Source organism: Stegostoma tigrinum, chromosome 36 (genome assembly GCF_030684315.1).
Source record: "Stegostoma tigrinum isolate sSteTig4 chromosome 36, sSteTig4.hap1, whole genome shotgun sequence".
Taxonomy (NCBI): Eukaryota; Metazoa; Chordata; class Chondrichthyes; order Orectolobiformes; family Stegostomatidae; genus Stegostoma; species Stegostoma tigrinum.
Genome location: NC_081389.1, coordinates 4,993,031 through 5,259,003, shown reverse-complemented (window position 1 = coordinate 5,259,003; position 265,973 = coordinate 4,993,031). Strand labels below are relative to the sequence as shown.

At 43.0% G+C, this 265,973-nt stretch overlaps 2 protein-coding genes across 9 annotated transcripts in view; one reads left to right on the top strand and one right to left on the bottom strand.

Moving 5' to 3' along the window:
• Positions 1–23,080: 23,080 nt before the first annotated feature.
• On the bottom strand, positions 23,081–222,785 carry LOC125446744 (AP-3 complex subunit beta-2). Of its 7 annotated transcripts, none has more exons than XM_059640069.1 (28): positions 222,595–222,785; positions 161,472–161,547; positions 152,862–152,936; positions 146,389–146,484; positions 139,537–139,697; positions 138,068–138,134; positions 133,921–134,103; positions 127,462–127,638; positions 124,680–124,777; positions 121,736–121,790; positions 120,506–120,577; positions 120,320–120,382; positions 112,506–112,638; positions 111,273–111,394; positions 106,824–107,000; positions 104,808–104,994; positions 98,910–99,028; positions 82,132–82,243; positions 79,784–79,943; positions 76,820–76,979; positions 74,359–74,434; positions 72,870–72,979; positions 59,459–59,690; positions 58,181–58,265; positions 55,724–55,821; positions 39,009–39,032; positions 37,350–37,488; positions 23,081–29,010 (listed from the first exon to the last, which is right to left on the bottom strand). In XM_059640069.1, the coding sequence occupies exons 1-28, from the start codon at positions 222,699–222,701 to the stop codon at positions 28,860–28,862; spliced, it is 3,315 nt and encodes a 1,104-aa protein (XP_059496052.1). In that variant the 5' UTR covers positions 222,702–222,785; the 3' UTR covers positions 23,081–28,859. The 7 variants fall into 7 exon arrangements, with proteins under 7 accessions (XP_059496052.1, XP_059496053.1, XP_059496054.1 ...); XM_059640070.1 differs by having other exon boundaries at positions 111,285–111,394; positions 222,595–222,784; XM_059640071.1 differs by lacking the exon at positions 222,595–222,785 and adding an exon at positions 222,324–222,428.
• Positions 222,786–263,675: 40,890 nt separating this feature from the next.
• Positions 263,676–265,973, top strand: part of LOC125446789 (sorting nexin-27-like) — a 115,895-nt gene continuing 113,597 nt past the window's right edge. For both annotated transcript variants that reach the window (XM_048520605.2, XM_048520604.2), the window contains exon 1: positions 263,676–263,955. In XM_048520605.2, the coding sequence (XP_048376562.1) occupies positions 263,684–263,955 (272 nt within the window). In that variant the 5' untranslated portion in view covers positions 263,676–263,683. The remainder of the gene's footprint in view (positions 263,956–265,973) is intronic.

The window sequence follows — 265,973 nt, the reverse complement described above, 5'->3', positions numbered from 1 at the left end:
AGGGATGAGGGTGTGGGAAGGGATGGGGGGGATGAGGGGGCGGGAGGGATGAGGGGGTGGGGAGGGAGGGATGAGGGGATGGGGGGGAGAGGGAGGGATGAGGGGGTGGGGGGAGGGGAGGGATGAGGGAGTGTGTGGATGGGGGGGCGATGAGGTGGTGTTGGAGGGGGGAGGGGGGGATGAGGGGGTGCGGAGGGATGAGGGGGTGGGGAGGGAGGGATGAGGTGGTGGGGGGGAGGGATGGATGAGGGGGTGGGGGGGAGAGTGAGGGGTGGGGGGAGGGGAGGGATGAGGGAGTGTGTGGATGGGGGGGCGATGAGGTGGTGTTGGAGGGGAGAGGGGGGGATGAGGAGGTGGGGAGGGAGGGATGAGGGAGTGGGGGTGAGGGAGGGATGAGTGGGTGGGGAGGGAGGGATGAGGGGGTGGGGGGGGAGGGATGAGGGGGTGGGGGGGAGGGAGGGAGGGATGAGCGGGGGGAGGGAGGGAGGGAGGGATGAGGGGGTCGGGGGAGAAGGAGGGAGGGATGAGGGGGTGGGGGGAGGAGGGGAGGGATGAGGGGGTGGGGGGAGGGAGGAGGGCAGGGATGTGGGAGGGAGGAGGGCAGGGATGAAGGAGTTGCGGGGAGGGAGGAGGGCAGGGATGAGGGGGTGTGGGGGAGGAGGGGAGGGATGAGGGGGTGTGGAGGAGGAGGGGAGGGATGGGGGTGGGGGGAGGGGAGGGATGAGGGGGTGGGGGGAGGGAGGAGGGCAGGGATGAGGGATGGGGAGGGAGGAGGGCAGGGATGAGGGAGTTGGGGGGAGGGAGGAGGGCAGGGATGAGGGGGTGTGGAGAAGGGGAGGGATGAGGGGGTGGGGGGAGGGATGAGGGGGTGTGGGGAAGGGATGAGGGGGTGTGGGGAAGGGGAGGGATGAGGGGGTGTGGAGAAGGGGAGGGATGAGGGGGAGGGGAGGGATGAGGGGTGGGGGAGGGATGAGGGGGTGTGGAGAAGGGGAGGGAAGGGATGAGGGGGTGTGGAGACGGGGAGGGGGTGGGGGAAGGGGAGGGAAGAGGGGGTGTAGGGGAGGGATGAGGGAGGGGAGGGGAGGGATGAGTAGGGGGAGTGGTGGGATGAGGGGGTGGGGGCAGTGGAGAGAAGGGATGAGGTGTGGAGGAGGGATGAGGGAGGGGAGGGATGTGTAGGGGGAGTGGTGGGATGAGGGGGTGGGGGTAGTGGAGGGTTGGGATGAGGGGATGGGGCAGTGGAGGGAAGGGATGGGGGGAGGGAAGGGATGAGGGGTTGTGGGGGAGGAGAGGGAAAAGGGGGTGGGGTGGAGGGGAGGGATGAGGGGTGGAGAGGAGGGATGAGGGGGTGGAGGGGAGGGATGGGGGGTGGAGAGGAGGAATGAGGGGGTGGAGGGGAGGCGAGGGATGAGGGGGTAGAGAGGAGGGATGAGGGAGGGATGGGGAGAGGAGGGATGAGGTGGTGGGGAGGAATGAGGGGAGGGAGGAGGTGGAGGGGAGGGATGAGGGGGGTGGGGGGAGGAGGAGGGGAGGGATGGGGGGAGGACGGAATGGGGAGGTGGGAAGTGGTGGGGAGGGATGTGGAAGGGAGGATGGGAGGGATTGTTGGATGTAGAAAGGCTAGGGGAATGAGGGGAAGGGTAGTGGCGGGGGTTGAGTGGGTGGGGGAGGCATAGAGCGGGGTGATGGTGATGGCGGATCAGTGAGGGCAGCGGGAGATAAAAAGGGTGTGGATGGATGGAGGAGGGAGGGAGAGATGTGGAGCTGCGGGTGAGGGAGGGGGTGAAGTGATAAGAGGGGAGGAAAGGGGTGGGTGAGGGGGGATGGAAGGAGGGAATGGGGGCAGGAAAGTTGGAGAGGAGGAAGTAGGGAGAAGATGGAAAGGAGGGATGAAGATTGGGGAGGTGAATGTGGATGGGCGGGAGGGAGAGAGACTGTGTTGAAGGGGAGAAGGAGGAAAAGGATGGGAAAGGGTGGCAAGAGAAAAAGGGAGAGAAGGAGAGAAGTTGAGGGGTCAAGGAGGGAGAGAGGAAAGGATGAAGAAGAGTGTGGTTGGAAGGGTGAGCAGTGTGGAGAGAGCAGGGGGATGGTCAGGGAGGGAGAGAGGCTTATTGGAAGCAATGGATAACTGCTCAACGATAACATTAGCAAATAAAAACCAAAAGAATTGTGGCAACAAAAACATAAATTGTTGGAAATGCTTTGCAGGTCTGGCAGCATCTGTGAAGAGAAATTAGAATTAATGCTTCAGGTCTGGTGACCCTCAGAACTGAAGCAGGTGGGAACCTCACTGTGATCATGGGAACTGCAGATGCTGGAGAATCCAAGATAATAAAATGTGAGGCTGGATGAACACAGCAGGCCAAGCAGCATCTCAGGAGTGCTCCTGAGATGCTACTGGGCCTGCTGTGTTCATCCAGCCTCACATTTTATTATCTGGGAACCTCACTGTATTGAGGAGATGTCAGGATGTCTGTGAAAACTCCTACTAGCTGGTGCGCACAGGATCTGAGTGCATGGCCGGGGACTCCATCACGGGCAAGTCGCTTTTCTCGGGGTTCCTGTCAAAAAGGCCAATCTGATGGTGACTGTGGGTACAGGTCCACCCAAGGCAGTTGGGGTTGGTGTTATCATTTCACCGACCTTCTGTTCAAAACAAGCATAGAATATGTGGTGAGTGGGGTTCCACAGGGCTCTGTCCTTGGGCCTCTACTGTTTGTAATTTTTATTAATGACTTGGACGAGGGAATTGAAGGATGGGTCAGCAAGTTTGCAGATGACACAAAGGTCGGAGGTGTCGTTGACAGTGTAGAGGGCTGTTGTAGGCTGCAGCGGGACATTGACAGGATGCAGAGATGGGCTGAGAGGTGGCAGATGGAGTTCAACCTGGATAAATGCGAGGTGATGCATTTTGGAAGGTCGAATTTGAAAGCTGAGTACAGGATTAAGGATAGGATTCTTGGCAGCGTGGAGGAACAGAGGGATCTTGGTGTGCAGATACATAGATCCCTTAAAATGGCCACCCAAGTGGACAGGGTTGTTAAGAAAGCATATGGTGTTTTGGCTTTCATTAACAGGGGGATTGAGTTTAAGAGTCGTGAGATCTTGTTGCAGCTCTATAAAACTTTGGTTAGACCGCACTTGGAATACTGCGTCCAGTTCTGGGCGCCCTATTATAGGAAAGATGTGGATGCTTTGGAGAGGGTTCAGAGGAGGTTTACCAGGATGCTGCCTGGACTGGAGGGCTTATCTTATGAAGAGAGGTTGACTGAGCTCGGTCTCTTTTCATTGGAGAAAAGGAGGAGGAGAGGGGACCTAATTGAGGTATACAAGATAATGAGAGGCATAGATAGAGTCGATAGCCAGAGACTATTTCCCAGGGCAGAAATGGCTAGCACGAGGGGTCATAGTTTTAAGCTGGTTGGTGGAAAGTATAGAGGGGATGTCAGAGGCAGGTTCTTTACGCAGAGAGTTGTGAGAGCATGGAATGCGTTGCCAGCAGCAGTTGTGGAAGCAAGGTCATTGGGGTCATTTAAGAGACTGCTGGACATGCATATGGTCACAGAAATTTGAGGGTGCATCCATGAGGATCAATGGTCGGCACAACATTGTGGGCTGAAGGGCCTGTTCTGTGCTGTACTGTTCTATGTTCTATGTTCTATGTTCTAATACATTGAGGCATGCATCAGGGAAGCATGCATTGTTGTCAGTGATTCTACTCGACTTTGCAATGCAGTCTGTTATATCATGTAAGACTTGCCGTGTCTTAGTGTGTTCAGTCTGCGACTGTAGTTTAGTCTGGCGTTGTCTCTTGGTATCCGTGATGGCTTTGCAAATATTCCTGTGATTTCCTAGATTTCCTGTGTAGGTCAGGGTCACTCAACTTGAATGCCTCAGACCTGGACTAGAGTAGGGAGTGGATCTCCTGATTCATCCATGGTTTCCTTGGCATGCAGCCGTCTCAACATTTACTGATGAAGTCATTGACGGTAGTGGCACACTCATTTAGGTTGGCCGCTAACTTCTTGAATAAGGACCAGTCACTTGACTCCAAGCAGTCATGTAGGAGCTTGTCCTTTACCTCAAACCAACACTAAACAACTTTCTGGTTAGTTCTGATGAAGGGTCTAGGCCTGAAACGTCAGCTTCTGTGCTCCTAAGATGCTGCTTGGCCTGCTGTGTTCATCCAGCTTCACACTTTGTTATCTCGGATTCTCCAGCATCTGCATTTCCCATTATCTCTGATCACAATTTTAACCTCACTGCGAAGCCTCTTCCAGGGAACGCTAAACCTGAAGAAGTTACCCTCCTCCCTCCGGACCAACCTCAGGTGATCTCTCTCCCACTGCAACTCTCCTGTGGTCTCTTCGGCCTTGAAACTACTCGACCATGTCCTGAAGCAAACCAGGTACCGCAGCCACATCACCTTCCTCAGCACCTGCCTAGGGAACAAGATCATCCCTAATGGACTATAGTCCACATTCAAGCCTTCCCAAATTGGCCCCAACCGTGACCACCTCTACATCCAGAACATTGAGACCCTTCAACAACGTTTCTCCCTGCGAGTCCTGAAGCAGACACTCACAGCCATGCGCCGGCATCTCCAGGCACTGCAATCCAACCTGCCCCTCTGATGAAGGGTCTAGGCCTGAAACGTCAGCTTTTGTGCTCCTAAGATGCTGCTTGGCCTGCTGTGTTCATCCAGCCTCACACTTTGTTATCTTGGATTCTCCAGCATCTGCAGTTCCCATTATCTCTAAACGACTTTCTGTACTGGATCCTCATGCTTCAGTCACTGCTTGTAAGCCTGGAGAAGATCTGATTTACCAAGCAGACAGGGAATGGAGTGGTTGGCATCTTTTACGGTGGTCCAGGGTGTTGGCCTCCGGTGGGATAGGAGTTATGTTGGTGGAATCTTGGTAGCGCACCCTTGATGTTGGCCTGGTTGAAAATACCGGGGTATCCTGTCTCAAGGCTATTTGTAGTGGTGTGTATAATTCATCAAGTGCACTCTTCATTTCCACATGGGCGGGATGTTAGGAGCATATTGGCAACGTTGGTTGAGAGGATCGAATCATTTGGATAGATGCAAGAAAGATGGAGGAACTAGGTGAATGAGTCCTCACAAGAAGCTGTGTTTGAGGAAGCTTAGTTTATTTTTAATTCATTCATGCAACGTAGGTGTTGTTGCTTGGCCAGCATTTATTGACCATCCCTGTTTATCCTTGAAAAGGTGGTGGTGAGCTGCTTTCTTGAACCATTGCATTCTTCATGCTATGAGTTGACTCATAATGCTGTTAAGGAGGGAATTCCAGGATTTTGACCCAGTGACAGTGAATGAATGGCGATATATTTCCAAATCAGGATTGTGAGGCTTGGAGTGAACTTGCTGGCGGTGGTGTTCCCATATATTTTATTTAAATTCATTTATAAGATGAGAATATCACTGAATGGAAGTGCATTTATTTCCCATCCCTGGAGGGAATGCCCAGAGACCAGTTGGGAGTCAGCCACATTGCTGCGGGTCTGGAGTCACACGTAGACCAGACCAGGTAAAGATAGCAGTTTCCTTCCCTAAAGGACATTAGTGAACCAGATGGGTTTTTCCCAACAATCGAAAATGGATTCATAGTCATCTCTAGACTTTTAATTCCAGAGTTTTTTTGAATTCAGATTCCACTATCTGCCATAGTGGGATTCAAACTCAGGTGCCCAGAACATTACCTGGAACTCTGGAATAATAGTACAGCAATAATACCACCATCCATCACCTCCCCAAAGTATCTGCTGCTTTGTCCTAGATGGCCTGGTCACAAGTTTGGAAAGTGCTTTCTAAGGATCTTTGGTGAATTTCTGCAGTGCATCTTGTACACAGTATACACCGCTGCTATGGTGGAGGGAGAGGATGTTTGTGGATGTGGTGCCAAGCAAGTGGGGGCTGCTTTGTTTTGGAAGAGTGTTGTTGGAGTTGCACCCATCCAAGCAAATAAACAGTATTCTGTCACACCCAGGACTTGTGCTTTCCAGATTGTGGACAGTCTTTGAGGTGTCGGGAAGTGAGTTGTTCTTTGTAGTATTTCTAAACTCTGACCTGCTCTTGTAGCCACTGTGTCTCTCTTACATGTCCCGTTGAATTTCTGGTCAATGGTAACCCCAAGGCTATTGATAATGGGGGATTGAGTGATGGTAGCACCATTTAAGGTCAAGGGGTGATGATCAGATTATCTCTTATTGGTGATGGTCATTGTCTGCCATTTGTGTGGCATGAATGTGACTTACTACTTGTCAGCACAAACCAGGATATTGACCAGATCTTGTTGAAGTACTTGGAGGAGTCAGTGGTTTTATAATGAATATTGATTGATAGCCTATACCATAGAAATGGTAGCAAAGGAGGCAAGGAAGAGAAGATCCATCCGTGATGGACTATGCAAAAGCAAGAGGAGTCTAGAAATTGGAAGTAAAATCAAGGAAACCTTTCAATTCAGGGCAAGGGGAGAAATTGGCCTCAATGTAGCCCCTTAAGCCTGTTGCATTATTCAGTAAGATCATGATTGACCTGATTATTCCTCATTTGCACCTAACCGTGATAATCTTTCACCCCTTAGCTTATTTTTACTCTGCCTTAAAAATATTCAAGGACTCTGCTTCCACTGCCTTTTAAGAAAGAGAGTTCCAAAGTTTCAAAACCCTCCAAAAGAAAATCATTTCATTTCATGATAATAAAATGTGAGGCTGGATGAACACAGCAGGCCAAGCAGCATCTCAGGAGCACAAAAGCTGACGTTTCGGGCCTAGACCCTTCATCAGAGAGGGGGATGGGGAGAGGGAACTGGAATAAATAGGGAGAGAGGGGGAGGCGGACCGAAGATGGAGAGTAAAGAAGATAGGTGGAGAGAGTATAGGTGGGGAAGTAGGGAGGGGATAGGTCAGTCCAGAGAAGATGGACAGGTCAAGGAGGTGGGATGAGGTTAGTAGATAGCTGGGGGTGCGGCTTGGGGTGGGAGGAAGGGATGGGTGAGAGGAAGAACCGGTTAGGGAGGCAGAGACAGTTTGGACTGGTTTTGGGATGCAGTGGGTGGGGGGGGGGAAGAGCTGGGCTGGTTGTGTGGTGCAGTGGGGGGAGGGGACATTTCATTTCATTTCATTTCATCTCTGTTTTGAACGGGCAATGCCTTATTTTTAAATAGTGACCCTTAATTCTATATCCCATAAGAGGAAACATCTTAGCTACACCCCACTATGTCAAAACCCTCAGGATTTTTGCACATTTCAATCAAATTACCCATTACTCTCTAAAGCTCAATATTTTTGTCCAAACTTACCACACAAGAGAATCCAATTAGTCTGGTAAATCCTCTCCAAACTGCTTCCAATGCATTTACATTCCCATTAAGTTTGGAGATTAATACTATATACAGTACTCCAGATGTGATCTCACCAATCTCCTATACAACTGAAGTATAACCTCCATATTTCTATTTGGTTGTCCTTGAAATAAACATTCTATTGCCTTTCGTAATTGCTTACTGTTCCAGCAGACTGCCTTAAAAATATTCAAGGATTCTTCTTCCACTGTCTTCTAAGGAAGAGAGTTCCAAAGATTCAAAACCAAAGAGGCCACCCAGATTCCCCTGCCTTGCAGAGCTCTGTATTTAGATAAAATGCTCTCACTATTTTGGTAATAAGCTTTGTTTTTACATTTTCCTGCCAGAATGGACAATTTCACTTTACATCACACCATACTCTATTTGCTAGATTTTTGTGGACTATATTTTTTGTAGCTTCTTTGTGTCATCTTCACAATTTACTTTTCCACCTATTCCTGTGTCATTAGCAAATTTAGCACTATACATTTGGTCCCTTCATCCAAGTAATTTATATAAATTTTATAATGTGAGTTCCCCAGCACTGACTCCTGTGGCACACAACTCATTAATTTTGCCAACCACAGTATGACGTATTTTTGCCTTGTTTCTATTTACTGTTAACTAGCTAATCTTCTACACATGCCAATATGTTACCCTCATACCATGAGCTCTTATTGTCTGCAATAACCTTTGCTTTGGCACCTTATCAAATACCCTCTGGAAAATCCAGGTACAGCATATCCACCAGTTCCATTTTATCCACGGCAAATGTTACTTCTTCAAAAACCTTCAATGAATTGGTTAAACATGATTTAGCCTTTCACAAAACCATGTTGACTTTGCCTAAATAAATACCATGAACTTCTCTAAGTGACCTGTTACATCATCTTTATTAATAGCTTCTAACATCTTTCCTATGATAGATATGCACCTAACTGCCCTAAAGTTTTCTGCTTTTCAAATAAAGGAGTTACATTCACTATTTTCCAATCCAATGGAATCTTCCATTATTGTAGGAAATTCTGGAAAATTAAAAACAATCTATCAACAGTTTCACTGGCCACTTCTTTTAACACCCTAGGATGAAGTCCATGAAGACCCAAAGGATTAATAGCCTGCAGTTGCAACTATTTGCTCAATACCACTTCCCTGGTGATTGTAATTTTCTTGAATCCTCCCTCCTTTCCATTTCCTGATTCTAAGCTATTTTTGAGATGTTCCTTGTATCATTTATAGTGAAGACCAAAGACTAAGTAATGGACTACTTCTCAAAGTTTCAATTACATTTAGCCAAACACTCCTGATATTTGGTCACCTGAGGGATTGGGAAGAGGGAATTGACCAAATCATTGGAGCTCCCCAGTCCTGAGCACAAATTTAGGCTGTCACTCCAGGCAGTACTGTGGAAGTACTGCAATGTTAGAGGTGCCCTCATTCAAGTGGGAGATTAAACCCTGACTTAGTTCAGAGGAAACAGGAGATTATGGAGGTCCTCCAGGAAAGCCACTGCATTGAGGTCAAGCATTGTAACTTTCAGCTGATAAGGCAGTGTTCCAAGCCAAGCATCTTGAAGAAACTTAATGCTTTTCCTCCCTGGAGGCAAGGAGGTTGTTAATATCAACCAATCAGATGACTCAGAAAGCAGGAGCGTCTGTCCAATTGTGGAAGTTGGAAGGCAGGCTGAAGTCTATGAAAGCCAATCAGGTTCAGTTGAAAGATGGGCAGAGGTGGTCACAGCCAATGAGATAGGTGTCAGGGTAGACTGGAAGTTGTCAGAATTGATCGACCCAGTATCACTTTCACCTAATGTATCTCACTCATAAACATGCCAACCAAGCTGTTGGCTCTGAGACTACCAGAGAATTACACAACAAATATGATGCTAACTGTTTTACTAAACATTTTAATTTAAGTAGAGGAATCTTTTGGAAAGGGCTCCAGATTTTCAGTTTTTCTTGAGGTAAACAGTATTGCTTCTGTTTTTGTTTTGGTATTTCCTGCTTGTAGAAAATGTACTGGGATGCGGAAACTGAAATGTTAGTGAGCTTTATTTAATTTTAGAAATGCTGCCAAGAGTTACCTATGGAGTAATAGTGAAAGGGAGGGTGGCAATGGTAGCTCACTGGTTAGCAATGCTGTTTCGCAGTGCCAGGGACCTGGGTTTGATACTACCCTTGGGTGACTATCTTTGCAGAGTTTGCACATTCTCCTGTGTCTGTGTGTATTTCCTCTGGGTGATCCAGTTTCCTCCCATAGTCGAAAGATGTGCAGGTTGGGTGGACTGACCATGCTAAATTGTCGATAATGGCCAGGGGTGTGCAGGATAGGTGAGTCAGCCACGGGAAATGCAGGGTTTCAGGTATAGTGTAAGGGTTGGGTCTGTGTGTGTTGCGTTTTGAATGTTTGGTGTGTACTCAATGGGCCAAAAGGGCTGCTTCCATACTGTAGGGATTCTATAACTTGCATTTCCAGGTACTTCTCATGTCCACCACTAGCTTCCCCAAAAACTTTATAGCTAATGGAATATTTTTTGAAGAGTGGCACTGATCTGTGTGTCATTCCACTAGTTATAGATTGGCATCTTCAAAATGCACCCCCTTAGCACATCCTCTGTCTTCAATAGACAAAGATATGCAGATGATGGAAATCAGAAACAGAAATTGGTGGTGAAACACAGCAAATCTGTTGTGGAAGTTGACGGTAGTGGCATATTCATTTAGGTTAGCTGCTGACTTCTCGAATATGGACCAGCCGCTTGACTCCAAGCAGTTATGTAGGAGCTTGTCTGTTACCTCAAATCAGCACTATACAACTTTCTCTACTGGATCCTCATGCTTCAGTCACTGCTTGTAAGCCTGGAGAAGGCCTGATTTACCAAAATGCAGACAGGGAATGGAGAGGTAGGCCTCTTTGACAGTTGTGTAGCAATGGTCCATGGTGTTTGGGCGTCTGGTGGGATAGAAGTTATGTTGGTGGTATCTTGATAGCTTGGTAATGACCACTGTTGAAATGTAGGATGCATCAGCCAATTTGCACGCATCAAGCTCTAACAGATAGCAGGAAGATAATGAACAGTTAATCTGTTTTTGCAATGTTGATGGAACAATAAATATTGATCCTGCTGTTCTTTGAAAGAGTGCCACAGGATTGTTTATATCCACTGGAGCAGGCCCATGGTTTAACATATCACTCAAAGGTTCCATCTCCAACAGCGCAGATCACCTTCAGCGGTGCACTGAAGTGTCAGCCATGAATTTTTTTAGAACATTACAGCACAGTACAGGCCCTTCGGCCCTCGATGTTGTGCTGACCTGTCATACCGATCTCAAGCCCATCTAACCTACACTATTCCATGTACGTCCATATGCTTATCCAATGACAACTTAAATGTACCTAAAGATGGCAAATCTACTACCGTTGCAGGCAAAGCGTTCCATTCCCTTACTACTGTCTGAGTAAAGAAACTACCTCTGACATCTGTCCTATATCTTTCACCCCTCAATTTAAAGCTATGCCCCCTCGTGCTCGCCGTCACCATCCTAGGAAAAAGGCTCTCCCTATCCACTCTATCTAACCCTCTGATTATTTTATATGTTTCAATTAAGTCACCTCTCAACCTTCTTCTCTCTAATGAAAACAGCCTCAAGTCCCGCAGCCTTTCCTCATAAGACCTTCCCTCCATACCAGGCAACATCCTAGTAAATCTCCTCTGCACCCTTTCCAAAGCTTCCACATCCTCCTTATAATGCGGTGACCAGAACTGTACGCAATACTCCAAGTGCGGCCGCACCAGAGTTTTGTACAGCTTCACCATAACCTCTTGGTTCCGGAACTCGATCCCTCTATTAATAAAAGCTAAAACACTGTATGCCTGTCAACCTGGGTGGCAACTTTCAAGGATCTGTGTACATGGACACCGAGATCTCTCTGCTCATCTACACTACCAAGAATCTTACCATTAGCCCTGTACTTTGCCTTCCGGTTACTCCTACCAAAGTGCATCACCTCACACTTGTCTGCATTAAACTCCATTTGCCACCTCTCAGCCCAGCTCTGCAGCTTATCTATGTCTGTCTGCAACCTACAGCATCCTTCGTCACTATCCACAACTCTACCGACCTTAGTGTCGTCTGCAAATTTACTAACCCATCCTTCTACGTCCTCATCCAGGTCATTTATAAAAATGACAAACAGCAGTGGACCCAACACCGACCCTTGCGGTACACCAATAGTAACTAGAATTTTTGAGCTTCAGTCCTAGAATGACACCATCTGACTCCAAAGCAAGAGTGTAACCACAGTCATATTAAATTGTAAAGTACCAAACGATGTGTCTATCTAGTGTAACAAAACAAATCAATGGGAGTAATTTTCCCAGCCACTGTACAATGTCGGCAATTGCGAGAATGTTGGGGATATACATAAAAATGAAGAACATTAAAATCTCAATTTTGAGAAAAATAAGTCTGATTTTCCCCATAAATTTTTAATGGCTAGATGAGAATCCCTCTGGAAAGTGATGAGGACTGACTCATACATATTAGTATCTCACAATGATCAAATCTCACCTAATTTGTATTCAGGTTGGTATTTTCCTAGCGACTTGTGAGAAATGAAATACCATCAAATCCTGACTTGAAAGTTAGAGTGTATACCTAGCAGAAAGCAATAGAAGACAGAAACTGGATCCAAAACTTTAACTCTGTTTTCTTCCTACAGATGCTGCTAGATGTGTTGTTTTTCTCCCCCAGTTACTGGGTCAGTCTCAGATCTCCATCATCCACAATTTTTTGTCTTATAGAAAACAAAGGGTGGTGAAAAGGGGGAGCACTTTGAAGATGCCAATTTGTAGGTAGTGGACTGTCACAGGGATCAGTGGTGGGCCCACAAATATTTACAATACATATTAATGACTTGGATAGTGGAAGTGAATGTATATCACCAGGCTTGTGGATGGTACTAAAACGAAGAGGTGAGGATGACGCAAGGAATCAGCAGAGGGAATATAGACAGGTTAAGCATGTGAGCAAAAGCATGCAGTTGGAATATAATGTGGAGTTATGCACTTTGGCAGGAAAAACAGATGAGGTGAATGTTATTTTAATGGAGAAAAAACTGCAGAAAGTTACAGAAGAGAGGAATTTTGGAATCCTAGTCCATGAACCACACAAAAAAAACAAGCAACCAAGTTTGGTGGGTAATAGGGAAGACAAGTGGAATGTTGACTTTCACTTCAGAGGAACAGAGTACATCAAAGTAGGGAGATTTTGCTGAACTATACAAAGCATTCGTCAGAATACATTTGGAGTACTGTGAATGGCTTTGGGGCCCCTATCTAAGGAAAGATATACTGGAATTGGAGGCATTCCTAGGTTGATACCAGGTATGGAAGGATAGTCGTATGAGAAGAGGTTGAGTTGATTGGGCCTGTACTCATTTGAATTTAGAAGAATGACAGGTGACCTTATTGAAACATTCAAGATACTTCAGGGACTTGACACGGTAGATTGAGTCATAGAGATGTACAGCACGGAAACAGATCTTTTGGTCCGACTTGTCCATGCTGACCTGATATCCTAGATAAATCTGGTCCCAGTTGCCAGCATTTGGCCCATATCCCTCTAAACCTTCATGTACCCATCCAGATGCCTTTTAAATGTTGTAATTGTACCAGCCTCCACCACTTCCTGAGGCAGCTCATTCTATACACCCTCTGCATGAAAAAGTTGTCCTTTAGATCCCTTTTAAATCTTTCCCCTCTCACCTTAAACCCATGCCCTCTTGTTTTTGACCCCCCCATCCCAGGGAAAAGATCTTGTCTATTTACCCTAAGCACATCCCTCATGATTTTATAAACCTCTATGCGGTCACCCCTCTGCCTTTGCTGCTCCCGGAAAAATATCCCCAGCCTATCCAGGCCTCTCCCTGTAACCAAACCCTACAACCCTGGCAACATCCTGGTAAAAAGATAGTAAGACTTGCCTATTCTGGCATCTGACAAAATACAGTGAGGAACTGGAGGATCACAGGAGGCCAGGCAGAATCAGAGAAGCAGGAAAGCTGGTGTTTTGGGTCGGGACTCTTCTTCTGTGAGGTCCACCTCCACCCTCCTTGACCCCCTCAACTCCTCCTCCTTCTCTCCCTTGCTCTCTTGCCACCCTTTCCCATCCTTTTCCTCCTTCTCCCCTTCCACCCTCTCTTTCCCTCCCGCCCATCCACATTCACCTCCCCAATCTTCATCCCTCCATTCCATCTTCTCCCTCCTCCCCTACTCCCTCCTCTCCAACTTTCCCGCCCCCATTCCCTCCTTCCATCCCACCTCACCCACCCCTTCCCTTCCCTTTTCCTATCCCTTCTCTCCCCTCCCTCACCCCCAGCTCCACATTTCTCCCTCCCTCCTCCATCCATTCACACCCCTTCCATCTCCCGCTGCCCTCACTGATCTGCCATCCCCATCACCCCTCTCTATCCCTCCCCCACCCACTCAACCTCCGCCACTACCCTCATCCATCACCTCCCTTCCCCTCATTCCCCTACCCTTTCTGCATTCAACAACACCTCCCATCCTCTCTTCACCAACACTCTCCCCTCCCACTCTTTCCCCATCACTTTCCTAGTTCCCAAAAAGTTCTAGAGTACACCTGATCAGGTCCTGGGAATTTGTCTATCTTTACGCATTTTAAGCCATCCAGCACCTCCTCCTCTGTAATATTGACATTTTCTAAGATATCGCTATTTATGCCCTCCTTCTTCACAGTAAACACTGATGCAAAATACTCATTTAGCAACTCCCCCACCCGCTGCGGTTCCACATGTAGGTGGCTCTGGTGATCTTTAAGGGGTCCTATTCTCTCCCTAGTTACCCTTTCATCCCCAGTGTATTGTAAAATCCCTTTGGATTCTCCTTAAATCTATTTGCCAAAGCCATCACATGTCCCCTTTTTGCACTCCTGATTTCCCTTTTAAGTATATTCCCTCCGGCTTCTCTACTCTTCCAAGAATTCACTCAATCCCTGCTGTCTATACAGGACATATGCTTCGTTTTTTTGCTTGACCAAAACCTCAATTTCTCTAGTCATCCAGCATTCCCTATAGCTACCCTACAGCTGGCCCTTCACCCTAACAGGAACATACTGTCCCTAGTCTCTGGTTATGTCATTTTTGAAGGCTTCCCATTTTCCAGTCTTCTCTTTACCTGCAAACATCCACCCCTGCACCCCCCCCACCCCACCTAACCTTTGAAAGCTCTTGCCTAATACCATCAGCATTGGCCTTCCTCCAATTAGGAACTTTAACATTTAGATCCAATCAACCTTTTCCATCACTATTTTAAAACTAATGGAATTGTGTGTGTTGGCCCCAAAGTGCTCTCCACTGACACCTCGGCCACCCGCCTTCCCTATTTTCCAAAGGTAGGTCAGGTCTTGCGCCTTCTCCAGGAGGTACATCCACATACTGCATCAGAAAATTTACTTGTACACATTTAACAAATTCCTTTCCATCCAAGCCCTTAACACCATGGCAGCCCAAGTCTATGTTTGGAAAGTTAAAATCCCCTACTGTAACCATCCTATTATTCTCTCAGATAACTGAAATGTCCTGACAAATTTGTTTCTCAATTCCCTGCTGACCATTGGACTGTCAATAGTACAATCCCCTTTTTATTTCTCAGTTCCACCCAAATAACCTCCCTAAATGTATTCCTAGGCATATCCTCCTTAAGTACAGCCGCAATGTTATCCCTAATCAAAAATGCCACACCCCCTCCTCTCTTGCCCCCACCCTCCTCCCCTTTCTATGCTTCCTATAGCATCTGTGCCCTGCCAGTCCTGTCCATTCCTGAGCCACATCTCTGTAATTGCTATGATATCCTGTCCCACGTCCCCAACCATGCCCTGAGTTCACCTGCCTTATCTGGCCTCTTTATTTGAAATAAATAGATTAATTTATCAGCCCTACCTCATTCCCTGCTTTGTTCCTGCCTGCTCTGACTGTTTGATTTGCTCCTTTCCCCAGTTGTACCAGTCTCAGGTTGATCTCTTTCCTCACTATCTTTCGGGGACCACCACCCACCGCCCCCCCCCCGCGCCCCCCCCCACCCACAACACCCAACCCTTACTAGTTTAAATCCTCCTGAGTAGCTTAAGTAAGTATCTCTGCCAGTATATTAGTCCCCTTCTAATTCATCTCCTTCTGCCCTCGCTGATCTGCCATCCCCATCACCCCTCCCTATCCCTCCCCCACTTCTACAACTGAAGGGTTCCAGTGATCCAAAAATGTGAATCCTTCTCCCACCCCGTCAGCTTCTCGGCCAGGCATTCACCTGCTCTATCTTCCTATTCCTACCCTCACTACAGCTCATCGCATTGGGAGTTATCCATATATTACTACCCTCAAAGACCACCTTTTTAAATTCTTGCCTAACTTCCTATATTCTCTCCTCAGTATCCCATTCTTCTCTTTTCCTCTGTTTATAGTTCCAATATGTGCAACGACCTCCTGCTGGTCCCTCTCCCCTTCGAGAATATTCTGCACCCTCTCCAAGATATCTTTGATCCTGGCTCCAGGGAGGCAAAATTCTGATTTCTCACTATTGGCGGCAGAAACGTCTGTCTATGCCTCTGACTAGTAAATCCCTTATCACAGTTGATTGCTTGGAACCTGATGTACCTCGTGTCACATTAGAGCCAGTCCCGGTACCAGAAACTTGGCTGTCAGAGCTACATTCCCCTGAGAGTCCATCACCCCCTACACCCCTTTTCTAAAACAGCTTGTTTGAGATGGGGATAGCCATAGGACACTCCTGCACTAATTGTCTCCCTACCCTATCTATCCTGGCAGTAATCCACCTACCTAACTATATCTGTGGCTTTTCTCCCTTCCTACAGCTAGTTCCATCACACCCCCTAGCTCCTGTAAATTCCTCATTGCCTCTAACTGGCAGTTCAACCAATCCATACGATTCATTAGGATGCTCAACCAAACATACTTCCTTGCAGACATAATCTTCAGTAACATCTAAACTCTCCCTAATCTTCCACATCCGACAGAAAGAGCATATCACTCTACAAAAGGCCATCTTTGCACCTTAACAATTTACAGAAAGAAAAGCCCAGTCTTACTGCTATAAAAAGTACTGCTCCAGGCTAGCTCAGTACCTATGCTTTATATTTTTAAAGTTTAATCAAGAGACAGATCTCAATAAAACAAATAATTAGAAATAACCCGCTGTTCCAATTTTACAAACTAAATGGTAAGGTCATACTTTAAAATAAGCCACTTAGCTGCTCCCCTGCTGTGAACTCTGCCACACAGGTTTCTCCAAGGTCAGCCATGAATTTCACTGTTTGTTAATTTTTATTAGATGAATTCCAATGTCTAGAAGTCAAACAGCAGAGGCAGTAGCTGTGCAGACTCAGTGCTGGGTCAGACAGCAGTATAGATTTCATTCTCTGTTTGAATCATTTCCCATGTGGTCCCTGTCACTGCCTTTGACTGTCTTCCTCCTTTTTTAAAGTGCCATTGTTTTGATTTTTTTCCCCAAAGTTCCCAAACAATGCAACAGCTTATAAAACAGTAATTACAGCACCAAGAATTCAAGGAAATCAGCCCCAACACTGAAAATACCTCACAAAGGGAGGATGTCCAGAAAGGTTGTGGGAGAGTCTAGGCCCCAAGGGCACACCTCAGAATAAGGGATCGCACATTAAATGCAGGGATGAGGAGGAATTCCTTTTCTCAAATTGTAGTGCATCTGTTGAATTTTTTACCACAGAAGGCTCTCAAGGCCAGGTCATTAAAAATATCAAGGCTGAGACAGATAGATTTTTAATCAGGAAGGAAATGAAGGATTATGGGAAAGAGGCAGAAAAGTGTTGAGGATTATTAGATCAGCCTTGCTCTCACTGAATGGCAGAGCAGACTTCTTGGGCTGAATGGCCTACTTCTGCTTGCAAATTGCAAGTGTCTTCTCTGGGAATCCAGGTTGGCCAGCATCCCCTAACACTTCAGGGAGAACTGTATGGGCAACAGCCACGCACGACCCCAACCCACCCATAGTGGTTGGCACTAGCAAAGCTCTTGCCTCTCCATATTATTATAGCCCATCTTAGAATCACTTATAATACAGTTAACCAGTTCAGTATTGCACTTTGGAGTTAACTAACATCTTACAGTGCAATGCTGCTGCCAGTCCACTTTGTGTACAGGGACAAACACCTGTTTAATGCATCTGAACATAAGACCATGAGACACGGAAGCAGAGTTAGGCCACAGAGCCCGTTAAGTATGCTCAACCATGTGATCATGGATTATATGTTTCTCAAACGCATACTCCTGCTCTTTTCCCTAATCCTTGATCTCTTTTTCTAATGAGTTTCCCAGATTGGCCATCATCTGGTGAAGAAATCACTCCTTGTTTCTGTTCCAAAACATTGTCCCTTAATTCCGAGGTGTTGTCCTTGGGTCCTAAAGTCTCCCACTAAGGGAAGCATCTTCTACATACCCAATTCTATCCAGGCCCGTCAGTATTTTGTAGGTTTCAATCAGATTCCCCTCATTCTTGTAAACTCCTTTGAGTACAGACCCAGAGTCCTCAACCACTCCTCATCCAACAAGCCTTTCATTCCCAAGATCATTCTTGTGAACCTCCTCTGTACGCCCTTCACGGGGCATCTTTGAATTCTTAGCTTACTTTCTTAGTGTTCACTCACTTTGAACTCACTTGGGTGCTCACAGCATCTCTACTTTACTTTTATGTCCAGACACAAAGCCAGGCAGCTTGTCATGTTTGATAGCACTGAGCAGACAAGGAGGTGGACATGTTGGTGTCCAACACCATGTTGGTGTCCAACACCATGTTATATCAGCGTTAAACCTATAGCATGTGGCAGCAAATATATACTGCACATGTATCAACCAAATGGTTGCATCTGGAAGTTAATGTAAACAGTCCTTAGACCAAAAAAGAAGATTATGGCCACTTGGGGGCTGGTATGTCCTCTGTCAGGAAAAGTGGTGAGGTGTCCTGAATGAGGGAGTCAGAAATTCAGAGGGGAAGAAGAGTATGTAGTTTGTGGAATTGGGAGTGTGAGGGTAGATGCCGCACTTAATAGCAAGTGCTGTAGATCATAGCCTCATTTGTGAGGTGAGTGGATTGGCAGAGTTGAGTGACGGTGTGGCAGCAGAGAGAAATTGGTGACACTTACCCTTGAGGAGCACAGAGGGTCTTGCAGCATCACCCCATGGTCTCCCCACACTAGGGACACTGCACTGACCCGGGGCTACTTCAGACCAGTTGCTGGTATTTGAAATTGTATGCAGCTGTGGTTTAAATACAGTGCCTATGGCATGACCACAGAATGGGCCTAGAAAACACTTCCTCCACGACTGAGTGCAAGTTTGTGCAAGAGAGGTGGTGTAGAGGTGCAGTGCATACTTAATGAGGTGAGAAGCATAAAATTCTGATCGAAAAGACCGAAGGGCTCACAGAAGGAAATATTCTGTGCTACTCCCCAAAATTGACACCAAGCCAAATTTTGGGGACATTCCATCCAACGTATCTTCTGGCTATCTTATACAAGGGACTCTGGTCATTTCTAAATGACCCCTGCTGCTCTCTGTGTCATTGTGTAGTGGCTACACAGAATGGGAGACTATATTTAGGTCTGTTTCTGAGTTGCCAGCTATTACAAAGTGGTCAGTTGGTTTTTGCTTGTTCAATAGCTTGGCCTGCGCACAAGTATGTCACTTTGCCAGACTGCAGGGCAGGATTTAAAGGTGCCATCTGAGTTTTCCTGTGTCACAATGGAAATTGTAGTTCCAAATTTTTGAAAATTGAGTTCAGGTTTTCAAAGTGCTCTGCTGGTAATTGCCCAAGATGTTGCTTAATTAGTCCAGCAACATTATCACAGCGCTGCAATTTGCAATATGCAATATTGAGATACAATCCTCAGGAGATTATCAAAAATCTATCCCCACCAAGGCAGGCTGTAGAAGGATTCCTAACATCATTTATTTCTACAAAGATACAGTTCCAGGACTGGAGAGACATTAACAGTTATTGAAACATAAGAAATAGGAACTGGAGTAGGCCTTTGAGTCATTTGATAAGATCATGGCTGATCTACCTCAAGTTCACTTTAAGGGTATAGGCCCGAAACGTCAGCTTTTGTGCCCCTAAGATGCTGCTTGGCCTGCTGTGTTCATCCAGCTCCACACTTTGTTATCTCGGATTCTCCAGCATCTGCAGTTCCCATTATCTCTGATCACTCCCACACTGTCCATATATTCATGAACTCCCTTATTACCTATAAATGTAGTGATCATTTAGTGACCATCCACAGCTCTCTGTGATTCTAAATTCCAAACATCTACAACCTCTGATTGAAGGAATTTCATCTCACCTTAGCCCTAAATGTTGATGCCTTGATCACTGAGTGTTTACAATAATGGGTCAGCCAAACAATGGTGTATCTCATTTTTGAATCTGATTTTCAAATGCTCTCGTGAAGCAACTTGGGATGTTTTACAATATTAAAGGCACTATATTAATGCAAGTTGTTGCATTTGAGGCTTGACTCAAACCATTCAGGGCATGAACTGAATAAGAAAACCTCATTGAGCCATATAAGAGATGATATAGCCTTGACACGGACCTTGGAACCAATCAAATTAAATCAATCCCACATGATGAGGTGAGAAAGTTCATGCACTAATTTAGCTGATATGAGGGAATACTTATTGATTCACATTTCAATATCATACAGTTGGGCAGCACTGCATATCATAAAGGAATATGTACATCATAGCTGAAGAGATAGTTTGCCATAGGGCATTTTCTGGAATTGTACTGACAGTATTTTGGAGTTTCTGATATGGCTATTACCTCCATGTAACAATCCAAAATATGGCCGACAGCAAAGGATGTTGATTTTCTAAATGTGTAATAGGCACCTTTAGCTGAGTAATGAATATGGTCTCTACATGTTAATCATGCTTCTACTGCTCCCAGTCTGGCCAAAGTTGCTAGCCATGCTAATGTCTTGTCAATTACATTGTTAACGAGAGCAGGTGGTGGGTATTAATTTTTTGTAGAAAGAGAGGGCTCTAATGATGTAGTTATAGTGTCCCTATCTCTGCTTCAGAGGTGTGGAATAACATCTATAAATAGGTTAATTAGGAAAATATATACACATAAAAAGGAGGGGTTCCTGAGGCACAGTGTCAGTGACCCTCCATCTGAACTGGGAGACACAAGTTCAAGTCGCTTATCTCCAGCGGTGTACAATGACATTTCTGAATGGTTGATTAGAAAATATCCATATGTGGAAGGAGAACAGTGTGGCCATTGGGAATCACCTTGTTATCTTGGATTCTCCAGCATCTGCAGTTCCCATTATCACTGGCCATTGGGAATGTTGAATGAGAGCTGTAAGACTGAACAAGTCAGAGCTAGCAAGAATTGCAGATGTTGGAGTTAGAGATAACACTGTAGATCTGGAGGAACATAGCAAGCCAGGCTGCATCAGAGGAGCAGGAAAGTTGACGTTTCAGGTCGGGACTCTTCTTCAGGAAAAAATTGTATAAGTGTTGCCGACCAAGTTGCAGTTCTTGGAGAATGTGCATGTGGGTATTCATTATTGTTACAATCATCATATTCTACTGTACAGTCTTGTGGTAAGGGTTTCTGCAACAGATGTTATATATTCATTATTTTATTAAACAATGTTTCCAGTAGGACATCTTTATTGTCTTTTATCCTCTACTGTATACTGTATGTATCAAATTTTTGGATGGTTGGAAATAACTCAATAATCTTTCATTGTAAAATCTCTTGCCATTTTGTAAGGTTCTCCGAGAACAAATCCAGTCCCCCACAGGTGGTGAGACTTTGCTGGAAATGAATGGCTCGTGGTTCTCAAACGTCAGGAGCTGCTCGATGGTGTTATGGAAGCACAATGAGGGATTAGGATTTGGAACGTGTGCCTGTGGAGGTACATTCAATCAAGATTTTCAAAAGAGTTGGATAAGTATTTCAAGAAAAATATTCTGTTTGGCTTTGAGGAAAAGGCAGGTGAGTGGCTCTTGGTGAATTGATCTTGCAGTGTGCCAGGACAGACACAGTGGGCTGAATAGTCTCCTGTGCTCAAACTATTTTATGATAATCTGCACTGTATTTTTAAGACTGTTTAAAAGAGAAAAAAAACTGGTACTAATAGATTCCAGTAATCTTGGGAATTATTTTATAACACAAACAAGAAGCTTTTACACACCACTTTTACCACACTAAACATCATCAGGAGATTTACGGGGAACGAGATATCCACAGTGAGAGAATTTTATTATTCATTAGGAGTACTTGATGCTGATTAAGTGTTCCATTCTCTGCTTAAGGAACTGCATTATACTTCATGAATATCCATTTTCACACTCTTTGAAGATTCAACAAGTAGTCATGGACTCCAGGCCAGGAAGACCCCAGCATCAGTCACTATTCTCAATCTGGGGTATTCCAAATAGTTTCAGTATCCATTGCTGATGGAAAGGGAAGATTAGCCAGAATGTGTGTGCGTGTGTTTATGTGTGGATATGCTTGTGTAGGTGTTTGTATACATATGCATGAATTTGTGTGAACATACCTGTTTCTGTGCATGTACATGTGTTTGTGTGTGTGTATGTTAATGAATGTGCATCTGTGTGAATTATCAGCATTAAAACTACACAGCGGTAGCATGTAAACCCATCCCTGGAAGCTTCCAAAATACTTGGGAAAATTCAATCATTGGGCACACCAATCAGAGAAAAGATGCTGCAAGGGAAGTGGGAGGGAGATTGCAGGAGAGGTGGGATGGAAAAGTTCAAGGTATGGGAGAAAATCTGCAAGCAGTAAGCTGTAAGGGGTAGGGAGAGAGGGAGAGGCTGGAAAGGAAAGAGGGTAGCGTTGGAGACTGCAAAACAGAGAAAACAGTTGTAATCCTGCCAACAAAGGAACATGCAGCTGACTTAGAACTAGGAAACGTTAGCATTGTTGAAGTAAATGAATTCATTGCAAATGGGTATGGAATATCTAGCGTAAGGCTACATTTGTTTTATGGGGAAACATGTAGTAGATGCGATTGTATTGCACATTGTGTATTCTTTAAAAATATTCAATGAGCCAGCTTCTCCTATTCTCTCGAGGAAGATAATTCCAAAGATCCACAACCTGGGGAAAAAAAATCATTTCCATCTCAAATGGAGACTTCTTATTTTTAAACCATGACTCTTTTCAGATGGTTACATTCAGGCCTCCATCTTCTGTATTTATACTGAAGAGACAAAGCAAATCCAAATTAAGGCTAAATTCTGGTGCCACATCAACCATAGCCCCATTCTCCAGGAGCAAACCTCCAGATATTTTTTACTGGTCAATCAGCTTCTTCCAACAGGTTGGTCTGAGATCTGGAATTTGATGATAAATCCTGGGCATGGAACCTTCTCTTGATGTGAGGAAGTAGCTGTAGTTGAATAGCATGTTTACAATTGCAGCATGTCCTTAAGTACTTTACAGTTGACTATGTACTTTTGAGGTGCCATCCACAGTTGTAATGAACCACAGTTTGAAATAACATACTATTGAACCAGTGCAGTGATTTGATTCAGCTTGGTTTATCGGCCTTTGGGTAAATATTATTCAAAGTACAGACCACTTACACAATGAATAAATAAAGTTTTGAGTTTCTCAGCAGCTTTTTAATTGAAGTTTTTGTGCAATAAATTAACCTGCCCAAGCAGTTGGGTTGATAGCCATGTAACAACCAAACACTGCCACTGGAAGGATACCATTGCAAAGCAACAAGGAACTAATTACGAATTAAACACAGTGAACTGCATAAAGAACAGGGTGCCTCTGTCTCTCTCACACTCTTTGTTGAGGAAGACGGGGAAATCAGGATTTCATACCCATCAGTATTTTGGCGTTATCTCATTGCTGTGTGTAATTCTAGTGAATTTTAACCACTTTTTCAGGAAATGCTAGAGGTATGATGGAGTGAAATCTTTGGGAGGAATGGGGTACAGGCACAATTCCTTATCCTACATGATGAATGATAAACAGAGAGCAAAGCTCCTGTGAGGCCAGCAGTGTTAGAAACAGGAGTATGTGGCTGCAAGCAAACTGGTTCTGACCAAATTCATTGAGCAACATGAAGGAAGGGGAAGTGTGAAATCTCCAGGCAGATCATACATGGAACCCATGATATTAAGGAAAGGAATGGCTATGGATATTTCTCACATTTAAATTTGTGGGGCGGGATGTGCACAGATTTTTCACCCACACTGTTACCTCATACATAACATTCTGAAAACAGATCTCTGTATGGTCTCTTTCTCCCTCAGCATGTGGATAGGTGAAAGATGAAGATCACATAAACACAACACACACATACTTTCCCTTACAGATGTTCTCGGTCAAAACCTGAATATTAGAGCCAGGCTGTTACACAGTTAAATCAGGGAAATACCTTTTACCCACGCTTAGTTCTATTCCCTCATTAGAGTGAGAGAGAGAAAAATGACTGCTGGTGAGTTAACCTGCAGGTCACCACACCTCAGCCAAGGTGTGACGTTGAGAAACAGATTGAACCTGTGCTTGTTGACAATACTCTACATTGCAAACCAACCAACTGAACTGACCAACTCCACAGAAAAAGACACAGACACAAGTCAGAAACTCCCTTCCTCTGGGAACACTGTAGGTTTTGTGAACTGGAAATTTTAAAGACTGAGACAGCATTGGATTTTTGTTAAGCAAAGCCCTCAGGAATTTCTAAAAGCAAAGTTGGTGATATAGATCTGATCCAATGGTGCAGTGGGCATGGGAAGCTGAATTACCTTCTATTCCAAACATTGCTTCCTCGACACAGAACTCTGGATGATGAAAAGTGAATGATGAAGTAATTAAAAGAAGTCTTGTATATCTTCTTCATATGTATTTTTGAGAAAACAAGAAGGGAAATAGAGGAAAAGGGCACAAATCGCATTGCCCATCAACTGAATTGAATCAAGTCAGACAGTGAAAACCACATGGGCTGAATGGACTGTTTCTGTGCAGTGTCATTCCATGATTCCGTGATAAGGCACAATGAGTCCGTTCTGAGAACATTGAAGGATATGAGAAGCAAATCACAAATTTGTTTCTTTTGCAAATGGAATTTGAAACATATCTCAAGTGGCCAGCACTCCATTTTAACTTGCCGTTGTTTTTATAATGATCAGCTTTGTGCAGTTAAAATTGTAGTTTCCAAAAAGCCTTATTAGTCAAGTGCTTAAAGATTTTACCCAGAGAGGTGTTATGGTTGCACATTTTCTGTTTCAGCATAAATTAAATGTAATTTAAAAAGTGTAAGAAAATAGAATAAACATTTTCAGTCTTGTACCAAGGATGGATGAGAATAGTTCCATAGAATCCCTACAGTGTGGAAACAGGCCCCTCGGCCCAACTAGTCCACAAAGACCCTCAGAGCATCCCACCCAGACACATCCCCCTTTAACCCGCCTAACCCACACATCCCTGAACATTATGGGTGATTTCGCATGGCCAATCCACCCAGCCTGCACAGCTCTGGAATGTTGAAGGAAATAGTATGGGATCCTTTTTCAAATAGTGGTATAGGATGTTCTGTACACAACTATCTCTAAATTATTATTACATTCATCCACATTTTCAATGGGAATGGTCTATGCAGAGGTATCCAAAATGTTGATGTCTGGTGTGTAGTATGTGAGAGTCTGTGTTTTTGTCACTTTTTGTGTGACTGTGTTTCTCATTTTCAGTCCACACAATTGGCTAACAACAATGTGAAAGGGAGAGCCAAATGTGTTAAGGCAAAGCCTCAATCAGCAAGTGTTCTGGTGAATGTCCTTGTGGTAATATTTTGAAATTGTGTCACTTGTGGTTCCAAATTAAAGCTTCAACGGCAGTTGGAGAAAGTTTAGCCTCCACGGACACACAGTGTGTAGATCCATCAGCATATACTCTGGCACTCATGAACGAAACTCCCAAACGTAGGAGAATAGGTCCACAGGTTTGATGATACCTCAACACTGTTGAAGGTTAATGGTGGAAACTATTACCAAAAAAACCTGAAATGAAGCTCATGGGTTTCTAATTATATCATATTTCCACCAAGTCCTACAGATAAGTCAGTGCAATAAGTAGCACTCCGTATTCCTTTGGATCAACTGGGAGGGACAAGAGGGGTCCCCTGATACGGAGGCAATCCAGAGTGTCCATAAATTTTGCCCAAATTTATGTCCTAGTGAGAACACCCCAATTTCATTTCCAAGTATTAACACAACCTGGGAGGCAGCAGTTACGAAGTTTAACATAGAGTTCATGTCCATGTGGATTTCTTAAGTTGCACTTACAAACGCTGCAGCACAATCAGAGGTGGAAGATTCCAATTACAGTGTGATATTTACAAACAAAGGCAGATGAATTGACAGTACAGATTAAAAGATAAAAAGATGTCACTCTAAAATGATGACTGAACTGAATGACTTGATCCAATGAATGTCTTTCAGTAGGCCCACTTCAGCTAAAGATTTTGGCACCTTGGCAAAACATCAGAAATGATTAAATATTTTACTAAAAATATTGATTGGAATTTTTTGGCTAATTTAAGCTCTCATTGGAAACCTATTTAAAATTATTTAAAATTTAAAACCCATTTTGAAACTGTACAGGTATTTCTCCTATATCACAATAGTTGCGTTCTTGTGTGACCTTGCACTCTAGAAAATTGCTTTGTAAAACCACATTAAGGGGAAATTGCTATCGAAAAATCACTATACTGTACAATAGAAAATTCACGTTATCCAAACCGTGCCTACTATTCAATCACATTACAGCTAATTTGCGTTAACGAAACACACGTTATAGCAGAAACACCTGTATGATCCTTGGCTCCTTCATGCCAAACAATTCATTGGCCAATAGGAGCCACATGACTGTTTTTATTGTCAGTAAAAGTGATTACTATAATCCTTTTTCCTTTATTTCTAATTATTTCATGGAATGAGAATTCCTGGCAAGGTCAGTATTTGCTGCAATACATGATTGTCTTAAATATAGTGGCTTAATTGTCTCCAAATCAGTAATCTAATAGTTCAGGTTTATTTTCTTTACTCCGTCTGGGATGTGGACATCACTGGCTCTAAATTTCCTTGAACTGAGTGTTTTTAGGCCATTTCAGAGGGCAGTTAAGAGTCAATCACACTACTGTGGGTCAGTTCATGCAAGGAATGCAGATTTTCTTCCCTAAAGGACATAGCAAATCAGTTGGGTTTTTATGATAATTGACGTTAATTTCATAGTCACTGACACTAGCTTTCAATTTCAGACTTTAAAATTGAATTTACATTTCACCAGCTGCTGTAGTGGGATTTCAGCCCATGACACCAGAGCATTAGCCTGGGTCTCTGGGTTACTGATCTAAAATGTCACTTTACCAACATCTCCTTTTTGACCTCTCTCAGCTCCAAGCACAAATCCTGTCCACGGCCATTTGAAACAATTGCCTTCAGTCTCCATGCAAACAGTTCCTCGACATCTGGTTCCAACACCCCTCTACTCACACTTGGAGTATCATTTATCATCCTGCCTCAATGCTGGGCTCTCTCCCTTAGATCTAAATTTGAGGGGTGAGTGCTTCCCTTCTCAAAGCAGTTCAGATGGCTGCTGACGATCAGCTACCCAAATAGGCACCAAGGATACAAGCAAAATACTACAGATATTGAAATCTCAGACCAACACAAGGAATGCAATCAAACTCAGCAAGTCTGGTCCATCTGTGAAGGGAGAAACAGACTTAATGTTTCGGCTCCAGTATGTCTCTTGTAGTTTGACAAAGGACGTATTTCAGAGACAAAGCACGTATCTAAATAAAAAGCAAAAGAACTGCAGATGTAGTAAATCAGGAACGCAAACAGAAGTTGCTGGAAAAGCTCAGCAGATCTGGCAGCATCTGTGAAGAAAAAAATCAGTGTTAATGTTTTGTTCTGAGGAAGGGTCACCAGACCTAAAATGTCAACTTTGATCTTTTCTTCAGAGATGCTGCCAGATTTGCTGAGCTTTTCCAGCAACTTCTGTTTGTGTATCCACAATACAACACCATTTCGTGTCTCAGTACAAGCCCAGTACTTGCTTCACTGGCTGCTGCCAGGGGAGAATAGTAAGGAATTCTCAAAGGGAATGGAGAAATATTTGTCTCCATGAACATGTCTTCCATAATTGTGGCAACGTTTTTCAAAGTTATGACCACGAAAAGCATTTAAAAAATCTTTGCCTGCAAACTGGAAAATATTGATTCTTACAATGTCATGGTGTATTTTATGGTTGTCAGGCAAACTCCTAGCTCATGAGATTGAGGTGCTATATTTTGTTTGCTGATGGTTTAGATACAGTTTAATATATATCAGGCAACAATTTTCTATTGGAGATCAACCCAGTAGATTGAATCTCATTGTTAAGGTGAAACCAGTGCAGGAGATCAGGTAAGCATCAGGTAACGACAGAGTCATTAAAAGGCTGATCAAAAGAGGAAAGTGTTAATGGAGAAGAGAGAGACAGAGTGGTTTAGAGATAGAATTCCAAAAGAGGTAAACATAAGTGATGAAAATCCATTGAGTAAAACATTGACATTTGAAACAGAAATGGGGAAAATGTTCGATTCAGGGGCCCTGATAACCAATAAGAATTGAAACAGCATCAGATTTTTCAGTGGAGTGTGGCAGGGCAAAGGGCTGGTTGCTCAACTTTTAGAAGTCAACTTATTGTCATCCTTCAGCAAGTTAATCAGGATCTCATCACACACAACACTTAAGAAAGAATACTATTTCACTGAAAGCAGTTAGAGAAAGAACCATTCAATTGATTCCTGCAATGAAGGAGTTGTCTTGTGACGAAATACTGGACAGATTGGGCCTGTAGTCATTGAAGTTTAGCAAAATGAAAGGTGATCCTATTGAAACCTAGGTTTCTGAAGGACCTTGACAGGGTGGATTTCAAATGGACTTTTCCCCATATGGTGGAGATTGGAACTAGAGGACACAAGTTGAAAATTAGGAATTTTCATCTCCATGGAGCAGTGGGAGGCTAGGTCTTTGAGTTTGTCTGGAACTGCATTTCATGTTTGATTGACAAGGGAATCAGTGATTATTGGGTGGGAGGAGACAGGAAAGTGACGTTGAGGCCACAATCACATCAACCATGATTATAGAGAATAATGGAACAGGCTCAAAGAACCAAATACTCCCCTCCTGCTCCTTATTGTTTTGGATATTGGAGAAGGTTCTGTCCTAACTAAGTTTCAGTTCGGCTGTATCTCCTACAGCCAGTGTCTTCTTGAGTGGGTGCGCTGTCAGGGGTTGTTGAGGATGCAAGAGCTGAGCAAGAGGCAACTCCCAAACCCCAAGCCCACCATGTCAGACTGAGATATATGAGCTTCATCACTGGGTCATTGCCTGCATTATGTCTTTCACCATCATCGTGCCAATCACCATCTTCTCACAGTTAATCGTTAGCTGAGCAGCTCCATCTTCTTTGGCTACCAGTGTAACGAGAACCAAAGCACCACCACTGATTGTTCGAGCAGCGAACCTATGAGGAAAGAAGAGACAAGGCAAAACAGCTTACTTAAAGGACGTTTCATAGCACATCAAAGATCCCCAACAAATTAGCAAGACTGATCATGTTCAATTAGAAAGAACTGCATTTATGTTTAAACACAAGATTACTAAGCGTGATTAAAGTTTCAGGTTTTAAATAACCTCTGCTTCTGCTCTCGGCCAGGGAGCTCTGGGTAGTTGAGATAACAAAGTGTGGAGCTGGATGAGCACAGCAGGCCGAGCAGCATCTTAGGAGCACAAAAGCTGACGTTTCGGGCCTAGGCCCTTCATCTGAAAAGGGGGAGGGGGAGAGGGTTCTGAAATAAATAGGGAGAGAGGGGGAAGCAGATCGGAGATGGATAGAGGAGAAGGTAGGTGGAGAGGAGACAGACAGGTCAAAGAGGCGGGGATGGAGCCAGTAAAGGTGAGTGTAGGTGGGGAGGTAGGGAGGGGATAGGTCAGTCCGGGGAGGACGGATAGGTCAAGGGGGTGGGATGAGGTTAGTAGGTAGGAGATGGGGGTGTGGCTTGAAGTGGGAGGAAGGGATAGGTCAGAGGGAGGAAGAACAGGTTAGGGAGGCGGGTCGAGCTGGGCTGTTTTTGGGATGCACTGGGGGGAGGGGAGATTTTGAAGCTTGTGAAATCCATGTTGATACCATTGGGCTGCAGGGTTCCCAAGCAGAATATGAGTTAATGTTCCTGCAACCTTCAGGTGGCATTGTTGTGGCACTGCAGGAGGCCCAGGGTGGACATGTCATCTAAGGAATGGGAGGGGGAGTTGAAATGGTTCACCACTGGGAGGTGCAGTTCTTTATTGCGAACTGAACATATGTGTTCTGCAAAGCGGTCCCCAAGCCTCTGCTTGGTTTCCCCGAAGTAGAGGAGGCCACAATGGGTACAGTGGATGCAGTATACCACATTGGCAGATGTGCAGGTGAACATCTGTTTGATGTGGAAAGTCTTCTTGGGGCCTGGGATGGGGGTGAGTGAGGAGGTGTGGGGGCAAGTGTAACAGTTCCTGCGGTTGCAGGGCAAAGTGCTGGATGTTGTGGGGTTGGAGGAGAGTGTGGAGCAAACAAGGGACAAGTCATGGAGAGAGTGGTCTCTCCGGAAAGTAGGCAAGGGTAGGGATGGAAAATTGTCTTTGGTGGTGGGGTCCAATTGCAGATGGCGGAAGTGTCAGAGGATGATGCGTTGGGCGGAAGTGTCGGAGGATGATGCGTTGGGCGGAAGTGTCGGAGGATGATGTGTTGGGCGGAAGTGTCGGAGGATGATGCGTTGGGCAGAAGTGTCGGAGGATGATGCGTTGGGCGGAAGTGTCAGACACCCCTCACCTTCCTGGACCTCTCTGTCTCCATCTCAAGAAACTACTTAGAAACTGATATTTATTTCAATCCTATCAGAGCTATCTAGAATACACCTCCTCCCACCCACCTTCCTGCAAAAATTTCATCCCCTATTCCCAATTCCTTCGCCTCCGCTGCATCTGCTCCCAGGATGAGGCATTCCACTCCTGTACATCTCAGATGTCCTTGTTTTTCAAGGACCGCAACTTCCACCCGCAGTGATCAAGAACGCCCTCGACCGTGTCTCCCGCATTTCCTGCAACTCATCCCTCATACCCATCCCTGCAATAACCGCCAAAAGAGAATCCCCCTTGTCCTCACATACCACCCCACCAACTTCCGGATCCAACGTATCATCCTCCGACACTTCCGCCATCTGCAATCTGACTCCATTTTTCCATCCCCACCCTTGTCTGCTTTCTGGAGGGATCACTCCACACTCCTCCAACCCCACCACACCCGGCACTTTCCCTGCAATTGCAGGAAGTGCTACACTTGCCGCCACACCTCCTCACTCACCTCCATCCCAGGCCCCAAGAAGACTTTCCACGTCAAGCAGAGGTTCACCTGCACATCTGCCAATGTGGTATACTGCATCTGCTGTACCCGTTGTGGCCTCCTCTACATTGGGGAAACCAAGCGGAGGCTTGGGGACCGCTTTGCAGAACACCTGTGTTCGGTTTGCAATGAACAACTACACCTCCCAGTTGCGAACCATTTCAACTTCCCCTCCCATTCCTTAGACGACATGTCCATCCTGGGCCTCCTGCAGCGCCACAATGATACCACTCGAAGGTTGCAGGAACAGCAACTCATATTCTGCTTGGGAACCCTGCAGCCCAATGGTATCAACATGGATTTCACAAGCTTCAAAATCTCCCCTCCCCCTACTGCATCCCAAAACCAGCCCAGCTCATCCCCACCTCCCTAACCTGTTCTTCCTCCCTCTCACCTATCCCCTCCTTCCACCTCAAGCCCCACCTCCATCTCCTACCTACTAAACTCATCCTGCCCCCTTGACCTGTCTGTCCTCCCCAGACTGACCTATCCCCTCCCTACCTCCCCACCTACACTCACCTTTACTGGTTCCATCCCCGCCTCTTTAACTCATCTGTCTCCTCTCCACCTGTCCTCTATCCATCTTTGATCTGCCTCCCCCTCTCTCCCTATTTATTTCAGAACCCTCTCCCCTTCCCCCTATTCTGATGAAGGGTCTAGGCCTGATATGTCAACTTTTGTGCTCCTAAGATGCTGCTTGGCCTGCTGTGCTCATCCAGCTCCACACTGTGTTATCTCAGATTCTCCAGCATCTGTAGTTCCCATTATTTCTAACACTGGGAACTTTGTTGTTTAGAACACAGGAGGCTGTTCAGCCCACTGTGGCTGTGCTGAACCTTTGTAATGCTAACCCTGCACCCTTCTTTACCATAATTATTTAAACAGTGTCTCTTAAGATTAATACCTCAACCACTCTCTCTAGCAAAATTATATCTTGCAGTTCAACACAAACTCTAACCAGAAAACTTAATTAATGCTTTTCACTTGAGTTTGGCAGGGAGCTAAGTTCTTAGACAGACCAGAGCTTACTTCATGAATCCTTCAAGGACAGACAATAATTTATGCCTGCCATTTCAGTGAACCCTATTTGCACTGTGGGAATAGTTAACAGTCCTAAATTATTGGTCTCACATTTCTGTGACAGTCTGAGTTTTGGTCCAATTGTCTTTGCACATGGGATTTCCAAACAGGCTGTGACTGGTGGTACCACTGGTAGTTCTCTTTTAACATTGCCCTACATTATTATCACTTCAAAGATGTTTTTAATCTTTTGGGCCTACTTCTTCGAGTTATGTTGGTATTTCTGGTTTCTGGTTGGTATTTCTAGTCATGCATGGAATCTTCTGCCATTGGGACCTGACTACAAACCCTGATCCTAATTTAGCAGGGAGTGAGTATGAAAAAACCATAAGACACAGACAAGAGGGTCAACAGGAAAAGCTCAGCACAACTTCTGGATTTTCAATCGTTTGCATTGGCTTCAGGTAGACAACAGTAAATTCATTAACAGGTAAATTAAGACTCAGATGTTAAAATGATTTTTGCGAAAGAATCTATGGTGATATCTCACCAGTATCACCAGCTATTTTTAACACAATGTCATGGAGATAAAATTACAACAATCTCTTCTTTTTGCTTCATTTTTTCTTTTGTTTTCTGATTTATCATTTGTGATGTCTTTTTTGTGTCTTCGGCCCAACCATCATCAGCTGCTTCATCAATGACCTTCCTTCCATCATAAGGTCAGAAGTGGGGATCTTCGCTGATGATTGCACAATATTTAGCACCATTTCTGACTCCTCAGATAATGAAGCAGTCCGTGTTCACATGCAACAAGATCTGGACAATATCCAGGCTTGGGCTGGCAAGTGACAAGTGACATTCACGCCACACAAATGCCAGGCTATGACAATGAGAGACAATCTGACCTCTGCCCCTTGACATTCAATGGTGTTACCATCACTGAACCCTCCACTATCAACATCCTGAGAGGGGGGGGGGGGTTATCATTGACCAGAAACTCAAATGGACTCACCACATAAACACAGTGGCTACAAGAGCAGGTCAGAAGCTAGGAATACTGCAGCAAGTAACGCACCTCCTGAGTCCTCAAAGCTGGTCCACCATCTACAAGTCAGGAGTGTGATGGAATACTCCCCACTTGCCTGCACAAGTGCAGCCCCAACAACACTCAAGAAGATTGACACCATCCTAGACAGAGCAGCCCACTTGATTGGCACTACATTCACAAGCATCCACTCCCTCCACCACTGACGCTCAGTAGCAGCAGTGTGTACTATTTATAAGATGCACTGCAGAAATTCATCAAAGATCCTCAGATAGCACCTTCCAAACCCACGACCACTTCCATCTAGAACGGTAAGTTCACCGTACATGGGAACACCACCACTTTCGAGGTCCCCTCCAAGCCACTCACCATCCTGACTTGGAAATATATCGCCACTCCCTCACTGTCACTGGAATTACCTTCCCTAATGGCATTGTGGATCAATCTACAGCTGGTGGAGTGCAGTAGTTAGAGAAGGCAGCTCATCACCACCTTCTCAAGGGCAACTAGGGATGGGTAAGAAATACTGGCTGGCCAGCAACATCTCACAAATGAATAGAAAAAAAAATCCACAAAGTCACACTGCAGGCTAAGCCCCCACAGACTGATCAAGAGAACTAGGCAGGCAGTGCAGGAATCTCCTGCGGATATTCAACTGCAAAACAGACATACACTTCAGACACAATTGAAAGGGCTGACATCTCAAGGGGAAGCAACAACAGCTAAATAGTGCACCACAACTGGCTCTGCTGCACAAGGGAGAAGTAAGAGGTTTGGGAATACAATAGACATAGTGGATTCAATATTAAGAGAATAAGCAGATGATTCTGTAGAAGAAAAGGAAACTTAAGGATGGTATATTGCCTCCCTGGTATTAGGGTCAAATATGTTTTAGACATATAGAGAATTCTGGAGGGGAGGATGCACAGTCAGTCATCAATGGCACACATTGGTATAAAGAACATAGATTTTAAAAAAAGAATCAGGACCAAAAAGCAGAATATAGGCAGTCAGGAACTAAGTCGGAAAGTAGGACTTCAAAGGTAGAGATACCAGTGGCCAGTGCTAGTCTGAGTAGAAATAGCAGGATATATCATATGAATACATGGCTGCAGAGATGATGCAAGAGGGAGAGTTTCAGATTTCTTGGGCATTGGGACCAGTTCAGGTGAGGTTGGATCAGTACGAACTGGCCAAGTTACACTCCAATGGGGAGGGTATTCGGAACGTATGCAAGGAGTTAGAGGAAGGGAAATGAAGTCTTTGAAAAGACAGAAAGGAGAATAAGAAAAGCGATAGGCAGAGAAATCAAGGGCAAGGATCAAAAAGGGCTACAGTGAAAAGCAATGGAAATGTGACAAGTAATGTTGAAAAGACATGCCCTAAGGCTATAGGTCTTAATTCACTGAGCATTCACCATAAAATGGATGAATTAATTGTGCAAATAAATGAAAACTGGTATGATATAGTCAGGATCATGGAGACATGCTAAAGGGTGACCAGAGAAGGGAACTGAATATCCAAGGTTATTCAGTATTTTGGGGAGACAGACAGAAAGGATAAGCTAATGGGGTAGCATTGCTGGTTAAAGAAGAAACTAATGAAGAAGAATATTAACTCCAATGACACGAAGTCTGTATAAGTAGAGTTGGGAAATTAGAGACGCATGCAATAAAGGAAAATTTGCAATCATGGGTGACTTTAACCTACATTTAAATTGGATAAATATCATAGGGGATTTGTTCCAGGAATGTGCACTTCACGGTTTTCTGGACTAATATGTTGGGGAACCAATGATAGATCAGACCATCCTAGACTGGGTATTATGTAGAGAAAGGAATATTGGCAATCTAACTGTGCAAGACCCCTTAGGGATGAGTGATCATAATTTGTTTGAATTTTTCATTAAGATGGACAGTGAATTGATTGAATCTGAGATAGAAGTCCTGCATCTAAATAAAGGAAACTACAATGGTATGAAGTGCAGGTTGGCCAAGACAGACTGAAGAACCAGAGTCTAGAGGTGTGAGGCTAGAAAAGCACAGCAGGCCAGACAGCAACCAAGGAGCAGGTAACTCAACATTTTGGGCTGAAACCCTTCGTAGACTGGAGGATGTTACTTGAAGGGATGACTGTGGAAAGGCAACAGCAAACATTCAAACGTGCATAGGTTAATTTCCACAGACTCAAACAGTGGGAACAATTTCAAATTCAAAGGGAAACAAAGGATTGGTTAAGGAAGGGAAAACAGAATAAGAGAGTAGTTTGCGGGGAACATAAAACACTGACTGTAGAAGTTATCAATGGGTAGAGAAAATGATTGGTGAAGACAATTGTAACAAAAACAGGAAAGTAGATTATTATCTGAATGACTATAAACTGAGAAACAGGAATGTACACTGAGACCTAGGTGTCCTCATACACCAATCACTGAAGATAAACATATGTGTGCAGTGGGAGGCGAATGTTATGTTGGTCTTTATAGTGAGACCATTTGAGTACAGGAGCAGGCATGCGTTGATGCAATTATACAAGGCAGTGGTGAAACAACACCTGGAATTTTGTGTGCAGTGTTGGTCTCCTTATCTGGGGAAAGATGTTACTGCTAAAGAGAGAGTGCAGTGAAGGTTTACAGACCGATTCCTAGGTTAGCTGGACTGAGGTATGAGAGCTTGAATTAGTTAGGATTATATTCACTGAAGTTTAGAAGAATGAGAGGGAACTTTAGAAGCCTATGAAATTCTAATAGGACTTGAAAGAGTAGATACAGGAAGGATGTTCCCAATGGCAGGGTGGGGTGGTCACCCAGGGATCACAGTGTAGGGATACAGTGTAATCCTTTTAGGACTCAGATGAGGAGAGCTTCCTTCACAAGGGAGTGGTAAACCTGTGGAATTTGCTAACACAAAAAGCAGTCGAGGCCAAATTGTCGATTTCAGGAAGAATTCAATATAGTACTTAGGTTTAATTGGTTAACTCAGGATTAAATGGATCAAAGGATATGGGAGAAAAGCAGGAAAAGGCTACTGAATTGGATGATCAGCTGTGATCATAACGAATGTTGGAGCAGACTTGAAGAGCTGAATGTCCTCCTGCTCCTATTTTCTATGGTTTTATGTTTTATATGAGTGAATATTCGAGCTGCTTTGGGATAGAACTGCATCCTTCATTAACAACTTGAGTCCTTCTGTATATTCAAACTTTGGATAAAGTTTTCAAATAAATGTGAATTTTATAATGTTTCTGTTATATTCAGTGATTTATTTTGTTCTGCAAGTTATTACTGCTAGGAATGCATAGTGCTGCACGATATTAGAACTTGGTTTTTCTGGGCAAGAATATGTCCAAAGGAATCTAACTCTGACATAAACACTAATTCCTATGGGAATCCATGACACCCTAAAGCTGAGCTTCTCAGAAATGGAACCACAATGTTATTGAGGATTACCTGAACTTACGTCAACCATAACTATGCCAGTACTATGTGAGACAGCAAGACTGTATTGTTGGCAGCACGAAACATTTATGTTGCCAAAGGAGAGACAGGTTACTTAAGCTTTTCTTCTTGCACATATTAGGACAAATGCAAGAATGCCAAATTTCAAATGGTCACAAAAAACTTACGTTCCACAAGAAAAAGGTGCTGTTGTATTGTTACAACATAATCTACAGAAAGAGTACTGTGCACTGTCATCTCACACACACATGCAGCTTGTTAATTTTCAACTATGTGCAACAATGTACATTCGACACACATCCCCGGCTTTCTGGCAACGATACGCCCCACACAGCTGCTGACTAACAGAAATCCAGATGTTGGTTGAAACCACGCATACTGCAACTCGCTCATGACTCCAAGGAGACCTGTTCAATGTACACACTTTCCATCTTCCATCTTAGCAATCCACAAGAAGCAAATTTCTTGATCAAGATCCACCAGATGACAGCCTTTGCAGCAAGTACTGGATAACAGAGGACATCATTAACAAGTTCCTTGCAGTAAGCTCTAACTGTTGAAAGGCCATCAGTACAAACCCCTCTTGCACTTGTGGAAAGAAACAAACAATGCTGCATGTTACCAAGGAGAGCCCTTCTACAGACTGAGCGATGAACTAAACACCTTAAACTCAGCAAATTGTTTTGGGAATTTGCATTCTCTGAATAAATAACATTGCTTCTCTGCTGTTTTTCCAAGGCAATGTCATGCCCAGTCAGAAACAATGTAGCAACCAAATGGCATGCTGATCTTCTTCGTAGAAATTGTTGCAATAATCTTAGGTTTGACATTAACTATCTCTCAGTCCACTTAAACTACTTTTCTTGGAGAAAGGTTTCATCAATCCAGGCCCCTACCATTTACCTGTACTCATTATCCAGCCCACATGGCACTCGCCCAAGGTTGGCTGTAGACAACACCTTCTGGACAATGGCTTGGTCACTCCGGCATTTCTCTGGGAGGGTCAGTTTCTCCTTGATTTCATTCATTCCCATCAATTTTCCTAAGTCACAGAGAGAGATAGATTAAACTACATTTAGAATGCCTCTATACCCCACCCATTCCTGAACAAAATACCAATGTTTTCCCTGTGAGGAAACAAAATCAATGAAATTCACGTTGCTCTAGATGAAGCTGAAATTCCTTGCCATACATTGAAAGACTGAGGGGACATTTGCTTTGACATGTGCAACCTGTTGCGTCATGTATAATTCCTTGGTTGACGGCATAACCAGGATTGGGAATCAACACGATTTTGTTATTCTCAAGAAAAGCTTGGGAGCATCAGTGTATTCTTTAGCTATGGAGGAATTGTGAAGATCCAATGGGGTAATGCAGTTGCAGCATGAAGCATGGGCATCTTGATTAGATCTAAAGTTTAAACAGCACCAGGTTTTCAACAAAGTCTCAACACAGGAAAACGCTTGCTTTCAATTTTGGGCAGAAGAGTAATCCTATTTGACATGTTTGATTAGTTTTTCTGCTGTGTGGGTTGTTGGATAGCACTACTACTGGGGAAATGGGCCAGAGGAATGGTTTGGAATCCCTGAATGTGGGATGCCACCCATATAAGGGACATCAGAGTAGCCTCCAGGAATTGGGCCTCTGTCTTTGCAGCTTCTCGATTTTCCTTTCATTGCCAGACACCTCTCCCTGTGCCTTACCTGGCAGTAAGCACACAGATCTTAGACCGTGTTCCATTACTCAGTGCTGGGCCTTTCATCTGGCTATGCCACTACTCCTTCCCCTCTGATCACAGCTTGTTGAACAATGGAGACAGAATTAATGGCTGGCTACCAGAACAGCCTGTGAATTCTCATAACTGCAGTCACATGTTTCTGTACCAGTAGTTGTTGGGTCAGGTTCTGCTGACCAATGTAATTAGCCAATTGATTGGCACGGTATTTTTCTTGGTTTGAGAGAATCTGACTTTCAGATGGTAAAAAAGAAATGGGTATGGTGAATCATATGATTTTAAAAGGGGATTAGAGGGATCACAAGGAAGCCAGTCATTCCCAAGTCTGTTTTGCCATTCAATTGAATGATGCCTAAACAGAAGTGAAATAGCAAATGTGAGAAAGGCAACCTGCTCTCCTTAGGAACCTCTTTCCTAGCTCATGGGATGTTTAATATAGATTTCTCTTTGCTCTCCAAAGTTGTGTTCATGTTGCTGCACTGCCTTTACACCTGGGAAATGTGGACAGCCAAACAGCCATGCATCATTTTCCTCATGGTAACACATGCGTAAGCAATGCAATGTTCCCATAATGCAGCAACAAAGTTACTGCTGAATCCCAGAGAAGAGGCTAAACCAGAAGAAGGAGGGAAAGGACGTTTGCCAAGCACCAATGGACTTAGACAAAAGAAGACTCTCAAAAGTGTAAACATGGATTGGGTGATGCTCTACCACGCTATAGCACGAACAGTACAGACAAACACAGCAGCGGCGGTACAAGAAACAATGTGTAGCAGGATTTACATCCACATGATGACACGCTGAGCCCTTTTTGTGCATCTACTCACCAGCACTGGGATTTAACAGTTGTTCTATGAGAGCAAGTGGGAAAACAAAGTGCAATGAGATAAAAAAATTGATCTATGACTGTGATGACAAGATCAGTTGTATTTCAAACTAAATCCTAATCTCATACAAAAGCAAAATACTGTTGCTGCTGGAAATTTGAAATGAACTCAGCATGCTGGAGAAACTCAGCAGGTCTGTCACTATCTGTGGAGACAGAAACAGAGTAAACATGTTGTGTCCAACAAGATTCTCCTTCAAAACACAATTCATACCAAATACAAATTCTGTTTTTTTCTCGACAGATGTGGAGAGACCTGCTGGTGTCATCCATCAGTTTCTGTTTTTGTTTTGAATCCCATCTGGTTCGGTTGGCTCCAAAAAGTGCCCTGGTTTCAATTTAGATTTCATGCTTTTGTCATCTCCAGATTTGACCATTCCAACACAATCCATGCTAATCTAAATTCTATCCTCCAAAAACTAAGATCATGCAGAAGTCTACTGCTCAAGTCCTAACTTGACTGAGCTGTGTTTTCCTATCCCCCTTATACATACATCAAATCCGGGTCAATGCATGTCTTGAATCTTAAATATCACCATTGTTTTGAAAAACCCTCTATGATGTCACCCTTATCTATTTCTGTAATCCAACTCCACAAGTCTTCAGGATATCTGCACTTCTCTAATTTTGGCTTCTTGTGCATTCTCAATTTTAATTGATCTACCAATTTGCCATGTCTTCAATTGCCTGGAATTGTCTCCCCATACCTCACTACCTCTTTAATGTAAGTTGTTTCTTAAAGCCTACTTCTCTTACCAAGCTTTTCATCAATTGACCTATGGTCTATGTAAATAGGTCTATGTCATTTTTTATTTATAATGTTTCTGTGCTAAGCTCACAATGTTAATCATGTAAAAGATGCTACATAAATTAAAGTTATTATTGCTAAGGACATGACATCACCTCTCTTGACAAAAGGTCTTAGTCAAGCTCCATTTTCCAATTGATTGACTCCCAAGGCCATTGTGCCACCTTCCTCCTCCACGCCACCCCGTGTTTCAAGCCTCCATTCTGAAACTTGAAGGGCTTTGTTCTAATCCATTTTCCCATGTCCCCTGCTATTCAACAATATTCAGCTCGAGCTTAGAAGAAAGCATTCTCAGTACTCAACCAGAAGATTGTAAGTTTAAGATCCATACCACAGCCTCATAAGCATTGGTGCTGATTGGTGCTGAGAAAGTGCTGCCCTGACTGAGGTGCTATCGTTTTGGATGAGATATCAAACCAAAACCCTGTCTGCCCTTGCGTTGACATAAAAAGATCACATATCAATAGTTGAAAGAAGAAACATAGGGAGGTTTACTCAGTGACCTAATATTTACTGTTCAAACATCATGACAATAAACTGACAGTTTCCTCATTTCTGGTTGGGGGAACTTATGGAGCACATTATGGCCACTGTGCTTCTTATGTTGCAACAGTGACTACACTTCAAGGCTAGTTCACTGGTTGGAAAATGCTCTTGCATGTCCCATGGTTGAGAAAATCTTTTCCTTACTTTACTCTTCAGCAACAATCCTATGATTGTCTCTAGAGAAAGGTTTCCAAAAAGTGGGGTGAGTACCTCAAGTGGGGTTACGAACTCCAAAGTAGCAATGGCTGATCACAACCTGCTCTAACAGGCCTGCTCCTCCTTTCCCACTGTTCACTGAGGGATTGTGACAGTTTTCAAGGCTCACCATGGGAATACTGCTGCAGTTACTGCCATGTTAAAATAGTATGAGTCTGTGTCAGAGCAAAAGCTTGCACCTCAGATTGAGAAGCTTATTTCATTGTTATTGAATACTTTCTGAACAGCTTGTAACAGTAGAGGAATCTAGTCACTGGACAGTATGAAATGAATCCTGTAAATTTAGTGTCAACCCTGAGAAGCTTTGATCATCTGAAGAGATGTGGCGTAATGGCAATATCACTGGACCTAGTAATCCAGAGGCACAAGCTGTTCCTCTGGCTTCAAACTGCACCATAGCAGCTGGTGGAATTTAAATTCAATTAATAAAATCTGGAATTGAAAAGCAGTTTTACTAATAAAGGAAATTTGTGATTCTTATCCAGTCTGACCTGTCTGTGACTTTAGACCCACAACAATGATATCGACTCTTAACTGCCCTCTGAAATGGTCAAGAAAGCCACTTATTTCAATTGAAATTAGGGATGGTCATCAAATACTGGTCTTATCAGCAACCAACCACATCTCACGAAGGAAAAGGTAAAAGGAACCCCTGTTCAGAATATTTTCAAAGTATTCTTTGAAGGAATTAGGTTTCTCCATGCCCTCTCATTAATTCCCCGTATTTCTGCTGATTTTTCAGTGCTATTTCAGCAATCAGTGCTGACAGCATCTTCATGACAAATAACCTCACAGCACAGCACGGCTGAATGTTAAGTCCACACCTGAGATGGCGAGAAGTGAATTGCCGTGAGATAACACAGTGTGGAGCTGGAGGAGCACAGCAGGCCAGGTAGCATCAGAGGAGCAGGAAAGTTGATGTTTCAGGTCGGGACCCTTCCTCAGAAATTACGGAAGGGAGCTCCAAAAAAAAGAGAGAGAGAGAGAAGAGGTGGGGCTGGGGAAGGTAGGTGGGATGGTGATAGGTGAGTGCAGGTAGGAAGTGGTGGGGATTGGTCAGTGAGGTGGGAGGAGCAGATAGATGGGAGAGAGAATGGACAGGTTGTGTCAGGTCAAGGAGGCGGGGATGGTCATGGGATGAAACTGGGGGTGGGGAGATTTTGAAACCAGGAAAGCCCACTTTGAGACCACTGGATTGAAGGCTGCCAAGGCGAAATATGAGGTGCTGCTCCTTCAGTTTCTGGGTGGTATCATTGTGACAATGGAGGAGGCCAAGGATGGACATGTCACCCAGGGAGTGGGAGAGGAAGTTGAAATATTTCGTGACTGGAAGGTGTTGTCATTTGTCACGAACAGAGCGCAGGTGCTCTACAAAGCGGTCTCCGAGCCTCCACGTGGTCTCACCAAGATAGAGGAGGCCACATCGGGTGCAGTGGATGCAACTGATCACATTGACAGATGTGCAGGTGAACCTCTATCTGATCTGAAAGGTTTGTTTGGTGCCTTGGATGGAGGTGAAAGGGGAGGTGAAAGGGTAGGTGTAAGGGCAGGTATAGCAGTTCCTGTGGTTGTTGGGGAAGGTACCAGGGCTGGTGGGGGTAGTAGGGAATGTGGAAGTCATGAAGAGTTTCCTTAGGAACTGCTCTCATCTATCACCATCCCACCAGCCTGCCCCAGCCCCAGCCCACCTCTATTTATTTTGGAGCTCACTTTCCCTTCCCCAGTCTCCCTGCTCCTCTGACGCTGCCTGGCCTGCTGTGCTCCTCCAACTCCACACTGTGTTATCTCTGACTCCAGCATCAGTAGTTCTTACTCTCTGAGTGAATTGCCTTGAGTTGTGATTGACTGCCTTATGGTGCTGACTTCAGCTAATTCCTCCAAAATTATACCTTCAATATTCATCAGTATTTTTGTATTCCAGCTGAAATCCCAGTCAATGGGCAAAAAGACCAATTTAGGCTATTAGGTCATTCAACCAATCATATCTGCTCCACCATTTGATCTTGGCTGATATGTTTCTCAAGCCCATTCTCCTGCCTTCTCCCCATAACCCTTGATCCCCTTATTAATGAAGAACCCCATCAACGTCTGTTTTAAAAACACTCAATGACTTGATCTCCACAGCATTCTGCAGCAATGAGTTCCACAGATTAGCCACCTTCTGGCTGAAGAAATTCCCTCTCATCTTAGTTCTAAAGGGTCGTCCCTTCACTCAAACTATGCCCTTGGGTCCTAGACTTTCTACTAATGGAAATATCTTTTCCACATTCACTATCCAGGTATCTTATTATTTTGTAAGTTTCAATGAGATCCCCTCTCATCATCCTTCTAAACTCCATTGAGTACAGACCCTGAGTCCTCTACTGGTGCTCTTATGACAAATACTTAATTCTGGGATCATCCTTGTGAACTTTCTTTTGACCTCTCCCAAGGCCAATACATGTTTCCTTAAATACAGGACCCAAAATTGTTCTCAATATTCCAAATATAGTCTGAACAGAGCCTTAAACAATCTCAGCAGGACAGCCTACTCTTGCATTCTAGCCCTCTTGAAATGAATCCTAACATTGCATTTGCCTTCTGTAATAACTGGAAAGGAAAATCATTTACAGTCGAACACCAAGATAGAGCCATTACTCGTGGATGCAAAGGCTAATCCCAGGCTGTGACAAATCCCCTTTTATCCTCTTGAATTTGAGCCTTCAGGAAAAGGAGCCTGCTTTATTCTTTGCCCCAAATCACTGTGGTATGTGTTTCCATCTCGTAACCACCATCAGTAAGTCATCCATGCCTCCAATTGAATAATTATGTGCAAAGTCTATTAGGGGTAATGAAAACCATTAAAGGGGAGAAAGAGGTCAGGAGTGGAAAGGAGCTGAATCAAAATGGAGTTGGAAAGGGTGGATCTGCTTTTTTTTATACATATCCAAAAATGCTCTTATACAGAGATAGTAAGAACTGCAGATGCTGGAGAATCTGAGGTAACAAGATGTAGAGCTGGATGAACACAGCAGGCCAAGCAGCATCAGAGCAGCAGGAAGGCTGACGTTTCTTACTCTGAAGAAGGGTCTAGGCCCGAAATGTCAGCCTTCCTGCTCCTCTGATGCTGCTTGGCCTGCTGTGTTCAATGCTCTTACACACACCGAATGTCTTGTTTTGCCATCACCAAATCACAGTAACAGGGGTCTGATTTTTTAAAAATATATCCAGGAGTGCTATCACAAACAACTGAACCACCAAATCACCATTACTATTTTTTAAACTACGAATCACCACCTGTAAATCACCCATGTGAATATTTACATGCAAAATCCAGCACAGGCAGTGGGTCTGCTTTATTGATACTTTTATACTTTCTAAGCAAACTTTTCAGAGATGTTGTTACACACTTTGGAGCAGATAGGACTTGAACCCAGGTAGATAGGGCACTACCACTGTGCCACAAGGCCCACTGATATTTTCCTAATCAGCCTGTTGAGGGATGTTAATATGCACCTCTGGAGGAGGCAGGACTTGAACCTGAGTTTCCTTGCTCACATTACGACTGTGCCACAAGACACCAACTGGGTCTGCTTTATAGAGATTTGTAATGAACCTTTTGGGTCTTCATTTGAAAGGGTCTGTGAACAGGAAGCATAGATTTTGGGTAGATTGACATGGGATTTAAATCTCACCCCGGCAGTTGGTAGATTTAAATTTAATGAGTAAGACTAGAATTGAAAGCTAGTCTCAGTTATGGTGACCATCAATTGATTGTCATAGAATTCACAGCTGGTTCTCTAATGCTAAATAAAATATTTCTGTGTTTTCTTATGGCACAAAACTAAGTGGGATTGTGAGTTGTGATAAGGATACAAAGAGGTTTCAGGGAAATGTAAAAAAGTTGGCTGTATGAACAACACATGGCAGATGCAGCATAACATGGGTAAATGTGAAGTTATACACTTTGGTGAAGGTCAGCAAGGAAACGTCAGCCTTCCTGTTCCTTTGATGCTGCTTGGCCTGCTATGTTCATCCAGCTCTACACCTTGTTATCACAGTATTATTTAAATTGTGATATGTTGGGTTTTCTTTTATGCCAGTCAATTAAATTAAATAGGCAGGAGCAGCAATTAGGAAGGGAATTGGTAGGTTATCCATCAGTATTAGAGGATTTGAGTTCAGAAGTCAGATATCTCTCTGCAGTTTTAAAGTGTCTTGGTAAGACTGCACCTCAGTGCTGTGTAGTTTTGGTCTCCCTATTTAAAAGAGGATACACTTTGCCATAGACGACTGCAGCGAAGGTTCACTGTGATGATACTGGGGATGTCAAGACGGTCGTAAGTGGACAGATTGGTTCGATTGAGCCTGTGTTCACTAGAATTTAGAAGGTTAAGAGGGGATCTGACTGAAACATACAAAATTGTAACAGGACTGGATAGATGAAATGCAAGGAGAATGTTTTCTCAGGTTGGGGAGTCTCGACCAGGCATCTCTCAGGAAATGAGGTAGGCTATTTAGGACTGAGATGAGGAAACAATTCTTCACTGGTCAACCTGTGGAATTCACTATTAAAGAATGTTGTGAAGCTGGATCGCCAGGCATATTCAAGTAAGAGATTGATGAAGTTTTAGATAACAAGGACAGTAAGAGAAAGTGGGTACATGGCATTGAGCCAGAGAATTGGCTACAATCATAATGAAAGGCAAAGCTCAAACAACCAAATGACCTACTCCTGTTCCTACTTTCTGTTTCTATGGCTTTATGGAAGAAAACCTGCCAGTGTTACATGGCTTGGCCTACATTTGACTCCAAAGTCCTGGCAGCGTAACTGAAACTTTATTGCCCTTGATAAAAGTCTCACAAGGTAATCAGTTGTATCAACAAAGTCTAAAAAAAATTGAAAACGCATTCCCTAAGGAGACTGTGGGTGTACCTACACTATGCTGTGGGTCAAGGTGGCATCTCACAACCAGCTTTTCAAGGGGCAACATGGGCTGGGCAACAAATGCTTGCTGACTCAACCATAATGCATTGATGTGCTAAAATAACGTGCCTTTTCACTGCCATGCCATCTCCACAGAATGCTACTGCTAATCAATATTAGATTCGCATGACTGCTACCACCTAGATGACCAAGGGCAGCAAACATCACAACTTTTGAGGATCTCCTCCAAGTCACATCCCATTTTGACTTGGGAATAGCTATGTCATTCCTTCACTATCACTGGGTCAAAATTCTGAACATTTCACTTATTTAGGAAGTGGCTCAGCACCAACTTCTCAGGATACCAAGGGACTGCATTAAATATTGGCTTTGCCAGTGATGTCTAGTTTCCACAAATGCATTTTAAAAATGTACACCACACCTTCCTTGATGTGGGCATCGCCATACTTTTACTTTTGCAGATACAAATACTCACACAACATATGGAAATTCAGGTCCGGCCGGACCACTTAACCATATCTGAAACTTCCCATCTCTGAGCAAAAACTCATTCTGTTATGATCAATGCCATTGGAACTAACCACCTAAAAAGAGTAACTTTGCCAAATTTCTAGAAAAATGGTATAAAATCAATATTTTGACTTAATTAAGCTCCTTTAAAGATGTTAGATAAATGTAAACCATTGTTTCAGTTAAAAGGGAAGGGCAAAGTCTGTCAACTCTGGAGAATCTTAGCAAAAATCCCAGATGTCAGAGTCCCACGGACAGATCGATTCCCTCAATTTATAAGACTTGAAGGAGAAACATGCCCATCAGAGACAGGACAGTTAACAACAAGGAACACTGGTTTCTCTCCATGGATGCTCCCTCACACACTGTGACCTCCAGCAATTTTTGTTTTCAGAACAGTTAACAACAACTTAGATATATATTGCATCTTTAATTTAGTGAAACATCCCAAGACATTTCAGGAGCTCTTTAAAACAAAGTATGACACTAAGCCACAGTGGTGATATTGTCAGGTGGCCAAAACGTTGGTCAAAATGGCAGATTTTAAGGAGTTTATGAAAGCATTAAAGTGAGGTCAAGAGGTACAGAGGTTGAGGGAAGGAATTCCAGAATGTGTGGCTCAGGCAGCCAAAGGTATGGTCACTAATGGTGAAGCAACTGCAATTGGGCGTCCACAAGTAGTAAGAATAAGAGGGCTGTAGATATCTCAGAGGGTGTTGGGGCTAGAGGTGAATTGAGAGATCAGGAGGAGCAAGATCATGGAAATATTTGAGAAAATAAGAACATGCATTAGCAGCAGGATCATCTGGCTGTGACCTCTACTTTCCTGTCCACCCCTGTACTCCTTGACTCCCTTGTCAAAAAAATAACTTTTCTCATTCAACCTTTAAAATATTCAATGGCTCAGCCACCACTGCTCTCCGGATAAGAGAATTTCACAGACAGTGACTCTCACAGAAACTGGGATGAAAATTTTTAGGTCACCACATTGCTTGACTGGTAAGCAATGTAGGTTAGTGAGCATATGGGTGACAAGTAATCAGAATTTGTTTGAAGTTAAGACTAACAAGTTCAGGAATATTGCCTTTGCTTGATTCTCATTGGATCATCTGGATCCAGCAACAATGAAACCATCAGCAGGATCAGACTGATAATCTATAATGCTTCCTCAGACCTGGAAAAATACCCATTGAAAGTAAATACCTCTTGTGAACAAAATTATTTCGAATTTTAAGCACAGACAGACGACATTCTACCTATGCTGTTGGTTTTGGCATTCCAAAATTTCCAATCCTCATCTCTCTGCCCAGCAGGGAGATGTGGTGTACAGTAGCAGTGTGTGAAATTTAAAAGAAACCTGGAATTTATGATTAATTATGACAATTAAACTATCATAAACTGTTGCAAACAAACCCATCTGCATCACGTTTGCTCTTTATTTGCTATCCTTACCCGGCTTGGCCTGCGTGTGACTTCACACTCACCACAACGTGTTTAGCTCTTAATTAGTCTCTGAAGTGCATTGGCAATCCACTCAGATCAAAGGCACATAGGGATGGGCAACAATTGCTGCACTAGCCAAACATCCCCACATCCCATCAAAGAATTTTTAAAACATTGCAAAATGCTTCTTTCCTAATTCTCTCCATAAGGGAGGTACATGCTTTTATGCGTTTGCTGAGAAATCCCAAAGAGGGAATGCTGCGCCCAAACAACACTAATTTCTCACTCCACAATACTGAAGACCTCAGAACTGCATTGAAGAAAGGTAATTGAGCCCAGAGAAAACCTGATTATTTCCAAAAATATCCCCCCCTTGGAACAGAAAGATAAAATAGTATCTTTAGCCCTACTCTTCCTGGGGGCTTGTTGGTCTAGCAGACCAATGGTTGAGGTGTTAATTATTTGGGTATGTTAATTATTTTGGTAAGATACACCAATGAAGGGTATTGTTTACTTAAGAATCTGGAGTACTTATAAAGAGACTCACAAAAGCACATTTTAATTGGATGTTTCTTTTGGGAGTTTATCTTAAGTTACACCGCTCCTTCATGGGGCTATTTGGTTTAATTTGAGTTAATTTCTTTCATGGCTTTATCTAAAATTGCACAAAGTAAAACCAATGGCACAAACTAAATTTTTAATTTGAGCCTTGTAAAATTCCTTTGATGACACTTTTTCCCATTTGTATTTTCTAATCAACCTGTTTGGAGAGAGTACGACACACCTGTGGAATTAAGTGGGACTTGAACATAGGTCTCCTAGCTCAGAGCTAGGAACATTACCAATGTGTCACATAAGCCCCCTTCCTTTAGGATGGTGATTTGTCATATGGTGTCCATTTAAGGTTCAATTAAGTTGATTTGGTTTAATTTTAAGAAATGAAGAGAAAATGCTGGGACACACGAGTATGAAGAGAAGAGACATCAAGATTGGGGAGTGTTGCTGAACAAAGAGACCTTGGAGTGCAGGTTCATAGTTCCTTAAAAGTGGAGTCACAGGTAGATAGGATAATGAAGGCAGTGTTTGGAATGCTTACCTTTATTGATCAGTGCATTGAGTACACGAGTTGAGACGTCATGTTATGGCTGTATGTGTCACTATTGAGATAACAAAGTGTGAGGCTGGATGAACACAGCAGGCCAGGCAGCATCTTAGGAGCACAAAAGCTGACGTTTCAGGCCTAGAGCCTTCATCAGACCATTTTTGGAATACTGCATTCATTTCTGGTCTCCCTGCTGTAGGAAGGATGTTGTGAAACTTGAAAAGGTTTAGAAAAGATTTACAAGGATGTTGCCAGGGTTGAGAGTTTGAGCTATACAGAGAGGCTGAGTAGGCTGGGGCTATTTTTCCTGGAGCACTGGAGCCTCAGGGTTGACCTTGCAGGGGTTTATAAAATCATGAAGAACATGGATAGGGTGCAGGTCTTTTCCCCACGGTGGGGGAGTCCAAAACTAGGGGGCATAGATTTAAAGTGAGAGAGGAAAGATATAAAAGGGATGTAAGGGGCAACGTTTTCACGCAGGGGGTGGGGCGTACATGGGATGAGCTGCCAGAGTAAGTGGTGGAGGCTGGTACAATTACAACATTTAAAAGGCATCTGGATGAGTACATGAATAGAAAGGGTTTAGAAGGATATGGGCCAAATGCTGGCAAATAGGACTACATTTATACACTACATCTGGTTGGCATGGATAAGTTGGACCAAAGGACCTGTTTCTGTGCTGTACATCTCTATGACTCTATAACCTTTGGTTTCATCAATATAAAAGTTACTCTAAAGAAGTCCACTCTGTAAGTGCCTGGTGTGAAAAATAATTTCCATCCACTCCAAATCAATGCCAAAAAATCTCAGATTCCCGAGGTGCTGTGCAAACTTTGTTGTTGTATGCTTTGTTGGGAGTCAGAAGGCATCTTGTTTAATGAGCAGAAACTGGATTTTGGTTGCACTTTCTGGCTTAATTTGAACAGTAGTGTGGGAGCTGCCCTGAGGGAATTCTGCTTTTGTGTCTTTTGTTAAAAGTCCTCCAGAAAAACCTTCAAGGAGGTGGCCATCAATAATATTCAGTCAAGACATCCTAGGAGTTGCAGCTTTCTCCTGGGACTTTTGTAGCCTACAATAAGACACTTTGCGTGCATCTGTGTGTTGGAGGTATATCAAGGCCATTGGAGGCTCTAGGACTCTGACTAAGCCACAACTAGAATTGTTCACCCAATTCTGCTTGCCACACTTCAAGAAGGTCGAGAGAGTGCGGAGAAGATTTACCAGAATGGTTCCAAGGATGAGGGATTTTAGTGACAAGGATAGAATGGAAAATATGGAGATTCTCTCCAAATAGTTGGAGAGATCTGATAGAGGTATACAAGGTTATGACAAGTTGGATAAACAAGACAAAAATGATCTGTTTCCGTTATGTATAAGCACTAGGTGGACATGGAGTTAAGATTTTGGGCAAGATATGCATGGAGTTTTGAGGAGAAAGATTTTTATTAGACAGCAGTAATGATCTGGAACTTCCTGTCTATGAAGTTGGTGAAAGTGAAAACAATGAATGATTTAAAAGTTTATGGGATGGCCATATGAGGCCAATGAAGGCACAATGCTATAAGGGATTCAGTTCAAGAATGGGGCAGGCTGGATTGCTCTACAGAGGGTCAGCATAAACTCAAAGGACTGAGTGTCCTCCTTCTATTCAAAGTGAAGTTTTGGACAGAAGGACTCCTGATTGGTAAGTAATTGTCTGGTGATTCTTTATTCTCTTACCTTCAATTTCCATTAATTTTCACACCCATAAGGTTTTGGAGAGGTAGGATTTAGGCTAGTGATAGAGTAATAGAATAGTGGGATTTAGAGAAGTGCATGGACTGTGGTTTACAAAATAGTGTACTTAGTAGTTTTTAGTGAGTATCAAACACCAAAGACCATCCAGTTAGCTATAAATTAATTCAACAGAAATTTATTTTTAATTAAATAGGTCATGGTACACATTGTTATCTACAACGTAGGTAGGAAGGGTGATGAGGTCCTGCAAAGGGAGTTCAGGAAGTTAAGTAGTAAACTGTAAAGATCTCTAGTGTTGTAATCTTGGGATTGCTCTGTCCCACATGCCAGTGAGGCTAAGAATAGAAAGTTAGTAGAGTTAAATACATATCAAAAGGGTTGATGCAGGAGGGAGGGCTTCAGTATGTTCATCATTGAGGTGTCTTCCAGGACAGATGGAACCTGTAGAAGAAGGACAGGTTGCATCTAATCTGGAGAAGCACCCATATCCTGGCAGGGAGGTTTGCTAGAGTCACTTAGGTGAGTTTAAATTAGTGTGACAGGGATGGGTGGGAACCAGAGCAGCAGGTCAGCAAGTGAAATGGCTGATGAGTTAAGAGGCCAAGGCCAATAAGGCTAGAGGAAGAACAGATAGTGAGAGGACACTAACATGCCAGGACTGGCAGTCTGAAATATATCTGTTTTAACATGAGGAGTATGACAGGTAAGGCAGATGAACTTAGAGCTTGGATTAGTACATCTATCTATGATATTGTAAATATTACAGAGACTTATTGAGAGAGGGACAAGACTGGCAGCTTAATGTTTCGGGATTTAGGAAGTGGATGATGTCCTTAACAGATGTTTTGCATTGGTATTCACAAAGGAGGAGACTTGGTGGATGGTGAGTCCAGAGAGTGGTATGCTGATGTTCTGGGGCACGTCAATATATAAAAAGGAGATGTTCGGTGTTTTGAAAACCATTAAGGTAGACAGGTCCCCCGGACATGATGGCAACTATACCATACAGAGGGAGGCAAGGAAGAAAATTGCTAGCGCCTTGTACGAAATTATTGTATCCTGTACAGTCACAGGAGAGGTTGCAGAAGACTGGAAAATAGTCAATCTTGTCCCTTTGTTTAAGAAGGGCAACAGGGTTAAATCATGAAATTACAGGCAGGTGAGCCTTACATCAGTGGTAGGGAAATTGTTGAAAAACATTCTTGGAGATAGGATTCACTTACATTTGGAAAAATATGGACTTACTGGTAATAGGCAGCATGGCTTTGTGCGGGGAAGGTCGTGTCTCACAAACTTAATTGAGTTCTTTTAAGAAAGTGACAAACATGTGTAATAGATACTGTCTACATGAACTTCAGTAAGGCCTTTAACAAGGTTCCTCACGGCAGGCTGATACAGAAGGTGAGGTCACATGGGATCCACATTGAGCTGGCAAGATGGTTACAGAACTGGCTTGGTCATAGAAAACAGAGAGGAGTGGTGGAAGGGTGTTTATCTGACTGGAGATCTGTGACTAGTGGTGTTCCATCGGGATCAGTGCTTGGACCCCTGTTGGTGTTAATACATACAAATAATTTGGAAGTGAATGTAGGTAGTCTGATTAGTAAGTTTGCAGATGACACAAAGACTGGGGAGTTGCGGATAGTGGGAAGGAGACTTGGTTGGAGGAATGGCAGATGGAACTTAATCCAGACAAATGCAAGATAATGCGTTTTGGAAGACCTTTTGCAGCAGAAAACTAGACAGTAACCGGCAAAACCTTTAGAACCTTTAGAGGGATCTAGGTATACAGCTCCATAGTTCCCTGAAAGCAGCAGCACAAATGGAGAATTTTACACAGAGGCTGGCAAGTGCCAGAGCAGATGCAATTGCAATCACAGAATCCCTATAGTGTGGAAACAGGCATTTCGGCCCAACAAGTCCACACCGACCACTGGAGCATCCCACCCAGACCCATCCCGTACAACCCACTTAAGCTACTCATCCCTGAACACCGTGGGTAATTTAGCATGGCCAATCTGCCTAACATACACATCTTTAGACAGTGGGAGTAAAATAGAGCACCTGGAGGAAACACATGCAGACATGGGGACAACTCCACACAGACAGTCACCTAAGGGTGGAATTGAATCTGGGTCTCTGGCACTGTGAGGTAGCAGTGCTTTCCACTGAGCCACTGTGCTGCCTCAATATTGAGACATCTTGACAAATACATGAATAAGCAGGGAATAGAGGGATATGGGCTACGTCGAGGCTAAATTTTTTTAGTTTAGAAAGGCATCATGTGTTGATACAGGCACGATGGGCTGAAGGGTCCATTCACGTGTTGACCCGTTCTTTGTTCTTTGCATCATAATGACTCTACAGGCTGGGGTTTTCCCTTCTCAAGAAGTGGTGGGAAAGGTGGTGATAACGCCAGATAATCAGGTAAGTTAGCACAGGGAGAGATACCCATTCACCCTTGTTCCCCAACTCTTCACACCTTGGAAATTCTGGACAGGAAGGCTTGTAGTTAAACTTTCTGGCCTGCCACGAATTAGGGCCATAAGTGGTCAAATAACTGGCCACTGACCTGATTCCCAATCAACTGGGTAAATAGAAAGGCCAACCTGTCAGCTTGAACAGGGGGCCCTCAAATTGCTCCAAGATGAGAACGACTGGAACCCTGGGGAATGACTGTTGAAGACCACCACAATCTCAACCTGTGACTCCAGCTACTCCAAAATTATACCTTCCTTCTCACTGTTTGTGGTCTTGAGAGTCGCTGTTGACTTTGAAGCGGCACAGCTCTGTGGCTACTTGCTTCTCATTGTCTAGAACTTTTGGATGGAGTGGGAAATGCTGTTCTAGGAAGTGATCCACTAAGAAGTTTGTCAGATCACCTCTTAAGTACCTGGTTGATGCTCGGTCCAATCTGTCTCCCTCTGTTGTGCTGAGGGCGTTTCACTGGTAATGATGCCCCTGACCCAATGGTTTAAGTCAAAAAGGGAACATACGGGCATATGAGTCTCCGTAGGGTCAATTTTACCATTAGTTGAATGTGTAAAATGGGTGATGTTGAATTACTTGCTTATTATACACCATACTTGTGAATACTGCATACTTACATTCACAGTATTGCTGGTGAGTCCAGCAATATTGACCAGTTTTATTTGGCCTTAAGAATATGGGTCTGAGGTGCCTTTGAACCACTGTAATCCATGTGGTGGAGGGACACCTACTGTGCTGTTAGGAAAAGAGTCCCAGGATTTTTGACCTCGCAACAGCAAATGAAGCCTCAGTGAATTGCTACAGTTCATTTTGTAGATGGTCTCCACTGCTGCCTGTGTGTGTCAGTGGTTAAGGGAGTAAATGTTGAAATTGGTTGATGAAATTCCAATCAAGTGGCCTTATTTGTTCTGATGGTGTTCAGCTTCCTGACTGTTACAGCTGTACGCATCCAGGCAAATGGAGAATATTTAATCAATATGCCCAATATACACAAGGTGAGATAAATCAGGGGCAAAGGTGAGTGAGGTACAAAGAGGTGACCTAGTGACATCAAGAATATGGGTCAATCGAGAGGCAGTTTTGAAGCTTGGAACCAGAAGTGATGGCTTCAATCGAACAATATTCAACACCCAGAAATCTTTGTTCATTCCGTAGTGGATGTTGGAAAAGCTGTCTGATAATTTATGAATAAGGGAATTGAGAAATGTAGATCAGAGCTGGCTGTCATTAATGCACACATGAAAACTAAACGCTGGACTTTTGGATGACATTGCCCAAAGGGCAGCAAGTAGATAAGATTCTGAGAGATGAAATTAGTGCAATAAAGCAACCATCTAAAACCTGTGCCTTCAATTCTGTATCTGCTTTCATATTTTTCTAATTGATTCTCAGGATGTGTGTGGGCAAGATTAGCATCTGTTTCACTCTGGCTGTCCTTGAAACAAAGTACCAGCTTACTTGCAATACCACTCACACAAACTCCAGTTTTTTTAAATTCCCAGATTTAATTTTCAGTTCAGCAAATTTGCATTTGCCAATTGTAGTGGTGAGATTTGAACTTAGTGTGGAGAACTTTCTGCTTAGGAGTTGTGGGGCTTGGAGGTGGGACAGGCACTAACTTAGATGGAATGATGTTGTTCCCAAACCCCACCGCTCCTAGAATCAAATCTGAGTGAGAAGATCCATACTCATACCTCCCGCCCCATTGCCAGCTTGAGGCCCACAATAGCTGAAGAAGGGTGTCATCCTGAGATTCTTGGAATGATCCAGTTGCAGCTGGACCTGTTTCTGTGTGGTGTTGCTGACAGCTACTACAGCTAGTCACATTGAGTGGGTGGGGAGAAACGTTGGAGAGAAGAGGGGTGTTGGTCTCTTGATCAAAGGTAATTAGTGATCATTGAGCAGGGATGATTGCTAGTTGACTTTGCTTCCAAAGTCCCTCCCTCCTTTCCCTAATGACCCTCAAACCAAGAAGCACCTCTACCCACTGGTTAAAAAGATAATTTATTATCTTGGGTTGCTCCATTATCCTGGCACTCCAGGGACGCACTTCCAGTAAAAACAATCACCTAAATAAAAACTAAAGAACTGCAGATGCTGTAAATCAGAAGCAAAACAGAAATTGCTGGAAAAACTCAGCAAGTCTGGCAGCATCTATGGAGAGAAATCAGAGTTAATATTTTGGCTTAAGTGACTCTTCCTCGGAACTCAAAACACATCACCTCCTCAGTGGTTCTCATTGGATGGGACACCCACCCTCAACAACATCCCCACTGCCCCAAAACCTGATAGCCTTGCCAATGCCTGATTGAGATGTGGTTCAGTGGGCCTTGCTCTGGAGAAGGCAGCGTGCTTATTTCACCAAAACTCCATCTGGCAGACAAGACCCCCCAAGCGCCTTGACAAGATTCTGCCCAAAGTCTCTGGATTCTTGGTTCAGTCACATGAATTTGAAAACAAGCGTGTTTGCTTGCTTAAGTATTGGGAACATTAACTGTGAGTGATTTTGCCAAGGGTGCAAACTGATGTTCTGCCCAATCCTGTGAAATTCACACCTGGGGTTTTAAGATAATCTCAATGGATAGATCCCAGGTTTAGACAGGACAAACAATTCCACATTTCACATGATTTCAACAACTTAAATTTAACAAGTTGCACTCGGTTCACAGCTTAAATATATTAGGAGTCGTGACTAATGTTTTATATAGAACATAGAACATTACAGCACAGTACAGGATCTAGGGAGTATGTGTCTTTATCCTAAAAAGATAATGATGTCCAGGAGCAACTAGAATTGTAGTTTATTCACAGAAACTGCTCAATAATCCTCTGAGATTATTACGTGTTAAAATGGATATACGGCAGTATTTTACTCACCTTGCTCCTTCTTGAAAGTGTTCTCAGTCATGAAAACCGGCATCATCAATTCCCCCACAGGCGGCTGAATGGACATATAAAACTGCCTGGTCTGGGAGCTGAAAAGGCACCAGAAATAAAAACACTACTCCATCATGTTGGGGCAACATACTCCTGATCCCAGTTTTCATTCTGGGGTCCCTATCCCCAATACCTCAATGTTCGGGCCTGACCATTCCCCCACCATCACCTCAAAACACCTCTATAATCCTGAATCCCTCTGACCAACATGCTTGGCCAACTCAGTCTCTGTGACCCATTGTTTCTGTCTGGGCTCCATGTTAGCCTTAGCATCAACTTCAGGATGGTCAACAACATTACAGCTTAATGTCAAAAACGCAGACCATAAATTGATTATCACACCAAAGATAGCTGTTGTGTGTTCCACAGAATGAGATAGCTTATGCTCATCTGTAGGTAGCCATTATTGAACTAACTTTATCAATAGTGAGTACTATAACAAAATGGTTGGCTGTATTGATAAAGCTACATAAAAAGTTTCTCCTCAGGTCACTAACAGTTCTTTTGTTAATCACCTTAAATCAGTGCCCTGTGGCCCTCAATCCTTCCACCAGTGAGAACGATTTCTATCTGCTGTGTCCATACACATCATGATTTTGAACATCTTGATCAAATCCTCCTTCAATCTTCTTTTCTAGCCACGTAACTGAAGTTCTTCATTCCTGGGCCATGACTTGTGAATTTTGCTTGCATCTCTCTAAAGCTTTCACATCCTTTCCAAAGTGCGGTATCCCAAACTAGACACAGTACTGCAGCTGAAACTGAACCAGTCATGGCTTCCTTTTTTTGTATTCCATGTCGCTACTTATAATACATTCAATCATGAGATGGCAGAGATGGGTTGCCTCCTTTGAATGGTTGACTATTTATCAATTTATCATTATAACTGTAGCAAGACTATATAGGAAAGGGTTGGGGACTCAATATGTCATTGCTGACAGTCACAGCTCCTGCACAAACACAAAAATTAAAAGCATAAGTAGATCATTTGGCATCATGAGCCTGCTCAGCCATTATAATTACGGCTGCTCCAGACATAGTCTCAACTCCACAGTCAAGCGTATAACCTGTAACTCTTGACTCGCTTTCAGTCAAAAATCTGTCTGACTCAATATTGAATATATTCAATGATCTAGCCTCCACTGCATTCTAGAAAAGAGAATCCCAAAGATCAACAACCATCAGGGAGAAAAAAGTAGTCTCAAAACTTGAATGGAAGACTCTAAATTTTTAAACGATGTCCCCTAGTTCTAAGTTCCCTCAAAAGGAGAAACATATTCTCAATAACTACCCTGTCATGTCCATTCAGAATCTTATATGATTCAATAAGAGCACCATTCAATCTTCTACACTCCAATTTGTACACCTTATACAGGGCAGTGGCGAGACCACATCTGGAATATTTTGTACAGTAAAACTTGTGTAATATTTGCAGACCCCTGCTACATACCTCTGCCCAGGAGCAGGCTGAGCTAACTCACCCACCTTCAGTTTGACTTATCTGTATCTTAAAGTGAACTTTAGTCCTTTGAGATGGCCCAGATCACTTTGCTATTCAAATTCTGGGGCATATTCTAATAAACTGTCACTAAACAGACCCCTGGACAAAAGGCAACTTCATGTGTTCCAAGGGAGTAAAAGGCAGTGAGTGAATAAATGAAACACAGAATTGTTACAGTGCAGGAGGTAGTTATTCTGCCTCAGAATGGTCAATTCACCTAGTGCCATTCTTTTGCCTTCTCCCTGTAGCCCTGCACAATTTCCTATTCAGATAACAATCTAGCCCCCTTTGAATGCTTAGATTGAATCTGCCTCCACCACACTTTGAAGCAGTGCACTCCAGACACTCTCCACTTGCTGTGTGAAAATGTTTCTTCTCATTTCACTTTTGCTTCTTTTGTTCTTGGTCATTTCATGAGTGGGAACACTTTCTCCCTATCTGCAGTATCCAAACCGTCATGATTTTGAATACTTCATTCAAATGTAAGTTTGTTTTTTGAACATGGCAAGAAGACTTTGATTCCAATGTGCTTGAAATCAGCCAATAACTTTGTATTGCATAATTCAGTCCTTTGTATTTTTACTGTTCTATGTATTGGACAGCTGCCCGTGTGAGTGCTGTTAATAGTTATGACCATTCTGCATACTGGGAACTATGTAATAATGTTGTTTACAAAGTTACGTAATGGGGTGAGTTAAGGAATTATTGGGTGAACTCTCTAACTCAAATTCTTTAGACTGTTCCCATTCTTTTATTGAGTGATTTTTTTTTCATTCCTAGTTTCAAAATTGGAGTTCTTCTTGCTATTCCCACATAGAAAGATGTAAACTAAAATCTTCTGAGGGGCCAGATGTACAGTTCCAAGGACAGTGACCATGTCAATGAAAGTCACTCACCATAGCTGGAAGTTGGCTGCTTGTGTGGAATCACAAAAATCGATGCCCAAAATATCTGCGATGACCTCACCTGGCTGGAGAATTGCTTGTGATGTTGAAACAAGAAAGAGTGGATAAGAAACAAAAGAAGAAAAAAATCAAATTGTAATTTAGTCGGGTCTCATGTGGTGTTGTGAAGTGATGTTGAACCAAAGTAAGAGTGCATACATGCTGGTCCAATTGCCTCTTTCTGTGTTGTAACCATTCTGTGATTTGGTGAAGTGCAGACACTGTGATAATATAGAGAACACAGTGGGTAATTGTTACACTGCCACCTCCCATAAACAACCATGTGAAAATGACCAGATAACTTGTTTATGTGATGTTAAATTGAGGAATTAATATCTGTAAGGACACTGGGGAAAACTCCCTGCTTTTCTTAAACTAACGCCATTATGCCTACCTGAGAGAGCTCTGGTTAGCGTTCTTTTGAAGAGTGAATGTGCTGTAGCAATGCTCAGTGTGAACTGAATAGACAGTCTCCATGTAGGATTAGTGGGAAAGTCACTCAGAAGTAACTGAAGATATCAAAGGAACTGACTCCACTCTCCATTAAATAAAAACAGAAAGAACTGCGGATACTGTAAATCAGGAATAAAAACAAAGTCTCTGGAAAAGCTCAGCAGGTCTGGGCAGCATCTATTGAGGAAAAAGAGTGAACATTTCGGGTCCTGTGATCCTTCCTCAGAATTGCTGTCGATGCTGCCAGACCTGCTGAGTTTTGTGAGCAACTTTATTTTTATTCCATTCTCCATTAGTCCACCACAGAAATAATTTCTGCGAGTATCGGAATCAAAGATAGGGACTAAATAGTTTTATTTTCATGTGGTAGTCCCTCAGAATGAGGATGACATTTGCTCATGGTAAGTATCTTTAACGTGGGGAAGCTATTCTGCAGAAGCTACCATGTGGTTCTGGCTGACCAGTAAATTCTTCTGATTTGTCACTTGCCATAGGTGTATCAGAAGAATGATTGATAGTCAACCTGTTTGGCCACATAATGACACAATGTTTGAGGTCACCATGTCTTGAGATGGGATAAGAACCTGGGAATCTTCATCCAGAGGTAGGGACCTTATACACACACTACAACCCTAAACAAGGATAGATTTAGGGTTAGGTCAAGGACAGAGCAAGATCAAAAAGGACAAAATATGAAACATTGACATCTTTCTTTATGCAGATGCCCGCTGATCTGCTCAAAGTTTCCAGAAATTTCCTGCTCCCCCAGACACTTACCAATCTCCTTGAATCCCTGCAATCTCATTCCTGGCTGCAACTTGGGCTCGGCAATATGGAGATTTCGGAATTCCATTTCTGAATTGTTGGTAAACTGCATCTGGACAGAGACCATGGTGTGGTCTGGGCTGAATGGCCGCCTGTTGAAGTAATACTCCACTGACAGCCCCTCTCCTGTGATGCGATGAAGCAACTCATAAGTTTTCACTCCTCCCAGCAAGGGACTTGACACCTAAAACAAAGACCAGAACCTTGAATTGCAAGAGGTGTACCAGGGGTGTTTGGCTTTATCTTTAACCATGAGTTTCAGGATTTCATTGAGTTGAGGATTTGATTACCATCCGGAATCTGCGTCGCTGGGATAAGGAGAGGAGACCATTCAGTAGCCTGAGGACAGTACTGCCAATTAGATCCTGGCGGACTTGTATCTCAGATTCATTTCCCAGCCTTCGCTCCAGATTCCCCAATATCCAACAAAAATCTATCAACCTTAGCTCCAGAAGTACCAACTTCCTCTCAGCATCCACAGCCTTTTTGAGACAGAGTGAGTTTTAGATTTCTGTCGATTGCTGTGCAGAGATAATTTTTCCTGATTTCCTTACTGGCTTCAATCTTATTAATTTGTCTGGATGCATTTGATGTGGAAGGACGGGGGTGGGCAAAGTCAGAAATCACACAACACTGGGTTATAGGCCACTCCACTTGACAAAGGAGGAGTACTCTGAAAGCTTGTGATTTCAAATAAACTGTTGGACTATAACCTGGTGTTGTGTGTTTTCTGACGTGAATTCATTTGAAACTGGCTGCTCTCTGATGACCCTCTCAAATCCTTGTGTTGTTTGTCATGGGAGGGAAGGAGAATTATCATTCAAAATTTTCCTTAATATGCCAAAACAATACAAAGCAAGCAGGAAAATTTTTAAAAAGTTTCATTTATATAGTGCCTGTCACAACCACTGGCATTTTATAAATTCCTGCTTTGGAAATAAAACCAGTCTGTCTCCAAGTTAATACACAGTCAGATTCTAAACAAGGGCTCATACCTAAAATGCATTGTCTGACTTGAGATGTCACCTGTACTATACCAATGAAAGCCTTTAGTTATCTCAGAGTAGTGACTTGAACAAAATTCTAGGATTTGCACATTAATCCTTTCTAACTGATTAAAGATTTAGCAGCCATCTTAGGTTTGTTCAATACATTCACATCAGTTCTATGACCCACTGATTTTATGTTTATAAATTCTACGTCTAATGCCACGTCTATCACCAACATCTGAAGAAGGAGCGAGACTCCAAAAGCTTGTGTCCTCAAATAAACCTGTTGGACTATACCTGTTGGTGTTGTGTGATTTTTGACCTTGTCCACTCCAGTCGAACACCAGCATCTCCACATCATGACAACCACTGGACATTTAAAAGCGCTTACCAACAACAAAGTGCTTTTGAAAGATCTTTTGAAGTATAGTCACTTGCATACAGTAAGCTCCCAGAAATTTAATAATGATGAGATAATCTGTTTTTGTGATTGGAAGAAGGCTAGAACATGGAGTACTCAGATAAGTCATGAGCGTAGTGAATGATGGAATGACACATGAGACCAAGTGGCTCAGTACCGTTCCTAACTTGTGAAAGGGAGGGTATCTTTTAATTTATCTTGAATTCAGAAATCAGTCAGAGATATTTGAAATTTCACCAGTGTTTAATCATACATAGAGTTATATAACACAGAAATAGGCCCTCTGGCCCAACTTATCCATGTTGACCAGGCTTCCTAAAATGAACTAGACTCATTTACCTGCGTTTGGCCCATATCCCTCTACACTTTTCCTATCCATGTAAATGTCCAAATGTCTTTTAAATGTTATAATTGTACCAGCCTCTAACACTTCCTCTGGTAGTTTGTTCTATATATCATAGGTCATAGAATCCCTACAGTGTGGAAACAGACCTTTCGCCCCAACGAATCCACACTGAACCTCAAAGCATCCCACCCAGACCTGCCCCGCTATAACCCACTTAATCTACACATCCTGAACACTCTGGGACAATTTGGCATGGCTAATCCACCCAGCATGCACATCTTTGGACTGTGGGAGGAAACTGGAGCACTCAGAGGAAACCGACACAGACACGGGGAGAATGTGCAAACTCCGCACAGTCGCCCAGAATTGAACCCAGGTCCCTGGCACTGTGAGGCAGCAGTGCTAACCACTGAACCACCATGCCGCCCATTCTGTATACAACACCCTCTGTATGAAAAGTTTGCCCCTCAGGTCTCTTTTAAATCCTTCCCCTCTCACCTTAAACCTATGCCCTCCAGTTTTGGACTCCCCTATCTTGGGGAAAAGACCTTGACAATTCACCTTATCATTGTCCCTCATGATTTTACAAACCTAAGGTCATCACGCAGCCTCCTATGCTTAAAATCACAGCCTATTCAATCTCTCCTTATATCTCAAACCTTCTAGACTTGGTAATATCATCGTAAATGTTTTTTGCACCTCTTCCAGTTTAATAGCATTGTTTCTGTAACAGGGTGAGCTGAATTATGCAGCACTCCAAATGTGGCCTTCCCAGTAACTTGTATAGCTGTAACATTACGTCCTAACTCCTGTACTCAATGTTCTAATCGATGAAGGCAAGCATGCCAAATGGCTTCTTCATCACCCTAACTGTGACGCCACTTTCAAGGAACTACATGTACAAGGAAAATACACACTTCCTGTGGGAAAAACAGATCTCCTTGAATCATTAGAGATAATGGGAACTGCAGATGCTGGAGATTCCAAGATAATGAAATGTGAGGCTGGATGAACACAGCAGGCCAAGCAGCATCTCAGGAGCACAAAAGCTGACGTTTCGGGCCTAGACCCTTCATCAGAGAGGGGGATGGGGGGAGGGAACCGGAATAAATAGGGAGAGAGGGGGAGGTGGACCGAAGATGGAGAGTAAAGAAGATAGGTGGAGAGGGTGTAGGTGGGGAGGTAGGGAGGGGATAGGTCAGTCCAGGGAAGACGGACAGGTCAAGGAGGTGGGATGAGGTTAGTAGGTAGCTGGGGGTGCGGCTTGGGGTGGGAGGAAGGGATGGGTGAGAGGAAGAACCGGTTAGGGAGGCAGAGACAGGTTGGACTGGTTTTGGGATGCAGTGGGTGGGGGGGAAGAGCTGGGCTGGTTGTGTGGTGCAGTGGGGGGAGGGGATGAACTGGGCTGGTTTAGGGATGCAGTGGGGGAAGGGGAGATTTTGAAACTGGTGAAGTCCACATTGATACCATATGGCTGCAGGGTTCCCAGGCGGAATATGAGTTGCTGTTCCTGCAACCTTCGGGTGGCATCATTGTGGCAGTGCAGGAGGCCCATGATGGACATGTCATCAAGAGAATGGGAGGGGGAGTGGAAATGGTTTGCGACTGGGAGGTGCAGTTGTTTGTTGCAAACTGAGCGGAGGTGTTCTGCAAAGCGGTCCCCAAGCCTCCGCTTGGTTTCCCCAATGTAGAGAAAGCCGCACCGGGTACAGTGGATGCAGTATACCACATTGGCAGATGTGCAGGTGAACCTCTGCTTAATGTGGAATGTCATCTTGGGGCCTGGGATGGGGGTGAGGGAGGAGGTGTGGGGACAAGTGTAGCATTTCCTGCGGTTGCAGGGGAAGGTGCCGGGTGTGGTGGGGTTGGAGGGCAGTGTGGAGCGAACAAGGGAGTCACGGAGAGAGTGGTCTCTCCGGAAAGCAGACAGGGGTGGGGATGGAAAAATGTCTTGGGTGGTGGGGTCGGATTGTAAATGGCGGAAGTGTCGGAGGATAATGCGTTGTATCCGGAGGTTGGTAGGGTGGTGTGTGAGAACGAGGGGGATCCTCTTGGGGCGTTTGTGGCGGGGGCAGGGTGTGAGGGATGTGTCGCGGGAAATGCGGGAGACGCGGTCAAGGGCGTTCTCAATCACTGTGGGGGGGAAGTTGCGGTCCTTAAAGAATTTGGACATCTGGGATGTGCGGGAGTGGAATGTCTTATCGTGGGAGCAGATGCGGCGGAGGCGGAGGAATTGGGAATAGGGGATGGAATTTTTGCAGGAGGGTGGGTGGGAGGAGGTGTATTCTAGGTAGCTGTGGGAGTCGGTGGGCTTGAAATGGACATCAGTTACAAGCTGGTTGCCTGAGATGGAGACTGAGAGGTCCAGGAAGGTGAGGGATGTGCTGGAGATGGCCCAGGTGAACTGAAGGTTGGGGTGGAAGGTGTTGGTGAAGTGGATGAACTGTTCGAGCTCCTCTGGGGAGCAAGAGGCGGCGCCGATACAGTCATCAATGTACCGGAGGAAGAGGTGGGGTTTGGGGCCTGTGTAGGTGCGGAAGATGGACTGTTCCACGTAACCTACAAAGAGGCAGGCATAGCTGGGGCCCATGCGGGTGCCCATGGCCACCCCCTTAGTCTGTAGGAAGTGGGAGGAGTCAAAAGAGAAGTTGTTGAGTGTGAGGACGAGTTCCGCTAGGCGGATGAGAGTGTCGGTGGAGGGGGCCTAGTCGGGCCTGCGGGACAGGAAGAAGCGGAGGGCCTTGAGGCCATCTCCATGCGGAATGCAGGTGTACAGGGACTGGACGTCCATGGTGAATATGAGGTGTTGGGGGCCAGGGAATTGGAAGTCCTGGAGGAGGTGGAGGGCGTGGGTGGTGTCACGGACATAGGTGGGGAGTTCCTGGACCAAAGGGGAGAAAATGGAGTCCAGATAGGTGGAGATGAGTTCGGTGGGGCAGGAGCAGGCTGAGACGATGGGTCGACCAGGGCAGGCAGGTTTGTGGATTTTGGGAAGGAGATAGAAACGGGCCGTGCGGGGTTGGGGAACAATGAGGTTGGAGGCTGTGGGTGGGAGGTCCCCTGAGGTGATGAGGTCATGAATGGTGTTGGAGATGATGGTTTGGCGCTCGGGTGTGGGGTCATGATCGAGGAGGCGGTAGGAGGTGGTGTCGGAGAGTTGGCGTCTGGCCTCGGCGATGTAGAGGTCAGTACGCCATACTACCACTGCGCCACCCTTGTCTGCGGGTTTGATGGTGAGGTTGGGGTTGGAGCGGAGGGAGCGGAGGGCTGCCCGTTCTGCGGGGGAGAGGTTGGAGTGGGTGAGAGGGGTGGAGAGGTTGAGGCGGTTAATGTCTCGACGGCAGTTGGAGATGAAGAGGTCGAGGGAGGGTAGGAGGCCTGGGGGTGGTGTCCAGGAGGAGGACTTGTGTTGGAAGCGGGTGAAGGGGTCAGTGGAAGGAGGGTTGGGTTCCCGGTTGAAGAAGTAGGCATGCAGGCGAAGACGGCGGAAAAACTGCTCTATGTCCGACCGTGACTGGTATTCGTTGATGTGTGGTTGTAGGGGGACAAAGGTGAGCCCCTTGCTCAGGACTGACCGTTCGTCCTCAGTCAGTGGGAGGTCTGGGGGGATGGTGAAGATTCGGCAGGGCTCAGTGTGGCTGTCTCCTCTGGGGTTGCAGGCTGTGGAGGTTGTGGGCGGAGCGATGATGTCGTCGGCCGTGGGCGGGGTTCCGTCGACCGTGGGCGGGGTTCCGTCGGCGTCGACCGTGGGCGGGGTTCCGTCGGCGTCGACCGTGGGCGGGGTTCCGTCGGCGTCGACCGTGGGCGGGGTTCCGTCGGCGTCGACCGGAACCCCGCCCACGGTCGACGGAACCCCGCCCACGGCCGACGGAACCCCGCCCACGGCCGACGACATCATCGCTCCGCCCACAACCTCCACAGCCTGCAACCCCAGAGGAGACAGCCACACTGAGCCCTGCCGAATCTTCACCATCCCCCCAGACCTCCCACTGACTGAGGACGAACGGTCAGTCCTGAGCAAGGGGCTCACCTTTGTCCCCCTACAACCACACATCAACGAATACCAGTCACGGTCGGACATAGAGCAGTTTTTCTGCCGTCTTCGCCTGCATGCCTACTTCTTCAACCGGGAACCCAACCCTCCTTCCACTGACCCCTTCACCCGCTTCCAACACAAGTCCTCCTCCTGGACACCACCCCCAGGCCTCCTACCCTCCCTCGACCTCTTCATCTCCAACTGCCGTCGAGACATTAACCGCCTCAACCTCTCCACCCCTCTCACCCACTCCAACCTCTCCCCCGCAGAACGGGCAGCCCTCCGCTCCAACCCCAACCTCACCATCAAACCCGCAGACAAGGGTGGCGCAGTGGTAGTATGGCGTACTGACCTCTACATCGCCGAGGCCAGACGCCAACTCTCCGACACCACCTCCTACCGCCTCCTCGATCATGACCCCACACCCGAGCGCCAAACCATCATCTCCAACACCATTCATGACCTCATCACCTCAGGGGACCTCCCACCCACAGCCTCCAACCTCATTGTTCCCCAACCCCGCACGGCCCGTTTCTATCTCCTTCCCAAAATCCACAAACCTGCCTGCCCTGGTCGACCCATCGTCTCAGCCTGCTCCTGCCCCACCGAACTCATCTCCACCTATCTGGACTCCATTTTCTCCCCTTTGGTCCAGGAACTCCCCACCTATGTCCGTGACACCACCCACGCCCTCCACCTCCTCCAGGACTTCCAATTCCCTGGCCCCCAACACCTCATATTCACCATGGACGTCCAGTCCCTGTACACCTGCATTCCGCATGGAGATGGCCTCAAGGCCCTCCGCTTCTTCCTGTCCCGCAGGCCCGACCAGGCCCCCTCCACCGACACTCTCATCCGCCTAGCGGAACTCGTCCTCACACTCAACAACTTCTCTTTTGACTCCTCCCACTTCCTACAGACTAAGGGGGTGGCCATGGGCACCCGCATGGGCCCCAGCTATGCCTGCCTCTTTGTAGGTTACGTGGAACAGTCCATCTTCCGCACCTACACAGGCCCCAAACACCACCTCTTCCTCCGGTACATTGATGACTGTATCGGCGCCGCCTCTTGCTCCCCAGAGGAGCTCAAACAGTTCATCCACTTCACCAACACCTTCCACCCCAACCTTCAGTTCACCTGGGCCATCTCCAGCACATCCCTCACCTTCCTGGACCTCTCAGTCTCCATCTCAGGCAACCAGCTTGTAACTGATGTCCATTTCAAGCCCACCGACTCCCACAGCTACCTAGAATACACCTCCTCCCACCCACCCTCCTGCAAAAATTCCATCCCCTATTCCCAATTCCTCCGCCTCCGCCGCATCTGCTCCCACGATAAGACATTCCACTCCCGCACATCCCAGATGTCCAAGTTCTTTAAGGACCGCAACTTCCCCCCCACGGTGATTGAGAACGCCCTTGACCGCGTCTCCCGCATTTCCCGCGACACATCCCTCACACCCCGCCCCCGCCACAACTGCCCCAAGAGGATCCCCCTCGTTCTCACACACCACCCTACCAACCTCCGGATACAACGCATTATCCTCCGACACTTCCGCCATTTACAATCCGACCCCACCACCCAAGACATTTTTCCATCCCCACCCCTGTCTGCTTTCCGGAGAGACCACTCTCTCCGTGACTCCCTTGTTCGCTCCACACTGCCCTCCAACCCCACCACACCCGGCACCTTCCCCTGCAACCGCAGGAAATGCTACACTTGTCCCCACACCTCCTCCCTCACCCCCATCCCAGGCCCCAAGATGACATTCCACATTAAGCAGAGGTTCACCTGCACATCTGCCAATGTGGTATACTGCATCCACTGTACCCGGTGCGGCTTTCTCTACATTGGGGAAACCAAGTGGAGGCTTGGGGACCGCTTTGCAGAACACCTCCGCTCAGTTCGCAACAAACAACTGCACCTCCCAGTCGCAAACCATTTCCACTCCCCCTCCCATTCTCTTGATGACATGTCCATCATGGGCCTCCTGCACTGCCACAATGATGCCACCCGAAGGTTGCAGGAACAGCAACTCATATTCCGCCTGGGAACCCTGCAGCCATATGGTATCAATGTGGACTTCACCAGTTTCAAAATCTCCCCTTCCCCCACTGCATCCCTAAACCAGCCCAGTTCATCCCCTCCCCCCACTGCACCACACAACCAGCCCAGCTCTTCCCCCCCACCCACTGCATCCCAAAACCAGTCCAACCTGTCTCTGCCTCCCTAACTGGTTCTTCCTCTCACCCATCCCTTCCTCCCACCCCAAGCCGCACCCCCAGCTACCTACTAACCTCATCCCACCTCCTTGACCTGTCCGTCTTCCCTGGACTGACCTATCCCCTCCCTACCTCCCCACCTACACCCTCTCCACCTATCTTCTTTACTCTCCATCTTCGGTCCGCCTCCCCCTCTCTCCCTATTTATTCCGGTTCCCTCCCCCCATCCTCCTCTCTGATGAAGGGTCTAGGCCCGAAACGTCAGCTTTTGTGCTCCTGAGATGCTGCTTGGCCTGCTGTGTTCATCCAGCCTCACATTTCATTATCCTTGAATCATTACTTTGAATTTATAGCATTTTTACATGTGTGTTACAGTGATTCCTCCGTAAGCGCAAGGGTTCTGTTCCAGAGCAACCCTACAAATGGTGAAATTTACGAGTGTGGAGCTCATTAAAAAAGGGTTAAAAATTGGAGATACGAGATTTTTGCCTGTGGATGTTGAATTTTGTTCTTGCTTCTTTCTTGGTGCAAAAAGGTGAATTCTCGCTTTGTGATTTCGCAAATACTGCACCTTATTTGAATGTGCCAAGTGCCTATAGTACATGTGATTAGGTTCATCCAATCATGGTCACATCCCATCTATAACATTTGAATAGTAAATTAATACCCGGGCATGTGCACAGGGATGGGTTGGGGCGAAGGTACACAAATGGCCAACTGCAATGTCTTTAATCTTGTTTCAATGGAACATCTAATCTTTACTTACTGGAACATACTATCGTTTATTGCCCCAGTACAACGTCTTCAAGTCTTAGGGGGATAGAGTGGTACATCTAGCCTTCTTCTCATGGGAAAGAAGCCATTTGCTCTAGATCTAGCATCATTCACATGGGAATATTACGGTTTCATTGTCCTACATGATACTTCGTAAGTCTGGGGCATGACCATTCACATTAGGCTTTTCTCCTTTGTTTGTGCCATTTCTGTTCTGATAACATGTCTAAACTCATGCAACTTTAATATGCTGGATTAATTCAAATATTTTTCCTAAACTACTTTACTTACTCCAAATACTATCCTCCCTAAGATTTATTAAATGTTTATTTTCACTGACTGTTTTCCCTTTCTCTTGAATGGTTATACATTGTGATGTTAATTGAGTAATAAATACTTTACAGGATACGAGGGAGAAATCCCTGTCATTCTTTCAAAATGGCACCATGGGAACCAGAGACTCAGATTAATGCACTGGATACACATGTTCAAATCCCACCCTAGTAGAATTTAAATTCAATCAAGAATATGGAATATAAATTTCGTCTCAGTAAGAATGGTGAAAAAAGACTACAATCAATTGTTGTAAAATTCCATCTGGGACATTTTAATGTTCTTTAAAGACCAAAAAATAATAAACAAGGAGAAAATAAACTTTGAGAGTAAACCAGTAAATAATATAAAAAGAGGTGAGTATCTTGAAATATATATATAAACGAAGAGAGAGGCAAAAGCAAATATAGACCCATTAGAGAATGAATCCAGCTAAATAATCATGGGGAACTAGGAAATGGCAGAGGAAATAAACAGTCTTCATGGTAGAAGACATTAATAGCATTCCAAAAATACTAAACAATCAAGGGGCCATAGCAATGAAGAGAGCACCAAAATACAATAACTATCACTAAAGGTAAAAGTAATAGGAATCAAATGAGTCTCAAGGCCATGAGACATTGGACCTGTGAGGTTAAAGCCTGACATTTTAAAGGAAGTAGGTACAGAAACAGTAATCTTCCAAGAATCCTTAGATTCTGGAAAAGTCCTAAAGTACTGGGAAACTGGCAATGTAACACCTATATTCAGAAAGGGAAGCAACAAAAACTGGTAACCAAAGGCTGAAAACATCTGCTTTGAGAAAAAGCTGGGGTATATTGTAAAGGATGCAATAGCAGGGCAATTAGCAGTGCATAACATAACTAAGCAGATTTAGCTGACTTCATGAAGGGGAAATCATGTGTGACAAAGTTACAATAAATGTTTTAGGAGATAACAGCAGGGCATACAAAGAAGAATCGGTAGATACAACATATTTTGATTTCCAAAAAGCATTCAATAAGGTGCCACACATAATAGAGCGCATGGTGTTGGAGGCAGTACATTAGCATGAATGGAGGATTTGCTAACAAGTATAAGACAGAGAGTTGGAATAAGGGGGTGCATTTTCAGAATGGCAATCTGTAACTAGTGGAATGCCACATGGATCATTGTTGGGCTACAATTACTTACTATATGTATTAATGATTTAGTTGAGGGAATTGAACATACTTTAGCCAAGTCTATGGATGTCACAAAATAGATGCGAGGACAAGTGCTGAGATTGACATTGTGAGTTTATATACGGATATGGGCAGATTAAGTGAATAGACGAAATCTTGGAAGATGAAATATGATGTGGGAAAATATGAGATTATACACTGCGATAAGAAGAATAGAGGGAATGAATATTATTTAAATGGAGAAAGACTGTATAAAGCTGCAGCATTTTGAGGTCCTTATGCTTGAATCATAAAAGGCTAACAGACAACTTAAGCAGGCAATAAAGAAGGCCCGAGGCGAGGTGATGGCCTAATGGTATTATTTCTGGACTGTTAATCAAGAGATCCAGATAATATATTGGGCACCTGGGTTTGAATCCTACCCATAGCAGATAGCGGAATTTGAATTCAATAAAAATTTGGAATTAAGAATCTAGGTTATCCGGAAAAACCCAGGTGGTTCACTAATATACTTCAGGAAAGGGAATTGCCATCCTTACCTGATCTGGCCTACATGTGACTCCAGATACACTGCCCTTTTCGGAATGTCCATAAATACTGGCCGAACCCTCATCCCACAAATGAATGAAACCAAGCTGAGATGTTGGCCTCTCTCCCAAAATGAAATATAAAAACACAGAGGTTTTGCTAAAACTATACAATGCTCTAGGAAGACCTCTCCTACAATATTGTGAACAGTTTTGGTTACTTTATCTCAGGAAAGGCAGACCAGCATTGGAAATATTCCAGAGGGGAGCTGTAGAAGTTGTGTTGCTAAGTGCATTCAACGTTGACATGGACAGACTTTTAAACAAGTAGGGAACCAAGGGTTTGGAAAGCAGAGTTGATGATTATCAGATTCATCATGATGTCAGTGAATGGTAGCACAGACATGATAGCTCAAATAGCCTACACTTGGTCTTACATTTTATGGTCTTCAAGGAAGGAAATCATCGAATCCCTACAGTGGAAACAGGCCCTTCGTCCCAACAAGTCCGCACTGACCCTGGGAGCATCCCACGTGGACCCATCCTCCTATAACCCACCTAGGCTACACATCCCTAAACACTATGGGCAATTTAGCATGGCCAAACCACCTAACCTGCACATCTGTGGACTGTGGGAGGAAACCACCACGGCCAAAGGAAACCCATGCAGAACATGCAACTTCACACAGACAGTCACCCGAGGGTGGAATCGAACCTGGATCCCTGGCATTGTGAAGTAGCAGTGCTAACCACTGAGCCACCATACCACCTGTGATCTTTACCTGGTCTGGTAAACATGTGACTTCAGACCCACAACAGTGGGCTAACTCATATCTTCCTGCTTGCAATGGCCGAGCAGGCCACTTAGTTCAAGAGCAATTAGGAATGGAAAACTAGTGCCTCGCCAGTGGTACTCACATCCATGAAAGAATATGGAAACAAAATCTTAGTGCCATGGTTTTATTGTAAATCTCTGTTATCTGGGCAGATGCCCTCAACATTTGTTGTTCCCTCCAACGGAAACAATAGAGGCAGTGGTAATCAGCAAAAGAAGAGCTCCCCATTCAATTTCCAAAAACTCACCCTGTCTACATTCAGCTGGAAACAGGCAGGTTAGCTTAGGAACCATAAATGTATTAAAACTAAGTTATGTAAAGAATTCACTGGGTCCTGAGGAAATTTGAAATTACATTCTCAGCATATTAATATCACTTAGAGTCATCGAGTAATACAGCATGGAAACAGGACTTTCAGCCCAAACTGGTTCATGGTGACCATGATGCCTGCTCAGCTAGCTCCAATTGCCTGAATTTGGTCCACATCCTCTCAACCCATCTTATCCATGTACCTATCCAAATGGTTTTTAAATGTTGCTTTCGTACCAGCCTCAACCACTTTCTCTGGTAGCCCATTTGTATACGTACCATACTGCATGAAGAAGTTGCCCCTCAGGTCCTTCTTAAATCTTCCCCCTCTCACCTTAAACCTATGCCCTCTAATTTTCAATTCCCCATCCCTGGGAAAAAGACTATATGCGTTCATCCTATCTATGCCCCTCATGTCTTTATACTCCTCAATAATGTCACCCCTTAAGCTCACGCTTATTCCAAGGAATAAAGTACTATCCTGGCCAACCTCTCCCTATAATTCAGGCAACATCCTCATAAATCTTTTTTGCATACTTTTGAGTTCAACTATGTCTTTCCTATAACAGGGTGACCAAAACTGCACACAATCCTCCAAGTGTGGCCTCACCAATGACTCCTCTCTGGTAATATGTATGCAGTCCAAAATATCCTCACTTGTTACCCTTATTTCCTTAGCATCCATGAGTCTCTCCTCAGTAAATACTGAGGAGAAATATTCATTAAAAATCCCCCCTATCTCCTGTGGCACCATACATAGACAGCCATGCTGATCTTTAAGGGGACCTATTCTCTCCCTAGACACCCTTCGACTCTTAATATAGCCTACCTTATCTGCCAGATCCATCTCATACCCTCTTTCTGCTCTTCTGATTTCCCTCTTAAGTGTGCTCCTATACTTTGTATACTCATCTAGGGATTCACTTGAACGCAATAGATTAAATCCAATGTATACCTTCTTCTTTTTCCTGACCAGAGCCTCAATATCCCACATCAGCCAGGGATCCCCAAACCTGCCAGCTTTTCCCTTCACCCTAACGGGTACATACTATTCCTTGGACTCTCGATATCACACTTTTAAAAGCCTCCTCCTTGCCTTTTTCTTTAAACACGCTCACTCAATCTACCATAATAACAAAGTGTGAAGCTGGATGAACACAGCAGGCCAAGCAGCATCTCAGGAGCACAAAAGTTGACCTTTCGGGCCTAGACCCTTCTCTGATGAAGGGTCTAGACCCAAAAGGTCAGCTTTTGCGCTCCTGAGATGCTGCTTGGCCTGCTGTGTTCATCCAGCTTCATACTTTGTTATCTTGGATTCTCCAGCATCTGCAGTTCCCATTATCACTCAATCTACCGTTGCTAGATCCTGCCTAATGGCCCTTGAATATCAATCATGGCAATACTCACCTCAGATAGTAGGGTTGTGTCAGTTAATGATAATCCCTGTAGATCCAGATTGAGACTCTTGGGCAATGTGTTGGGGGAGGGGCTGCTCTGGAAGTTTGTGGGTGAGCTGACTGAAAGAGAAAAGAAAGGTGGAAGAGGGTGAAAGAGAAGTTCCAACTCCAAAGAACTTTATGTTGTAGAAACAACCCTCATCGAATATCAGTCTGCTCTGTGCTGACAAATTAAGATGACTTCAAAATGTTCAAATGATTTAATCACAGATTTATTACAGCATGGAAGGAGGCCATAGAACCCATCACTTTTGCACCAGCTCTGCAAATGAACATTTCACTTTGTGCCATTCTCCTGCTTTCTCCCAATAACCCTGCATAATAATCCTTTCAAATAACAGTCTAATAATCTTTTGAAGATCTCAAATGAACCTACCTAGATGACACATAGACAATGTGCTCCAGACAAATAGCTCACTGAGTGAAAAAACTTGTTAACATATCACAATTTTCTTGTTTGGCCAATTAAAGGCTGAAGGGCCTGTTCTGTGCTGTACTGTTCTATGTTCTATGTTCTATACTCTCATTCTTGATCCTTTCATGGTTGGGAATATTTTCACCCTCCCTACTCTGTCCAGACTCCCATGATTTTGAATATTCCAATCTAATCTCCTTTCAGCCCTCTCTTCTCCAAGGAAAGCAATCCTAACGTCTTCAAGCTACCTTCAGAATAGAAATTCCTCATCCCTTAGACAATTTTTGTAAATCCTTTTTCGATGCCATCATGTCCTTCCTAAAAGCTGTGCCAAGATTGAATGCAATACTTGAACTGGGGTCTGGCAGTGACCCGAACATCACTGTCTCAAAACAATCAGGGGCAAACAAGAAGTGCACCTTTGACAGATCTGACAAAAATCTGAGAAACATTTAAAAATGATCCCAAATTCCTTCTTCGAGTCTAATGGAAGTAGAAAGTCAATCTATATGTTGATTTGGAGTGAAACAAAAATGAGTTCTGTGGTACCAATTAGGAGTATTCGAAATTCGTCGTCTCATAACTGGTAAGTGCTAATCTCCTCGAAAACATTCCTTTTCCCAAGCAATCAGCATTCATCCCATTAAATGGATGGTTAAACAACCTCTATCATGGCATCTGTGATCATGACACCCTGACCTGAAACAGGCAAAAGCCTATGACATTCATGAAGGGGTACTTCTGGAAAATGGCAGCCATGGCAATGGTGTAACGGCATATAAATGTAATATTTCAGTCACAATACCTAGCAGAAAGGGTTAAGAATTAAATAGTTTAGTGCTAGCTTTGTGTGAACGTATCTAATAGAAAGCAGTGCTATTTAAATACGGTGATCTTGGAAAAAATGGAAACCCAAAATGCAGTTAGAATTTTAAAATAATCAAAGCAACAGGCCCAGTTTGGAGTAGCTGTAGTGTCTACTTTTAACTATTCTCAAAACTACTGAAATAAAAAAAAGACTCACAGTCATCTAGGTCAAGGAGTGAGATCTCCTTCTGTTTGGCCTCAAGTGGCCTCAGAGGTGGTCTTGCTGCGGAAAGCTGAGAAAAGAAAAGAATAGAACAAGTCATCTGCAAAAAAGCTAATGAAAGGTTTGACTTATTTGTGTTTCATTTTTCTGTTTGCCAATTTCAGTCACTCTCACATTCCTGAATCATGAATCAATCAGTAGCTTCTCCGAAAAGCCCCACATTTGGAATTGATATTTCTCTGTGGTATAGAATTTGGATTGTGCATGCTGACCACAATCTTTGCCCTAATTTCCCAAGGTGGACACTGTAGACAGGCACTTTATAAACCATTTATGAGGCAACCCAGGTGTCCAACTCCAATAGGGCATTTAGAAAGAAATGTGTTAAGGTGGCTGGAAAGTAGGTAGGGGGAGACAGTGTGTAATGTCATTAGGCTAACAATCAAAGCCTAGCACTCTGGGAACTCAGTTCAAATCCAACCTGGGCAGATGGTTAATTTGAAATCAACTAATAAATTTGGTATACAAAACTTACCTTGATAATGGTCATATCAGTTTTCATCACAAATTGGAAATATCCACTAAATTAAAGGAATTTCGCCATCCTAGCATGGTCTGGCATGTATGTGAGTCCAGACCAAAAGCAATGTGGCTGACTCTTACTTGCCCTCTGAAATGACCTAGCAAGCCACTCAGTTTGGGGCAATCGCGGTTGGATGGGCAAGAATTCTGGCCTTGACAAAAACACCCATATCCCATGAAAGACTTTAAAACAAAATCCAAGTTTAAGTCTTGATATATGAGAATCAGAGGCAGGAACCCAAAATAAGTGGCACCTCAGCCCAATGATTGAAGCTGCAGTCACTGCTCCACAATTGCTCTATCAAAATCCAGGAATATTGCTTTCATCCTCTATCTAATAGTACTCATATTGAAACTTACTGTACACTTTGTTGTTGAAGGATTTACATGAATGCAAGTTGTTGTTGCTGTTGATTCCACTGGATTGAAAGTGATTCCAATTCTCAAGTGAACTAAGAACTAGTCAAAGAGAGCCAAATTCAAATGCAGCCCTCAACTAAACCAATATGTAAATTTAGAGTGGAAAGATAGGAGGCACCTCAAGTGCAGCTTAAACAGCAACAGGGACTAGTTGGGCTGAATGGTTTGCTTCTATCCCTTATATTCAATGTAAAGGCAGGCTTCAGAAACAATGACAAAATCTAAAGGGAGAAACTTCCCAAATTGCAGAAAAGTGAAATTCTATGTTAGAGTGAGCATAAGAACAAGGGTAGGTCAATCAACAATCCCTTGGGCACTTTTGACATACCCTTGACATCTTTAATATCTAGGTTGCAGGAGTAGTAGATGGCAGGAAAAAAAAGATCAGTTGAGGGACATGTGTCAAGTGAGGAAAATTTTTAAAACAACTTCTCCGGAAGCAGGCAATCTTGCCCATTCCTATCTGTGTTTAAGATAATAAGGGGGTAAATATCTGCTGTATAACTGGGCTGAGTGTAAGTAGTTTTTCCGGGGATTGTCCTAGTTTCTTGTCCAACCTAATGCTGGAACAGCCAAAAGGTCATCTAAAAACTCATCCATGTGGGTAGCAGGTCCCTTTCATGGAGGGATATCAATGAACTAGGTCAATGCCCAGAACAACCTGGAGACTTCCGTGGTCATTTCCTGATGCCAGCATTCAGTTAACAGATTTGTTTCCTTTCTATTCTTTCACGGGATGTGAGTAACATTGGTAAGGGCAGCCATACTGTACCTGAACTGAGCAATTTGCTGGGCCATTCCGGACAAGAGTTGCTGGTGGCTCATATGTAGGCCAGACCACATAAAAATGGCAAATTTCTTCCCTAAAAGGACATGAATGAATCAAGTGGCTTTTTACCACAATCAAAGGTGGTTTCATGGTTCCCATCACAGACTAGTTTTTAATTCTAAATTCATTAATTGAATTTAAATTCCATCAGTTAGCTTAGTGGGATTTGGACAATGTCCACACAGTCTATGCATCTCAATTTGTCCAGTCACAGTACAATTTGTCCAGTGACATTATCATTTCACCACTGCCTCTCCTGTAATTTACTGAATTTGATGATAATAATTCTGGAATTAAAAACACAATGTTAGAGAAATGCAGCAGGTCTGGCAGCAGCTATGGAGAAAGAAACAATATTAACATTTCTAGTTGTGAGTTTTTCAACATCATTTTTCAGGTCTGATGAAACATTATTAACCTGAAACCTGCTGAACATTTCCAGCAATTTCTGTTCTCATTTCAGATTTTTAGCATCAGCAGTATATTATTTTTATTATTACATATAATAATTTGTCATAGTGTAGTTTCAACACTGCAGCTCTGGGATTAGTCCAGTACATGAACCAGCAACATCTCACATCTTCTGAATGCATCGCGACAAAAATAGACTCGTAACTGACTCACCTTCTTCCTGCTCTTTTTATTGATATCCAATTCAGACTCCCCCTCTGACTCTAATTCTGATGAGCTGTTCTCTGATGAACTTTCCTCAGACGAGGAAGAAGATGAGGAACTTGATTCTTCCTCCTCTTCGCGTTTCTTCATGGTCTTCTCTTCACCTTCACTGAAAAATGCATTGAGGGAAACAAGAGGTTAAATATCTTCCAGTAAGCGAGCATCCCACACAAATTGGCTATATATCCACAAACATCAACTCCCGCTATCACCAACAATAGCAGCAGCTTGTACCACTAAGGTGCAGCAACTTATCAATGCTTCTTAGCACCTTCCCAAAACACAACCACTCCTATCTAGAAGGTTGAGGGCAGCAAATACATTGTAACACCACCACTTCGAGTTCCCCTCCAAGCCACTCACCATCGCGACTTGGAGCTATATCACCATTTCTTCAGTGTCACTTGGTCAAAATCTTGGAAATCCTTCCCTAATGGGTCTACCTACAGCACATGGATTACAGTGGTTCAAGAAGGCAGCTCACCACCACCTTTTCAATAGCAATTAGAGATGGGTGACAAATGCTGGACCAAACAGTGACACTCACATCCAGCAAGTGAATAAAAGAAAATGTAATCACCATACTACACAGTTCATCACAGGAGGTCAGCCTTCAATTACAACTTGCATTCATACAAAAGCAGAATATTGTGGACAGTGAAAATTTGAAATATAAACCAAAGATGATGTAAACACTCAGCAGGTTTGGGAATATCTGTGGAGAGCGAAACAGAATTAATGCTTCAAGTTGAGGACTTTCACCGGAAAGAGGCTAAATTGTTAGATCTCCACAACTTTCTCTCCACAGATGCTGCCAGATTTGCTGAGTATTTCCAGCCAGAAGTGCCAAGGGCATGATCCATCTCAGCCTTCTCCAGGAGCTCCTGCATCACAGATGCCAGTCTTCAGTCAATTTGATTCATGCCATGTGATATTAAGAAATGGTTGGGAGGCCCTGGTTACCGTAAAGGCTTTGGGCCATGACAACAGTCCAGCAATAGTACTGAAGATTTGTGCTCTAGCATTTCCCACTCCCCTAACAAAGTTGTTCCAACACTCTGATATCTATCAGATAATGTGGAAAATTGCCCACAAAAATTGTACACAAACGTCAGCACAAATCCAAACCAGCCAATACCACCCCAAGGGACTACTCTCAATCATCAGTAAAGTGACAGAATGTGTCATCAACAGTTCTATTCAGCAGCACCTGCTTAGCAATAACCCATTCAGTATGCCCAGTTTGGGTTCCCCGACTTCATTATAACTTTGAATCAAACATAGAGAAAACAGCAGATTTGCAGAGGTGAGGTGAGAGTGAAAGCCCTTGACATTAAGGCAGCATTTGATCGAATGTGGCATTGAGAAACCCTAGCAAAACTGGGATCAATGGGAATCGGGGCAAACTTTCTACTGGTTGGGCTTATACCTGGCAGATGGGACAATGGTTGTGGTTGTTAGAGTCGGTCATCTCAGCTCCAGGGCATCTCTGCAGAAATTCCTGAGGATATTGTTCTAGGCCCAACAAGCTTCAGCTACTTCATCAATTACCTTCCCTCCATCTTAAGACAGAAGTAGGGATGTTCACCGATGATCACACAATGATTAGCACCACTTGCAATGACTCAGATACTGAAGCAGTCCACGTGCAAATGCAATAAGATCTGGACAATATCCAGGCTTGGGCTAACAAGTGGGACTTAACATTCCTGTCATACAACGTCCAGTCAATGACTATCTCCAGTAAAAGACAATCTAACCACCATCTCTTGAAATTTCATGGTGTTACCATTACTGAATCCCCCACTATCAATATGCTGGGTTTACCATTGATCAGAAACTCAACTGGACTCCAGTAAGAATATGTTGGCTTCAAGAATAGGTCAAAGGCTAGGAATTTTGCAGGGAGTAACTCATCTCCTGACTCTCCAAAACCTGTCTACCATCTACAGGACAAAAGTCATGAGTGTGATGGAACACTCCCCACTTCCCTGGATCGGTACAGCCACATCAACATTCAAGAAGCTTGACTTCATCCAGGACCAAGGTGTCCATTTAACTTGCACCAAATCCATAAGCACCTACTCCTTTTACTACTACTGAGCATCAGTGGTGGTGTGTACTACCTACAACATGACTGCAGAAATTCACCAAAGATCCTTAGAGAGCACCTTTCAACCAACCATCACAGTTATCTGGAAGTACACAGGCAGAAATACATGGGAATGCCTGCACTTTCAAGTTGCCTTCCAAGCCACTCACCATCCTGACATATATCACCATGCCTTCACTGCCACTGGGTCAAAATCCTAGAAATCCCAGCCTTACTGTATCATGCGTCTACCCACTGCAGACAGCCTGCAGCAGTTCAAGGCGGCAACTCACACCATCTTCTCAAGGGCAACTAGGGACAGGCAACAAATGTTGGCCAGCTGTCAATGCATAGACAACACACACTGAATAAAGAAAAAAATCTGTGAAGTGTGCTCTTGGTTGTGCTAAAAGAAGGGGTATATTCTGTTTTGTTCTTTAAAGTGTAAGTTGTGTTTAGAAATTATATTTAGTAAATGGTGCTTTTGTTTCTGTTTTGTTCAGTAAAAGTTTTTAAACTTAAGTAAAAGCATCAGGGTAAGAGTATTGTGACATCCTTTCAGCTATTCATGGAAGTTTAAATTTATTTTTAAAAGTTGCTGGTCTCTATGGTGATTATAACAAATGAGCCCCTCACACCTATCACATATACCAGATCTTCTCGTTACCTAATTACCTTATTCCTTCACTGACTCTTCTCTAAGATACATTGTAATTTCCTTGCAATTGGAAACTTTCTTCAATCAGTTTAACAAAATCAGGCACAGCCTCGCAGAAGAAAGTATTGAAAGTGCCCACTCATTTATGGCCAACTTCACCAACCTGTCCTCGCTGTCATCTTGTTTCTTGCTCTTCTCCTTTCTTGCTTTCTTCTTGTTCTCCTTGTCTGACTTGATCTCCTCATCACTCTCTTCATCGCTCCCAGAGCCACTCTCACTCTCAATTTCACTCATGCTTTCGGACTCACTGGCAGTTGGGGACTCTGCGAACATTAACAGCCATATATTGAGTTAGACCAAGGGGTTTTGGCCCACAGCAATCAGATCACCCCTCAATCACATAAGAACATAGTAAACAGGAGTCTGAATTAGCCAGGCAAGTAATTTATTAGAGACCAAGCATCTGTCTATTCCGGCTGTAAATATATTCGACAATTGGAATATACACAACCCTGTGAAGCAAAGAATTCCAAAATTCACGACTCTCTTAGTGAAGGTATTTTCTCCTCTTCTCAGTTCTAAATGATCAACTCACTTATCCATGTGCCCATATTCTAGATTCCACAGCCAGGCAGAAATAGCCTTTCAGTTTCTATCTTGTCGAGCCCCTTCAGAATTCTGAATGTTTCAATGAGATTGACTCTCACTCTTCTATAGTCCGGAGAACACAGGCCCAATTTATAGAGTTTCTCATTACAGGATGAATTATCCCAAAAGACTGTGCAATTGTTGCAAGATATCTTTATTTTGTATTTCAATCCATTTATAAATTGCCACCTTAATTTTTTGCTGTACCTGCATGTAGCCTGTTAGTATTCCTTGTATGAGCCCATACTTGTCTGTCTGAACATCAATACTTACAAGTTTCACACTTGTTAAAATATATTCTGCTTTTCATATTATACTCAAACTGCCATCTTGTTGCTCACTCAATTAATCTGAATATATCCTTTTATAGACTCTTCACATTTTATCTCACCTAGATTTGCATCTTCAGCAAACTTTAATATATTATTCCAGAAGCCTTCCTGCTCCTCTGATGCTGCTTGGCCTGCTGTGTTCATCCAGCTCTACACCTTGTTACCTTTAATAAATTATTGTCTATCTCTTTGTATAAATCATTAATATAGATTTCAAATAGCAGAAACCCCAACATTGCGGTACTTAACTATTCTTAGCCTGTCAACTGGGAATTGTTCTATTTATATCTACTTTCAGATTCTTGTATGGAGACCAGTCCTACATCTATGCTAATATATCACCAATATTTCCATGAGCCCTGATCGTGTAGGCTGACCTTTCTGCATGGCACCTCATTGACTGCCTTTTGGAAGTTAAATGCACAATACCTCCTGGTTCCTCTGCTAGTGACATTCTCAAAACGCACTATTACATTTGTGAAAAGTCATTTCCTTTCCATAAAAAGAATTAATTTGTTCTTACATTACTGTGCTTTTCAAAATGAATTATTAAAACATCTTTAGAAATAGTTCATTTTCTGGATCACTCTGGCAGGCTAACTAGTCTGGTACATTCTCTCTCTCTCTCTCTCTCTCTCTCTCTCTCTCCCTCTCTCTGTCTTCTCACTCTCTCTGTCTTCTCTCTCTCTCTGTCTTCTCTCTCTCTCTCTGTCTTCTCTCTCTCTCTGTCTTTCTTCCCCCCACTTTCTTAAAGCATTATTACATTTGCCAACTTTCAAGAACCACTCCAAGACATCGACTCGCTCTAAAGTTTCAGAACTTGTAGGATGAAGCCAACATGTCCTACAGATTTTTCAGGTTTGAGTCACACAGGATCAGAATTGTTACAGTACAGAAGGTGGCCATTCAGCCTGTCATGTTTGCACCAGTTATTCAAATGAGCATCATCACTTGGTGCCAATTTTCTGCTTTTACACCATACCCTTGCATCCCACTTACAAATCATCATCAAATGCCCTCTTGAAGTCCTTTAAGTTACTCCAGCACTTTTTCTCTGCTGATATTAATTACTCGAATTTCTTCAAACTTATCAACCCCAGGTTTACCCTTTAATTTTGATATGTAATTTATGTCTTCTATTGTAAAGACTATTTTCAACTTAACAATAACAACTTATGTTCATATTGTGTACTTACTATAATAAACTGTCCCAAGGCACTTCATCACGAAACAAAATATGACACTGATGCATTTAAGGAAATATTGGATTAAATCATAAGAGGTAGATTTTTAAGGAGGGTCTCAAAGGAAGGAAGCAAGGTGAAGGGCTCCAGGGAGGTAATTCTAAAACTTAGGACCTCATGGCTCTATACTTTTGTCAAGCAAATAATTAATTAATCTAATATCAAGCACTGATCTAAAAGCAGTTTAAAAGATGTGCTAGCAAAATAAATTGCAAACATTTCCAGGTCAGGCAATTGTATGTCATTACAACTTCTATCAACTGCAATCTCCAGCATTCATTACTCACGACTGTCTGCCGATTCAGTAGGTTCAGACTCCCCCTCAGAATCAGAATAGAAAGGTTTTTCCACCTTCTCCTTTCTCTTCTCTCGGTTACTGGGTTTAGTCCATTCTGAAACCTGGAAGTAAGGAATTAAATAAAGATTCATCCATTCAGCACAAAGTGGAGTGGGGAATCAAACCATAAGGCAGGCAGCAGTTTTGGTTCAGGATGAGATAGAGAGATTTGGAGGCTTGTCTTGTAAATTTTAACTCTGAGGGTCCACTGTTAAATCCATTATTGGTTTGTAGATGGGCACAGACAGTGAACGGTGCACAAGACGGCAGTGAATACAACATTGCATTTCTACCAAATGCTGTTAAGCATGTCCACTTGGTGTATTGTCAATTCTCAAGATGTCTGTGCAAAAGGCCTTAGCAACATGCATGCAAGAGGACACACAAATCATACACAAATCACACAAGGCCCATGCTCCCCACCCCAGGACACATGTGTTATAATTAGGTCCAACGCATAAAAATTAACCAGTCTTTCCATGTGTAACAAATTCAGTGTAATAATGTCCATCTTGATTGACAAGAACACAAGATTTGGAAAGAGAAGGAGGCCATTTGGTCTCTTGAGCCTGCTCCTCCATTCAATAAGATCATGACTGATTAAATTGTGGTCTCAATTCCACTTTCTGGCTTGGCTCCATAAATTCTCACTCTCTTGTCAATCAAAATTCTAGCCTAATTTAGCCTTGAATATATTTAATGAACACTATTCTCAGGTGAAATGAACACAAAAGAAATCTTTCCCATCTCCATTCTAAATGGGAGACTCCTTGGCTGAATCTTATTTTGTTTTGGCTAAGACTGAATCGTATTTAGATTTTTGGAGGTTTTTTCACATTGAAGCCAAGTGAGTTTTCTCACTGTATCTTGCCAAACTCACTACATTAATTACCTACTACACTCCTATGGCATCCCTTAGATCTGATTTCTACCTCATTTTACCATATGCTGTTCTCAGAGTAGCCTGCCACTCAACGTATACCTGCCAAAGACTGGCAACCCTTGTGTCCAAACCTAGACTTTAAAAGACCTAGCATTCTAAAGTTGCACTGCATGTCGAAGGACAGAGTCAGAACATGGGAGAGAAGAAAAGATGGCACCACTATTCTTCAATAGGGACTTATTTGTCCTGACAGACAGGGGGGTAGAAAGGAGAGGAGTTCTCTTCCAGAAGATCAGCAAGGATGTCACGCCAAGATGCTGTCAGCTTGGTCTGTGGTCACAACTAGGGTACTGCCACTTCCAGGCTACAGAAGAACAGCCAGCAGTACTGCAAAAAAGTAAATGGCTCTCCCACTCCACTGGGGCTAATACCACACTCCTCTTAGCTACCTCACTGTTAGGTGTAGAGAGTGTAGGAGCATAGGTTGGTGAGCACCGCTATATGATAGCATTTCAGCTGGTTAAAGAAGAAATGTCCCGGGCTGCTGGCGCTTAGAGGTCTGACAGGTACCAAGCTCAAAGAAGGAGATGCACCTGTGGTGTTGGCAAACAAAGACTTCATCAAAATGCACAGGGCACAGCAGCTGCAGCAGACAGGCACCTGGAATGCAGTGGGCATTTCAAATGCACATCCAAGTGTTTTTTAAAGGTTGTAAGACAACAACTATCGTCCCAAGCAGTGCAAATCAGATCCCCACCACCCTCTGGGGGAATTATGTTTCCTCAAATCTGCTCTAAACCTCCTGCCTTCCAACTTACAATTATGACCCCTCGTTTAATTACCCTTCAACTAAGGCAAACAGCTGCTTTCTATTCACAGATAGTAGGATGCTATTCACTCTTTCCATGCCCCTCATTATCATATGCATCTTTATCAGGTCCCCACTCAACCTTCTCTGTTCCAAAGAAAACTACCTGAGTTTATCCAGCCTCTCTTCATAGCTAAAATGCTCTACCCTTGTCAACACCCTGGTGAATCTCTTCTGCACCTCCTCCAGTATAATCACATCCTTCGAGCAGAGCAGAGATCAGAACTCTCTCCAGTTGTGGCCTTGCCAAACTTCTGTATAGCTCCAACATAACCTCCCTGTTCTTCTGAACTACACTCAAGTGATTAAGGCAAGTCAGGAGCACAAAAGCTGACGTTTCGGGCCTAGACCCTTCATCAGAGAGGGGGATGGGGGGAGGGAACTGGAATAAATAGGGAGAGAGGGGGAGGCGGACCGAAGATGGAGAGTAAAGAAGATAGGTGGAGAGGGTGTAGGTGGGGAGGTAGGGAGGGGATAGGTCAGTCCAGGGAAGACGGACAGGTCAAAGAGGTGGGATGAGGTTAGTAGGTAGCTGGGGGTGCGGCTTGGGGTGGGAGGAAGGGATGGGTGAGAGGAAGAACCGGTTAGGGAGGCAGAGACAGGTTGGACTGGTTTTGGGATGCAGTGGGTGGGGGGGAAGAGCTGGGCTGGTTGTGTGGTGCAGTGGGGGGAGGGGATGAACTGGGCTGGTTTAGGGATGCAGTAGGGGAAGGGGAGATTTTGAAACTGGTGAAGTCCACATTGATACCATATGGCTGCAGGGTTCCCAGGCGGAATATGAGTTGCTGTTCCTGCAACCTTCGGGTGGCATCATTGTGGCAGTGCAGGAGGCCCATGATGGACATGTCATCAAGAGAATGGGAGGGGGAGTGGAAATGGTTTGCGACTGGGAGGTGCAGTTGTTTGTTGCGAACTGAGCGGAGGTGTTCTGCAAAGCGGTCCCCAAGCCTCCGCTTGGTTTCCCCAATGTAGAGGAAGCCGCACCGGGTACAGTGGATGCAGTATACCACATTGGCAGATGTGCAGGTGAACCTCTGCTTAATGTGGAATGTCATCTTGGGGCCTGGGATGGGGGTGAGGGAGGAGGTGTGGGGACAAGTGTAGCATTTCCTGCGGTTACAGGGGAAGGTGCCGGGTGTGGTGGGGTTGGAGGGCAGTGTGGAGCGAACAAGGGAGTCACGGAGAGAGTGGTCTCTCCGGAAAGCAGACAGGGGAGGGGATGGAAAAATGTCTTGGGTGGTGGGGTCGGATTGTAAATGGCGGAAGTGTCGGAGGATAATGCGTTGTATCCGGAGGTTGGTAGGGTGGTGTGTGAGAACGAGGGGGATCCTCTTGGGGCGGTTGTGGCGGGGGCGGGGTGTGAGGGATGTGTCGCGGGAAATGCGGGAGACGTGGTCAAGGGCGTTCTCGATCACGAGAAGGGCGGAGGCTTGGGGACCGCTTTGCAGAACACCTCCGCTCAGTTCGCAACAAACAACTGCACCTCCCAGTCGCAAACCATTTCCACTCCCCCTCCCATTCTCTTGATGACATGTCCATCATGGGCCTCCTGCACTGCCACAATGATGCCACCCGAAGGTTGCAGGAACAGCAACTCATATTCCGCCTGGGAACCCTGCAGCCATATGGTATCAATGTGGACTTCACCAGTTTCAAAATCTCCCCTTCCCCTACTGCATCCCTAAACCAGCCCAGTTCATCCCCTCCCCCCACTGCACCACACAACCAGCCCAGCTCTTCCCCCCCACCCACTGCATCCCAAAACCAGTCCAACCTGTCTCTGCCTCCCTAACCGGTTCTTCCTCTCACCCATCCCTTCCTCCCACCCCAAGCCGCACCCCCAGCTACCTACTAACCTCATCCCACCTCTTTGACCTGTCCGTCTTCCCTGGACTGACCTATCCCCTCCCTACCTCCCCACCTACACCCTCTCCACCTATCTTCTTTACTCTCCATCTTCGGTCCGCCTCCCCCTCTCTCCCTATTTATTCCAGTTCCCTCCCCCCATCCCCCTCTCTGATGAAGGGTCTAGGCCCGAAACGTCAGCTTTTGTGCTCCTGAGATGCTGCTTGGCCTGCTGTGTTCATCCAGCCTCACATTTTATTATCTTGGAATTTCCAGCATCTGCAGTTCCCATTATCTCTGATTAAGGCAAGTGTCTTGAATATCTTCTTAACTATCCTTTTAGTCTGCCCTGCCACCTTCAGCAAATTGTGAACAAACACCCCAAGATCCCTCTGTTCCTCTGAGCTTCATAATCCTCTTGCCATTCATTGAGTATTCCCTTATCTTGTTACTTTGTTCAAAGTGCACCACCGCATACTTATCAGGGTTAAATTTCATCTGCAATTGATCTATCCATCTGACCAATCGTTTATATCCTTTTGTAACCAAAGACCTCACTATCAGCCACTTGACCAATCCGCATGTCATCCAAAAACTTAGTTAACATCTTATTATGCCAGAATCCCAGGCTGATGGGTACCTCCATGGACAGCAGTGACAACTACTCCCCTAAGACTTTGAGAAATGGCTGCTTGCTTAACATAGTGTGTTTGCTGCTTAAGCTGATGCAACATGGAGCAGATGTGAAATTTACATGACACATTGCGAGTTATGCTCCCCCTTGACTGAAAACAGCTGACCAGCAAGGTAAATCATCAGAAACAGGCAAAAACAGAAGTTGCAAGGGAAACTCAGCAGGACTGGCAGGAATTGTAGAGAGAAAACTGCTTATTGTGCCACTGCACTAATTGGCACTGCATGGCAAGACAAGGCATTCCAGCAGCTGCTAAATGAGCAAGTACTAGGAGAGCAAACGAACAGCCTTGACATGTAAACTGGACTAATCCATGAGTTGGTGCTTCTGTCTGTACTCAAAGTGCTCTTGCTGCAGCCTCCCAATACTCATTGTCAGTATGTACTGCAGTGCAAATTTGTGCTTCCAGAATGCTCTGTTAGTGATCCGAGAGGTTGTGTGTGTGTGTGTGTGTGTGTGTGTGAGAGACAAAAAGTGAGCTGCTTTTTGGCCATTTGCTACATACAGATTGTTTGCAGCAAACAGAAAGCTGAATCCATCAAGTATGTGTTCTGATTTCCATGTTGAATCTCTAAGGTTTTAGAGTAGATTTGTAGCTCAGGTTGTGGATGTTGTGGTTGGTTGGTTCACCAAGCTAGTTCATTGCTGTTCTGCAGACCTTTCATTACCGTGATGGGTAACATCAACAGTGCAGCCTCTGATGAAGTGCCGTTGTATTTTCCTGCCTAGTTTCTAAACTCTGTAGCCTGTTGAGCTGGGTTACCTCACTTGCGGTTTTCCTTCGCAATGGAGTGTATATGGGGTCGAATTCTATGTGTCTGTTGATGGCTTTCTTTGTGGAGTACCAGACTTCTAGGTACTCCCGTGCCTGTCTCTACTTTGTTTTTCCCAGGGTTTTGGTGTTGTCCCAATCGAATTGGTGGTTCTCCTTATCCACGAGGATAGAGATGAGGGAGCGTTGGTCGTGTCTTTCTGTAGCCAATTGGTGTTCGTGTACCCTTGTTGTTAATTTCCTTCCTGTTTGTCGAATGTAGGGTTTGTCACAATCTCTGCAGGGAATCTTGCAGATGAATTGGTCCTGTCCATAGTGGGTAGTGGGTCTTTGGTTCGGTTGAGCAGTTGTCATAGGGTTGATGTGTGCTACTCTGATGCCCAATGGTTGTAGGAGTGTTGTGGTTTGTTCTGATGTGTTCCTGATGTAAGGTAGTGTGATGAGTGTGTTGGGGCGTGTAGTATCTTTCTGGGTATTGTTCGTGTAATAGGCATCTTCTGACCCAATCTTTTGGATATCCATTGTCCTTGAATACCTGGAAGTGATATTCTTCTTCTTCTCAGCGTAGTTCTGTGTTGCTGCAGAGTGTTGTTGCCTGTTTAAGTAATATTCTCATGCAGCTTTGTTTGTATGTGTTATGATGGTTACTGTTGAAGTTCAGTACTTGTTCAATGAGTGTGACTTTTCTGTGTACTTTTGTTTAGAATTCCCCATTTGTCTTGCACTCTACCATGACATCCAGGTATGGGAGCTGTTTGTTCTTCTCCTCCTCTCTGGTGAACTTGATTCCAGTGAGGGTATTGTTTATGAGTTTGTGTGTCTCCTCTCGTTTGGTCCGTTTAATAATGACAAAGGTGTTGTCCACGTAGTGTATCTATAGTTTTTGTTGGATTAGTGGAATGGCCATACTTTCCAGTCTTTGCATCACCGCCTTGGCTATTAGTCCAGAGATAGGTGATTCCATGGGTGTCCCGTTGATCTGTTCATATGTTTGGCCGGTGAAAGTGAAGTGGGGAGTGAGGCATAGGTCCAGTAGCTTCAGTATGTTGTCTGTGGAGACGGTTTCACTGGGATTTTGTTCTTATTCTAGTAGTGCTGTCATTGTTTCCCTTGCTAATGGTATGTCCATTGATGTGAGTAGGGCAGTGACGTCAAAGTCTGGCAAACACCACATCGACAAACAGGAAAGAAAATAACAACAAGGGTACAGGAACACTATGTTCTATTCAGAGAATGGTTGGGGAATTGAATGCATTGCCATCAACAAACACATAGAACTTGACCCCATACACTCTCCATTTGTGAAGGAAAACCGGAAATGAGGTAATCCAGCTCACAGGCTCCAGAGTTTAAAATCCAGGCGGGAAAATACAACAGCGTTTCATCGGAGGCTGCACTGACGATGTTACCCAGCAGGGTAGCAGATCAACAACGAAGTAGCTCAACGAGCCAACCAATCACAACATGTTGAATCTGCCTGAAGTCGATTTTGTTTAATGAGTTTGTTAATATGGGAGTCTGAATATTAATAAAATAAATTGTGCTATCGATAAGAGCATTTGACAAGCAATATTCACAGGCAATTGGTAACTGTCCTTGTTTACCTTGTCTCAACCTGTCATGATATTGTTCAGCTGTATCAAATCTCCCCTAAATTTCCTTTGAGTGGTTCATATGTGGAATGAACTGCCAGGGAAAGCGGTAGATGCAGGTACATCAGTGCTAATTTCCAACCATTCACAGTTTATTTACCAATTATTAATCAATGAAACCAAAGATTTTAAAAATTCTAATATCGTTCATCTAGAGAACAGAAAAGTTAGTGAAGTGGCTTAGTGGTTAGCACTGCTGCCTCATAGTACCAGGGAACAGTTCAGGCAACAGTCTGTGTGGAGTTTGGCTATGCTCCCTATGTCTGCTCTGATTTCCTCCCACACTCCAAAGATGTGCAGGTTAGGTGTCTCAGGATATGTAAATTAGGTGGATTAGCCACGGAAAATAGAGGATTACAGGGATAGGACAGGGTGAGTCTGGGTGGGATGCTCTTTGGAGAGTTGGTGTACTTGTTGGGCCAAATGGCCGCTTTCCACACTGTACAGACTCTATGATAACTTCTTCATTAAGACTTCCGTTAACCAACATGGAAAAAAGTGGTTGGGTCATATTTGTCACTATATTTGACAAAGTGTAGGAACTGCACGCAGCTCACCCAGTAACGTGTATACAGTGTTGGAACTGCATGCAGCTCACCCAGTAACGTGTATACAGTGTAGGAACCAAGAGAAGCAGGTGGTGGATATTAATTATATTTGAGCACAGAAGAATAGGTTATGGCCGCCTTGTGATGCAATGGTAGTGTCCCTACCTCTAAGCCAGGAAACTGGATTCAAGTCTGACTTGCTCCAGAGATCTGTAACAGGTTGACTGGGAACTATCCATATTGAAGTAAGGAGTGGCTGTGAGTGTGACATTGAGCGTGAGATGAGAATCCCAAGACTGACGAAATCTATAAACTCCCTCCACAAAGAAAAGCTGCCTGTCTTGGTCTCTATCTCACTGCTTGGCATGGAATCTACAGCTGAATGTAGTCCCAAAGCATTTACATGAATAAACATAAGATATTCGCTGTACCAGGAAACCAAATGGGCATCATGTCAGTGAGGCAGAGCAGTGGATTTCAAGAAGTGAATTTCTGGCCACTGGAGGGTTCTTGAGGCAGTCCAGAGGCTGGCCCAATCATACCATAGACAACCTGCATGATGTAATAAGCCAGAACTCTCATCCTGAACACTCACAATTCATTTGAGATACAAGATACAACCAACACAGTTCTCATGAACACAGCATAAACTATCATAAGCACAAACTACGTAGCTTTTTTGAACAAGATTTAAGTTTACACTGAAAATGGTCAGAGACTGAAACGCTATCAGGGGGTGCTGGAAAAAAATATGTTGGGGCATTTAAGGGACTTTTACACAAGCACGTGAATATGAAAAGAGTGAAGAACTATGGTTTAAGGGCAGGCAGAAGGGATTAATTTAATTTGGCATCATGATTGGCACAACATTGTGGGCCGAAGGGGCTGTTCCTGTGCTGTACAGTTCTATGTTCCAATCAATGCTCTTTGTCAAATGGCCACTCTCAGTTTCAAAGCCTCTTCTTACCCAACCTTAACAGATGATATCAAAGCAGAAAGAAATAACAGATAACAGACCATTTTCCCTCAATTACCCAAGGACTAACCAAGCTGGTCAGAGAAGAATTCTAATTAGAGACAAAAAAACTGCAAATGCTGGAATCCAAGGTAGATAAACAGGAGGCTGGGAGAACACAGCAAGCTAGGCAGCATCTGGGGGAAGGGAGAAGTCAATGTTTCAGGTACTCCTCTGAAAGATAATACACAAAATGTTGACTTCTCCTTTCCCCCAGATGTTGCCTGGCTTGCTGTGTTCTTCCAGCCTCCTGTTTATCTATGTTGGATTCCAGCATCTGCAGTTTTTTTAACTTTAGAATTCTTCTCTGACCAGCTTGGTTAGTTCTTGTAGTAATTGTGATAGAGCAGAAGAAGCTGAAGTTGGGAGCAAATGTGCATTCACATCTAACATGGTTTCTCATAAGAAGAGTTGGCAATAACAACAATTAGTCAATGCTGATGCCAGTGTAACATATGAAACAAGCCAGAAACGACCATAATGCTTTATTTTGGTGTGGTCAGCAGGATTTATGTAGCTAAATTGCACAGGATTTAGCAATTTAGGAGATGGGCCAAAGCACTTTGCTTTAGAGCAGAAGTACTGCCTAATATGATGACTAACACTGTAGTTAACATGGTCCAATGGACTCAATATTTAGGTGATCTCAATCGATATGTCCATTTAATGCAACAGATATTGCCAAGTGATAAGCCTGAGGTTAAAAAATGATTATAACTAGATTTTGCTGACTGGTAGTTTGATGTGGCAATGGATGGGTTGTGTGTTGTCATCCCTCTGAACAAGAATGAGGCTTGCTCACAGCAAGAACCTGCCAGTGCAGTCTTTTAACATAAGGAGGTTGATGCACTGCAGCTATCATGTAGTTCTGGCTAACCAGGAAACATTCATGCTCTTTCCACCTGCCATATCAGAAAGATTTATGAATTGATAATCAATCTGGGCCATCTTCCTTTGTTTGTAAGTTCTGAGATGGGGCTTAAACCTGAAACTCTGAGTCCAGAGATGGGGATGCCACTAACTGCGACACAGGACTGTTATATCAAGCAGCACTTTCTGTGAATACCCGAGTAAATGAATAATCACTGATCCCTTGATATAAAAACACACAGCACGGCAAACAACACACCCACACCTCTTTCCAGTCTCCCAGCAATCCGATTCGCATCTCCACCTCCATGGTTGCTTCCTCCTGCAGGCAGTATTGTAGAGGACACTCCCGATCAGACAACTAGAATCCAACAAACTGCAGAGCGACAGCACTGCAATTACTCCCCATTCCCACCCACTTCCTTTTGACTGTCCTTTGGCCAGTGTTGTGATTACTAACCTATGTTCTCCCTTTTTCTGGGCTAATTACTAATCTGTATTCCTAATCTTTTTAGCCTGGAGCCTTTAAGACTTCACTATTTGACCCATCAAACCTACTCCATCATCAATTAGCCTCCTAAATATTCTGTGATTGTTGAGGAATCAATCATTTGTGTTTAGTTCTAAAAGGACTAAGAATTGTCTAGGATACGGATTAGGGTTACTAATTAACAGCATTACTTTAAAACATTCAGGCCCACAGTTACCCAATTCTCATTAAAGTCTTCAGATCTAATTGCTGGGGTTTGACTTGGTTCAATGCTTCTATTTTTATGATACCACTGATCAGGGTGGATAAAGCAAATTTTATCAGATAGAGGATGGAGCCATTTAGTTTGATGGAGTTTGTATGTTCTCCCTGTGTCTGCATGGGTTTTGTCTGGGTGATCCGGATTCCTCCTACAGTCCAAAGATGTGCACGTTAGGTGGATTGGCCATGCTAAATTGTACATAGTGTCCAGGAATGTACAGGCTACTTCTGTTAGCCATGGGAAATGCAGGGTTATAGGGTAGGAAGTGGGGCTGGGTGGAATGCCAGTTGGAGGGTCAATATGAACTTGGTGGACCGAATGGCCTGCTCCCACACTGTAGGGTTTATAGAATATGGCTTTTTAGGATTTAGTCTATTATTCTGAGTACTTGAAGTTGAGACAGTGGAATTTTTCCAATATCGTAGAGAAGTCAGAAAAAGGCCTTGTGTTTTGATATCTGTTGATCAACTTAAAACTAAAATAAAGAATAAAAAAAACTTGCATTCATTTAGCATTTTTCATGGCAACTATACATCTCAAAGCACTTTACAGCTATTGAAATACTTTTTGAAGGGTAGTCACATTTCTAATGCAGGAAATACAGCAGCCAATTTGAGCACAGCAAGCTCCCACAGTGTGTAACAATGATGAGATAATGTGTTCTTTTCTCAAGTAGGTTGGTTGCACATTGGCCAAGACACCAGGCAGAGCTCCCCAGGCTCTTATTCAAAATACTACCATAGGTTACTGGGTCAATATCCTGGAATCCTGCCCTATGAAAGTACAACGGCTGTACCCGCAGAACAACTGCAGCAGTTCAAGAAGGTAGGTCACCATCACCTTCACATACGAAATTATTGACGTGCAACAAATGCTGGTCTCACCAGAGATCCCCAAATCTTGTGAATGACTTTTTAAAAATCTCTAGCATTCATCTTTGAGGGCAGACAGGCCCTCAATGTAATGTCTCAACCAAAAGATTGACTTCCAACTGTGCAGCACTTCCTCAGTGCTGTAATGGAGTGTCAGTTTTGATTCTTATGCTCAAGTGGGATATGCATCCACATCCTCATGATTCAGAGGCAAGCATGCTATCAAAGCCACAGCACACATTCAGAGGGCACCATTCACAACTTAAACAATTAAAATACTATAGAGCACTGGACGGGATAAACTATCAGGTCTGGGGACACTGTTAACTGACTGAGGACGAGTCTGATTAAAATCAGGAACAAAAGCAAAGTTGTTGGAAAAGCTCAGCAGGTTTGGCAGCACCTCTGAAGTTAGAAACAGAGTTAACATTTTGGGTCTAGTCACCCTTCCTCAGGTCACCGGATCTGAAAGTTAACTCTGTTTTTTCCTTCACAGATGCTGCCAGACCTACTGAGCTTTTCCAGCAACTTTGTTTTTGTTCCTGATTTACAGCATCCACAGTTCTTTCATTTTTTATTCTGACTAAAATCAGACCTGTTACACTTCTCCACGCAGAGACTAATGGGAAGAGATCACCATCGTTTCAATAATAGAACACGTGCATTAATGTGATTGTGAAGGAGATGATTTTAATTAAAATGAAGCATGAAGGACATTTTGTAAATTAAAAATGATATCTTTGTCGTTAGAATAAACCAGAGAAAAGGCCAAAACATTGAGGAAACCAGGTCCCTATCAGTAAAGCAGCATTAAAAGATCATAATAATACGATAAGAAATAGGAACAGGAGTAGGTCATTCGGCTCTTCAAGTCTGTTCCATTATTCAATAGGATTGTGGCTGATCCGATATTTGTTATGTACATTTTCCGGCCTTTTCCCATGACCCTTGATTTCCCTACTGATCAAAAATCTATCTATCTCAGCCTTAAATATTCATAAAGACTCTGTCCCCACAGCTCTCTGTGGCAAGGCATTCCAAGATTCATACCCCACCAAAAGTAGAAAATGCTTCCCTTCGCAAATTGGTTCGCCTTTATTTATTTATTTTTCTTTATTCATTCATGGGATGAGGGCATCGCTGGCCAGGCAGCATTTACGCCCATCCCTCATTGCCCAGAGGGCAGTTAAGAGTCAACCACATTGCTGGGTCTAGAGTCACACATAGCCCAGACTAGGTAAGCATGGCAGTTTCCTTCCCTAAAGGACATAAGTGAACCAGATGGATTTTTCTGACAATTGACAATTGGATTCACAGTCATATTAGATTCTTAAATCCAGATATTTTATTGAATTCAAATTCCACCATCTGCCATTGTGGGATTCAAGCCTGGGTCCCCACAACACTATCTGGCTCTCCAGGTTAATAGTTCGGTGATAATACCACTAGGCCATTGCCTCCCTTGTTCTCTTACAAACTTATAAACAACACCCTCACTGGAATAAAATTCACCAGAGAGGAGGAGAAGAACAAACAGCTCCCGTTCCTGGATGTCATAGTAGAGCGCAAGACAAATAGGGAACTCCTAATGGAAGTACACAGAAAAGCCACACACAGGTACCAGGTACGGAACGTCAGCTGTAACCATCTCAGCATGCGCAAATGAAGCTGCTCGCGAACACTATTTAAACGGGCAACAACACACTGCAGCAACAGAACTATGCCAAGAGAAAGAAGAATACCTCTTCCAGCTTTTCAAGGATAATGGATATCCAAAAAACTGGGTCAGAAGACTACACAAACAACATCAGGAAGATACTACATGCCCCGACGTACTCATCATACTACCCTACATCAGGAACACATTGGAACTAACCACAAGACTCCTACGTCCGCTGGGCATCACAATGGCACACTAGCACACATCAACCCTATGACAACTGCTCACCCGAACTAAAGACCCACTCCCTGCCATGGACAGGACCAATGTCATCTACAAGATCCCCTGCAGAGACTGTGAGAAATGCTATATGGGATAAACGGGAAGGAAACTAACAACAAGGGTATACGAACACCAACTGGCTACAAAAAGACAAGAATGTTCACTCATCTCAATCCACATGGATAAGGAGAATCACCAATTCGACTGGGGCAACACCAAAACCCTGGGACAAGCTAAGCAGAGACAGGCATGGGAATTCCTAGTAGCCTGGCACTCCATGAAGAAAGCCATTAATAAACACACAGAACTCGATCTCATATACACTCCACTACAAAGGAAAACTGGAAATGAGGCAATCCCACTCAATGGACTCCAGACTTTAAAAGTCAGGCAGGAAAACACACTGACACTTCATCGGAGTCTACACTGATGATGTTACTCAGCACGGTAATGAAACGTTTGTGGAACAACAAACCAGCTCGGCAAGCCAACCAATTTCATCATCCACAACCTGAGCAACAAGTCTACTTCAAAACCTTAGAGACTATACCCTCTGGTTCTAGACTCTCTGATGAGGGGAAACATCCTCTCAACATTTACCCTGTCAAGCTTCATAAGAATCCTATGCCTCAAAGAGATCTTTTATTCTTTTAAATTGCAGAATAAAGTCCCAATCTGTTTAACTTTTGCTCATAAAATAATCTCTCCATTCCAGGGATCATCCCAGTGATCCTTCTCTTAACTGCCTCCAACGAAATGATATCTTTTGTTAAGGGGACCAAAACTGCTCACAGTAGTCTGGATGTCATCTCACCAGCACCTTGTACAGTGGCAGTAAGGCTTCCCTATTCTTATACTCCAACTTCATTGAAATAAGGGCCAACATTCCACTAGCCTTCCTGATTATCTGCTGCAACCATATGCTAGCTTTCTGTATTCCATACACAAGCACCCCCAAGTACTTTTGTGATACAGCTTTCTGCAGTTTGGCTCATTTAACTAATATTCTGTTTTCTTGTTCTCCCTTCGAAAAGCATTTTCCCTGATTTTGTTTGATTTACTTTTTCCCATTTACTTAACCTATCAATGTCTCCCTGTAAACCGTTTGTATCCCTCTCAAATCTGCCTTTCCTCCTATTTTAGTGTCATCTCCAAATCTGGCTATAGTACATTTAATTCTATCTTCCAAGTCATTAATATTCTTCCAAGTCATATTGTAAACAGTTGCATTCCCAGCACTGATCCCTGTTGAGCCCCACTATCACAGATTGCCAACCTGAAAAAGAACATTTAACCCCACTCACTGTTTCACTGAGCTCATTTCATTAATATATTCTCTCTTAGTTCCTGTATCAGCATTCTGACTATTTTTTGCATCTCTTCCAGTCTGTTGAATACATCACTTAATAAAGAATTTAAAACTGTTCCCTTTTTCCAAAATTTTATCTAACCAAGATGAGATCAGGGGACCGCTTTGCAGAACACCTCCGCTCAGTTCGCAACAAACAACTGCACCTCCCAGTCGCAAACCATTTCCACTCCCCCTCCCATTCTCTTGATGACATGTCCATCATGGGCCTCCTGCACTGCCACAATGATGCCACCCGAAGGTTGCAGGAACAGCAACTCATATTCCGCCTGGGAACCCTGCAGCCATATGGTATCAATGTGGACTTCACCAGTTTCAAAATCTCCCCTTCCCCCACTGCATCCCTAAACCAGCCCAGTTCATCCCCTCCCCCCACTGCACCACACAACCAGCCCAGCTCTTCCCCCCCCACCCACTGCATCCCAAAACCAGTCCAACCTGTCTCTGCCTACCTAACCGGTTCTTCCTCTCACCCATCCCTTCCTCCCACCCCAAGCCGCACCCCCAGCTACCTACTAACCTCATCCCACCTCCTTGACCTGTCCGTCTTCCCTGGACTGACCTATCCCCTCCCTACCTCCCCACCTACACCCTCTCCACCTATCTTCTTTACTCTCCATCTTCGGTCCGCCTCCCCCTCTCTCCCTATTTATTCCAGTTCCCTCCCCCCATCCCCCTCTCTGATGAAGGGTCTAGGCCCGAAACGTCAGCTTTTGTGCTCCTGAGATGCTGCTTGGCCTGCTGTGTTCATCCAGCCTCACATTTTATTATCTTGGAATCTCCAGCATCTGCAGTTCCCATTATCTCAAATATAACATTTCTGTTTTTCAATTCTCTCCTTCCAGAAATGAACCTCAATGCTTTACTCAAAAGCTCTCAATTTGCTTAATTCTATTTGCCTGCATTGGTTACATTACTCTTAAAAAACCAGACAAAAAGTTGTCAATCTCAGTTTTGAGATTTTCAATTGATCCCCTCAACCTCTTATTGGAGCAAGAAATGTCCGATTTTACACTAACCCTTTGTGTAAAGAACCATTTCCTGACAACATCCCTGAATGCCCTGGCTCTAATTCTAGAATTCTAACTTTGTTCTGGACTCCTGATCAGAGGTAATAGTTAACCAACTCTCTCCATCTGCTACGACCTGATGAAAACAATCTCCAACAGTCTCACCTCCCATTTTCTCCCCAGACAATAGTTGGAGTTAAAATATGAGGCAGAAATATGCCATGTTCAATACTTTCACTACTCCTTAGTGCTTACAAATACTTCTTTAAATCAGACACAGCCAACGTGTATGTACTGCATGACACATGGCTGATTTGATAAAGACATTAATCACCTTTGACGATGCCCTTGTGCACCCCTACCTCAGCTCACTGGCTGCTGAAACCTTCATCCAGGCCTTCATTACCTCTAGACTTGTATTTTCCAATCCACTCCTGGTCAATCTCTCACTGAATTAGGTTTATTGTTACATGTAGTCACAAGTACAGTGAAAAGTTTACAAATTGCCACTTATGGCACCTTTTTTGTTACAAAGATACCTAGGTACAGAATCTTGGTAAAAAGCGGAAACATAGAGAAAACAAAGTTTAAAAAGTTAAATATTACAGTCCTTCTTACTGAAAATTAGAAAAACAAAGTATCACAGTTAACAGTTCAACAACATAGTCTATATGCCTCTAACTGCTCTGGGCTCGCACTCCTCACAAGGGCTTGACATTCCCTGCTCCGGTTGCCTCATTGCTCATTCTGTATATATTTGAGATAATTAAAAACCTCACTGAACCCCATTCACCAATCATCCCTATGCTCACTGACCAACACTGGCTCCTTGTCAAGTAATGTCATGATTTTAAAATTCTCATCCCTATTTTCATATCTATCCATGGTCTCATTTCTATCTCTGTTGCTTCAGCCTCAAAGTCCTTTGTGAAATCTGGATTCGTCTAATGCTGGCTTTTAGAGCATCCTTGATTTTAATTGGTCCACCACTGGTGGCTGCACCTGCTGTTGCCTGGGCCACAATCTTAGGAATTCCCTGTAAAACCCTTCCATTTCTCTGTTCCCATAGAAGATTCCACGTTGGTCACTTGCCAGAATCTCCTGTTTTGCAACTTGGTGGCAGTTCTTTAAAAATTCATTCATGGGACATATTCATCACTGCCAGTATTTATTACCTGTCCACAGTTGCCCTTGAAAGGTGATAGTGATCTGCCTTCGTGAACCTAGGATATTTACAGCAGGGGATTCAATGATAATAATGCATTAAATGTCAAGGGGCAATGGTTAAATTACCTCTTATTGGAGTCAGTCATTGCTTGGTATTTGTTTGTGTGAATTTACTTGCCACTTTTTGGCACAAGCCTGGATGTTGTCCAGGTCTTACTGCATTTGGACATAGGTTGCTTTAGAATCTCAGGAGTTGTGAATGGAGCTGAACTTTGTGCAATCATTAACGAATGTCCCTAGTTCTGACTTTAGGATGGAAGGGAGGTAATTGATGGAGCAGCTGAAGATGGTTCTGTTTAGTGATTCTGTTGTGAACCACCTTGTTTTACTGCATTAGAAGTGCTGTATAAATGCAAGGGGATATTTGTATGGATAGTTGTCCTATATTTTGCTGAGCCTTGTCCATTACCTCCACATTGCGGACAGAGGGGTCAGGGGCAGACTCAGGCCAATCAGGGAGCTCCTGGTAGCCTCCAGCTTTGCTGTTCAGCAGGTGGGACAATGAGCCGAGCTGAAAATGATCCCGATCTGTGAGAAAGGCAAATCACAAAATTATAAAACTGTCTCTGAACTGCCTGACACCCTAAGAGCCCAACTCACATTTAATCCTGACCTTCTCGACAGAGAAAAAACAAGCTAAACTACTCAACATAACTCACGACCACTTAATTCAAATGATCTGATGATTAAAATGTTTTTTAACTATGTACCGCGCACATTGTTAAAAATCTGAACCATTACTGAACAGAGTGACATGTTTCAGTCATGGAATGTTCACATTACTGCCAATCTCTAATTGCCCTTGGGAAGGTGGTGGTGAGCTGCCTTCTTGAACTGCTGGAATCATGTGATCTAGGGACAGCCACAGTAGTATTAGGAAAGAAATACCAGAATTTTAACACAGTGTTAGCGATGACATAGTTGAATGGTGACATAGTTCCAATTCAAGATGGTGTGTGGCTTGGAGGGGAACTTGCAAGTGTTAGTGTACCTAATCATCTGCCGCTCTTGTCCATTTAGATGATACAAGTCATGATTTTTGGAGGTGTTGTTGGAGGACCCTGCGTGAGTTGCTGCAGTAGATGTTGCAGTTGATAAACACTGCTGCTGCTGTGCATTAGTGGTGATGAAAGTGAAATTTAAAGATGGAGGCCAGGATATGAATCAAGTGAGCTGTTTTATCTTTGTTGGTGTTGAATTTCTTGAGTGTTGTAGAAGCTGCACCAAGTGGAGAGATTTCATCACACTCCTGACTTGTGCCTTGTATACTGTGGACAGGCATTGAAGGGACAGGAGACAAGTTATTCACCACATGATTCCCAGCCTTTGATCTGCTCAGTATTTATATGGCTAGTCCAGTTCAGCTTTGGTCAGTGGTAATCCCCAGAATGTTGACAGTAGGAGAGTCAATGATGGTAATACTATTGAATATCAAGGGAGATGATCAGATTCTCTATGGTCAGGGGACGGAAAGGGAACCGGTAGGCAGTGCAGGGATCCCCTGCGGCCACTCCCCTCAACAATAAGTATACAGTTACGGATACTGTTGCCGGGGGGGACTTACCAGGGGAAGGTAGGGGGGCACAGGTCTCTGGCACACAGTCTGTCCCTGCTGCTCAGAAGGGAAGGGGGAAGAAGAGCAGAGCAGTAATCAATGGGGACTCCATAGTTAGGGGGACAGATAGGAGGTTCTGTGGGGACGAGAGAGACTCATGGTTGGTGTGTTGCCTCCCAGGTGCCAGGGTGCATGATGTCTCTGATCGTGTTTTTGGGATCCTTAAGGGGGAGGGGGAGCAGCCCCAAATCGTGGTCCACATTGGCAGCAACGACATAGGTAGGAAGAGAGATGGGGAGTTAAGGCAGAAATTCCAGAAGCTAGAATGGAAGCTGAGAGCTAGAACGAACAGAGTTGTTGTCTCTGGTTTGTTGCCCGTGCCACGTGCTAGTGAGGTGAGGAATAGGGAGAGAGAGGAGTTGAACACGTGGCTACAGGGATGGTGCAGAAGGGAGGGTTTTGGATTCTTGGATAATTGGGGCTCTTTCTGGGGTAGGTGGGACCTCTACAAGCAAGATGGTCTTCACCTGAACCAGAAGGGTACCGATATCCTGGGGGGGAAATTTGCTAAGGCTATTCGGGTGGGTTTAAACTAATTAAGCAGGGGGATGGGAACCAAAATCGTAGTTCGAGTACAGAAAAGGTTGAGAGTAGGGAGGTCCGAAATAAAGTTTCAGGGAAGCAAGATGGCACCGGCAAGCAAGAAGTTGGTTTGAAGTGTGTCGACTTCAACGCCAGAAGCGTCTGGAATAAGATGGATGAACTTGCAGCATGGGTTAGTACCTGGGACTTCGATGTTGTGGCCATTTCGGAGACATGGATAGAGCAAGGACAGGAATGGTTGTTGCAGGTTCCGGGATTTAGATGTTTCAGTAAGAACAGAGAAGATGGTAAAAGGGGCGGAGGTGTGGTACTGTTGGTCAAGGACAGTATTACAGTTGCAGAAAGGATGTTTGGGGACTCGTCAACTGAGGTAGTATGGACTGAGGTTAGAAACAGGAAAGGAGAGGTCACCCTGTTGGGAGTTTTCTATCGGCCTCCGAATAGTTCCAGAGATGTAGAGGAAAGGATAGCAAAGATGATTCTCAATAGGAGTGAGACAGATAGGGTAGTTGTCATGGGGGACTTCAACTTTCCAAATATTGACTGGGAACACTATAGTTCCAGTACTATAGATGGGTCAGTTTTTGTCCATTGTGTGCAGGAGGGCTTCCTGACACAGTATGTAGATAGGCCAACAAGGGGCGAAGTCACATTAGATTTGGTATTGGGTAATGAGCCCGGCCAGGTGTTAGATTTGGAAGTTGGTGAGCACTTTGGTGGTAGCGATCACAATTGTGTTATGTTTACTTTAGTGATGGAAAGGGATAGGTGTATACCACTAGGCAAGAGTTATAGCTGGGGGAAAGGCAATTATGATGAGATTAGGCAAGATTTAGGGAGCATAGGATGGGGAAGGAAACTGCAGAGGATGGGCACATTAGAAATGTGGAGCTTATTCAAGGAAAAGCTCCTGTGTGTCCTAGATAAGTATGTACCTGTCAGGCAGGGAGGAAGCTGTAAGCGCGGGAGCCGTGGTTTACGAAGGAGGTGGAATCTCTGGTCAAGAGGAAGAAGGTGGATTATGTTAGGATGAGATGTGAAGGCTCAGTTAGGGCACTTGAGAGCTACGAGGTAGCCAGGAAAGACCTAAAGAGAGAGCTCAGAAGAGCCAGGAGGAGACATGAGAAGTTGTTGGCAGATAGGATCAGGATAAACCCTAAGGCTTTCTAGAGGTATTTAAGGAATAAAAGAATGACAAAAGTAAGATTAGGCCCAATCAAGGATAGTAGTGGGAAGTTGTGTGTGGAGTCAGAGGAGATAGGGGAAGAACTAAATGAATATTTTTCAACAGTATTCACTCTAGAAAATGACAATGTTGTCGAGGAGACTACTGAGATACAGGCTACTAGACTAGGTGGGGTTGAGGTTCACAAGGAAGAGGTATTAGAAATCCTACAGAGGGTGAAGATAGATAATTCCCCTGGGCTGGATCGGATTTATCCTCGGATCCTCTGGGAAGCCAGGGAGGAGATTGCCGAGCCTTTGGCATTGATCTTTAACTCGTCATTGTCTACAGGAATAGTGCCAGACGACTGGAGGATAGCAAATGTGGTTCCCCTGTTCAAGAAGGGGAGCAGAGACAACCCTGGTAATTATAGACCAGTGAGCCCTACCTCAGTTGTTGGTAAAGTGTTGGAAAAGCTTATAACGGATAGGATTTATAATCATCTAGAAAAGAATATATTGATTAGGGATAGTCAGCATGGTTTTGTGAAGGGAAGGTCGTGTCTCACAAACCTTATTGAGTTCTTTGAGAAGGTGACCAAACAGGTAGATGAGAGTAAACTGGTTGATGTGATGTATATGGGTTTCAGCAAGGCGTTCGATAAGGTTCCCCACAGTAGGCTATTGTACAAAATGCAGAGGAATGGAATTGTGGGAGATATAGCAGTTTGGATCAGAAATTGGCTTGCTGAAAGAAGACAGAGGGTGGTAGTTGATGGGAAATGTTCATCCTGGAGACCAGTTACTAGTGGTGTACCGCAAGGGTTGGTGTTGGGTTTACTGCTGTTTGCCATTTTTATAAATGACCCGGATGAGGGCGTAGAAGGATGGGTTAGTAAATTTGCAGACGACACTAAGGTCGGTGGAGTTGTGGATAGTGATGAAGGATGCTGTAGGTTGCAGACAGACATAGATAAGCTGCAGAGCTGGGCTGAGAGGTGGCAAATGGAGTTTAATGCAGGCAAGTGTGAGGTGATGCACTTTGGTAGGAGTAACCGGAAGGCAAAGTACAGGGCTAATGGTAAGATTCTTGGTAGTGTAGATGAGCAGAGAGATCTCTGTGTCTATGTACACAGATCCTTGAAAGTTGCCACCCAGGTTGACAGGGCTGATAAGAAGGCATACAGTGTTTTAGCTTTTATTCATAGAGGGATCGAGTTCCAGAACCAAGAGGTTATGCTGCAACTGTACAAAACTCTGATGCAGCCGCACTTGGAGTATTGCATACAGTTCTGGTCACTGCATTATAAGAAGGTTGTGGAAGCTTTGGAAAGGGTGCAGAGGAGATTTACTAGGATGTTGCCTGGTATGGAGGGAAGGTCTTACGAGGAAAGGCTGAGGGACTTGAGGCTGTTTTCATTAGAGAGAAGAAGGTTGAGAGGTGACTTAATTGAAACATATGAAATAATCAGAGGGTTAGATCGGGTGGATAGGGAGAGCCTTTTTCCTAGGATGGTGACGGCGAGCACGAGGGGTCATAGCTTTAAATTGAGGGGTGAAAGATATAGGGCAGATGTCAGCAGTGGCTTCTTTACTCAGACAGTAGTAAGGGAATAGAATGCTTTGCCTGCAACGGTAGTAGATTTGCCAACTTTAGGTACATTTAAGTCATCATTGTATAAGCATATGGACGTACATGGAATAGTGTAGGTTAGATGGGCTTGAGATCGGTATAACAGGCCGGCACAACATTGAGGGCCGAAGGGCCTGTACTGCGCTGTAACGTCCTATGTTCTATGTTATATTGTTGGAAATGTTCAACCATGGTACTGGTTTGGCATGAATATTACTTGCCACTTGTCAGCCCAAATTTGCACATTATCCACATTGATTGCATTACTTACCAAATGTTTTCATGTTTCAATCACCAGAATCATATTTAATAGAAGCTTTGTTTTGGGCTTTATAAACACAGTTGACTGATTACCTTAAATTAGTGATCAGGAGCTGAATTATGAAGTATTTAATTGAATTAACATACAGATTTTAAAACATTTTAACTAAGCTCCTTCTCCTGAGTGAGGCATTTGTTAAACTCTGTATGTTTCATTTCTGGATTAAGGTAGAAAGGTAAGTAATTGAGCATGAACTGTGAGGGGTTCCGCCTAGGAATACAATTTTCCAAAATGTAATAAAGACAGGTCAGGGAGGGAAAAGAAAGTGTAGGTCAGTGGGGCTAATTTAATTGCCTTTCAATAAGAACAGATACAGATTTGAAGGGTCAAATGGCTTTCTTCTATGTTCTACAGTTCTATGGTTCTGGGTCAGGCCGTGACATCATGGCTCAGAGTCTATGGTGGAGGAGAGAACATGAAAATTGGAGTGAGTCTGTTCAAAGGGTAGTATGGAAATCTCTTCCCTCCCTCAACAACAATACTTGTTCAACAATATTTGAAGTCTAAGATCCACAGATCTTTGTTTAGTAAGGTGGCAGATAAGGTTAAAATTGAATTGAATGGCAGAATAGGCTCAAGCAGCTGAATGGCTTCATTTTGCATCCTGAATCCCATTTCTGTTCTGATTAAAACAATGAATGTGTACTGATCAATTATCAGCATGCCAGCACTCTTAAAGCCAGGGTTCTCAAAGTCATCGAGAAGAATCCTGTTGATCCTTCCCTGCTACGTGGAGATCTGGGGCCAGCCCTGTGCCAATCAGAGGCTGGCAGCGCTTGGGACCTAATCATAGGCAGGTAATGTCAGGAGGGGTTAAGTGGCCACTTCATGGCCTCAACTGGCAGCAGGATGTCTGACCATGGACATTCCTACTCAGATTCTAGTGGAGGCTGGAAAGTTCCGGGGTTTTGGGTATGACATCGTTCCACTTAATTAAATGCTTTTTCTGCCTCCAACTTCACCGCCAGAAGAAGATTCTTCCTACTGTGACCCCACTGCGTCATAAAACCTATACATCATAACTTCCCACCTTTAAAGGAGGATTCGAGGACTGGAGCAGGCTTCTGGGCCAGAAACAGCTTCTTGGCGTACTTGCTCAACACTCCACTCTTCTCTGTTGGAACGATGAGCTGTCGGATGAAACGGGCTCGATCCCGGATGTCATAGTTCTGGTCATACTTGGCCAGATTAAGAACGTACTGAGTCAGAAGTTTGGTCTGGAGGGTAAGGAGAAGTAAAAACACCTCAGAGTATGTCAATCAAATACAACACAAAAATAATCAGAGTAACAGATAGATGTTTTGTAAAATCCTAAGAGCAGGGCAATACAGTAATGGCAATGTGGTGGAGACTTCACTGGAACAGTAAGCCAGAGGCCTAGGCCAGGGTCATGGATTTAAATTCCTTCATGGCAGCTGATTTCTGGAATTGAAAACTAGTCACGCTGTCCATGAAACTATCATCAATTATTGTAGAGAAAACATCTGGTTTGTTAATATCCTAGAGGGAAAAAAATCTGCTGTCCTGACCCAGTCTGGCTCACAAAAGATTCTATGCTCACAATAAAATGGCTCACTCTTAAAAGCCCTCTGAAATGGCTCATCAGTTCAACCTACTATTAGGGATAGGCAATAAACACTGGGCTTGCCAATGATACCCACGTCCTGCGAAAAAAAAATGATGCAGAAAGAATTAAGATGTGCTGAAGAATCAGGAGGTGTGCAGCTTGCCCGAGAATGTTTTGATCACTGGGATGGTTTGCAATCATCCCATACATTGTGGAATCAACAACATGGGTCTTTATCAAAAGGCGTAAACTGCTATTGGATGGATTGATATTGTGCAGAAACTAGGGTTGCAGACACTCAGCTCAACTAGGCTCCATTCAAGTGAAGGAAATAATACATTACGTTCCCAGGTCACTTATGATTTGGCTAGCGCAGGAGTCTCTGAGTAATGCCTCTGTCAGGAAGGGGAGAAGCTTTATGAGTGTGGGTTGGAGAAGCTTACGGCTAGTTCCTTCATGTTGGTGAAAAAAATCCAATTACCTCACAGGAGGATGATGAATTTAAAAGCAAAGGACAGCTGCATCAGGACAGTTGGATAACTCTATTGTCTGATGGCTCCACACATGCTTGGATCAACCAGTATGATACCCTCAGCGAATAAGCTGGCCTCTTTGCACACAGGTACAGCACTCAAATTATCTGGTTTATTCAACCCTCCAAGTTAAAAATCTCTCAAAGAAGGAACTGGACTATTTCCTGATATAGGCAGAGATCACACCATATAGGATAAACTTAATAGATAACTTGTTGAGTTCTGGAATGGTTTCGAACTCTTGAAGGGGTCACATTGCAATTTTATACCAGGTACTATGTTTTCCCTTGTTTGCTCTAGAAGCTCAAAAGATACCATAAGATGTTGGAGGTGGAGGTGGGCATTGAAGAGGGAAAGAGAATGAAGCAAGTGTTGAGTTGGAATACTCCGACCCTTGTGACGCATGGAGAAAGCTTGACTGAAATTGTCTTTTCTTGCTCATCAGTTTTGACAATTCATAAAATTTTCTGTATTGGGGCAAATTGGACCAGTTGAAATTTTTACAAATTTCCAGGCAGCCCTACTCAATTCAGTATGGAGCTGGAGGAACACAGCAGGTCAGGCAGTATTAGAGGAGCAGGAGAGTTGACATTTCCAGTCGGTCCTCTGATGCTGCCTGTCATGCTGTGTTCCTCCAGATCCACACTGTGTTATCTCCGACTCCAGCATCTGCAGTTCTTACTATCTCATTCAGTTCAGTCATTGTATTCTTGACACCAAAGGCTGCTCAACAATGAAGTTTTAATTTAAATCAATAAACCTCGCCCATTTTCCAACTGGATCAGGAATTTGACACTCACATAGGTGACCTCAATTGAAAATGAAACACAATTGCCAGCAAAAATGGAACAGTACAAATAAATAGTATCCATGAGCAGATTTAGCATCAACACCTCCCTTCGTATAGTCCCATATTCACCCATTGTATAACAGGATAGACAAGCACCTGTTTGGAGTTAGTAAGGTACAGTTTGGCAGCCAGGTTAATGATTTGCAGCTTAACAATGTCTTCTTCATTGGTGAAGGACTTGGCCATTTTCCGAAGCACATCGGGAGCGATCGTAGGCACATGTTCACAGTACTCACCGATAAGCCAAAGGATACTGGCTCTTGCCATTGGAACCTACCCAGAAAAGAGACAAATAATCAGTGATCTGTCTTTGCGTCAGCAAATAGGTTGTTCTAAAGGTTGTGCAACACAAAGGTGGTGGTTGCACCACCAGGTGCCAGAAGATTCAGGTTCACGTTCTACCTCATTATGTGGTGGCCACAAAGTTGTGTCATAATCCCCTCCCTAAAAGCATTTTGGGTCAACCTACAGCATGTAGGCTGCAGCAGTTTAAAAGGACAGCTCACCATCAGCTTCTGGAGGGCAACTAGAAATGGGCATTAGATGCTGGCCAGCCAGCAAAGCCCATGTTCTGTGAGTGAATCAAAGGAAAAATGTGTCCAAATGGGTTGTTCTTTTAGCTTTACTATTGTGGTAGCCATGACACAGTGGTAGCACTCTCACCTCTCAGTCACAGGGTTCTGGAATCAATTCCCACTCTAGGGCCTGAGGATAACTTGTAGTTCAGTGATGAAGGAATGCTCTACAATTTGAAGTCCTGTTTTCTGGAGTGGTATTAAACTAAAACCCGACCTGCCCCATTAAGTAAATGCTAAAATATCCCATTGCACTACCTCAGAACGGCAAGGAGATTACACCCAGCACCCTGGCCATCCTGTAACCCTAAATCAACTTTATGAAGGAAAAACAGCTGGCTATCAGGTCATTATCACATTGCTATTTGTGCAATCTTGCTGTGCCTTGTGGTGGCTGCATGATAAAACAGGACGTACACCGAAAAGATAATAAAATGTGAGGCTGGATGAACACAGCAGGCCAAGCAGCATCTCAGGAGCACAAAAGCTGACGTTTCGGGCCTGGACCCTTCATCAGAGCCCGAAACGTCAGCTTTTGTGCTCCTGAGATGCTGCTTGGCCTGCTGTGTTCATCCAGCCTCACATTTTATTATCTTGGAATCTCCAGCATCTGCAGTTCCCATTATCTCTCGTACACCGAAAAGATGCTCCCTGACGGGATTTAAAGGGCTAAAGCAAAGTTAGTGGCACAAGTTTTGAAGGAAAATTAGGGAATCAAGATATATGAGTGGATTCACAAATAGCAAGAGAGGCAGTTTTGACTTTGTTTTGGCTTTGCAGCTGCAAGTACTTGGGAATACATGTCAATTGACATTAAAACTGCATTTCTGCAGTGAGATTAGCTTAAAGGAAGTGTTTCTTCATTCTCCAAAAGAAGCACAAAATGCATGAATATTTGAGGATGTGGTGCTAATCAAGCAAGCTACATTGTCCTGGATGGTCACAGTCATACAGTATGGATGTCAAGCTTGTTGACGGTTGTTACAACTGCATTCATCCAGACAAGTGGGCAGTATTCCATCGCACTCCTGACTTGGGCCTTGTAGATGGTGGGCAGGCTTTGGGCTGTCATAAGGTGAGTTACTCACTGAAGAACTCCTAGCCTCAGGAAAGCCTCTTGTAGCCACTGTTCATATATGTCTAGTTAAGTTCAATATCTGGTCAATGGCAACTCCCAGAATTTTGATAGCTCGGCACTCAAACAAGGCCAGATGCCAGTTTTGAATATTAGGGTTTAGTAGGAAAAATCCCAAGGTGGAGGATATTATTCACTCAAACAGAACATTGAAAAAAATAAAAATCAAGCTTTGTGCTTTGAAATTTCCATCATTGGAAGATGGCAAGAACATGAAACTTGTTGTTTTTTGTGATGTTTCTTGAGATGGGTTTTCAAGAGCAAGAAAATTTATAATATTTCCTTTAGTAAATGTTGCCCGTTAGCGTGGGAAGATAAAATGATCCTTAATGATGAAGGCTCTTGCTCTTGAGGCATTTTTTTTAAGCAGATGTGTGTTTTTTTTAAGCAGATGTATGAAGAAAATGTTTCAACAAATTCAGCGGCAACACTGATTGCTTCACCAATCACTCAACGAAATGTGTGAATGATAAAAGAGCAATCTTGCAGTTTTAAAACAGTGGGTGGAAAATGGAGAGATCTCCAAACTGAAATAGGTGGATGGCAGCAATCAGCTATTTAATAGTTTTACAAAGAATCTGCTTCTAACGAACTGTTAGACTTTACCGGAGAAAGGTCACTTGGAACTGTAACGTGCAATAAGAAAGATGAGAATATCATCTGATGTCATTTTCTATGTTTTGTTCATTTTTTAAAAAGTTATAGATTCATTTACGAAGGAAGAAAGGTAACTTGTCATCATCTAATATGATGGTAAGAAATACCCAAGACCTAATGGATTGAGGGAACAGGTGGTGAATACATTGAGAGTTAATTGGTTTGAAATGATTGTATAAATATAGAGATACTAATCAATGGAGATGAGTCTTAGGGAGTGTGGTTGACTTAAATAAAGCCCTCACATCAAAGTGTGGATTGAATTCTGTTTAAACAGTTATAGTTTGGAGCATGACAGGTGTTTAGATGGCCATTTAAGGGTCCATTTAAGCGTTTGCATGAGTAGGCTGCCTAGAGTATCCCCTAATGGCAATAGATAGGTGATGTAGGCATGGCTTAAGTATCTTGACAACAAATTTCATTCCACCCACCCATTAAAGACATGGGGAAGATGTAAAATTTCAGGCACATCTTCAAGAAACATTCCAGCATTACTGAATGGAAGTTGTGAGTTTCTTTTGGACGATCTTTTTGGGCATAAATGTCGATAGGATTCTGGAACCAACTTGCAAGTCAACCAGGCTAAGTATTGCAGATCTATCACACAAACGAGCAACAAGAGAGTTAGTGTTTGTAAATACAGAAATGAAGGATAAATGTGGTTATGAATTTAAGGTTGCGGAGATTATTTCAGGGAGAGCAGTCTAAGAAATTCACTTTCCAAACACACAATGACTATGGTCCAGAAGGTTGAAGGAAGCAGGTATATGGAAAAACCACCACCAGAAAACTATTTGCTAAGCCACTCACAATATTGACTTGGAAATATATTGCCATTTTTTCAGTGTTTCTTGGCCAAAATCCTGGAACCTATTCCCTAACAGCCTTGAGTGTGTACCTGCACCAAATGAATCCCTGAAGCTCAACAAGGTCAGAAATCACATAACGCCAGGCGATTGTCCACAGATTTATTTAAAAACACAAGCTTTCAGAGCATAGCCTTTCGTCAGGTGAAATGAGAAAGAATCACACAGAGTACAGAATTTATAAGTAAAGACCAAACAGTGACACAACTAATGAGGATGTATTAAACAAACCTAAATTGCTGTTAGAAGATTTTAACTGATTAATATGTATATGTAAATCCCCGAATTTCATTCAAGTCACTGTCCTGAGAGAATATAAGGTTTTATCAATGTAAAGAAGATCATAGAATCATAGAATCCCTACAGTGTGGGAACAGGCCATTCGGCTCAGAAAATGCATGTTCAGTGTGAAATCTTTTTTTAGAATCTATTTGTGTTTTGGTTTGGAGTCAGACTGGTTTTATTTCTAAAGTAGGAATTTATAAAATGGCACATTGACTGACTGTCTATAAATTGTGTGCTTTTTGAACAACATAGAATTTTTCCCTAAATGTAAACTCACTCCATAGATTTATATTGTGTGTGTGTGTGTGTGTGTGTGTGTGTGTGTGTGTGTGTGTGTGTGTGTGTATGTGTGTGTATGTGTGTGTATGTGTGTGTGCGTGTGTGTGTGTGTGTTAGCGAATTGTGTGACACACACACACACACACACACACACACATAAATCTATTGGGTGAATTTGTATTTGCAGATACATTCTATTTTGTTTAAAAAGCATGTAATTTATAGACAATTAGTCAATGTGGCATTTTATACATCCCTACTTTAGAAATCAGTCTGACTCCAAACCAAAACGCAAACAGATTCTAAACTAGGCCTCAGACCTAACATGCATTGTCTGACCTAAAATGTCACCTCTTCTTTACAGTGATAAGATCTTCAGTTCTCTCAAGGCAGTGATATGAATGAAATTTGGGGATTTACGTATAAATATTAATCAATTAAAACCTTCTAACTGATTAAAGATTAACAGCATCTTAGGTTTGCTTAATACATCCTGAAGATCATACGCTCTGAAATCTTGTGTCTTCAAATAAGCCTGTCGGACAATATCTGGTGTCATGTGATTTCTGACCTTGTCCACCCCAGTCCAACACTGGCCCCTCCACATCGAAGCTCAACAAAGCATCACTACCTTCTCAAGGGCAATTAGGGATTGATAGTAAGCACTGTCTTAGCCAGCAAAGCCCTATATTCCCAAATGAATAACGTTTTAAAAAGCAAAAGAATGGTCAGCATCCTCATAGCTTACCACCACACTAACCATGATGCTGTCAATGAGTTTTGCCATGTGTCGGATGATGTCACTATGTTGCGACGGTTGCATCTGCAGCAGCTTCTTAATGACGACCACAGACTCAGCAACTACCAACTCTGCAATACAATGGAAGTCATGTTTAAAACAGCAGAACTCTGGTCAATAGTCCCCTCTTCCTTCAGTACCATGGGACAGCTAGACAAATATTGCAAGCATGACATATGTGACTGGCAGAGAGGGGATGGTGCTAGTGAGGACAGAACAGGATGATACAGCCCCTCATTGCACAGATCTGTCCTGGGGTACAGCAACGGAATATTAGAGGGACTGCAAATTGGGACGACAGGACTGAGAGATCTCACACTTAGGCAACACATGTGACATTGCAGAATGTGGAATATATAATGATATATCATACCGAAAAGATAGACAAATTGTTGAAGGTTTCTGCCTTGCATTCATCAGGTCACATGCAAGTATGCCAAATTTCAAATGATCACAATCTATGCTACAGGAGGAAAAAGATGCTAATTGGTTGGCCATTTGAATTTAATTAGGCTCCAGTATTGCTATGGAGAAAGCAACTAAGAACTACAGGCTTCTCAAACTCATGGATAATTCAAACAAGGAATGAGGCTTGAAGATATTCCTTTTGTTTGCAGGGAACATGTCCCTGCTTATGAAGGTTTGTCACTTCTAGGAAATATAAATGAGTCATATTACAAGCTCCACTAACAATCTTAACATGGTTATTCATGCAACTATTAACATATTTAGGATTGTTGAATAATTGCTGCCCAAATTCCAGTTCCCTCCCCCCATCCCCCTCTCTGATGAAGGGTCTAGGCCCGAAACGTCAGCTTTTGTGCTCCTGAGATGCTGCTTGGCCTGCTGTGTTCATCCAGCCTCACATTTTATTATCCGCAAATGATTTGTGTTAGGTTTTGCAAGTGCAGGTTGACTGAGAACCATCTGTGACATTGCAAACAACAGAAACAACGTGATGCTTGATTCGATCAGCGAATCATTGGGATGGCTTTGGGTCTAAATAGATAGAGAAATACAGACGGGAATGCAATTGCAAGTAGAATAAATCTGTCAAAGGTTCTGTGTTTGATTCGTGTTTTGTCATTGATACGTAAGGCATGCATTTTAAACTTACACACTAGGTATTTTGCTGTCGGCTGCTCAGTGTATGCTGTTAGTTACTTGTTGCTTGGACCTTACCATCTCTATTGGATAGCAGCTGAACCAATCCATTCAGGCAAGTGTCACGGACCTCATCAATGTTGGTAGCACATCGGCCAATAGCCTGGATAGTGGCAGCTACAAAGTCCTTGTCCTGGCTCTTGATGTATGTCTGAAGGAAAAGAGAAAGTGATGGATAGCAGTACAGTAATAATAGTTACATAATAATAAGAGGACATCTTGTGGTGCAATGGGTAGCCTCTGAATCAAAATCTCTGAATTCAAGTCTCACTCCATGACTTGATGTCCAAGAAAGGTACATTCAGAAAACAGTCAAACAGGTTGAGCATCAATTTGTAAACGCTTCCAACTCACCAATGGCAAGCAGTAAGAGTAGGACAGATTCCTGGTCGACCATGTGAGCAATCTGCTGAAGATAACAGCAAACCACTGCAGTACCTTTGCAAGCATAACTATAAGCCAACACAACAGTCAACAATGACCTCTAGGGAAACTGCACCTGCAGAAGAAGGTGGGTTATGGTGATGCTACAATATTCCCCATTCTTGCACCTTCAGCTGTCTAGACATTATGTTCTGGAATTCTTTCCCCGAGCTTCTACACCTTTTTTCTCATCCTTTAAAACACTCCTTAAAAACTATATTACTTACAGAGCTTTTGTTGTCCTATTTCTATTACATCCTTTTGTGGTTCAGAGTCATTTTTTGTATTGTTATGCTCCTGCGAAACACCTTGACATGTTTTATTTTGTGAAAGGTTCTATAGGATTATAGAGTTTGTTCTTAACATGTTTTAAATCAAATAAAATCTGATGGCCAAAAGAATTATCAGCAAATTGTGGAGATGCTACAACAATCCTGGAGTGATCATACTCTACAAGAGTCAAATCTTGGCATCCTCAAAATCCAGATTTCTTATCCTGGCAGTGAAATCAGAGAGGCCTGTCACCCAGAACCCATCCTTTAAAAGGCAATGGTACCAGCTGAAAATTTGTAAACGATATAAAACTTGGAAGCATTGTAAACTGTGAGAAGTTTGGTGTAGAATTTCAAAAGCACACAGGCAGATTGGTGAAATGAGTGGACTAGGGCAACCAACATTTAATGCAAAGAAAATTATAGATTCATTTATGAAGGAAGAAAGGTAACTTGTCATCATCTAATATGATCATAAGAAATACCCAAGACCTAATGGAATGAGGGAACTGGTGGTGGATACATTAATTAAGAGTTAATTAGTTTGAAATGGTTGTATAAATATAGAGATACTAATCAAGGGAGATGAGTCTTAGGAAGTGTGGCTAACTTAAATAAAGCCCTCACACCAAAGTGTGGATTGAATTCTGTTTAAACAGTTATAGTTTGGAGCATGACAGGTGCTTAGATGGACCTTTAAGGGTCCATTTAAGCGTTTGCATGAGTAGGCTGCCTAGTGTGTCCCCTACAGTGTGAAAAGATTTAGTTTGGTAGGAAGAACATGTAAAGCAGAATCTTCTGGGTTCAGAAACAAAGAAGTAAACTTAATGAGGCAGGGTTGTGGCAAACAAGAGCCTTACCCTAACTAAATTCAGAACAGAAAGACCCAAGCTTGACCCAATTGCCCTTTTGCCAATTAAGGCCCTTAAGTAGTTACTCAACAACCTCCAAAGGGCCTCATCCCAGCTGAGATGTGATTACTTCAGCTCTAGCAGGACAAGAAAGTATCAGGCTTTTTAAATGGAAAATCAACACTGGCAGATTTTCAGCTTCAGGGGTGGCGCATTTTGATCTGCACTAACTTGGCAAAAACCCAAAGGTAGGTTCTATGAGAGAGGGGTAGTCCCTGAATGTCACTCTGCCCTTTCCTTTCAAAAACCATCCCATCCTTCAATGTGCTGCAGCCCCAAAAATCACCACTCTCCCCCACACAACACCTACCTTTCCTCTATCCTAGAGAAGGGGCGTACTGTCTTGACAGCAGTCACAGCCTCTACTGTGGTTCTACCCAATTCTGAAGCTGCTGGCATCTAATTGATTGGTAGTTCATCCTGCTCCAGTAGAAAGCTGCCAGCAGCTAAATTGGATGCGGCATTGTGGCTCAGTGGCTAGTAATGCTGCCTCACAGCGGCAGGGGTCCATCTTTGATTCCAGCCACAAACGACTGTCTGTGTGGAGTTTGCACATTCTCCCAGTGACTGCGTGGGTTTCTTTCGGGTGTTCCAGTTTCCTCCCACAGTCCAAAGATGTGCAGGTTAGGTGGATTGGCCATGCTAAATTGCCCATGGTGTCTGGAGTTGTGCAGGCTGGGTGGATTAGCATTGAGAAGTCCAGGGTTACAGGGTTAGGGTATAGGGATGGGTCTGGGTTGGATGCTGTTCAGGCAGTCAATGTGGACTTGATGGTTTGAACAGCCTGCTTTCCACACTTTAAGGATTTTGTGATTCTCTGATTAGATTAGCTGCCTGATTACCAGAAGATCCAGAGAGCTTTCTCAACTAAACAGGACACAACTTTCTCTCCTGGGAATAGCCCTGCTTAGTGGTTGGTCCTGAATTAGTACAAATAATATTCCACTAATAGAGAAAGTATCAAATTAAGGGTACAACTCTAAAGGGCTCGCAGATCCAGAGGGACCAGGGTGAATATGCATATGGTTCCTTGAAGGGGAGAGAGACATTAATAAAATATATAGTACCTCAGCTTTCTGAAGAGGGGTGCAGTGTACAAGTGCAAGGAAGTTATGTTGTAAAATTATACCCTGGTTGATACTGCGAAGTATGTTCAGTTCTGGAAACATACTTTAAAAATATTGTGAAAGCATTAGAGATTGTGCAGAAAAGATTAATGAGAATAGTTCCAAGTTGTGGAACTTCCTTTTAATTTCTTCACGGGTTGTGGGCACATTGCTAGCTGGTGTTTTTGCCCTTCCCTAATTGCCAAAAGGGCAGTTAACTGTCAATGACATTGTTCTGGATATGGAGTCACATGTAGGCCAGACCAGGTGAGGATGGCAGATTTCCATCGCTAAAGAATATTCATGAATCAGATGGATTTTTACAACAAGTGACAATGATACATAGTCACCACTAAAGTAAATTTCCATTCCAGAGTATTTTTTTTCTTGAATTCAAATGTCCCCACCTGGCATTAGGATATTTGAATACATGTCCTCAGAGACATTAGCCTGAGGTTCTGGAATACTAGTCCAGTGATGTGACCAAGTTGCCACCATTTCCCCTAAAGTTCTGTTCTGTGAACTGTTTAGCGAAAAAGGGGCTGTTTTCCTTTGAGCATAGAAGGTTGAGAACAGATTTGATGGAAGTATTCAAAAATTGTGAGGTTCTGGACAGTGTAAATGGAAAGAAACTATGCCCCTGATAGGACAATCAAGAGCAAGACAGCACAGGTTTAAGGTAATTGGCAAAAAAGCAATGGTAACATGAGGAAAATATTTTCATACAGAGTGGTTAACATTTGCATAGTTTGAGGGTACGGTGGTAACTCAACCAAAGCCTTCAACAGAAAACTAGATTATTATCTGCGAGACAGGTAAGTGCAGAGTTATGAAGAGAAGGCAGATAAACTGCCCTAAGCTTATTTGGAGAGCTGGCACAGACAAAAGATCAAATAGCCTCTTCCTGAGCTTAGCATGAATTAACAATACATAAACTGCAGTAATTAACTCCTCGGGTCATTACATTGTCCATTGTACAGCCCACTTATTTAATTCAGTCACATTTCTATTGTCACTACCTGACCTCAGCTTGACCTCTTGTTTTCTAAAAACTACTTGGTGAAAACAGGATGATTATACCTCAAGTCCTGCAGGGTCATCTGATCAAACAAGGGAATTACTAATATCTTTACCAGCAGAAACCCTTGCATTGGCTGTTATTTTGAGGACAGGGATTCAAATCTGAAACCTTGTATCAGGGTTGTTATGGCATGGCTGGAGTATGAAGCTAAATACAGGATAATCTTCCCAGACCCAAAATTTCTGACTTTCAAGATTGCCTCTTTACTCTTTATGCAGCAATAAAAGAGCAAATAGTCCTCAAATAGAAGCAGCCATTTAATCCAAATATGCTGCATTGCTTACATTGCTTTACACTTACCAGGTAGCTTCCTCTCCACCCACATCCCGTCTCTGCAACCCCCGCTCCCCCCCACCCCCACAATCCCCACCCAGTGTTTCTGTTCCATTTTCTGTCTCCCAGTTCCTAATCCTTCTATTTTTCTCTGCATCCAAGCTTGGTTTTTGTTTTCTCTCTTTCCCTGTCTCCCCTTTTGCTTTCACTCTCCCCATCCTTGTCCATTTCTGTTTCTCTTTCAACCTCTCAATTTCTGTTTTTCTTCCACCATCCTAACCATTTAGTTTCTGTCTCTCTTTCTCTTCCCCATATCTGATGCAGCTTCTGGTTTACTCTGTCTTTCTCTTTCACTTCCCCAGTTTCTGTTGCTCTCTTCCCTCCCCTCTACAGTGTGTATTTTGTTATCTCTCTTCACCCCACAATTTTTATCTCTTTCATCCCACACCCCAATTTCAGTTGCTCTCTTCCTTCCCAAATGGCATTTTGTCTTTCTTTCTGTTTCTCATCTGATTTCTGTTTCTCTCTCTTTCCCAGATGCCCTCTCAGGACTCAGAACTTCCAAACAATACTCCTTGGCCCCAAATGTTATTAGCAGTGAAGTGGTGCATTTGGAGCAATTCCAAGGTTTGGAGATTGAGTGTCAGATAGACCAACAAGGCTCAGACGACATGGTGTGTTGATAAGTCATACTTCTGGGGTGCCGTGGATTGCATGAACAGTATTAACAGGAACACTTCCTCTGATTCACTAGAAATAACTCCAGGAAATTAATTGCCCACTTACAAAAACCAGGAAGCATAAGTACTCTAATTCGTTGTGGCAGCAAATTCCACAATTTCACCACTGACTAGGTAAAAACATTCTTCTTAAAATTCTTGTGGATTTGTTTGTGACCATTTTATATTTATGACACTTAGTTTTAAACTGTACTATATGCAGAAACATGTTTTCCTCTCTGTTACACAGTGTTAATTCCTAAGACTTGTGCAGTTTGGTCAGTTTGATATTGTCTCCCAAATACAGGTCCAAACTGCCTCCTTTGCTGAACTTGGAAGTCAGATGTCTTTGCAGGAGAACTTAGTTCATCCAATCAGAGATCATTGAATACAGAGTAGATGCAGTGCTAACATCGTTTCTTAGATTATAACAACTGCTACATTTATCAGTTCTTTATAGGATGCTCCAAAGTGCATCCAAAGATTTGTAATGTATTTGTAATGATCCAAAAGAATGTACTTATTAAACATCAGAATCTTCCACATAGGAACACCCTGATATGTACGGACACGATCACTTGAACATGGGTATCCATACACACTCAAAATAGTGTGCATTCACAAATACGTTACATGCACACCCACAAGAGTATATACACCTACATATGCGTGCATGTGCCTGCTCCTACCCATGCATACATTCACATGCAAACACATGTACAGGTAACATAAAGGATCACTTAGGAATGGTTCACTTGTTGGAGCATTCTAGCTTTGAGGTGTTAAGCATTGCCACTTAAAAAAAGGTGCTTGCTCATCAATGTTGCTCTGCTGTTTCCACACAAACAATGCAATTGGGCTGACAAGTGGCAAGTGACATTTGCAACTCACAAATGCCAGGCTCTGACTATCACCAATCAGCGATAATCTAACCACCACCCCTTGTCAATCAATGGTGTTACCATCACTGAATCCCCCATTATCAACATCCTGGAGGTTATCATTGATCAGAAACTCAACTGGATTTGCAGAATAAACACAGTGGCTACCACAGCAAGTCAGAAGCTAGGAATGCTGCAGCAAGTAACTCACCTCCTGAGTCCTCAAAGCCTGTCCACCATCTACAAGGCACAAGTCAGGGGTGTGATGGAATACTCCCCACTTGCCTGGATGAGCCCCAACAACACTCAAGAAACTTGACACCATCCAGGACAAAGTAGCCCGCTTGATTGGCACTACATCCACAAGCATCTACACCCTCCACCACCAACGCTCAATGGTGGCAGTGTGTACTATCTGCAAGATGCACTGCAGAAATTCCCTAAAGATCCTCAGACAGCACCTTCAAAACCCACAACCACTTCCATCTAGAAGGACAAGGGCAGCAGATATATGGGATCACTACCACATTCAAGTTTCCCTCCAAGCCACTCACCATCCTGACTTGGAAATATATCGCTGTTCCTTCACTGTCACTGGGTCAAAATCCTGGAATTCCCTTCCATAATGGCATTATGGGCTCAATCCATAGGAAGTGGACTGAATTTTAAAAACCCCACTCTATCTCATTTAGTACCCATTCCCTTTAACATTCCATCTCATCCACTTTCAGTCTTCTAGCTGCTCTACATACTTACGACAGTGCAACTGTCAAACTCAATTCCAGCAGAACTCATGGGCTCTTTCGAAAATAGATTGTAGGAACAAATCTCACAAACCAACCTCCCTGTCTGAAAATGTACATTTCTGATCACCACTTTCCAATCAGTAAAGTTGATGCTTAACAAACATCAATGGAACCATAGGAAATCACAGGAGTAGGCCAATCAGTCCTTTGAGCATACACCACCATTCAATATGATCATAGCTGCTCATTCTACTCAGTATCCTGTTCCCTCTTTGTCCCCAAGTCCTTTGATCCCTTTAGGCCTAAGAACTATATCTAATTTTTGAAAACATTCAATGTTTTAGCCTCCACTGCTTTCTGTGACAGAGGATTCCACAGGCTCACCACTCCCTGGGTGAATAAATTTCTCCTCAATTCAGTCCTAAGCGGCCTACGCAGCATTCTTAGATGGTGACTCAGTTTCTAGACTCTCCGGACTCTCTCGGGAACATCCTTCCTGTGTTAATCAGTCTTGTCCTATTGGGATTTTACAGGTTTCTATGAGAATCCCCTTTGTTCTTCTAAATTCCAGTGAATACAGTCCTAACTAATGCAGTGCCTCTTCATATATCAGTTCCGCCAGCCCAGGAATCAGTCTGGTAAACATTTGTTGCACCCTGTCCATAGCTAGAACATTCTTCCTCATGTAAGGAGACCAAAACTGCACATAGTGCTTCAGCTGTGGTCTCACAATTACAATTGCAGTAAGGTATCCCTGTTGTTGTACTCCAATTCTCTCACTATGAAGGCCAATATCCTTACTGCCTGCAGCAGGACAGCTTTAAATGTGGTGACATGGTTTAAAAGCCCATGAGGGGTTTTACTCTGGAAATGTAGGACAATCTCAGTAATAGTGGCCATGGAAATGTCATTGATTTTTGTGAAAAGATAGCTGATTCATAATGTCCTTTGGCAAAAGAAATCTGCCATCCTTATCTGGTCTTGCCTACATATAACTCTAGACTCACAGTAATGTGAGTTGATTTTTGACTGCCTTCTGAAATGGCCCAGCAAACTGCTCAGGTCAAGAGCATTTAAAAGTGGGCAAGAAATTCTGGTCTCGCCAGCGACACTCAACCTATGAAATAACAAAATAAAAGTAAACAAAGCTGAGGGTTATCTCCTGAGAAGCTGCTTGGCCTGCTGTGTTCATCCAGCTTCACACTTGGTTATCTTGGATTCTCCAGCATCTGCAGTTCCCACTATCTCTGAGGGTTATCACTGCTCAAGTTGCAGTGAAATGGGCAGAGGGATATTAGCGCCTCAGCTGAAAGATGGTACGCTGGAGAGACTTCACTGGTGCACTGAGAGGGAGCTGGTGTTAATCACATCGTGTTATACAGGAGGCACTGGGTGACACAAATGTCTGTTCCATCCTTACCTGGAACTCACGCAGAATGGTTGAGATATTGGTCTCGCTGGCCAGATTAGTCAGAACTTCCAACTACACAAGACAAGAGAGAGATGAAGGTTATCTTGGTTTGCTGGTATGGAGCACCTGTAAACCAATCTGTTACCCTGTAGCATCAAGATTTGCAAATCAACAGCAATGTGCGTGCACACTCACCTTCAGCACTTTAATCTGCGTTGGGTCTGTGGATCTGATGTAGAAGCTCTTTAGGTGGGGCTCAAACATTCCCTTAAAAATCAGAACAGGAGGTCAATAAATGCTCGACACAGCAGAGATTTGACTATTTATCTGTATCTATAGCAACCTTGTGAGATATGAAACATATCTGTATTATTCTTCAATTATTCTCACCTTCCCTCAAATTTTCATAACTTCATCCTCATTGATTTTTCCTCATTTATTAGAGCTATTTACTCATCATCCTTATACAATCAAACAGCAGAGAAACAGGATATTTGAACCATATTATCTGTGCCCTGATCCTTGAAAATCTATACTAATCCAATTCATCCCACTCCCTCTGTTCTACACCCCTGCATATTTTCTTCATATGTTTACAGGTTTCTTTTCATCCCCACCTCAGTTCTTTAGCCAATTTTCTTACCTGTTTGCCCTGGTTACTGATGCTTCTGGCAATGGAAATGGCTTTTCCCATATGTCCTATCAAATCCCTTCTTTAAGGTGAACCTCTCTGCAAAACCAGGAGGTCTCATGGCACAGGAGGTGGCATCCCCAACTCTGAGCCAGAAGATCCAGGTTGGAATCCTATTCTAGAACTTGATAAACCTGAGGCAGACTAAGGAAGGTATGTTTGTAACACAGCTAAAAATATTGAGTACCAACTTGTAAATCCTTCCAACACATGCGTAAACAACAGGAAAGATTCCTGGTTAGGCATGTGATGGAGATAAATTGGAGTCTCCAACATCACTATGCATTGCTCCAGGCCAAAACATGAGACCAAGTTTTATTACCCCAGCAAGTCAGAATCCTTGACTGAATTGCTACACAGCACACCTATATATCCCTTTTAACCTCCTGTCCTCTAAAAAAACCAATCCCAGCTTCTGTGAACTACTTCAGTTTCTCTCATTTCTGCTGTCTGTGACAGTTCATTTGAACTATAAATGAGTGTTTGTTACTCATTCTCAGAGCTAACAGTTCTCTGTTCTCAACAACAGTATCATGGGATCAAATGAAATAGTCCCACTTCCACCTTAAGCTAAAGTCTTGCTTATCCCGATGTCGCCAGTCAGACTAAACATGAGCAAAGGAGCTTAACATCTATAGAAATAGTAACAACGGAAGCGCCCATCAAAGTGATGCAGGATTTGTAACACAGGACACCTTCAGGCACCTGAAGGAACTGGAACAATCATGACTCACCCTTCGTTTGATTGACATGGAGGCAACATTCTGCAGCACCACAAACTGCACCTCACTGTTTGGAGACAGAGAGAGGGATAGACAGACAGAAACAGAGAGAGAGAGAAAGACAGCTATAATTCATTGCACTTAAATCAACTAAACTAACCCAGCTACCACACCCAAGCTTCGTTCAAATATTATGGAATGAAGACTGACTGTAAAGGGAGACACTGCAATTTCAAGGACACAGGCCAGAGTTTCAAACAAGATATTAAACTCAAAACCCCAACTGTCCTCATAGATGGATATGAAAGATCCCAAGTTCAATATTCTCTGGATTTTAGAATGAGAGGTGAACTTATTAAAACATGTAACATCCATTCACAGAATAGATGCTAAATGTTTCCACCTATAGGGGAATCCAGAATAAGGGAACAGTTTCAAAACAAGGGTTTCCCATTCAAGACAAAAGTGAGAAGGGGGATTTTCATTTTTCAGGGGGTAATTAATTTTTAAAATTTTTCAAACTTCAAAATTATTTCATTGGCTGTGAGTGATGTGGGGACATCTTGAGGTTGTGAAAGTTGCTGTATAAATGCAAGTTTCTCTTTCAGTTTACTGGAAGAGTGATTGCTGAACAAGCTGTTTCAGCTAATGGCAGGGTTCTGGTGAAGAATAGGCAAAAAATGACTTGCATTGACAATCTGTTTCAGGAACTCTGGAAGAAGACTAAAGACCAATAGTAGGTGACTACAAGATAGCCCTTGAAAAATTAAACTGAAGAAATCAAACTCTGGACTGTCTCCTGATCATTTTTATTAATATCAGTGTATCAGCTCAAGATATGTCGATCTCGGAGGAGAGACAAATGCATTTGAACTCTTCTTGGTGCCGAGGTCTGGTCAGTCAATGAAATGACGGATGTTGTTGAGCTCGAGGAGACCCTATCACTAACTGGTCTGATCATAGGAAATTTTCAAAACTGTGCTTAAATGAAAATCAAAGTCCATCTGAAAAGATCAAGTCATTGTCCAGTTCCCAAAAATGTAGCTGGCAAATTTGGAAATTAGAAGATACACATGGCTGCCATGCAAATCTCTTTTAAATTTATTCTTTTATAGGTTTGGGGTCCACTAGCTTGGCCACTTAATGCCCACTCCCAATCACCCTTGAGAAGAAAATGGTGAGTTGCTTCTTGACCTGCTAGAGCTGATATGTTGTAGGTACATGCACAGTGCTCTGAGGGAGGCAGTTCAACGATTTTGACTTATTGACAGTGAAGGACCAGCAGTATTGTTCCAAATCAGAATGATATGTGATTCTATTGGACAAGACAATGCTTTACTGCACAAGGTGATGGAGCTGGAACAAGCATCTTATTTCTGTATATCAAACTGACATGATGATAAGGATGGAGACATCTCTCAAAGGCTTCCTGAAATGGAGTTTTAGATTGAGCTCCAAAGAAAGAGATTCGTTCCTGAAATTCTTCATCTGCATTCATTAGGACAGACAGTAAAGTGCCAAATTTCAAATAATTGGAGGAATTTGTACTTCAGGTGAAAAGGGCGCTAACTGGTGACAAGAATCGATTCTGAATGGCCCAGCAATGAGAAACTACAGGCTTCCCAAGCTCTTGGGTATTTCAAAATGCAATGCAAGTCTTGAACGTTTTCATTTTTTCTTTATAGAGAATGGATCCTTCCATCTTTTAAATTCATTATTACTGTAGCTATTAGCAACACAGAATTGTACAGCAAATGTTGCTCATTCACAGAATCACGTCTAAGAGTCGACACTGTGTTTTGGATTTTGAAAGTGTGGCCAGTTGAAATGCGGTCTGTATTTGACTTATTTCAAGCAACTATAGGAATATAAACAGATGAACTTATAACATGGTTCATTTATTTGCTAGAAACGATGAGCATATGCAGGGATTTCTCTCTATGAACAAAAGGATATGCTCAATTCTTGCACTTGTTGAAAATTACCTGGGAGTTTGGGGAGCCTAAAAACATTGCTTAGCCAATCGGAGTCACCTTACAACAATCAGCAACTTCTAGCATACCATTCTGTGATTGCTTGAGATTTAGCATTTCTGCATTTGTCCAGAGTGAGTACAAAATGAAAAGATTCAGCACCTTTTTCAGCAATATTCAAATTCTGAACTACCAAATAGCAATGTACTCATTCCTCCTTTTACAATGGATAAAGTAGATCAAATATGCCTGTATTTTCCCTTCAATGTTTGCTTGCTTCCCTTTTAATAAATGCCATTTGATCATTCAGCAATACATAGTGCAGATTTAACATGAATCTGGAAAAAAAACATCCTCATGGCTCAGGCAGCATCAGAGGAACAGGAGAGCTGACGTTTCGGGTCGGGATCCTTCTTCATAAGGTCTGCTGTGTTCCTCCAGCCCCACACTTTGTTATGTCTGACTCCAGAATCTTGCTATCTCTCCTCTATGGCACAATCGTGGGTAAAATAATGAATTATTACTGAATTATTACTAATTATGACTGAAATGCCAAAGAACCTCCCTATTGCAAATGAAACGCTGATTACCATTTTGCATGTGTGATTGACTAGTCATTCCATTGGCTGCAGAACAATTCTCCCTTTAATATTCTGGGAGCTTTGCACCCAGGAATAGTAGCACCTGCCCTTGCATTGGCCATACTATTGTTTATCCATGGAAGGTACCGGATGCGAGCCTTGTTCCCCCATTTCCCAGGTAGTACTTCTGGCAAGCAGAACACCAAAGTCAGGCATTTCAACACCCCCTCCACATTGAGCAGAAACCCTGGAGGAACAGGGCTGGTCATAGATAACATCACTCAGATTCAAAGGAAGCCAGTACTCGGCATTGGAAAGTGGAAAGTTTCTTTCTTCTTCAGGGCTCATGGGCATCTACAGCTGTCGAAAATTTGTCCTGTTTGCTGAAGAGGAGTTGCTTACCTGTGACTGCGTAGCAGGCGAACAAGTGCCTTGGCTATCACACCAACCTCTGCTTTGGGAGCAAGGTGGAAGTAAAGTTGCGCGACAGCCATCACTACCTGAGGGCCCAGGAGACAAAGGAAGAGGTCAGCATTCAGAAAGGGAACCCTGAGTAAGCTCATTTGGAGCAGGATAGCTACAGGCAAAGGTAGAAGCTCTGCTGATGTGGACCAATGTGAATATTTCCTCATTTTATTAAGTACCTGCCTTGCCTTTGGTTGGGTTGCTATCAACACATTACTGATTTCAACATGACTCTCAGTTTGTGTGCCTTCTGTTGGGAATACATATTTGTATTTAGAGACTATTCTAGAAAAATTCTGTGAGATTTTAACTATTAGACATTTTCAGGATTGAAACTGGATAATTTCTTTGAAATGAGGTTGGCAGTAAAATGCGTGACATGGATTACTGCTTTTTCTAAGAAATCAAGTAAATTTGGAGTAACAACTACAGAAAGCTGTCAAGGAGATAAAGTGTGGGATTAATTGTCTAAATTACTAGAAAGTAAACTGGCTTTAAGAGGACTACAGGTCCCTATCCTAATAAGATGTGGAGTTTATTGCTTTAACTACTAAAAACATACTTTTTTTAAAGAGTTCCCTATGCAGTTGGATGCCTAGAATACCTATCTGGACTGAACAGTTCTGTTCTTCAGACCTAGAAATCTGTGTAAGAAAGACAACCTTGAAGCAATAGGACTCTCTCCTGAAATCCTGTTCTATGCAGAAGTTCCTGTCGACCTGACATAGTTTCCAAATACCAGAACAATACTTGGAGTATTGGTTTGTGAACAATTCTCAGAGATGCAAATCCAAATTGGTTGCAATCAGAATTGGACATCTGTCATCAATCTACAGCTGTCAGCAATTCAGCTTTGTTGGCAGGAGAAAGTAGAAATGCAAAGTCATCACGTATTATCGTTTGATTCCAGACACTTGGCCTTCAGAAATTGTTTTTCCCTCTCACTTTTCAGTTAAAAGAACATAGTCTCTGCAGAGATTTTCTTCTCACACTGTTTAGACGTATCTTTGTATGAGCCTAAGGGGATTTAGTCTAATTTTGGATCATAGCTTAGATGTTAATTAGGCTTTAATCATTTCTTCAAGATTCAGGATTGCTCATAATAAACAGATTATTTTGAATTCATTAAAGAAGCTTGATGGACACTTCTTCTATTTTGGATGGTAGTTCAAAAGAGAAGTGAGTGGTCCTTTGGCAACTGAATCAATAAATTTCTGCTAATGGTGTGACTGGTGGAGTCTCGTACTTTGATTCCAGTACCAATGCAGTCCTTCCATCCCACAGTCGTAAACCATTTCTCCATTTTCTGCCCGAAAACCTTTTCCATTCTACACCTTTTTCTTGTTTTCCATTATTAATGGCCTAGACTGACTTTCTATTGGATCAATGCCCACTTTGTTTATTCTTTTCCTTTTTAAATATCAAAAGAAACTCTCCCTATCAGTTTTTATATTTTTAGCTAGCTTTTTCTTGTATGCTAAACTTTCCAATCTTATTAATTTTTTTGGAAACTGTCTTCTGCTTTTGATAATCCGTGCACTCTTTCGTCCTGCCTGCCATCTTTGATCAATAATATGCTTGTTTTTAAATTTTATAAGATCTTCAGCTTGGCTAAACAATCATGGTGGATGTTCCCATTTGGGATTTTTCTTTATTGTTTGAATATATTTATTCTGTGCATTTGGGAATATCCTCTAAATGTCTGCTAATTCATTTTCATTGACCCTATCCGCTAACCTGATTTGCTAGTCCACTTTCACTAGCTCTGTGTCATGCTGTCATACTGCCCTTATTAATGTTTTAAAATACCAGTTTTGGACTCACTTCTCTCTCCCTAAAATTGAAATTAAAATGGGATAATATTAACATTGTTGCTACCTAGAGCTTCTTCACTGCAAGTTTATTAATTAACCTAGTTTGTTGCACATTATAAGGAGAGACATAGCCTGCACCCTGGCCAGCTCAAAAACATACTGTTCTAAGAAACTATCCTGAAAATATTCTACAAACCCCACATCTAAGCTGCCTTTGCCCATCTGATTGTTCAGATATTAAAATGTAGATTAAAATATCCCATGAATTTTGCTCTACCTTTTATTAAAGCTTGTTTAGCCCTACCCAAGTAGGGCAGAAAGTTAAAATTTATACTTTAAATTTAAGTTGAAATGTTAATTGAAAACAAGCAAAACTAAATTTTATAATAATGCTTAACACTTAAGATTTACTCCTTTACAAGGATTTCTGTCAGTCCCATGCCAAGTTTAAGTTTTATTCTTTTATATGATATGGTGTTGCTTGCAAGACCTGCATTAGTTGTCCATCCCCAATCACCATTGAACTGAGTGGGTCTCTCATCCATTTCAAAGGGCAATTACGAGTCATCCATTCTGCTCTGGGTCTGGAGTCACATGCAGGCCAGACTGGATAAAGATAGCAGCTTTTCTTCTCCAAAAGACATTTTTGAACCAGAAGGGTTGTTATGACAATTGACGATAGCTAGATTTCAATGATAAAATTTAAATCCTACCAGCTACTGTGGTGGAATTTGAACACACACCTTCACAACATTAGCCGGAGTCTCTAGTTTACTGGTCCAGTAACTTTATCATAACTCCACCATCTCAGCCTCACGTTTGCAGCTTGCTGGCACTGTTTCCATATTAAAAGCACATTTGTACCCCTCAGATGTGGGGAGATGCCCCCAAATGCTACATCTTACCGCGGCATTCCGGCTCTGGAGAAGAGGTTTGGTGTTGCGAAGCAGTAGACGGTGGTCAGGATCCATGACGTACGGTTTCCGTTTCGGAAGCACCGCTGCATCCATTTCCCCTTGCTTGGATTCCTCCTCATCAGATCCATAAAATGTTTTTTCCGGGTTTTCCTCCAATAATGATTCCTGCCCGCAGCAACCAGGGAATAAATGGCACTGTTAGAATGCATTGGAAAGCCAGGTGAAAAACTGTTGATTTATATAGAGGAACTTCACAAAGAACTGAAGCTTACACAAACGTTTATGAAGATCACTCAGTCTACTCAGCTTCCCCTGAAGCATGATGGTTATATCAATAATATGTATTAATACAGAGCCTTCAAAGTACTACATCTTTTCAAAGCACCACACTGAAATACTATGAAACAAAATTTGACACAAAGCTATTGGGAGGCATGGCCAAAAGATTGGTCAAACAGGTAGGTTTTAGCAACACAGTTCAAGTCTGACCTCATAAGGCCATCCAAATCATTTATAAAAATCACAAATACAAGAGGACCCAGAACAGATCCTTGTGGTACACCACTCATAACTGAACACCATGTTGAATATTTTCCATCCGCTACCATCCTACGTCTTCTAAGGGTCAGCCAATTCTGATTCCACTCTGCCACATTTCCCCCATCCCATGCCTCCTTACTTTCTGCATGAGCCTACCAGTTAGTTGCAGGAAGTGTGGTGATGGCCTTCGAAGCAGGCCATCTTCTCAACATCTTACTTAAATCCATGTCTACCACATCCACTGATCTACCTTCATCCAAGTGTTTGATCACTTCTTCAAAGAAATCAATAAGGTTTTTGAGGCATGATCTACCCCTCACAAATCCATGCTGACTATCATGAATCAAACTATGCCTATCTAAGTGATCATAAATCCTATTTCTCAGAGCCCTTTCCAATAATTTGTCCGCCACTGAAGTAAGACTAACTGGCCTATAATTTCTGGGGTTATCCCTATTCCCTTGTTTTGAACAACGGAATGATGTTTGCCACTCTCCAATCTTCCAGCACTATTCCCACGGACAGGCGGACAATGAGGGCGAAAAGATCAACGCCAAAGGCCCCGGGATCTCTTCCCTCGCTTCCCATAGAATCCTTGGATAAATCCCATCAGGCCCGGGGGACTAAGCTATCTTCAAGGTCCTCAAAATACCAAGTGTATCTTCCTTACTAACATCAGCCTCCTCTAGCCTACCAGCCCGTTTCACACTGCCCTCTCCTACAACTAGGTCCTTCTCAGATGTGAATACCAAAGAAAAGTATTCATTAAGGACCTCTCCTATCTCTTTAGGCTCCATGCATAAATTCCCTTTACAATCCTTGGTCGGCCCTGCCTTTACTCTTGTCATTCTCTTATTCCTAACGGATGTGTAAAATGCTTTGGAGTTTTCCTTGACCCTTTATGCCAAGATTTTCTCATGCCCCCTTATAGCTTTCCTAAGCACTTTCTTCAGGTCCTTCTTGGCTAACTTGTATTCCTCTAGAGCCTTTTCCGATCCTTGTTTCCTAAACCTTATATAAGCATCCTTCTTAACTAGTCGTTTGACCTCTCTCGAGAACCAAGGCTCCCTCACTCGATCGCATCTTCCCTGCCTGCTAGGCACAAAGATATCAATCACACACAGTATGCATTCCTAAAACAATCTCCACATTTCTATCGGGCTGTTCCTTGACAGCTTCTGTTCCCATTTTATGTTACCCAGTTCTTGCCTAACAGAATTATAATTACCCTTCCCCCAGTTATAAACCTTACTTGCAGTGTGTACCTGTCCTGTTCCATGACTACCCCATGGGGGTTATTGAGAGGAGTTACAGGGAGGTAGTCACTCCTCAAGTACAGGAAAAAGGCAGATGGGTTACGGTCAGGGGACAGAAAGGGTACCGGCAGGCAGTGCAGGGATCCCCTGTGGCCATTCCCCTCAACAATAAGTATACCATTTTGGATACTGTTGGGGGGGACGAATTACCAGGGGAAAGCAGTGAGGCACCGGTCTCTGGCACAGAGTCTGTCCCTGCTGCTCAGAAAGGAAGGGGAAAGAGGAGCAGAGCATTAGTCATTAGGGACTCCATAGTTAGTGGGACAGATAGGAGGTTCTGTGGGGACGAGAGAGACTCACGGTTGGTGTATTGCCTCCCAGGTGCCAGGGAGCGTGATGTCTCTGATCGTGTTTTTGGGATCCTTAAGGGGGAGGGGGAGCAGCCCCAAGTCGTGGTCCACATTGGCACCAACGACATAGGTAGGAAGAGAGATGGGGATTTAAGGCAGAAATTCAGGGAGCTAGGATGGAAGCTGAGAGCTAGAACGAGCAGAGTTGTTGTCTCTGGTTTGTTGCCCGTGCCACATGCTAGTGAGGCGAGGAATAGGGAGAGAGAGGAGTTGAACACGTGGCTACAGGGATGGTGCAGAAGGGAGGGTTTTGGATTCTTGGATAATTGGGGCTCTTTCTGGGGTAGGTGGGACCTCTACAAGCAAGATGGTCTTCACCTGAACCAGAGGGGTACCGATATCCTGGGGGGAAAATTTGCTAAGGCTATTCGGGTGGGTTTAAACTAATTAAGCAGGGGGATGGGCACCAAAATTGTAGTTCGAGTACAGAAAAGGTTGAGAGTAGGGAGGTCCGAAATAAAGTTTCAGGGAAGCAAGATGGCACTGGCAAGCAAGAAGTTGGCTTGAAGTGTGTCAACTTCAATGCCAGGAGCGTCTGGAATAAGGTGGGTGAACTTGCAGCATGGGTTAGTACCTGGGACTTCAATGTTGTGGCCATTTCGGAGACATGGATAGAGCAGGGACAGGAATGGTTGTTGCAGGTTCCGGGATTTAGATGTTTCAGTAAGAACAGAGAAGATGGTAAAAGGGGTGGAGGTGTGGCATTGTTGGTCAAGGACAGAATTACAGTTGGAGAAAGGATGTTTGAGGACTCGTCAACTGAGGTAGTATGGACTGAGGTTAGAAACAGGAAAGGAGAGGTCACCCTGTTGGGAGTTTTCTATCGGCCTCCGAATAATTCCAGAGATGTAGAGGAAAGGATAGCAAAGATGATTCTCAATAGGAGTGAGACAGATAGGGTAGTTGTCATGGGGGACTTCAACTTTCCAAATATTGACTGGGAACACTATAGTTCCAGTACTATAGATGGGTCAGTTTTTGTCCAGTGTGTGCAGGAGGGCTTCCTGACACAGTATGTAGATAGGCCAACAAGGGGCGAAGTCACATTAGATTTGGTACAGGGTAATGAGCCCGGCCAGGTGTTAGATTTGGAAGTTGGTGAGCACTTTGGTGATAGCGATCACAATTGTGTTATGTTTACTTTAGTGATGGAAAGGGATACGTGTATACTACTAGGCAAGAGTTATAGCTGGGGGAAAGGCAATTATGATGAGATTAGGCAAGATTTAGGGAGCTTAGGATGGGGAAGGAAACTGCAGGGGATGGGCACATTAGAAATGTGGAGCTTATTCAAGGAAAAGCTCCTGTGTGTCCTAGATAAGTATGTACCTGTCAGGCAGGGAGGAAGCTGTAGAGCGCGGGAGCCGTGGTTTATGAAGGAGATGGAATCTCTGGTCAAGAGGAAGAAGGCGGCTTATGTTAGGATGAGATGTGAAGGCTCAGTTAGGGCACTTGAGGGCTACGAGGTAGCCAGGAAAGACCTAAAGAGAGAGCTCAGAAGAGCCAAGAGGAGACATGAGAAGTTGTTGGTGGATAGGATCAGGGTAAACCCTAAGGCTTTCTATCGGTATTTAAGGAATAAAAGAATGCCGAAAGTAAGATTAGGCCCAATCAAAGATAGTAGTGGTAAGTTGTGTGTGGAGTCAGATGAGATAGGGGAAGCGCTAAATGAATATTTTTCAACAGTATTCACTCTAGAAAACAACAATGTTGTCGAGGAGAATACTGAGATACAGGCTACTAGACTAGGTGGGATTGAGGTTCACAAGGAAGAGGTATTAGAAATCCTACAGAGGGTGAAGATAGATAAGTTCCCTGGGCTGGATGGGATTTATCCTCAGATCCTCTGGGAAGCCAGGGAGGAGATTGCCAAGCCTTTGGCATTGATCTTTAACTCGTCATTGTCTAGAGGAATAGTGCCAGATGACTGGCGGATAGCAAATTGTGGTTCCCCTGTTCAAGAAGGAGGGTAGAGACAACCCTGGTAATTATAGACCAGTGAGCCTTACCTCAGTTGTTGGTAAAGTGTTGGAAAAGGTTATAACGGATAGGATTTATAATCATCTAGAAAAGAATATATTGATTAGGGATAGTCAGCACGGTTTTGTGAAGGGAAGGTCGTGCCTCACAAACCTTATTGAGTTCTTTGAGAAGGTGACCAAACAGGTAGATGAGAGTAAACTGGTTGATGTGGTGTATATGGATTTCAGCAAGGCGTTCGATAAGGTTCCCCACAGTAGGCTATTGTACAAAATGCGGAGGAATGGAATTGTGGGAGATATAGCAGTTTGGATTGGAAACTGGCATGCTGAAAGAAGACAGAGGGTGGGAGTTGATGGGAAACGTTCATCCTGGAGACCAGTTACTAGTGGTGTACCGCAAGGGTCGGTGTTGGGTCCACTGCTGTTTGTCATTTTTATAAATGACCTGGATGAGGGCGTAGAAGGATGGGTTAGTAAATTTGCAGACGACACTAAGGTCGGTGGAGTTGTGGATAGTGACAAAGGATGCTATAGGTTGCAGAGAGACATAGATAAGCTGCAGAGCTGGGCTGAGAGGTGGCAAATGGAGTTTAATGTAGACAAGTGTGAGGTGATGCACTTTGGTAGGAGTAACCGGAAGGCAAAGTACCGGGCTAATGGTAAGATTCTTAGTAGTGTAGATGAGCAGAGAAATCTCGGTGTCTATGTACACAGATCCTTGAAAGTTGCCACCCAGGTTGACAGGGCTGTTAAGATGGCATACAGTGTTTTAGCTTTTATTAATAGAGAGATCGAGTTCCGGAACCAAGAGGTTATGCTGCAACTGTACAAAACTCTGGTGCAGCCGCACTTGGAGTATTGTGTACAGTTCTGGTCACCGCATTATAAGAAGGATGTGGAAGCTTTGGAAAGGGTGCAGAGGAGATTTACTAGGATGTTGCCTGGTATGGAGGGAAGGTCTTACGAGGAAAGGCTGAGGGACTTGAGGCTGTTTTCATTAGAGAGAAGAAGGTTGAGAGGTGACTTAATTGAAACATATAAAATAATCAGAGGGTTAGATAGAGTGGATAGGGAGAGCCTTTTTCCTAGGATGGTGACAGCGAGCACGAGGGGGCATAGCTTTAAATTGAGGGGTGAAAGATATAGGGCAGATGTCAGCAGTGGCTTCTTTACTCAGAGAGTAGTAAGGGAATGGAACACTTTGCCTGCAACGGTCGTAGATTTGCCAACTTTAGGTTCATTTAAGTCGTCATTGGATAAGCATATGGACGTACATGGAATAGTGTAGGTTAGATGGGCTTGAGATCGGTATGACAGGCCGGCACAACATTGAGGGCCGAAGGGCCTGTACTGTGCTGTAATGTTCTATGTTCTATGTTCTATGTACTGTAAAAGTAACGGTTATGATCACTACTGCCAAAATGCTCTCCTACCAACAGGTCTAACACTTGTCCCAGTTCATTGCCAAGCACCAAATCCAAAGTGGCCTCTCCTCGTAATGGTCTCTCTACATACTGTGCCAGGAATCCTTCCTGAACACACTGGACAAAATCTACTCCACCTAAACTATTACAACTAAAAAGTTTCCAATCAATATTTGGAAAGTTGAAGTCACCCATGACTACAACTCTGTGACTTCTGCACTTTTCCAGTCTCTGCCTCCCAATCCACTCCTCCACTTCTCTGCAACTATTAGGGTGTCTGTAAAAAATCCCCAACAAAGTGACTGCTCCTTTCTTGTTCCTGACCTCAACCCAAACTGACTTATCATTTAGACATATCATTCTCGAAATGCCTTTCAGCAGCTGCTGTACTAGCCCTGACTAGCAATGAGAAAATCTTGGCAGATAGGGTCAAGGAAAATTCCAAAGCTTTTTACACATACATGAGGAATAAGAGAATGACAAGAGTAAAGGCAGGGCCGACCAAGGATTGTAAAGGGAATTTATGCATGAGTTGACAGCAGTGGTGAAAATATCTAACTCAGCATTAAGGAAAGACCATGTAAAATAGCATAAATACATTTAAAGGGAAAACCAATAAACACAGAAGTCAGAATGGAATAGAAGGAAATGATAAGATGGCCAGGAGTGTGCTCAGATCATGTGGTCAAATGACTTGCTTCTATGTAATTAACTGTTTTGGAAATTAAAATGCCAAGCTTGTCCAAACAAGGACTGAAGTGCATTGGTAGAGATCTTGGGAAGGCATGGGGTGGGAAGTGGAGGGACAGGCCAGGTAAGGGCACTGTGCACTTACGTTTTGGTTGGGGTTGAGGAACTGGGTCCGTGCATAGCGTGTGAGCATATTGATGATGACAACCTGTCCCCACTCCTCCACATCGATCAGAAGGTTACAGAGTTTCCGATAGTTCTTGTGAATCAAATCAATCCTCTCAGGGCAAACTTCTTCGAAGGCCATCACCACACTTCCAGCAACTAACTGGTGACAGAGAAACAGGAGTGAGGCAACTGAGCAAGTAATTTAACTTCTTAACAACGGGGGAGCCACTGGCAAGATGTAAGAACATGAATATATAAGAACTAGGAACACGAGTATGCAATGCAGCCCCTTGGGTCTGCTCCATGATTTGATATGATCATGGCTGATCTCATCTCAGCCTCAACTTCACTTTTCTGCTTACTCTCCGTAACCTTTCAACCCATTACTAAGTAAAACTCTGACCATAAGATATAGGAGCAAAATTGGCCCATTCAACCCATTGTGACTGCTCCACCATTCAATCATAGCTAATATGGTTCTAAACTCAATTCTTCTAGCTTCTCCCCATAACCCTCGATCCCCTTAACAATCAAGAAATTATCTGTCTCTGTCCAATGCCTGGCCTCCACAGCCTTCAGCAAGAATGAATTTAACAGATTCACTATCCTCTAGCTGAAGATATTCCTCCTCATTTCAGTTCCAAAGGGTTGCCCCTTCACTCTGAAATTGTGCCCTAGGGTCCTAATCTCTCCTACTAGTGGAAATATTTTCCCTACATCCACAGGCCTCTCAGTATTCTGAGATTTTCAAACAGATTCTCCCCTCATCATAGGGCAGACCCAGCGTTTTCAACCACTCCTCTACGACAAGATCTTAATCTTCAGAATTATTCTTGTAAACGTCCTCTGGTCCCTTCCAAGGCCAACACATTCTTCCTTAGATGCAGTTGTCTTTTATCAAAGCTTACTGACTGCTCATCTTCAACAGGGTCTCTCTTAAATAGCAGATCTGACCTTTCAGTATCCCTTGAGAAAAGTAATTTCTCTTTATCTGTTTTAAATCTGCAATCCCTTATCCTAAAACTATGACTTCTCATTCTAGATTTCCTGCATGAGTAAACATCTGCTCTACATTTAGTCATTTACATTGCTCTACATTTGCATTGTCAATCCCTTTTAGCATCTTATTAACTTCAAAGAGATCTCCTTTCATTCTTCTAAGCTCCACAATATAGGCTGAAACCGCTCAATATCTCTTCATATGGCAAATCCTTGCAAACTAGTTTCCTGCCATTCATGCACAAAGGCACCTGGATCCCTCTACACCAAAGTATTCTCAAGTTTCTCCACATTTAGATAAGTTGCGTTTCTATTACTCTGATCAAAATGGATAACCTCAGACTTATTCAAATTTTTGCAGATGACTGGCATTTATTGCTCATCCCTATTTCACTGAAGATCTATTCAGATGAGTGGTCTGCAGAGATCATGTTGAGGGTAGTTACCATGTCAACCATGTTGCTATGGCGCTTGCATTACATATAGCCCAGACCATGTGAATATGACATTTTTAGCGTAAATGGTATCAGGGGTTGGAGGAAACCAGTTGGAGCTTTTAGCAACAGAATCCAGCCTTTGTTTTAAAACTAACAATTGCTTATTACTTCCAGAATATTGTTTTAAAACCAACTTCAAATTTTCAGCCTGCCATAAGAACTGGCCTCTAGTTCTCTGGATTGCTACTTTAATGCATAGCTATTACTTGTCATTAAAGATAGTAAGAACTGTTGATGCTGGAGTCTGAGATAACAGTGTGGAGCTGGAGGAACACAGCAGGCCAGGCAGCATCAGAAGAGCAGGAAAGCTGACATTTCGGGTTGGGGCCCTTCTTCAGAAATGTGGGAGGGAAAGGGGGCTCTGAAATAAATGGCAGGGTTCGGTGATAGCAAATAGATAGTGGAGCAGATAGGGTGGGAGAGAAGATGGATAGGTCAAGGAAGCGGGGATGTAGCTAGTAAAAGGTGTCTGTAGGTATGTAGTGGTGGGTTTGCTCAGTGAGGTGGCCCAAGTTATGTCTGTCTCTTTGTAGGATACGTGGAACAGTACTTCTTCCACATCTAAACTAGCACTATCCCCCACTCTTCCTCTGCTACATTGATGACCGTATCAGCGCCGCCTCACGCTCCCACAAGGAGCTCAAACAGTTTGTCAGCTTTACTAACACCTTCCACCCCAACCTCAAGTTCACCTGGATCATCTCTGATACCTCTCTTTCCTTTCTGGACCTCTCTGTCTCCATCTCTGGTGACCACCTCGAAACTGATATTTATTTCGAGCCTACCAACTCCCACAGCTAACTAGACTACACCTCCTCTCACGGTCCGGCAAGAATACCTTGCATTTCCCATGCCTCTGCCCTCACAGCCCCTCTCAGACAGAATTCCCCTTGTCCTCACGTATCACCCCATTAACCTCCTGATTCAACGCATCATTCTCCGCCACTTCCACCACCTGCAATGTGATCCCACTACAAAGGATATATTCCCCTTCCCATCCTTATCTGCCTTCTGGAGGGACCCCTCTCTCCGTGACTCCCCCATCTGCTCCACACTCCCCACTAACCCCACTACCACCAGCACATTTCCCTGCAACTGCAGGAAGTGCTACACCTGCCCCTACACCTCCCCCTCCCCTCACCTCCATCCCAGGCCCAAAAATAACCTTCTACATCGAACAGATGTTCAGCTGCACATCCGCTAATGTGGTCTATTTTATCCACTGTTCCCGATGTGGCCTCCTCTACATCGGTGAGATCACGCGGAGGCTCAGAGACCGCTTTGTAGAACATCTATGCTCAGTTCATGTCAAACAACACCTCCCAGTCACAAACCACTTCAACTTCCCCTTCTATTCCCTGGGCGACATGTCCATCCTGAGCTCCACCAGTGTCACAACGATGCCATCCGGAAACTGGAGGAACAGCACCTCATATTCTGCCTTGGAAGCTTACAGTCCAATGGTCTCAATGTGGATTTTACTAACTTCAAAATCTCCCCACCGCCAACCTCATCCCAAGACCAGCCCCCTCCTGTCATCCTGGCTTCATTGACCTGTTTGTCTTCCCTCCCACCTACCTGCTCCTCTCACCTCACTGACCAATCCCCACCACTACATACCTACACTCACCTTTACTAGATTCATCCCCACCTCCTTGACCTGTCCATCTTCTCTCCCACCCTACCCACTCCACTATCTATCTGTTATCATTGGCCCCCCTCTCTGTTTATTTCAGAGCCCCCTTCCCCTCCCCCATTTCTAAAGAAGGGTCCCGACCCGAAATGTCAGCTTTCCTGCTTCTCTGATGCTGCTTGGCCTGCTGTTCTTTCTTAGGATGATTGCACTTAGCAATAAGGAAAGATCACAAAATTAGGTGGTAGAAACCATTCAATAAATAAATATACAAAATTAGGAGCAGGATTAGGTCATATGGCTCTCAGGTCTGTTTGCCATTTTCGATAAAAACATAGTTTATCTGACTGTGAGCTCAATTCCACTTTCCTGCCTGCCCTCTGTAACACTCAACTCCTTTTTATGAACAAAAATTGTCTAACTCAGCCTTGAATATTTACAATGTCTCAACGTCCACTGCTCAGTGGAAGAATTTTCAAAACTAATAAACCTTTGAGCGAAGAAATTCATATTTATTGAAATGCAAGACCCAAAATTCTGGAATAATGACCGCCCCTCCCCCACTTGCCTGCATTTTAGATTCCCCTCAAGAGAGAAACATAGTATAAGCATCTAACCTGTTATGTCCAGTCAGAATTTTATGCTTTTCAATAATATCACCTGTCATTCTTCTGAACTCCAGTGTGTACGGTTCCAACTTACTAAATCTTTCCTCATAAGACAAAATACTTTCATCCCAGGAATCAACAAAATGAACTTTCTTTGAACTGATTCCAAAATCCTGCCTTAAGCAACTTATTATTAAATTGAATTCAGTATGTAGAATGTTACACAGGAATTAACTCCATATGTCAATAGAGTGAATGTTATAGAAGACTATGAAACTTTTATGTTCTGTTGAAAAGATGGATGTTAAGTTCAGTTATAAATAGACAAGCACAACCAGATTCCTGGCCTTCCACGAGGATCTGAACTTCTCAGCATTGATTCCTTACAGTGGTTTTATCAGCCAGCAGCTTCTCAATCACCTCGATTAACTGGTCTTTCTGATCTTGGTCCAAACTGTAACAAGACAGCAGAGAGCATGAAGTCAGGGTCAATGCAATATTGAGCAAAGATAATCCTATAGCCTAGCAAGTCACTTAATTCAAGAGAAATTGGGGTGAACAATAAGTGCTGCCCTTCCCTTCATTGTTCACATTTCATGAAAGAATAAGGGAAAGAAAAATGGAACTGCCTACGTAAAGAAAAAAGCTTCACTGATGGGAATGAAAGGTCCTGATCCATTGACAAATGTTAACAAATGCTGAAATACATCCAGATTTCCATATCTTTCCATATCTTCCCAAAATTTCAAACCTCATTCTATTGATGTGATAGCATTACAAATTTGCACATCTGCATGGCGATTGCTAAACTATAAACCAGCATGTGATATCAAAGAATAAGAATCAATCTAGCTCATTCTAAAAATGATTATTGATTTTGTAAATCATGGATGAAAGCACCAAGTAACTATTGTAGGAATATATCATGTCAGCCATATTTTACATTATAGTATTGAATTCTTTAGCATGGTCCTTTCAAAATTATTTATTCCACTGCTGTCCACAGAAGCATGTTGCGAACAAATTGACTTATTCTGTTTCCTACATTAAGAATGGAGCAATGCTTCAAAAGTATTTCATTCTCAATAAAGCGCTTTGGAATATCTTGAGGTCACGAAAGAACCCCCACAATGTAGTCATGTAAAGTATTTTCTTCTTGGTGAAATTTAAGTCTTTGAACATTTACAGAAAATTCATAGACTCTTAATACCAGGTTTTTATTGAATTCAAATTCCACCATCTGCCATGGCAGGATTCGAACCTAGGTCACCAGACTTTAGCTGAGTTTCTGGATTAATTGTCAAGTACTAATAGAATATCACAATGCTATCACCTCCCCAGTGAAATACAGGGCAGTCTGAAATAGGAAAGCTTCTCTTTCAAGCTACAGAAAAAGACAAAGAATGACATATGCAATTTCCCCATCGGCAAGGGAGATAAATTGGTTCAAGCCACTTTACCTAAAACCATGTACACACTAATTACACAATGAATACTCCAGAGTCAATATGGTCTACCAGTGTGACTACACTCTGTTGTGTTAATAACTCTTTCTTGGACTCATTGTTGTCATGCAAATTATTTTCTTCTTGATGAAATTTAAGTCTTTGAACATTCACAGTAGTCTTCAGTTAGTGCAGTTATACCTGGACCCATTCCATAAACCACAGAAATGATACAGTACAAAAGGCATTCCTTCAAAACATATTACTCTCCATTGCTAGTGTGTTTGCAAGAACCCTAACATTTATAATAGTTCACGTTTTCATGTCTATTAAGAAGTTTAATATAAGAAACAACAAAATTTCCAGGAGTTCCCACTTCCTGGCAACACGAGAAATCATGGGAAGTTTTACCTGTACAGTTTGGGAATGGCATGGGCAGCTGTCTTCCTGACATAAGGAGACATGTCAGATGCAGCCTCTTTTATTGCCAACATCATAATGGGGACGATAATTGTGACGCGGATGCTGGACAGAACACGGAGGGCACTGGCTCGAATCAGCTGGTTTGGGTCCTGGAAGTAGGAGAAACAAGTCACTGTGTTAAGAATTACACTCACTACCAATTTAAAATTATCAGTCCAGCTCACAATGAGGGTCACGTACACTTGCTGGAAGCTACACATACGCATATGCAAGAATCTGTTCTCTGCAGTCAAAAGGTATATCCATGGGTATTGTGCATTTTTGAATTAAAGAAAAGCTTTGAGTACAATTGGTCCTGGTGCATTTTTCAGGACAATGCTACAATCATGCAGATTTGAACTGCTGACCAATCAGACCCATTTCTCATCCAGTATAAACTATTGTTCCCTTTGAAATATGACATTTATGAGAAACAAGAAAGGGATTGTACTGTGGACTACCCAATAGGCAGTGGGAAGTGGAGAAACAAACTTGTAAGCAGATCTCAGTTATCTGTAAGAATAACAGGCTGGTTATGGTAGGGGATTTTAACTTTCCAAAAGTAGACTGGGACTGGCAACGGTGTTAAGGACTTGGATGGAGAGGAATTTGTTAAGTGTGGACAAGAAAATTTTCTGATTCAATATGTGGATGCACTTAGGGAAGGGGCAAAATTTGACCTACTGTTGGGAAATAAGGCAGGGCAGGTGACTGAGATGTCTGTGGAGGTGCACTTTGGGGATAAACACCATCATTCTGTTAGTTTTGAAACAGTGATGGAAAAGGTTAGACTGGATCTAGAAGTTAAAGCTCTGATTTGAAGGAAGGCCAATTTTGACATTATTAGGCAAATATTTTCAAAAGTAGATTGGGAGCGGACGTTTGAAGGTAAAGGGATGGTTGGAAAATGGGGAGCCTTCAAAAATGAGATAACCAGAGTCCAGAGATAGTATGTTCCTGTTAAGGTGAAAGGCAAGGCTGGTAGGTATAGGAAACATTGGATGACTGAAGAAATTGAGGTTCTGGTCAAGAATAAGAAGGAAGTATATGTCAGGTATAGGCAGTAAGAGTATACTTAAGAGGGAAATCAGGAGGGAGAAAAGGGACCAAGAGATAGCTTTGGCAAGTAGGATTAAGGAGAATCCAAAGGGATTCTACATATACATTAAGGACAAAAGGGTAATTAGGAAGAGAAGAGGGCCCCTTAAAGATCAGCAAGGCCGCCTATGCATGGAACCGCAGGAGATAGGGGAAAGGCTAAATGAGTATTTTGCATCAGTGTTTACTGTGGACAGTATGGAAGATATAGAACATGGGGAAATAAATAGTGACATCTTGAAAAATGTCCATATTACAGACGAGGTGGTGCTGGACATATTCAAATGCATAAAGCTGGCTAAATCCCCAGCACCTGATCAAATGTACCCTACAACTCTGTGGGAAGCTAGGGAAGTGATTGCTGAGGCCATTGCTGAGATATTTATATCATCGATAGCCACAGGTGAGGTGCCGGAAGAATGGAGGTTGTGGTGTGTTGCCACTTTTGAAAAGGTGGCAAGGAAAAGCCAGGGAACTCTCAACCAATGAGGCTGACATCAGTGACGGGTAAGTTGTGGTGGAGGGAATCCTGAGGGACAGGGTTTACATTATTTGGAAAGGTAAGGATTAATTAGGGACAGTCAACATGGCTTTGTGCATGGGAAAATGTGTCTCACTAACTTGATTGAGTCTTTTGAAGAAGTAATGAAGTGGACTGATGAGGACAGAGTCGTGGGTGTGATCTACATGGACTTCAGCAAGACATTTGACAAGGTTCCTCACAGTAGACTGGTTAGCAAGAATTAGCCATTTGGATGCAGAACTGGCTCAAAAGTAGAAGATTTAGGGTGGTTGTGGAAGGTTCTTTTTCAGACTGGAGACCTGCGACCAGCAGTATGCCACAACGGTCAGTGCTGGGTCCAATGCTTTTTGTCATCTATAAGAATGATTTGGATGTGAACATAGCAGGTATGGTTAATAAGTTTGTAGATGACACCAAACTTGGAGGTGTAATAGATAGTGAAGAAAGTTACCTCAGAGTACAACAGGATCTTCATCAGGTGGGCCAATGGGCTGAGGAGTGGCACATGGAGTTTAATTTAGATAAATATGAGGTATTGCATTTTGGAAAGGCAAATCAGGGCAGTACTGAATCGTGAGGGCCTAGGGAGTGTTGCTAAACAAACAGACTTTGGAGTACAAGTTCACAGTTCCTTGTAAGTGGATTTGCAGTCAGATAAGTGAAAAAGCCATTTGGTGTGCTTGCCTTTATTGGTCAGTGCATTGAGTAAAAGGAGTTGGGAGGGCATGTTGCAGCTGTAGTAGATATTGATTAGGCCGCTTTTAGAATATTGCGTGCAATTCTGAACTCCCTGCTAAAGGAAGAATGTTGTGATAGTTGAAAGCGTTCAGGAAAGATTTACAAGGATGTTGCCAGGATTGGACGGTTTGAGCTATAGGGAGAGGCTGAATAGGCGGGGGCTATTTTCCCTGGGGCATTTGGCACTGAGGGGTGACCTGATAAATGTTTATCGAATCATGATCAGCATGGATAGGGTGAATAGCCAAAGTCTTTTCCCTAGGGGTGGGGAGTCCAAAACTAGAGGGCATATTGTGTGTGACAATAAGAAATGGACAGATCAGCAGTGACTCCAAGTCAGCAATGGAATCATCATTTTCAAATCAGCACCACAGATTTAATTGAAACTGAAAGAACTATGGATGCTATGCAACTCAGAAACAAAAACAGAAATTAGTTCTGAGGAACGGTCATCGGACCCAAAATGTTAATTCTGATTTCTCTTCACAGATGCTGCCAGACCTGCTGAGCTTTTCCAACTATTTTTGTTTTTGTCACAGCCTCAATTGACTCAGTTGAATTGGTAGCTGGGAGAAGAGAATTCCAGATTTCTACCACCTTCTAAATGAAGAGGTGCTTTGAATATCATAGAATCCCTACAGCATGGAAGTAGGCCAGTCAGCCCATTGAGTCAATATCAACCCTAAAAACAGCATCCCATCCAGAACCAACCCCTTACCCTATCTCTGTAACTCCGTATGTCCCATGGCTAATGCACCTAGCATCATCCGTGGACAGATGAACTACAATTTTAAGGTTTCCTGTTTGTGGACTTCCCATTCCCCACCTTCCAGAGGAAAGAGTTTCTGTCTGTCAATGCTCTCTTCAAGTCCCACTGAAAGACTTGATCCTCAACAAAGGTGTGTTCATAATACGGCCAGACAGGTTGATTGTTAACAATAAAAGCAGAAAGTGTCAGAGAAACTCAGCAAGTCCTTTCTTTGTAGAAAACTAAACAAAGTTAACATTTTGAATCCAATATGATTCTTCTTCAGAATGGGTTGGCAATCAACCAGAAATTTCTTCTAACACATACCAATGGTAGGTCATAAGAGAACGAGAGATTTCTAACAGCTATGTGAAAGTTGAAGCCTCTATCCTGACTATCCATTGCTCTGGATACAACACACATGTACTGCTACTCTTTGCCACATCAACTCAAAAACCATTATCTATCCTATTAATTTGCTTCAATCATTTTGAACATTCCAAATACATCACCCCTTATCTTTAATCTCCAAGGGAGCACAAGCCTAGTCCAGGCAACCTGACTCATAACTGATTTCTCAATATTGGTGAATCTGTGGTACAGTCCCTCGAAAACTCATAAATCATTCTGGAGATGAGGTGCCAGAAATCACTTCTGAAATGTAAACTGAAAGTACTGAAGATGCTCAGCAGGTCTGGCAGCATTCATGGAGGAAATATCAGGATTAATGCTTGAGTCTGAACTGCCTCTTCTTTGGAACTGAATAGGACTAAAAACATCAGAGATAATGGGAACTGCAGATGCTGGAGAATCCAAGATAATAAAATGTGAGGCTGGATGAACACAGCAGGCCAAGCAGCATCTCAGGAGCACAAAAGCTGACGTTTCGGGCCTAGACCCTTCATCAGAGAGGGGGATGGGGTGAGGGTTCTGGAATAAATAGGGAGAGAGGGGGAGGCGGACCGAAGATGGAGAGAAAAGAAGATAGGTGGAGAGAGTTTAGGTGGGGAGGTGGGGGGGGGATAATTCAGTCCAGGGAAGACGGCCAGGTCAAGGAGGTGGGATGAGGTTAGTAGGTAGATGGGGGTGCGGCTTGGGGTGGGAGGAAGGGATGGGTGAGAGGAAGAACAGGTTAGGGAGGCAGAGACAAGTTGGACTGGTTTTGGGATGCAGTGGGTGGAGGGGAAGAGCTGGGCTGGTTGTGTGGTGCAGTGGGGGGAGGGGACGAACTGGGCTGGTTTAGCGATGCTGTGGGGGAAGGGGAGATTTTGAAACTGGTGAAGTCCACATTGATACCATTAGGCTGCAGGGTTCCCAGGCGGAATATGAGTTGCTGTTCCTGCAACCTTCGGGTGGCATCATTCTGGCACTGCAGGAGGCCCATGATGGACATGTCATCTAAAGAATGGGAGGGGGAGTGGAAATGGTTTGCGACTGGGAGGTGCAGTAGTTAGTTGCGGACTGCGCGGAGGTGTTCTGCAAAGCGGTCCCCAAGCCTCCGCTTGGTTTCCCCAATGTAGAGGAAGCCACACCGGGTACAGTGGATGCAGTATACCACATTGGCAGATGTGCAGGTGAACCTCTGCTTAATGTGGAATGTCATCTTGGGGCCTGGGATACGGGTGAGGGAGGAGGTGTGGGGGCAAGTGTAGCATTTCCTGCGGTTGCAGGGGAAGGTGCCGGGTGTGGTGGGGTTGGAGGGCAGTGTGGAGCGAACAAGGGAGTCACGGAGAGAGTAGTCTCTCCGGAAAGCAGACAGGGGTGGGGATGGAAAAACGTCTTGGGTGGTGGGGTCGGATTGTAGATGGCGGCACTGTCGGAGAATGATGCGTTGTATCCGGAGGTTGGTGGGGTGGTGTGTGAGAACGAGGGGGATCCTCTTTTGGCGGTTGTGGCGGGGGCAGGATGTGAGGGATGTGTTGCGGGAAATGCGGGAGACGCGGTCAAGGGCGTTGTCGATCACTGTGGGGGGAAAGTTGCGGTCCTTGAAGAACTTGGACATCTGGGATGTGCGGGAGTGGAATGTCTTGTCGTGGGAGCAGATGCGGCGGAGGTGGAGGAATTGGGAATAGGGGATGGAATTTTTGCAGGAGGGTGGATGGGAGGAGGTGTATTCTAGGTAGCTGTGGGAGTCGGTGGGCTTGAAGTGGACATCAGTTACAAGCTGGTTGCCTGAGATGTAGACTGAGAGGTCCACGAAGGTGAGGGATGTGCTGGAGATGGCCCAGGTGAACTGAAGGTTGGGGTGGAAGGTGTTGGTGAAGTGGATGAACTGTTCGAGCTCCTCTGGGGAGCAAGAGGCGGCACCGATACAGTCATCAATGTACCGGAGGAAGAGGTGGGGTTTGGGGCCTGTGTAGGTGCGGAAGAGGGACTGTTCCACGTAACCTACAAAGAGGCAGGCATAGCTGGGGCCCATGCGGGTGCCCATGGCCACCCCCTTAGTCTGTAGGAAGTGGGAGGAGACTCCTCCCACCTCCATCTCCTACCTACTAACCTCATCCCACCTCCTTGACCTGTCCGTCTTCCCTGGACTGACCTATTCCCCCCCCACCTCCCCACCTATACTCTCTCCACCTATCTTCTTTTCTCTCCATCTTCGGTCCGCCTCCCCCTCTCCCCCTATTTATTCCAGAACCCTCACCCCATCCCCCTCTCTGATGAAGGGTCTAGGCCCGAAACGTCAGCTTTTGTGCTCCTGAGATGCTGCTTGGACTAAAAACATGATGGCTTTTATGTTTTGCAAAAGAGATAGGTGGAGCGAGTGGAACAGATGGAAAAGGCGTCTGAGAGCAAGAGGTAAAGGGAGTGCTAATTGTAACAGAGAAGACATATGGATGAAGTATTTGCTATTAAGAGGAAATAGGCACTGAGAACAAAACTATATAATCAAGGCAACAGAGATGAGGGGGAGGGGGTAATCAAAACAGAAGACAAAATTTGTGTTTTGAAGTTGTTGAACTCAATGTTGAGCACTGAAAGCTGTTAAGCGCCAAAGTGGAGAAGTAATTACTCCTCACATAGTCAGAGCTTTAAATAATTTCTCCTTCTGTTCTGCATTTCTTCCATTTTAAACACCGATTCTGCCATTTTTTTTATTTTGATGCATGGGATGTGAGCATCACCAGCATTTATTGCCCATCTGTAACTGCCCAGAGGGCCAGACTAGGTAAAGGACATTAGTAAACCAGATAAGTTTTTCTGAAAATTGACCATTCATGATCATTATTAGACTCCTTATTTCAGATTTTTATTGAACACAAATTCCATCATCTGTCATGGCAAGATTCAAACCAGGTCCCCAGATATTGCTGAGTGTCTAGATTAATAGTCTACTGATAATATCACAAGGCCATCACCTCCCCAATGAAATAGAGGGCAGTCTGAAACAGGAAAACTTCTCTTTCAAGCTACAGAAAAAGACAAAAAGAGACATATGCAATTTCCCCATCGGCAAGGGAGATAATTGGTTCAAGCCACTTTACCTGTAAACCATACATGGGTTGACAATGATTACTCCAGATTCAATATCTTCCTCCAGAGTGACTGCACTCTGTTGTGCTAATAACTCTTACTTGGACCATTATTGCATTAAGTAAATAAATATAAATAACTTCAAACAGCTACAACAGGTCTGGAGATAGTTTCTCAGAAACATCCAATAACAAGCAACTGGAAGATTGGCAATCATGACCTTTAATCCTCTCTGGAAGGTGCTGATGGAAAGTAAAGCCAGATCTTGCTGCTCCTCTGCATATCGAACTAGATAAACATAAACCAACTTCTTCACCTGCAATGACAGAGAGATGGGGGGGTGGGGATTGGAGATGAAAAGAATAGACAGTGAAATCACAAAAAGATTTCAATTCACAACAAAAAGATACAAAGTTCAACAGGTGTTAAATTTATCCCCCACAGCTCAATTTTACTCTAGCATCTGGTTGGCGGTTAGCCCTCAGATCTAATATTGAAAACAAAATATAGACTTAATGAAGTAACAAAAATCATCCAAATCAAGGGTCCTTGTTCCAGCTTTCTCCCTACATCCTTTGATTCCTTTAGATCCAAGAACTATAAGTCCTTCTTAAAAACTTTCAAAGTTTTGGCCTAAACCACTTTTAGTGACGGAATGCAACAGGGTCACCACTCTCTGGGTAAAGACATTTCTGATCATCTTAGTCCTAAATGGCCTCCCCCGTATCCTTAAACTGTGACCCCTGGTTCTGAACTCAGTGGTCATTGGGAGCATCCTTTCTGCATTTACACTGTCTAGTCCTATTAGAATTTTCTAAGTGTCTGTGAAAATGCCCTCATTCTTCCAAACTCCAGTAGTTCTAATCTATCCATTCTCTCTTCATACATCATCCGGCCAACCCAGGAATCAGTCCAGTAAACCTTTGTTGCACTCCCTCCACAGCCGGAACATCCTTATTCGGGTAAGGAAACCAAAACCAGACATATACTCCAGCTGCTGTCTTACCAGGATCCTGCATAAACTCTGAAGGCCAACATACAATTTGCATTCTTCACTGCCAATTACACCTGCACTCTTACTTTCAGTGACTACTGAACAAGGACATCCATCTGACACCACAATCTTTCTCAATACACCATATTCAGGTAATAATACCCTTCCTGACTTTACTACCAAAGTGGACAACCTTACATTTATTCCCATGATACTTCAGCCAGCATGCATTAGCCCTCTCACTTAACTAGTACATATCACACTGAAGCAGCTCTGTATCCTTCTCACAGCTCACCCTTCAATTCAACTTTGTGTCATCTGCAAACTTGGAGATCTTCCATTTGGTTCACACATCTAACTCATTCATATATATTCTGAATAGCTGGCACAAACTGATCTCATTCGGGAGGCTGAGGGGGTGATGGAGAAAAGTTATAAGGAGATGGTCACACCCAAGATACAGGACAAAGGTAGCTGGGTGACTGTCAGGAGGGTGAAAGGTAATAGGCAGGGATCCCCTGAGGCTGTTCCCCTCAATAATAAGTATACCACTCTGGATACTGTTGGGGAGGACAACTTACCAGGGGAAAGCCATAGCGGCTAGATCTCTGGCACTGAGCCTGGTTCTGTGGCTCAGAAGGGAAGGTGGGGAGAATAGGTGAATGATAGCGATAGGAGATTCACTGGTTAGGGAAACAGACAGGCGGTTCTGTAGTACTGAGCAAGCCTCCTGGATAGTATGTTGCCTCCGGGTACCAGGATCAGGGTTGTCTCAATCAAGTCTTCAGGATTCTTAAGGGGGAGGGAGAGCAGCCAGAAGCCATGGAACACATTGCTACCAATGCCATAGCTAGGAAATGGGATGAGGACCTGAAAAGTGATTACAGGGAGTTAGGATGGAAGCTGAAAGCACAGACGAGTAGAGTAGTAATCTCAGGATTACTACCGGTGCCACAGGCTAGTGAGGCAGAGACAGAGCGCAGCTGAACACGTGGCTACAAAGCTGGTGTGGGAGGGAGTGCGATAGGTTTGTGCATCATTCCCTGCTGGGGAAGGTGGGACCTGTACAGGAAAGACTGATTGTACCTGAACTGGAGGGGCACCAATATCTTGGCTGGAAAGTTTGTTAGAGCTCTTCAGGAGGGTTTAATCTAGTTTGGCAGGGGGATGGGAACTGGAGCCACAGATCAGAGGATGGGGTAGCCGGTGTGCAGACAGATAGAGCAAGCAGAGAATCTGCTTTAGGAAAGATAAGCAATTGATAGGGCAAAGTGGCAGTCAGTGCGATGGATTGAAATGTGTCTACTTCAATGCAAGAAGTGTTAGGAATAAGGGTGATGAACTTAGAGCACGGATCAGCACTTGGAACTACGATGTTGTGGCCATTATGGATACTTGGATAACACAGGGGCAGGAAGGGTTGTTGGATGTTCTGGGGTATAGATGTTTCAAAAGAAATAGGGAGGGAGGTAAAAGAGTGGCTATACTAATCAGGGATGGTATCACAGCTGCAAAAGGGAGGTTGTGGAGGAGGGTTTCTCAACTGAGTCAGTTTGGGTAGAAGTCAGAAACAGATAAAGAGCAGTCCTTTTAATGACAGTTTTCTGTAGAACTCCCCTCACCCCCGCCAATAGCAACAGAGACACTGAGGAACAGATTGGGAGACAGATTTTGCAAAGGTGCAGAAGTAATAGGGTTGTTGTCATGGGCGTCTTCAACTTCCCTCATATAGACTGGAACCTCCTAAGTGCAAATAGTTTGAATGGAGCAGATTTTGTCGGGTGTGTCCGGGAAGGATTTCTGAGTCAATATGTAAATAGGCCCTAGAGGGGAAGGCACATTGGATTTGGTGCTTGGCAACAAACCAGGTCAGGTGTCTGATCTCTCGGCGGGAGAGCATTTTGGTGAAAGTGATCACAACTCTCTGACCTTTACAATAGTCAGAGGGATAGGAGCAGACGGTATGGGAAAGTATTTAATTGGGGGAGGGGGAATTACAATGCTATTAGGCAAGAACTACGGAAATGCATGATACAAATGTGGAGGTTGTTTAGGGAGCAGTTGCTACAGGTACTGGATAGGTTTGTCCCACTGAGGCAAGGAAAGGATGGTAAGGTGAAAGAACCTTGGATGACAAGACATATAGAACACCTAGTCAAGAGAAAAAAGGAAACTTACTTAAGGTTGAGGAAGCAAGGATCAGACGGGGCTCTAGCGTCTACAAGGTAGCCAGGAAGGAACTGAAGAATGGACTTAGGAGAGCTAGAAGGGGCTATGAGAAAAGTGGGTAGAGTCAAGGAAAACCCGCAGGCTTTCTATCCTTATGTGAGGAACAAGAAGATGGCCAGAGTGAGGGTAGGGCCAATCAGGGATAGTGGAGGGCACTAGTGTGTGGAGTCAAAGGAGATAGGGGAGGTCCTTAATGAAAACTTTGCTTCAGTATTGACCAGTGAGAGGGACCTTGACGTTGTGAGGACAACATGAAACAGGGAGATATGCTCGAACAGGTTGATGTTAGGAAGGAGCATGTGCAAGAAATTTTGAAAAACATGCGGATAGATAAGTCCCCTGGGTCAGATGGGATATACTCAAAGTTATTACGGGAAGCGAGGGAAGAGATTGCTGCTTCTTTGGCAATGATCTTTGCATCCTCACTGTCCACTGGCGTAGTACCAGAAAATTGGAGGGGGGTACATGTCAATCCCTTGTTCAAGAAAGGGAATAGAGATAATCCTAGAAATTACAGATAGTCTTACTGCTGAAGTGAGCAAATTATTGGAGAGGATTCTGAGAAATAGTATTTATGATTATTTGGAAAAGCACAGTTTGATTAGAAATGGTCAGTATGGTTTTGTGACAGGCAGGTCATGCCTTACAAGCCTTACTGAATTCTGTGATGAAGGTACAGCAATGGATGTGGTGTATATGGATTTTAGCAAGGCATTCAATTAGGTTCTACATGGTAGGCTCATCCAGAAAGTAAGGAGGCATGGGATTCAGGGAAATATGGCTGTCTGGATACAAAACTGGCTGTCCAATAGAAGATAGAGGACAGTAGTAGATGGAAAGTATTCAGCCTGGACCTTGGTGACCAGTAGTGTTCTGCAGGGATCTGTTCTGGGACCTCTGCTCTTTGTGATCTTTATAAATGACTTGGATGAGGGTGTGGAAGGGTGGGTTAGTAAGTTTGCCGATGACACGAAGGTTGGTAGAGTTGTGGACAGTATGGAGGGTGGTTGTAGGTTGCAAAGGGACAATGACAGGATGGAGAGCTGGGCAAAGAAGTGGCAGGTGGAATTCAACCCAGAAAAGTGTGAAGCGATGTATTTTGGAAGGTCGAATGTGAATGCAGAATACAGGGTTAATGACAGGATTCTTTGTAGTGTGGAGGAACAGAGGGATCTTGGGGTCCACATCCATAGATCCCTCAAACTTGCTACCTAAGTTGATAGGGTTATAAAGAAGGCGTAAGGTGTGTTGTCTTTCATTGGCAGGGGAATTAAGTTTAGGAGCCGCAAGGTTACGGTGCAGCTCTATAAAACTCTGGTTAGACCACATTTGGAATATTGTATTCAGTTCTAGCCACCTCATTACAGGAAAGATGTGGAAGCTTTAGAGAGGGTGCAGAGGAGATTTATCAGGATGCTGAGTGGACTGGAAGGCAGGTCTTATGAGGAAAGGTTGAGGGAGCTAGGGCTTTTTTCATTGAAGCAAAGAAGGATGAGAGGTGACTTTATAGTGATTTATAAGATGATGAGAGGCATGTTAGAGAGGCTAGTCAGAGACATTTTCCCAGGGTGGAAATGACTATTATGAGAGGACATAAAGAGAAGGTGGTGAGGAGCTTTCTTGATTCACAGTAGTCCATGCAGCGTAGACAGATATACAGTGCGGTCAGGGAGGGCGTGCTAGGATTTTGTCCCAGAAACAGTGTAGGACTGATGATATACAAAGGAAGAAATAAAAAGATGGGTGCTACTCAGTCTAAGGGGAATTAGGGATGGGCAACAAATACTGGTCTGACCAGCGCCACCCACATTCACCTATTGTAACCACTTGGATCACAGTGGTATCAAGCAGTACTTGCTCAGCAATAACCTGCTCAGTGATGCCTGGTTTGGGTTCTACAAGGGCTACACAGGTCCTGACTTCATTACAGCTTTCGTCCAAATATGGGCAAAAGAGCTGAATTCCAGAGGTGAGGTGAGAGGGACGGTCTTTGACATCAAGGTTGCATTCAACTGAGTGTTGTATCATGGAGCCCTCACAAAACTGGAATCAATGCGCATCAGGGGGCAAACTCTCTGGAGGTTGGAGTCATAGCTGACACATAGGAAGATGGTCATGGTTGTTGGAGGTCAGTCATCTCAGCTCCAGGACACTTCTGCAGGAGTTCCTCAGGGTAGCATCCTAGGTACAACCTTTTCGGCTGCTTCATCAATGACCTTCCCATCATAAAGTCAGAGTGAAGTAGTTCACTGATCATTGCACAATGTTCAGCAGCATTCACGACTCCTCACATACAGAAGGAGTCCATGTCCAAATGCAACAAGATCTGGACAATATCCTGGCTTGGGCTGACAAGTGGTGAGTAACATTCACACCACTATGACCATCACCAATAAGAGACAATCTTATTCATGACGACATGGTGGATCAGTGGTTAGCACTGCTTCTTCACAGACCAGTGACCTGAGTTTGATTCCACCCTCAGGCTGTGTGGAGTTTGCATATTCTCCCCGTGTTTGCATGGGTTTCCTCCCAGTGCTCAGGTTTTCCTCTACAGTCCAAAGATATGCAGTCTAGGTGGATTGGCCATGCTAAATTGCCCATTATGTTCAGGAATGTGTAGATTAGGCAGGTTACAGGGCGGATGGATCTGGGTGGGATGCTCTGAGAGTTGGTTTGGGCTTGTTGGGCCAAAGGGTCTGTTTCCACATTGTAGGGATTCTATGATCCTATGATCTAACCACCACTCCTTGGCATTCAACGTGTTACCATCACTGAGCCCCCACAATCAACATCCTGAATAGAAACTCAAATAGACTCACCACATAAACACAGTGGCTACAAGGGCATGTCAGAAACTAGGAATGCTGCAGCAAGTAACTCACCTCCTGACTCCTCAAAGCTTGTCCACCATCTACAAGGCACAAGTCAGGAGTGTGATGGAATACTCCCCACTTGCCTGAATGGGTGCAGCCCTGACAACACTCAAGAAACTTGACACCATCCAGACAAAACAGCCCGCTTGATTGGCACTACATTCACAAGCCTCCACTCCCTCCATCATCAATGCTCAGCAGCAGCAATGTGTACTGTCTACAAGATGTACTCCAGAAATTCACCGAAGATCCTCAGACAGCACCTTCAAACCCATAATCACATCCACCTAGAAGGACAAGGGCAGCAGATACACGGGACCACCACGACCTTCAGGATCCCCTCACCATCCTGACTTGGAAATATATTGCCGTTCCTTCACTGTTGCTGGGTCAAAATCCCAGAAGGAGGACTGCATCAGTTTGAGAAGGCAGCTCACCACCACCCTCTCAAGGGCAGCTAGGGACAGGCAATTAATGCTGGCCTGCCAGTGATGCCCACATTCCACAAATGATTAAATAAAAGCTCTGATGATTTTAGGAAGCTCATTCTATAAATCACTGCACATTCATAAGGAGACGAGAAATTTCACATACCTCAATGTTTTTGCAGGCAACATTCTTCACCACTGCAGGGAAGAGTTCTGAAGCATTTTTTCCTCTAGCAATCATCTGCAAATGAAATAAAACACATACAAACTCTCAGTCACTCTTGAGATGGCATTATTAATTGCATTATACCAAGCTGTTCAAACTGCCTAGGGTCAAAAACACTGTCACCATCTCTGGCAACTTACTGACCAGTCTTCAATAAATAAATCTCATTGGCTGTGAAGAGCTTTGGGACATTCTAAAAGACTTCCTTTTGTGTTTTGATTTCTTATTTCCACTGAATTGTCTACTTTTAATCAAAAAGCAGAGTTTGGATTGGTCTGACCTTAATTGCTGTATGAATCAACAACTGGAACACATCAAGATTAGTCGGCAGCAGCAACTCAAAATAAACATTACCTAAAAACTCCTCACCACATGAGATTCCCCTATGCCTACCTGTGGGCCATTGGAACAAAGAATTAATTCCCAAGTTACATGAGAGTCGACATGTAACTTGATGGTTGGTAACCAACACAGGTCCATGGGTAAACAGAGCTCCATTAAGCCTGCAGGATGTTTCAGAGATCCATAAAAGCTATACAGTAGGATAGGTAATGACTAGGGCTTAACAGACAGTTTATTGACTGTATGCTTGGACTTGTATTGCACTTCCCTTTCAGGCAACATTTCAGGCTTTTGCCCCACCTGAGGATTAAGTTCTTCATGCAGGGTAAATGAAGGGAAACCCATAGATGTATTTGGATTTCCAATGAAGATTTTGGTGAGGTACCACAAGATAAGAACTTACCGCACTGGGAATAATATATTAGCTTGAATAGAGGACTGGCTAACACACAGGGATTTAGAGAGAATGGACAGTGTTGTACATGGAAGAGTCAAAGGCGCAATTACTTCAGGACTCTTTTCATGGACTATTAAGCATCCAATACTAGTGTGGCAAGGATATGTGTAGGTTTTACATGGGATTGGCAGCAAGATGCCAGTAAAGCTGGCCTCAGAAACCAAAATGGTCACCAGACTCGAAACGTTAACTCTGATTTCTCTTCACAGATGCTGCCAGATCTGCCGAGCTTTTCCAGAAACTTCTGTTTTTGTTTCTGATTTACAGCATTTGCAGTTCTTTTGGTTTTCACTAATCTAATGAACCCTTGCTGTACTGCCTCCAATGCATTTACATCATCTCTTTGACATGGAGACCAAAACTGCGCACAGTACTCCAAATGTGCTATCACTAAGGCCTTGTAAAATTGTAACACGACTGGTTTAATCTTCTATTCCAATCGCTCTGCAAATACTCATCACTGTCCCAAGGTCATGCATGCCGAGATCATATACCAATATAACCTTTAGATGGAGCTGAGAAGACATAGATCCTGAACCAACCTGTAGAGATGTAATTCATCATACATTTTAATGCCATACACTGTCATATTTTTAACATATTCCCACTGTATATTGTTATACTCACGTTTTAATTTAAAAGCTGTAACTTATATAATTACATCCTCCTGTGTGCTGTCCAAACCTTTGTTTCTATATCACCATCAGTTGAATTTGCAATTCCATCCCTACTTCCATTGATTCATTATTGAAATTCCTATTCATGTCTCTCTTGCCCTGAGACTAACTATGCTAATATATCCAAGGTTGGCATCCTACTTGGCATCTCCATGATCAACAACGCATTTAAAACTCTATGGCCAGCATTCTCATTTGCAGAAAGTCTTTTCTGCCTTGTGCTTGCTGACCTATACTGGTTCAACAATGCATGTCGTCCTTGTTTCCGGAGTTCTTAAAGGCACTTCCCTATCTCTAACCTCCTCTAGGCCTTACAATCTTTTGTGATTAGCTAGGCACAGAAAAAGAGGAGTGAGAATAAGAGATGAAGAGGTAAGGGTAGAGAAAGAGGGAGAAGACAAGAGAAATATATATAGAAGGGAAGGTCAAAGAAGAAAGAGAGAATAGAGAGAAGTTCAGAGAGAGAGAAAGAGTTGGAGACAGAGATAGGGAAATGATGGTTAAGATCACATTATAATTCATCATATTCTACAAATTGTCATTTGTTATATTTAGATAATTTTTAATTCATTGCCTATCTCTAGTTGTCTTTGACAAGGTGTATTGAGTTTCCTTCTTGAATTGCTGTAGTCTATGTGCTATAGGTAGACCCAAAATTTTGTATGGGAGAAACCTCCAGGAATTTGTCCCAGCAATACCAAAGGATTGGTGTTGCAATTCCATACGTGGACGGTGAGTGACTTGAGGGGAACAGGAGATGGTGGTATTCTTATGTATCTGCTGCCCTCATCCTTCCAAGTGATAGCGATTGTGGGTTAAGAAGGTGCTATCTAAGGAGCCTTGGTGAATTTCTACTGTGCATCATGCAGTCAGTGTACACTGCTACTGTGCATCTGCCAGAGGGATTAAATATTTGTGTTCAGGTGCCAATGAAGTGGACTGCTTTGTCCTGGATGGTATCAAGCTTCCGGAGTGTTGTTGGAGCTGCACACATCCAGGCAAGTGTGGAATGTTCCACCACACACCCAACTTGCACTTTGAGATGTGCCTTTGGGGAGTCAGGAGATGAGTTACTCATAATTAAATGATGTGCATGGTGGCATAATCTTAAATGCCCTATTTTGTGCCCAAAACAAGGTCTCAGATCAACAGAATGCAGACAGGGAAAGAAAGGGCCATCCTGTTTTGCAACATAATAGAGACAAATTAAAATATAAATACAACTCAGAATAATTTGGTATAAATAATGCAGTATGTGCAGGCATGGAAATTGTTATCTACACCACTAATAAATATTTAACGTGGCACCGTGAGTTCGCTGTCTCGGCAGCTGTTCCTGGAACTAGCAACAGCCAGATCCCCACCCATGCATTGCAGAGCTGTTTCTATCCCTTAGGAATCTTAAAGGATCTAGGAAACAGTGTTACTTAAGCAAACCAAGAGTCAAATGAGGTACCCCATTGTATTAATTATGCCAGGATATGAAAACGGTGGTGTAGTGTCCATGACACAGAACCAGTAACACAGAGGCCCAAGCTGCTGGTCTGGGAATTGTTGTATGAAAGCCATTAGAGAAGGGAATCCACCATCCTTACCCAGTGTGACCTACATGTGAATCCAGACACATCGTCAGATGGTTGATGTTTAACTTACCTCACTCAGCGAAAGGCAATTGGGGATGGGAACAAATGTTGACCTCGTCAGCAATGCCCACATCCCATGAAAGAATAAAGAACTGCTAAAGGAAGGATCAATGGAGGAGCAAAATGGTGCCATTCTTTCCTCTCAGTTGCCAACCAGTGTATAAGAGTCAAGTTTTAACCAACCAAGCAGAGAATGACAATGGCATCAAGATAGTTACTATCAATTAATCTATGTCAAAAGCGACAAAGTACAGAAATTTCTATTAACATTTTTCATCAGAAACCTCTATGTATAACAAGTCTCCCGCGTAAACTCATAATGGAACAGCTGAATATCATTTTGATGGAAAGGCTGGAGGAAACTGCAGCACAGGAATTTGGGGATTCTTGTGTATGAATCACAAAACTTTAGTGTACTAGTTAAGCAGATAATAGGGAAGGCAAATGGACTGTTGGCCTTTAACTTAAATGCAATGGCAATATAAAAGTAGGGAGTTCTTGCTAAAACTAGATGAGGCACTAGTCAGATATGGAATAGTGTGAACAGTTTTGGCTTCCTTGTCTAAGGAGAGATATGTTGGTATTGGAGGCAGTATGGAGAACATTCTCTAGGTAGATTCCTGGGATGGAGGGGATTTCTTTTGAAGGGAGCATGGACTTGAGTAGGTTGGGTTGTATTCAAGTTGGGATGTCATATTAAAGTTGTGCAGGTTGTTGGTGAGGCCTATTCAGAACACTGTATGCAGTTCTGATTGCCCTGTTAAAGGAAGGAAATTATTAAACTGGAGAGGGTTCCGTGGAAAAAAATTACTAGGATGTTACTGGGAATAGAGGGTATGAGATATAAAAATAGGCTGGGATGTTTTTCACAGGAGCGTGGGAGGTTGAGTGGTGACCTGTTGAAGCTTATAAAATTATGAGGGGCATTGATAAACTGAGTGATGCGTTCTTTTCCTTAGGTTGGGGGTGTGCAAAAGTAGGGGGCATATTTTTAAGGTGAGAGGAGAGAGATTTAAAAAGGACGTGAGAGGCAGCTTTCTATACATAAGAGGTTGATTATTATGTGGAACAAATTGCCAGAGAAAGTGGTGGATGCTGGTACAGTTGTAATGTTTAAAAGATATTTGGAAAAGTTCATGAATAGGAAAAGTTTGGAGGGATATGGGCCAAATGCAGCCAGGTGGGACTGAATTAGTTTGGGAACATGGTGTGGACTAGTTGAACCGAAGGGTTTGTTTCCATGCTGTACTTCTGAGGAAAGGTTGAGAGAGCTAGCGCTTTCCTCTGTAGAATGACGAAGGATAAGAGGTGACTTGATAGAAGTGTACAGAATGATCGGAGGTATAGGTAGACTGGACAGCCAGAGACGTTTTCCTAGGGTGGAGGTAGCTTTTATGAGGGGGCATAGTTTTAAAGTGAAAGGAGGACAATATTGGGGAGACGTCAGAGGTAGGTTCTTTACTCAGACAGTAATAGGGGTGTGGAATGCAATGCCGGAGAGATTAGTGGAGTCAGCCTCATTAGGGGCATTTAAGCGGCTATTAGATAGACACATATGTGATAGTATAAGGTAGGGGTGGAGGTTAGATAGACCTTAGGTTTAGGGTAAAAGTTCGGCACAACATCTTGGGCCGAAGGGCCTGTACTGTGCTGTACAGTTCTATGTTCTATGTTAAACTCGTCACACTGAAATGACATTTTAGGGAAACTAGGGGAAAATATTACATTCCAGTACACCTCCTAACAGGAGGGGGAATACAAGTAGTAATAGGTGTAAATTGAGTACCTGCACATTCAAAGGCGTAAGGACTCCCTCAATGGGCCAAAGGACCTGTTTCCATGCTACATTACTCTATTACTCTATTCCAATGCTGGAGAAAATCCAAGTAAAATGCAAATAGTGTTTGTGGTCTCTAATTCCATGCCGGCATGTTTTTATAAACGAGTATTATACACTTGACTATAATCCCATCTTTGAATCTATCAAAAATTACTCTAGGGCATTTTTCATTATTTCAGGGGAAGTAGTCAGCATTTGTAATCCATCCCTAATTGTCCTTAAACCAAGTGGCTTGCCCAGCCATTTCAGAGGGCAGTTAAGAGTAATTCACATTGCTGTGGATCTCGAGTCACGTGTCGGCCAGACTCAGTAAGGACATTTTTTTTTATTCAGATGAGAAAGTAGGCAGAGCCTCTGTTTAATATCTTATCTGAAAGATAGTACTTTTAACAGTGCATTTCCTCAGCACTGCACTGAAATTGTCAGTCTGGAGTGTACGTTGAAATCTCTGAAGCTGGACTTAAATCTGAAGGCTTATGGTTGAGGTGAGAGTATGATAAACTGAGCTCCAGTCAACTCTATTTTCACAGGAAAAAATACCTTTGTTAATAAGCTTTCAGCCATCCCATCTAACTGTGTCTACAAGTGGAATCTCCCACATTTTATTCTAAGTGTGGTGGTGTGTGTAAAGATGGATAGCATTCCACCCTCCTCAGCACCACAAACAAAGAAGACCACCATATCTTCTGCCTATCAAATACTTAATGGGTTTTCAACTGGTATCACTTCCCAGGATATGAATGTCACACCCGACCTAAGTATCCTGGGAATCAACAGGCAGCAACTACTGTAAGCCACAACACTGGGTAAGGAGACATGCTGTTGTCAGAACAGCAACCAAATGCCCAAGGGCAGCAGCATGTTTGGAAGTATCTTTTTGAGTTAGGGCTCATAAGAAGAGCTCGATCAGAGAAGTGGTAATAAGAAAGGGAGTGGGATGGTCATCAGAAGCCATTGCACTGTCCATATCTGTGCCTCTGATCATTCCTAAATTGGAGGAGATCAAAGCTAAGACCACTTGCAACCAGTTTGCTCCATTTTAACAGCTGGGAAGACTCCTTCCTTGATAATATCATGACTTTGGTGTGAGGAGGTCAATTGACAACCACTTCAGGCTTTTCATTGGTGACAGGGAAAATTAATTCCTGTGTTGATGGGTGTCTCCCCAGGTGGGTCTCTGGACTCCAAGTTCATTAACATGACCCCAAGGTACTGTCTTCCTCTCTCTAGTTATCCTGATTCTTCCAGCCGAATGAAATCGCACACCTGGATTCAATGTTCAATTCGAAAGGATGAAGTTAGAAAAATCTGCAGGAAACAATTTCATACATGGGCATTTCTCTGAGGGCCTGGGCACAGCAAATCACATCCACAAGATGAAGGAGCAGAAATAGGTCATTTGGCCCTGCGATTCAATCAGACATTGGCTGATCTAATAATTTTCAACTCACTTTCCTTGATTCCTTCTGAGATCATAAGACCATAAGACATAGGAGTGGAAGTAAGGCCATTCCTGCCTTTTCCCCTTACTTGATTCCTTATTGATTAAAGATCTGACTATCTCAGCTTTGAATATACTTAAAGACCCAGCTTCAACAGTCTTCTGCAGTACAGAATTCCACATATTTACTACGCTCTGAGAGAAAAAGATCCTCCTCAACTCTATCTCTAATGGGCAAACCCCTACTCGGACATTATGCTCTTTGGTCCTAGAATTTCCCACAAGGAGAAATAATATCTCCATATCTACCCTTTAACTCATCTTAGACTATGTTTCAGCAAGTTCTCTGCGCAATCTTCTAAACTCCAATGAGTACAAGCCAACCAACTTGACTGCCTCCTGTGCCAGTATATCTTTCCTTAGATAAAGGGCCAAAATAGTTCAGAGTATTCCAGATGTGGTCTGACTAGTTCTTATGTAGTTCTAGAAAGACGTGTACTTCCGTTTGAAATATGGTTCAACATTTGCCTTCCCTATTACTTGCTGAACCCAAGATACCAAGTTTGCTTGATTCTTACACATGGACCCCACAATCCTTCCTGTTGCAGCTTTCTACACTCTCTTCCTCTACAAATAACATTCAGTCTTCTAATCTTCCTGCCAAGTGCATAGCCTCATGTTTTCCCACATTATATTCCATCTGCCATGTTTTTGCCTACTCACTTGACCTGTCTATCTCATTCTCTAGACTCATTGTGTAATTCTCACTCCTAGCTTTTCCACCTATTTCTGTGTCATCTGCAAAATTGGCAATAGTACATTCAATTCCTTTATCCAAATCATTAATACATACTATAAATAATTGAGGCCCCAGCACTGATCCCCGATGGTACTATTAGTTACAGGTTGCCATTTTGTAAATGCCCTCTTAACCCAATTCTCTGTCTCCTATTAGTTTGCCAATCCTTTATCCATGTCAATATACTACTTCTAACACCATGGAATCTTAACTTAAGTAACTTTATGAGCAGTATCTTGTCAAATACCTTTGGGAAATCCAAATATATTACATCTACTATCTCCATCTATCTATTGAACATCTTAGTTGCCCTTTATCTATCCTACTTGTTACCTCCTCAAACAATTCTAATAAATTTGACAGACATTATTTCCCCTTCATGAAACCATGTTAATTCTGCTTGGTTATGTTATGTATTCCTAAATGCTCTAGCATATCCTTTATAATCGGCTCTAACATCTTCCCAATGAAAGATGTTAAGCTAACTGGCCCATAGTTCCCTGCTTTTAATTTCTGTCCTTTTTGATAATGACAGTTTTCCAATCTTTTGGGACTTCATCCTTCACCAAAAGAAGCCAAATTACTACACAAGTTTGGAGGAACCCCGATAATGGAAAACAGATAGGAATTTGTAGGACTTTAGTTGGGCATTAGGATCAATGTTCCAATAAAACTAACATTAATCCATCTATCTTTATAACTAAGGATGCTTATCTTTGATGTGATAATGGGAACTGCAGATGTTGGAGAATCCAAGATAACAAAGTGTGAAGCTGGATGAACACAGCAGGCCAAGCAGCACCCCAGGAGTACAAAAGCTGACGTTTCGGGCCTAGAACACTGATACAATTTTAACCTCACTGCGAAGCCTCTTTCAGGGATGCCTAACCTGAAGAAGTTACCCTCCTCCCTCCGGAGCTTTGATGAAGGGTCTAGGCCCAAAACGTCAGCTTTTGTGCTCCTGAGATGCTGCTTGGCCTGCTGTGTTCATCCAGCTTCACACTTTGTTATGGTTATCTATGACACTGTTTTCAAGAATCTTTTCTGCACTCTCTCTGATGTCTTCACATCTTCCCTGAAGTGGAGTGCCAGTAATTAGACCCAATACTCCAGTCTGTTAGACAAGAGGTTTATTACAATACCTTGCATTTGAATCAATTTCTGCCATGGGAGAGCCAGGAAATGCAAGGTGAGTATTGGAGATGGGATTGCCAGGCAGAAGGAAACCCTAAGATCAGAAGGAAGGATGAGGTAGTACTGGAGTTAAATTCAATGGGATTGAAAGAGGAATGGATGACTGACAGTAAGTGATGAAAGAGGGCAAATGCATTGTTTCTTCGGTTAAACTTACCGCTACAATCCTCTTCATTGCTTCCAGTTTCAGGGAGTCCTTATTACTATCCAGCATCTCCTTCAGGTCGTCATGCCTGGGGAAAGTAAAAATTCTATTTGTTTCTGGTGACCACTCGGGATTTTAAATGAGCATTTTCTCCCAGCACATGCTTTATTAACCATTCTTTTTATCCTGGTCAGCCTTTTCCAAGGTAACACTCTGACAAAAGTAAAAGCAAATGTTATCACTTATTATTAGTTACCTCTTTGTCTCATTCCTCTCTTTTGTTCCAAAGAAGGTATCCTCTATGAAAGAAAAGCTGTTCGCTGATTTCCAAGAACTACAGGGATATCAATTTATGTTTGTAGGCAAAGGATTAGGGGGAATGGACTGTGTGATGAAGAACTTTGTTGCTTTGATTTTTTTGATTTATTTATTGTCACATGTATTTTGTTCCAAAATACAATGGAAAGCATTGTATAGTGCCACCATTGTCCAATGCCATTTTAAAACACAGAAAAATAAACCACAATACGGAATGTAAAGGCAGAAAAATAAAGAAATACAGAAAAAGTAATCAACTTTACAGTCCATCTTGTTCAGCGCTCTGCCAAGGGTCATGGTCCTGGTGGCCAGGGTATAAGTCCCCTTCGCTGTGCCATCTTGCCTCCACCGATAATCTCACCACTATGAGTCCTCAAATATGAGTAGGTGGTTACTAAAGAAGTTAAGGTATCAACAGGCAGTTTCTTTCCACACACAATCTTCTACCTCAAGGAAGTAAAGTTCATCCACTTCTGTAAAGCAATCTTGTGGCATTTGCTCCTCGTCAACATCCTCTATCCCCAGGATAAACTGAACACATTGATATGGGGTATCATATGAGGCAGACTCTCTTCTATCATCCCTAATGTCTTTATATCTTGAAAGCCATCAATCTCTGACTTGAATATATCAAATGACTGAGTCTCCAGAGGCCTCTGAGATCAGGGAATTCGAAAGATTCACTGCCATCTGAGTGAAGAAGTTCCTCCTCATCTCAGTCTTATAAAACGAAATGGTATAAAATTCAAGCAATGGGAAAAAGTCCTCATTTGGTACTTATACGGAACTGGTCACTGAGATGCAGGCTAGAAAATAGATCAGATTTTTACCTCTGCCTGTTCACAATCGCTTGGAATTTGCTGAAGCATCACCCTTCCCTAGCACTATCATCAGAGAAATTGTATAAACTACATATATTTCATTTGAAATATTAGCTGGAAGATAGCTGGATTATTAGGTTATTTTTAACAAGTCAATAGGAAAAGTAAAACACTGTGGTCGCCATTTGGTTATGCAAAGACATAAGGGGCTAAATCTTTTCTTCAGCCAAATCTGAGTTGCACTGAGTTTTCTGGAGGGATTTCCATCTTGAGGCCTTGTGAATATTTTTTTGCCATACATTACCAAACCTAGCCCATTAACTACCCATCCATCTCATGGGTATCTCACTTCTGATTCCAGCCCCATCTTACTACATGCTTTTCCCACCAAGCCTCATGCTCTGCTACTCTCACTAATGCCTGCAACATCTTTCTTTACTCACTGTTACACGCTCCAACTCCTGAAACCAACAACCCTGTATGCCATCTGTGTTTACTGATCATTGACAATAGACAATAGACAATAGGTGCAGGAGTCGGCCATTCAGCCCTTCGAGTCAGCACCACCATTCATTATGATCATGGCTGATCATCCACAATCAGTATCCTGTTCCTGTCTTATCCCCATAACCCTTGATTCCACTATCTTTGACTCAGGACACCTCCTCATCTGCACTAATTGTAACGGCTATGCCACTCAATTTCATCTTCCTTGCTATTACCTCTCATTTGTTCAAGAAAGAAACACTCCCCAATACAGCCGAAGGACTTAAGACGGGTGGTTTGCTGCTCGATAATCAGCTCCTCACTCACTATGTGGACAGCATTCTAACTTTGACTGCCCTGAATGCTGATGGACCATTTCAAAATCGCTCGACAGTATCGTAGGCTGCCCTTGACTTACTGTGCTAGGACCCCTGAGTAAAGGTTATTCTCTTGACTTGGAGTCATACAGGTGTACAGCATGGAAATAGTGACTTCGGTGCTAAACTAAATGACCAACTTCCTCTAGCAGCTCGTTCCATACACACACCTGCCCCTTAGGTCCTTTTTAATACTTACTGCTCTCACCTTAAACCTATGCCCTCTAGTTTTCCACTCCCCAACCCCAGGGAAAAGAACTTCGTTATTCACTCTGTCCATGTCGCTCATGATTTTATAAACTTCTATAAGGTCACCCCTCAGTCTCAGATGCTCCAGGGAAAATAACCCCAGCCTATTCAGCCTCTCCCTATATCACAAGCCCTCCAACCCTGGCAACATCCTTCTCAACCTTTTCTGAGCCCTTTCAACTTTCACCATATCATTCCTATTACAGGGAGACCAGAACTGACGGGAGTATTCCAAAAGTCGCTTAACCAATGTCCTGTATAGCCAAACAAATGACCTGCCAACTCCCATTCTCAATGCACTGAAGAATAAAGGCAAGCATATCAAATGCCTTCTTCACTATCCTGTCGACCTGGAACTCCACTTTCCTGGAACTATGAACCTGCACTCTAGGGTCTCTTTGTTCAGTAACGCTCCCTAGGACCTGCCCTGTATACGTACTGCCCTCATGTGCCTTTTCAAAATGTAGTACCTCACATTGATCTGTCACTCCTCAGCCCAATGGCCCATTTGATCAAGGCCTTGACTGAAATTCACAGGAAATTTCCTGGCTTTGTATCAGTGCTAAATGGCAAGGCAAACAAAAGTAATATGAGCCTAGTATCTCTTGCTGAGTGGTAAGGCAATACAAAGCAGGGATGCTGGAGCATCATGTTAGGCTTTGTAAGCGTTGTGGAATCAAGTGAAGCATCCAGAGATCAGCCTGGGCCAGTTGATGAGGTGATGCAACAGGTCCTTGCTGCAACATTAAAATGTTAATTTCAGAGATATGCCATGAGGGTTCTTAGAGATTGGACATATTGGAAGTCAATGTCCATGGGATGTTTGTGGCCCATGTCCATGGACAATGCCCTGAAATGTTTGGAGTCCTTTGTAGCAAGCAGCATGCTGAATTCGTTGGTACCCATTGTAGGTACGAAGTTAGGTTTTTGTGACATTTATCTTATTTGGAACATTTGGTATGGCAGAACAATGAATATTAATTTGGTGAGTTGGGCATCAACAAGTTATTTAACAAGTTATAATGCCCTTAACTTGGTAACTTGCCACTGCCTAGAAACCGGTCACATGTTTGACCAAAACAATAAAAAATAGAAAGAGATGCTCCCAATACAGAGATGGGCCTTGTCAGACTCCTCGTCTGATTCTGCCACAAATATTGGCATAGCCCATGTAGCTTTGAGCCCAGCAAGATTCTGCTCATAATTATTTTAAGAAGGTGCATTTGATGCTTCTATGAGATATACTGGCACCAAGTGTCTGTAGGGGAATAAAAGCACTTTCCCAGCACAGCCAGTGAAGTGGTTTAAGTAGTTTATCACAGAACTGAGAGAAAGAGAGCGGGCGAGACAGAGAGGTGCTGGATGGGACACGGTGCATGCGGGAGGGTGGGGTGTTGGATAGAGGAAAATGTGCAATTGGTTAGTGAGTTAATGGAATATCTGTAGATCCACGGGTGAACAATATGATATTTATTAATGACAAATAGGATTTAGTTGATTAACTGGGGAATGGTATGTAGCCAATACAGGGCAAAATAATTGACTGGAAAATAAAATAAACAGAAATAGCATTCAATTACATTACTGTGATACCTCTAGCACTAAAGCCTCCAACCTAACTTCGCTATCTAATAGCACAATCTCTTACAACTTACAAGAGTGATTCATGGCATTACCAGCCTAAGTGTCAAATGTATAATGACTGTGAGAAAGGCAGAAAGAGCAAGTGCAGTTTGTTCAATGTGCACAGTGGATAAACTTTCTGCTAAGGGGAGTCATTGAAATATGAAAAGTCATAGGTTTTGTGATTGGGCCTCTGGTGGGACAGTATATTGTTACTCCACTGTCCATGTATTGTTCCGAATTTGGAGGCTGAGCTTCAGTTATTTAGCATAGGTGAGATCGGAGTCCATAATCAGACTCAGTTTAAGGAGCTCTGTAGAGAAAATAAAGCACAGAAGGAAATCTTGAAAAAGCAGGCCAGAGCAAATTTAAAAGGTTGTGGCTACCTAAAAGGAAGGAACAGCAAATGGGATTTTAAAAAATACTGGCTGGTCTTAAAGAAGGTCATTAATCATTTTTAATTGCACATTATTTGTGAATTGGATGCTCAATTGAAATGCTTGCAGGATGAACATATGCAGGGTCATGGGGAAGAAAAGGAAGTGACAAGCTAATGTGAGGACTAATTTAAAGAGCAGGTGCAATTGGCTTAATAGTTTCCCTTTCACCATGTCAGGTCTGTCCAACTGGCAGCCCACAGCCTCTAAGGAATTACATGTGACTTGCTAAACCATTGTTCAAAATTGTATCTGGACAAATTTGCAAGGAACTACTGCTCCAATCAGAGTCCATTTCTCTCCCATGATTGCTGAAAATAGTCAGAGTTTGAAGGAAAATGTGCAGTGCAATGTGAGCAATGTAATTCAGCCTGAGACCTGCAGCCGTGACTGCTAATCTGTAAAACAGGAATCGGAGACTTTCAGGGAGGCCCAGGCTTGGGTAGGAGATGTTAGGCTACAGGTGGCAGGAAAGGGGTTGGAGGAGGGCTGGTTAGGAGTCAGGTGGGCTTTTAATGGTGGAGTGAGTGTGAGCGATGGGGGTTCGATGGGTGGATGAGTGAGTGACTGAATAACTGGGAGTGGGTTGGGGGAGAGACCTGAATAAGAGAGTGGGTAGGACTGAGCTAGATACAGATCTACCCTTTACCTCCCTTCATCTCTATCCTAGCCTCATACCAGGCTGAAAAAGGATGAAAATCTGGAATGGTGAGCAACCTGCCTCCAACTCCTACCTTCAAGTGAATTCTTCTGAGGCCAACTCAAAGTATGCCACACCACAGTTTAAAAAAAGATCAGGTAGTGTCAAACCCAACTCCTTCACTTGGTCACAGCCCCCATCCATTTGGTAGTGATCAGAACTTGGAGCCTAATCTTTTTTCTCTCTCTACCTCAGTGACTTAAACAAATAGACAAAAAAGATTTAGTGGGAACTGCAGATGCTGGAGAATCTGAGATAACAAGGTGGATGAACACAGCAGGCCAAACAGTATCAGAGGAGCAGGAAAGCTGGCATTTCAGGTCTAGACCCTTCTTCAGAAATGGGGGAGGGGAGGGGATTCTGAAATAAATTGGGAGAGTGGGGTAGGTGGATAGAAGATGAATAAAGTAGAAGATAGGTGGAGAGGAGACAGACAGGCCAAAGAGATGGGGGTGGAGCCAGTAAAGGTGAGTGTGGGCGGAGAGTTGGGGGGGGCATAGGTCAGTCCAGCGAGGATGGACAGATCAAGGGAGCAGGATGAAGCTATTAGGTAGGAGGAGGAGTGGGGGCTTGAGGTGGGAGGAGGGGATAGGTGGGAGGAAGGACAGGTTAGGGAGGCGGGGACAAACTGGGCTGGTTTTGGGATGCGGTCGGGGGAGGGGAGATTTTGAAGCTTGTGAAGTCCACATTGATACCATTGGGCTGCAGGGCTCCCAAGTCAAATATGACTTGCTGTGCCTGCAACCTTCGGATGGCATCGTTAAGAGGTTTGCTCAGTTAACTTTGCTTGGCAATTTTTACCGGTGATTTTTACTAATTACTCATTTTATTGCTCAATTTATTGCTTTGGATGTTTTGCTTATCTGAAATTCATGTTTACTGTTGCGACAAAGCCTATCTTTTTGAAGTGTCCTTACTGGCTATCCGAATGAGCAAAAAAATTGAAACAGGCTTCCCTCCAACTGTAAGGGTTGGACAATCATAGACTGTATCATTTCACAGCTAGGTCAGAGCTTTAAAAACCTGCTGCAAATTTCTCTTCCCAACTGGGTCCCTTGGAAACCTAATTAATCATCTTTCTAACTGGATCAATAACTGAGTATTGCACTGCTTTGTACACCAGAATCTGCGCCTAACATTTTGAACATGTTGCTGAATTGCTTTTGGTTTTGACCTCATCAGGATACATGCAAGAATGCCAGATTGTGGAAAATCACAACCTTTTATACTGCAGGCAAAAAGTGTATTGATTACCGATTTCAATGAGACTCTTTGCAAATGGATCTGCCCCCAGCTCCTTTCTGTACCTGTTTCCTGAAATTCAACAGACCACTTTATTCAAATCTACAATGTCTGGAACAGGGTTTTCGCCAGAGAGTGAAAAGGGGATTGAGCTAAGTTTAACTTTTACCTTTCTCCATGTTATCAGTGGAGTATGTGTTCGAGAAACAAGATCCTCCTTTAAAAGGCAGCTTTACCCTGGAGTCAGAAGTCACACAACACCAGGTGGTAGCCGACAGGTTTATTTGAAATCACAAACTTTTGGAGCACTGCTACTTTGTCAGGTGAAAACCTGATCAGACTTTCACCTGATAGAGGAGCAGTGCTTCGAAAGCTTGTGATTTTCAAATAAACCTGTTGGGCTATAACCTGGTGTCATGGGACTTCTGACTTTGTTTACCCCACAAACGGCACTCCTCCACATCCTAGATGAATCTAAACACACACTGCCAGAGTTCTGATAATTAAAAATAATGGACAACCAATGAGTCTGTCTGCTGTGTTGAAAGTGTTTTAAAGTGGAAAGTAATAAGAAAAATCTGAATCTGCCACAGTACAAGTAAGCTGTGAAACTGTGTGTGCTGATGTGAGTGTGTCTAGTCCCTCAGAAGAATTTAATTTGCAAGTGGCAAGAACCTGTGCATTGAGTCTTTTACCATGGGCAAGCTGTTGCACCACAGATTCTATATAGTTCTGGCTGACGAAGAAACTTCCTCCCCTCTAACTGCCTGCTTTTTGAGAAAGAATTAGAGGTTAATAGTCAACCTCTTTGGCTGCATTATGACAGGGCTTCCAGCAGTTGGATTTGAATGCAGAGCTTCTGATCCAACTGTGGAGAATGTTTACTTGCTGTGCCTCAAGACTTCCCCTAGCTAGGATTAGAACGAGCCTGTTACAAGGGAAAGATGGGTGAAAAGTCAGACGTGTTTAGGAAGGAAATTCCAGACTTGGGGTCCTGGCAGCTGAAGAAACAGCCCATGAATTCTGGTGATGTGCAAGTGGCTGGCATTTGAGCAGCAAGAAGGTCTGAGAAGGTTGTGAGGCTGAAGTAGGTGATGGAGAAGTGAGGGCAAGACTATGGAGGGATTTAAAATTAAGGATAAGAATTTTATAATCCATGCCTGTGCCTGCATTTATTTCTAAACAGCAGATTGCCTTTGGAACTAGGGCCATCACCCTGCTGTCTTTCGAAGAAAGATCTGAAATTTCATAGTGTCTTTCCTGACTTCAGTATCTTCCAAAGCACTGTGTACAGACAATTAAGTACACTTGAAGCTTAATCAGAACAGCTAATTTTCACAAAGCAGGATTGCATAGGCATCAGTGTGATAATCTGGGGATTTCTTTTTAAAACTGACATTGTTCTATGTGGTTGATGTACAGTTTCCACTGCAGCAGCAAGAGCCCCCTACTCCACTCTACTTCAGGGCCTTAGTTTAACATCACATTCGAATGCTATACCTCCTACAGTATCAAAAAGTCAGTCAAATGCAAAAATAAAAATCTAGGGGGAAAAAAATCAAATGAGTTGAGGGTGAATGAGCTCCAGCAGTTTGAGAGGAAGATACTCAACTTAGCTACCACAGTGCACTTGTCCTGAATTTTACTTCACAATAGGCCAATTTAAAGGCGGACCAAATTTGGATGCCAAGTCAGCAACAACAATGGTGAAATACTTTCTCCACTACTCAACAAAAAACAAAATCCTAACATCTTTTGGAATTCTGTAATCAATCTCACCTCGTGGACACAGACATTCTGAGGCCTCAGTTAAAGGGAGGATTATCCATAAGTAAAGCAATAAAGCACACTGCAGTATCCATGATACCCAACACTCAACATAAATAATGTATCTGAAACTGATGGAAAAATCTTACTGACCCAGCAACAAGCTCCTATAACAATGACGCACCTTCGCATCAACAGAAACTCCCACTCTCCTGGGAGATGGTGAAGTAGTGATAGTGTCACTAAACTAGCAAACCATAGCCCAGGCTAATGTTCCAGGAGCAGGGTACGGCAGCTGATGAAAGTTAAACTCAATCAATAAATCTGAATAAAGTGGCTATGAGACTATCATTGATTGCTGCAAAATGATATTTAGTTCATTAACACCCTTCAGTCTTTACCCAGTCTGGTCTACATGACAGTCCAGATCCACAGTAATGTGATTGACTCCTAAATGCTCTCTAGCATACCAATCAGTTGAAGGTACAATTAGGGATAGGCGACAACTGGCCTTGACAGTGACAATAAATGAAAACTCCAGAGAGCTGAGCACTCAGCCTATGTTCACATGATGGTATGGTAGCGGTAGAGGTAGTCACACAACACCAGATTATAGTCCAATACGTTTATGTGAAATCACAAGCTTTTGGAGCGCAGCCCCTTAGGGTCAGGGAAGTATGAGAGAAGAGCATGCAGACACAGAATTTTTAGGCAGATAGATCAAGGACAGAGAGATCAAAAAATTATATGACTGGTTTGAGTAGAGTGCCAGATAATAAGTCCCTGCAGGTGACCAGGAGAGTTAGACAGTGTGAGTAAAGTGTCAACAGCTGAAAAACAAGTGAAGGTATGACCTATGATCCGATTAGACCATAAGACCATAAGACATAGGAGTGGAAGTAAGACCATTCAGCCCATCAAGTTCACTCCACCATATAAATCATGGCTGATGGGCATTTCAACTCCACTTCCCTGCACTCTCCCCGTAGCCCTTGATTCATTCTGAGATCAAGAATTTATCGATCTCTGCCTTGAAGGCATTTAACATCCTGGCCTCCACTGTACTCCGTGGCAAAGAATTCCACTGGCCCACCACTCTCTGGCTGAAGAAATGTCTCCTCATTTCCATTTTAAATTTACCCCCTCTAATTCTAAGGCTGTGCCCACAGGTCCTAGTCTCCCTGCCTAACGGAAACAACTTCCCAGCATCCACCCTTTCTAAGCCATACATTATCTTGTAAGTTTCTATTAGATCCCCCCTCAACCTTCTAAACTCCAATTAATACAATCCCAGGATCCTTAGCCGTTCATCGTACGTTAAACCTACCATTCCAGGGATCATCCGTGTGAATCTCCGCTGGACATGCTCCAGTGCCAGTATGTCCTTCCTGAGGTGTGGGGCCCAAAATTGGACACCGTATTCTAAATGGGCTTAACTAGAGCTTTATAAAGTCTCAGAAGCACATCACTGCTGTTATATTCCAACCCTCTTGAGATAAACGACAACATTACATTTGCTTTCTTAACCACGGACTCTACCTGCAAGTTAACTTTTAGAGAATCCTGGACCAACACTCCCAGATCCCTTTGTAATTCTGCTTTACGAATTTTTCAATGTTTAGAAAATAGTCCATGCCTGTATTCTTTTTGCCAAAGTGCAAAACCTCGCATTTGCTCACGTTGAATTTCATCAGCCGTTTCCTGGACCACTCTCCTGAACTGTCTAAATCTTTCTGCATCCTCCCCACCTCCTCAGTACTACCTGCCTGTCCACCTATCTTCGTATCATCGGCAAACTTCACCAGAATGCCCCCAGTCCTTTCATCCAGATCATTAATATATAAAGTGCACAGCTGCGGCCCCAACACTGAACCCTGTGGGACACCACTTGTCACCAGTTGCCATTCCAAAAAAGAGCCTTTTATCCCAACTGTCTGCCTTCTGTCAGACAGCCAATCCTCAATCCAAGCCAGTAGCTCACCTCGAAACACCATGGGCCCTCAGCTTCTTGGATCAGCTTCCCCAACCACAATCTTGGGTCCATGTCATGCTGTGTGTGACCTCACCACACTTCTGTACCTGTAAAACCTTCTTTACTGTCCTGTCTTGACACCATCACCTTGATAAATTGTTATGGTCTCTCTATCTTATTTAGTTTGTATAGTTTCGTTAAATTACTTATTACTTTGGTTAGACCCTTGGCATGCAACTCCTATACCTGTCATGTTATTCCAGTCATTTAGTTTATTTCAAGAACCACCTTATTTTTAATTTTTTGTAATTATCTCTCTGCCTCATTTAAAACACAGAACACAGAACACAGAACAGTACAGCACAGAACAGGCCCTTCAGCCCACAATGTTGTGCCGACCATTGATCCTCATGTATGCACCCTCAAATTTCTGTGACCATATGCATGTCCAGCAGTCTCTTAAATGACCCCAATGACCTTGCTTCCACAACTGCTGCTGGCAACGCATTCCATGCTCTCACAACTCTGTGTGTAAAGAACCCGCCTCTGACATCCCCTCTATACTTTCCACCAACCAGCTTAAAACTTTGACCCTTCGTGTTAGCCATTTCAGCCCTGGGAAATAGTCTCTGGCTATCAACTCTATCTATGCCTCTCATTATCTTGTATACTTCAATTAGGTCCCCTCTCCTCCTCCTTTTCTCCAATGAAAAGAGACCGAGCTCAGTCAACCTCTCTTCGTAAGATCAGCCCTCCAGTCCAGGCAGCATCCTGGTAAACCTCCTCTGAACCCTCTCCAAAGCATCCACATCTTTCCTATAATACGGCGACCAGAACTGGACGCAGTATTCCAAGTGCGGTCTAACCAAAGTTTGTATAGAGCTGCAACAAGATCTCACGACTCAAACTCAATCCCCCGGTTAATGAAAGCCAAAACACCATGTGCTTTCTTAACAACCCTGTCCACTTGGGTGGCCATTTTAAGGGATCTATGTATCTGCACACCAAGATCCCTCTGTTCCTCCACACTGCCAAGAATCCTATCCTTAATCCTGTACTCAGCTTTCAAATTCGACCTTCCAAAATGCATCACCTCGCATTTATCCAGGTTGAACTCCATCTGCCACCTCTCAGCCCATCTCTACATCCTGTCAATGTCCCGCTGCAGCCTACAACAGCCCTCTATACTGTCAACGACACCTCCAACCTTTGTGTCGTCTGCAAACTTGCTGACCCATTCTTCAATCCCCTCATCCAAGTCATTAATAAAAATTACAAACAGTAGAGGCCCAAGGACAGAGCCCTGTGGAACCCCACTCACCACTGACTTCCAGGCAGAATACTTTCCTTCTACTACCACTCGCTGTCTTCTGTTGGCCAGCCAATTCTGTATCCAAGCAGCTAAGTTCCCCTGTATCCCATTCCTCCTGACCTTCTGAATGAGCCTATCATGGGGAACTTTATCAAATGCCTTGCTGAAGTCCATATACACCACATCCACAGCTCGACCCTCATCAACTTTTCTAGTCACATCCTCAAAAAACTCGATAAGGTTTGTGAGGCATGACCTACCCCTCACAAAGCCGTGTTGACTGTATCTGATCAAGCTATGCTCTTCCAGATGGTCATAAATCCTATCCCTCAGAATCCTTTCTAACACCTTGCAGACGACAGACGTGAGACTTACTGGTCTGTAATTGCCGGGGATTTCCCTATTTCCTTTCTTGGAGAGGAATTACATTTGCCTCTCTCCAGTCCTCAGGTATGACTCCAGTGGAGAACGAGGATGCAAAGATCTTCGCAAGTGGCGAAGCAATTTCATTTCTCGCTTCCCAAAGCAGCCGAGGACAAATCTGGTCCAGGCCTGGCGACTTGTCAATCTTAATGTTTGACAAAATTTTCAGCACATCAGCTTCCTCTATCTCTATCCATTCCAGCATGCACACCTGCTCTTCAAAGGTTTCATTCACTACAAAGTTCGTTTCTTTCGTAAAGACAGAAGCAAAAAACTCATTTAGGGCTTCCCCTACCTCCTCAGACTCCACACACAAGTTCCCTATGCTATCCCTGATCGGCCCTACTCTTTCTTTGACCATTCTCTTATTCCTCACATAAGTGTAAAATGCCTTTGTGTTAATTGGATTATAGGTCATCCCTCACTTGTTATTCAGCTGTTGACACTTTACTCACACCGTCTAACACTCTTCGTCACCTGCAGAGACTTTTTAATTCAACACTCCATTCACACCAATGGTATAATCTTTTGATCTGTCTGCCTTTAAATTCTATGTCTGTGTGGTCTTGCATCACACTTCACGTTATGAAGAGGCTGCACTCTGAAAATTTGTGACTTCAAATAAACCTGTTGGACTATATTCTGGTGTCACGTGACTTAGACTGTTTCCTTCTTCCCCATAGCTGTCTCTACAGGTTCATTTTCTAAGGGACTTATAATCATCTTGACCTCATTCTTCCTTTTTACATACTTAAAGAAGCTTATTGTCAGTTTTTATGCTCCTTAGTTGTTTGCCCTTGTTTTTTATTTTGACTTTTATTTCAATCTTTTTAGTCCTCTTTTGCTGGATTCTGAATTTATCCCAGTCTTTAGGGCTATCATTATCTTTTGTTCCCTTATAGGCTTTTCCTTTCAATTTAATTCTCTCATTAACTTCCTTGGTTATGCATGATTAGTTTACCCTCTCTTAGAATGTTTCCTTTTTAGAGGGTGGATTTCTACTTAGAACCATGAATTACCTCCTTAAATGTCTGCCACCGCTTGGTTACTGTCTTCCCTGTTAATCTATCTACCCTGCTAATGTATCTGCCCAGTTCACTCTAGCTAACTCTATCATCATTTCATTGTAATTTCCTTTTTTTAAGTTAAACACAGTTGTTTCTGACCCAAATTTCTCACTATAAAATTGAACATTACTTTTTATCATGTTATAATCACGACTTCTGAGGGATGTTTTTTCCTGAGGTCATTAATTAAACCTATCTCACTATCCATGATCAGATCCACGATAGTCTGCTACCTGGCTTGTTCCATGATATGTTGCTCTTAGAAACTATCCCAAATGCATTCTATGAATTAGTTTTCATAGGTATCCTTTCTGATTCAATTAACAAAATCAGCATGAAGAATAAAGTCATCCATAATTATTGCGCTATTCTTTTTTACATGCTCCGATTATTTGTTGATTTATAGCCTTTCCTACAGAATGGTTCTACTTTGGGGTCTATACATTACTCCTACCAATATTTCCTGTCCCTTTCTGTTTTTACTGATGCCCAAATGGGCTCTACATCATCACAGCCCAGATCATCTCTCACAACTGCCCTCATTTTATCTCTTATTAAGCACATTATGCCACCATCCTTTCCATCCCTTCTACCCTTCTGAAAGGTCAGCTATGTTAAGTCCCCAGTTCTTATCTCTTTGTAACCATGTTTCTGAAATGGCTATGAGATCATATTCATACCTTGACTTGCACCGTCAGATCATTTAAATTCATGCTGTAGCGTCTAGCACCTTCTCTCAGAAAGCCCCAGTTCAAAATCATTCAAAAAAGAACTCTGGCTCCTCCTTCTGTTTAATCATGTTGTCCCGCAGACTTGCTGGTAGGCGTTCCCAGGTATTGACCTCGTTAATGACCAAATATCTGCTATCTAGCTAAGAATACAGTCTCTCTTAAGTCAAAGTATTTATAGCACAATGTTTAACAAGAAACAGCCTGTAATCAACTCTCAGGCCAGGCTTCATGAACAAATAGCAGTTCATTTGAGATAACAAGGTATAGAGCTGGATGAACACAGCAGGCCAAGCAGCATCAGAGGAGCAAGAAGGCTGATGTTTCTGGCTAGACATTTCTGAAGAAAGGTCTAGGCCTGAAATGTCAGCCTTCCTGTTCCTCTGATGCTGTGTAGCCTGCTGTGTTCATCCAGCTCTACACCTTGTTATCTCAGATTCTCCAGCATCTGCAGTTCCTGCTCTCTCTGAAGCAGTTCAATTGATCTCTTTTTTTAAAAACATAAGCTCAGCTCTCAGGTCCCAGCTCCAAACCAAAAATTGATTTAATATTGATTAAAAATAATGAAATGTCAGAGGATTCTAACAATTGAATATTTTAATTTCTCTGTGTTGCAAATCCAATGATAGTGAGGCTGGTTGGATTTGGCTTGCTATCCCTGTGTTCTAACAGCCCATTAATAGGCTAATCACTGCCTGAACCATCCTCATTCACCACCACCTGCTTTCACTGGCTGAGCTTGTCCTTACTGTGAACAATTTCACTTTTAACTCCTCTCACTCTCTTCAGATCAAATTGGGGTGCGGGGGTCACAGGTACATGAATGGGTCCTATTTATACCTGTCTCTTTGAGGGGTACATGGAATATTCTTTATTCCTGTCCTACTCCAAGCCTCACCCTCAAATCTTTCTCCAGTATATCAATGACATCATTGGTGCAGTTTCATACTCTCATTCTGAATTGGAGAGGTTTATCTATTTTGTTTCCAATTTCCATCCCATTCATCTTCACCTGGTCCATCCCTGTCTCCTCCCTTACCTTCCCCAACATCTCTGTTTCCATTTCTGGGGATAGGCTGGCAACCAATTCCCATTACAAACACACTAATTCCCACAGTTAGCTTGACTCTACATCCTCGCACGCTGCTTCTTGTAAAGACTCTAGTCCATTCTCCTGTTTTCTCCATCTCTGTTGTATCTGTTCTGACGATGCCAACTTTAATAAGGGGCCTCCAAATTCTGTTTAATTCATTCAAGGGATGAGGGCATCACTGGCTAGGCCAGCATTTATTACCCATCCCTAAATGCCCAGAGGGCAATTATGAGTCTACCACATTGCTGTGGGTCAGCAGTCACATGTAGGCCAGACCAGGTAAGGATGGCAGTTGCCTTCCCTAAAGGACATTAGTGAAACAGATGGGTTTTTCTGACAATCGGCATAAGACCATAAGACCATAAGACATTGGAGTGGAAGTAAGGCCATTCGGCCCATCAAGTCCACTCCGCCATTTAAATCATGGCTGATGGGCATTTCAACTTCACTTCCCTGCGCTCTCCCCATAGCCCTTGATTCCTTCTGAAGGATGGTCATCATTAGACTCTTAATTCCAGACCATAGTTCAGAGATCGTAGATCATAGAATCCTAACGGTCTGGAAACAGGCCCTTTCGGCTCAACAAGTTCACATCACCCATCAGGGAATCACACCCAGACCCGTCACATCATAACCCACCTCATCTACACATCCCCAAACATTACGGGCAATTTAGCATGGCCAATCCACCTAGCCTGCACATCTTTGGACTGTGGGAGGAAACCAAAGCACCCAGGGGAAACCCACGCAGATACGGGGAGAATGTGCAAACTCCATACAAACAGTCACCTAAGGGTGGAATCAAACCTGGGTTCCCAGTGCTTTGTTCCCAGCAGTGCTAATTACTGAACCACTGTGCCTCCCCAAGAGAAAAATTTATTGAATTCAAATTTGACCATCTGCCATAGTGGGATTCGAACCCAGGTCCCCAGAACATTACCTAGGTCTCTGGATTAACAGGCCAGTGATAATTCCACTAGGCCATTGCCTCCCCCTGACGAATGTCCATCCACCTTCTTCCACAACTGAAGATACCCCAACACTGTAGTTGGCAAGCCCCTCAGCCAGGTCTGCCCTACTTCCCGCACTTCAGCCCTCAACCCATCTTTTCTGCCCCACAACAACAAATGTCCCACTTGCCCTCAAGCTGCTGTTTCTGACACCTCCAACGGGGTGCCACTAAACACATATTCCCTCCCCCTTACTTATCAGCTTTCCGCATGGTCCATTCCCTCCAAGACACCCTGGTCCACTCCTCCATCACTCCAAACGTGTTTCCACAGCCTCAAAGTACCTTCTCCTGTTTTCGCATAAGGTGTAACACCTGCTAGTTTACTTCCTCCCTGCTCACCATCCAAGACCCCAGACACACCTTTACTTGCACTTCAATCTAATCTGCTGTACATGCTGCTCACAATTGGTCTCCTCTACGTTGGGGAAATTAAGCATAGGCTGGACGATTATTTTGCAGAACACCTATGTTCTGTCTGCAAAGAAGACTCTGAGCTTCCAGTTGCCTGCCACTTCAACACGCTACCATAGCCAATATCTGTCTCAGACTTTCTGCAGCTTTCTGCAGTACTCTACCAAAGCTCAGCACAAGCTGGAAGAAGAGCACCACATTTTCTGCTTGTGCACTCTGCTGCCTTCTGGACCTATTATTGAGTTCAACAACTTTAGGGTTTGAGGCCACATCTTTACCGCAATCCTTACACACCAGGCCTTGTCATCATGGGCTACTACTAGACACAATCCATTGTCAGCTAATAATTGCTTCCATTAGCAGCTATTCATTCCGTGAAACATGTTTTTAACCACTCTTTTGTCCAAGTGTTTTTCTCTCTCTCTTTGGGCTCTATCTTCACCTATTGTTTACTCTCTCCCACCCCATCTTCTGCACAAATATCAACCTTTTCCTAGCTACTATCAGTTCTGAAGAAGTGTCAGTGAACCCGAACCATTAATTCTGATTTCTCTCCACAGATGCTGTCAGACCTGCTGAGTTTTTCCAGCAATTTCTGTTTTTGTTTCTTAACTTTCTTTTTATTCCTTCATGGATGGGCAAAGTCAAATTTGTTGCACACAACAAAATGACCTTGCAACTGAGGGATTACTAAGTCATTTCAGAGGCCAATCACACTATTGCAGGTCTAGACTTGCACATCAGCTAGATGAGGTAAGGGCAACAGCTTTTCATTCCTATTGGACATGAGTGAACTAAATGAGTTTTTAAAGCATTGCCAGCAGTTTTACAGTCACCATTACCAAAATCAGTTTTATATTTCATATTCATTCCAGCTGCTGTGGTAGGAGATGGTACCATGACTACAAAGAATTAACCAGGCCCTCTCATCCAGTTTATTTTCTGCTAAACTACCACCTTCCCTTAATTAAAGTTAAGGACAGAAATTAGGAACCTCCTTTCACAAAAAGCTTAACAAAAATCATAAATTCTCTATCTCAGAAAGGCAATGGAATTGAAATGTAAAACAAAGATTGATAGATCTTAGTTGGTGAGGTCATAAAAGGTACAAAAAAATGGAAAAATTGAGTCAGTGTACAGATTAGACAGAATGGTAACAGAGGAATCCAGAGGGGCTGCCTTCTTATGTTATCCTAACCAGGGATTTTTTTTTCTCTCCTTCTCTCTCTCTCTCTCTCACACAATCACACACACACACACACACACACACACACACACACACACACACACACACACACACCAAAGTTTTCAATTCAGTGTCTCATCCCAAGCAGGATAAATACCAGATAGATATAACTACTTTTCAAGGTTAACCAGTCATCTTCCCTTTTAGAAACAAACATGATGTACAGTTTTTGCACAAAAGTTTCTCTTCAATTATGCTGAGGTAGGCAGAGCACTGTTTGCTGGATCTTTCTATGGAGTGAGCTGAAGGAAGGATATTTACATAACAGATGATAAACATGGACTTTACTGGATACTAACAGGGCCTTGTGACAGGAAACATGAATTATTGAGCCAGTATATGCTCCAGGTGTCAACTCTGGTTGGCTAAATTGTTGAACCTTTCATCACATGGCTTCCTCTCCACCCCCACCAGCTCTGCAAAACAGCCTAATTTTTGCTAACATAGTGTACAGCTGGAGGAACACAGCAGGCCAGACAGCATCAGAGGAGTGGGAAAGCTGACATTTTGGGCCAGGACCCTTCTTCAGAAATGGGGGAGGGGTAAGAGGGCTCTGAAGTAAATAGAGAGGGGGTGGGGCTGGGGAAGGTAGGGATGGTGATAGGTGAGTGCAGGTGGGGAGTGTTGGGGATTGGTCAGTGAGGTGGGAGAGAAGACAATCAGGTCAAGGAGGCGAGGACGAGAGGGAGGGTTGGTCATGGGATAAGGCTGGAAGTGGGGACCAAAACGTCAGCTTTCCTGCTCCCCTGATGCTGCCTGGCCAGCATTCCTCCAGCTCTAGACTGTGTTATCTCAGACTCCAGCATCAGCAGTTCTTACTATCTCAAATGTTCGTTAATATCTTCATAACTAATTATTGAAGGATATCACCGTGGCGGCACAGTGGCTCAGTGGTTACCACTGCAGCCTCACAGCACCAGGGACCCGGGTTCGATTCCAGCCTCGGGTGACTGTCTGTGTGGAGTTTGCACATTCTCCCCGTGTCTGCGTGGGTTTCCTCCAGGTGGTCCGGTTTCCTCCCACAGTCCAAAGATGTGCAGGCTAGGTGGATTGGCCATGCTAAATTGCCCGTAGTGTTCAGGGGTGTGTGTGTTATAGGGGGATGTGTCTGGGCGGGATGCTTCGCGGGGCGGTGTGGACTTGTTGGGCCAAAGGGCCTGTTTCCACACTGTAGGAAATCTAATCTAAAAAAGCCAATTTTGTTTTTCAATGCTTCTTCTGGGGTTTTGCACCTGGCAGAGCCCGGACTCATCTTAATTCAAGCTAATTCAATCCTAGGTGTAGAGCTGGATGAACACAGCAGGGTTCATCCAGCTCTACACCTTGTTACCTCAGATTCTCCAGCATCTGTAGTTCCTACTATCTCTGAACCAATTCAATCCTGAAGGTTTGGTAACAGCAAGCCTTGAACCCGAAAATGAACAAAGCCCAACAGGATAGAATGAATCAAACTGCCCCTCCACATCCCTATCCACTGCCTTCAGCCATCAGCTTTACTGTTGGAGCCTCCTCAATTCAAGGCAACGCCAGCATCATTGGGTTATAGAGTCAGACCAACATCTGAAAAATTAGCTCATTGGGTCCATGCTGGCTCTTCAGAACAATCCAGTCAGTCCCATTTATTCACTCTATGCCCACAGCCTGACAAATTTACTGCCCTATATGCTCATACAATTTTCTTTTAAAACTGTCCATTGTCTTTCACTGTGCAAAAAATTTCTTCCTCACATTCACTCTCAATTCACATCCTAATTTCTAAATCTGTATTACCATATTTTTTATGCCAGCCGCTAATGGGTGCAGATTTTCCTTTTTCCCCTTTCTAAACCTGTCATAATCTTGTATACCACTATCAGATCTCTCCTGAATCTCACTTGCTCCCAGGAGAACAATTCCAATTTCTTCAACCCAACTGTGTCAAATTCTCATCCCTCAAACTATTTTGCTCTTCTGCATCCTTTCAAGGACTGTCACATCCTTTCAGAAGTGTGGTGACAAGAATCAGTTGAGGTCTATCAATCTAGTTGAGGTCCAAACAATACTTTATAAAGGTTCATCACATCTTCCATACTTTTAGACTGAATGTCTCATTTTATGAACCCCAAGACCCCATTTGATTTGCTAATAACTCTCACATTATCTTCAGATGGTTACACAAGCAGCTCCAGGTGCCACTGTCCTATATTAAGCTTAAAAGGCATCTCCCTAGCCCTTCTGCCAAAATGTATCAACTGACACCTTTCTATGTTAAATTCAATAGCTTCTTCAGATATCCTAAGCAACATGACTTCAACCAAAAAGGGAAATCTCAGGTTGGAAATGACCCTTAGTGACTTATGCACAAATACAACCAGGTCCCTCTGCTCTTGCATCCCCTTCAAAGTTCCACCTTCTATTTTATAGCATCTTTCAATGTTCTTCTTAACAAAATGAATCACTGATGACCAATGTATTCACATCTTAATACAGGAAGTGTTATATTATCCTATAAAACTACGTAATGTAGTGTGACAAATTGTGTTATGTACTAGCGATTGCACTTCAGGGGAATGTTAATGGATGTTCCAAGAAATATAGCATACTTGCAACTGTAGAACATTCCAGTTAATTGCTGCCTCATTATCTCACTGTCAGTTTCAGTGAACAACATGGGTCTGAAGCAAAGACAGAAAATGCTGCAGAAACTCAGCAGGGCTGGCAGCATCTGTGGAGAGAGAAACTGAGTCGGCATTTCAAGTCCAGTATGACTTCTTCAGAATTTGACACGAGACACTGACAGATTTCTAGCACTTGCAGCAATTTGCTTTTATCGTTAGAAACCTCAGTTTGACTGTTCAATACAGTAATCTGACTGAATGAATATTTTGGAGGGGGAGGGTGGGGATGAGTAGGGAATATGGTGGTGTAATGGCTATTTCATGTGGTTGGTTAAGCTACAGCCTGGGCCAGTTCAGTGAGGGCATGGTTTCATAATTCCACTGAGATAGCTGTGTAAATGTTGATGTGGCCAGGTAAGTAGACACAAGTTGCCCATTACAACTGAAGCTAGGATTAGCTTAGGTCATTACTGGGGAGGTTTTAGTGATTGTCCATAATGATAGCACAGGCCTAGTGATGCAGACTAGCTGAGGTGTCAGTGAATAATTTCCCTTTATATTATGTGGCTTTTTGAGGGTTGGACCTTTGCTGTGAAATAGAGACACTGGACGGAAGATATTCTCAACTGAATGCAATTGTAAAGATTTTTTTCCTTGTTTTTTTAATAGTTAAACCACAAACCCTATTTTAACAGGAAAAAACAGTCAGTATATTGCTCAAAATAGTGATCATTGAGATGCAGTGTCATTCTCACCTCACAATGTGTGTGATGGTGATGGATTTGAGCCTCACTGCAGTGGGAGTGCAGCATGGTCAGAGGTGCTGCCTTTCGTTCATGGCCCACTTATCTCTTCAGCCAGTTGTTAATTAACTGAGAGCATATGAGGCAAAGGAGCTCACATAACAAACAGACAAGGAATTCTCCCTGGTATTTTGGTCAATATTTATCATTCAACAAATATCATCAAGCAAATTTTCTCTTCATTTATTTGATGGATGTCTATGGTTGATGCACAGCAAGCATCTGTTTTCCTTTGTTACAAAATTGTAACATTTTTGAGCTTTTAAAGGGAGGTGCAGAGCAGATGTGATCAAACAGAGTGTTAAAACAGGCTTGATGGGTTGAATGGCCCTACCTGCTGCTGCATAAATGCAAGCCTTGCTGTTATTTCAGTACTGTTACTTCCTTCCAGCTCTCCAGGCACAGTTTGCGACTGTAACATCCAGTCAAATAAACTCAACATCACTCACATCCATACAGTGTGACTAGACCACAGAAGATGCAGAGTTTCTTATAAACTGTTTTTTTTCCCTTGCTAGTGATGTGTCTATTAATGTGAACAGGGCAGTGATGTCAAACAATACCACAGTCTCATTGTCATCTATCCTTATGACTTTGATGGAATTGAGGAACTCTTGGGCTAAGTGGATTGAATGGGGTGACTTGTTGATGAGGTGCACTAGTCTCCTTTGTAGTTCCTTGGCTAATCTGTATCTAGTCTCTTTTGTAGTTCCTTGGCTAATCTGTATGATGTCTGTGTGGTAGGGATACTACGGGTCGAGGGGTACTTCCGGTTTGTGTACTTTCAGGAGGCCGTAGAATCAGGATGTGTTGGTTCTTTCGGGTTTCGTTCTTAAGAAGTCTGTTTTGTTGATCCGTCCAGTCTTTTTGGGTCTTTTTAGCATGTTGAGAATTTTGTTGCCTAGTTACAGTTTCGGGTTTGACTGTACTTGCCATTATGTGTTCTCATCGGCGAGCAGTGCACGTGCTTTGGAGAGATAGTCCCCTTTATTTAGTATTTCTGTCATGCACCTTTGTCTGCAGGCAGTATTGTCCTTTCTCAGTCCTTCCAAGGCCTGCCTTTCCAATGTGTTGAGGGTGTTGACTTCATTCTTTCTGGTCAGTGTCGAGATTACTGTCTGTCTTATGGTTTGTTGTGTTTCTTCATTGATGTTGTTGGTCCTCAGTGTGACTTGGAATTCTGTTTTATTTTGTTAGTTCCATAGATGAGAATGGCTTTCTCTGTGTCTGTCAGTTTCCTGTTTGAGAGGTTTCTTATCCAGGTGTCTGCTCTGTTGTTGTCGTTTTGGTGGGTAAGTGTGGCTAGCTTGTCCTGAAGAGTCTGCCTTTTCTTAACTCTTGGGGTCTGTTGGCTGATGTTGATGGCTTGTTCCAGGTCTGTTGTCCAGTCCGCGTTGGTAGCTTCCTGGAATAAAAATTTTTGGTGCGTAATTTCTCTGTTGTATCTGTGGGATCTGTTGTGTGCATCATTTATCATTATCTTTACCATCACCGAGCTGGTTCATTGTTCCACAGACATTTCATTACCCTGCTGGGTAACATCATCAGTGCTGCCTCCAATGAAGTGCCATTGTGTTTTTCCACCTGTTATTTAAACTCTGTAGTCCCTTGAACTGGATTGCCTCATTTCCAGTTTTCCTTCACAATGGAGTGTACATGGGGTCGAATTCTATGTGTTTGTTGGTGGCTTTATTCATGGAGTACCAGGTTTCTAGGAACTCCTCTGCTTGTCTCTGCTTTGCTTGTCCCAGGATCTTGGTGTTGTCCCAATCGAATTGGTGGTTCTCCTTATCCAACATTCATAGTAAAGGTGGTTGTGAGCCAGCTGACAGCCCGCAGTCTCAACTCCATCCACACAGGATCAAATGTCATCGCCCTGGTTCTGGCTCATTCCCGATTCACCACCAAGGCTCCAGATAACAGCCAAGAACATATATGGTTGCATCTACACTGAAGTCAACCGTGGCTTAGTTGGTTGCTCTCCTGTTGTCTGAATCATAAGGTTCTAGTGCCACTGCAGGCTTGATCACAAGAATTAAAGTTGACGCTGAGTACAGTACTGAAGTAGTATGGCACTGTCACAGGTGCCATCTCTCAAATGAAACATTACAATGAGACCCCATCTGCCCAATCTAGTGGATGTAAGAGATCCCATGCACTAATTTGAAAGTAAAATAATATGTCCAGTGGGTAAGACAATATCTATCTGTCAATCAACATCACAGAAGTAGATTATCTGGTCGTTATTACACTGTTAACCACATTTGGAAATGTTGGCATCTGTCAGCAATGTTGGCCTAATCGAAACAGAACCAGAATCTCTCGAGTCTCTGCATTTCATCAATGTAAAAATCCCAGTCATCAGCACCAACTCCTTGGGGATCAAACAGCCTACCCTTGTTTCTATTCTACAAGTTCCTGATTGCTCAGAAGATCACCACTCGATTTATGGTGAGCTGACTGCACTTGATATCTTCCAGCATGATAGGTGGTGTGGAATACTGTGAAAGAGACCAAGCTTAATTATACTTGCAGTTCCTTGATATCATGATCAACCTGGGGATTATGACTTACATTAGTTCATCAAGAATGGACCAGTGATTCTCTGAGCAATCAGGAATATTTGAAATAGGAGGAGAATTAGTTTATTTGGCTTATCAAGCCTGCTCCGCCATTTGATAAGATCACATTGATCTGATTATGACCTCAATTCCACTTTCTTGCCTCCTTCAGTACCCATTGACTTAAACTGTTCAATGATTTTCCTTCCACTGCTCTCTAGGATTCACAACCCTCAGAGAAAAAGGATGCATCTCCATTTTAAATGATGTTTTAATTGTCCAGCCTGTCCAATCTATCCCTATAAGATCACATCCTCATCCCAGGAAACAACTTCAAAACAAAGGAAAAACACAAGCTGTTTACTTTGATTCTTTGCTGCATCACTGGAAATGTAAATTATTTACTTACATTGTGTTGTGTTAACTTTTGGTTATGCATTTTTTGCTCATGTTATACATTGGAGTCATAAATCTTGGAATGCATCTCTAGGAACAGTAAACATTTAAATATGAAAACTTGCTATAATTATACATAGTCACGATTAAAGATGTGGTTTACAGATCCATGTGCTATGGCCCATTCCTGTATCTGAGGAAATGACTGAAAGGTCAAAGAGATAGTCAATAGATATCTGAAGAGAAGAGAGTAGGGTCAAAAGATTTAGGGGAGAATTCCTAACGCTTAGGACCTAGGAAGCTGAAGGCAGGACTGCCAATGATGGAGTGACTCAAGTCTAATCAGCATTTGAAAGCAAAGGAATCTTGCAAAGTCACGCAGCCAGAGTCAGGTAAGCAACAAGAGACTTTGCCAATGGTCCATCTAAACTGTGTTAGCAGATATGGCCTCATAGTAATCCCAAAAGTTCTCACAGACTATAGACATATCGACCCCTTTCACCATGAAAATGTTTAAAAGAAAACACAAACATAGGTTTGCCCCTCCGCGCCTCCTATATATTTGAAGAATTATTGCTCTTTTCTATGTGGCCCCTATAGGAAGTGCCATCCACCAGTGTCCTACCGGATTGGTTGTGTCTGGCCAGGTTCAGGTGGCTCTTCACCCTGGTGTTCAGGCTCTGGTGAGGCTTTTAGCAGCTTCAGCTCATCTGGTTGCACCGCACTGTACCAGTTCTGCTGGCCACCGACCGAAGTCAGCACTGGGCTCTTGGTTTCCTCTTGGCACAGCGGCTTGATCAGGTTGACAGCTGATACTGGTAACTGCAGTAACTTCTGCATCGGCTTCATCCTTGGATGTTACTGCTTGCCTGCTCAGTGCAATAAGGTGTTACCCAGTGTGAAGTACTGGAATCCCACTTGGAGCAAATCCTGGAGCGATGGAGACTCAGTAACAGATCAATCTCCTAAATCTTCTTAGCGCATTTGTTTCTTTACTTTTCTCTCAGTCTATCTTCCTCTATGTCTCTCTCTGTCTATAAAGATGTTTGTTTCCTTGAGCTTCTCTCTCTTTTCTCCTCTGTTTTTATTTGTTGTTCTGTTTCACTGACCTGGTGCCTTTGTATGTGAATTGGTATGTGTTTCTCTCTTCCTTTGTGTGTATGTGTCTCTCTCTGCCTGTATATGTCTCTATCTACTTCTGCTTATGTGTATGTGTCTCTCTTTTTTCTCTCTATGTCTGCGTCTTCCTCTTTCTTTGCATGTCTCTCTCTCTTTGTCCCTCTGCTTTTCTATGAATGTGTGTCACCCTCTTTTTGCTTCTCCTTGTTTGTCTGTCTGGTTCTATTTAACTAAGATTAATTCTCTTTATTGGTTTTTCTCTCTGCATGTTTTTCTGTGTATCTTTCTCTCTCTCTCTGTCAGTCTCTGAGTATCTCCCTCTATCTGCTGCTTTCCCTCTCTGAGCTGCTTCTTACTCACAGCCCCTGTCTTTCTACTTCTACACTCTCAGCCACGTTTACAGGCTGTCCCCTTGCCCCTCCCCTTCCAAGTTCTGACGTGTGAGTCAGCAATCGCAAGACAAGTAGGCTGACTCCCACCGGCAGACCTCCTTCACATCAACAGAGCGCAGTTACCAGAGTCCTGGTGAAACAAAGGCTGTTTGGAGAAATCCGACACTCTCCTTCACACACACACACACACACACACACACACACACACACACACACACACACACACACGGTGCTCTTGCCAAACAGACCACACAGCTATCAGAGGGAGATCAGTTGAAGCTCCTCCACTGGGTGGAGCTGCCAGTCTGACAGAATTAAGAGATAATAAAATGTGAGGCTGGATGAACACAGCAGGCCAAGCAGCATCTCAGGAGCACAAAAGCTGACGTTTCGGGCCTAGACCCTTCATCAGAGAGGGGGATGGGGGGAGGGAACTGGAATAAATAGGGAGAGAGGGGGAGGCGGACCGAAGATGGAGAGTAAAGAAGATAGGTGGAGAGGGTGTAGGTGGGGAGGTAGGGAGGGGATAGGTCAGTCCGGGGAAGACGGACAGGTCAAGGAGGTGGGATGAGGTTAGTAGGTAGCTGGGGGTGCGGCTTGGGGTGGGAGGAAGGGATGGGTGAGAGGAAGAACCGGTTAGGGAGGCAGAGACAGGTTGGACTGGTTTTGGGATGCAGTGGGTGGGGGGGAAGAGCTGGGCTGGTTGTGTGGTGCAGTGGGGGGAGGGGATGAACTGGGCTGGTTTAGGGATGCAGTGGGGGAAGGGGAGATTTTGAAACTGGTGAAGTCCACATTGATACCATATGGCTGCAGGGTTCCCAGGCGGAATATGAGTTGCTGTTCCTGCAACCTTCGGGTGGCATCATTGTGGCAGTGCAGGAGGCCCATGATGGACATGTCATCAAGAGAATGGGAGGGGGAGTGGAAATGGTTTGCGACTGGGAGGTGCAGTTGTTTGTTGCGAACTGAGCGGAGGTGTTCTGCAAAGCGGTCCCCAAGCCTCCGCTTCGTTTCCCCAATGTAGAGAAAGCCGCACCGGGTACAGTGGATGCAGTATACCACATTGGCAGATGTGCAGGTGAACCTCTGCTTAATGTGGAATGTCATCTTGGGGCCTGGGATGGGGGTGAGGGAGGAGGTGTGGGGACAAGTGTAGCATTTCCTGCGGTTGCAGGGGAAGGTGCCGGGTGTGGTGGGGTTGGAGGGCAGTGTGGAACGAACAAGGGAGTCACGGAGAGAGTGGTCTCTCCGGAAAGCAGACAGGGGTGGGGATGGAAAAATGTCTTGGGTGGTGGGGTCGGATTGTAAATGGCGGAAGTGTCGGAGGATAATGCGTTGTATCCGGAGGTTGGTAGGGTGGTGTGTGAGAACGAGGGGGATCCTCTTGGGGCGGTTGTGGCGGGGGCGGGGTGTGAGGGATGTGTCGCGGGAAATGCGGGAGACGCGGTCAAGGGCGTTCTCAATCACCGTGGGGGGGAAGTTGCGGTCCTTAAAGAACTTGGACATCTGGGATGTGCGGGAGTGGAATGTCTTATCGTGGGAGCAGATGCGGCGGAGGCGGAGGAATTGGGAATAGGGGATGGAATTTTTGCAGGAGGGTGGGTGGGAGGAGGTGTATTCTAGGTAGCTGTGGGAGTCGGTGGGCTTGAAATGGACATCAGTTACAAGCTGGTTGCCTGAGATGGAGACTGAGAGGTCCAGGAAGGTGAGGGATGTGCTGGAGATGGCCCAGGTGAACTGAAGGTTGGGGTGGAAGGTGTGGGTGAAGTGGATGAACTGTTCAAGCTCCTCTGGGGAGCAAGAGGCGGCGCCGATACAGTCATCAATGTACCGGAGGAAGAGGTGGGGTTTGGGGCCTGTGTAGGTGCGGAAGATGGACTGTTCCACGTAACCTACAAAGAGGCAGGCATAGCTGGGGCCCATGCGGGTGCCCATGGCCACCCCCTTAGTCTGTAGGAAGTGGGAGGAGTCAAAAGAGAAGTTGTTGAGTGTGAGGACGAGTTCCGCTAGGCGGATGAGAGTGTCGGTGGAGGGGGCCTGGTCGGGCCTGCGGGACAGGAAGAAGCGGAGGGCCTTGAGGCCATCTCCATGCGGAATGCAGGTGTACAGGGACTGGACGTCCATGGTGAATATGAGGTGTTGGGGGCCAGGGAATTGGAAGTCCTGGAGGAGGTGGAGGACGTGGGTGGTGTCACGGACATAGGTGGGGAGTTCCTGGACCAAAGGGGAGAAAATGGAGTCCAGATAGGTGGAGATGAGTTCGGTGGGGCAGGAGCAGGCTGAGACGATGGGTCGACCAGGGCAGGCAGGTTTGTGGATTTTGGGAAGGAGATAGAAACGGGCCGTGCGGGGTTGGGGAACAATGAGGTTGGAGGCTGTGGGTGGGAGGTCCCCTGAGGTGATGAGGTCATGAATGGTGTTGGAGATGATGGTTTGGTGCTCGGGTGTGGGGTCATGATCGAGGAGGCGGTAGGAGGTGGTGTCGGAGAGTTGGCGTCTGGCCTCGGCGATGTAGAGGTCAGTACGCCATACTACCACTGCGCCACCCTTGTCTGCGGGTTTGATGGTGAGGTTGGGGTTGGAGCGGAGGGAGCGGAGGGCTGCCCGTTCTGCGGGGGAGAGGTTGGAGTGGGTGAGAGGGGTGGAGAGGTTGAGGCGGTTAATGTCTCGACGGCAGTTGGAGATGAAGAGGTCGAGGGAGGGTAGGAGGCCTGGGGGTGGTGTCCAGGAGGAGGACTTGTGTTGGAAGCGGGTGAAGGGGTCAGTGGAAGGAGGGTTGGGTTCCCGGTTGAAGAAGTAGGCATGCAGGCGAAGACGGAATTAAGCATTGTCTAGTCAGAAGCATTTTGTGCACTTGCTCACTGACTTCATCGTGAGCAGACAGCTCCTGTTTAACAGTCAATGTGAGACTGTGAGCTGCTGCATTTCAAGCTCAGCATCAGCTCTATCTACTCCCCACTTCCCGGCAACTTCACCGCGTCAACTTCACCGCATCAACATCACATACTTCTCTATATGACACTTCTGTTTCTGTCAGTTCCAAAACATAACACTATAGGTTATATTCATATAGCCTCTTTAACAGAACAAAACATTCCAAAGGGTTCCGCAGCAGCATTATAACTAAAAAATGACACTAAACCATACAAGATACTGGTTTAGATGATCCAAAGTTTGGCCACTGATATGTACTTGGAAAAGGATCTTAAAGAGGGAGATAGACAAGAAGTGGTTTAAGCAAAGAAAGTAAAACCAGAGTTTCAGGTCCCAGGCAGCTGAGGGCATGAATACAACAGCAAAATGATTACAATTTGGAGTGCTTGAGGCTGGAATTGGTGGAGTGTTAAGATCCCAGGTTGCTATGGGAGAGAAGAGAGGAGATTGCTGGTGACCTGGGATAGGCCAGGTAATTACAGACCAGTTAATCTGACTTTAATGGTGGGGAAATTATTGGAAAAACTCTGAGGGACTGGATTAATCAACAATTGAAAAGGTAGAGAATGATCAGGGAAAGGAAGGATTTGCTGGATGGAGATCTTGTCTGACAAACTTGAGTTTTTTTTAGTAAAGATGAATAAATATATTGATGAGGGTAGTGCAGTTGATGTGGTTTACATGGGCTGCAGCAAGGCCTTTGACAAGGTCCTACATGGAAGGCTGGTCCTAAACAGCCTATGTGATCCAAGGCAAGTTGCAAACTGAACCCAAAATTGGCTTGCAAATAAGAGACAAGAGGGTGATGGTACAGGGCTGTTTCATGATTAGAAGGCTGTTTCCAGCCTGTGGAATTCACTATCACGGAAAGTGGTTGAGGCCAAAGCATTACTTTTTTTCAGGAAGGAAGGAGAAACAGCTCTTGTGGCCTAAGAGATCAAGAGATATTTATTGAGATTGATGGCCAGCCATGATTATACTGAATGGTGAAGCAGGCTTGAGGGGTTGCATAGCAAACTCCTGCTCCTATCTTCTATGTTTCGATACCTTGTGCTCATGCAGTCAACAGAATGTCACTATCTCAATCTGAGGGTAAGGAGGATTTTGTGGACTGCTCCAATTTCAAAGGATGAGCGAAAATAAGCCAGCTGGGTGAGCAAGTCAACAACCTCACCCACTAGCCGGGCTACAAATCTCGGCTAAAACCTTAAAGGACTGATACACAACATGGCATTGAAAAATCGGAGAAGAAACAAAAGTATGCAGTTTTACATTTTTACATTCAGCTTTTACGTTGCAACACAGTCCTATGTGATCGTTTAGCCAATTCTGCCCAATTGTGTCAATATTATTGCCATCCCCTGGGCAATTCCCACTCATAGTTGAAAATGCAATGAAAGAAAAACTTATCTGGTAATAATTTAGCATAACACAAAGAATTGATAATGAAGTTAGCTGTATTTCAGTTCTTGAAGAACTAAAGGGAGTTTAAAATATAAAACACTCAAAAGTCTGGAGCTAGTCACAACAACAACAAAAACAAAATAGCTAGTGAGGCTCAGCAGGTGTGGCAGCATCTGTGACAGAAAAAATAGAATTAACTTTTCAGATAAGGTAAACAGGTTTGTACAGACCCTAATTATCAACCTCAGAAAATTCTTCAATAATATTAGAAAATAGAGAAATAAGGCATAGATGATATGGCTAATATGAATTTTGAAAAGGTTTTGAAAAGAGACCACTTAAAGGGGCATAGAAAATGATCAGTCCACATGGAATTAAATGGGACTATAGACACAGTTGGAGAGAGGATCAAACAGCAGGAGTAAAAATAACTGAAAGGTGAGGTGAGTGGCTTCATTTTGGAGATAATCTGATTCACATTAATTCTCTGGAGTTAGATTTGAAGGAACAATATTTAGATTGGAGTTGTCCGACTGAATTGTAAAAATTTTATTCGATTCATTAGATGGGGGTTTTGATGGCTCAGCCAGAATTTATTGTCCATCTCTAATTGCAGTGTGAGAAAGTGGTGGTGGGCCACTTTCCTGAGCCTCTGTATTCCTCAAAATGTATGTATAGTCGTAATGCTGTTAGGAAGATAATTCCAGGATGTTGACCCAGTGACAGAAAAAGTATGGCGATATAGTTCGATTCAAATTGATGAGAGATATAGACAATAATATCCAGGTGGTGGTGCTTCCATTTGTCTTCTGTCCTTGTCATTCTCAGTGGTAGAGGTCGTTGATTTGGGCAGTCTTGTGAAAGATAGCAGGTGAGCACAAATAGATTACCAGTAAAGGTTCGAAAAAATGGAAATGGTCTGAATTGGATTTCCACATCAAAGCAAGCAGGATGAGTTTGGAGCAGTGCTACAACTTCATAACTCCATGCTTCACTGATTTTTGTTAGCTTTTCCATGCAACAGGTTCCTTGCAAGTGTAGGGGCGGCATGGTGGCTCAGCGGTTAGCACCGCAGCCTCACAGCACCAGGGACCCGGGTTCGATTCCAGCCTCGGGTGACTGTCTGTGTGGAGTTTGCACATTCTGTCTGTGTCTGTGTGGGTTTCCTCCGGGTGCTCCGGTTTCCTCCCACAGTCTAAAGATGTGCAGGCTAGGTGGATTGGCCATGCTAAATTGCCCGTACTGTTCAGGGGTGTGTGGGTTATAGGGGAATGGGTCTGAGTGGGATTCTTCAAGGGGCGGTGTGGACTTGTTGGGCCGAAGGGCCTGTTTCCACACTGTAGGTAATCTAAACCAAATCTATTGACATTCCTGAGCTCGCCTTGAGATGATGATGGTGGTGGGTCACATTTTTAAACCATTGTAGCAATTCAAAACAACTGGGTAACATTTCAGTTAAGAGTCAAGCACATTAGTGTGGGTTTTGAGTCACATATAGGTCAGAAACCAGGTAAGAATGGCAGATTTCCTCTTCAGAAGGACAGCTGCAAACCAGGTGGATTTTTACAACAAGCTAACAGCTTCAGACCAACTGTTACAGGTATCAGTTCAAATGTAGAAGAAAATGTAAAAACACCTTGGAATGCAAAGTTAGAAAAGCCACCTGGAAGACTCTAGAAAATGTACAACAGCAAAGGGACAAGAAAAACAGAATTTAGAAGTGTAAAATACAAAGTTGAGACAGCATTTCTGACCTTGCACCAGTTGGACAACAGATGAATGTTCAATTCTGGAATGGAATCAATGCAATGGAGGCTCTTGTCGCATAGTGGTAGAGTTATAGCTCTGGGTTCAAGTCCCACTTGAGCCTGAGGTGTATCACAACATATTGCAACAGGCTGATTAAAAAACGTAAAAGCAATGGTCCAGGATAGATCCAGCAGGATCTTAGTGAGTTAAGTGGCTGTGCTCATAGAAAGACACCTACAGAATCCTAGGCTTTATTTACTGGAGTTGAGAAGATTATGAGGTCAACTGCTAAAATGAATAAATTATTTGCTACAATGGTTCAAAAATGTGACCCACCACCATCATCATCTCAAGGCGAGCTCAGGAATGTCAATAGATTTGGTTTAGATTACCTACAGTGTGGAAACAGGCCCTTCGGCCCAACAAGTCCACACCGCCCCTTGAAGAATTTGAAGGGTTGTGACCAGGTCAATCATAATAGATTGCTTCCCATGTTCCATAATTTCCGGCATTCAATTGAGATCATGTGAAAATGCCACCCCCTTGTGACAGTTTCAGTTTGTGGTCTAAAATTCCACATTCACACAAGTTAGAATGAGGAATCTTGGATCAAAAGATGTAACAGAATCCCCTGGTTCACTTCTGAAAAACTCCTTAAAATTAAGGGACAGAATAGAATTAGACAGGATGTGTTTTAAAGGGTACAGGGAATGGGCAAAAGTGAGGATAGGCTAGCTGGGATGAAGGGTGCGCTGGTGAGACGTAGAGGGGATTAGACTAGTAGAATATTAAATGGTGCAGGCAGACCATTATTGTACTGAGTGGGATAGCTAAGCATCTAATAAGTGAAGGAAGAGTAGCATTAGATCGAGCGGGATATTAAGAGTACAGGGAGTAAGCATGAGAGTGGCTTGGAATATGAAAGGGTTGGAAAGTGAGGGAAAGAGTGGTTTTAGACAGGTGAGACAGCAAAGTGTACAGGGAGGGAGGGACAGTGTGGGATTAGAGTGGCTATGATATTTTAGGATATGGGGAATGAGGGTGAGAATGGAATCAGACTGGGTGGGACAGTGAAGGGTGCAAGGAGTGATGGGGATGATGGGATATTAAAGTGTGCAGGGAGTAAGAGAGTGTGATTAGACTGAGTGGGATATTTAAGGATACAGGAAATGAGCAGCAGTCTGAATAGATTGGTTGAGTTATTTATAGGTATACTGAGTGAATGGCAGAGTGAGATTAGACCGGATAGAATATTAAAGGGTCCATGGAGAGTAGTATTAGATTGGGTGGTATATTAAAGAGTACAGTAATTGAGAGGAAAGGTGACCCTTACAAAAATAAACCCTAGCACAGCCAGGATGGGCTTATTAGCTTAATTTAGCATTATATAGTTCAATGTTTTGGGTAAACACTCAAAACTGTTTTCCCGAAGGTAGGATCCATCAGAAATCGTCTAGTGTGATGAATTGAACAGTCTCTTTGCATCTTCAGTCAGCCTCAAGTGTCAGCTTTGCGTGTAACATGCTCCAGCTCAGGCATACACCTTGGCTGAGTGGGAGGCATTTAAAAATTGTGTTGCAATGACTGGAGTCTAACTCCATTAGGGATACCTTTGGAGAATCTTCTTTCAAAATAGGGATGATTTATAAGTGGGAGTTCCATTCAAGTAATAGTGTGACACATCACAAAGAAACTGAATAAAAACCAAATTTCATATAATTACAGAGCTGAAAACACTTTCAATAATATGCTATGCAGGATCTGACTAAGTAAATATATTTTAATGTAAAGTTATCTTTAAAACAAATTGATAATGAAAGCTCACACAAATTCATTCCAACATATAATCAATGTTTCATATTTTCATACATGATTATTAAAATAATTGGCATGATTTGCAGACTTTAATTTGTGGATACTGTGATGAGACACTATTCAGTGACAACTTTGTTTCTGAATGTTCAGGTTGATTTTAGTAGTCGAACCTAATTCTGGGAAGGCGGCCTATTTCCACATCCATGTCATAGTTTAGTTCATTTCTGCTGACACACTCACTTATGGTATTATTACCTCTACGCTTGAGTCAATCCTTTCTGCTGCCCTGCATTCACAAACTTGAGACCAACAAAACTCCTCCTGCTTTTGACTTAACTCACAGCAAGTCTCATTTCCAGGTCATCCCTGTGCATGTTGAACTACATTGGCCTACATAGGACCAGGAGACCCAATCAATGTTGTGGGTGAGAAGAAAAGGGATGAGGGCAGAAGTGTGGGAAATAGGTTTGGACATAGATAAGGGCCCTAACAGCCACATGAGCGGGAAGTCATTGGTTGAAGAAAAAGTTGGGACTTTCAGAGCTCCCCTGTGTAAGCTGGTATCATCATAACAGATGTGACAGAGACGGAGAAACCGAGAGTGGAATGGAGGCTTTACAGAACGACATGTATGAGGATATATATAGTGGATATAGATGGCCAGCCTACCTACCGAGAAATGAAAATAAAGATGTCAAGGATGGGAAGAGAGGAGTCAGAGGTGGAACAGGTGGAGGTGAGAGCAGGGTTGGAAGCAAAGTTGACTATTTTTACCAATTGCGGACGAGAGGGCAAAGCAACACTGATAATGTCATTGATGTACCAGAGAAAGCGTTGTGGTTGGGGGCTAAATAGAGCTGGAGCAAGGAATATTACACCCCGCAAAGAAACAGGTATAACTAGGGCACATGTGAGTACCCACATCAACACCCTTTATTGGAAGACAGTGAAAGGAGTTAAAGGAGAAAGTGTTCAAATTGAGGATGTGAAATAACTCCTCAAGGGCTGGTAGCCTGTCACCCTTTATTTGGTGAAGAGTCCCTCACTCTACTACTCCCTATTCAGAGCCAGCTGTCAGGGTGGCAGAGACTCTCCACTCCTCTTTTTATCTACCAGCCATACCTCCCTGATTGGGCTACGATTAACAGCCCAATCAGGGACTCATATCCTATAAGGTCCAGCTGACTGACCTTGTCACACTTACTACAGGATGAGTTCAGCCAGGTGGAGGAGGATGGTGGTAGATGGGGGTGGCTCAACCCCTTTTTCCAGGACAATACAGAGAGTCCTGAGACCATCCTGTTGGGGATGAATGAGTAAAGGAATTGACATCCACGGTGAAGAGAAGGCACTGCCTACCTGTGAACTGGAAATACTGAAAATGATGTGAAATGTCAGAAGAATCATGAATATAAGTGGGAAGGGATTGGCCAAGAGGTGAAAAAATTGAGTTGAAGTAGGAAGAAATAAATTCTCTGAGGCAGGAGTGGGAAGAAACAACATGTTTGCACAGGCATTTTCTGAAAGAGGGTCTAGGCCCAAAACATCAGCCTTCCTGCTCCTCTGATGCTACTTGGCTTGCTGTGTTCATCCAGCTCGAGACCTTGTTATCTCAGATTTTCCAGCATCTGCAGTTCCTGTTATCTCGTTTGCACAGGCAGTCCCGTTTGTGGATTTTGGGAAGGAGGTAGAAGTGGGCTGTGCGGGATTGGGGCTCTATGAGTTTGGAGGTGATAGGGAAGAGATAATCAGATGGAATGAGATTAGTGACCATTGTAGACACAATAGCCTGGTAGTCAATGGTGGCATCATGGTTGAGAGAGAGATACATGGTGGTGTCCGAGAACTTATGGTCAGCCTTTGCACTGTCAGTGTGCCAGACTACAACAGTACCACTCCATTTCATTTTCTCAGTTTCTCTGTAAGTCTTCAGGGGTCAATATTAAGTTCAATAATTTTACGGCCTGAGCACCTTTTACGTGTTATAATTAAAAGGGCTGCGACCACAACTAACCTATTGTCAGCTACTAATTGCCCCCATTAGCAGCTACTGGTATTCCCAGGCTGGCCATTACCTATTCCAATGTCTGCCCATCTGCTTTGCTTGCTCTCTGGGCTCCATCTCCACCCATTGTGTATCCCCACCCCTCTCCCATTTCCAGCATGTATACCAATCTTTTTCAAGCCACAATCAGTTCTGAAGAAGGGTAACTGGGCCCAAATAGTTAACTCTGCTTTCTGTCCAGAGATGCTGCATACCTGCTGAGTTTCTCTCAGCATTTTCTGTTTTTGTCTCAGATTTCCCGCATCCAGAGTTCTTTGGTGTGTTTTTTTTATTTTGCAGAAAGGATGTTTCCTTGTAAGGAACAATCTAGAATGTGAGGTCATGGTTTTTGGGCAAGGCGTATCAGATTTCAAACAGATGAGAAAAAAATTCCCATCTCAAAGGGTTGTGAATCTGTGGGATTCACTATCCCAGACCATGGCCAATTCTGGGACATTGAATAAATTTAAGGATAGACAGATTATTAATTAATAATGGGTTGAGTGGCCAAGAAAGAGAAGTTGAGGCTGAGATGAATTCAGCCATGATCGTATCAAATAACAGAGCAGACTCAAGGGGCTGAATGGCCTAAACAGATTACAGTCCCTTAAAGATCAATGAGGTCATCTTTGCGTTGAACCTCAGGAGATAGGAGAGATCTTAAATGAATATTTAATGTCAGTTTTTACTGTGGAGAAAGAAACGGGGGCTGGAGAACTATGGATGTTTTGAAAACAGTTCACATTACAGTAGAGGAACTGCTGGAGGTCTCAGAAAATATAAAGGTGGATGGATCTCCAGGATCTGATCTAGTGTATCCCTGGGCTTTGTGGGAATTTAGGAAGCAAATTGCGGGGTCCCTTGTAAAAATATTTGTATCAACTACTACTATGGGTGAGATACCAGATGACTGGAGAGTGGCTTAAGTTGTGCCTTTGTTTAACAAGGGACATAAGGAGAAGCCTGGAAACTACAGACCTGTGGGTCTGCCTTCGATAGTGGGTAGGAAACCATAGGAATTATATGCATTTGGAGACGCAAGGATTGATTAGGGATAGCCAGCATGGTTTTGTGTGAGGGAAATCATGTTTCACAAATTTGAGTTTTTTGAGAAAGTAATCAATAAGACTGACAAGGGCAGGATGGTAGACATTATTTACTTGGATGTTAGTAAAGCCTTTGACAATGTTCTTCATGGTAGACGAAGTAATAGAGTTAGATCACATGGGGTTCGGGGTGAGCTTGCCAATTAGATAAAAAATTTGCTTAATGACAGGAGACAGAAAGTGATGGCGGATGGTTGTTTTTTTGGACTGGAGGCCTGTGTGCAGCAAGCATTCCACAGAGATTGGTGCTGGGTCCACTTTTCTTTGTCATTTATATAAATGATTTAGATGAGAATATAGGAGGCATGGTTAGTAAGTTTACGGATAACACCAAGATTTGTAGTATAGTAGACGGTGAAGATTATAAAGAGATCTTGATCAAGTGGATCAATGGGCTGAAGAGTGGTAGGTGGAGTTTAATTTGGATAAATGTGAAGTATTGTATTTTGGTAAAACAAACAAGAACAAGATTTATACAATTAAAAATAGGGTCTTGGGTAGTGATGTAGAATAGAGAGAACTAGGGGTTCAGGTACATAATTCTTTGAAGTTTACATCCCATATAGATAGGGTGCCTGCCTTCATTGCTCAGACTTTTGATTATCGGAGTCATCATTCTGTCAAGGTTGCACAGGACATTGTGAGGCCTGCCCTGGAGTATTGTATCCAATTCTGGTCTCCCTATTACAGAAAGGATCTAATTAAGCTGGAGAGGGTTCAGAAGAGATTTACAAGGATGTTTCCAGGAATGGAGGGTTTGAGTTATAAACAGAGGCTGGATAGGCGGGGCCCATTTTCCATGGAGCGTAGGAGGTTAAGGGATGACCTTAATAGAGGTTTATAAAATAATAAGAGGTATAGATAAGGTGTCTTTTCCCCAGGGTAGGGAATTTCAAGACTATGGGGAATATTTTTAAGGTGAGAGTAGAAAGATTTAAAAAAGACAAGGGGATAATTATTTTCATATGGTTTGTATGTGAAATGAACTTCCCAAAGAAGTGGCGGGTGTGGGTACAGTTACAAAGTTTAAAAGACATTTGGGTAAGTACATGAGTAAGAAATGTTGGAGGAATATGGACCAAAAGCAGGCAGGTGAGACTAGTTTAGTTTGGGATTATGATCAACATGGAAGAAGGGTCTGTTTCCAACTCTGTGACACTATGGCCAACTCTTGCTCTTTGTTCTTTTCTTCTTATATTAAACTGTCCTCATAGCTCCTCATATGATTCCATTGATAGACAATAGACAGTAGACAATAGACAATAGGTGCTGGAGTAGGCCATTCGGCCCACCGAGCCAGCACCACCATTCATTATGATCGTGGCTGATCATCCACAATCAGTATCCTGTTCCTGCCTTATCCCCATAACCCTTGATTCCACTATCTTTAAGAGCTCTGTCTATCTCTTTCTTGAAAGCATCCAGAGAGTTGGCCTCCACTGCCTTCTGGGCAGAGCATTCCATACATCCACCACTCTCTGGGTGAAGAAGTTTTTCCTCAACTCTGTTCTAAATGGCCTACCCCTTATTTTTAAACTGTGTCCTCTGGTCCTCGACTCACCCATCAGCGGAAACATGCTTCCTGCTTCCACAGTGTCCAATCTCTTAATAATCTTATGCATCTCAATCAGATCCCCTCTCATCCTTCTAAACTCAAGAGTATACAAGCCCAGTCGCTCCAATCTTTCAACATATGATAGTCCCGCCATTCCGGGAATTGACCTTGTGAACCTACACTGCACTCCCTCAATAGCAAGAATGTCCTTCCTCAAATTGGGAGACCAAAACTGCACACAATACTCCAGGTGCGGTCTCACCAGGGCCCTGTACAGCTGCAGAAGGACCTCTTTGCTCCTATACTCAATTCCTCTTGTGATGAAGGCCAGCAGGCTATTAGCTTTCTTCACTACCTGCTGTACCTGCATGCTTGCTTTCATTGACTGATGTACAAGAACACCTAGATCTCGTTGTGCTTCCCCTTTACCTAACTTGACTCCATTGAGATAGTAATCTGCCTTCCTGTTCTTGCCACCAAAGTGTATAACCACACATTTATTCTCATTAAACTGCATCTGCCATGCATCCGTCCACTCACCTAGCCTGTCCAAGTCACCCTGTATTCTAATAACATCCTCCTCACATTTCACACTGCCACCCAACATTGTGTCATCAGCAAATTTGCTAATATTACTTCTAATGCCTTCGTCTATATCATTAATATATATCGTAAACAGCTGCAGTCCCAGCACCAAACCTTGTGGTACCCCACTGGTCATTGCCTGCCATTCCGAAAGGGACTCGTTTATCACTACTCTTTGCTTCCTGTCAGCCAGCCAATTTTCAATCCAACTCAGTATTTTGCCCCAATACCATGTGCCCTAATTTTGTTCACTAATCTCCTATGTGGGACTTTATCAAAGGCTTTCTGAAAGTCCAGGTACACTACATCCACTGGCTCTCCCTTATCCATCTTCATAGATACATCCTCAAAAAATTCCAGAAGATTAGTCAAGCACGATTTCCCCTTCGTAAATCCATGCTGACTCTGACCTATTCTGTTACTGCTATCCAAATGAGTCATAATTTCATCTTTTATAATTGACTCCAGCATCTTTCCCACCACTGATGTCAGGCTAACTGGTCTGTAATTTCCTGTTTTCTCTCTCCCTCCTTTCTTGAAAAGTGGGACAACATTTGCCACCCTCCAATCCGCAGGAACTGATCCTGAATCTATAGAACCTTGGAAAACAATTACCAACATGTCCACAATTTCTAGAGCCACCTCCTTAAGTACCCTGGGATGCAAACCATCAGGTCCCGGGGACTTATCAGTCTTCAGACCTAACAGTCTATCCAACACTATTTCCTGCCTAATATAAATACCCTTCAGTTCGTCCATTACCCTCGGTCCTTCAGCCACTACTGCATCTAGGAGATTGCTTGTGTCTTCCCTAGTGAAGACAGATCCAAAGCACCTATTCAACTCATCTGCCATTTCCTTGTTCGCCATAATAAATTCACCCATTTCTGACTTCAAGGGCCCAATTTTAGTCGTAACCATTTTTTTTCTTTTCACATACCTAAAAAAGCTTTTACTATCCTCCTTTATATTTTTGGCCAGTTTTCCTTCATAGCTCATTTTTTCTCTATGTATTGCCTTTTTAGTTATCCGCTGTTGCTCTTTAAAAGCTTTCCAGTCCTCCGGCTTCCCACTCATCTTTGCTATGTTATACTTCTCTTTTATTTTTATACAGTCCTTAACTTCCTGCGTCAGCCACGGCTGCCCCCGACTCCCCTTAGGATCTTTCTTCCTCTTTGGTATGAACTGATCCTGCACCTTCTGCATTATATCCAGAAATACCTGCCATTGTTGTTCCACTGCCATCCTTGCTAGGATATTGTACCATTGAACTTTGGCCAGCTCCTCCCTCATAGCTCCATAGTTCCCTTTATTCAACTGCAATACTGACACATCCGATTCTCCCTTCTCCCTCTCAAACTGCAGATTAAAACTTATCATATTATGGTCACTACCTCCTAACGGCTCCTTTACTTTGAGGTCCCTGATCAAATCCGGTTCATTGCACAACACCAGATCCAGAATTGCCTCCTCCCTGGTAGGCTCCAGTACAAGCTGTTCTAAGAATCCATCTCGGAGGCACTCTACAAACTCCCTTTCTTGGGGTCCAGTACCATCCTGATTCTCCCAGTCTACCCATGTGTTGAAATCTCCCATAACAACTGTAGTGATACCTTTGTGACAGGCCAATTTCAACTCTTGATTCGACTTGCACCCTACCTCCTGACTACTGTTTGGGGGCCTGTAGATAACTCCCATTAGGGTCTTTCTACCCTTAGAATTTCTCGGCTCTATCCATACTGACTCTACATCTCCTGACTCTATGTCCACCCTCGCAAGGGACCGAATATCATTCCTCACCAACAGGGTCACCCCACCCCCCTGCCCACCAGTCTGTCCTTTCGATAGCACATATAGCCTTGAATATTCATTTCCCAGGCCCTGTCCACTCAAAGCCACGTCTCAGTTATCCCCACAACATCATACTTGCCAACTTCCAACTGAGCCTCAAGCTCATCCACCTTATTTCTTATGCTTTGTGCATTCATATGTAATATTTTTAATTTGTTTCTCCCCTCACCCTTCCTATCAATCCCTATTTCACTTGGCCATACTGTACGATCCCTTCTTGAGTTTTCTGCTCTGTTGATTCTGTTGTCCTTCTTAACCTCTCTTATTCTCACTTTCCCTTTAACTTCATTCTTAAATTTCCAGTTTGGCCCCTCCCCCCCATTACTTAGTTTAAACACACGTGTGCTGCAGTGACAAACCTGCCTGCCAGAAAGCTGGTCCCCTGATTATTATGATGCAAACCGTCCCTCCTGTACAATTTATTCTTACCCCAAAACATACCCCAGTGATCCAAGAATTTAAATCCTTGCTTCCGACACCAGTCCCTCAGCCACACATTCAGGTCCATTATCTCTCTGTTCCTGCCCTCTCCAGCCCGAGGAACTGGAAGCAAACCAGAGATAATCACCCTGGAAGTCGTGCTTTTCAGCCTTCTTCCGAGTTCTCTGAAGTCCCGCTGTAGAATGCTCCTCCTTTTCTTCCCGACATCATTAATGCCAACATGCACCATCATCTCTGGGTCTTCACCTTCACCCTCAAGGATTCTCTGCACTCTATCAGTGACATCCTGGATCCTGGCACCAGGAAGGCAACACACCATCCTCAAATCTCGCCTGTTGCCGCAGAAACCCCTGTCAGTCCCTCTCACAATGGAGTCCCTTATTACCACAGGTCTCCGTGATGTCTGACTTCTCGGCTCTGCCTCTACAGCAATTTTTGACTCACAGACCTGTCCACCTCTCGGACTGGCAGTGTCGTCTGTCTCGGCAGTTTCCAAGACAGTCAGCCTGTTTACAATAGGTGCTTCCCCTGAGGTCACTTGTACTTCATTCATGTCTTCCTTTGTCATCAACATCCCCCTTCTCTCTTTAGGTATCCTCCGTGTAGTGATGAGGAAATTTGTTTACATCAGCAATTAATCTTTGCTGAAACCTGATGTCATTGGAGAAGCAAAGTCTGTGTGGACAATTGAGGTGGTCAATGTCAGGAGGGTATGGACACAGTTACAAGAGAGAAACTATTCACAGATGGATCATGAACAAGATGGCACAGTTTAAAGGGAACTGACAAAAGAAGTAATGGCGATACAAGGAGAAACTTTTTCACGCAGTGAGTGGTTAGGGAGTGGAATGCATTTTCCGAAATTGCGTTGAAGGTAGAGTCAATTGAGGTTTTCAAATAGGAATTTGACTGTTATCCGAAGAAGAATGTACAATGTTATCAGGAGGAGGAGGAAGAGGAATGGGATGAATCGAATTCCTTCTATGGACAGCCAGCACAGGCTTGGTGGTCTGAATGCCTCCTTCTGTGGCGTAACCATTCTGTGATTCTGTGGTGTTAAATTCTGCTTCATAAATTCTGTCATGAAACACTTCGGGTTATTTTATTTTGTTAAATGTGCTACACATTGTTGTGTGTGTGACTGGTTCGTGATTGTGGATTTGCAGTTCACTGCTGCCATCTGTTGTCAGTCGAAATATACACAAGCCGTCATGCACATTCGAAGAGACAATCTATTGCGTCACACATTTGTCTCAAAGATGTTCAATTATCACACAGTACAAGATCTACACCGCAGTACACTGGTGATTCTGAGAGGATCCCACTATTGCTTCTTGTTCCATCTCAGAATAGAAGATCATAAGAAACAGGAACAGGAGTGGGCAGTCCAGCTCCTTGAGGCTGGTCTGATATTCAATAGAATCATGACTGATCTGACACTCATCACATCCACTTTCTTGCCCTTTCCTCATAGCCCTTGATTCCCTGACAGATCAATAATCTATCTTCCTCAGTCTTAGTGTATATAAGGACTCTGCTCCACAGCTATGTGGCAAGGAGATGGAAGACTCATAACCCTCTGAGAAAAGAGATTTTGATCTATAGGGTCAATAGGCTGAGGAGTAGCAGTGGAAGTCTAATTTAGATAAATGTGAGGTGTTGCATTTTGGTAAAATGAACAAGGGCAGAGCTTATGCAATTAATGGTAGGGCCCTGGGTAGAGTTGTAGAACAGAGACCTAAGGATTCAGATACATAATTCTTTGAAATTTGCATTACAGGTAGACTGGGCCTTTAAGAATACATTTAGTATGCTTGCCTTCATTGCTAAGACCTCTGGATATAGCACTCAGGGTGGCATGTTATTTTTATACAGGATATTGGTGAGGCCTCTTCTCGAGTAATGTGTGCAGTTCACCCTGCTACTGGAAGATTTTACTAAATTAGAGAGGGTTCAGAGAAGATTTACCAGGATGTTACTGGGAATGGGAGGTTTGAGTTATTGGGAGAGGATGAGTGGGCTGGGACTTTTTCACTGGAGTTTAGGAGGCTAAGTGGTGACCTTATAGAGGTTTATAAAATCATGAAGGGCTTGGATAAGGTGAACAGCAAAGGTATTTTCCCAAGGTTGGGGGGAGTTCAAAACTAGGAGGCATATTTTTAAGGTGAGAGGAGAGAGTTTTAAAAAGGGCATGAGGGGCAACCTTTGTACACAGAGTTGTTCATGTGTGGAATAAACAGCCAGGGGAAATGGTGGATGCAAGTACAATGACAATTTTTGAAAGTAATTTGGGCAAGTACATGAATAGGAAAGGTTTGGAGGGATATGGCCTAAATGTAGGCAAATGTGGTTTAGATTGGGAACGTGGTCGGCATGGACTAGTTGGACCAATGGGTCTGTTTCCATGCCAAATGACTCCGTAAATCTATGAAAGAAACTCCTCCTCATCTTAGTCTTAAATTGCCACCCCTTAATTCTGAGACTATGTCTTCTAGCCCTAGCCCCAGTGAAGGGAAACATCCTCTCAGCATTTACCCTGTCAAGCCCCTTAAGAATCCTTGAGTGAGTGATAATGGGAACTGCAGATGCTGGAGAATCCAAGATAATAAAATGTGAGGCTGGATGAACACAGCAATTTTAACCTCACTGCGAAGCCTCTTCCAGGGATGCCTAACCTGAAGAAGTTACCCTCCTCCCTCTGGACCAACCTCAGGGAATCTCTTTCCCACTGCAACTCTCTTGTAATCTTCTCCACCTATCTTCTTTTCTCTCCATCTTCGGTCCGCCTCCCCCTCTCTCCCTATTTATTCCAGAACCCTCACCCCATCCCCCTTTCTGATGAAGGGTCTAGGCCCGAAACATCAGCTTTTGTGCTCCTGAGATGCTGCTGGGCCTGCTGTGTTCATCCAGCCTCACATTTTATTCCCTTAAGAACCCTACTCGCTTCAATGAAATAACTTCTCATTTTTGAATGACTAAGAGTCCTAATCTGTCTAACTTTTTCTTATAAGACAATCCCTCCATGCCAAGGATTATCCCAGCGCACTTTCTCTGAACTGCCTCCAATGAAACAGCTCACAGTCCTTCAGATGCAGTCTCACCAGCACTTTGTACTTTGCAACAAGACCTCCCTACTTTTATACTCCATTGAACCCCATTGAAATAAGGACCAACATCCATTAGCCTTCCTGATGACCTGCTGTATCCATGTGCTAGCATTCTGGGTTTTGTGCTCAAGTACACCCAAGTTCCTTTGTGTTGCAGCTTTTGGAAGAGTGAAGAATGAAGAGTAATGGGCAAAAAGTGAAACAGTAGATTAATGATGGGCTAAATTATTTATTTATGTGCTGCATGCTCCTGTGTTGTAAGTTGCCTAGATTCAATTAACAGGCAGCCCCCTTACTAGTATAATCTAAACAAAACATCAGGTTCTATGTTGACAAAACCAACCCCTAGCTAATCACGATCTCTCTCAATCCTTCCAGTGCTACTGAATTATACAGTCATAGAGTCATAGGGTTATAAAGAACAGAAACAGACCCTTCAGTCCACTCGTCCATGCCAACCAGATATCCTAAATAGATTAAGTCCCATTTGCCAGCATTTGGCCCATACCACTCTAAATCTATCCTATTCATACACCCACCCAGATGCCTTTTAAATGTCTTATTGTACCCACCTTCACCACCTCTGCTGGCAGCTCATTCCATACATGCACCACACTCTGTGTGAAAACGTTGTCCCTCAGGTCACCTTTAAATCTTTCCCCTCTCACCTTAAACCTGAGCCCTCGAGTTTTTGACTCCCCTACCCTGGGAAAAAGACCTTGACTCTTCACCTTATCCATGCCTCTTATGTTTTTATATGCTTCTATAATGTCACCTCTCAGTCTCCGACACTTGAGAGAGAAAAGCCCCAGCCTATTCAGTCTCTCCCTATAGCTCAAACCCTCCAATTCTGGCAACATCCTTGTAAATCTTTTCTGAACTTTTTCACGTTTAACAACATCTTTCCTATAACACAAAACCCAGTACTGGGTGACCAAAAATTTGGTCTGCTCCCTAGCCACTCTTGATCACCTCACCAAACCACTGAGGCCAATTCCGACTGCTCCCAACTTTGTCATTCCATTTGATCCTAAAGTGGAATTCCAATCAAACTTCTTCGTAACTGAATCTGCTTAATTCCGTTTCCAAAACATTCATTCTACCCTTGCCTCAGCTAATCATCAGTGGAAGTTCTCATTCCTGCTTTAGTCTTTTCTAAAACTACTTATTTCAAACTGCTTCTGGCCAGATACTCAATTTGCATCTTCTGTTATCTTGAAAATGCTCCAGCTCATGTCCCCTTGTACAAGTCCTGTTTAATATCTGCCCTTGTGCTCACTGACCAACACTGACTCCCAAACCGGTAATATTCAAATTTCAAAATTCTCAAATAAAAGCTAAATACTGTGGCTGCTGAAAATCTGATGCAAACACAGAGAAAGCAGGAGAAACTCAGCAAGTTTCCTTTATTTTTCTTTTTTAAGACTTCTTTTATTTTTCCACTTATGACTAGGAAAGACTGTAATGTTCACTTTAACTTTATTTCTTTACTTTAATACTTATACTAAGTACAACGCTAGCACTTAACTTTTAACTTTGTTTCTCTATGTTACTACTTGTACGTAAGTTTTGTACCTAAGATGGCACGCGGTGTGGCAACATTGTACACTTTTCACTGTATTCTGTACTTCAGCATACATGACAGTAAGTCTTACATCAAATCAAAGTCTAGCAGCATCTGTTAAGAAAAAAAAGTTAACGTTTTGAGTCCAGCATGAGTGATTCTGAAGAAGTTATATCAAACTCGAAACATTAACTCTGTTTCTCTTCCAAAGATGCTGCAATACTTGCTGAGTTTCTCCAGCATTCTTCATTTTTGTTTCAAAATTCTCATCCTTGTCTTCAAATCTCTCGTTAGCTTCACCAGTCCCTATTCCTGTAAACTTCTGTAATCCCTCAACTCTTTGAGTCCTTCAATTCTGGCCTTCTGAGGATTCACAATTTCAATTGCTCCACCATTGGCAACCATACCTCCAACTCTCTGGGGCCTGAGCTCCAAAATTTCCTTAAGACATCCTTAGAGCTCTTTACCTCTGGCTCTTCTAAGATGGTCTTTAAAACCTACCTTGGAGCAGGCTTTTAGTCAACAATCCTAAAATATAACTCAATATCAAATTTTGCTTGATGACACTCCTGTGAAGTGTCTGGGAATATTTCACCATGTGAAAGGTAAAGTGTAAATGTAAAGTTGTCCATGGAGTGCTATATTGATGCCCCACCTGGCCTCTGAGGTGCATATTAATAATTCCATGGCACTATTTCAAAGTAGAACAGGGGAGGTTCCCTGGCCCATATATACTTAGCTCTCAACTAACATTAAAAAGATTAGCTAGATTTTTTTCTTCCATTGGCTGCTACCTTTGTTATCTTCATAAAAGTGACTACACACCAAGAGCCCTTGGTTAGTTGCAAACACCCTGCAGAGAAGGTGTGTAGTGGCAATGTTACTTGGTCAATAATCCAAAAGAATAGGTTTAAATCCACTATAGCACCTTCAGTAATCTGGCCTGCATGTGCCTCCAGACCCTTAGCAATTTGGGTCTATTACTTCCAATTTCAAAACATACAGTCTCTGCCCTCACCTCAGCTCATCAGCTGTGGAAATTCTCATTCATGCTTTCGTCATCTCTAAAAATACTTATTTCAACCAGCTCCTGACCAAATTCTCAATTTGCACCTGCCATTATCTTGAACTAATTGAAAATGGTCGGCACATGTCCTCTTGCATCAAATTCTGTTTAATATTCACCACTCAGACCTTCCTTCCTAACTGACTTCTGAAATGATAAGTAAGCCAATCAGTTCAATGACAGTTAGGGATGTACAACAAATGCTGTCCTTCTCAGCAATGCCCCACATCCCGTAAATCAATCAACAGGCTTGACATAAATGCAAGTTCTTCTTTACATCAAGTGGGCAGGTACTGGTATGGAAGCTGAGGCAGCCTGGTCCACCACTGAATTCAAGTAAGAAGGTTGAAGAAAAAAATAACTAAAATAAGTTACAAAGATGTGAAAGAAGTGGAGAAACTTAGAGATTGACAGCAATTCCTTCTCAGTCTGCAAGGTCAGAAAACTCATCGTCAAGAACTGCACCTCCTTGATGGCCACAAGCACCTTGAGCTCTTCTGTTAATGTCTTTCAACACGTCAGCAACTTTCAGTCTGGCCCAATGTTTTAGGCACTCAGAATTCTCCTCAAGGGAGATACCAAGCACTGAACTCCAGCAGTTACCCAGTGAGCTGGCCAAGCCCATCACATCACAAGGGTCAGAGGCAGCAGCCAAATAGAACAGTTCCAAGTGAAACCTCCTGCAATGCAGCATTGGCAAAATCAGGTATTTGAGAGGCATGCATGTATTCTACATTACCATTATACTACCAGCTCTTATTACAAAAGTAACACAGGAAAAGAAAAGAAACATCACACACATGTGCAAGTTTTTTCAGATTTTTGCAGGCGTAGATATGGAGCGTGCGTATATACACACACACACACACACACACACACACACACACACACACACACACAGACACACAGACACACACACACACACACACACACACACACACACACACACACACACACACATGCATCATCCATGACACATGCATAAATATGCAGGATTACTGAATATTACTGAGAAAAGAGCAGGAGCTTTCATTTTGGACAAATGCAAGAATGTCAAATTTCAAATGATTACACCTATTTACACCACTGGAAGAAAAAGGTGCTGATTAGTTGGCATGTTGACCCTGATTGGCTGAGGCATTGTCATGAAGAAAACATCCGGGAACACTAGGCTCCCCAAGTTTTAAATTCAAAAAGGCACAAGGTTTGAACATATTCCTTTTTGACTGCAGAGAATGGGTTTCTGTTTATGAACGTGTATTGCTTCCAGCAAGCTTGACTGGTTATCTTAAATTGTTATTTAATTCAGATATTAGCACACTAGAGCTTGTTTGAATTATTATCCAGTCACAGAATCACATTAAACAGTAGACATTTTGTTTCCAGTTTTGCTACAAGATAATTGAAGGCATGTGAGACGTGCTGGCTATACTATCAGCAGCTCAGTCAACCCTGGCTTACATTTTGGCAACTCACAGTGTAAGCTTTAAATTTACTGGTAATTTAATCCAGTGGTTATGGCACACCTTTCACCAGGATACGGTTTTGCTTGAATGGCAGCAACTCATAATGCAAAACCTCAGGAATGAAGCAAGTTCTGCACATCAATATTTTCTCACAGCTTTCAAAGGGTCATCACCATGCTAATCTAGGAAACAGGATGGGGCAAATAAACATAGCATGATCTCAGAAATAGAAATGACTGGAATGTCAGTCTGAGTGATATTGGTTGAGGGAGAATTATCAGATGGTGCATTAAGGATAATATCCTCTTCTCAGCCTCAAATCAAGACACAAATCTTCTCGTATCAGTATAAGAGGTGCAGTGTCATGTGAGAACCACTAGGGAGTGGCACTGTGTCAGATAAGTGAAATGACCTACAATTGCCACAAGGTTATGTGGCACAAATCAGTGAAAACTGAGTATTTTCACCAGCAAGGAAAGTTTTCAATAGCAATCTTTATAAATAACAGGTTAATTAAGCTATTAAGTTTAATGCAAACTTAGAGGAGGACCCTGCACGCTCTAACCTTGTTTAAAATTATTTCACAGGGTGTGGGCTTTGCTGGCTAGGTCAGCATTTGTTGCCCATCTCTAAATTGACATAAGAATTTGGTGGTGAGCCACCTTCTCGAAAAGCTGCAGTCCATGTGATGCTGATTTACTCCCCACCCCCATGCTGTCAGGGAGAAATTACTGGGATTTTGACCCAGCAACAGTGAGGGAACAATGAAGTTCGAAATCAGAATGGTGTGTGGCATGTAAGGAAACTTGCTGGTAGTCATGTTCCCATACATTCACTGCCCTTGACCTTCTGCATGATAGTTGTGGGTTTGGAAAATGCTGGTGAGTTACTGCAGTGCATTTTGTACATAATACACACCGGTGATGGACAGAGTGGATGTTGAAGGCTAATTGAGAAGACAAACTGGAGCAAGGAAGCTAGTTAATTATCCATCGCAGTGCTGTACATTGTAACAGTTACTCGTTCATAACATTCAAAATATAAAGGTAAATTATCCCCTGAAAGTTCCCAAATCACAAGGGTCCAACCAAAAACAAAATAAGTCAGAATCTGAGGAATTGCTTCTTCAATCAAAGGTTGACTCTCTCTTGTATTTGCTGTTAATAGGTTCACTACCAGCCTATCAGAAGCAAACATGGGACAAAGGCAGCCTCTTGGTGAAGCAGGATAGAGAAGTGGAGAGGCAGCGATGAACAGGGCTGCTGAGGTTGAAATATCAAGGATAGAGGCCTGGAGATGTAGACGATGGGTTGCAAAGCTGCTGAACCGGTTGGTGCATGGGGCAAAGCTTGCATCCTCAGGGCAATGTGAGGTTGGAAAGGATGTGAGGTACAGCAAAGGACCAGACAGAAGGAGGAGCCGCATGGGGGTTGAGAGAAGCTGAAAGGTAGAGGGGAAAGTGGCACCGCAGATGATGGGAAGAGAGGCTCCAAAGGAGTGAGGAACTGCAAAGGGAGAGAGGGGCTGGAAAGCCTGCAGAAGTTCAGGAGCTAATCTACTGGGAAAATATATGGATTATATTGTAATGAACACTATCTATCAGCTCATTTATTACTGAATAGTTTTAAATAATTAGTTTACATGCACATGTTTTTACATATCTAAGCATTTCCCAGACTGTGAATCATTTGAAATGCAATAATTATTAGACAAACACATAATGGCTTAGCTCATAGAATTACAGAATTGTCTTATACAGGAGGCCATGTGACCCACTGCAACTGCACCAGTTGTTTAAGCATTTTAACTTTGTGGCAATATCCTTACTTTTCCCCTTAATTTTGAATGCTGTTTCTTTTTAAATAATCACCAAATGCCTCTTGAATACTTCAACTAAACCTGCCTCCACCACACTTCCAGGCCATGCTTTCTGGAAACATCAACTAATCAGCATGTGAAAAGAAGTTTTCTCACTTGGTATTTGCTTCTTCTGCAAAACAGTTTAAAACTGTGCCCTCTGGTTCTCGATCCTTTTACAAGCAGAGACAGTTTCTCCTCACTTACTCTGTGTGGACTCCTCATTATTTTGAAAACTTCTACCGAATCTCCTCTCAGCCTTCCTCTCACTAAGAAAAGCAGTCTCAACTTCTCCAACCTTTTCTCATAATTTAATTGTTTCATCCCTGGAAACATTCTCGTAAACATCTTCTGCACTCTCCCCAATGGATTCATATTCTTCCCAATCTGTTTAGGACTACTGTAATACAGGATAGATGTATACACAATGCCCTGTACCTGGGCTCTAACAAGTTCAGCATACCTCCTTGCTCTTATAGTCTATATCCTGGTTATTGAAGCTTAGATTACTGCATGCTTTATTAATAGCTCATTCTACCTGTTCTGCCATCCTTTAATAATGATGTACTCATGCACCCTGGTTCCTCGGTTCCTGCATGCCCTTTAGAATAGTACGTTGTATTTTACATTATGTCTTAGTGTTCTTTGTACCAAAGTGAATCACTTTACATTTGTCTATATTTAACTTCATCTGCTACCTTTCCACCCATTCCACCAACTTGTCAATGTCTTTTTGCAGTCCTGCAATTTTCAATTCTCAAAGATTTGTGTCATCCACAAATTATGAAATTTTCCCTTGTACGGCAAGATCTGTATCATTAATATGTATCAGGAAAAGCAAGAGTTCCAATACTAACCCCTACAGAAATCCACAGCAAATCTGCCTCAAAAAATCCCATTAATGCCTATTCTTCCCACCTCTCAACCAGTTTTGTATCTACATTGCTACTGTCCTTTTTATTCCATGACATATTCTTTCCTCAAGTATATTGCATGGCATCGTATCAAATACCTTTTATAAGTCCACGTACACCACAGCAATCCTCTTCAAAAAGCTTCAGTAAGTTAGTTGGACATAATTTTCCCTGAACAAATCCATGTTTACTCTTCCAATCAATCCACATATTTCCGCATGACTATTAATTCGAACACAAATAATTGTTTCCATAAGTTTCCTCACCATTTAAGTGATCAGTGACCAGTCTGTAATTGCTGTGCCTTTCTTTACAACCTGTTTTGAACAATGGTGTAATGTTTGCAAATTTCCAGTGCCCCAGCACCACACCCAAATCCAGATTCAGAAAGGACAACTTTCAATGTATTAAAAAATACAATTCTAATTTTAAACTAGCTTACCCCTTATCTCACTGGGTCTGTAAATGCAGCTGCCAGAATTGCGCAAACCCACCAGGATAAAAAGGCGATAAAACCCGATGAACAGCAGCTATATCATCTATTTGACAACCAAATGCATAAGCTTGTATTGCTACACTATGGCGGTAAGAGGCAGTGTAATAATAACATCAGTCAAATTGCAAAAAACAATTCAATTCCAGATTTATTAATTGACTCAAGGGGCTTTGAATTGCTAGTCCATTACACCACCAATTCTCCCATGCTTTTGCAACTGTGATACAGAATCTCCATAGTCAGTTTTTTATAATTCAGAACTGGTTCATAAAGATATTGAAATGACTTCCGTTTTAGGAGCTGAACCTCTCCAGAAAGTTTCGTAAGACAATTGCACAGTGCCTGCTGCCTGAATTACCTCATCTTTCCTGAAATATTGCACATGAAGACAATGTTGCCCTTCCGGTGGCAAAATGTAGACACATTCTCTTTTTAAGAGAGTGGTTGCCCTGTTCAGTCTAAAGGGCAAAAAGGCAGTATAAATCCATGAGACAAGATGTTATCCTGTTAAACAACCAATGTGTCAGCACAAACTCATCAACTTCACCTACGTAAAGAAATAGAAAGGCCCAATTTTAACTCAACTATTGCCTCGTGGAAACTTGACCAAGTAAGAAGCTGTTAAAAGTAAAGACAATCAATTTACCCCTTTAAAATTCCTCCGTACCTGACTGCAACCTGTACTTTTGAGGTATCAACTAGATCAACAGCAAGAATGAAACAAATCCTTCCTTAAGTAAACAAGTTGGGCCCTGCTCACATCACTGGTCCTGACCACCATGGTAGTGGGAGACCAGAGCAGGTGTAGTAACAAAAGCCTCACGGGCTGCAAAATCTCTGACTCCCAAATTTCACAGAACACCTGAACATTTAAGGAATGGAACCCCTCCCAATGATAAATTTTGCACTGTTGTGATACAGCCTTCTCGGTGCCACCTGTCTCATCTGGGGCAAGACAGCTATGTTCCTGAATCATCCTGCCCAGGGTACAGCATTGAACTTGTCATGGAGAAACAAAATAAATTGGAGTGATCTTGCACAAATTGGTCACTGACTTGACACATTGGTGGGAACAAGACCAAGAGATCCCACTCAGGTCACCCGTCACTCCCTAGGAGAAACCAGCTGCACAGAAGTTCACATCAGTTATCATCTTTGCAGCCACCAAGTGAAGATGATCTCTGACTTCTGCAGTACTGAAGTCCTGCTCCAGCATCTGGCATAGTTCCATCACACAAAGTTTGAAGAGATATGCACCCTACTCTGACACTGTGCTTTGATCATCCCCCACAAATGGCGTCAGGGCCATAAAACCCCAGAGCTGAAACCTCTCCCTGACGTACATGCTCCTTGCATTCCACTGCTGTTAGTCTTGGGCTTGTTTTCGTTCATTTATTTTCTCCTTCTTGGGATGGCTGCCACAGCAACCAACATCCTACCAGCGGCTAAGCACAAGGCTCTGCTTTAAACAACCTATACCAAGTACATCTAGAGCAAAAGAGATTCTTATATTTCAGAACCGTGGGTGATGGCATTCCATACAGGTGAGGGCTGTGCACACTCCTCCAAACAATGAAACATGCTGGACCGCAATAATGGGGCCCATGTCTCCATTCAGCTTCAGCCTCAGCATGTGCACCAAACTGGTGAAGGTACCATCCTAGCTGAGTGACCAAAACATTGCAATTAAAGGGAGTGCATGAGCTCCTGACCTCTTTCCATCTCAGATCTGCATCAATTATTTAACCTTTCACTGCATTCAGTGCAGACCACCACTAAGATCATGAAACAATGGTCTCCACCTCTCAGCATGAAATTCCCCACTCCTCTGGCAGTGATTCCCCTACAGTGCCTACAGGCCTTTCTTGCACCCTCCTCAGTGACTGACAACGATCACCAGGACTATATTCATGCCAGGCCACTGATCAACTTCGGCAAACAGCCCCTACTTGACCAGATACCTGGCCACTGTCTTTGCTGCTGTTGACTTTATAGGACTGAGCATTCACCACATCCTGAACTCAGACAGATTCCTTGTCCTGGACCATGGGCAATATGTGGGACCCCCTTACAGGCAGCAGCCCATTCCTTGAGTGGGCCGATGACTAGCCTCCACCCACTTTCAGACTTGGTCATTTGGTTAAATGTGTCATGTATTTGCCATCCAGGCAGCTGGCGTATACTATTGATGTTAGATTGCTATCTCTGTGTTCCATACAGCAAAATGACCCCCACCCCCCAGACAGATCCCTACTGTCAAACATGACATGCAGCTTGTCACTATGTCGACACAAAAGACATGTTAATTCAGTAGTACTGATAGTCTTTGGCACTGGCTGGGGTGCCAACACATGGCAAGACAAGTCATGGATGTTGTGGGCATGAGGGCAGGCACAAAATGAGCCAATGCTAAGAGAACAATCAATCAGCCCAGGGATGCAGGCTGGTTCTTGCCCCCGTCCTTGCAGCAGCCTTTCAATATTAGTTGCTGGTACATCCTGCAAGATAAGTCTGTGCTTCCTAACCATCTTACAAGTGGATCACAGAAGCATCATAATCATTGTGAGAGGTTGACAAATGTCGGGTGCCAATGTCCAATGACAAGGCAGCGTGCAGATGGTGACCATGGATCATGCTGTTTGTTGTTGAACAACATGGAGGCTCCTTGAGCTGAAGTACTCACTCTGATCTGCATGTCAAGATTTCTCAAAATCTAGCTTGTTTGACAAGATACAAAGCATGTCATGGCTATTTACAAAAATGTTATCAGGGTTGAAAATTTAAGCTATGAGAAAACATTGAACAGTCTAGAGTTGAAGAGGAGGATGAGGGATTATTTAATCTATGTGTTCAAATAATGAGAAACATGGATAGAGTGACAGGGAAATCTTGTTTCCTGTAGGAAAGAGATCAGATATTGGAGTTGCAGATTTATTGTTAATGGTAGAAGGATTAGAGGGAACATGAGGAAAATGTTTTTCGCTCAAAGTGGTCGGTGCCTGGAATTTCCCCATTTTGATATTTGAAGAGAAACCTTCGACTCACATGAAAAGAATTTGGATCAGCATCTGAAGTCTTGTAACTTGCAAGGCTATGGATCAATTGTTTAAAAGTGGGATTTAGAATGAACATTTAGTTTGTTCAGCTGATGTAGACACAATGGGCTGAATGGCCTCTTTTTGTGCTGCAACTTTTCTATAGTACTAAAGAAATGCTTTTGACAATTTTGAGACTGATTGGCAGATGAGGTTTAATGTAAAACAGTCTGGTGTCTACTTTGGTAGGAAGAATTGAAAGGCAGACTATAATTTAAGTGGAGAAAGACTTCAAGAAAGATGCAGCAAAAAGCATCCTGGTGTTCTTGTGCATGAAACACGAAAACAAGTTACAGGTACAACCACAAATTAAGAAGGCAAATGGAATTTTGACCATTACTGTTCAACAGTTAGCTTTTAAAAATAGAGAAGTCTTGCTACAGCTGTGCAGGGTATTGGTGAAGCTGCATCTGGACATCTACAGATAACAAAGTGTGGAGCTGGTTAAACGCAGCAGGCCAAGCAGCATCCTAGGAGAACAAAAGCTGACGTTTCAGGCCTAGACCCTTCATCAGAAAAGGGGGATGGGGACAGAGTTCTGAAATAAATAGGGAGAGAGGGGGAGGCGGATCGAAGGTGGATAGAGGAGAAGATAGGTGGAGAGGAGACAGACAAGTTAAAGGGGCAGGAATGGAGTCTGTAGAGGTGAGTATAGGTGGGGAGGTAGGGTTCTGCAGTTCTCATTATCTCTGGACATCTACATACTGTTTTCATACGCATGCTTAAGAAAGGATCTACTGCAATTAAAGACAGTTCAAAGGAGATTCACCAGGCTGATTCCTGGTATGGGCGCTTTGACTTATCTAAACAAATAATGCTTTTATTCATTAGAGTTTAGACTGTAAGACTTAGGAACAGAAATAGGCCATTCAGCCCATCAAGACTGCTCCATCATTCAAATAGATAATGTCTGATCTGATAATCCTCAATACTTTCCAACCATTTTCTCCATAACCCTTAATTTCCTTACTGCTTAAAAATGTCTCCCCCAACCTTGAATATACTTAATGACCCAGTCTCAACAACCATCTGTGGTGAAGAATTCTACAGATTTACTATGCTCCAAGAGAAGAAATTCATGCTCATCCCTGTCCTAAATGTGCAACTCTTTATTCTGACATTATGCCCTCTAGTCCAATACTCCCCCACAAGGGGAAACAACCTTTCCACACCTACCCTGTAATGTCCTTATGGAATTTCGTACATTTCAATAAGGTTAGCTCTCAGTCTTCTATGCTTCAACAAATACATGTCAAACCTACACAGCCTCTCCTCAGTTCCTCCATACCTGGTATCAGTCTAGTAAACCTTTGCTGGACTGCCTACAATGCCAGTGTATCTTTCCTTAGATAATGGGTCCAAATCAGTTGACAGTTTTCCAGCAATGGTCTGACTGGTGCCTTGTACAGTTTTAGCAAAACTTCCCCTTTTTTATATTTAAATGATATTCAATTCCTTTATTAACTGAACATAGAACAGTACAGCAGGAACAGACCCTTCAGCCAATCTCTGTGTCAACCATGATCTATTCTAAACTAATCCCACTGGCCAGCATATGGCCAAATCCCTCTATTGCCTGTCTATTCATGTGACAATCTAAATGTCTCTTAAATTAACTGTTTTCCTTTTGATCTTCCTGCCACAGTGCTTATCTTTATATTTCTCCACATTATAGTCCATCTGTCAATATAATTGTGCATTCTTATGGCACACCACTACTTACAAGTTGCCATCCTGAAAATGTTCCCCTATCCCAACTCTCTGTCCTATTAGTTAGCCACCCTTCTACTCACGCTAACACTGTCTCTGATACCATAGGGTTTTTGCTTTATTAAGTAGTCTCATGTGTAGGACCTTATCAAATGATTTCTGAAAATCCAAATATATTATGTCAATGGCTTCCTCTTTATCTATCCTGCTTGCTACCTCCTCAAAGAATTCACATAAATTTGTCAAGCATGATTTTCCCTTCAGGAAGCCATGCTGACTCTGTTTGATCATTTTAAGCATTTCTAAGTGTCCTGTTATTACATCTTTTATAATAGATTCTAACATTTTATCAATAGCAAACGTTAAGCTAACTTACTTGTAGTTACCTTGTTTTAGTCTCTTTCCCTTTCTAAATAAAGGTGGTACACTTGCAATTTTCAAATCCTCCTGGGTTTTCCAGAATCTATGGATTCCTGAAGATTACCACCAGTGCATCCACTATCTCTATAGTTACTTCCTTTAATATCCAAGTATGAATCCCAGGACATCCAGAGACTTATCAATCTTTAGCCCCATTTGTTTTCCTTCCACTTTTTTCTCTTGTGATAGTTATTGTATTTATTTCCTTTCCTCATTTTGCTCCTTGAATATTTAGTAACTTTGGAATGCTAGTCGTGTTTTCTACGTTGAAGATTGATGAAGAAGTCATTTTCTGGTTACCCATTTTAATTGTTGGTTTTCAAATCTTTGCCAATCTTCTAGCTAACTATTAATTCTTGCCACATTGTTTTTTTTCCTTCAATCTGATGTTGTCCTTAACTTCCCTGGTTAACCATGGTTGGTTGATCACTTTCTTAGAATCTTTCTTCCTCACTTGAATATGTTGTTGCTGTGAGCAATTAACGTTTTTCTGAAATGTTTGTCGCTGTTCCTCAACCGCCTTGCTGCTAAGCTCCTCCCCAGTATAGTCCAGCCAACTTCACACTCATTCCTTTGTAATTACCGTTATCTAAGCTTAGCACAGCTGTTCCTGATCCAAGTTCCTCCCTCTCAAACTGCATGCCAAATTCTACCATGTTATAGTTGCTAGTTCAGAAGGGATCTTTTACTCTGACATTTATTACACCAACCTCAGACCCAAAAAAGCCTGATCTCTGGTCAGATTCACCAAATAGGAAACTATCACAAATACACCCTATGAGTTCTTCCTCATGGCTTCTCCTGCCAATCTGACTACACCAATGTAGATTCATCCATGATTAATATACTGCCTTGCTTGATGTATGCACTCATGATCTCCTGATTCATTCTCCATCCCACCATATAATTACTTTTGGGGTCTATTGATTACTCCTACCAATGTCTTCTTTTCATTTTGTTTTACTCAGAAAAATGAAGGATGATCTTATTGAAATATACAAGATTCAAAAGGAGCTCGACATAGTGAATGTTGAGAAGCTGTTTCTGCTAGTGAAGCTATAAAGAATTATAAGGTAATTGTTATGGAATAAGGCCTTAAGACATAGAAGCAGAAATAGACCATTCAGTCCACCTCTGGTATTCAATGATATCATGGCTGATTAAATAATTCTCAACTGCACTTGCCCACATTTTGCCTAGAACCTTTGATTAAAAATCTATCTCAGCCTTGAATATACCTATAACAAGGCCAGTGCCAGTTTTGTGGTCAAAGTTGAGAACAACTATTAAAAATCCCAAGATAAAAGACATTATTCAGGCATACAAACCATTGAAAATATTTTTAAAAATGAAACACTTTAAAATTTCTATGCATTTCCAAGGAGATTTGAGAAACATGAAACCTTTTGAGCCAGATTCCTCAAGGAGTGGACACCTCATGTTGATAGCCACTCCAGTCAGGTTTTTTTTAAATAGGAAGATCAGAACTCTACATTTCTGAGGAGATTTCACTCACGGCTTTCTCAGAAATGTGAGGACATACTCCCAATAATGAGAAGTAGGGTCTGGCAGGGATGTCTGAGACCAAATGTAAGGAGAGAACAACTGTACGTTATTGGAATAAAACTTTGACAAGAAAAATGTATGCCTGGACTCTGTCTAACTAAACTTTAACCTATGGTGTTCAATGACATGCTGCAGTGATCAAAACCACTGCCCTGTCCCCCCTCACAGTGCATGCAGTTTAGGTTTCCCTGTTCATCATCATCTGTATGGAGTTCGATGGATGAAGAGGAAAATGTTGTTCCAGGCTGTATGAACAAAACCCCTCCACAAAAATTGCAATCTGCTGTACAAAAAGGGTGTGACTGTACAGGGTACAAGGTCTTTTACTGAGCAAGCTGCGACATGGAAAATATCAGAGTTGAATGCGGTTTCAGCCTATGCCACAACAAGCCACTAACCCTAAACAAAATAACAAATAGCATCCTCTATCATGGCATCTTAGCTCCTCATCCTCACTGCAAATTTAAACAATGTCATTGACACCTTTTCACTGGAATTGTAGCCAAGGCATTTCCATCACTGGTTTCTCTTTCCATGCTTGGAGTTGCCCAAGTATCTAGTCTTAGACACATTTCATTCTCATCCGTAAAATTATCTGTAACACTATCTGCAGATTTAAGAGCAGTTTTCACATGTATGACACAGAGATCCACCTCTCTGCCCATTACCTGTGTTGTCACATGTGAGTCACCAGGTTTGGCAGTTAAACATTCAGAAACATTATGTATTTCATCATTGGCCCTCACATACACCGTGACTTCACCGCTGACTCCTTTCCTCTCCTTGACCATGACACTCAGGCTTGTTCAAGCCTTGATAGAGTTCTTCACAGCCTAACTTCACAGCCACAACCTCACATGCCTCCGACCCTGGATAGGCTTGATAGCCACCCATACCTCTGACATGTTCTTTCTCAACTATTCCAAGAAAACACTTTAAAGAAACTCTAAAGTTTTCCTTGAAGCACAGTGGAATTGACAGTAATAACAGGTAGGGGCAGGCTGCCAGTCATTCATAATGGCAACAACTTATCCATGAAGCTGCATTATACTCTGGGCCAAACTGAGTGAATTATGAGGTAGAGCAGCAGCAGAAAAAGAAATAGAAGGAAACATATCCTGCATTCTGTATTCCATTACCCCATGAGACATTTTGCATCATGTGCCCAAAGTTCTGCATGCTGAAATTCAGCCTGTTTGATCAAGTGAAGGTCATTGATGATTTTCTGAGGATTCGGGGTAAACTATTTAGGATGGAGACGAGGAGACACTTTGTCACTTGAAGAGTGGTGAGACTGTGTAATTCATTACCAAAGGAAGCAGTTGATGCCAAAATACTGAATGTATTCAACAGGTGGCTAGATATAGCACTTGGGGCACATGAGATCAAAGGCTATGGGGAGAAAGCAGGATTAAGCTACTAAGTTGGATGATCAGCCACGATCATGATGAATGGCGGAGACATTTGGCTCTATCTTCTATGTTTCTATCCCATTTTCCTAGCCTTGCTGCCCTACATTGAATCCCCAATACCTCCAAAGTAAAATTCTCATTGCATGATGGTGGTGTTGGTGTATCGAACTTAAAACTGTGTTGCCATTCCCTAACTGTTTCTGTCACTGTACTTAGACCAAAAGGATCACAATAGTTCAAGAAGAAGACTACCACCAATTAGGGATGCTTTGCAACAAACGCTATCATTGCAAACAACATCCAGATCCTATGAAACAATGAAATTAGATTATTTGTGGAAAATGTTTCCTCTCAACAATGCAACTAGAAGTAAGAAACACAGTTTAAAAACAAAAGGTTTCTCTTTTTAGATGGAGTTAAGAGAAAGCTTCCCACTCTTTGATTGTTAATCTGTGGAATTCTCTTTCCCAGTGAGCGATGGAGACTGGATCGTTGAATTTATTCAAAGCTGAGTTAGAAGGATTTTTGATCGTCAGTAACTGACAGGATCAATAGGGTTATAGGTTCTAGTCAGAAGCTGGACGACATCAATGAGGGATAACATGGGGTGAAGCTGGATTAACACAGCGGGCCAAGCAGCATCAGAGGAGCAGGAAAGCTGGAAAGCTAACGACATCAATGAGGCTTGTTTTATTATTGTTTAATGGTGGGTAGGTCACCAATGGCCTCAGCACTTTTCAATCAAGGAAATAGGCATTCTACAGAATTCTTACTCTAATAAGAGAAAACTGCTGGGGTGAGGACAGAACCAGCCCCTGGGTGACATGATGCCCACAGCTGAATAATACTCCCCATCGAGACAGCCCCAAGCTGTACCAGAAACCAGCAAGTGCGCTTGAGCGTGTGCAAGCAGCTACAGAACAGGGAGCGGGGTGGCTGGTTTTATTAACACTACGCTGAACAGTGATTCGAGTGCAGAGGGGGTCTGTACAGAGGGGAATGTGTAAACTGAAAAAAGTTCCACAGCAATAGGAAATTGTATTTAATCTCATGCCATCGAAACACTCAATAAACAAGAACGGCTGCTATATGAAGCTTACAGGAACTGCTGTGTGGAGGAAATGGCATGCAGCCAGGAAGCAGAGACGAGGAGAAGGCGGTTAATAACAGGGTCCCCTCCCAACTTCACTAACCTTCAGTTACATGCTGCCCGCAGTTTCCGCAACATCTTGAATCCTTGTAATTAAAGCTTGATGCCCAAATTTCAGACGCAGGTTAAACTGGGATTCTGAGCTAACAGCACACATAGTCCTGTCACCAAAACACCCAGAGGCTGTTTGATGTATTACCTTCTCCCTCCCACCTCAGCATCTCTTGCATCTTCCCTCCTCTATCATTTGGGTATCAAAGCTGTTCAAACAAGAGCTGGGCTCTGCTGCATCCCAGGGACGGATTTCCAAAGGTTCCGACTCCGACGACGACACAGGATCCCACAGCCTTGGGGGAGGGAAGACTGTGAGCTCTCAGCCATTATTCCTTAATCCCTTAAACTCACCTCTCATCCTTCTACAACAGCAACAAAGACATCCTTTATTTGTTTCGCATCTTCCGAAACCTCCTTCGCAGCCTCGGGAGCTGGAATGACACCAATCCTGTTTGCAGTGCCGAGGAAAATCTGCATTTCTCCGGACGCACCAAGAATAATAAAACCTGCAGCAACCTGCTTTGCTCATCAGTCACCTTCCCTCCCCACATCACTTAAACCTATCGACTGATACCCGTTTTAAATATTTTTCTTTCACTTTTAGGGGTGATGGGGCAATTACCTTTTGTAGTCGCTGGAGAAGATGCCCCCGCTAGCCGGGTCGTGTCCATATTCAGGCTCCCCCAGGGACGAGCCTTTCTCGTCGTTGTAAGCGGGGCCACTCGACATGGTGCTGAACGGACAGCAAGCTCGCTCTCTGCGCGAGGATCTGGCGCGCAACCGACAAACAGTTGTGGGGGGGAAGGGCGGGGAAAGGGCGGGGCGACTCGCGGTCTTCTGTCGTTGGGAAGGGGGGCGAGCGTCCGAGAGAGAGCCACTCGCTCTGACGTCAGAGAGAATGTGGGGGGAAGGGCGAGCGTCGAGGCCGGTCACGTGTCGAAGGGGACGGACTCTCGAAGAAATGGCCCTCGATCTCTTTGGGAGGCAGAGGCAGGCACCATCACGCCATTTAAGAAGTACATAGGTTGACAGCTGAAACACCATTGGCATCCAAGGCTTCGGAAAATGGAACGAGGTGGTTTAATGGCCGGCAGTGGCACGATGGGCCGAAGGCTGTCTTTCCACGCTAGAAGATTTTATTTTGAAGGTGGACAAATTCTTGGGCAGCATTGGGGGCTGACAGGTGAAAGATGGGCATGAGGTGTTGGCAGAATTGTGGAGCTGAGGCTTTCAGACCAACCGCCATTTAATTCAGTGGTGAAGCAGGTTTCAGGAGCCGAATAGCCTGCTTCTGCGCCTGTTTGGCATCCAGGAAACCATTACTTTTTTATTGACCACCTCCTCATTCCTTCATTCACTCGCTTTACCTTCAATCTCTCTCTGATTCTAAGGGAGTGGAGAGGGCAGAAGTCACACTTCAGAGGGAACCTTCCTTACTGACCTTTTGCAACTCCAGAGGGATGAAACAATTTTAACAAAAAAAAGTAATTTGTGGAAATGAACATATTATTCACATTCGAGCACAGTTTTGAGTCCATCACCTCTTCAGTCCATCATTTATCATCATTAGGCCTATAGGCTTGAATGTTTTGACATTTCAAGTGCTCATCATAGTACATTTTAAAGGTTGTTACGTAATCTTCCTCAATTTATATTCCCACCAAGTGTATTCCAGGTGAAATTATGTTGCCGAAAATCCACTTTAAACATCTAGCTTTCATCTTAAACTGCTGCTCACTTGTTATTGACCTTTCTGACTTTATTACAGCCCTGATTCAAATGTAGACAAAAGTACTGACCATAAAACCACAAGATGTAAGAGCAAAATTAGGCCATTCAGCCCATCGATACTGCTGTGCCATTCGATCATAGCTGACATGTTTATCAATCTCCTACCTTCTCCCTGTACCCTTAATCGCCCCCCCTTACCAATCAATTTAAGAGAAGGTGACGGCTTAGTGATGTTATCACCAGTCTATTAATCCAGAGACCCAGGTAATTTTCTGGGGATCTGGGTTCAAAATGTGCCTTGGAAGATAGAGGAATTTGAATTTAGTTTTTAAAGAAATCTCAAATTAAGAGTCTAATGGTGACCATAAAGCCATTGTTAATCGTCAGGAAAAACCCATTTTTTTAGGGAAAGAAATAGAGTCATGGGATATACAGCATAGAATCAGACCCTTCAGTCCACCTTGTCCATGCCACAGATATCCTAAATCATTCTAGTCCCTTTGGTCAGCATTTGGCCAACATCCCTCTAAACCCTTCCTATTCATATAACCATCCAGATTCTTTTTAAACATAATTGTAGCAGCCTCCACTACTTGCAGTCACAGTTCATTCCCAACATGCACATGCTTTGTGTGAAAATTTGCCCCCAGGTCTCTTTTAAATCTTTCCCATCTCACCTTAAACCTGTGCCATCTAGTTTTGGACTCATCTATCCTCAGGAAAAAACCTTGACTACTCACCCTATCCATGTCCCTCATGGTTTTATAAATTTTTATGAGGTCACCCTCAACCTCCAATTCTCCAGGGAAAATAGCTCTAGTCAAACCCTCCAGCCTTGGCAACATCCTTGTAAATCTTTTCTGAACCATTTTAAGTTTCACAACATCTTCCCTACAGCAGGGAATCTGCCAAACTTACTTGATCTGGCCTAGATGTGACTCCAGACCCATAGCAGTGTGGTTGACTCTTAACAATTAAGGATGGGCAATGAATGCTGACCTAGCCAATGATCCCCATAACATATGAATGAATTTAAAAAGAACTGTCTGTCTCTGTTTTAAATACTTGGCTGCACAGTCCTCTGTAACAATGAGTTACAACAGATTAATCACCTCTGGCTGAAGGAATATGACACCTAAAGGGCTATGTCTTCAGTCTGACACTCCTCTCAAGTGCTATTCTCTCCTACAAGTGGAAACATCTTCTCGTCCACTCTATCCGATACTCTCAGTATTCCGTAAATTTCAATCAGATCCTGACTCATCCTTCTAAACTCCATTGAGTACAGACCCACACTCCTAAACAACTCCTCACATGAAAAGCCTTTCATCCCTGGAATAATTGTTCTAACCTCCTCTGCACCCCCTCTAAGGCCAATGCCTCTTTCCTTAGATATGGGGCTCAAAACTGCTCACAGTATTCAAAATGAGATCTGACTAGAACCTTATACAGTCTCAGCAGTACCTTTCTGCTGTTGTATTATAGCCCTCATGAATTGAATATCAACATTGCATTTGCCTTTCTAACTGCCATTTGACCTTCATGTTAACCTTAAGAGAATCCTGAACTCGGACTCCCAAGTCCCTTTGTGCTTCAGACTTCGAAAGCTTCTCCCCATTTGGAAAATAATCTATGCCGCTGTTGTTCCTACCAAAATGTATAATCTCACACTTTCCCATGTTGTATTCCATCTGCCATTTCTTGGCCCACTCTCGAGCCTTTCTAAGTCCTTCCACAGCTTTCCTGCTCCCTCAACACTTCCTGTTCCTCCACCTATTATCTGCAAACTCTGCAACAATGCCCTCAGTTCCTTCATCCAGATTGTTAATGTGTAATATGAATAATTGTAGTCCTCCGCTAGTCACTGACTGCCGTCCTGAAAAAGACCCTTCTACTGGCAGTCAGCCGATCTTCTATTCATGCCAGTATTTGCACCTGACAAAGGGCTCCTATTTAGCAACTGAGTTCCAGAGGTGGGGTGAGGTGAGAGTGATAGCTCTTGTTATCAAGGTCACATTTGACCGAATGTGACATCAAAGAGTCCTAGCAAAGCAGCAATCAGTGGGAATCGGGGGCAAACTCTGTTCTATCTGGAGCCATACCTGGCACATAAGAAGATGGTTCTGGTTGTTGGAGGTCAGTACGTGTGCCAGTACTGAGGGATTGCCTTGTGTAATGGGGTCAGAATTGTGGGAGTACCACCTCATTGAAGGGTCAATACTAAGGTATTGCAGCTCTATCAGAGGGTCACTACTGAGGGAGTGCGTTATTTCCAGAGGGTCACTATTGAGGTGTTGCAGCACCACCACATGGTTAGAACTGTTACAGTCATGATTGTTAGAGGGTCAATACTGAGTACTGTGAGAGTGTTATACTGAGGGAGTTCTTCATTGTCAGATGGTCAGTACTGAGGTGTTGCATCACATTGAAGTAGTAGGCAGCTGGGCTTTAAATATGGTATGAACACAGGAACATCTCAGCATCCTGTGAACGCGAAGTTATGCAAGTGCGGAGATGTAGAGGCAGCATGCATAATTAAGTGAATGAATGACAAAGAATTGCATCGGAAAAGTTACCAAGGCTGAATGAAGGAAATACTCCATGAAACTGTCTGAAATTGACACTTAGCCAAATAAGGAAAATTTCAGTGTTGATTCAGTGTTCACATTCTCTCGAAAGGAAAACAGTTAATTTAAGAGGCATTTAGGCAGACATATAAATAAGCAGGTAATAGAGGGATCTGACCATGTTCAGGCAGATGAGATTAGTTTAGACTGGCATCACAGTCAACATAGACATGGTGAGCCGAAGGGCCTGTTTCTGTGCTGTACTGTTCTATAGTCAATGTTATTCTAGTGGCTTTCTCATTGTACTGCATGAGTTCAATGTTTTATGCATAAATGAAAATGACGTGAGAACTTTTCCTTATTTCAAAAATATACTTTTTTCATTAAAAAAAATCTTTGTGTATATTGACACAAAAGCAGTTTGGTTCTGCACAGTTGCATATCAAGCAAACAAAACACAGCACTGAACTTGGACTGTACCTCATCAGTGGCCTTCCTCATCATACTGCATCAGTTCACTGTTTTGTGCAGAAATGGAAACATTGTGAGAAAACATAGGGTTGGCAAGCCTGCTGATTGTGTGATTGTTTGTCATTTGATGTGTGAATAGTTCAGGGGAATGATGTAGTGAGATGTACTGTTGAGTGGTGAGACGTTTCAAGTGTGCAGACAAAAATATCAGCCTAGGAAGCTCAGAAATGTGAACAAACAGCTTCAAAACAGTAAAGATTTGTATTTATATAGCGCTTTTTACAGATTAGCACATTCCAGTTTGCTTTTTCCAGTTAGCTTATTAAGTGCTTCTGAAATGCATCACTGTAGCAAGCACAGCAGCCAATCTGCACACAGCAAACTGTCACAAATGTCCTGCTGAAGGGTTTAGGCCCAAAATGTCAACTGTCCCATTTCTCTGAAGCTGCCTGACCTGCTGACCTGCTGTGTTCCTCCAGCACCACACTGTATCGACTCTGACTCCAACATCTGCAGTTCTTGCTATCCCCTCTCACAAATAGCCACGACATATTATTTGTTTTAGTGATAAATTTGGCTGAGATTACTGAAGTACTGCCACAAGATCTTTTATGACCATCTGAAAGCGCAGCTCAGAGCTTATCCGAAAGACATATCTCTAACATTGTGGTATTTCTTCAGTACTGCACTGTCGTGTTTGCCAAGAAATCACATGAATGGGACTTGACCCCCGTAACCTTTTGAGTCAGAGGAGTGTCCTACCCACATAGCCACAGATAACCTATGATTGAGTTAAGTTCTTTAAAACAATTCAATACTCTTTAATTTTCACAAAATCACAATTATTATAGTGCTAAATGAGGCCATTTGGCCTATCACTTCTCTGTTGCTGCTCTGAATGAGCAGCTTACTCTGTGCGGTTTTCCTGCCTTCTTCCCAATCCAATGTGTGTTTTTTTTTCAAATAACCATCTAATTTCTTTTTGAAAGCCTCAGTTGAACTTATCTCCACCACACTGTCAGATAGCACATTCCAAACCCCAACCACTAGGTATGTGCAAAGGTTTTTCCTCATCTTTTGCAGGATTTTGTCAAATACATTTTGGAGAAAATCAGTGGAGCAGGATTTTTTATATTCATCTTACTTTGGAAATTTGGAAAACAAAATTACAGCCTTATATGGGATTGCATTCATAACAGCATTCGCAAGTTGATGTTCATAACTTGATGACCCCTTGTATGCTGAAGTTTGAATGTTCCTGTGGTGGAACATTTTAATATATGGTCAGCTATCTCTGAGGTTTCCTGAAGTGGTTTAAGTACTAGTGACATATAACAGGGAGAAATGTAACCGCACAAATAGACTCTCAGGAAGTACTTGATTGACCTGTATTCACACTAGTAAGTTGTGCTTGCTGACATATGATAATACACACAAGAAACACCCAGAGAGTATTACAGGTGTTTTGTACCATTTCAAAAAGAAAAACTTGCTACTCTGCTGTAAGTGTTGTATTGGATTGTGTCTATTTAGTGTGCCTAATACTTGGGAAACATAGCACTGGGCATTCCACAAAACCTATGACTGGATGAGTATCCAACATGATCATAACCAATGAGATGCGCCATCATGCTGGGATCAAATATGCGAAACCATCCTTCAGAAAATACAACTTTGATGCGGAGGCCTGCAAAATCCTCAGGCAGACCTTTTATGCAGAACTGTGTCAGGCTGAACAACGTCAAGATGGTCAATACAAACGGTGCAAAAACTTCCTTGAAAAAAAATCTTTCCAAACTCCTGAATTGCAAACCACTTTTCTGATAAACCATGCAGACGCAAGCGCTGAAACATGGTTCTGTATGCTTCAAGGACCATCCTCACCAAACTTACAGCACCCAACAAGTTCAGGAGAAGGCTCTGGCAGTGGTGCAGTTGCAGAAGATCCTCCAAGCACCAATAACAAAGAGTAGAACGGCCACTTCACTTGGATATCCTTGCTGACCTCTATTTTGTCTCTTTAGTCATAATAGGACTCACAGAAAATGATCAAATCACTTTCAGCTTGGCCAAACTTAAATAATAAGGAGTCTATCACATGGCGCACATTTTTTTTACTTCTGCCACAGTTTGTATAATAAAGCCTATTCTCTAAATGGCAAACTGTTATGTATGAGAAGAGGTCAGCAGGTGGCATTTGTGTTTGGACTCACTGGTTATCCCTTTAGATCTCCAGCACAAATCTTATCCTGTTGTCTCTGGTTTGCTGTTTCTCAGCAGCTCAGTCTAATGGTGGAAAATACTGCCAGCTAATTTCTCAACACTATACAGCTTAATAATTTGATCTGAAATCTTTGATCAATATCAATCATCCTATAAAATATCTTAAAGGGAACAAGGTTAGGCCACAACAACAAACAGTTTATTGGAAATCTTAAGCTTTCTGAGCACTGCTTCTTTATCAGATGAAGTCAAGGTAACAGCAGGTGTTCTATTGACAAAGAGCATTGAAACCAAGCAAGTCTCGCAGATAAAATGAGCAAGCTGGGTAGGTTAGGTCAGGTACAAGAAGCCAAGGCAATGGAAACACAGTCAGCGTTTTCATAATAATTGTTGCCCCAGTTTTGCTTATTGGTTTAGGTATGTCTCAGAACTCTGGTCCATTCTCAGCTTTGAGCACAAAAATCAAAGTTGTTATCCCCATCCAATGCTGAAGTAGTTTTGCTCTGTCTGAAATGCTGTTTTTCGGTTGACACATTAAAACCAAATCTTCACCTGTCTATTTGGGTGGTGTCTGTCAGCAGTGTTTTGGAGAAGAAAGGGGAGAAGATGGAGAGGCAGTAGAGTATTGGTGAAGTTACTGGACTAGCACTCTAGAACTCAGGTCAATATCCTGAGGACATAGGTTTGAATCCCAACATGGGTAGATGGTGGAATTTAAATTCAATGAAAAATCTGGAATAATAAAATCAAGTCTTACAGTAACCATTCCCAATTGTTGTTGAAAAATCCATCTGGTTCATTAATGCCCTTTGGGGAAGGAAATATGTGACTCCAGACACGTAGTAATACGATTGACTCTTAACTGCCTTCTGCGCAATTAGGAATGGGCAATAAATGTGGCCTAGACAGTGATGTCCACATCGCATGTCATCGTTGGCGATTACTCACTAACAAATATGATTGCCCTTGGATATTCCATCTTGCTGGTTCAGTGGGTCCAAGTGTGGCTGATGAGCCCATTCCTATAGCGGCAATTCCAACCACACATTTAGCTGGTATTTCTGGAAGGTGGAGTTGGTCCTTGAAATCGCTAGCACTCCTTTCTCCCATGTAAAAATATTTCTAAATTACTTCTCCCTGGAGTCCTCACTCATATTTGTCTCATACAGTCAACATAAGACAAAAACAGATCATCTGGTCATTATCACTTTGCTGTTTGGGGAGTTTGCTTTGTGCAAATTGACGATCTTGTTTCTTTTATTGGAACAATGGTTACATTTTTAAAGCATTTCATGGCTGTGAAACTTTTTGAGACATCAGATATCTTGACAAGAGCTGTATAATTGCAAATTATGTTCATTTTCTCTATAATTAATGTACCATTAGCGATTAGAATAACTTACCTATAGCTGACTATGAATGTTGATGCAAAGCTCTGGATCAATCCAGGTGAGGCCTGAATGATAATGTTCCATAATGATTAATACTTATCACTCCCTCAACATTTTTCCCCACTTTTTTTCCTGTTTGACAGGATGTGACTTACTGCTGAGCTTTGAATTCATGAGTCCAGAAATCAGCCAAGATAACCATTACTCATTAACTTGCTGGACCATGAGTAGCATTAAGACATTCACCTGTAGGACATTACATCCATAAACAGTTCATACTGCCATCAGAGATTATTGGGTAGTGATGAGGATGGGAATTCTGATGGACTCTCAACCAAGGAGAAATCCAGTCAATTGTATTGTGTTTCTCTCATTCATTTACAGTATGTAGGTGTCATTGCATCCCAACATTTATTGTCTACTTCTAATTGCCCTCGAGAAGATGATGGTGAGCCATTTTCCTGAATAACTGCAGTCCATGTGGTCAAGGTTATTCACAGTGCCGTTAGGGATGGAGTTTCAGGATTTTGACCCAGTGACAGTGAAGATGGGTGATATAGCTTCAAGTCAGAATGTTGTGTAGGAGGGAAACATGCTGTATGGCATTTCTTTGTGCCTATTACCCATGTCCTTCCCGGGGACAGAGATCACGGATTTGTTGAACGTTGTTGGAGGAAGCTTCGTGAGTTTTAACAGATGGTACTCACTTAGCATGGGTAGTGGATTTGGTGCAAATCAAATGCACTGCTTTGTTCTGGGATGTGTCAAGTTTTGGGAATTAGCACAAGTCCCAATGTTGACCAGGTCTTGCATGACAGCTCTGGCATGAACACCCAAACTGGGATCAGCTCATTCAAGAAAGGGCAGGAATCATACCCAAAACTTCTGATTCTGTATGGTTCAGATAAACAAAAGCTAATCCAACTGTGCTCTGTGTTTCTACCTTTTTAACTTGCTCAGCATGATCTTTGAACAAGTGTCTGGGGAGCCCAGCAGTTCTGGTCCAAGCAGAAATAGCGTCTGTTGATCTTCTGCATGTCGATCCTGGTGGGATGGTAGGTAAGGACGAGGGGAACCCAATCACTGTTGTAGGAGACAAGAGAAGGGGTGGGGGCAGAAGTGCAGGAGATGAGTAAGACTCGGTTGAGAGCCCTGTTGACAATGGTGCTGGGAAATCCAGTAATTCAGGAGACTGAATGAACGCTGAGAACAAGCTTGACATATGACCCAAAAAATATAGTAAGTACACAAACATGCAAACAGCAGTGTTAACTGCGTGAGCCAAGCCTGGTCATACTAAGGACAAACAACAATGGTTGGATTCAATAACATATCAGTTACCATCAACAGGAACATGTTATTGCTAGATGCAACACTAAATTTATATTAAACATACACATTAATGGTAATACTCTGAACGAAATTGAAATCTTAATTAAAGCTAGGGACATCCAAGAAAATAAGGGAGGATGACATATATTTATCTCCCTGCTGTTTGTGGAAGCTTGCTATGCATAATTTGATTCTTCCTACTTTACAAAAAATGCATTTATTCAGCTGCAAAGAGCTGTGGAACGTCCAGGGGTCGCAAAAACTGCTATAGAAATGCAAGTTTTTGTCTGCAGCATTTAGCAGTCTTGGCTCCACAGCTTTGCAGGCATTAATTGATGAAAGCAGGATGAGTAAAAGTTTGTAGATGCCTATCTTGGTGAGTGTGTAATACACTTTACAATGACTGGTCCTGTGATTGTGTTTGAATGACATTCAAGACCTATTTTGCAAGGTAAAAATTCGGCAGAAATCTGCACCAAGTCTAACCAAACTTGGTGTTGAGGCACGGGGCTTTTGATTAACTCCCTTCCTCATCGGAATCAATACCAGTTTCTCCTGACGGCGTAAGCTAATTTCCTTTAATTTACAACTACATGCCTTTGGTTAGTCGATGTTGTTGAAGACTAATGGAACCTAGAAACAACTATTCAGTTTGCAGAAGAAATTTGTCACGGAGGGCAGAGTTAATGTATTGGAAATATTTGCTAGTCACTGAAACTAGTTAAATGGTTAATGCCTATTACATTCTTCAATATCATCACATATGTATTCATACTTCACCTGTGTACTCATTCAAGCTACAACTTATAATTGAAAATCTCAGCATTATCACATCATCCAAAAGCTTTATGCATCAAGCTCTGTAGTATAATGTATTTGCATATATATGGTCTCTTATAAATACACCATGTCTGTCATTACATATATCCCCATCTTTCTCCACTTGAAGGGAAGCAGACTGAAATAGAGAAAGAGTTATGAATTACAAATCTTGACTTTCTCAACAGTCACTTTTTCTTCCCATAGTTTTTTTCATGTGATGTGAGCGTACTTGGCATTTGTTGCCCTTGAATGGAGGCCATTTCAGAGGGCAGTTGAGAGTCAATCATATTGCTGGGAATTTGGAGTCACACTTAGACTGGACCTAATGTTTTGGAGTAGATTTGTAGCTCAGGTTGTGGGTGTTAAGGTTGGTTGGCTCGCCGAGCTGGTTTGTTGTTCCACAGACGTTTCGTTACTGTGCTTGGTAACATCCTCAGTGCAGCCTCTGATAAAGCGTTGGTGTGTTTTCCCGGCTGGTTTTTAAATTCTGGGGTCCGTTGCGATGGATTGCCTCACTTCCGGGTCTCCTCCGTAGTGGAATGTATATGGGGTCGAGTTCAATGTGTTTATTAATAGCAGGCTTCGTGGAGTGCCATGCTTCCAGGAATTCTCACGCTTGTCTCTGCGTAGCCTGTCCCAGGATCTTGGTGTTGTTCCAGTCAAAGTCATGGTTCTCCTCATCTCAATCCACATGGACAAGGAGAACCATAACTTCGACTGGGACAACAGCAAGATCCTGGAACAGGCTACAGAGACAAGCGTGAGAATTCCTGGAAGTATGGCACTCCACGAAGCATGCTGTTAATAAACACATTGAACTCGACCCCATATACATTCCACTATGGAGGAGACCCGGAAGTGAGGCAATCCATCGCAACAGACCCCAGAGTTTAAAAACCAGGTGGGAAAACACACTGATGCTTCATCAGAGGCTACGCTGAGGATGTTATCAAGCACTGTAATGAAACGTAGGCAGAGCAACAAACCAGCTCAGCAAGCCAACCAACCTCAACATTAGACCAGACCAGTTAAAGATCATTGACGTGCTTATGGACATTAATGATTCACATGAGCTTTAAAACAATCAGTGCTAAGACATGCTGTATATTCCATATTTATTGATTTGTTAAATTTAAATTTTACCAGTCACTGTGGTGGGGTTTGAACCCCTATTCTCAGTGCATTAGAAATGGACCTTCAGTTACTAGGCTGGTGATATTACCACTTCAACACCAGGCATCAGCATAGAGCAATTGGGCCAAATGGCCTGTTTTTGCAAAAGAAAAATACCGCAGGTGCTGCAGATTTTAATTGAAAACAAAATGTTCTGGAGGAACTCTGAGGTCTGAGTACTCTTGTGGAGACAGAAAATCAGAGATAATGTTTTGAGTTCAATGTGATTCTTCTTCAGTATGGAGTAGGCTGAAAATCGATGGTAATGGTAAGGGAGGACATGTAAGAGTTTCCCAGAGCAAGGCAAAGGAATGCTAATGGTAGTCGAGGAGAGATATAAATGTAAATATATATTAATAGTAAAATGTTAGTTTTGCTGAAAGCAAACCTGTACAATCAAAAGTCATTGGTAGGAGTGGGGAGACAAACAAGTATAATCAAAATGAAAAACAGTGTTCATGCTCTGAAGTTATTGAACTCAATGTTGAGTCCTGAAGATTGTAACATGGTTCATGAGGTGCTAGTCCTCCAGCTCACAATGGACTTCATTGAAGTATTTCAGTTGATCTAGGGTGGCAATGTTAGCGTGAGAGCAAAATGGTGAACTGAAATGGCATGCAAGTAGAGCAGGCTTGTGCTTATGGACAAAATGGCAATAATCTGTAAAATAGCTATCCAGTCTGAGCTTGGTCTCACCAGTGTAGACGAGAATGCATGGTGAACAGTGAATGCAGTTGATTAGATTGAAAGACGTACAGGTAAATACTGCTCATGACAGTTATGGGAGAAAGTGGATAAAGTGGCAAATGAAACATCCGTCCCATTATGGGTTCAATCTTGCATCAAAATGGGACTGGGGCTTTCATTAGGATTGTGGTGTATATCTTGAAACAAAATGGGCTGTTCGACAAACTGGAAAACCCAGTGAGTGAATAGGCCAGGAAATTGCAGTTTCTATCAGAGTAGTAAAGAGTAGAGCTGCAGATAGAAACCAACAGTGAGAATGGACTGCATGAGTAATGTCATTGAGACGAATGTCTAAACTCTGTATAAGTCCAGTTCAGAACTGTGAGAATTTATATAACCTCTCACTCTTGTACAATCACCTTAATAATAAGACCGTAAGATATAAAAGCAGAATTTGGTCATTCGGCCCATCTTGCCATTTCAATCATGGCTGATAGGTTTCACAGCCCTGTTCTCATGCCTTCTCTCTGTAACCCTTGATTCCCTTGCCAATCAAGAACCTATCTGCCTCTATCTTAAAGGCACTCAATGAGTTGACCTCCACAGCTTTCTGCAGCAATTCCTTCCACAGATTCACCACCATCCATCTGAAGAAATGCTTCCTCATGTCAGGTCTAAAGTTCTCCCTATACTCTGAGGCTGTGCCCTCAGGTCCTAGACTCTCCTACTAAAGGAAAAATCTTCTCCAAATTCTGTTTATCCAGGAATCTCTGTGTTCTCTAAGTTTCAACGAGATTCCCCCCCTCTCATCCTTCTGAGTTCCTTTGTGTACAGAACCAGAGTTCTCAACTGTTCCTGATATGAAAAGCCCTTCATTCCCAGGATCATCTTTGTGAACCTCCTCTGGACCCCTCCTAGGCCAACATAACTGTACTTAGATACAGAACCCAAAACTGCTCACAATATTCCAAAAGCGGTCTGACCAGAGCCTATCATAGCCTCAGCAGTACATTCCTGCTCTTGTATTCTATAATACTGATCCTCAGGAGCAAACATAAAGCAAAACCGCAGGAACACATACATCTTACTTTAATTTCTGGCTGTTTTACACTCTACTGAAACATTTCAGATAGAGATGAGATTTAATCTCCCCCTAGACTCTGTAGTAAACTTCAGGTTTGCATGTTATAAAAACAGATTTTTCTATGGAGTTACAAAAAAGACTATTCAGATTCAAATTAAAACGTAAAAATATGCACTCAAAATCATTCTAGTCTGTTTACCCTTCTGACTCTTGTTATATTTTGCTTCTTAGAGGCTGTGGTTCATTTCAAGCTGCTCCTTACTGTATCTACTACCAGCCCCCTGCCACTTCATCCGCATGGTTAACCTTCATTTGTAAGTCTAAATATTGAGTGATATTTTACTAGGGAAAATCATCATTGTACAGTCCAGTGCTGTATTCATTATCGATTAGGATTTATGAGTAAGAAATTATCACCACCCAAAAATTAGCTGTGATAAAAAATATTCTTAGAGGCTGTGGTTCATTTCAAGCTGCTCCTTACTGTATCTACTACCTGCCCCCTGCCACTTCAACCGCATGGTTAACCTTCATTTGTAAGTCTAAATATTGAGTGATATTTTACTAGGGAAAATCATCATTGTACAGTCCAGTGCTGTATTCATTATCGATTAGGATTTATGAGTAAGAAATTATCACCACCCAAAAATTAGCTGTGATAAAAAATATTCATTTTAGCCCATTTTGGTCAGTTCATGGGATGCATCTATTAGTGAGTTTATTTGGTGGGTGGTGCCTCGGTACACTCAGTCCCAAAATGTTGCAATAAAATTTTAAAATATCAAATTATCTAACTGTCTCTCAGGGCAAAACAACCTCTCCAAACACAAAGCATTCCACAAGAACAGAGGGATTTGTGTTAACATTCTTGTATAGGCCAGTTAGGACCTGAGAGAGTTGGAATCACAGAAGCCCCGAAATGCAGAGAAAGGCCAGTCGGCCCATCGAGATTAATAGATATCACAAGATAAGGTTTGCCTGTCAGGATTTAAAGGACTGTTCCTGAGATGTACTAACCGGACTCCCGAATGTTGTACAAATAATTGCTTCAAGTTGTACTAGTGCTAAATTCATGTGGATAACAGTAATATGTACTTATATATGTTCGCAAGAGACCATCTTGTGTCTTCGTAAGCATTATCTAATGCACCTGTCTAATACATCTCTACTGATTATCAAGATCAAGCTGTCTTTTTCTGAAGACTCCATGTAGGCATCCTTCCAACTTGGTATCAACAGCTTAGATTGACACCAAAAAATGTTTGTTGGCAGTTATCCTATCCAAGACATCCCAGTTGGTTTAGCTACACCATATCATACATGGTGGTGACAGTGAAGATTATGCTAATTATAATAGGCATGAGGAAAAGCAATGGCATGAGGCGGGGTAGGGTTTGGCAGAGGGACAAGACGGAAGGAGATTGAGAGGTGGTAGCATGGGGATAGGATGTAGATGATATAGAAGAGATGGAAGGAGTGGGTACCTGGAGTGCACACAGAGAGAGACTGTTGGCATATAGGAGTTGTACATAAGGAGAAGATATATTTAATGCTGCATACTGTTCTTTATTTTATTCATTCATGATGGACAGCGTTGCCATCCCTAGGCCAGCATTTGTCACCCATCCCTAGTTGCCCAGGGGACAGTTGTGAATCAGCCACATTGCTGAGGGTCTGGAGACACGTATAGGCCAGACCAGGTAAGGATGGCAGATTTACTTTCCTAAAGGACATTAGTGAATCCAGGTGTGATTTTGTGACAATCGGCAATGATTACATGGTCATCATTAGACACTTAATTCCAGATTCTTTATTGAATTGACATTCCATCATCAGCTATGTCTAGAGTTAAATCCAGGTCCCAAGAACATGAGCTGAATTTCTGGATTAATAGTCTAGCGATAATATCACTAGGCCATTGCCTACCCTAAATAAATCTAATATCAACAAAAGTATTAGAATATAGTTCATTTTTACCAAAGAAATACCATGGAATGTAGGCATTGCTAGTTAAGTCAGCATTTATTGCCCATTTCCCTTAAAAAATTAGTGGTGAGCTTCCATCTCTATTTCAGGTCTTGGAATTTAGGAAGACTCATGTTGTTGTTGGGGGAGACGTTCACTGACTGACTAGCTTAGGATGGATTTAACACATAGGAGGCTGGAGATTGAAGAACCAGCATTCTCACAGCGTAGACATGTGAACACATAATCAATGAAAAGCCATTTGTGGGATTAACATTTTTTCTAAAAGTATTACTTTAGCAGATTAATCACATGATTGCCCACAGTACTTCCAACATGATGCATTGCAGTATACCTGATTGAAGGTCAGGAAAAGCTAACAATTTGAAAATTAGCTTCAAGTCTACCTGAATTAACAACACTTTCAAGGTGCTAAATGACTAGCTAGTTGGAGGTGAGATGGTTACTGCTGCCATCACGTCCTCACTATGGGTTTAGCAACGTGACATCTGTTATTTTCAAGCTCAATTTAGATATGTTCTAATCAATCTGTTCAGAGATTTTACACAGCTCTGGAACAGGTAGGACTCGAACCAAGGTCTCCTGACTCAGAGGCAGGGACAATACCACTGTCCCACAAGAACTCTTCAAGCTTTATCTATTTATTTATTTAAATCAATCTGTTCAGAAATGGTATGATATGCCTCTGAAACAAGTGGTTCTTGAACTCAGCTCTCCTGGCTCAGCTAGGAATACCACCACTGCACCACTACTAACCCTTGTCCTCAAGCTTAATTTTTAAAAATGTATCAAATCACATTTAATTTGTTTTCATTACTTAAGCTCAATTTCATTTCTTAAATATAACATATTTTTCTAATCAGCCTGTTCAGAGATGTTATTACATGTTTCTAGAGCTAGTGGGATTTGAACCCAGGCCTCCCCGTCCAGGGTGGGGATGGTTCCACTGTCACAAGAGAGATCTCTTTTTAGGATCTCCATGAATATTTTTAATCAACCTGTTCACATATGTTATCACACATATCAGGAGCAGTTTTGACTTAAATCATTTTAATATGACATCATGAACACTCTATTCTTCAAGACAACAGCTAGATCACACATGGCGGTTGTGTGCCTTTCAGCACTGCATTACAGTATCAGTTCTTGTCTCCATGCAACGTGTTGAGTTCACTTCCAGCACAATTAGGGAATCTGTATTTTAAAACAGAATTGCACAAGTCAAACAGACATGTCACAGGATCAGAACTCCAAACGCTTTGGCCATAGGATTTCTGACCCCAGATTTTTAAAAAACAAGCTCATTAACCAGAGATAACACGGTGTGAAGCTGGATGAACAGAAGGGTCCCCACCCGAAACGTCAAGCTTTCCTGCTCCTCTGATGCTGCTTGGCCCGCTGTGTTCATTCAGCTTCACACCTTGTTATCTCAGATTCTCCAGCATTGGCAGTTCCTACTATCTCTGTGACAAGCTCATTAACCTTTTCTTTTTCTGCAGATATTGAGTATTTCCAGCACACTCTGTTTTATTTCAGATTTTTGCAGTTTCTTGCTTTTGAACTTAGGAAGAGCCTCTCACCTAGAGGCCAGTATGGATTTGCTTGATGGATTGCATCCTGCAGTAGGGTTAGGGTTAGGGTTAGATGTGGATGCTCAATCTTGGTGCTGGCAGCAGATGGAGGCATAGAGGCAGAAATCAGCCAGAACATGAAAATTTCCAGAACATAGGTTTATGAAGTCCTATTGTGACTCTTTAAAGTGTAATAATTTTGGATGTGTGTAATATAAAACTAAACTATAAATGACAAAGGAATGCAGAATTTATGTTAATGTCACTTTATTTTTCATTTTAATTGGGATGCTGAAGTGGATTTAAAATGGCAAGAATAGAAGCCAAATTAAACTGTTGAAAAATAGGATTTATTGCAAAAAATGGCATTTATGTTGTATCCTAGAAATTTAAATTGTATTGTGGTACAGCATTATAATTTATTGTTTCTCTTGCCATTTATAATTCCCATCTATCATGTCTACATCCAAACTTATTAAAATTTAAAGTTGCCCTTGGAATTTACAAATATTCTGTATATGATGATGTGATTAAATTATTAATAATTTTGGATATTTTTTATTTGTGCAGATCACTTTTTCTCTTCTAGTCCAAAAATAGACCAATTTATTTTCTAGTTCATTGCTAAGGTGCAGAAAAAATGTACCTTCTGTATTCATCATTCACAATTACATAATGCTACATGACACAGTCTGAAACCAAACATACAAATGGACACTGACAATATGTCAACCTGGTACCTTTTAATTATACACATCAATGTTACCTATTGTACCTCAATCTAGCAAGAAAACCTGAGTTATCCTGCCCATTACCCTTTCATGGAAAAATGTTATTACTTTTGTCTGAGATAACAAGGTGTAGAGCTGGATAAACACAGCAGGCCAAACAGCATCATAGGAGCGGGAAAGCTGACATTTCGGGCCTAGACCCTTCTTCAGAAAAGAAATACCTTTGTCTAAATCTGTTTTGCTATACTTTTATTACATACTTTATATCAATTGCATAATATGATGATACAAATGTTATTTTGCTTAAATACACAGAGCATTATATTTTTTAATATTAATGCCAGTGTTCTAATTCTGGTGTCTGTTGCATCCCCAATTTTAATTGCTGCCTCATTGTTGGCCATGCCTTCAGTTTCCAAAATCCCAAGTGCTGGATTTCCCTTGCGTCAGACTCTCCCTACTTCACTTTCCTTGCTTAAAACTTAAATTTCACCAAGTTTTGGTTGTTTTCCAAAAATCTCCTTATGTCACTTCATGTCGTACTGCCTTGGGATATTTCATTATGTTCAATATAGCGGGATTCCCTAACAGCAGGTAATAACGGTAAGAGAGGGTAGCTGGAGCAGTTAAATGGACACTCACTGGAAGGAAACTGGTCTTTACAGCGTGGTGAAGACTGATGGGAAGGTGGAGCAAACAAACAAAAGACTTCCTCAGCCCAATGTAACTCACATGATCATTCAATGCACACAGTGTAAAGGGTTCCTTGTTTATCCTGAATTTCACTTGCTGTTTGTAATTTCTTTATGCCATGGAATACAAAAATCCCTGCTTTGAGCCATCCATGTGTCCAAATCTCATGGTGCATTAAGGTGCTATAGAAGGGTGAAGGTGACACAGCAGTAATTTCACTGGACTATTAATCCAAAGGCTCTAGGGACATGAGTTCAAATCTCTTGCGGTGGCTGGTGATATTTAAATCCAGTTAATAAATCTGGAATTGTAAACTAGTCTCAGTACTGAGTTAATAATATCACCATGACACTGCCATCATCTGGTTCACAAACTTCCTTTAGGAAAGAGAGTTTGCTGTCCTTGACTGGTCTGGTGTACAAGTCATTCCAGATTCTCAGCAATGTGGTTGATCTATAAATACCCCTCTGAAACGTCCTTGTAAGCTATTCAGTTCAAGGCTGTACAACAAATGCTGGACCTGCAAGTGAGGTCAATTCTCTTGTACAAATAAAAGGAAAAAAAGACCAAGAGATAATACCTATAAAAATATATTAAAATGCTGTTTACACTCCTCACCACTTTAAATATTAAATTTCAAGTTATTAGAAATTGGGATCCTCTATAACACTGAGTTTTTTTGGTATTCCATATTTCGTATTTCCTGTGTAGCATCAAAACTCATTTAACTGTGACAGTAGTAATTAGCCGTCTACCAGTTTAAGCCAAAAATTTATTGGACACAATAGTCCCCTATAAGAGAGGGTGACAACTTTAATGTCATGAGTAGTTATCCCATGGTCTTTTGCCAGAAGGACTCAGACAACTGATTGACCCCAGTGTATGCTATTAGCCCTGAGAGATAGATCAAATCAACAAGTGCTTAGTGTTATAGAGTAGTGCTCATCAGGCAGCCTTAGAACCAGTAGTTCTTGCCAGGGAGGCGCCTTCTTTAGTCAGAAATCGGACTAGAATAGGAACAGGAAAATCTATGGGAAGAGTTCCCTAGAACTTTGAGTAGAGAGCAGGACGCTGCCTTCATAACTTTGAGACCAGCAGATTCATGCCAACAACCTGTGTGTCATTTTGTATCAGTAAATTGTCACAGTTGGATTTTTTTGCTTAATTAATGAATGTATCATATCTAACCTGCTGCTTAAGAAAATAAATAAACTGTCTAAAAATTGCTTACAAATGGTCAACTGCCGACATTAGGTCAGTCACAACCCCTAAAAATCGACAATTTGCCCATAATAGGACAGTGGTACTACGCATCAGAATCTACCAAAAAGATTCAAGACCCACTCCAGAGACTCAAGCATGGAATGTAGCCTGTGTCTACTGTGCTGTGTTTTGTGTCAGATCTTAAACTCTTCTGCATTCTTAGATGAATATGAACGTGGCACTATAAGCATGCCAATACTCGTCCTTCAACCAGCATCACTTAAATAGTACAGATTATCTACGGAAGACCACATTGCTGTGAGTATATTGAAGTGTAGTGGTAGCATTCCTACTGCTGAGCCAGAAGGTCCAGATTAAAATTGCATTTCAATCACAATGATCACAAGGTGTGTCATAACTTGTTGAAACAGGCTGATTTTAAAAAATCATATTGTTGTTTGTGGGAGCTTGTTGTGCGCATAATTAACTATGGTGTTACCTACATTTCAACAGTGAAAATACTTTCAAAAGCACTTCATTGGTTGTCTGCTCTGGAACATCCTGTGTTTGTGAAAAGCCCTGTATAAATAAAAGTCTTCCTTTTCCATCTTTTCAAATCATTTCTAATTGCACCTTACAGTCCACTTGGAGGAGGCTACAAGTTCCAGTAAAGGTTTCAGCACTTCATTAATTCCAGCAGTGAATGAAAAGTTTCCTTGATGTTCATGCAACTGTGGACTAAAGTCACTCCGCTTGCCTGCTGCACATCCTCGAAGACTACTTCACAGTCTACATGTAGATGTGAAGGGCCCCAAACATTCAGTCAACAAATTAAGTTTACAGCACAGATTGTCACTTGATCACCTCAGCTGCATCTTTGAAACAGGTATGCAATCAGTTGAACACTATCTAACTCTCCTTTTGTGACAGTACCTGACCTAATGCATGGGAGTGAAGACTGAGAGGAAGAGATTATAACATGGATCCTCAGTAGATAATCTGTGCTTAACCAGGTTAAGGACACCTTGGCCCTTAGCCTGCTCAAGAAAACAATGGGACTGTGTGGTAGGACATTGGTTGGCATGTGCATTGCTTGTCCATTCACCAGGATGCTATTCCAGTAGCGAGAGAACTGGTATGTGGTAGCTGCTAGCCACTGCCACATATTTCCTCCTAGCCACCCACATCGCCCCTGCTTTTGGATCTTTCTGTGGAGGCCACACCTTGGTTCCATCAAGTTTGTATATTTTTCCTTTTTACTGCATTGACATGGCTTGCATTTCACTCCAACCATATCTGTCAGAAAATTTGGTGGACAGCAGTCTTGAAAAATGCCACGCCAGCTATTCAAAGTTTCATGACAGTCAAATCAGTCAGCAAAAGACCTCCCAAGACAGCTTCTGCTCCCCTAGCCTTCTGAAGCCATCAGTCAGATTTGGAACTTTACAGGCAGTATTCTAATTGTCAAAACACGTTTAGAACAGTCCTTCTATGGAATCTGCACTGTTCAGTAATGAGGGTGAAAGCTCTGTTTCACTCGAACCTATTCCATTCATGTTTCCATTCAATTCAGGTTTCTATGCAGAATTTCAAAGCCAATGGGTTTAATAAACCTTGTGTGAGGTAGGAAATTAATGGATAGACCTGTTCCAGTTTGGTGTTTGTTTAGATTAGAATCAGCTGTACCACTGTCTATCAATACACAACCTGTCAAACAATCTATCTCAGTTAAAATTTGGATCTAATTAGTTTCTGAACAAAGGCATTGAAACTAAAAATAAATCAGTCAATTTTGAACATATGTGAATAGAGACCAAAGTCTGGAGCTGCATGAACACAGCAGGCCAAGCAGCATCTTAGGAGCACAAAAGCTGACGTTTCAGGCCGAGACTCTTCATCAGAAAAGGGGGATGGGGAGAGGGTTCTGAAATAGATAGGGAGAGAGGGGGAGGTGGACCGAAGATGGATAGAGGAGAAGATAGGTGGAGAGGAGAGTATAGGTGGGAAGGTAGGGAGGGGATAGGTCAGTTCAGGGAGGACGGACAAGTCAAGGGGGCAGGATGAGGTTAGTAGGTAGGAAATGGAGGTGCAGCTTGAGGTGGGATGAGGGATAGGTGAGGGGAAGAACAGGTTAGGGAGGCAGGGACGAGCTAGCCTGGTTTTGGGATGCAGAGGGGGGAGGGGAGATTTTGAAGCTTGTGAAATCCACATCGATACCATTGGGTTGCAAGGTTCCCAAATCGAATACGCGTTGCTGTTCCTGCAGACTTTGGGTGGCATCATTATGGCACTGCAGGAGGCCCAGGATGGACATGTCGTCTAAGGAATGCGAGGGGGAGTTAAAATGATTCATGACTGCAGTTGTTTATTGCGAACCTATCCCCTCCTGCCAACTCAACCCACACCTCCATTTCCTACCTACTAACTTCATCCTGCCTTCTTGACCTGACCTATCCCCTCCCTACTTCCCCACCTATACTCTCCTCCCCACCTATCTTCTCCTCTAACCATCTTCGGTCCACCTCCCCTTCTCTCCCTATTTATTTCACAGCCCGCTCCCCAACCCCTTTTCTGATGAAGGGTCTAGGCCCAAAACATCAGCTTTTGTGCTCCTAAGATGCTGCTTGGCCTGCTGTGTTCATCCAGCTCCACACTTTGTTATCTCGGATTATCCAGCATCTGCAGTTCCCATTATCTCTGAATAGAGACCAATATGGATTTGATGGAGCCAATGACCTACTTCTGATTCGTGGATTTAATGGCGTCAACAAGGATCTTGTACCCTGTCACCTCTCTTTGGGAAGATCTGCTGAATTAAGTTCCAATCATTTACTTAACAAGCCATCAACAGAGTCTTCCCCCAATAAAGGACTTGGTGTGAGGGAAGAAGGTACAGGCAGAGGTCCCAGTCTCTGAAAAGTGCTGCAGAACCATCAGGAAGGCAGTGGCTGCTCCTGGTACTACCCCATGTGAGGTAGGACCCAGGCACTGGAGGGTGATGGTGGGTCCTGGGACAGGCATCCCAGGAAATGGGTTCAGCAACAGAATGAGAAGGGGAATGACTGTCATGGATTCCCCCCATTTCTTGGTTGATCAGGCATTAAGTGCCTTTAAATATTCTCCTGCCCATCCACTCATCCTCCACATGATCCTGTAAGCAGATTTGCTATAACTTGCTTTTCAGAATTTCTGCAACGTACAGCTCCCCTGCCCACACTTGGGTAATACAAAGAGCAGCAGGTTGAGGTACGTATTGGATGTTAGTTGTCTCTTAAGGGCCTCAGTTGATGGCAAGGCAAGAGGCCTTCCGTGAATCTTTCCATTGCAGACCACCTCACGTTGGAGGTGAGAAGATGGCAGGGTCCCCACCCAGCACCTACTTACCTGATCAAATGCCTGAAGAAGGACATTAATTTCCACCCTCTGTTTTCCATGGATTAAAAAAATATAGACAACTAGTAAGACACAATGGCCACTGAATTTCACCATTACAACAATTGAAGAGATTCTTCTGGAGTCATACTCCATTCCAAAATTACTTTAAAAGTGGATTCAGCTGGTCAGAAATCACAATGATCTCTGGAACATTCTTCCACACCAGGGTTTGTGACTGGAGGGGAGCTCCTGCTTTGCAGCTGAACCAAGAAAAGCATACAGGAATTCTTGGAGGAAACAGTAGTTGGGATGTTTATGGTGGAATCAAAATAGTTATTGGGCAGCAATTGGCTAAATAGTTAGCACTGCTGCCTCAAACTGCCAGGCACCAAGCTTTGATTTCAGCCCTAGGTGACTGCCTGTGTGGAGTTTGCATGTTCTCCCCATGCCTGTGTGGGTTTCCTCCAGGTGCTCTGGTTTTCTCCCACAGTCCAAAAATGTGCAGGTTAGGTAGAGTGTCGATGCTAAATTGCCCCATAATGTCCAGGAATGTATAGGCCTAGGTGGATCAGCCATGGTAAATGTAGGGTAATGGGTATAGGGTGGGGGCTAGGTCTTGGTGGTATGGTCTTTTCAGATGGTCAGTGCAACTTGATGGGCCCAATTTGTTTGGAGATGCTCCTTAATTAACACGGGGATATGTTTCTCCCCCAATGCAGGATGACTGGTCACGTTTCAAAACGGGAGGCCAAACAGAGGCCTCCCAGCGTGAGAGGAACAGGAGTGGGTAAAAGGATTCTTCAGCTTGGAACTATGGTCTTCAAATTGAAGAGTTAAAAAGTAGTCAGACCCACAATTAAACTACTGTTACCTATCATATTGAAAAACAGGGGCCAGACTGGTAAATCTCAGATATATTGAAAAAAGACAGGAACTGAGTAGGTAATTCAGCCCCTCGAGCCTGCTTGGCCATTCAATATGATTAATGCTAATCATCAAACTGAGAATCCTGTACCTGCTTTCTCCTTATACCCTTTGATCCTTTTAGCACCAAGCACTATGTCTATCTCCTTCTTGAAAACATTCAACGTTTCTGCCTTAACCACTTCTTACAGGGGAGAATTCCACAAGCTCAACACTCTGGGTGGAGAAGTTTCTTCCACCAATTACCCTTAACAAATCTCTTAATTAGTCTGATTGGTTTCCAGGTCCAGCCTTATGCTAATGGCGGGGGGGTGACATGGAAAGGGCAGTCCTGCCCAAATCTGGGCCTACCTCCCCTAAAATGGACATTGTTGGGAACAGGATGGGACAGAATTGTGTGCTGGAGGGTTCTGATGTTTCTGGGCTTGGTCAACCTCTGTTTGTGACCTCAATGGAACCTGATCATTTGGTCCAATGTATAGCACCTGAGGCACCTCACTACGTTTAGCATATATGATTATATTTCAAATACAAGCACATGGTTCAATTATATGATTATATTTAAATGTTAAAATTAAAATATAAGCACTTGGTTCATGTCAAACATTCTCTGGCACATATAACTTGAAGGGTTTTACATGCATTCCAACTCCTTGGTACAAATAGCTTAGATTGTGCTTGACTGGAATTTATCGACAAAGCTGAAATGACAAAGGGCTGAATGTTATACTTTTGAGCCGAGTCAAAGTTGCATTGTTTTTGGAGAGATTTCCACTGCAGGGCCTAACAAGTTTTCTCATCACCCCTTGGCAAACTCCCTTCATTAACTGTCAACCTTGCCTCTGTGACATTTATCATGTCTGGTTCTAGCACCATTCCCAGAACAACTCGTGACTCAGCAGATATCCCGGTTCTGGAGGACCTGAAGTCAGACCAGGTAAAAAAGACAGATTTTCCTTCCCTAAAGGGCATTAGTGATCCACGTGGATTTTCATAATAATCAATGGTACTTTCATGGTCAGTATTACTGAGACTTATTAATATTCCCTATTTTACTAATTTATTTCAAATTTCATCAGTTGTCTTGGTGGGATATGAGCAGGTATTCACTACAGCTTTAGTGTGGACCTCTGGATTATTGATCAGTGACACTATCACTATACCATCTGGTGTACTGGTTTATTGTCCATTTTCAGTTATTCTGACAGGGTGCTGGCTGTGATTCCCTTTGAGGTGGACTCCCATATGATATTCAATCAGGCATTCCAGCTTTTTGCCCCAATGATGACTGTTAAGACATTGTCTGACTTTGAGAGGAGCTTGGAGGTGATGGTGTTCCCATGACACTGCTGTTTAATTTGTTATTTCCTAGTTTTGCTAATCTTTTGGCCTCCACCCATCCTCTTTCTGTAGGTTGGCCGCTTGCCACTGTGTGGCGTGGTTATCAAAGTGACCACATATTTTAAAACATTAATTTCTTAATTGTTTTTTCCAGAACAGAAGTTTTCTAGTGAGCAATGGTGTTTCTATTTTGTTCACTTCAGCTGCAAGATAAAAATCTCTTACATGCATATGGTGTCTTTCATAACCATAGGATGTCCCAAAGAAGCCAGTGAGGTCTCAGAAGTGCCTTTTTTTGTGCATCAGTTTGGTTCTGCTGAAAGTACTCTAAATCATAAGGTTAATTTCTTCTTAGTCCCCTCAAGAATCCACACTCTCTGCCGCAGGTGGGACACATGGTGTTTGCTGAAGTGGGTGGGTGGGATGTTCTAGTTTCTGCATGTTCCTTTCATTCTTAGCACTTGGCCTCCATCTTGGCCTTTTGGTGATAATCAGAATTGTTGACTCCTTCATAAGTGCTACTATTGCAAATTGTCCAGCTTTAGACTAGAAGTTTCCATGAGCTTGTGGGTATGTAGTATCTTTCAGTCAGGCCTCCAGGGCATCTTTGAACATGTCCTCTACCATACTAATAACCAATTACCATGATGAAGCTCAGAGTAGAGAGGTTATTTTGGAAGTCTTGTGTCAGACACATGGACAATACCTGAAATATCACAACAGTGACAATTTAAAAAGCATTGAAGATACTTAATTCCAAGCACTCTCCATCAGCTGGATGGGTTAGTCATTACATCAGAGGATTTCCTGCTCAATGTAGGTCACCCAGAAGAGTCTTAGAGTCAGACACAGAGTCATAGAGGTGTGTAGCACTGAAACAGGCCTTCAGCCCAACTTATTCATGCCAACCATGTTTCCTAAACAAAACTAGTCCCATTTGCTTAAATTTAGCCTATATCCCTCTAAACCTTTCCTGTCCATGTACCTGTCCAAATGTCTTTAAATGTTCTAATTGTACTAGCCTCTACCACTTCCACTGACAGCTCATTCTACATACACACCACCATCTGTCTGAAAAAATTGCCCCTCAGATCCCTTTTAAATCTTTCCCCTCTCACCTTGAACCTATGCCCTCTAGTTTTGGACTCCCCTACCCTAGGGAAAAGACCTTGGCTTTTCACCTTATCTATGCCCCTCACAATTTCACAAACCTCTATAAGATTCCCCTCAGTCTCCTATGCTCCAGGGAAAAAAAGTCCCAGTCTATCTAGCCTCTGTTACAACTCAGACCTTCCAGTCTCAGTGACATCCTTGTAACAGTGAGTGTGACAGGGTCTTCTGTGTTTATTCTTTAAGAGATGACTCCCCAAGCCTTACCACATGGCTCAAGTCAGGAATGTGATGGAAAACACTCCACTCACTTGGATGAGTGCAACTCCAACAACATGAAATGAAATTCAATAATGTCAAGGAAAAAGCAGCCCTCTTGATTGATAGTCCATCCATCACCTTCAATATTTACTCTGCACTAGGTTCCATTCCAGAACTAAGAAGATTGTGATTCAGAGATAACAAGGTGTAGAGCTGGATGAACACAGCAGGCCAAGCGGCATCAGAGGAGCAGGAAAGCTGATGTTTCGGGTCTAGACCTTATACTTACTTACTAACCTTATGATCCCACCAGATTCCACCCTAAATCCCAAACAATCTTGACCTGGAACAATATCAACCATTCATTCATTGTTCTTAGCGCAAACTCCTGGAACTCCCTTCCTAACACCTCTAGGACTGCTGCAGTCCAGCAGGGCAGCTGACCACCACTGATTCATGGGCAATTAGGGGTAGACAATAAATGTTGTCCATCTATGGTCACTGAATTAATGAATACCTTTTAAAAAGCTCAAAGAACCATGATTTAAACTCCAGCCCAGGCAGAAAATACAGCAAGAAATTAATTTGGCATAAAATATGGCAAAATAGAAAAACAGAATTGAAACAATATTTTCTTTAAGTTACAAAACTTAAAACAACAGGAATGGGAATCACAAAGGGAGTTTGGAGGGAAATCACCAAAAAAAACACAGAACCAAAAAGGGAAATAGAACAGGACTTTTTTTAAATACCCAGAGGAACCATAAAATTGATGGATTCCACAACTAAAACACATACAGCAACAGGAATTCACCATCTACAACTACCAATTATCACAGTTTGTATGTTAAACTTGAAAAAACTAAAGTTTTTTTTCTTTTACTGACATGTTTCTTTGCAGTGCAACAATGGCACAACTTCAACTTTGTCAATGAGGATAAAGTAATTTGGGCTGTTTTGAGGTCTGGAAATTACGACATTTAAATGGAATTATTTTATTTCGTAAATATACTTCCTCCAATGCATTTGATCGGAGGCTACTTAACATAATTGAAAGCACCACATGCTTAAATATTGTGCAAACTTTGTGTCATAACAGTTACTGTCAGGATTGCCAATGCTGTTTAAATGCTGATGATGACAACTGTGTTGATACAGATCATAAACCTAGCTATCTATATTTAATGGGCATGTCTATTTTAAAGGCTGACAAGCTGTGCAGAATTCCCAACTTTTGCTTTGCATTCTCTTCCAAAGGCTTGGAGCAAAGTATCATTTCAAGAGTAATAGCCATTTTCCAATGTCTCACCCAAGCTGCAGTTAACTGAGGCTGAAACATTCCAGACTGTTGTTCTGTTTCTTTGGCCACATCTTAGTTGGCTGTTTGGTCTCATGGTCTAGTGTTATTTGTGACAGTTGGCAGGATGCCACATCCAGTACCAGCCACATTCATCTTAATTTTCTCATTCTCAGCTCCCATACTTCAATCACATTCCACTCTGCTGTGAATGCTGAAAATAAAACAGAAAATTCTGGATACACTGTGTAGCTCAGGCAGCTCTACAATGGGGGAAGGTCATGATTCTGGAGAAAATGAATCAGTTTGAAATCCTCTGTATCCACAGATGCTGCCTGACCTATAAAGTGTTGCTGGAATTTTATGTGTTTATTTCAGATTTCCTGCACCTATGGCATTTTGCATTTTGTGTATTGGGAAAGTATCAAGCAGGGAGGGGGACAAACAGATTGTTTGGAACATAAGAATGAGAGGAGGCAATTCTAGCCTTCAAGGCTTCCACATCATTCAATTAGATCATGACTGAAATATGTCATCTCTATTTACCCACTATTGCTCCAAATACCTTCACATGCAAACTCACCAAATATCCATTAATATTATGAAATATCGTAGTTCTGAAATGTTAACTACATTTCTCTATCCACAAATGTTGCCAGATCAACCTGGCGTGGACACAATGGGCCAAATGGTCTCTTTCTGTGCTGCAATGACTCTATGACTGAATATTTCCAGCATTTGCTGTTTTGATGTCTGCAGTACTTTAGTTCGTACAAAAACAACCAATCTCATGGCTTTCTGGGTCACTGACTTAAGAACGTAGGAACAGGAGTGGACCGTGCAGCACCTTGAGCTGGTTCCACCATTCAGTGAGATCATGGCTGATATGTGGCCTAACTCAATATACCTGCCTTCACCCCACCTCCCTTAACACCTTTGCTTAACAAAATTTATCTGTCTCAGATTTAAGATTAACAACTGATGCAGCATCCATGGAAAAAATGCTCTGGAGGCCCAGTTCTCGAAATCTCAGGCCTGAATATAGCACCCAACATTAGGACGATGTATAGAGATTGGGTGTCTTTATGGAGAGGTTCAGATACCTTTTTAGGGGAGGTCAGGTTCCATTTTGGAACTATTCAAATGTTATTTGGGATTGTAAAAACTATTAACAAATGTCTATGAAAATGGACTCAGTGGAACTATCAAGCTATCAAGGCATTTAAATCCACCAACTTTTTATATTTCTGAATAAAAAGCTTTTGCAGTTGAAAAGAAGATGGACAGTGCTAGGAACAGAATTGGACAGAATTGCATGCTGGTGGGTTCTGGTGTTTCTGGGCTCAGTCAGCCTCTATTCGTGACCTCAATGGAACCAGATCAGTTGGTCCAGTGTACAGCACCTGAGGCGCCTCACTACATTTAGCATAGATTATATTTAAAATATAAGCACATGGTTCATGTCAAACATTCTCCAGCACATATGATGTGAGGGGCTTTATATGCATTCCAGCCCCTTGGTACAAATGGCTTAGATTGTTTTTAACTAGAGTTTATCCAGACAGCTGAAATGACAAAGGGCTGAACGTTATGCTTTTCAGCTAAGTCAAAGTTGCATCGTTTTTGGAGAGATTTCCACTGCAAGGCCTAACAACATCTCACCAGATCTGACAAATATCTCCAAATTAACTATCAACCCCACCTCTGTGACCTCCATCACGTCCAAGTCCAGCACCATCTTAAATTGAGCAATTCTAAGAACAACTTGCAATTCAGTGGATATCACCAATGTGGAGGAACTGTAGTCTCATGGAGGCAGGACTAGGTAAGAAAACTGACATTTTATCCCTAAGGGCGTTAGTGATCCAGATGGATTTTTATGACAATGATATTTTTGTGGTCACCATCATTGCAACTTATTATTGTTCCATATTTTCTTAATTTATTTTAAATTTTGTCAGTTTTCTTCATGGGATATGAGTAGGTATTCACCAGCGCATTAGCATGGACCTATGGATTATAGACCAGTGAAATTATCACTGTGCCCTCATCACAAGGCCTAGTTTGTTGTCCATTTTGGGTTACCCTGATAGGGTGCTGATTGTGATTTCCTTTGAACTGGGCTCCCACATGATATTCAATCAGGCAATCATTGCTTGCAATTTCTCTAAATTTCACTAGTCTGTGTATTGAAATAGGTCTGAAGGCTATTATTATAACATTTCCGCTGGATGACTGATTCCACAACTTACTGTCAGTTCCTGGTTTATAGGTTTACAGTTTGACAGTTCTAAGTTTTTAATATGTGTCTATGACTATGAATATATGTCCTCCTAATCAATTAAGCACTTGAATTAAATTTCTCTTATAATGGATTGAGTACTTGAAGAAATGTAAATATATTGATACTTTAAAACTCATGAAAAGAAGTCTTCAATAGATTTTTAAAGTTCCATTCTATTCATTTCAGAATGCCTACTGAATTCCCCATGAGTAGTAGATAACAAAGTGTAAAGTTGGATGAACACAGCAGGTGAAGGGTCTAGGCCCGAAATGTCAGCTTTTGTGCTCCTGAGATGCTGCTTGGCCTGCTGTGTTCATCCAGCTTCACACTTTGTTATCTTAGATTCTCCAGCATCTGCAGTTCCCACTATCTCTCCCCATGAGTAGTACTGGGTGATGTGACATGGAGAGTGTTGGGGCAAAAGGTGAGGGATGGGGAATCAAGAGTTGACATGCTTGGGTGCTAAGTTGAGATAGAGGTTGTAAAGAGCCATAGTGAGTTAATAGAGAAGCATAGATTGGCATGGAGGATATGTTGCATCATGGAGAATGGGTGGGAGATACATGAATTGGCATGGATAGGGAACGTGATGTGTGTTGGGAGTGAGGGGATGTGAGGAATGAGAGCTCAGGATTGACAGCTCCACCCCCAAAATGTAAACAGGAAGATCCAGGGCATCTGCTGTTGAGCCAGACTTTACTTACAAGCTGGGCTCCTAACTCAAAAGTAAAAACTCAACCCTCAGCTTGAAAGTTCAATTTGACTCCCAGAATCCATAGCAAAAGTGCTCCCTGAGTTTTGCTCCTTATTTTACTATATCAGCAGAAATAGTTGTTCCATATCTAACCTAATCAGATGCATTAATATTTTTAATCACTCTGATCACCATATAATTTCCCATACTCTTAGGAACTTATCAAGTTTGAGCAGGAGATAAGCAAGGGGCTGAAAGTTTAGCAGTGTGGCTGGGAAAGTAATCATCATCTGTATTCTTATTGAATGTGGAGCAGTCTTGAGGAGTTGAGAGGCCTAGTAATGCTCCTAACTTGTATGTTTGTATGTATGTAACCAGAACTCATAATTTAGCTGATGCACCTCCTTCACTGTGAATATATCCTTCCTGAACTAAACTAAGGCAACATCAGTATCAAACTTTCAATGGGAAAGCATTTTGGGAACAGCGGCCATAATTATGTAAGTTTGAAGTAACTTACGGATGATAAGAATAGTCGTCGGGTGAAAGTGCTAAATCAAGGCAAGGCTGACAATAACAATATTAAGCGGAAACTGGTGTAAGAAGTTTGGGAGCAGCTGCTTGGAGGTAAATACACATCTGTCTTGTAGGAATCTTTTAAAAGCCAGTTGATTAGAAACAGATTACAGAATGATCCTGTGAAGATGAAGGATAAAGATGGTTAGATTCAGGAACCTTGGCTAACAATTGGAATTGAGACTGAAAGCAATAAATGAAGAAGATCACAGCGGATCAGACAGCATCCATGGAGAGTGACCAAGTTAACGTTTCGAGGCTAGATGACTGTTCATCAGAGCTGGTGAAGTGTGAAGGGGGCAGCATTTATGCAATAGTTGGGGATTGGGGGTAGTGTGGGGGGGGGGGTACAGACTGCTGGTGGAGAAAAGATATTGATTGACAGTTCAGATCAAGTGAGTGGAATGGGAGAATGGCAGAACAATGTTGTCTCTAACTGCCAGACTGGGAAGAGAAGACAGTCCCACTGTGGGTAGGGGCAGGGGACTAAGAATGTAACAAGTAAAGCTAAAAGAAAAGGAAGAAATGGCAGTTAGTTCACAATTTGAAGGTGTTGTAAGGAAAATGCTGTGGGAAGCGGGGTGGTCTGATGGTTGTGGAATGGGCTAGGGTGTCCTGGAGGAAACAATCCCTGCGAAATGCAGATGGGGGAGTGAGGGGAAGATGTGTTTGGTGGTGATGTTCTGCTGGAATTGTCTGAAATGGCAGAGAATGATCCTTTGAATGCAGGTGCTGGTGGGATGAAAAGTGGGCACAAGGATCACCCTGTTGTGAGAGATAGGAAGGAGCAAGGGTGGAAGCCCGGGTGATAGTTTGGATGCGGTTGAGGGCCCTGTCAACCACAGTGGGTGGGAAACCATGGTTATGGAAGAAGCAAGCCGTGTCAGCAATGCTGTTTTGGAAGATGGCATCATCCGAACACATTCGATATAGTCAAAGGATCTCGGAGAACAGGATGGAGTCCTTGCAGGATGTGGGGTGTGTTGAGCTGCAGTGAAGGTAGCAATGACGGTCTGTGGCTTTCTAGTGGACGTCAGTGGACAAATTATTCCTGGAAATGGAGACAGAGAGGTCAAAGAAAGGAAGAGAAGTGTCAGAAATGGACAATGTGCAAATTATAGAGGGGTGGAAATTAGAGGCAAAGTGAACAAATTTTTCAAGGCCTGGCAGTCATTGATGTACAGAAGAATGACTTGTTGGAGGGGGCCAGTGTAAGACTGGAACAAGGATTGTTCCACATACCCCATAAAAAGGCAGACATAGCTGGGACCCTTGTGGGTCAGCCACTCCTTTGACTCGGCAGAAATGTGATGAATTAAAGGAGAAATTGTTCAGTGAGGGAACAAGTTCAATCAGGCAAATGGTGGATGATGAGTGATGGTGGATGGTGAGTGTTTAGGTCTCTGGTTTCTGGCCTCTGCCATTTTCACACTCTGATCACTTAATCTGAACTATCAACATCTTTTCTCCACCAGCAGTCTACATCCAACCACATCAAGTCCCCACGTCCCCCAACAATAGCATAAATGCTGCCCTCTCCACACTTCATTTCAGCTCTAATGAAGAATCATCTAGCCTTGTAACGTTAGCTTGCTGACTCTCAATGGATGCTGTCTGACCCGCTGTGATCTCCAGCATTTGTTGTTTTCAGTACAGATTCCATAATCTGCAGTAATTTGCTCCGATGTTCTGTTTAATCAGTGGTAGGGAAATTATTGGAGAAGATTCTTATGGATAGGAATTACATACATTTGGAAAAACATGGATATATTAGTGATAGGCAGCATGACTTTGTGCGGCGGAGGTCATGTCTCACACTTGATTGAGATTTTTGAGGAGGTGACAAAGATAATCGATGAGGGCAGGGAGGTGGACTTGTCTACATGGACTTTAGCAAGGCCTTGGACAAGGTTCCTTATGGCAGGCTGACACAGCAGGTGAGGTCACATGGAATCTGCAGTGAGCCGGTAAAATGGATACAGAAATAAAAACAAAAATTGCTGGAAAATCTCAGCAAGTCTGGCAGCTTGTGTGGAGAGAAATCAGAGTTAACATGTCAGGTCCAGTGATCCTTCCACAGAACCAATGGTGGCTAGGAAAAGGAAAACTTTTATACAGAAGATGGGGTGGGGGGGGGGCAGGCAGAGGGGGAGTAAACACTAAATGGAGATAGAACCCAAAGATAGAAGACAAAGGGGTATGCTAAAGATCAGTCTGGAGGAATGAATAGCTATTAATGAGGACTATTAGTGACTGACAATGGGTAGTGTGTGGTAGCAGCCAGTGTGATGCAAGGCCTGGTGTTTAGGTTGGGGGAGAGCATGGGGAAGAAGGTATCAAGCCCTAAAATTGGTTAACTTGATGTTAAGTCCAGAAGGCTGCAGGGTTTGGCAATGCATGGTATTGAGTGTGGTAAGAATGTTGAACATTATGGAGATAGCTTGATCCATAATGGACACAGAACTGGTTTGGTTATGTAAGACAGAATGTAGAGGTGAAAGGGTGTTTTTCTGACTGGAGATCAGTGACCAATGATGTTCAACAGTGATCAGTGCTGGGACCCATGGTGTTTGTATACATACACACACATATATAAAACACACACACATAAATGATTTGGAGGAGAATATAGGTGGTCTGATTAGTAAGTTTGTGGAAAACACAAAGATTGGGGGAGCTGCTTATAGTGAGAAGGATTGCCAGAGGATATAGCAGGATACAGATAGGCTGGAGACTTGAGTGAAGAAATTGCAGATGGAATTTAATCTGAACAAATGCAATGTGATGCATTTTGGAAGAAGGAAAGTAGGCAGTAAATGGTAGACCCTTAGAAACATCAATAGGCAGAGGGACTGAGGCATACAGTCCACAGTTCCTTGAAAGTGGCAACGTGGATAAGGCATGTAGCATGCTTGCTTTCATCAATTGGGGCACAGGGGCTAAAAATTGGCAAATCATATTTCAACTGTATAGAATTTTGGATAGGCCACATTTCTGGTTTTCGAAGGGTACAGAAAATGTTTACCAGGATGTTGTCTGGTATTGGAGAGTATTGGTTGTAAAGAAAGATTAGACAAACTTTGATACAGAGATAACAGGATCTGCCGATGCTGGAGAATCTGAGATAACAATGTGTAGAGCTGGATGAATACAGCAGGTCAAACAGCATTATGGGAACAGGAAAGCTTTTCTGCAGAAGGGTCCAGACCCGAAATGTCAGCTTTCCTGCTCCACTGATGCTGCTTGGCTTGCTGCATTCATCCAGCTATGCACCTTGGTATCTTAGACAAATGTTGTCTGTTTTCACTTGAATGTTGAGGAGTGACTTGATAGAAATTTAGAAAATTATGAAAGGCAAGGATAGTCAAGTCTTTTTTCCCAGATAAGAAATGTCAATTACTAGGAGCCTCTCTGAAGGGTCTAGGTCTGAAACGTCAGCTTTTGTGCTCCTGAGATGCTGCTTGGCCTGCTGTGTTCATCCAGCTTCACACTTTGTTATCTTCAATTACTAGGGGCGTAAGTTTAAAGTAAAAGAGATGTGGGAGGCAGGGTTTTTTTTACACAGAAGGTGGTAATTGCCAGGAATATGCTGCCAGAGGAGGTGATAGAAGTAGATACAATAATATTTAAGAGACATCTTGACAGAGACATAAATTGGCAGGGAATTGAGGGTAATGGACCACATATTGGCAAAGATTTTTAGTTTAGATGCGTGTCCTGTGTCAGTGCAGGCTCAGTGGCCAAAGGGCCTGTTCCCTGTGCTGTACTGTTTGTTCTTTAGGTCAAAGTTAAGGAGAAAGTGTTTCCATTTGCATGAGTATTGCATCCTAAGTAATGTTGTAGCATGAATGTTACTTCAGTTCTGGGGGACAGGATTTGAATCCCACCATGACTGATGGTAAAATCTGATTTTAAAGGAACTGTGAAATTATTGTCTAATACCAACCATTCCAATTATTATAAAAACCCATCTCCCTCACTAATTTCCTTCAGGGAGAGAAATTGCTGTCCTTTCCTGATCTCACCCACTTGTGACCCTAGACCCACGGCAAAGTGTTTGACTATTAACTGCAATCAGTGATGTGCGATAAGTGCTGATCTAGCAGTGTTGTCCACATCCCATAAAGAAATTTTTAAAAAACTCTGAAAAACATAGAGGATTGATTCAAAGTGATTGGTAAAAGAACTTGAGGAAGAGAATGTCTTTATTCAGCAAGTGATTAGGATGTGCTGCCTGGGAGTGTGATGGAGGTTGAGTCAATATCAAGTTACCATCAGAAAATAAAGCAATCAGAAGGTCATGGTGAAAAGGCAGGGATGGGGGTGCTGCGTGGGGCACAGTCATTTAATCTCACCAAAAGGTAGCAAGGACATGATGGGCTCAACGATCTCTTTCATTGCTGTCACCATTGTATGAATCTACACAACTTCATTTTGTAATCCAGCTTCGTGCTTTACACCCGTTTGGGGACTATAACAGTACAATTTGGCCTTATCCCGCCCCCAACACTTTTATGCACCTTCCCCTTACAAATCAGTCATACCCCACTCCCACTCCCAGCTGGATTCAATTCAACCTGTTGTTATTCTATCAAACATCATAAATTGTTTTAGTTTCATTTCTGAATTGATAATTCAGTGCAGCTGAGTAGTAAATCATGTGGGAGTTTGCCAGATGGGAAGGTGTAGTCAGGTTTTCTGTTAGAACTCAAGGATCCCAACACTCCCAGGTGGGGGAGAATGACAGGGAAAAAGGTGAAAAGATTAGCTATTGAATTTTTTTTTAAAAAGTGGTCTCAAATTTGCTCTTACCATCCAATAAACCATGGCCTTCGAGACGTGCAGAATCAACTCCACTGAAATGATGTCCAGGTTAAGAGGTTAGATGTTGAGGGCATTTTTTTCATTAATACACAGAGGGGCTAGGACCTGGAATCTCCTAATCTGCTGTCTCAGAGTGATGCAGGAGGCAAGGGCAATGTGTTTGAAGAAGAAACATTTTTAGGGCTGTAGGGGAAAAAGTGAGCAAGTGGCACTCAGTTGCTCATGCAGAGAACCAGCATAGAAACAATGGGCAAAATGGCCTTATTCTACACTGTAACCATTCTGGTTCTATGCTGCATAGATTAGGCCTGTATTTGCTTAAGTATTTAGGATTAAGAAGCACTGAAGGCAATTGAAGAATAAAGCAAAAGAATCAACAGATCTGGGTGGGGGAGGAATCCAAATCAAGAGGGAATCACCTTAAAATTACAGCTAGGCCATTCAAGAAGCTCTTTATAATAGGTGCTAGAAATCTGGAGCGTTGTCCCCCAAAAAGCTGAGATTTGGTGGTCAGGTAAAAACTGAGTGGATTTTTTTTGTTAGATTTTTGTATTTCAGAAAGAAAAATGAGTAGATGGAGTTTGGGTATAGTCACAATCACGTTCCACCTGAATGACAGAGCAGGCTGAAGAGGTTGAAAGGCTACCCCTTGTTCTGAATCGATTGAAATAAACTGCAAAAACCTGATTGTAAACAGATCTTGAGGACATTGTGAATGGTGGGTCATTCTGAGGATATTAAGTGGTAAGTTCAAAACAGAAGAGTTGGAAAATAATCTAATGTCAAAACACTACAGCAGTGAACTTCGAACAGGCTTTAAAGTGTGAATAATGGTCCTTTGTGACTTTTTCAAATTCTCAACTAATTGGCTTATGTATAGTGGCTTTGTTTCAGTTGTCAAGTGTCATCCACATGCATTTGATTCAGAATTATATGGGGTAATGGTACCATAAGATATAGGAGCAGAATTAGACCATTCAGCCCATTGAGTCTGTTCCTCCATTTAATCATGGCTGATATGTTCTCAACCGAGGTCAGGTTAATTAGCCTATAATTTCCTGTCTTCTGCCCCCCTCCCTTCTTAAACAGGTTGTTACATTTGCTATTTTCTAGTCCTCTGGAACCCTTCCTGACTCCAATGATTCCTGAAAGATCACCATCAACGTCTCTACAATCTCCTAGCTATCTCCTTCAGACTTCTGGGATGTAGGCCATTTGGTGAGGGGAATATATCAGCCTTCAATTTCAGTTTCCCCACACCACCTACTTAGGGACAGCCACAACTGCCACCTAACTCTCTCAATTCTGCGGTGCTGCTGGTGTCTTCGCTATGAAAACAAACAATATACCTATTCAGTTCCTCTGCCTTTGATAGGACGTGTATCCTTGGACATCTGGATCCCAGTTCTGATCTCATTGCAGCCTTGTCTCTGTGACACCCAGATTAGTTTGGTGGTGCTGCTAGCTAGCCCCTAGCTGCTTACATTCCCTCAGCAGAACCCGTCTCTTCTTTCTACCTATAACGTTACCAACATGGACTGTGACAACTGGATCTTTCCCTTCCCAATCCAAGTTTCTCTGCAGCCCAGGTGAGTTATCCTGAACCTGGGCACCAGGCAGGCAGCACAGCCCTGACAGGTGTGTCATAAACCAAGGTATATCGTCTAAAGGTAATGTAAGACTGAAAGAAGAATTTCTTCACTCATTCATAGTCATACAGCATGGAAACAGACCCTTTAGTCAAACTTGTCCGTGCTGATCATATTACCAAACTAAACTAGTCCCACCTGCCTGTGCCTGGCCCATATCTCTCCAAACATTTTCTGTCCATATGCTGATCTAAGTGTCTTTTAAACATTGTAGTTGTACTCGTATCCACAACTTCCTCTGGCTGCTCATTCCACACTCTGTGCAAAAAAAAAAGCCTCATATCTTTTTTAAATCTTCCTCCTTTCACCTCAAAAGTATGCCTCCTAATATTGAAATCCCCCACCCTAGGAAAGACACCTGCCATTCACCTTACCTGTACCTGTTTTTAAACCTCCATAAGGTCACCTATCAACCTCCAACATGCCAATGGAGGAAAAAAAGCACTGAGAACTCAATCATCAAGCAGGTTCAAAACAGAAATCAGTAGATATATTGGCACAATGACATCTAGGGATGAGGAGCTAGTGTAGGAAGGTGTTGAGGTAAGGTGATCATGAACTAACTGGATGGTGGAGCAGTCTTGGTGGGCTGAGTGGATGAATGAAGGAGATTTGAAAGCTAGGGTAGCATACCCTGACAAAACAAAAATCTGGAGCAGACAGCTGACTGATGCTTCAATTTATCACTTTGCAGTAACCCCCGTAACCAAGTCAATACAGTGTTCTGTATTCCACTAGAAACAAATCCAGAGGTCGAGATGGGATGTTTGGACAACACAAGGTTGTCTCCATATATTTGCTGAGATCTGTTAATTGAAAAGGACATTCCAGCTTTGGTGAATAAGATTAAGAGATGGTTGCCAGACAGAGGTGAAATAATTCTGATTTATCTGATCCTTTTCTGCATTGCTGTGTTTCTCTTGTTGTTAAAGTGTCAGCCTGGTTCAGTGTTCACACTCTCTTGTCTTGACATCAAGGTGGTCAATTCAAGTCTTACTCCGGGGCTTCAGACGATCCCCTCAGCTGACAGGGTTAGCTCTGCACTCTTGAGGATGCTATATTTTGAATGGTTAATGTCCCATCTGTCCTTTCAAGAAGATACAAATGATCCAGTTGCTCCACTTGGAGATCAGAGCAGTTCTTCAAATGCTATGAAGAATATTAACACCTGTGGAGAGAAAACAGTTAACATTTTGGGTCTGATGACCTTTCTTCGGAACCATTCTGAAGAAAGGTCACCCTGATGAAACTTTAACTCTGCTTTCTTTTCACAGATACTGCCAGACCTGCTGTGTTTTTCCAGCAATTTCTGTTTTTGTTTCTGATTTCCAGCATCCATGGTTTTTTTTTTGAATATCAACAGTTTCACTGGCATGACCATTAGACCATTGCAGAGGTAATGGAAATTGCAAGAATAAAAAGAACTCTTAAAAAGTGTCACCCAGGAAAGAAAACATCCACTTTTTTGGCCATTTGATGTGAGCTGAAAAGTTAGAGATCTTTTCTAGAGGGCAAAGTAGCAAGCTGTGGAAAAATAGGTCAACCTAGGCATAGTAGGATGGCACATTTCATACAGTACTTCCAGATGAGCTCCAGTGGATGTGAGAGGATGGCACAAGACAGACAAGCTGAGCAACAGACATGCCTAAAATAGATTTTTTTTTAATCTAATTGCACCTTGACTGCCAATTTACCCTCTCAATTCTTCAGAAGTATAGAATAGGCTGTTAGATGCTCTACAAACACTTGTTGTTATTTGAGGTTATTCTGTTCACTGTGAAATAGATTTGATGCATTACAAGTCAGATTTAAAATAAATAGAATGGAAATTTCACATTTTTACATGAAAAATGCAGTGAAAAATGTTATAAGTTGGCCCACCACGGTCAATGACAGAAGTCATATACAGTTTATAAAAGAGCAAAAATTAAGATGAAGTTCATCACAGTTTCAGTTCATGGCCTCTGGCTTTGGAAAAGCTGATTAAGGAACGATGGAATACCCTGAAGATATTTCTGTTACATTCACAGATGACAGAATTAAGAGACAAACTACTTACATACTGAAAATGGTGACAAGAGTTGTCAGCTCTACTGCACATATTCTCACTTACCAGGTATAAAAATCACTCTTTGCATGTGTATCCCAGACAAATACAAAAAACCCTCCAACAATGCCGTGACTCAAAATCAACAGTGTTTTTCAAGCATGCATACTTAATCAGTGACCTGAAAATAAAATCTGAGATGTGCAACTTAACTGTACTGCTCTTTGAAACTAGACTGTGGATCACTACTTCAAAAACAATCTCATTTGCTGCCTTGTGTAAAATGCTTTATGTTGCTCCCACAATCTTGCTGAAAGGAACTTAAATCTCAAATGTGTTAAAAACCCTTTTTTCCTAATTCCTTAATATTTTTTTAACTCTAATGCAAAGTATTCTTAGTTTTCTGCTTCAAAATCTTTAACACTTTTATTAATATTTCACCATAGAAACTATTTTATTCTAAGATGGATAAGTGCAAAGATGTAGAAGATTGTCAGTATCAGGTGAACTATACCCGGTTTGAGTTACTATCTTCAGAAAAGGGCCAGAACTAGTGGGAAGACCAAAAAGAATTTGAAGATAATTTTTGCACAAAGAAACAGTTCAAAGAACAGATGGGATCTTCACACTTCCAAATTCACACATAGCAAGCTCAGGTTAAGCATAGGCAATTTAAATATTAAATGACACCAGCGGAAACAGAACATATTGAGCAGGACTTCCACAAGATTGTGGCGCAGCAACTGGTGACTAACTTGATACTGCCTGCCAAACCTACAAACTCTTCCATCTAAACAAGAGCAACCAGTGCATGGGAAACCCACTGGAAATTTCCCTTAAAAACTACACATCATCTAATGGAGAGTTCCTTTTTTGATCTAAACAAGAGCAACCAGTGCATGGGAAAGCCGCTAGAAATTACCCTTTAAAACTACACATCATCTAATGGAGAGTTCCTTTTTTGATCCTGAAAGTCCCTCCACAGAGTGCTCTGGGTGTACATACACCACATCAACCGCACTGGTTCAACAACCACTTTCTTATGGACAATTAGAGATGGGTAACAAATAATAGAATTGTTACAATGTCGTACATTCAGCCTTTCGTGTCTCTATTGCCTCTCCGAATGAGCATTTTAATTCGTTTCTGCCGCCCTCATTCCATAACCCTGCACATTGTTCCTTTTCAGATCCCTTTTGTGCTCCTGAGATGCTGCTTGGCCTGCTGTGTTCATCCAGCCTCACATTTTATCATCCTTTTCAGATAACGTTCCTTTTGAACCTGCCTCCATTCTGCAGGTGTGTTCCAGAAGTGATATATCCTTGCTGGTGATGCGTAGATACTGCGAATAACTAACAAAAAAGGCATGGTACGAAAATTTGTCACATTGATTAAAATACTTCTGTAAATACCAGCACATTTATAATTTTCTTATCTTACAATTTATTTCCATGTAACTATCGAAACTTCTAATCTATCAGCTCTTAGTTTGCGTGGGTGCCTTGATGAAAGATGGCCAGCTCGTACAGTTGGGGAAGGCGGAGTGTGAAGTTTGCGCGTCCCTAGAAGGGGTCCGGATGGAGGTAAGGCCCCCGCTCTCGGGTTCCGCCTCCGTGTTGATGAACGGGGGTGGGTGCAACAGCGTGTGATGTCCGCGCTGGAAGATGGCGGACGAGGTCGGCAGTAGGCAGCCGGGCTCCGGCTCCGACTTGGAGGGGTCGACGCCCACTAATCCCAGTCGGGGTCCGCGGCTCGTGAAGATCATCAAGTCGGAGACGGGTTACGGCTTTAATGTGCGGGGCCAGGTGAGCGAAGGCGGCCAGCTGAGGAGCATCAACGGGGAGCTGTACGCGCCGCTCCAGCACGTCAGCGCCGTGTTACCTGGCGGAGCGGCCGAGCGGGCCGGGGTCCGCAAAGGAGATCGCATTCTCGAAGTGTAAGTAACCCGGCAGCGGACCTCTAATCCCAAACCTGGCCTGGGAGATAGGGCTAGGGGAAAAAACGGCAATCCCGCGCGACAACGGAGTGGGGCTCGGCCGGATCATCGGCAAATTGGAAAGTGAGATATGGGTGCAGCCCCACCCCCCGGGGTGCGGTCCCTCTCCTGGTTTGGGGTTGGGTGAGGGTGATCCTCTCCTGCAGGCTGGGGTAGGGTGAAGGGTCCCTGTCAATGGGTGGGGGTGAGGGGTTGGGGAGTTGTTCTGCTGCCGCGAGACTGAAAACTAGGCTGCGGTAGTTTGGCTATGGAATGGTTCTATGAAGTGGTGTGTGAAGAACTCCCCACTCTCATCCACACTCTTTCCCTCTTAATATCCCCCTTGACTGCCCCTTTCTCCCGCCCAACTGCCCCCGGCTCATGCGTCTCTACTATCCAGCCCCAACCTCTAGCGCACTATCCACTTAGAAGGTTCTTGTCTCTATCTTAACTCCCCTCTCACCCTTAATCCCGTGTACGAGATATTTTTGCCTTCTCGCTAATGGACATCCCTCTATAGACCCTGCCATTGTCCTAATGAGAGTTTTGCAAGTCTGTGTAGTCTGGTGTCCCATTTCAGCCCCCTGACTGATTCATTTAACAAAGTTAATAATCTTAAGGAGCTGGCAATGTGCAACTTTGTATTGTTTCTGTAATCTGATATTGGATTTTGTTTGTATTGTTATGGAAATTTGCACTTCGGATATGTATACGATGTGGGGCCTTGATCTCAACTATTTATTGCTTTTTTTTTCTGGCCATAGCCTCAAACTAGATGTTTAGCAATTGTTTAGAAGTTTTGATTTGACACATTTCCATATTTTGTGGTGAAGTTTAATTTTGACGACCTTGAGCTGTTGCTTTTGTTCCCTAACTCCATGACTGCTACTGACAATGCTGTGCCACTTACCTTTTGTAGAATCAGTGCCCTTCTCCATTGTGAAATAGTGATCTTTCCTAAGCATGTCAGCGCATGGTTCAGGAGTGGAATTTGCAAGAAATAATGGGATGTAAAGAAATTTGAATTGAAAATATTTTGCAACAAAAGCTATGAACTAATCTTATCTCAAAGGAGTGAGACATTTTTAACTGAGATAGTGAGACAACTCTTTAATCGGTGAAGTTATGAAGTTTCCCAACAAATTTTTTTTTCCTTATTTTTAAAAGAAACTTAATCTGTCAATGACCATTGAATTAGCTGAAAAGGTTGCTGCTGAAAGCCACAATTATAGCAATGTCATCTGTTTAACCATATTATAGGATCTAAAATAAATATTCAGTAATTCTGATTCTCAAAGATTGATTACATGAGAATTTAATCTATGCTGTGCTATTAGGCTATGCTGCAAATTTTCACGTTCCTAATTTATGAAGTACTGTCATGGAATAATAGAATATTACAGCAGAGGAGAGGTGTCTGTTTGATCACTCACCTTTTTGAAAGGACTGTATCCTAACATGTAGCACTGCTGTTTCATCTTGGCTTTGAAGATTTTCCTGTTTTCAAATATCTGTTCAGTACCCTTTCATAAACTAGTGTAGATTTTCCTCCTTTTACAGCCTAATCAGGAATTCCATAATCTGTTCAAAAACAATTAGTTCTTTGCAACCCCTCCTTGTTAGATAGTCCCCATTTAGTAACTTGTTAACTGTAATTGCTTCTCCACTTTGCATGATTAAAAATCCTTAACAATGCCTGTCTCTCTTGGATATTCAGTGGTCCTTCTCCATTGTAGAAATGTTCCAGTTTAAGTTTCTATGTTACTATCTGAAAAATGAGATTTTGTCTGCATCTTCACTGGGTAGGACAGATTATTAGTAAGGAAGACTGTTGTATTGAGTTTGTACTGTCAGGAGAGTGAAAATCAGCCATGCAAGAGCCATACAGACATTCGTAAGGTAAACTTGAAGTGGTGTGGTCATGCATAATGCGCTAGAGGAAACTTGCTGGAGAGTTCTGATACTTAAAGCTTTGGTCA

What these genes read in the sequence shown, in the direction of transcription:
- LOC125446744 (XM_059640065.1), bottom strand. Translation starts at nt 185,949, where the DNA reads ATGAAGCCGATGCAGAAGTTACTGCAGTTACCAGTATCAGCTGTCAAC. An exon ending in CGCAGATTAAAGTGCTGAAG is followed by an intron (nt 120,383 to 120,505) that starts GTGAGTGTGCAC and finishes TGTCTTGTGTAG; the next exon opens with TTGGAAGTTCTGACTAATCT. An exon ending in CCTCTGTCCGCAATGTGGAG is followed by an intron (nt 82,244 to 98,909) that starts GTAATGGACAAG and finishes CCTTACTTCCAG; the next exon opens with GTTTCAGAATGGACTAAACC.